Source organism: Lissotriton vulgaris, chromosome 8, assembly GCF_964263255.1.
Source record: "Lissotriton vulgaris chromosome 8, aLisVul1.2, whole genome shotgun sequence".
Taxonomy (NCBI): Eukaryota; Metazoa; Chordata; class Amphibia; order Caudata; family Salamandridae; genus Lissotriton; species Lissotriton vulgaris.
This window is the reverse complement of record NC_141696.1, coordinates 471,399,757-471,688,114: the sequence shown is the minus strand read 5'-3', so window position 1 is coordinate 471,688,114 and position 288,358 is coordinate 471,399,757.

Sequence of the window (288,358 nt, the reverse complement as noted above, 5' to 3'; positions counted from 1 at the left end):
TTTAGTGCTTCCCAGCAATGGCCCCAGACCCGTCAACTCACCTGCAAAGAGGTAGAACAACACCCCCACAAGTGCTGAGTCTTTCTTCATTGGGCGTAAACCAGCCCTCTGCTTTGATGGAAATAGGAGTCTGGAGGAGGAGGATAGAGGAGCATGTTCTTCTGAACTTGTGAACCTGAGGAATGCAGACTGCGGCACCTTCAAATAAATTAGCAAACAAGTGAAGACAGTTCTGCTGATGGGCTTGTTTTTGTGATTATCTGATTAAAGTTTGAATTATATTAACTGTGCACAACAAAGAAAGACAGACACACAGGAATAAAAGTGAATAAGGATGAAAAAGAAAGTTATTGATTCGTTGTCTCATTTTCAGGGCTCGAAGTCGGTATCACGGTCCAGGAATAAGAATAAGGCTTCGTCATCATACTCTGCGAATTCAGCCAGGGTGAGGTCAGTGCCACCTGACAGAGTAGAAATTCCCTCATCTATGGTGCTGGCCACCTCCTCTTCATCCGGCACGCTCTCTCGTACTCTTATATCTGGTGGTATGAGGTGCTGATTCATCTTGATCATTGTTAACCTCTCCACATTTTTGGGCGAGAGGCGGCTCCGTTTGGGAGTTACAATCCCACCAGCCGCACTGAAAACCCGTTCAGAAGACACACTTGCGAGTGGGCAAGACAAGTAGTTTAAAGCCAGGTTGGTGAGCTGTGGCCACAATTCTTTTTTCCCATGCCAATACGCCAATGGGTCAGAATTAACATAGACCTCTGTGGAGTCATTCAGATAGTCCTTCACCATCGACTCAAGGTCCTCCTCCAAGGTTCCTCCACTTTGCGTAGCTCTTGCTGTGCCTCTGACCTTTTGAGAACCAAACCCACGCAGAGCTAGCCAATCCTCTTCAGCCTCCAATGTTTCTGTTGTCTTTCGTGCAGATGATCCGGTTGCCGGTGTCTTTAACGGCTGAGAGGTCACTTGTGCCACAGCCACAGGTGCAGAAGTGGATTGTTTTGACTGGGGATGGCCTGCTGATGTACTGCCATTTCCTTCAATTTCCAGCCGTTCTGTTTCAAACTTCTTGGCTGACAAGGCTAGCCAACGTTTGTACTTTGTAACATCTTCATCAGCAAAAGGAAAGAATGCTCTGCCTGCCAGCGCCTTTTTGTAGCGTGGATCCAGAATAGTAGCACAAATGTAATGCTGTTCTGAGTGGATCTTTTGAAGACGTTCATCACCTTGTAGGAGCTCTAATAATTGCTCAGCCAGAAGCAAAGAAGAGTCTTTCTTTTTGTCATCTTTTCGAAACACAGAACACACCTCCTTCAGTTGGTCCTCCAGCATGTACAACAATGGGATAGCTTTTCCCAAATTAGAGTCCTCCTTGCTGACTGCACGCGTGAAGACCTCAAAAGGACGAAGCATGCGTGTTAGGCTTTCAACTATGTTCCATTGCGGCCCACCCATCCTCAGCTCCTCTATACCCTCTTTCAAGAAATATTGATCGAGTTGCGTATACTGCTCATACAGACGCTCAAGCATGTAGAAGGTTGAGTTCCAACGTGTTACCACCTCCTGGATGAGTGCTTTCACTGGCATTTGACATTGATATAGCATGCTCCTCAGCTGCTTGCGGGCCTTAAAAGAATGCCTGAAATGCTTGCAAATTTTTCGGCAGTTCTCCAATACACTGTACGCTGCACTGCGTTTATTACCCAAGAATTTTTGGACAACCAGGTTTATACAGTGCGCCAAACACGGCACTCTGAAATAGTAACCGTCCCTCATGGCCTTAACTATATTGGAGCCATTGTCCGTGGAAACATAACCAACCTTGCGTTTTAGTGGGGACAGACAGTTAAGGACCTTTGTGTTAAAGACATCCAAAATGTTTTCTGCTGTGTGACGTTTCTCCAAACCAAACATGGCTAGTGTTGCATGTTTCCGAGCACCTTTAAAAACAATGTTAGTGTCAACACCTGAGTTTAGCTTTGCTTTAGCCCCTGAAAAAGAGACCCAGTGTGCAGTGATGCACATGTAATCAGCGCCTGCGCCACTGGTCCACATGTCTGTTGTCAGATGTATAGTGTGAACAGCACTCTTCTGCAAAGCTGCCCCAATCGCCTTCAGAACATCTTCATGTAGTGCTGGAACCGCAACTCGGGCAAAATAGAACCGGCTAGGAACCTTCCATTTAGGGCAGAGCGCTGTCACTAATTCTAGAAAACCAACCCCTTCGACAAAAGAAAAAGGGAGAAGGTCCAGAGCTAGCATTTTAGCCAGCTTAGTGTTATACAGACGGGTCATTGGGTGGTTGCGTTCATATTGCGCTTCTGTAAACAACATCTTTTTAATGTTGCCCTGGACCAATGATTTACGGGATGATGATGATCTCTTCGACCCAGTTACGCTCGCTGATGAACTTTTCCGCATTGATGTCTCACTCTCTCCCACACTCTTAGTGTGGCTCCCATGGGGTGTGCTGCTGACATGGGAACTGGGTGTAAGTGAAGTGTTTGAATCGTCTTCTTCTACCTCCTCGTCATCAGCAGATGACAAATCAACGTTTTCATTACGTGCAATTCCGGCTTTCTTGACCGCCTCTAGGTGCGGAAACCATTCGACAGCGTGCCTTCTCTCAAGATGACCTCTCTGGCCTCCGGTACCATAGTTAGAACCAAGCTTACCACGACTAAATCGAAGCTTACAAAGGCTACAAATGGCTACGTTTTCCTTTTTTGGGCAAACACTAAAGAAGTCCCAAACTGGAGACTTGAAATGTCTTCGGGGGCCGCCGCCGGAGGAGGCGGCGATACTGGTGGTGGTGGTCCTGCTGCTAATGACAGATGAAGTGGAGGATGTGGATTGCCGAACTTCAGTACGTTTTGCACTTTCACCACCACGAATTGAGGTCGAGGACGAGGTGGGTACCTTCTTGCGAAGAAATATGGAAGCGGTAGGTTTTGGTGTACTACTTAACTCCAAATCTAATGATTCCATTTCCATTGCCTCCTCGCCGACATCATCATCACGCTCAGCAGCTTCTCGGGATAGGGTCAAAATGTCTCTTTGCTGCATGCCCGGTGGGGCTGCAGTGACCTTTGTGATGACTGGCTCGTCGTCATCGTGAGAGGCTTCATCACCAGCAGTATCTGTCACTTCTTGTTGAGCCTCATCACACTCCATAGGTTTGAGTTTTTGGACGACCTTCCTTTTACGCTTAGGAGGTACCGGTGTCAGATCATGGTGTGCCTCTGCCTCACTGTCAGACCGCAGTTGTGGTTCCCAAGACAGATCACTTGCACCAGAACGAGGTGGGCTTGAAGAAGATGTAGACACCCCCCTTGATCTTTTCCTTGCTAGGGATGTGGAAGACAATGAATGATCATCAGGAGGAGTGGCTTACAATGATACCTCAGCTTCAATGTCGATTTCCAAATGTGCCCCTACTTCGGGAGGAACAACTATTGTGGGCACTTGTGAACGTCCATGCACCTTTGCTTGCGCATCTCCTTTTGCTGCCTCTCCTTCCACATGTACTTGGGCGTGTACTTGCACATGGTGTTGTTGTTGCGGCTGTGGTTGTTCAACACTTGTCAGATGAGTTACAACAACCTGTGTTGATTCAGGGACATTGCTGCTACTTTCTTGCGATGAGCCAACATCACTGGTCGATGGTGATTGGAGAAGTACACTGACTGCCTCTGAAGCACTCAAGGGCTTTGACTTAAGTTGGCGTGGTGGTGGAGGCACTGAACCCAATGGAGCAGGGGTGCTGCTCTCAGGTTGGTCCCCAGCAGATCCTGCTGCTGCAGGCGTACTTTTTTTTTTGCTCCCAAAAAAAGTGGCGGGTGGCACACCAGCCTCCTTGGTAACTTGCTTCTTCTGCTGCTTACTAGCAACTTTCTTGCTAGAGGAGCTACGGAGAACTTTCTTTGGGGGCGGGGCCATCTTCTTCAGAGCAGGTCAGACAGCAGGCCGCAGTTGCACGAATTGTAGAGTTGTCTGAGGCCAGACGTGACGTCGCGTGACGTTATGCTGCACACACACACGCACCGCTGCAGGACTTCTTCCTGGCACTGGTGGTTCTCTTGAGTCTTGTGCACCTAAAAAAAATGGAAGACAGAGGAACATCAGTTCAGTTATAGAGCACAAAAAAATCGAAAAACACTGCAAAATCAGCACAATCCCAATCCATCCATGCCCTCCATAATGTTTAAATTCAAGACAACCCACAGAAAGACTAGGCCCATGCAAGACTCACTACCCCTGGGCATAAATAAAGGTTGAAAAGTAGGCAAAATGGTTGGAGGCCTAACAACAAAGCCTGCATTCAAAATGGCCACTTGCCTGCCAGCACATGGCCAGTGCCTGTAGCTGCACTCAAAATGGCCACCAGCCACATGGCATGTCCCTCCCCATGAACACCCCCAAAAATCGAAAAACACTGCAAAATCAGCACAATCCCATTCAATCCATGGCCTCCATGATGTTTAAATTCAAGACAACCCACAGAAAGACTAGGCCCATGCTAGACTCAAATACCCCTGGTGAAAAGGCCACAAGTACAGGCCCAAAAATCGAAAAACACTGCAAAATCAGCACAATCCTATTCCATCCATGGCCTCCATGATGTTTAAATTCAAGACAGCCCACAGAAAGACTAGGCCCATGCTAGACTCAAATACCCCTGGTGAAAAGGCCACAAGTACAGGCCCAAAAATCGAAAAACACTGCAAAATCAGCACAATCCCATTCAATCCATGGCCTCCATGATGTTTAAATTCAAGACAACCCACAGAAAGACTAGGCCCATGCAAGACTCACTACCCCTGGGCATAAATAAAGGTTGAAAAGTAGGCAAAATGGTTGGAGGCCTAACAACAAAGCCTGCATTCAAAATGGCCACTTGCCTGCCAGCACATGGCCAGTGCCTGTAGCTGCACTCAAAATGGCCACCAGCCACATGGCATGTCCCTCCCCATGAACACCCCCAAAAATCGAAAAACACTGCAAAATCAGCACAATCCCATTCAATCCATGGCCTCCATGATGTTTAAATTCAAGACAACCCACAGAAAGACTAGGCCCATGCTAGACTCAAATACCCCTGGTGAAAAGGCCACAAGTACAGGCCCAAAAATCGAAAAACACTGCAAAATCAGCACAATCCTATTCCATCCATGGCCTCCATGATGTTTAAATTCAAGACAGCCCACAGAAAGACTAGGCCCATGCTAGACTCAAATACCCCTGGTGAAAAGGCCACAAGTACAGGCCCAAAAATCGAAAAACACTGCAAAATCAGCACAATCCCATTCAATCCATGGCCTCCATGATGTTTAAATTCAAGACAACCCACAGAAAGACTAGGCCCATGCAAGACTCACTACCCCTGGGCATAAATAAAGGTTGAAAAGTAGGCAAAATGGTTGGAGGCCTAACAACAAAGCCTGCATTCAAAATGGCCACTTGCCTGCCAGCACATGGCCAGTGCCTGTAGCTGCACTCAAAATGGCCACCAGCCACATGGCATGTCCCTCCCCATGAACACCCCCAAAAATCGAAAAACACTGCAAAATCAGCACAATCCCATTCAATCCATGGCCTCCATGATGTTTAAATTCAAGACAACCCACAGAAAGACTAGGCCCATGCTAGACTCAAATACCCCTGGTGAAAAGGCCACAAGTACAGGCCCAAAAATCGAAAAACACTGCAAAATCAGCACAATCCTATTCCATCCATGGCCTCCATGATGTTTAAATTCAAGACAGCCCACAGAAAGACTAGGCCCATGCTAGACTCAAATACCCCTGGTGAAAAGGCCACAAGTACAGGCCCAAAAATCGAAAAACACTGCAAAATCAGCACAATCCCATTCAATCCATGGCCTCCATGATGTTTAAATTCAAGACAACCCACAGAAAGACTAGGCCCATGCAAGACTCACTACCCCTGGGCATAAATAAAGGTTGAAAAGTAGGCAAAATGGTTGGAGGCCTAACAACAAAGCCTGCATTCAAAATGGCCACTTGCCTGCCAGCACATGGCCAGTGCCTGTAGCTGCACTCAAAATGGCCACCAGCCACATGGCATGTCCCTCCCCATGAACACCCCCAAAAATCGAAAAACACTGCAAAATCAGCACAATCCCATTCAATCCATGGCCTCCATGATGTTTAAATTCAAGACAACCCACAGAAAGACTAGGCCCATGCTAGACTCAAATACCCCTGGTGAAAAGGCCACAAGTACAGGCCCAAAAATCGAAAAACACTGCAAAATCAGCACAATCCTATTCCATCCATGGCCTCCATGATGTTTAAATTCAAGACAGCCCACAGAAAGACTAGGCCCATGCTAGACTCAAATACCCCTGGTGAAAAGGCCACAAGTACAGGCCCAAAAATCGAAAAACACTGCAAAATCAGCACAATCCCATTCAATCCATGGCCTCCATGATGTTTAAATTCAAGACAACCCACAGAAAGACTAGGCCCATGCAAGACTCACTACCCCTGGGCATAAATAAAGGTTGAAAAGTAGGCAAAATGGTTGGAGGCCTAACAACAAAGCCTGCATTCAAAATGGCCACTTGCCTGCCAGCACATGGTCAGTGCCTGTAGCTGCACTCAAAATGGCCACCAGCCACATGGCATGTCCCTCCCCATGAACACCCCCAAAAATCGAAAAACACTGCAAAATCAGCACAATCCCATTCAATCCATGGCCTCCATGATGTTTAAATTCAAGACAACCCACAGAAAGACTAGGCCCATGCTAGACTCAAATACCCCTGGTGAAAAGGCCACAAGTACAGGCCCAAAAATCGAAAAACACTGCAAAATCAGCACAATCCTATTCCATCCATGGCCTCCATGATGTTTAAATTCAAGACAGCCCACAGAAAGACTAGGCCCATGCTAGACTCAAATACCCCTGGTGAAAAGGCCACAAGTACAGGCCCAAAAATCGAAAAACACTGCAAAATCAGCACAATCCCATTCAATCCATGGCCTCCATGATGTTTAAATTCAAGACAACCCACAGAAAGACTAGGCCCATGCAAGACTCACTACCCCTGGGCATAAATAAAGGTTGAAAAGTAGGCAAAATGGTTGGAGGCCTAACAACAAAGCCTGCATTCAAAATGGCCACTTGCCTGCCAGCACATGGCCAGTGCCTGTAGCTGCACTCAAAATGGCCACCAGCCACATGGCATGTCCCTCCCCATGAACACCCCCAAAAATCGAAAAACACTGCAAAATCAGCACAATCCCATTCCATCCATGGCCTCCATGATGTTTAAATTCAAGACAGCCCACAGAAAGACTAGGCCCATGCTAGACTCAAATACCCCTGGTGAAAAGGCCACAAGTACAGGCCCAAAAATCGAAAAACACTGCAAAATCAGCACAATCCCATTCCATCCATGGCCTCCATGATGTTTAAATTCAAGACAGCCCACAGAAAGACTAGGCCCATGCACCACTCACTACCCCTGGTCAAGGCCCCAACAACAGGTCAAAAATCAAAAAACACAAAATTTTACAAAAAAAAAAAATCGAAAAACACAGAAAAATCAGCAGAATCCCAATTCATCTATGGCCTCCATGATGTTTAAGTTCAAGACAACCCACAGAAAGAATCAGTCCACCCACCACTGAGTACCCCTGGGGAAAAGGCCCCAAAACAGCCCAAAAATCGAAAATCCCAAAATTTTAGTTGCAGCAACTGTAATGCCCCAAACAAACTTACTTGTAAAATTTCTAATCCAACAGTGATCCAAAGAAAGTCAAAAAGGCCTCAAATCCAAAGATCCAGCAGCATCCACAAAAAGTAATCCTTCCAGGTCCACATCCGAATGAAAAGTGACCAGGAGATGGACAAAGCACTGGGAGGAGCCTGCTGAACAGGAACAGGAAGTTGAAGACTATGGGGCACTTCCTTCCTCCCACCCCCCTGCCCCCCTCCCCAAAATGGACTCCTCGCTAAAAAAGTGCAGGCAAATGTCAAACTAAGGAGTTATTCACATAAAAATCATCATTTCTAGAAGGTTTATGCTGCTTGCTGGTGGATTTCTTGTGCAGAATTGCAAATTTATATTTTCGCTCGCCGCATCTCAAATCTCGCAATTGCGAAGTACCGCGAGACGTGATCTCGCCGTACTCGCGTTGACAAACTATCGCTGGCAAGCCGCGATGACGTAATCGCGCTCGCCAATTCCCGCGGGATCACACAGCAAGATCCAAAATGGCGCAGCACTCGCAAACTATCAAAAAAAACAACTCGGCAAACGATGATAAACGCCGCGCGCCGCAAAAATTGTATCACCAACGCCGCGCGCCGCCAAAAAAATCCGCTCTGTGCGAATTTGCGGATTTTGCGGGAAATCCGCAAATCTCGCGGATTGCGGATTTCCCGAAAATCCGCAAAATCCGCGAGCGGAACGGATTTTCCGCCCACGCTTACTACCAACATGTGAGAGAAGCCAGACACTTTCTGTAGTGCTCCGTGAAAGCTCTTTTTTGTTGATCAATTAAGGTCAAGCACCACCTGAGCTGTCAAGCAAGACCTAAAAGGATTACATTAGTCTCCTTTTGTAATGAATTGAGCTGTCTATTTTTAAAGATGTAGGAGACTATTTGCTGAATGATATGTTTAAAATGATTTGTTTCAAGGTGAAATGGGTGGATATGTCTTCCTTGTGGTCAAGTATTGGCCGCTTAGAAAAAATTGTATTTGCTTCTGAAGAGTTGCAATGTGGTTTAGAGATGATCTGGTGTACACTCATTTATTCAAGTAATCATTAATGCAATCATTCACTGAGGAAGTTCTCATTCCATTCATGGGCTAATTGCTTCTTCTATTCATATGCTCATATATCCATTCAGTCAGACATTTCTTTAGTCATTAATCCATTCAGTCATTTTTTATTCATGTTTTAGATTATTCACCGCCCTTGGTCCAGCCATCATGAATTGAAAAGTGCCATTCCCACCATTAGAAGCCTAAGGGCCAGATTTATCATAGTATTGCATTGACTTTGCTTCATGGATGGTGTCACAACTGCAACTCAATACTAAAGTCAGATTTAACAAACAACGCAATATCACCTTACCCGGCCCTGTGTTTCCTGGTGAATCTAGAGTAACGTAAGGGAGCGCAAGTCACTGCCTTGTGTTAGTCTGGCCTGGGAAGGCGTTCCATGAGTAGAGCATGGGTGTTCTCACCAATCCACCATTGGATTGTGGTGTACTTCCAGATTTACCAATGCTACTCCTTCCTAGAGGAGAGGCAATGAGGAAGAATATCTTTATTTCTCCTTGTTGTTTTCTCTTTCTAAGTGTGCTGCATTGTTCAGCACTCTTAGAAAGAGGAAAAAACCTTATAGGACAAAAATAATCCTTCCTGCACTACAGGCACCCATGCACAATGGCAAAAGGGTGCCTGAGTTGGCACGAGGCTGCAGATTGTACGCCAGCACTGGCAGAAGGCAGGAATGTGCCATAAATTGGTAAATATGGTGCATTCCTGCCGTCTTCCTTTCACGCAGCACTGCAAGTTGTCTTGTCTTATTGAGTTGAGTTGCGTTGCATGAAAGATTGATAAATCTGGCCCTAGGTGTTTTCATTTTCACTGCCACAATACTTGTGTTAATGCAGTGTATGTTTTCTATGTCTGTTTGTATTGTCTACATGCGCCTGTATGTTTTGCTCTCTGTGTTTCTGTGTGCCAGCATTGCCATCTGTGTGTACTTATTTGCCTGTGTACATGCCAATGTATGCATGGTGCTCAGGGTTGTTTGTATGTGTCGCCTTTCTGTGACTGAATGTTTATTGCCACATTTTCTACAATGAGTGTGTAAGCGGACGTACAGCAAGCCATGTGAGTGCAGCAGGTGTGGTGTCCAGCCAAGCACAAAGTAAACAACATGTCTTGAGTGCTTGAAGGAAGCAGACATTGCATCTTCTATTTGGAAGGTAGAATGACGCAAGTCTTGGTAATGGAATTCAGTCCAGGATGATGGATAAGAACTGATGTTTGGCTTCCCATATATGAGCCAGAATATGTGTCGCTCAGCTTGTGACTTCACTACGTACATGGAAGGAGTGCTTCGTTGCATTGCAGTCTCACGAGCTACGCGATCTGCAAAGGCGTTGCCTTGTCCTATCTTATCAATGACTTTTTTGTGCTTGCTACACTTAATATTAGCAATTTCCTTTGGATATGTAAGTGCAGTCAAAAGATTATGCACTAGTTCTCCGTGCATTATCTGCATCCCTTGGGACGTAAGGAAGCCTCTTTCCTTCCAAAGTAGTCCAAAATCATGGGCCACTCCAAAAGCATAGCCGTTGTCTGTATAGATGTTCACACGCAAGTCAGTGCTAAGTTCACACGCTCGTGTTTAAGCTATTAGCTCAGCTGCTTGAGCCAACTTCTGGGGTATGCGAGCTGTTTCCACTACTGTCTCAAGTGTCGTGATTGCATATGCAGCTGAAGTCGTACCATCTGGTAACTTCAAACAGGGCCCATCAACCCACAGTTCCCTATCTACATCTGAAAGGGGCGTATCTTGCAAGTCAAAGCAACCCTTTGTCTGTTCCTCAGTAAGGAATATACAATCATGAGACTCCTGTGACTGAGGATGAGTCACCGTGCTCGGACTCTCAGTGTACCCTTGAGGAACTCTACAAAATCTGTACGATCTATTATTCAAAGTGAAACCGAACAAATATCAGCTATCAGGATGAATAGGAATCGAAAAGAAAGCATTCTTTAAGTCAATCACAGAAAATGTAGTTGCTGTTGGAGGAACTAGGGTAAGCAGTGTCGTTATGTCAGAAACCACAGGATACTGCAGTACTACAAACTTGTTGACTTCTCGCAAATCAATGATGAATCTGTAAATCCTAGTGTCAGTATCTTTTTTCAAGATAGGAAGAATAGGACTGTTGCAAACATTGTAAGGAACTTCCTCCACAACCCTCAGTTTAATCAAATCATGAACAATCCATATAAGTGCTTCTTCACCTTCTCGAGAAGTTTTATATTGAGGCAATCGTGGCAATGAAGCACCCTCCTTGACACTAATATGCACTGGCGGAATAACCATTTGCCCTACATCGGTGTCTGAAGTAGCCCACAAAGCACTAGGGAGTGAAGCTAATGCAATGTCCTCTTTAACAATACAGGATCTCTCCATCACAGGGTAGTTGTCATTCAAAATAACCCGTACTCCTTCTGGAGAACATCGTATCGTAGCCCTGAAATATTTAAGCATATCAAGACCCACAATATTATCTGGTGTGTTTGGAGAAAGCAAAAATGGACATGAAACAGTAAACTTATCAACATGAAATGCAAGTGGTTGTGATAACGTGCTAAGGGAAGGTGTTCCATCAAAACCTATTGATGTAATGGTTAAGCCAGACAGGGGAGCCCTTGGAACCAAGTGTTTAGATAAGGCGCTACGAGTAGCTCCTGTATAAACCAGAAACTGATCAGTAAAACCCAAAACATGTGCTGTAACATAGGGACCCTTCTGATCTACTGGCCCTTCAACTGATTCCTTACCCCATCCTAGACAATCCAATGCATAAACTGAATCTTTGAAATCAGATGGCACATAATCGGACATTTGATATTGATTTCATCTGTCAAAAGCATTAAACCCATCCTGTCCACGCATGTTAGAATCAAACCTAGCACGATCATCCGTGCTTCCTCTAGACCCTGAATATCCTGAACGATTTCGCATTTGTCCCCGACCACTTGGATACTGCTGAGAACGTAGTGCCGGACAATCAGAATCCCAATGTCCAAATTTCTTGCAATACGCACACTGATCAACAAACAAATTTGAACGAGTATAAGAGGAAAAGGACGAACCATAAGATCCACGTCCACCTCTATCATTGCCTCTAGAAGGCGGACCATAAGCCTGAGCCAACAGAACCTTTGTTTTTAATTCTTTAGTCTTTTTATCCTCAGTGCCTTTCGCTTCTAATTCCTGTTGTTTGTAATACTGAGCCATAGTCAAAAGAGAAACCGGAGAAGAGGTAGTCCATGAGTTCTCACTGGCCTTTAGGCGACTACCTATTCCTGGCAACCGGTTTGCGACATATTTATCGACAAACAGATGCCTGCCCGTGTCATCGGTCAATAACTGGCTACTAAAATCGGGGAATGCCTCCTCAAAACGCATGAAGAAGTCAGAAACCAATCATCTGCCTTTTGCTTACAAGACACTAATACAGTCCAATCTATCTTTTTAGGGGGAATAATCGTTTTTAACTTCACTATAATAGCTGCTGGAAGATCTAGAATTAACTGACACGGTTTCTGTGCAGGTTCTCTTTCTTCATCTAATTGTTCTAAATCTTTCCATAATGCCCCAAAAGTCGCACGGTCACCAACTTAACGCACAGTTCTCCACATATCAGGGGGTAATATCAAACCAAAAAAAAGGTCAATATCGGGTAAAGTCATAGTACAAGAGCTAATAGCACCCTCAACTTCCTCTTAAAAAGCTGCTAGATTTTTCAGAGGATCAGGTAATGCAGTTTTAAGAGCCATAACATCCGCTCTATTCCAAGGAGTGTAAACCCAATTGTAAATAAAATAACCCTTTGCATCAGTAGAAGCCTTATCATCACTTGTACCCGCTCCTTCAGGAGGAACATACAAAGGTGCGTCTTCCCGCATAGGTTTTGCATGAACTATCATAGTCTTATCTGTTCCGAAGATAGAAGCTTGGGCCACGCCGGTCTGAGATGTATGTGCAGCTGCGTCTGCTGCTTTTTTCCCTTCCCGCAAACGGACTGTCTCAACACGTAATTTAACCAAACGCCTGATTGAGTCAGCCACCTGAGAAAATACAAAAAGACCATCACGCATTTGCTTACAATCATTTGCTATATCAACAGGCTCCAAATGGTCAGAATGTTTCCTAAACCGTTCAACAACTTCTGCTGCAAACACCTCTGTAAAATATACTTGCTCCCTTTCCTGCCAATCCTGCATGTCATCTAAAAGTTCAAAAGCAGGAGCAATATTACGGGCGGCTTTACGAGCAGCAGATCTAAGCTTAGACGCACCCTCAGCGGACAACATAGAACGAGTTTCCCATGATTTCTCCTGGTCTGCAGGAGAATCCTCATCTGACTCATGAGGAGCAGAAGGAAAAATATATGGAGGCGGAGAACGATCTAATAACAAGAAATCATCTTGAGGTTTATTAAGGATAGGATAGAGTGGTCGCCGAACAGCGTATTGGCCAGTTACCTGTAAATGGCGCTCCCTATCTTCCCTCTCTTTTAGTTCTTTTATTTCTTTATTTTTCATTTCTAATGCTTTCTCATGGATGTTCTTCCACTGTTCTTTTTCAATCAAGGCTTGTTCACGCTTCATTCGTTCACGCACTTCTTTCTCCCACGTTCGCACACACTCAAACATATTTTGCCTAGTCTTTCACTCAAACATACATTGTTCCACATACTGAATCTTTTGTAAATCAAATGACCCATGCATAGGCCAATGCAACTCAGGATCCTTACGAGTATATTTATTCCATAATGTGCTGTACATTATAGAAGAAATACCATATTTAATATACATGTCCCTATTAGGTGTCCCCTCCAGGGGGCCGGTTGTGCTTCATCGAGTCTCAAATTAGTACCAGTACAATAGCAACACATCCTACGAAGTGTGCTAGAAACAGGCATGCCAAAAATAGTGCAGAATATGCAGTATTATAACCAAAGTAGCACTTAAGGTACTGTAGTACGTTGTGCCGTTCAAATCAATAAAAAAATGAGAAAATTCTCCTCATTACCTGCCTATATAAATTGCAATTCATATATTAATACCATACAAATCCAAGTTGGCCAACACAAATTCCAAAATTCCAAAGCCACAGTAAGCGTTACTAAACTACCTTACCAATCCCAGGCATCAAAAACCAACAGCAAGTGCTGCATAACTACTCTTACCAATCACTTTGAATCCAGATTCCAACTGCCAAGTTCTCAAATCGACCAAATGGTCACTGCACGGCGACTCAACAGCAGAGATCTCAGTCGAGGACCGGCACCACCTGGAGGGTCAGATCAGAAAGAGAGGAAAAACGCTGTGGTTGCCAAGACGTGGGTCTCCTCGGGCAGTGATCGTCCAAAGCGAGATTCCAATCCTCCGTTCCGGCCACTCCTTCGGGCAGCCGAGTCGCCCATGAGCCCTACGTTGGGTGCCAATTTGTGGTGGTGAGCCTCAGCAAGGTCTACCAGTGCAAAGGGTTCGCCCTTCTCTGCACAAGTCCTCAGACTAATAGGATAGAAGTTGGCACAGGAAGCAGTCAACAGTTGCCCTGGTCTCTTCCAGGCTCGACAATTGCAATGCGCTTTATTGTGGCATTAATAAGAAATCTCTCCATCGCCTCCAGATGGTTCAGAATGCTGCAGCCAGGATGGTCTTAAACTTACCTAGGCTCTCATCCGCAACCAAGGCCAGGAAGGACCTCCACTGGTTACCTATACATTCCAGGATTTCCTTCAAGCTCATCTGCCTGGCTCACAGGGCCCTGTTTGGATCAGGTCCTGAAGGTATCAAGACCCTTGTCAGTCCCTACACTCCCAAGAGAACCCTCCGCTTGTCCTCGAGAAATCTGCTTGCTGTTCCCAGATTCAAAAAGGCGGAGTGGGGAGAAAGAACCTTCTCTACTTTGGCCCCGAAACTGTGGAACAATCTCCCCTCCGAAATTTCCAGCCAACCCTCTATGGTGATTTTTCGGAAGCTCCTGAAGACATGGCTCTTTTCTCAGGCTTATTAACTGCATTTTCTGTCTTTCTCATTCTCTACGTCCTTCTGTACTGTCCGCGCCATGATGCCCCTTGGGCTTAAGCCAGTGCAATACAAGTTAACATTCATTCATTCATTCATTCATTCATTCATTCATTCATTCATTCATTCATTCATTCATTCATTCATTCATTCACAGAAACTGGAATAGAAAATACAAAGTTTATTAACCTCATGAGGTGGAACTACATTCACACAACACCCATCGGCAATGTATGACGTAGCACACTGAATGGAAGGAGCTTGGTCCTTTTATACCCACACAGGGGCTCAAAGAGTGGTATAAGTACAAGAAGTAGGTTTTAGGCACATGTAAGGTCATGCAGAAAATGCACAGTTAACAAGTGGGAGGAGCTAACAGTTGCTAATTCTGGTGAACACATACTGACATTTACAGACTAACAGCAGCTGCATGGATAGCTGCAAACTCAACTGAGCATATGCAAGTGGAAGAGGCTCAATATAACCTGTCTCTAGGCAGATTTCAAGAGCAGACAACAGCAAGGTAGGACAGAGCACATGGCATACACGTGGTAGCACATGGCAAACAAAATGGCTGCCAGAAATACAAACTGGATTCCACAAAACAGAGAAGATAGCCTCTAAATACAGGATGGCTTCTGCTAATGCTAACCCAATCGCTGCCAAATTACAACACCCTGAGGATAAATAAATGGTACCCATGGATCCTGCTCACAGGCAGCTATAGGAAGCTTACGCCCTGCAGGCCTCTGGCCCGAACAGCAGGGGGCACCCATCATAACTTGCTGGAGGCACCTTAACTGATAAGAACTAATGGATCCCAGTGGACTTAAAGCTTGGGTGACCAGGTAGTTAGTCTTATCGAGCCAAAGGCAAGAAGATTCCCTGTGGCGCTCTGCGCCAACAGGCCCTGTTTGGAAGTGATGGGAGTAATCATGGTAGAATGTGGGGACCCAGTCAGAACAGTGCAGCTTTAAGCACATTGTATGAGTACCTGAAGTTGAGAAATAATGAGTTCTTCATCTTAGAATATAATTCTGGGCTTGTTTTTGTTCAGGTCTTATTTATCTGTACTGACCATTCATTGCATCTATTCTCTTTCTTCTTTCTCTATACGTTAATTATTTTAATGAATTTCCAATGAGATTTGAAACATGTTCATGTTCCTGAACCAAAATGCCTCCTTGCTGCCATACGTCCCAGCCCTGAAGCCTAGGCAGGTCATGTAATAGGCTATATTGGTAACATTGGAAGTCCCTTTAGGTAGCAACAATTGTTGAAGGTTCCCCCGTGCCAGTGCAAGAGGCGAAAGGGAAGGACAAGGGAACCCTACTCACGGAGGAACCAGGGCGCTTAATTTATCAAGAAAACAATGGTCCCTGTGGTATAATATTTGTACAATGCACAGTCAATACATAGCATAATAGCAATTTTTAAAGTAGTAGAGGGTTTGAGAAGGGATGTCAAGGGGAGAAGCAAGGCTCAAAATACAGGGTATTTTTATCATCAAAGTTTTTGTATTTCAAAAAAATGGTTTCATCAATGATATACAGTTATACACATAGTGTTGTGGAAATGGTGCAGGGTGTCCCAGGTGTTATTGTGAGAACCAAAACGTAATTCAGTGACAATAGGTGCATATATACAGGTTTCTACTGGGGATATTTACAAGAAAAAGGAAAATGACCAAGAATAATAATACAATCAATGATTTACACAGTATCTATCTATATTCATTGGCACTGTTTACGCGGTTCATTTCCTATGGCGTCAACGGCGTTTCAGCCCAAAAGAATGGGGGCCTCGTCAGGACTGTTCGTTGCGGGACATCTAAGGAGATTGAAAGGGAGGGGTAGTGAGGGCATATTCTATGTGTATGAGCAAAGGCAAAAGGCGGACTACTAGGTATGTAGAATTACCTTAGGGTGGGTGGATACACATATTTCGCAACCCATGCGTGGTAAGGAAAATAGAATCAACTTACAGTATGCCCAGCCAGGTACTGTTGCATGATGGTGGAGGAGAAGAAAAACAGGAGTGAGTAGGAACAGATTAACTCACTGACTTACATGTTAAGGTACATGTTGGCACGCAATCGCACGTACTTACCACTGTGGTGGTAATCGGAATCTGGAAGCCTTTGTTTAGCAGCTTCTTGTAGAGTCGTTGTTTACAATTAGCCAATGGCGGACGATGCCGTCAGGGTAAGAGCCTTCAGCCAGGGGAATGACTGAGTAGAAAACGGGCTAGTTAGTGTGGGATTTACGAGGTACGGACATGGGGATTGAGGGACAACCAGGGTTAGCAAAATACCTAGATGCTGGGACAAGAGCGCTCGATCGCGTCTACCAGTACGCCGAAGTTTGTCTGGAGGATAACGATAGTGCGGGGCTAGCGTCCTCGCGGTATATAGCGTAGTACGTGTATTATGTGCGCAGACCTAACAAGGAGAATGGGAGTCTCTATCCTTGTCAGGAAGTGCACGGGGATGCTGATCTATCGGAATTGGATAGTGAGGCTTGAATGAATGGGGCAACAGTGTATTGTAGGATATCTCGAGGTTCTGAAGCAGCGTTTGCATAGTGAAAGGACATGTGGTTAGTGGCAATCATTAGAAAAATGTATAAGATTTATGGCATTTGGAGTATAAACCATTGCAGAATAAAGCATTGTTCACAATGATGATACTACGAGCATGGTGCTAAGGGTGCACAGCATACGGGTAAACACGTGTATCATTGGATATCTTGATATTATAAATTACAAAGCAATATTTACATGATGAACATTGACAATCGTTAGACAATTGCATGAGATTTTAGAAATAACACATTGCAGGGTAAAATATTGGTCACATTGATCATAGTGCTTGGGGTGTAGAGCATACACAAGGTTCGCTAGTGCACAGATCATGTACAGGGTGTGCCATGAGCATGTGGAATAGACAGCAGATAAGGTAAAATACAACCACAACATATTTATACATAGGAGTATGTCTATTGCTTGATTAGAGTGGGTGGACAGGCTGTTGTATATGCAGACTTAGTTGGTAAGGTTTGACACAAATCCTCTCCATTCATCAGCAGAATGTAACCCTTCGCTGATTGAGTTGATTTTGTCGATCCAATGGCATTCGCGGTGCTGCAGGATTTGGGCAATGTCCCCTCTTCTTTCGGATATAATGACTTGCCATTTGATTTCATCTGCACTGTGGTTCTTTTCTTTATAGTGTGATACCAGGGGCGCCGTCATGACCAACTTTTTGATGCGGCTGCGGTGTTGTCCTATCCTGGCTTTGACAGGCTGTTGTGTTTGTCCAATGTAGGGGAGCCCACATGGGCACCAAATGCAATACACTACGTTGCGTGTATTGCAATTGGAAAAGGATTCCAATGTGTGTACACAGTTGCCATGTTTGAACGTGATGGTTTTTTCAGTGTAGGGACATATCACGCATTTGCCACATGGGTGATGGCCCAAAATCGGTGGAAGACCCCAGGTGGACTCGAGTGTGCCACTTCTCTTCTTGGACGTTTCTGTGAATGATTTCACTATGTGATCTTTTACATTCTTTGCCCTCTTGTAAGCAAAAAGAGGTACTTCCATTAGGGGATCGATGCTTTTAATGATATGCCAATGTTTGGTGATCATGTTGTGGACCTTGTTGGTATGTATACCAAACGTGGTCACACAAACTATTTTTTGCATTTCTTTTTTGGGTCTGGTGGCAAAAAGTTCCTCCGTCTCAAAATATTCTTCAAAGATCGAGAATACACCTCACACACGTCAGTAACTGGACTCAGACCTCCCTCTACTTTTTATCCTACTAATGGCATGATGCCCCCTGAACTGCTAACTTTTAAAAAACTTATCTTACAAAGTGTAGACGTTATGAAAACCAGTAAGCAGTTTACTCCGTATAATATCACACTCCTTAAACGTCAAGCATTGAACAGTCTGATGGCATCATCCGCCATCGACTGATTGTAAACAACGACTCTACAAGAAGCTGCTAAACAAAGGCTTCCAGATTCCGATTACCACCACAGTGGTAAGTATGTGCGATTGCGTGCCAACATGTACCTTAACATGTAAGTCAGTGAGTTAATCTGTTCCTACTCACTCCTGTTTTTCTTCTCCTTCACCATCATGCAACAGTACCTGGCTGGGCATACTGTAAGTTGATTTTATTTTTCTTACCACGCATGGGTTGCGAAACATGTGTATCCACACACTCTATAGTAATATAGTAATAGGGGCATTTATATAGCGCTGGGTTTTTACGCGCACCGGCGTGTCCCCGCGCTTCGACCGCTGCGAAACCCTTCCTGGCTTCCCTGAGAGATGGTCCCTTAATGGGTCTCTCCAGGGTGAGACCAGGCATCCCCGGCGGTCTGATGGGGCCGTTAGTGAAGATGAGGCAAGCTAGTGCCCAGAGTTGCCGAGTGTGATCACTGATCAGAGTGGGCACCGAGGCGAGAGAATTATCGAGTCCGCTGACCCTGGTCCAGAAACCTGCCGCGTCGGGAATCGAACCCTGGTCCCAGGCCGTCCTCTGCTCTCGGGTCTGCCGCCTCTAACCAGTGAGCCACACTACTTCACTAAGGTACTCTAAGGTAATTCTACATACCTAGTAGTCCACCAACTGCCTTTGCTCATACACATAGAATATGCCCTCACTACCCCTCCCTTTCAATCCCCTTAGATGCCCTGCAACGAACAATTCTGACAAGACCCCCATTCTTTTTGGTCGAAGTGCCGTCGATGCCATAGGATATGAACCGCGCAAACAGTGCCAATGAATATAGATAGATACTGTGTAAATCATTGATTGTATTATTGTTCTTGGTCATTTTCCTTTTTCTTGTAAATATCCCCAGTAGAAACCTGTATATATGCACCTATTGTCACTGAATTACGTTTTGGTTCTCACAATAACACTTGGGACACCCTGCACCATTTCCACAATACTATGCGTATAACTATATATAATTGATGAAACCATTGTTTTGAAATACAAAAACTTTGATGATAAAAATACCCTGTATTTTGAGCCTTGCTTCTCCACTTCACATCCCTTCTCAAACCCTCTACTACTTTAAAATTTGCTATTATGCTATGTATTGAATGTGCATTTTACAAATATTATACCACAGGAACCATTGTTTTCTTGATAGTGAAAGAGCCAAGTCACAATGAAATCTGTGCAGTAGATGAAAGTATTGTCTAACAGAACCTTAACCTGGCCATCTGGCATCTTCTATCCAAATCATCTTAGGTAGGTTTGTATTGACTGGTTATAATGTGCTGCATATAGACTACCCCTGAAGGAGAAATTTGCACCTGAGTAAGATAGTTTCAAATAGTCCTTATTAGAAAATGGTGGACTCCCAGTTTGCCAACAGCGCGTGTAGAAAAAGGTAGGGCTAGGACCTTTCTCAAGATTTGCCCGGCGCTAACCGCCCTTGTACCATTCAAGTTTACCAAGCAATGAGGCAGGCGCCGGAGACCAGAAGGCAGGAAACAGAAGTTTATTCCGATGGAGCAGAACACATCAGATCAGACAACAAGGTATCATGTCGAGGTGCTCTAACAGCCTCTCGGAGGCCTGGCCTCTTATACACTGGTTTATGGCATGTGACCTTCCTTTAATACAATCAGATCTTTGTAAGGCAAGAAAAAGACATCCCCGTAATCCTAGTGCTAATCCCACCCCCATATACCTTCACAATAGAGGTCCTCAACCTGCTGATAAGAGGAGGGGGCCATCACGCAGCTGAGTGTTCCGTCGAGTCTTAGGGTGTGTGCGCCTGATCATATCACAGGGGGGTGGGGAGGCCTGGATCAATAGAGGGTCCTTTGAAGGAGAGCGACCTCATACAATAAAGGGCAGTAAATGATATCTCCCGGCTTAGGCAATGGCCTCGGACCTGTGTGGACAGTCGGACACGGGGTGAGGGGCTATCAATGGAGTGGTATTCATGCCGCGTGGACAATCCAGCGCAGGAGGGAGGTTTGTCAACAGAGGGGCATTCATGGGAGGAGAGGAGGTGTTGGTCAGGCGCTAGCGTGACTCCCAAGGACAGGGTCATGCAGAAGGGTCCTGCTCGTAAGAAGGAGGAGGGAGGGGGAGCCAGGGTGCGCGGAGGATGCTTGCTGGGTCAGAGGGACGTGCTGGCGATCGATCGTGGACAGGGAGACCATGATACCTAAAATGGCTGCCATGCACGTAATACATAGGTGACCTAGAATAGCTGCCGTGCATGTAGTACTTAGGTGACAAGCTGGCGCAGATGATGTTCAGATCGCAAGTCAAAATTCCACAGTCCTCCCTTTTAACATATCTCGCCATCTTGTCAGTTTGAATTTATTCCCATAAGGCCACGTATTTCTACTTCATAGAGGGGACTCATGTGCTCGTTTCGGAAGTCCAAAGTCTTTGGGCACATACAGTTAGAAACAAGGCCGCACAAGGGTGGCAGACATTGGATACCTAAACAACACCCACATAAGATCACAACAGGTATCAACACAAAGGAAAACAACTTCCAACCCCAATTCTTCAAAGTGTCCCAAAACCAGTTCCCAAGCGACCATCCTTCTTGTTCTTGGTGAACCTCTGAGGAAAGTCTGTGGAGGTGTTCAATGGCTTTGTAGACTGAAGGCGAGTTGTCAGGCACGTATGTGCAGCAGCTGGATCCGATGATGCGGCATGCTCCTCCTCGGTCGGCTAGGACCACGTCTAGGACAAGTCTATTTTGGAGGGTCACGAGGCGGACCGCCTGAAGTTCCGCAGTGTTGTTGGCGAGGATACCGGCAGTGATGTTGATCGTTGTTTCTACTGCCTGGGTCAGGTGCCGGATAGCACGGCTGTTTGCCATTGGGCCCCACAGAGGAACAAGTCCCTTTGCTGCATCTAGGAACTGTGCTCCGGTGGAGTCGGCTTGCCCAAGGTCATCTGCACGCCTCTGCCTGTGATGGTTGGCAGGGGCTACATATGTGGGTGGGAGAACGAAGGCAATGTAACAGGTACCCTTCCAACCCTTCGGGAGCCAGGTGTAGGCCTTGGTGCCACACACAAAGTATATGTTTGGAGAAGCAACAAAGGAAGGGGGGTCAGCTGAGTCCAATGTTCTGGTGGTCTGGCAGGCGCTGTGACCCACCAGCTGCGTTCCATGGCCTTCGAGACACACAAGACCTGTGACATTGATGACAGACAGAGCCACAGTCAGTGTTGCGGTAGTTTGTTTTTGTAGATGAGAAAAGGTGGTCCTGGCTGGATTGTGGAGCACCTGTACTTCGACTCGTTCTTTGGCTGGAATGTTTTTGATGAAGGTGGCGCCTGTGAGCGCAGGACACAGGGCAGCAGGAGTCTTTCCGGTTCTGTTCAGCCAGAACCCAGAGTAGAAGTGTGACACTGTCCGGCCAGAGGTGGCGTTATCCTTGTGGCTCTCTTGCATGAGGATCAGCCAGGCGAGGCAAGAGCCGTGAACTGAGAAGGGTGAAGGGATGAAGGGAATAGAGTGTCTGGTGGCATGCGGGAGCAACCCGCAGATCCAACAGTTCGTAGCATTGGCAGCAATGTTGTGTTGGTGCAACAGTTGCACAAAGGAATTGTTCCAGAATTCCCTGCGCCTTTCTCGGAGCTGAGGCGACAGAGAGATTAGGTGATGCTCTTTCAGGGGGGTCGGCTGCACAGTAGGTAGCAATGCCTCATGAGCCGGTGTGCTTTCCTCCAGAATCCAGAAGGAGGTCATGAGGAGGAGGCAGAAGAGGAAGACAATGAAGAGTGCGATTGTCTTTGATTTGTGCAAGTTGTCAGTCTTTGGATTTCTATACTGGGTATTTCCTGTTGCTTCCATCATCTTCTTATCTGGCGCTTCCATCATCTTCTTATCTGGCGCTTCCATCACCTTCAAGGGAGCTCGGTAGCGGGCAGAACCACAGACTTCGTTTAGCTTCTCTCCCGGCAACCTTTGATTGTGTTTAGGTCACCGTTCTGAGATTTAACTTAGTCCGTGGCCTACTTAGCCGAAACTCCCCCCTTTCGACGCAGGAAATACCCTTCTCTGGACGGCACAGTGGGATCGGAGAATTTTGCAAGTTCGAGTGCCCCAGTATCGGGATAACAGTCCAATATCGGTCGGTCTTTGCTCAGGAGCTCTTCTTGGGTGCTGACGTTGTCTGTCGTCGCCAGGTTTGCAGAGACTTTTCGGCAATGATGCGCATGCAGCCAGTGCCTCTTCCCCTCCACTCGGAGTGCCGTTCGGGTGGTGATCAGCACTTGCCAGGGGCCCGTCCACCGAGGTTCCAGACTCTTGGTTCGCTGGAAATTTCGTATCAGCACGAAATCTCCCGGTTGGATGTCATGGCCGGGGCCCCTGGAAGCATCGGGGATAGCCTGCTGCACCTGTTGATGGATGACAGACAATGTTTTAGTTAACTTGCACAAATAATCAGATAGTAGGACGTCCGGGACGTCATGAATGGAGGTCGGTTTGGGAGCAGTCCAGAGATTCATCGGACGCCCAAACACGACCTCGTAGGGGGTCAAATGGTGCTTGGTGGGAGTGGAGCGCATTGATAACAAGGCCAGTGGGAGGGCATCCGGCCAGTTAAGTCCAGTGGTGGCCACTATTTTTGCCAGTTTCAGCTTCAGGGTGGCATTATGGCGTTCCACTAGACCAGCGGATTGGGGGTGGAAGACCGCATGAAATCGTTGCTTCACCCCCAACCCTTTTAGGATTAATTGGATAACCTCAGCTATGAAGTGGGGGCCGTTGTCGCTCCACAAAATTCGACAAAGGCCATAGCGAGGGAAGAATTCCTTCAGTAGTACTTTGGCAGTAGTCATGGCAGTGTTGTCACGGGTTGGATAGGCTTCCACCCATTTGCTGAAGGCACACACAATGACTAGTACATACTTCAGGTTTTGGCATCTCTCTAGTTGGATGTAATCCATCTGAAGGACCTCAAAGGGGTGATTGGGGGTCCCGAACCCTCCCCGGGGTACTACAGTCCCTTTCCCGGGGTTGTGTTGCAGACAGATGAGGCACTGCTGAACTAGGCGTCTGGCTGAGTCGGGGATTTTGTCGTTATGCCAGACTTTGGAAATGAGTTCGATCATGGGTGCAGATCCTATGTGTGCGGGGGAGTGAGCCATTGTCAGTATGGGAATCAGATATGAGTCGGGCAGCAACCATTTGTTTGCATCTTTTGTTCGCCAGCAACCCTCTTCGTCCTTCAAACCCACCCTTGCCCATTTAGTCAGTTCGTGAGGGGTGCTGGCCGACTGTATGTCTCTGATCATTTCCCTTGTGTCACTCCATTTTTCTGCTTGTGACCTAGTCACATATATGCGTGTCACTGTCCTATTCTCAGCTGTGGTTCGTGCAGTGATGTCGGCTAATGCATTCCCTTGTCCGACTAAGTCTGTCACTCTTTTGTGTGCCTGACATTTGATCACCGCTAATCGTTTGGGGAGGAGAACTGCCTCAATCAGAGCGGACACTAAATCTCCGTGGAGGATTGGGGTGCCGTGGGACGTCAGGAATCCCCTCTCCCTCCACAGGAGCCCAAAATGGTGGACCACTCCGAAGGCATACTGGCTGTCCGTATATACGTTCGCGGTGGTCCCTGCGGCTATGATGCATGCTCGGGTGAGGGCTATCAGTTCTGCTGCCTGGGCAGATTGTTGTGTGATGCAAGCTGTCTCAACTATTGTTCGGGCCGTCGTGACTGCATAGGCAGCTGAAGTGGTGCCATCTGGGAGTTTGATGCATGAGCCGTCTACCCATAGCTCTCCATCGGGGTCAGGAAAAGCAGTGTCTCGGAGGTCAACCCTACTCCTAGTCTGTTCGTCTGTGAGGGTCACACAGTCGTGTATGGGAGGAACGTCGGGGTCGTTTTCAGGCAGGGGTAACAATGTGGCAGGATTCAAAGTCGTGCATCTCTTAAGTGTGATGTGGGGTGCAAGCAGAGTCAACTCGTACCCTGTCAGTCGTGCGCTAGTCAGGTGTTGGGTCTTTGTCTGGTTCAAAAGGGTGTCAACTGCATGGGGCACTAATACAGTGAGGGAGTTGGAAAGTACGATTCCCTCGCTCTGACGGATGGAGACAGCAGCTGCAGCTACCGCTCGGAGGCAGGCAGGTAAGGCTCTGGCTACAGGATCAGGAGTGGCGGAGAAGTAGGCACAAGGGCGCTGCTTAGGGCCAATCGATTGAGTCAGGACAGACAATGCGCACCCCTCCCTTTCGTGGGTGAAGAGGGAGAAGGGTTTGGAGTAATCCGGCGTTCCGAGGACGGGTGCTGAGCAGAGTGCATCCCGTAATTCCTTAAAGGAGGCTTGACACTCAGTGGTCCAAGGAAGCGGGGAGGGGACATCTTTGGTCAGCAGGGCAAGTAATGGTTTCACAATGAGGCTGTAATTAGGCAACCACTGTCTGCAAAAAGAGGTTAGGCCAACCAAAGAGCGGACCTGCTTTTGCGTTTTTGGGATGGGGGTGTCTAGGATAGTTTGGATTCGGTCAGGGGTAAGTTTCCTCCCTTCCTTGGACAGAAGATGGCCTAGGTAAGTTACTTGTGGCTGGCAGAACTGTAGTTTCTTTTTGGAGACTTTATGGCCATTTTCTGCAAGGAAGTGTAAGAGTTGGACGGTGGCTGTCGTTGCCAGCGGGGTGGTGTCGGCCGCCAAAAGGATATCATCGACATATTGGATCAACACCACTCCCTCTGGTAGCTGGAAGGCATCCAGCTGTCTTTTGAGAGCCTGGCTGTAAATGCTGGGACTTTCAGTGTACCCCTGGGGAGCTCTACAGAATCGGTACGAGCGAGATTTTAAAGTGAAGCCGAAAAGATAACGGCTGTCTGGATGGATGGGGATAGAGAAAAATGCGTTTTTAAGGTCGATAACAGAGAAGGTGGTGGCAGTGGACGGGATGAGGGTCAGAATGGTGGTGATATCAGAGACCACAGGATATTGGGGTACAACCACTTTGTTAATCTCTCGTAAGTCGATGATGAAGCGGTACGCTTTCTCATCTCCTTCACCTTGCTTCTTAACAATAGGTAGGATTGGGCTGTTGCAGATGTTGCTAACCACTTCTTCAACCACTCCTGCATCTACCAGAGACTGAATGATCGCTACCAGTGCCTTCTCACCCTCTGGGGATATCCGATATTGCGGGAGTTTCGGGAGCATAGCGTCCTGTCTTACAGTTATATGAATAGGGTCAATCATCATTCGCCCCACATCAGAGTCATTTTTGGCCCACAGGTACGGAGGCAGGGTGTCAAGCAGGGACAGGTCAGCGTTAGTTATGCAGCACATGTGTCGTGGGGGACGGGATCTGGGCATGTCTGGGTTGTCGTACAGAATGACTCGTATTCCATCTGGGGAACACCTAATGGTAGCTCGAAAATGTTTCAGTAAGTCAATGCCCATAATGGCGTCAGGGGAGTTGGAGGAGAGTAGAAATGTCGCGTCAGCAGTGTTGCTTTCTAGGTCAAAGGTAATAGGTACGGACAGGGGGTTAGTGGAGGGCGTCCCATCGAAACCTATCGACGTTATGTGTGAGCCAGACAAGGGTGCCCTTGGAATCAGTCGTTTTGATAACACACTACGTGTCGCCCCAGTGTCTACCAAGAATGGAGACTCTGTACCCAAGACCTTAGCGGTGACATAAGGACCTTGCTGGTCAACACAGAGCTCGACTGGATCCCTCCCTTGCCCCTGGCAGTCCTATGCAAAATCAGGGGCATTTTCACCTTCGGATAGCTGATATTGATTCTGTCGGGGACGGTCAAATGTATTCAGTCTTCCTGATCTGTCATTGTTAGTGTCGTTGGAGTTCCCTCGTCCCTGTACTCTATTCCTCGGACCACCTGCCACATCCCTGGAATCCCTATTTCTATTCATCTCTAGCAAAACCGGACACTGGGTTTTCCAATGGCCGAACCCTTTGCAGAAGGCGCATTGGTCATTGCTAATATCTCTCCGTCCAGTGTGAGATGTCGGGGTGTGATCCTTAGGAGGTAGATCTCTGGGGGCGTTTGATTGGTAGTTCCCCCTTTGATGTTCCCGTCCTAGCGCTATACCCTGTATCTGGGCTATCATTACCCTTTCCTTCAAATCTTTCTTCTTTTTCTCGGACGCCCTATCATTCTCATTCTTTTGGTGCTCGTAATACTGAGCCATCTGAAGGATAGCTGCGGGTTTGGAGGCCCCCCAACTACTCTCACTTGTCTGTAGTTTTTGGGAGACTTCTTGAGTTAGTCCTTTTACATAATTTTGCACAAACAGGTGCTGTCCGGTTGCGGTGGTCATGTCCTGGCCACTGTAGTCGGAGAACACTGTCTCAAATCGGGAGAAGTATTCTGACACATCTTCCTGGGGTTTCTGTCGACAGGCCGTGACTATCGACCAGTCTACTTTTCTTTCCGGGACCAGTGTTTTTAATTTCTGAACTATTTTATCTGGGAGTTCCAGTATGTCCTTCACTGGTTTACTCCCTGGCTCTCGCTGTCTGTCTATTTTACCGAGTTGGTCCCAGGTATGTCCAAACAGGTCCGCGTGGTCAGCCTTCCGGATTTGCTTCCACACGTCAGCTGGCAGACATAGCCCAAAGAACAAGTCAATATCTGCTATAGTCATTATTGTTGAACCCAAGGCTGTACCCAATTCGGTATAAAATGCTGTCGGGTTCTTTCTTAAGTCGGGCAGGGTTTGCTTAAAGGTTAGGATATCTTGTCGGTCCCATGGTTGGTAAACCCAATTGTACACAACCCTTCCTTTTGCATTTTCATTATTAATATCATCGCTCGTTCCCTGGCCCCGTGGCGGGATCCAGTAAGGAGCCGCTTCTCTGATAGGCATCATAGTATTGGCTACTTCTGCCGAGGTTGTTTCAGGGACCGTAACCTTGGCTTCTGGCTTCTGTTCTGTGAGGTGGCGGAAGACCTCAAGCATTTGCATGAAGAGCTCCGTCGCCTCACGTTCAGTCCCATCTCCAACATCAATTTTCCTACACAGCGTTGTTAATTTAGCGGGACCCTTGCTCTGATACCTATCTTCATACGCGTTCAGGGCGTGGTAGCTGAATCGCAAAATAAAATGCCGTCTGTGGCTTTCGGCATGTGAATTATATATGTTCATTGTGTACTCTTCGCTCTCCCTTCGTTCTACCAAGGTCTTTGCTATTTTGTCGATCCCGTCCCGCTCATCTTTGCTTAATCTATTTAATCTGGCCGATGATTGTTTGCTAGACTCGGGGTCGTCTGATGAGGTTGTTAATGTGGCTGGTGCAAAGGCCGTGAGGGCTGGTGCACTAGCGCTGGGATCGCTTTCGCTCACACTCGGAGCGTGGAAGCTTTGTCGGCAGGGGGCATATGGAGGGGGCATGTAGATGGTTGGGGGACCTAGTAGTAGCTCGTCGTTCGCTCGTTGTTTGGAGGGCAATTCAGGGTAGAGCGCAGAGGGGGTCCTAACAGGACATTGGCCTGTCGACCCTGATTCTTGGTTTTGCATAGTTTCCTTTCTTTCTTTTATTTCTTCTTCTAGTTGCTTTGCGGCTAGGTGGGCTGCCTTTCGTAATTCTTTCCCTATTTTTGCTTCTTCTCTTTTCTTTCGTTGTTCCGTTTCTTTACGCCACATGCCGATACTGTCGAGCATAGTGGGCGTGGTCTTATTCTTCTGGAGCGCTATTTCTAATGTTTTTATTTTATTTTCGTCAAAGGAACCTATCAGTGGCCACTGACTTTCAAGGTTCTTTTTCGTATATTTATGCCATAGTTTAGTGTAAGCTATAGCGACTAGTCCATACTTAGTGAACATGTCCTTATTAGGGGTGCCCTCCAGTGGAGCTGGATGGTTCATCTCTAATAAGCGGTCCGGGCTAAACAGGCTACCAACCAGTGGGGAGAAGACAGGCATGACGGATTACAACGGGGACAAAAGTCTGCACTACCTATCTTATCACGGCGGACAAAGACTAGACAGAATATTTCTATTCTACGTTGTTTGGAGGCCGTGAATACCTCAAAAGAACCAATACCGAATAATCGGCCAATCAAACAATCCAGTGGGGAGAATAAGTGGGCACGAAAAATTATCGTTACCCACTCTTTCTCTACCTGCAAAGAGAGGCCTTGTTCTTCCCTGTTTGCAGACAAAGAATCTCCAGACAATAATCCACGAACGATAGTTCGGGAAACAGTGGGGGAGGAAGATAGGTACGACGGATTACAATGGGGACAAAAGTCTGCGTTACCTATCCTTCACTGCTTGCAAAGAGAGAGCCTGTTTGTTTTTCCCCGTTTGCAGACAGTGAATCTCCAGAGGGTTTCAACAAAGCGTAATACTAGTATTATCCAAAAACAATTTCCTCAATTCGTCGTGTTTACACGACCTTACCCGGACCGCATGGACGGTTTCCTGTCCTCTGGATCCAGCGCCCGATCGTCCTCTCTCCTTCGTGTTGTTCGCGGCACTCCTGATGGTTCCCAGTCAGGACCGTAGATCACTCGAGAGAGGTCTGTTCAGAACTAGTGAAGGTCGGATGATCGGCTGTCAGACGAGGGTCTATCGGGCACGAGCTCTTCCCGATCGTTGCAGTCATTCACTCTGTCATCGGGACCTCTCCCACTGGATCCACGTGTCACTGATGGGCCCCACGCTTTGGGACGCCAATTGTAGAAAAAGGTAGGGCTAGGACCTTTCTCAAGATTTGCCCGGCGCTAACCGCCCTTGTACCATTCAAGTTTACCAAGCAATGAGGCAGGCGCCGGAGACCAGAAGGCAGGAAACAGAAGTTTATTCCGACGGAGCAGAACACATCAGATCAGACAACAAGGTATCATGTCGAGGTGCTCTAACAGCCTCTCGGAGGCCTGGCCTCTTATACACTGGTTTATGGCATGTGACCTTCCTTTAATACAATCAGATCTTTGTAAGGCAAGAAAAAGACATCCCCGTAATCCTAGTGCTAATCCCACCCCCATATACCTTCACAATAGAGGTCCTCAACCTGCTGATAAGAGGAGGGGGCCATCACGCAGCTGAGTGTTCCGTCGAGTCTTAGGGTGTGTGCGCCTGATCATATCACAGGGGGGTGGGGAGGCCTGGATCAATAGAGGGTCCTTTGAAGGAGAGCGACCTCATACAATAAAGGGCAGTAAATGATATCTCCCGGCTTAGGCAATGGCCTCGGACCTGTGTGGACAGTCGGACACGGGGTGAGGGGCTATCAATGGAGTGGTATTCATGCCGCGTGGACAATCCAGCGCAGGAGGGAGGTTTGTCAACAGAGGGGCATTCATGGGAGGAGAGGAGGTGTTGGTCAGGCGCTAGCGTGACTCCCAAGGACAGGGTCATGCAGAAGGGTCCTGCTCGTAAGGAGGAGGAGGGAGGGGGAGCCAGGGTGCGCGGAGGATGCTTGCTAGGTCAGAGGGACGTGCTGGCGATCGATCGTGGACAGGGAGACCATGATACCTAAAATGGCTGCCATGCACGTAATACATAGGTGACCTAGAATAGCTGCCGTGCATGTAGTACTTAGGTGACAAGCTGGCGCAGATGATGTTCAGATCGCAAGTCAAAATTCCACACGCGTGACTGTTAGGGAAGGTATGGCTTGGCATTTCGGGCTGGACTGTTCCCATGAGGCACAGGGTCAGACTGATTTGCATATAACCATGTCTGAACTGGGGTGGCAGAGTGGGCTAAAGAACGGTGATGGATTAAACCAGATCTTTTGACTGGGTGTGAGTGTTGATTGGTTCAGATGCTCCGTCCATTACCACCCCCTTTTGTACTGCTTTTGGCCGCCATAAGTGTGGCAGGGTATGCTCAGACGTGAGTCCCTTGCTCACTTTGCCACTGGATTCAAGCAAGCCAGGCTGAAGACGGCTGGAATGCCAGAAACCGGTCCTCGGAAGCTTGTTTCTGGTCCAGGGAAGGCATGGCTTGGCAGTTCGGGCTGGACTGTTCCCATGAGGCACATGGCCAGACTGATTTGCATATAACCATGTCTGAACTGGGGTGGCAGAGTGGGCTAAAGAACGGTGATGGATTAAACCAGATCTTTTGACTGGGTGTGAGTGTTGATTGGTTCAGATGCTCCGTCCATTACCACCCCCTTTTGTACTGCTTTTGGCCGCCATAAGTGTGGCAGGGTATGCTCAGACGTGAGTCCCTTGCTCACTTTGCCACTGGATTCAAGCAAGCCAGGCTGAAGACGGCTGGAATGCCAGAAACCGGTCCTCGGAAGCTTGTTTCCGGTCCAGGGAAGGCATGGCTTGGCAGTTCGGGCTGGACTGTTCCCATGAGGCACAGGGTCAGACTGATTTGCATATAACCATGTCTGAACTGGGGTGGCAGAGTGGGCTAAAGAACGGTGATGGATTAAACCCAGATGTTTTGACTGGGTGTGAGTGTTGATTGGTTCAGATGCTCCGTCCAATACCACCCCCTTTTGTACCGCTTTTGGCCGCCATAAGTGTGGCAGGGTATGCTCAGACGTGAGTCCCTTGCTCACTTTGCCACTGGATTCAAGCAAGCCAGGGTGAAGACGGCTGGAATGCCAGAAACCGGTCCTCGGAAGCTTGTTTCCGGTCCAGGGAAGGCATGGCTTGGCAGTTCGGGCTGGACTGTTCCCATGAGGCACAGGGTCAGACTGATTTGCATATAACCATGTCGGAACTGGGGTGGCAGAGTGGGCTAAAGAACGGTGAAGGATTAAACCCAGATCTTTTGACTGGGTGTGAGTGTTGATTGGTTCAGATGCTCCGTCCATTACCACCCCCTTTTGTACCGCTTTTGGCTGCCATAAGTGTGGCAGGGTATGCTCAGACGTGAGTCCCTTGCTCACTTTGTCGCTGGATTCAAGCATGCCGGGCTGAAGACGGCTGGAATGCCAGAAACCGGTCCTCGGAAGCTTGTTTCCGGTCCAGGGAAGGCATGGCTTGGCAGTTTGGGCTGGACTGTTCCCATGAGGCACAGGGTCAGACTGATTTGCATATAACCATGTCTGAACTGGGGTGGCAGAGTGGGCTCAAGAACGGGGATGGATTAAACCCAGATTTTTTGACTGGGTGTGAGTGTTGATTGGTTCAGATGCTCCGTCCATTACCACCCCCTTTTGTACCGCTGTTAGTGCTTCACGACACACCATTATCTGAGTGTGCCCCTTTCTCCTCCGCTCAATGCTTTGGAGATTGGGGCCTGCTAGGGAGAATAAGTTCTGTGGGACTCATTTATGAGGATTTGATGGAAGGCAGCAGTGCAAGTCTTCCTGCTGTGCTGCCCTATGCCAATGTGAAAGGGCAGGAAAACACTGCATTTGTGAAATACAGCGCATTCCTGTCCTTTCCCTTGTGCTGGCACACCATTTGCCTCCTAGTGCCAACGTAGGCATGGTGCAAGAATGCCTCCATTGCATGAAAACATTTCCCTCCTTACACTTGCTTTGCTGAGGCGTGAGGCTTTGGGGCTTCCCCAGGTTTACATGGTTTTCTAAATCTGGGGCAGCCTCAAAATCCATGGGTGCTGTGTGGGTACACCCACTGCAATGCCCATGGAACGCTTCCTTGATGTAGAGTAAGGTAATGCAGTGCTTTTCAGCGCCTTACTCCATATCTATGAGGCCATGCTGGGTGGCTTTGCGTTGCCTCATAGATATGATTGAGAGGCTTGCGCCACCTCAACGTCAAAATAAGTGATGCTCCAGCAGCGTAGGCCTCTTGTAAATAGGCCCCTCTGTCTCTTGTGTAGCATATTGTGGGAAGGGCGCACAAGGGATGCAGGGTCGGTGGACGTAGCAGCCTGTTCTGCATAGCATCCATGACTGATGAGAAACAAGGGTTGCCAGAACTTTCATTTGTAGCATTTTTTTATACTTCTAGGGCAAGATGGTGGAGTGCTTGCAGCAACTATGCAAGACAGTCGATCTTCCCATCTAGGTCATAACAAGAAGAAACAGCACTGGGACCGAAACATAAGCTGAGCATTACTTTATCCTCCTTATATTACATTATTTCTACACACTCACTCTTTGTCATGCCCAATACCCACTTTTACATGCAGCCCCTTATTCCTTCTGGCCAGGAATTTTGTTTTTGTGTGATTTCTTGTGTCAGCAAACTGAGAGAAGTTTTTAATTCATCTTTTTTTAACTCTATCGAGATGTCTTTCATCTACGGTTTGTCCTACAAAGAGGTTTTTCCATAGAACCCTTATGATTCTTACTGGAAGGTTATTATGTCCCTCTGTGAATCCTCTAGTGCCTTGAAGGTTGACAAGGTTGCCTCAGGGGTTCTCAGGTGAGGATCTCCCGCATCATTATTCCTTGCCTTGGAAAAGTAAGGTACATGCCCAGACAAATCCAGCAACACACATGTTCACAGAATGTTCACCAGGGTATTCTGCTCACTGAAAATCCCTTCCTTAGATATACAGGAAAATACAGCTAAGCTAGTAACAGTTGTCTTGGTAGCAGACATTTACAGAAAATTGGAAAAACCAGAGAAAGTCAAAGAATCAACTTGTGACAACATTAGACAGAAAATACTAATATTCACGTGTTATCCTATCAGTGGAAAAAATGGATCTGGATGGCTTGAACTGCATGCTGAAGAGAATCCAAGCACTTTGTTGTCAGGACAGAGCAGGCTCCTCCTCCTTTCCTTGCCTTCTAAACTGATTGGACTGTCCGAAGTGGGCATGATGATGCAGTTCACCATTGACAAGAGGCGGGCCTCCAGCTTGAAAAGGCCTTGGGGGAAACAAGTACCTTGATCTTACCTTGTTTTGGCTACAGACAGCCATTGAAAGGCATGCAGAGCACATTCTCAACTTTTTTCAGATATTTATTAGACCCTCTAACAAGCACATGTGCAGGATATTGCTGTTGTCCAGTCAATGTGGAATAACAGCTGTGACCAGCGGCGTCACTAGGGGGGTGCGGGGGGTGCGGACCGCACCGGGTGTCACCCCATCATGGGGTGACACCAATCTGGTTACGCACGCTGGCTCGCCTCGCTGTGTAACACAAACACAGCTCTGCTGCTTCATTTTAGTGCAAGCGCACGGTGCGCACCTGTTTATAATACAAATTAAAACACTGTCCACGCATGCATACCAGAGTAGGGCGTCAGCGCACTGTCCACGCATGCACCACCTACTATAGTGGTGATTTGATGAATGTTTTGTCACGCATTTTTAATACCAATTAAACCTAGCGCGCCGGCTGTGCTGCTCCAGATTGCCGCCACCACCTCTGGCAGTGTGGTTCATAGATGGTTAAATTGTTGTGCTCCTCAACTCTGGCTGAGTGAGTCACAGAGTGTGTGCGCCGCGCGCGCGGTAGTGCTACAATATTACATTTGCGGCCGCAGTCGCCTGCAAGCCTGGCTGCATTAATTCATTATTTCCCGGGCCGCCCGCTACGCCTCGCGCCAGGCTGTCTTCCAGCACACACTCTTAAGGCGGGCCTGCCCATAAATCCGGATGTGACCTCACGCAGTCCTGCAGCGCCAGAGAAGAAGCAGGGAATGTAGTCATCTGCGGCCTCGGCCCAAGTAAGTGACTGTGTGTGTATGTGTTAATATAATAACACAGAAATGCCGACTTACGCCTAAACTCGTGCAGAGCCTTCTTTCTAGTGCTTCTCTCCGTCTCGCAACTAAGTCATCCCTGGTTGCACTCGCTCTCTATAATATGTAAAGGCCTGAGTTTCGGCCTCTCCTGGCAGTCCTTGCCCTCGCCTCCGGTCTGAACTCTTACTTTCTCTCAGTTCTGACCCGAACGCCTGCCTCACTTAAGCAGAGCCGGCCCGCCTAGCTGTGTGACAGGAGTCGGCGCAGGCTGGCTGAGGCAGAAATGATTTGTTAATTGTTTTTATTCCGTTTGCCCTGCAACACAGGTGTTTTTCCTGCCTCAGCTGTGCCCGGCCCCCGAAATGTTAGCTTTCTCCTGGCAACACTGGAATGAAGTTCTTCACCACACAAGCATACTTACACTTTCACCATCCACGAGCCTTGCTTGCAATATATTCTGCATCTATATATTGTTAAAATAATGAAAGTAGCAGCTAATCCGTTTACACTGACAGATTTACATAACCGATCTTAAATCTTTATTTTCCCCCCAAAAATTGTTTTCTCTTTTGAAAGGGCTCAGTACTTAGGTGAGCACAACGTGTCATACATCTAAACATTCTTACTTTGAATATGTGCAAAACCAGTATAATGTATAACTTTTTTTAGGACTTCACTTTACACCTTTGTGATAGTGCAATTTGTATTTATTCATTTATTTGCACGATTGCATGTTAAGAGCAAAACACCACCGGGTTTTGCGCTGACACGTCCCAGCATTCTTTTTGATCTTATTGCAGTAGCAACCAATAATGCCGAAGACTGAGTGATTGTATAACCAACCTAGTTGCACTTGCTATGCTATTAATTTCTCTTTTTTAGGCTAGCACAGGTCATGAATGAGCAGATCAATGATATCATCTTATTAACAGCTGCTGTGCCTGCCTGCCCTCTGATACTGAAAACTGTAGTCACTGTCTGTCTGTTTAGTGCCCTTCCATTTCTGGTGTTTTACAGAAGTTTTAAGATGATCTTAGAGTTTCTCGTTGTTCAAATCGGGGTAATTTCTGATATTTAAATGTTTTCCTTGTCTTCATTGCTTGATTTTGCTCGCAATAAAGTGTCACTCATAGTCCTCGTAATGTCACTCATAATTGGTCTAAAATTATGACAGTGTCACACATAGCAATCTGAAACCTTGGCAGCTATGGAAGTGTCCAGGCTGAGGAGAGTTCTTTCCGCACCTCGGGCACTGGTATGCCATTGCCGGCTGTCCCGAGAGGGTACACACATTTGCAGAAATAAAACACCTTGCTGCGGTGAGTCCTTTCATTTCTATCTTCCAGGGATTGTGCTGTGATTGCGGTCGATACTGTTTTGTGACTTAAGGATGGCTTTAAATGCTGCAGCGAGGATTGCTTTGGGTGTCTACCTGTGTACTACAGTTAAACTACTTATGATCCATTGCATTTGTACTCGCAGTCGCAAACATTTTCCCAAAGAGCAAACTTGTAGGGTATGTGGCAGAGGGCCGCATTGAAACCAGCATGGTGTCAGTTGAGGGGGCAGGTGTAGGTAAGGTGGGTGTAGGGGAGGTGAAACATACATCTAGTGGCTGAATTGCACTATGTAAAACCAGAACATTTGGATCAATCCTGGCTTCCCCACCTGATCAAACTGTGTGATCCTAGGCAATGGTTTTATTTCATTTTCCCTCCTTTTACTTCATTATCACATATAAGAGGACCTCCAAATACAAGACTTGGGATTTGCGCTGTACAAAACCTGTGTTTAATTTAATAACCTATAATGTTGTTTCTGAGTAATAGCAACGCAGGCTGCCCAAAGGATGCACATAACAACTGACTTGCCTCTTAGTTCTCTACTGGCATTGTTGTCAGGGTGTGTGGAAGCGTGAATGTTTCTAAATTCATGTTTGAAAACTATCACTTTTAAAAATTACTTCTCAATGAACTGATATAACCGTATGTACTAAGAGGAAATGGCATAGCAAGTTAACAGAATACACTTTTTGAATTTACTGATCATAATTTGCTGCAAGATTCAACCAACATTAAAAGATTGCCTTTTTACTTAACGTATTTTTAAGGTTAGTGGAGTCGAGTAAACAGCATCCCATTGCTTCTTTGAAACAGGGAGCCACTTATAAAGGTCAGGAGGGCCTCATGTGGCCCCGGGCCGTACTTTGAGATCTTTCATCTTTACAGGCTTCCACTCTTTGAGGTTATTCTTGATAAAAACAGCTGTGCATTGAGGTGTTATCGCAGCTTCCAACCCCATTGCCAGGGCTCCCTCTCTGTTTACACCCCAGTCTTTGTCCATTTACAGAGGGATTAGAGCACAGTTAAGTATGGCTTTTGGACAAACAATAGTGGCGTAAACACAGCTCTGTTCTTGGTACTACCCATGCATGCAGCTAGTTCAATGCCGGACTAATTTCAGAGCATGTGGGCCCTTGAGGTACAGGTTTCTGCATGTTTGTGTATCACTCTTGGCAAAAAGAATGGCGTCAGCAGTACAGCAAGGGTAATCCATGAGAGCGAGCCCTCTGTCCCAAAACGAGGACCCCACAAAGCTCTGTACGCGGCCGCTTTGACCAGTTGTGTTGGTTTGCCCTGGGTGGTTTGGTATCGAATCAGTCAGTGCACAAGTCCCTTTGAGTGCTGATTATGCTAGTAGGTTGAGTCAATATTCAACATTGTAAGATTTCCAGAACTCTTTAGAAATGGGTCTGTTTTTGTCGAAACCTGTGTGCTGCAGTTATGCACTTGAGGCATAGCCTTATAAATCAGTGGACGAAAATGAAGGCCTTGAACTGGAAGGGACTGCTGGCATAGTTCCTTCGCCAAAACACAACATTTCAGAGCCAACTGGATTAGGTCTTTTTGGGGGGATGGGGTTTAGAGGCAGAGCAGATTTTTTGTAAGGACGAAAGGCTTCCTATCTTGGATCTCACTGGACGTGCTCCTTGTTGTTTTTGAAGCCCGCTGCGATATTAGTACAGTGCCCCCTCACCAGTCTACGGGAGACAGGCAGCTAGCTGGTGGCAGCTATGCTAGTGAGTTGCCAATCCCCCCAGCGCCAAGAAACCGCAAGGTGTACGCTGCGCTCTACAAATATTTTAAATTAGAAATTAGAATTAGGGGGGCTTATTTACAAGCCCCTTGCGCGACCAGTGCATCACTTTTAATATGGGAAAAAGTGGTGGACTGGCGGCGCAAGGGGCTAGTAAATAAAATAAGCCCCAGGGTTTTTACTGGTATCCTTGGTATCTTCAGGAGAGGAGTCAATTGACATCCACTCTGTAAAATATGCTAGACTCTCCCTTAACTAGTACTTTATGCACTCCAAATGCATTTGTGAATAGGCCTCGTAACGTCTGTCTTGCTAGTCCTCTTTCTGTGCTAATCTGGTGTTGACAAACCTTTGCCCAAGGGATACAATGACTTCTCTCCGAGTGTGCATGTGCCGGTTATATGTCCATGCAGGTGGGCAAGTCGTAGGCATCTTGCGTAGGCCTACATGGTCTCTGTCTCGCTCTACTATCTTGAGTAGACACTATGCGGCTGCTAAGTCATTACCAAATATGGGACCTACATTTACAAACGTTACTAAGTAAGTCCTGTTATTTGTCATTTGTGTTCACTGGCGGACTCGGAGCGGAGGAGGTCCATGCGGTAAGTCGTGAGGGGGTGACACCATGAGTTACCCGCACCGGGTGACACCAACCCTAGTGACGCCACTGGCTGTGACAGCTCAAACACGCAGAGGAAATGCATGAAAATGTCTTAAGGTCTTGAAAGGGCAAGAAACGTATTTTGACTTCAGAGCTGGTCTGCGTGTTTAAGGTGGCAGGGGATGGGAACAAACAGCTCGATTCATCAAGCGAAATTGCGCTCGCAAAGGGCCAGATTCTGTTAATCTGGCCCTTTGCGAGTGCAATTTTTGCATTTGGGATTCATCAACCCAAATGCATATTTACGAGGAATTGGATTTAAGGAATGTCTAATAGAGATTCCTTAAATGCAATTCATCAACCAATTTGAAATTGCGAATTTGCAATATTTGGTCGCAATTTACCACGAAGTCTGACTTCGTGGTAAATTGCGAAAAAAGAGAAAAAAGCACTTTAGTGCATTTTTTTCTTTTGCATATTACACACACACACATGTCCTTTGGACATGTGTGTGCGCAACACTTGTTTACATTTGCATTTAAGGGGTGCCACAGGGTGTCCCTTGGACACCCCTGGCACACTTGAAATCGCTATCTTATTTGCGATTAGCAAATTGCTAATCGCAAATAAGGAATACTCCCCATTCATTCCTAAGGGCCTTTTGGCCCATAGGAATGAATGGGGAGTTATTCCTTATTTGCGATTAGCAATTTACTAATCGCAAATAAGGATTGTGTAGGAATCGCATCTTATTTTGCGATTCCTACATGAATCCCGTTTTGCGAGTCTGTAATAGCAATTCCTTATGAATCGCTATTAAAGACTCGCAAAACGGGTCTTTGATGAATCTGGTTGAAAAACTCTTACTCTAACTGGGATACATTCTATACATCTTATTATACACATCTAAATCCCATTTTTGCTGTTTCTCCATTCCTTACCTTTTAGATAAATTGATAATCTGAGCCACTTTTCAAAATTTGCCTTGTGTGATGGCATCCATTGCTGGGTGATGAGACGTTGAACAGGCATCAAACTCCGTGATTTAAAAAAAATAGATTTAGTCACAGTCCATCCCTTCTGCGAAAATGTTGCAGCGCAAAAATTAATTTCCATGATCCAGAATTATTATCTCAGCAGGAACACTGAAGCTCTCTCATCAGCTCATTACATGTCAGCATGTTCACTGAGACCTAATAATCTTCTCTTCAAGGGTAATAATGAACATGATTTCTTTCATTCAATGCCTTGATGCATACATTAAGTGTCAGACCTTCCAGGGGGACTGAAAACGACGCTACTCCATCATGAATGCAGGTGGGTGCTGACAAAAGACAAATATTTTATGCTGGTTAACTGTTTTGGTATATTCATGTCCCTGTTTCTTCAATTTCTAAAATTATTTTAGTCCATCTAATTTTTCAGCTTTTTGCAATAGAAGCTCAGTCTACGATTACTCGGCACGTGAGGTTCAAAGAAAAGACCTGATTGGCTAATGAACAGGGGGTTTGTTGGCAGGACTAAACATCAGTTATTCAGCAGGGCAAACAGCCCTGAGGGAATTTATGTAATTTTCTTGTAGACACCTATACAGTTTGTAACCCACTAAAATCCGCCAGGAGACAATCTAACTCATGTACGACTCTCACTCTGTAAAATAGGGGCTGTTAGGAGCACATTTTCTGGGGCTGCTTTTAACATCCAGTCCTCCACTGACGGGGCCATCCTAGATAATACAAATTAGCATTTTATGCATTTATTTGCAGTTATTTATATTTTGAGCCAAAGATGTCTGGGAAGGCCCTCTTGAACCGACTACTCCAAGATAGAGAAGTCATTCACTTTGCATAATGTAAATAAGTTATAGGGTTGCCACCTTTCTTAATTTAAATAACGGCCATTTGTTTATGCTCTGCTGTTCTAGCAGGAGAAATAGCTGATAGGTGAAAAGTAATATATGAAACATTCTCAGTATTCATTTGCAATATGGTATGCTTTATTACTCATTTGGAAAGTGTTCTGACATCAAAGACGTCTTCATCTGTCTGCTATTTTAGGGTTTTTTTTAATTTCAAAAGGAGAAAAATAGAGGATTTCACAACTTTTTCCAATTATTTTATTGACATAAAAATAAAGGCCCGTATGCCCATTGGCCAGGTTTGAACCGGAATTAACGTACAATATTTATAGATTTCATGGGGGGAGATGTGGGACTTATTATTTTGATGCAGCGCCTTGTTTCCTACACTTGACACCAATGGCTTTTATTGTTACCGTAGGTCCTCATTGCAACCCCACAGCTCTTAATATGCCCTCGTCTAGCTCTTCAACTGTATCTTTGTTTACCTTCATGTCTGTCAAAGGGCTACCCACTGGCTCTCTGCCACCCGCTAGCTCTCAATATCTCCACCCCATGACTGCAGCTCCTGCCACCCACTGACGCTTACAAGGGGATTGAGCCACAGGAACGTCACTTTTCTCAACGTCCTGTGGCGAAATGCCCAGCTCCATATTTCCAAAGTGCTGTTAAGCCGCTTTTTGTGGCTATACGCTGCTTTGTAAATATTATACCCTTTCGTGCAGTTTTCTGAGTGAAAGTGGAGTGCAATGTGTGTTGCTGTTTTTTAACGCTGCCCCAGATTTACAAGGAACAGTAAACCTGAGGCAACGCCCAAAACTAATGCCATGCAATAGCAGGTGTTAAAATGGCAAAAAGAGAAGAATTTCTCCTTGTTTTTACTTGTTTATGTGTGGTGCATTCTACAGATCTATGTGTGCTGCATTCTGCAGCACACTTTTTTTTTAAAGTTTGATTTTATTGAAGAAATGAACAAGGGGGACAGGGGGTATAAATGAAGAAACAGGAAAATGTATAAGGCAATAAAATACAACTTAAGGAGAAAACATGAGTAAATGTAAAATACATAAAAGAAAGGAAACAAGTCCTCAACATTTCAGAAAAAAGCAAATATAACAAGCATGAAAATAGTATGAAAAAAGTAAATATGCAAAAGGTAAGTGTACTGTAGGATAACATTGTAGAACAAAACATTTGAGGGAAAGGGCGGAAGGATCTGCAGCACACTTTGAAAGAGTAAAACACCAATAATGATTGTTTATGTGCACGAAGGTGCCCCTTCCTGCACATAAACAATCATTAAATAATGATGATTTGCTACTTCTATGTGTGCTGCGGAATGCAGCACACTCAGGGCCTAATTAGGATGTCGGTAGGAAAGTTGGAGGCTCTCCGACCAACATCCTCAGTTTGACTTTCGACCGCCATATTGCGATTATGGCCATTATTGATTGTTTATGTGCAGGAAGGGACACCTTCTTGCACATAAACAATCATTCCCTGAAATGCAGGCACCCTGGCACTATGGCTCAAGTGTATCTGTGTTGGCGCAAGGCATCTACTTTTTGGCGCCAGCACTAGGCAAAACACAGGGTGCACCGTATTGTTGTAAATACGGTGCATCCTTGCATTTTGGAAATGACACATCACGGTGCTACAAATTTTGCCCCTGCTCTGTACTCCGCCATTTCCTTGTAAATATGCCCCTTAGTGTGACCACATAAACACAACACAACCACTGCCCTGCACCTCTTGTTATATACCTACGTGCACCACTGCCTGATTACCCCCCCCCTGCCATCCTGTGGTTTTTGGTACAAATGCTCTATGCCTCCACTTCAGTTGGCCTTGCTAGCTACACAGGTCCCTGGTGCCCTGCTCTGACCACTGGTGGTGGCCACTGTGTAGTAAGGAGATCCACACAGGAAGGATGAAATTCAGGAAGCTTTATTGAAGGTAGTTACATGTAGATCATTCCAGTATAGCAGGTAGTTAGGTTCTTTAGACCAGCCCCACCAGGAGCAGCCGGCTTGCTGCTCAGGCCATTCTCAACTGTCACTTCCAACCAATCAGGCAACCAAAATTCCAATCGCATCATCACTCCAACATTCCATGCTTCACACACACAGACACATTGGCTGAGCAGGGGATGTAGAGGGCACAACAAGAACATGAGTAGGATACTACACACTGCTCCACAGTTTACCTCCACATTCATATTACCATCTTGTAACGCTCACTTCCTGGCTCCATTACCTGTAGTCTGGGGCTGCTTGATGCCACAGCCTATTGACTCAATTGCCCATCTTATGATAACTTTCAGCGCCATTGCCACGCTACTGCCTTCTGTTCTGCAACATTTTCTACCATTGCCTCTAGCACCAAATGAATTTCTTTATAACTCTTATTGCCAACGCCTTGTAGACCGGCCTAACCTCCTTGCATCCATATCCCTTGCATCCCTCATCTTCTGCAACGTTCTTTGAATGATTAGCATTTCCCATAACCATGACATTGTCACCTCGTGACTGCCACACCTACAGCATCTTGCTTGTAAGTCACACCTCACAGTTGTACAGTCTCTTGTGGCAACCCAGTAGTAGTAGTTGGTATCCATCCTTTCCTGCTGTCCCAAGGCTTCTCTTAGCAGAATCACCCCTTCGCTACCCAAAAGTAACATCAGTTCTAAGTTCTCTCAATTAAAATGTCAATTTTAGGAGCAGCCATGATTTCCTAGACTGTCACTTTTACAGCACACCTACTGATGAAGTACAAGTTCATATTCCAGCAATTTTTACTTTTCATGTGTAAAACATGCAGGATGGTTTATGCCCCCGTATTCCTACTCTTCGTTTTGTTTCCTCTTTTCCAACAATAATTGCTTTTAGCGCTGTTTACATAAATGGCTCCCCTTTTTATTCTCATGTATCCTTTGCAGTTTTATTCATTTACTTGGAACTCAACTCATACTGCTGTTGACTTTAAAAAAGGTGCTATCTCTTGTGCAATGCTTTACAGATCTTCCGCTTGCAGTATACTCTGTAGTGCTTCTGTTGACCAAAGTATGTAATTGTAAGCTGTGGGGTTAGCTATTATAGGGCCAATCAGTGCTCAATTTGCAAAAATAAAATTGTGACAGGGCCCAAAATTAACCCACAAATGGTTGCCTCACTTCCACTACTGGCTCCACCCAGAACCAGCTTGGTCACAACCCACTGTCACACAGGCTGAGCCATGTGTGCCATTTCCCTGCAAGCAGAACCACGCTAGCCTTAACCACGCATATGCATGGTTAAGGCTGTGCGCGGTCTAGATGTGCGGATGGGCTGGCACAGGGAGAGAAAGGATTGGGAGCTCCAGGATACCGTCTGGTCAGTGGCGCTGGCTTTTCGGGAGGTGGTGGTAGTTTATAGGGGTGCGGGTAGTTTTTAGGGCTCAGAGGGGTCAGGTTATCTCCAGGGCTCGGTGGGTCAGGGTTTTTTTAGGGCTGGGGGGGGGGGGGGCTGGGCTGTTTTCCGGACTCAGGGTGGTCAGGGTTGTTTTTAGGGTTCTGTGGGAGAAAAAGGGAGAGTGGGGGTTGTTTTTAGGGCTGGGGGTGGTTGGAGTTGTTTTTAGGGCTCAGGAGGGGCCGGGGTTGTTTTTAGGACTTGGGAGGGTCAGGTTGTTGTTAGGGCTCGGGGGGTCGAGGTTTTTTTAGGCTTCAGGGTGGGGGGCTGGGATGTGATCGTTACCATACATATCCCTTTATCAGTCATGCCTTTACCACAAAAGTCTGTGGTAAAGGCATGCGTGGTAAAGGAATGAGTTGTTCAAATGCTTTTGTTGTTCGGACAGCGTTGTAGAGGCACTTGTGATTTAGCCATGCGTTCTTCTGACATACAACCCATTGTTTTTGGTGCTGGCATCAGAAATGCCTGCATTGATCTAGTTTGAGGGAAGCTTCCCTATTAAATGGCTTCTTGAGAGGGGTTTCTTTGAAGATCAATCCTTCCTCTCAGGCCATTGTAACGGATGAAACCATCCATGGATGGGAAGCTCATAAGGATTGTCTGACGGATAATGGATCCTTGTTGCTGAAGGAACAGACACATCATATCACTATTTTGGAGTGAGTGGCAGTACTTTGAATTATCCTTCCTTTCATGTATGTGAGACGAGATGATAGTGATGCAGATGGACAATACAACACCTTAACATGCAGGGGCGAGGAAAAACTCTACAAATGTCTCAAGCGAAATAAGCACAGAACCAGCTTTTATCAATTACATGCCAGCCTGGGCTGATATATGCACTAAAGATTAAGCACAAATCTGGCAAAAGCAATCAAGTGGGTCCTCAACCATGTTGTGTTAGCAGTAAATGCCACCCAGTGGGGGAACCATAGAGCTAGACCTATGTGTCACAGCAGGAGGTGCGAAATGCCAGGGATTCCCTTAAAAACCCAGAGAGATGCCCCAAAGGAACATTAATCTGCTAAATTGATTTTGCTGATTCTGTAGAGCATCTTAAAGCCCAGACAAGCACAAATATGATCATTCTCCTCCCAGCGAACTGCCCTCACCAATGGATTATCCTGACTTCCTGCTTAATGAAGTACAGAAATTTACTTCTGTAATGTATTTTGTAGCATAATGTTTAATACAAATTTGTGGTATTAGTTATTGTTTAATTTAAAACTATAACATTTGCCTTACTGTTTTTAGATTTGGAGTGAGGATAGTAAATTGCACCCTCTCCAAAGTCCATGCTTTTTCCCAGTGGGGTTAATTTGTAATTGGAATGGTAAATTGTTCCCACCAACACTGCCCCCAAAGTTTAACACTTTTCCTGATGGGGTTAGGTTTGGAGTGGGAACAGTAAATTTGAACCGCTTAAAGTCCAACACTTTCCCCAATGTGGATAATTTTGGAGTAGGAATAGTTATTCTGAGCCCCTCAAAGTCCAGTCCTTTTCCCAATGTGGTCACGTTTGGAGAGGGAATAGAAAATCTGACCCACTTGCCTCCAACGCCCAACTCTTTTCCCAATGCGGTTAATTTAGAATAGTAAATTTTATCTCCACAAAGTCCAAAATGTCACCACTGTGGTTAAGTTTGCATGTCATAAACGCCTCTTTAATATATACCTTGTTTTGTTTACTGTACATTTTATTTTTTAAATTCATGCAGGTTTTTGGGAATTAAATATATACTTCCAAGAAAAAAACATTTTTTAATTCAAAATATATGTAATTACTTGATTTTTTGTTTTAAACAGATGTTATTGAGGAATTTATCATCAACTTGCCACAATTACATTTGTCACATCAAGTGCCTGGTGGTGACTCCTACAGTTCTGTCATCTACAATGTAAAATCGATTGCAAAGTTCCCAAACTGCCTCAAACTCCACCCTCCACAAGTCACCCCAACTATGCAAGAAAAAGTCTTTTAAGGTTCTGGTTGTCTAGTCGTTCCTCTATATGGTGCAATGAAGCCCTCATGTTGATGGGGTATTTCAAAGTTTCTTTCGAAGGTTGGGTACGTGGTCTACGGATTTAGCATGCGGCCTCAGCATACATTCTTAGAGCAGTGAGGGGGTAGGGGGCAAGCAAGCCTCCCAGTGACGGTTCATGTGATTGCGGTTCTGGTTCTTTTAGTCGGTCTACCAGTGTCTCCCAGGTCTGTACCACCTCTACTGAGCGCATTCCCTTCCTGGTCTCTCTGAGTAGCTCTTCCCCCTCATATCCAGTCCACTTCTCCAGCTCCTTCCACCGTACCACAATTCGGTGTCCCCCCGGGGCTTTCCATTGCCTCATGATTTCTCTTTGAAACCTTGCAGAACTATTGCTCGTAAACTGTGACTTTTGGAAGAATCACTACATTCAGTTTGCAATTGCTGCATTCCCCGCTTTTGCTCTGACTCCCTGCGGCTATCAGTAGATCAGTAGGGAATCCCACAACAGTGTCACTGGGGTTCTCATCATGGCTAAGTACCATCATTGTCTCCAAGCTACTTTGCACAAGTGGACCTAGCATTACCCAGGCTGCATTGACAGCCATTCTACACCAATCAGAGTGCTTGGCAGAGGAGCTTTAGCGGTACTTCTCTGCATACTCATTAGTCACCCCTTGCATTACACCATCTATCAGATAAACACATGGCTAAATACAATTTTTACCACATCCTCATTACAATGCTTAATTTGCTCAACAAATGATCAAATTGAAAGAAGCAGCTGACCACTCCCACCACCTCGGACAAAGTGCATTAGACTGAAGAACAAACTTGGAAAGTACATACAAGAGCCATTTTCTGTCCAAGAAAAGGAAGAGAAGATGAATAGAGGGATAGACTGAAGAACAGGAGGGATGAAGGTGAAGGAAGGAGTGACAGAGGGAGAACAGGAGAAAGACTAATGTTTCAGAAAGGCTAGAGAAGGAAGAGTAACAGAGTAAGATGAAAGGTTAGCTTTATAGAGGATAAAGACTGGGAAGAGAAATAGGAGGCAAGTGGAAAGGAAGCAGATTAAGGGGGTAGGGTACGTGGAGAAGTCAGAAAAGTTAGAAGTAAGATAGGTAATTAGAAGACTGAAAGAGAACAGAGATGGAGGTGAAAAAGAGAGAAGGGGTTCTAGAAATAAAGAATAAGTATAGAAGCGCCCTTAAAGAAACAACATAAAGAAACAAACTGGTGCGAACTACAACAATACAGAGATTCACTTAGAATTGGAGGTGCAGTGCAAAAACCCCTCTACCTTTTCTTCCAAAGTGGGGTTTAGAAATTGGAAGAATCTAGATGTTGATCGATTTAATCAACATCTCTTAAACAACATTCCTGCCCCCCCCAACAAAGATAGCGGATGCGGACAATATTCAAGCCTGTTGATACATGTCTAACTATGTCTAACAAAAAAATGAACAATCATCACCCTCCTGCCCCATGGTTCTCTGATAAATTATAAATAGTAAAAACCAAAGTAAAGTTCGTGAAAGACAGTGGAGGAAGGACTATGTGCCAGAGTCAAAACTAACATATAAACGGGCAAAAAAGGATTACCATGAACTATGTAAAGCTGCTCGTGCTGAGCATGCAAATAACACCATCAGTTTGGCTCATAACAATCCTAAAGTCCTATTTAAAGTTGTGAAAGAGTTGTCAGGCGCATCCTGCCAACCCACGCCACCGGAGTTAAAAATTTAAAAAATGTATACAGAATTTAATATCATGACTACTAATGCAGAGTTGCACTTAAAGCTCCATGCACCTAGATCTGGCTGTACCACTTCTTCTATGACACAGGCCACCACTGCAACTGTAAAGCACTGAAAAACGGTCTGCCTCTAGATATACCATCTTTTAGTTGCACCCAACCAGTCTTAGATCTGGCTCCCCCAATGACCCTCAAAAATTGGAATTACCGCTACTTAATGTTATTATGGAACTGCTTAATTAATCGCTACATGAAGTAATAGTGCCAACAGTGTGGAAAGATGCTATGGTTCTACCCCTGCTGAAAAAACTGAATGCGGATCCGGCGGAACTTTCTAACTTCCTCCCTGTTTCCTTACTCCCAGCCTTTTCTAAAATCTTGGAGAAAGATGTCGATCAGCAGCTGTCGCAGTTTGCGGACTCCCAAAAAATCCTCCACTCATCACAATGAGGATTTAGAGCTGACTTCTCTACAGAATCCACGCTCTTGGGCGTCACAGAAACTCTTTGCAAACGCCTGGACATGGGAGAAATGATGGCACTCAAACTGCTTGACTTAAGTGCTGATTTCGACACTGTGTCTCATACTGCCCTTTTACAAGCTTTACCCTCTTGGGGCATTGTCAAATCAGCACTCAAGTGGCTGTCTAGTTTTCTGTCCGACAGGGCTTTTCAGGTCTTTTCCTCTTCCGCTAGCTCTAAGGCCCATGATTTGCCGTACGGAGTACCACAGGGATCCATACTAAGCCTGTTACTCTTCAATATTTATGTTAGCCCCCTGGCCACAATCGCTGAAGAAGCTGGGCTAACCATTTTTTCTTATGCAGATGATACCCAGCTTATCTTCTTCTTGTCCACCAAGGAGACATCCAATGTGTCATCTCTCCTCTGCAGAAGATAGCTGGCTGGATGCATATCAACTGGCTGAAACTAAAAGGTGGGAACACTGAAGTTCGCATCCTCTGCAGAAACAAAAATCTCTGAGGTCTTCAACATTGGCCTTCTCAAATGGGTAATGTCCCCCAACCCTCTCAATCAGTCTGTAATCTTGGTATAATGAAAGATTTTTTTATTGACTGCAAAGTTGACATGGTTAAGCACAGGATCATGAAACATTATACAGTCCTTTTCAGTTATACCCCTCCCTAATCTGCAGAACAAATAAAAACATATCATTGTCCCATGTGCAATACAGTGTATCTTGTCAGAAGCAAATCATTACTTCGTGGACATGACCCAGCATATCATTTAAGTAGTGTTTTCGGTACAATTCAAATATCAGTGCAGTAACGTGCATTGTTTACAATTAAACAGGAACTCCTATAAACCTTCTTACCAAGCCAACCCTAACCCACCCCCCTCCCACTCCTGGTCTTCCCATTCTCGGCATTTCACCACCCGTGGGTAATCTCGGGTAGTTCTCAAACTATAGGGTGCATGGAACAAAAGGAAATCGCCTGTGTCAGCAGGAAGGGTAATAAACTCCAAAGTACCTGGGGGCTCAAGCACGTTACTGGGACCCAGCCAACCGTGTTGGGACTAAGTCAAGTGTTTCTACTTCGATCAGCATGGCTTCCCATTCCAGTGCTATAGGTTGTTTTCGTAGCCCTCTCTCTTCCTCCCTCCGAAGGGCCGCTCCCTCCGCCCGACCCCACTGCACTAAATCCGCCTGCCATGCGGTCACCGCAGGGGATCTGCGAGACTTCCATCTCATCGTTATGACCTTAATGGCCAAGATGAGTGCCAGATCTAGGAATTTCAGCTTGACTTTTTGCTGCCCTGATCGTCGCCGTAGTCCCGCAGGGCAGGGCAGGACCTCAGTAGGGACTGGCAGTTGTGTCACAGTCATGAGGGCTTGGCAGACCTCGGCCCAGTATCTCCGTAGTCGAGGGCAAGACCACATCATATGCATAAAATCCAATTCCCCCCCCCACAGCGAGGGCAACAATGAGGGGAGTCCGGGAACATACCATGTATTCTCTTGGGGGTGAGATATGATCTATGGAGCACCATCGTTTTAATAAATTTAAGTCTGACATTAAGTGACACTCTTTTGGGGTATTCTAGTATGGTCTTCCATGCTTTGTCCGCGATTTCAGTGTCTGAGTCCTCTGCCCAGCGTGTTCTAAGGGTCAAGAGCGGGATCGCTACGTGCACCTGTATCCCTGTATATAACCAACACACCAGATGGCCTCACGGTCCCATGTAATATAAAAGGTGTATTAGTTCATGCTGTGTGGGTTTGGTTCGTTGTGGTGCCCAAGTGGTCCTAATACAGTGTGTCACCGTGGCATGTAACAAATATAGACGTGGTGGAGCTCCAGTGATCTACACAAAGGTTTCGTGGTCCAGTAGGGCATCATCCCCAAAAAAGGAACCCACTTCCTCCACCCCACTATCCATCCATCCTTGTAGTCTAGTTCGTCTGAGTCTACCTTGCGGTATAGGGATGCCTAATAAAGGAATATTCGCCGCAAAGGGTGGTATAGCCTACGTATAGGAAAGGGCTTTCCTCCAACAATGTAAGGTGGATTTTAGCAAGGGGGGACGATCCGGGGGGATCCAGGTCTTGGGCAACAATAAAGAATGGAGTTCTCCGAAATAAAGTCTCTCCGGCGTGAAGCCGATCTCGTGCAGATTCCTACCCGTAGTCCAATAGGAAAGCCATTATAGCTGACTAGCATAGTAGTATCCCCGAAAATCAGGGAGCCCTAGCTCACCTGCCATCGTCCCCAACTGGAGTTTCCGAAGGCTGACCCGTCTCCGGCCAGCTCCCCAGATAAGAGTGATCAAGATGGTGGTCAGTGTATTAAAAATAGATTGAGGGAGATTCACTGGTAAGTTCACAAAGTAATATAGGAGGCGAGGGAGCATAACCATTTTTGAAATGGCAATTCTTCCCATCACTGATAAAGGCAAAGAGGTCCAGAACCCCACACTACTTCGGAGCCTCGTTATTGCACTTTGGATGTTACCATCAATCTGATCTTCTGGTGTCCTATACACTTGTATACCCAGGTACTTAAAGGTAGTGGGGGCAACAGGCATATAGTATGTACCAAATCGTATGTGAGTTAAGTGTGGTGTCTCTCGGAAGAAAAGACTGATCGACTTTGCGGGGTTTATCACTGGACCTGATAATTGCTCGAACGTGTCAAATATGGCGGGTATCGGGTTGTGATCTGCTGTCAGATCGTGGATATATAAGAGAATGTCGTTCGCGTATATAGATATAAGGTGCTGTGTTCCGTCAATAGGGATGCCGAGGCGATCTGCTGTTCTCCAGAGGGATAAGGCCAAGGGTTCAAGGGCAAGCACAAACAGCAATGGGGATAAGGGGAAGCCCTGTCTCATACCTTTGTGTACCGTGTAGCGTTCTGAGATATATCTGCCAGTGCGAGCCCTGGCTATAGGAGATGTATACAGTAGGCGGACCCACTTAAGAAAGTTATCCAGAAACCCAAATCGTTTCAAAGACTCAAACATAAATTCCCAGGATAGAGAGTCAAATGCTTGTTTAAGGTCAAGAGCTATACACCCCGCGCGGGGGAGCTCGCATGAAGTAATGCCATTATCGAGTGCAATCTACGAGTGTTCAGAGATGTGCTGCGATTTGGAAGGAATCCGCACTGATCTTGGTGAATAAGTGTGGGGAGGTGTGATTGTATACGGTTTGCAAGGGCCTTACTTAGAATCTTGTATTGAGTGGAGAGCAAGAAGAGAGGTCTATAGTTGGTCATTTCTAGCACATCTCGTCCCGGCTTAGGAATGGACGTAACTAATGCTTGCATGGTGGATTCAGGTAGGTGGCCAGTGTCAAATGCCACCCTGTAGACCGTTTCCAATACCGGCACTAGGAGTTCCGAGTAGGTTCGGTAAAACTCTACAGGAAGACCATCCATGCCAGGTGTCTTATTGAGATTCAGGCTCTTAATCGCTGCCCATATCTCGTGTTGGGTAATGGGACCATCAATATCTTTCTTTGTATCGCCCGTCAGTACCGGAAAGGGGAGGTCCCGTAGGAACTCATCGATCCTTGCACTGTCTATTGGTACAGAGGGTGTATAGAGTACCTGAAGATGGTTGTGAAATGCGGTATTTATTTCCGCTTGTGTATTAACTATGATGCCCATCTGGTTACGGTCGGCGGATCGGGTTGATCTTTCACTAGTCGGGCAAGCAGTGTGATGGATCTGTCAGCTTCGGTGTGTTTCCGTTGACGGTATTCCCTATAATCTATTGCCCTGAGCATCTCTAACGTTTCAGCATGGTCAATGTGGGCGGTCTGTAGCTCCCCTTTCCTCCCAGGATCGAGGGCTGCCGCCTTCTCCAGTTGGTATAATCATAGATGACCAACTTTCTATGAGGCAGCAAGCGGTTAAAAATAACCCTGTACTCCAAAACCCAAACCTAGCCCTGAACCCTAAAAATACCACTGTACCCCAAAACCCAAACCTACCCCGGAACCCTGAAATACCCCTGTACCCTAAAACCCAAACCTAGCCCTAAACCCTTAAAATACCCCTGTACCCCAAAACCCAAATCTACCCCTGAACCCTAAAAATACCCCTGTACCCCAAAACCCAAACCTAGCCCTGAACCCTAAAAATAACCTTGTACCTCAAAACCCATACCTATCTGTAAACCCTAAAACTACCCCTGTACCCTAAAACCCAAACCTAGCCCTGAACCCTTAAGATACCCCTGTACCCCAAAACCCAAACCTACCCCTGAACCCTAAAAATACCCCTATACCCCAAAACCCAAACCTAGCCCTGAACCCTAATAATACCCCTGTACCCCAAAACCCATACCTATCTGTAAACCCTAAAACTACCCCTGTACCCCATAACCCAAAACTATATCTGAACCCTTAAAATACCCAAACACCCCAAAACATATACCTCAGTACCCCAAAACATATACCCCTATACCCATACTTACCTTATCCAAACATTAAAAAAAAACATGCTTTTACCATTCATGCATTTACAACAAATTTCGTTGTAAATGTATGCGTGGTAAAAGCATATAAAATGTAATGCCATGCGTTATAATGGCATTGGGGAGTCATGGTACTTTCGTAATGAAAGTATGCGGAGTGATGGTATGCGGAAAGAAAGTTGCAGAATAATGGGTGCTTATCCTCCCCCGGTAAGTACATTGATGGCACGGCGGCCCACATCTCCAGCAACATACTCCTATTTTTTCACCACCCATTTGAAAAATGCACAGATCTCTCTTATTGATGGCCAGCACCGACATACACTTTTAGACACACCTTCCGCCACAAGTTCTAGAATTGCGAACTTTAGAGCTGGGGAGCTGCGTTCGAATCTCGGTATCAGCTCAACATCCTGTGATTCCAGGCAAATCGCTTTGTCTCCCCGTGCCTACCACAAATGAATCTGTTCTTCTGCAATGTAAATTGTGTTCATGCCATGTTGTCGAGTTCGCGCTATATAATATTGCAAGGAAAAATAAAGTAGGGAAACTCGAGTTCACACACTACTGAACGCGCACTCTTAAGTGCATCAGCAGTGCACTGTGAATCGGAGCGTTTCACAGGCCTGTCACAGAATAAGAAATGCTATCAAAACGAAATCCTACAAAACAATATTCTACTGGCTGGCAGCAATTCATACCCGGACAACGTCGGTACGGGCTGCTTGTTACCTATAAAGGCCTCCATCTCAGGACCCCTCCGCGACCTTCATTGGCTTAGGGTGGAAAATCACACTAAATGTAAAGCCCTATGCTACATGCACAGGATTAAATCTGGTGCAGCGCCACAGTACCTCAGTGCTTTGGTACACCCGTACCTTCCCATGCGCCTTCTTCGATCCTCTTCTCAGGCTAAGTTCCAAGTCCCTCGGATCAAACAAGTACATATGGGTGGTAAGTCCTTTGCATGTTTAGCTCCTTCACTGTGGAATTCTCTCCCATTAAAACTCTGGCAAGAAAATATTTACCACAAATTCCGCAAAGATCTTAAAACATGGTTATTTAACCAATAGTGCAGCTCTGTCTTCTTGCGTGTGTCCGATGGTGCCGGCAAACCTCCGGGTAGCTGTGCGCCTTAGAAATTTAATAATAATAATAATAATAGAAGCAGACAGAAAATACTGATCAATGTCAAATAAATGCATTAGTTGCAAGTGTAACTTCATGTTCATTGTTTAATAGAACCATAACTCTCAAGCCTTCATGGTTTCTGTAACCATTAGGGTGCTAATACACTGCTCACTTGGTCACACATTGCTGTTAGATGTGCAGACTTCTCTATAAGGGGCATAGCCATTGTACGATTTGTCAGCGTTGTGTGCAGGGCTCAAAAACCATGGAAATGTGGTAAGCAGGCTGTACTCGAGTGTTCACTTCCCTTTAAGTCTTTAGGAATTTAGTCAAACTCAAAAGTGTCTTTGGTGCCACAGCATCATCAACAGCAAGTCCACTGGGGCTCAACAGGCCCAGTTCAAGTCTTACCCACATCTGCAGCATGGAAGCATTCAGTCTTGAGGCTTGTGCCCTGATCACAGGCACCGAGAGTTCTGATACAGTTTGGAGAAGTTGAGGTGCTTTTGGTTCACGTGACAGCACTCAGCAGGTGCAAGCTCTCTTTTGGAGTGGTTCTGCCAGCTTCCCAGTGATCAGATATTCTCCCAGCCTGCAAAGATATGGTAAGTGAATCCTCCCTACATGGTATGGGAGTGGAGGGGAATCCAGTCCTTGAGCTCCTGACTGGAGCCCAGTGAGGGTGCGACGTTATCCGCGGCATCCTCCACAATCCTCGAGGGTTAGTCAGGGGCAGTTCTTGCTGCTTGGCCTTAACTGGCGAACACAGCTGCGCATGCTACGGAAGATCTTCCGGTGGATCCCCACCGAGACCAGGAAGACTGTCACCCAGGCACTCGTCACCAGCCGACTGGACTACGGCAACGCCCTCTACGCCGGAACCACCGCCAAGCTCCAGAAGAGACTCCAACGGATCCAGAACGCCTCAGCCAGACTCATCCTCGACATCCCACGACACAGCCACATCTCCGGACACCTAAGAGACCTGCACTGGCTCCCGGTCAACATGAGAATCACCTTCCGTCTCCTTACCCACGCACACAAAGCTCTTCACGATCAAGGCCCGAGCTACCTCAACAACCGCATCAACTTCTACGCTCCCAAACGACACCTCCGATCAGCCAGTCACGCCCTCGCCGCCGTCCCCCGCATCCGAAGAACGACAACAGGAGGAAGGTCCTTCTCCTACCTGGCCGCCAAGACCTGGAACTCCCTCCCTCCCGACCTGCGCCTGACCCAAGACCACCTCGCCTTCAGGAAGAAGCTCAAGACCTGGCTGTTCGGGTAGTAGCAGCACCCCCCCCACCTAGCGCCTTGAGACTAAGCATGGGCGAATTTTGCGAATCTCGCGTTCACGAATTTTGCGGATTTGCGAACTCGCAATCCGCAAAATCCGCGAATTCCCGCGAATTTGCGGATTTTTTTTTTGTGTTCGCGCGTGTTTCTGCCAGTTCGCGAGGGTTTTTACAATTTCGCAATTTGCGAACTTACCTGTCGGGTCGCAAGTTTTGCGAACTTGTTGTTTCTACGTGTCCAGCCTGTTTGGGACACTCTTCTTCATCACTGCCACTCTCTGTCACCACTGCCACTCTCTGACTACTCATGCCACCCTCTGTTTCATCACCACACCCTCTGGTTGTCCAGTGTACATTATTTTCGGCAAAGCAAAGCACACCTTCCCTGCCTCAAGTGACCTGAATTAATTTGGGGCTGATTAATGTGTCACAGAATATTTTTTTAGCTGGCACCTGCTTCCTTAGTGCTTCCTGATTAGTGATCTTTTGCACTTGCTAAGTGCTTTCATTGTTGCAAAATTAGTTACAACACCTGCCCTGCCCCAACTGACAATAATGAATTAGGGGCTGATTAATAGATTTTAACTTCCAGCCTGGCTCCTGCTTGTCTCCCTTAGCTGTAATTCAGGACCTTTGTGGCATATGTGTAACTATTCTGAGGTTCAGAGCAGGGTCACATAATAGTTGCAACTGGCAACTGAACTCTGGAGGGGCCCCTCAGGAAGCACTACAGGAAATGGCTACTAGTTCAGTTCAGTTCAATTAGTCTTTATTTCGAATAAAATTCATAAAAAACATCCAAATACATGTATAATAACATTTCCCAAGTTTGATAAAATTGTGCGTTAAGATCCCCATCATTTAAGCAGTTAAAAGAGAAAATGGCTTTAGTATAACAGTTTGGTAACATTTAAGAGAAATAAAAAGACATTTTACAAATTACAGTTTACAGTTTCTTAGCACGGATGAGCCACAGCCAGCCCAAAAATTTTGCAATACAGATCACAAACTTTGTAGCGCGTAAGTCTCTTAATTTAAGAAGGGCTGTCTGGCTACTTCTACAGTTAAGTGTTTCGCAGACTGGCTTCAACCATTTGAGTCTGGGTGATATGTACGCAGGACAAGCAAAGAATATATGGCCCAGACTTTCTGCCTGATCGGGACAAAAGGGGCACTTGTTGCTTTGGTTATTTGCCCACTTTACAGTGAAAGATTTGATAGGCAGAGTTCCCACTCGAAATTGGTGGTACAATTTACGATCAAGTGTTTTGCCTATCAGGTCCCAATAAGGTTCAAGAGATGGGGATATCTTATGCATAAGAAATTGACCTGTTAAGTTGTTCTTAGAGGAAAGTGTAATTAAAGCAGATTTTTTATCGGCCCAGTACAGGTCTCTAAATTCCACTTTCGATGGGAAGATAGAGCTTTCAGGGTGCAACCATAGCTCTGGGAGGCCCATAGAATATAATATTCGTTTGACCTCCTGTAGCCAAGGGATCTTCTGTGCACCCCATAGAGCCCTAACCTCACCTAGTTCTTGGGCAAACAAACTAAGCTCTTGGCTCGTCCAAAGGCGACGCCATAGGGCTATAAGGCGGTATCTAGCCATCTCATCCAGAGGCCTGCAACCCAAATCTAAACGCAATGGTGTTGTAGGAGAAGATTGGGGGAGCCCCACTATGTTCCTCAGAAACTTATTCTGCGCGCTGATAAGAGCCGGCAACCCTTTGTATCCCCAAATATCCGCGCCATAAAGGGTAGCAGCATTCACCTTGGCCTCATAAATTTTTAACACCGGTGCGATACGTTTTGTCAAGGTTTTTTTCTGCTCCTTTAGCAAACATCCTGTGAGGCGGACAAATTTAAGAGTTAGCACCTCTAGCTGTGGTTTCCAGGTTAGCTGGTGGTCCAGGGTCACGCCCAAATAAGGCATGGCTTTAACCTGTTCTATTTGGACACCCTCTAATGTAAATGAGCTGGAGATGGGTTTATTTTTATTAAAAATCATAAATTTAGTCTTATCAGCATTGATCTGGAGGTCGTTAATGGCACAGAATTCAGAAAATCTATTCAAAGCGGCCTGTAGGCCACTTCGAGTCCTTGAAAGAAGCAGGGTGTCATCTGCGAATATCAGCATGGGATACCTTGACCCCCCCAGGATGGGTGCATCAGTATTGATGTCTTTAAAGAATGCAACCACCCGGTTGATAAACAGGAGAAACAGGGTAGGGGCCAGCACACAACCCTGCCGGACTCCTCGTTCGACAGGGAAGCTGGTGGTCACCTGACCCTGGTTGCCCCATCTTACATGTGCGAAGTTGTCCTCATGAAGACGCCTGACCAGATCTAATAACTCAGGAGGGAGACCCATATCTCTCAGAGCATCCCAGAGTTTAGCTCTAGGAACAAGGTCAAATGCCGACCGAAGGTCGACAAAGGCAGCGTAGATGACACCACCGCCCAAGAGGACCACCTTCCAGTAGATCATAGTTAGGCGAAACACCTGATCAAGGGTGCTAGTACCTGATCTGAACCCTGCCTGCATGGGGGAGAGTATGTTGTTTGACTCCATCCACCCCTGGATTCTAGCAAGGGCCATTCGTGATACCACTTTCTGTATGGTATCGATCAAGCTGATGGGACGATAGTTTTTGGGTGAAGATCGATCCCCTTTCTTGAAGACCGGAATGATCTCAGCCCCTTTCCAGGACTGCGGTATCCTTTCCCCAGCTGTGATAGAGTTTGCTAAAATAGTTATGTAGGGGACCCACAGAGCTAAGTTCAGTTTAAAAAGGTCAGCTGGAACGGCATCAATGCCCGGTGCTTTCCCAGACTGAATTGAACCTAAAGCGTGCTCTGTGTCTAATGTGCTAAAGGTAAGTTTATCCCCATGTGTGGCTGTAATAGACTCTAGTAAGGGACTTTCTGTCAGCTGTAGGGCGTTTTGGTCAATAAATTGGGCAGAAAAGAATTTAACCCAATCTGCCGCAGAGACATGATTTTCAGGGGATAGTGTATCGATACCCCTGCCCCACCTAACTATCTCCCAGAACTTGGTTTGATTAGAATTCACGCATGCATGGAGGAGGTCTAACCAATATGAGTCGTCCCACTCCTTTTTAGCTTCCCATATTGTGCGCTTATAAACCTGCCTTGCTGCCCTAATATCGAGTGTGTTTCTAGATTTAACGGCAGTGATAAGGGTGCCATGGGCATCTCTACACTTTTTGTTGTACCAACCCTTCGGTTGGGTAGCCTTCTTTTTACGGCACGGCCTAGTGAGCAGTTCCTTAATGGACGCAAAACACGCCTCATGAAGGTCAACATTGTGAGAAGTAGGTGTGTCAACGGGGGACGGTGCTATCATTTTTTCTTTGGTGCGTAGGACCAGTTCTTCAATTTGGTTAACAAGCTCAGGGTCAGCTGCCACTCTGGACCATTTGACCCGCCTTCTGTTGTCACATAAGGTGAGGTCAGATGTGAGACAGTCTGATTCCACCTGAGGGGGCCCTAACCCTGGAATCGTAAGTGATAATGAGAGAGGATTATGATCGCTCTCCGGCCTGGTATCAATGGTCATATCTGCTACAGAAGCCCAAGCTTCAATATTGATTAATATATAATCAATACGGCTAGAGCAGGTTCCATTATCGAATGTTGGCTTTCCCTCCTTGTCAGAGACGCTACGACCATTGACTGCGCGAAGGCCCCATTCAAGACAGAACCCTAGCCAGTTAAGGGCAGCCTCTGTTCCCTTGACTCCCTTAGTGATTGATAGCGGGGGGATGTTCCAAGTGAGATCTTCTTCTAGGCAGACATCCTCTGCAAGGTTCAAGATCGGTTCAAATGTGCAGTTCAAGTCGCCAGCCACTATTGTGAGCTGGTCGCTTTTGTGCTCATTTAAAAGATCTTCCAGATCGTTAGTGATAGGTTGTTTCCGACCACCCTGGCAGCCTCTGGCATAGATGTTAATGATAATTAAATCCATGCAGTTCTCTTTGCATAGTGATATGCAGAGGAGATCCGGGTTCGTCCCATCTAATTCTCTAACAGTGAATCCCAAGCTTTGCCTTAACCATATGGTAAGGCCACCCGAGGCCCTGCCCTTCGTTCCTTGTATAGCTGGTTTGTAAAAGTTTAGATAGCCATGTCTAAACAAAGGGGCAACTGACCATGTTTCCTGAAAGAGGATTATGTCGTGGGATGAGATATAATCTGCCCAATCGCCGTCCTCAAGGCGGCCCCGGAGGCCCGCTATGTTCCATGAAGCAATTTTTATAACATTAGCAGGATTATTGGTTTTACTGATTTCAAAGATATTGGTGTTGCATGTTAATAGTATAGATGAGATGCCATTATCAGTCAGGAGGGGGTTGGAGGCGTTAACAAGTGATATCTGTTGTGCAACTGGTGACTTCAAACAAGCTACACTATTTCCTTTAGTGGAGTGTGTGTTAGGGCCTACCAGCTTCTTCTTTTTTTGGTTCGCCACCCCGAGTCAGTCAACCTCCTCAAGGCAACCAAACATGTTAGATGTCGGAACACCGTGCCACCAGGCATTCTGACTTGGTCCCCCAATTCCAAATCCCCTATTCCCAGACTTTTGTATTGTTGACCATGCCCCACCCATCCTCTGCTGGTTCCTAGGGGGATAAAAAAAAAAAGTAAGGGGTCTGACTACAACAGTGTGATCATCTTTGGTAGTGGCCCATGAGCAAAGGTGTTGTGCAGTGTGAGGATCGGCAAAAGTCACCACAATACAGTCACCCATGATCGATTTATGACTCGGTCCAACCCATGGTACTCTGCGTACCATGAGTACATGGCTTCGTTGGTTGCTTGGGAGATGTCTATTTATGTTAAGCCAGTGTATTACCTTGTTCTTGAGGGACCAATGGTCCTCTTTCACTGTTGGGTCAAGGGTAGGTACACCGGCCAAAACTATAACATAAGGGGTGACTTCCGGTGGTAAGTCAATGTAACCGCCTCGAAAGTTGGGTCTGTTTAGGTCGGGAGCGAGAGATGGCTGGGTATTAAGGGAAGGTTGGTTGATTTGCGAGTCGGCTGCAGGCATTGGTTTCGAACGTACAGTAGTCTTCTGGGAGTGTGGATCGACCCCAGCACTAGAAGCTGTGTGCTTAGGTTTGACTGGCGCTGGGATATCTTTAGCAGGGCCAGACCTAGCTTTTGGGATAGGGATGGTTTTAGTGCGGGGTTTAGGTATAGGTGTAGGTTTGGGCCCCGGGGTGGTAGCATGAGATGCTTCAGCTACTATCGGTTGTGGGGGTACCTCTCCCTGTGGAAGTCTTGCATCCATCTGCTTGAGACTAAGGCTGGCCAGTGTAACAATAGTCCTGTCCATCTCAAGCAGATGATTTTCCATTCTGGATAATTTAAGTTCCAGAGGGATGAGTAACTTCTTAAGTGTGTCCCAAACCGTTTGAACAAATTCCTCGTCACCCCTCTTGTCCCTCCCGTCCTCACTCAGTCCACCCTCCATTGAACCAACGTTGCTTAAGCCTGCTGAGCATTCATCCTGTTTAGCCCTTCCATTTCCCGCCAGAACTTGGTTAGTACCACTTACATGCAAATCAATGTGGGAGCTAGCTGCGTGGGGTTTATCAAATACTGCCTCTGAAGCAGGGGCACCTAGTTGGTGGCGGCAATTGAAAAACTGGGCTCTCGCAACCTTTGCCTTTTTACGGGCGAAAGCAGACCTAGCCAAGTTTTTCTTTTGCTGCAATGCCATTTTTTTGGCGTTTTTGTTGTCCTTCGTGACCGGCTTAGGCGACTTGCATGTTGCTTGTGCGCTAGCACCGGCTACAAATTTGGGTAGCGCGATCTCCTCCTTGGGATTTGGAGGGAGATCCTTCACATAGTCCCCTGGAGACAGGGATGGGCAGTGATGTATATCTGCCGATGTGAGCAGGGGGCGGGGGCCTGCTGTGCGCTCTGGGGTGAGGGCTAAAGCAAAGTTGCCTAGTGAAGATTTCTTCGAAGTGGCAATGGTTAAGGACAATTTTCGTGCAGCATCCAACTCCAGGGATACCCTATGTTGCATTTTTGTGATTTCTGCATCTATGGCCAAATTGGTCTTAGTTAAAAAATCGTCCAGAGTCCCATTTGATTTACTAGCCCCCCTTGTAGCTTTGCTACGTGTTACACGGGTGCACATGATACTCAGAGGGAGGATAAACCACAAGCAGCAGGAAACCCGCTCGACAGCAAAGGGGATGATAAGACACAGCCAAGGGACGCGGCCCAGCCCAGACCTCTAAGACCTCGAACGGCCCGCTCTTAGCCCGGTCTTCGCCCCGGGCTGCGTCCCGCGCTGCGGGAGAACTAGGTCAATAAATAGGTGAACGGGTAGACAAGGGGGCGTGGCAGCGGGGAGAGCGGACCGGAAGTTGGTGAGTGGTCTTGCAGGGACTCCTGGGCAATGGAGTCCCCTGCACGCTCGCAGCCCCGCTGACCGCACTCACCCGGTGGCTCTGCAGACCTTCCCTTGTGTCCCGGTTGAAGAATGCACGCAGCGGCACCCGCGGAGCGGGTGCGGCAAGAAGTGGCAAGAGTCCTTTGGTGAGGCGCTGAGGGCAGTGCAATCCGCCAGAAAGTGCGTCCGTGCTCTGGATGGCGTCCCGCAGGAGGAGAGGAGGTGAGAGATTTTATGCACCACAGCTGCAAAGGGCGGGGGGCGGCAGCGGGGAGAGCGGACCGGAAGTTGGTGAGTGGTCTTGCAGGGACTCCTGGGCAATGGAGTCCCCTGCACGCTCGCAGCCCCGCTGACCGCACTCACCCGGTGGCTCTGCAGACCTTCCCTTGTGTCCCGGTTGAAGAATGCACGCAGCGGCACCCGCGGAGCGGGTGCGGCAAGAAGTGGCAAGAGTCCTTTGGTGAGGCGCTGAGGGCAGTGCAATCCGCCAGAAAGTGCGTCCGTGCTCTGGATGGCGTCCCGCAGGAGGAGAGGAGGTGAGAGATTTTATGCACCACAGCTGCAAAGGGCGGGGGGCGGCAGCGGGGAGAGCGGACCGGAAGTTGGTGAGTGGTCTTGCAGGGACTCCTGGGCAATGGAGTCCCCTGCACGCTCGCAGCCCCGCTGACCGCACTCACCCGGTGGCTCTGCAGACCTTCCCTTGTGTCCCGGTTGAAGAATGCACGCAGCGGCACCCGCGGAGCGGGTGCGGCAAGAAGTGGCAAGAGTCCTTTGGTGAGGCGCTGAGGGCAGTGCAATCCGCCAGAAAGTGCGTCCGTGCTCTGGATGGCGTCCCGCAGGAGGAGAGGAGGTGAGAGATTTTATGCACCACAGCTGCAAAGGGCGGGGGGCGGCAGCGGGGAGAGCGGACCGGAAGTTGGTGAGTGGTCTTGCAGGGACTCCTGGGCAATGGAGTCCCCTGCACGCTCGCAGCCCCGCTGACCGCACTCACCCGGTGGCTCTGCAGACCTTCCCTTGTGTCCCGGTTGAAGAATGCACGCAGCGGCACCCGCGGAGCGGGTGCGGCAAGAAGTGGCAAGAGTCCTTTGGTGAGGCGCTGAGGGCAGTGCAATCCGCCAGAAAGTGCGTCCGTGCTCTGGATGGCTACTAATGATGAGCCTGAACTTTTGAACCTGGTAAGTAGTTTCAGTTTTGCTAAGATCGTATTTCTGCAATTTAGCACTTACTCGCGGGGTGCGAAGTTGTACTGGCAAGCCGCAAACTCACGCGAACAGTGCGAGCAAGCCATAAAATCCGCTGCTCGCGGATTTGCGGGAGATTCGCGGATCTCGCGGATTGCGAATTTACCGAAAATCCGCGAGCGAAACGAATTTTCCGCCCATGCTTACTTGAGACCCTCCGGGTAAGTAGAGCGCTCTATAAATGCCTATGATTGATTGATTGATTGATTGAATCCTTCATTCGGTAATGGCCCAATCCTCCTGGCACCATTGGTACCAGCAACCCCTGCTAGCATACTGTGTTGCTGAGGTACTTTAGAAGTTGAGCGCAGACTCCTCTGGTACAGATGCCTTTACCACGGTGGCTAAGAGTCTCGAAGCCTTGGCAGCAGTAACTTCAACAGTGGTCCCCTTTGCCATACAGTGTCACAGCAGTGCAGCGGCACAGGTTTGGGAAGTCACACACAGTGCATAGCACACCTCTCAGCCCAAAGCAGCCCTCTCCTGGCATACGGTGTCACAGAGACAACACTACACATGGGCAATGACCTGGCCAGTCCACAGCCGTTCCCTCACACCTCTTTCAGGGAGCCCTCTCTGTGGGGTTTCCTACTGGTCTTTGCTCCCTCTAATGCTCTCCTCTTTCCCACAGGGCACACTGGTCTTGGCAAGCAGCCAGGCACTAGTGGTCCAGGGTCTAAGGCAGGTGATCTTCCTTCCCCTGGGTGAGGTCCCCTCACCCAACTGGGAGGCTAGCAGACCTTGCACCCAGTCATGGTCACAGGCATACGTTTTGCAGAGCTTCCCCTTCTCACATAGCCTGTCTGGGTGCTTGGAAGATGACCAGTTTTTGGGGTCTCAACCTCCCCCTCTTATAGTCCTTGTCCAGACACAAATATGAATTAGGTCTGAGTCTTTGACGTTTTATATTGGGGATTTGCTTATTTTGAAGTGTACATTTTTCATTTTCTTCTTTCATCTTAAAAGGCTGTCTGTCACAGCAGGCAAGACTTGAAGCTGATTGTCCCACAAAACAGATCGTCGAAGTAAAGGGAGTTCACACCTGGATGTCAGCCACAGTGATATGTGCATCAAAAGGTTAATCCTGGGCTTCCAGTCTTAATCTTTATGAGTCCCTTATAAGCCCCATAACCTTGCTGAGATGTATCCAGGCCTCTTCCTTGTTTTTTATCACTGAATCAAAGATAAATCCTTTTGAAGTGTGAAGGGAGAGTCTCTTGTGAAGAGGTGTGGTGCAGAGGCCAGGGCAGCTGACTTCGGAGCACAGGGCTAACGGTTCGATCCCCGGCTCCGGCGGCAGCTCAGCTCAGCACCATATGACTCTGGGCAATAGCTCACTTAATTTCCACAACGGCACCCAGCGCCTTGAGACCCGTAAGGGTGAGTAGTTCATGCTTTACAAATACAGATTTATTATCTTTCTCCCTTCCTCAAGTGTGTGTTCCACCCAGCTCACAAGAATGCCTCAATACACAAAGTTGTCTGGGGGGATTCCTTCACTACTCATGGCCTCACCAGGCAGGCCTTGGCTTCCCAAAATGAAACACAGGGTCTTCCATGTAATGTACTATTGCAAGCACACTATCACTCAGTGTACGTTGACAGCATACTTACTCTCCAGTACTGCCACCTCCATGCATTGTGCCACCACAGATGCACTTGCATTCAGCAAACACCTTCAGTCTGCGTGCACTGCTCTTTACTGTAGCTTTTCTGTTTTGTACCAGGGTGTTTTATTTGCAAACATACACACTGCCAGCACACATATGCTCACTATGTGTGCACTACACTGTAGAAATGTAGCTTTTTAGGGGTACACTGGTGCAGTGTCACCCTTTCGTCCACGGGTTCAAAGACCAACAAAATAGAGATCAGCACTGGAGTTGGAAATAAATAACAAGTTTATTAACCCCTTAAGTGCTGCCTCGGTGCATTGGCCGACGGCAGCACTACCTCCCCAGTGCTGCGCACGACCATTGGACGTCCATTCAGCACTAGTTCCAATGGACAGCGCAGCACTGGGGAGGAATGTTTAATAGCATCTATGAGGTTAATCACTCATGAGTGGGACTACGTCCACACAACACTCTCTCAAGTGCTGCAAGGAGGCAGTACACTGAAGTCACAGAACACAGGTCTTTTATACAGGTTTTCTGCAGTGTAAGCATGTGAACAGAAATAGAGAGGAACAATATAATAATATTTGGGTTGATGCACAGCTTATTTTAATTCAATTTTTGTCTTGGTTGAACATTGTTTGTTAGATTTGGTGGTGCTCAATGTGGAGGCGTCGAGGGCCCTACGATGTCAGATAAACTCTTTGATACGTGAGACCAGAGGAACTCTGGTGTCATCCCAAATTGGCACACACTGATGTTGTGTATCCTTAGTATAAGAAAACACTTTCATTCCATATTCATTCTAGTTCATCATTTATTGCATAATTTCAAATTAGGTTTAGATCATTTCATTTCAAATCTCTTCATGATTGTCCGCATGCATAATCAGGCAATATCAAGGCGTGTCCAATGCATTTCGGGCATTAAAAAAGCATGCCCTTCATCAGGGAATTTGACACTAAAAACAATGGTACAAGTAAATATTAGAATAAGCGATCAACGTGCTGTTCGTCATATTCACTTCTAAAATACCACAAAATAATCATATGTCAATAAAGTTACATGATTTACATCACATGCGTGTCATGCAATTATTCAGGGTGAACAGTGATGTGGAAAAAATGTCGGGGATTGTGATTGTGCTGCGTGCGTTAAATTCTACAGGGTTCAAAGGTTGACTTACATGCCTGTAGTGACACGGTGGTCGAAAATCTGCAAAGAATAAATATACGTCAAAAAAATTGCGTCCTAGCTGGTAAGCGCCCAAGGTTTGGCCGTGCGCTCCAATATATGCTAATGTGTGCACCGAAACTAACCTGAAGGGTTTGCGGAATGGCGTGTTGACCAATACTCGTCTCTTCGACTCGCCGGTAAGGCAAGAAGCTTCCCGCGGTAATACATTCAAAACTTCCGTGGTCATGTGATAGCGCAAGTGAAGAAAGACTTACGATCTAGTCTCTTCATGTTAAAAAACGCCGGGTGGTCAGGTTCCGATGAGTTTTATGTCGGGTAGATGCTAAAAAACATCAGAATAATTTCTATGTAGCTTCTCGAACTTCCAATGAAAAAATTAACATATAGAGGAAGGTAAAAATAATTCTGAAAATAAACGTGAAAAGTGAGGCTCAGGGGATCGAACTGCCTGCTAGGTGGTTGTGTAAAGGGGTGTGCTATTGGTTGAGCTAGCATGGACGTGATGTAGTCAGGTAGAAAACTAGGTTATGTAGTGTCAGTGGTGTTGGGAACGAACACATTAACATAAAGATCGATTTCCAGAGCAATTCTATTACAAATAACAAGAAAATGTTTTTTAACATGAAGAGACTAGATCGTAAGTCTTTCTTCACTTGCGCTATCACATGACCACGGAAGTTTTGAATGTATTACCGCGGGAAGCTTCTTGCCTTACCGGCGAGTCGAAGAGACGAGTATTGGTCAACACGCCATTCCGCAAACCCTTCAGGTTAGTTTCGGTGCACACATTAGCATATATTGGAGCGCACTGCCAAACCTTGGGCGCTTACCAGCTAGGACGCAATTTTTTTGACGTATATTTATTCTTTGCAGATTTTCGACCACCGTGTCACTACAGGCATGTAAGTCAACCTTTGAACCCTGTAGAATTTAACGCACGCAGCACAATCACAATCCCCAACATTTTTTCCACATCACTGTTCACCCTGAATAATTGCATGACACGCATGTGATGTAAATCATGTAACTTTATTGACATATGATTATTTTGTGGTATTTTAGAAGTGAATATGACGAACAGCACGTTGATCGCTTATTCTAATATTTACTTGTACCATTGTTTTTAGTGTCAAATTCCCTGATGAAGGGCATGCTTTTTTAATGCCCGAAATGCATTGGACACGCCTTGATATTGCCTGATTATGCATGCGGACAATCATGAAGAGATTTGAAATGAAATGATCTAAACCTAATTTGAAATTATGCAATAAATGATGAACTAGAATGAATATGGAATGAAAGTGTTTTCTTATACTAAGGATACACAACATCAGTGTGTGCCAATTTGGGATGACACCAGAGTTCCTCTGGTCTCACGTATCAAAGAGTTTATCTGACGTCGTAGGGCCCTCGACGCCTCCACATTGAGCACCATCAAATCTAACAAACAATGTTCAACCAAGACAAAAATTGAATTAAAATAAGCTGTGCATCAACCCAAATATTATTATATTGTTCCTCACAGCGCCCACCGGACTGATAGCACGCACCCCTAAACATTGGAACCTGAAACCAAACCATGTCTAACTATGAGGAAATATCTAAAAGCACAGAGGCCAGAGCCTCTACCTTCGCATTCGAGGAAAAAGACGTGGACCAAATCTACTCTCTAATCAGGGAGGAGCTAACACAGGAAACATCTAGTCGATCAAAGGAGCAACATATAAAGCAACTTTTATACCTGTCCAAGAGAAAAATCAACAACTACACGCCAGTACACTTATCAAGTACCACAGAAACCAACGTATCCCTCGTGGGTTAAGAATTGCACTCAAACCCTCCCTATGTAAACATTCCAAAAAATTCCAGGAACGGTGGTACGAGATACTTAATAAATGTTCATTGGATCTAATTCTTTTATTCATTCAAGAACTATCTGCTATCTTGGAGGAAATTTCCACTGAAATTCAAGAAACAGCCACAGAACTATCAAAAATGATGACCTAGGATGAATTGAACACCACTTTGGAGGATATCAAAACCCAAATCGAGAGACATTCAAGGGAGATTAATGAACGTAAAATTCGTAAGTTCAAGCGGGACACCTTGGATTATAAACTGGGGGAGGTCTACACATGGGCCGACGTGTATGCACAAAAACGAAGAAACCGCCCATATAACTCTAATACAGATACCTCCTCAACAGACAGCGAACCAACTCAAAGACCACGAAAAAGTCAACCCACAAGAACACCACAAGAACAAACCTCAACTGTGGAAGCTACCACCAGCCAAACACATGATAGCAGTCCTTTTTTAGACCAGGGCCAAGCGCAAAAAGGAGACCCAGGAGAGGGAAAGGAAAAAGAAAAAGAAAAGGAAAAGGAGAAAGAAAGGGACCCGCCGACCACTCGGAGCACCACAGCAACAACCAAGGTGATGGAGAAAAAGCCAAAGAAGAATTGACCACAGAACATTTAGTTATTAACATCAGTGACCAACACTTTGATGCACACGAACTCAAACTATTGGAAAAAGGAACTTCATTTGTACCTACCACCACACAGATCTCCTGGAACAAGAAGTGAGCTTCTTTAAATTAATGCGGAAACTCAAACTCAGACATTTTTTTGATAATATTGTACCAGAACGTCCACCATAAGAGAAAGACCAACTATTAGGACTACGTCCACAGAGCTCGTTTCAAGCACCCACAAGTCACAAGACTTTGGACCTTTTTGAAAATCTTGTCAAACAAGACCTCCACAAACTAAAATACACCAAACCCAAATACAGAAATATTACGCAAAAGGATCTGGACACATTGAGAAGAATAGCAACCGATGGCCAAATCACCTTCACCAAAGCTGACAAAGGGGGAGCGATTGTCATTATGAATACCTCAATGTACAATGAAAAAGTAACTGAGCACGTCATGGATAGATCAATATATAACGAATTGGATTCCAACCCCACCGTGGAATACGCTAAAACGTTAAAGAACATTATTGATCGGGCACACAAACAGGGAACCATTACTGAAAGGACGAAGAATTTCCTTATAACCAGCAACCCCAAAAGCCCCACATTAAGAATGGTGCCTAAAATCCACAAAAACCTCAGAAACCCCCCTATGAGACCCATCGTTTCCACCAGAGGGAGCATACACCAACCAATAGGACAACTAATTGACAAGTATCTCCAACCATGGGCACAATCTACCCAAACATACATAAAGGACACCACGCAATTTTTGCTCAAACTACAACAAATCCAACTCAACCCCAATGAAAAAATATTGCTATGTACTGCCGATGTTTGCAGCCTATATACAAACATACCCCACAACATGGGGATTGAAGCAATAGAATCAGCCATTTTGAATACGGATGTAGACCATGACTTTCAATTATTTCTGATGGAGCTCATGCAATTCACCTTATATCACAGTTACTTCAGAGCTCATGACAAATGGTACCAACAACTTACAGGGATGGCAATGGGCAATTCGGCCGCACCTGTGTACACGAACACGTTCATGCATTGGTACGAAACCCAACATATACTAAACGACACCAACTGGACAAATCATCTGAGAATGATAACAAGGTATAATGATGACTTTTTCATCATATGGACAGAATCGGAGGAGAAATTAAGAACTCAACTTAACATTTTCAACTCCATTGATCAAAGGATCCAACTTACTTGGGATATCTCTGAAACATCTGTGAATTTTCTAGACGTCAAAGTTACAATAACCCCAGATGGATTCAATACAGACCGCTATGTCAAACCAACTGACAGGAACAACATGCTATTGCATTCTAGCTTCCATGAACCAAACCTGATCAGAAACCTACCTTATTCGCAAATGGCAAGGGTCAAAAGAATAACTTCAAACCAAACCACCCTCAACATAAGACTTAGAGAAATGTCAAACAAGTTTTTGAAAAGAGGGTATCCAAAGAACCTAGTGGAAGAAACTAAAAACAAAATTGACAAGATGGAAAGAACAAAACTTTTGACACCAACCCTAAAATCTGAGCAAACCCAGATAGTTGTGGTCTCAAGATACTCCACTAACAGCAGAAAATTCAAACAAATAATCATGAAGCACTGGACTATCCTTAACTTGGAACCAGATTTCAACAAAGCATTCAGCCAACCCCCGTTATTTGCTTATACAAGAGCCAAAAACCTAGGTGAAATTCTACAAAGCAAACCAGAAGATCCCATCATATATCACAGAACTAAACCTTGCCTCAATTGTGGCAATTGTAATAACATTATCAGAGGACACACCATCAACCATCCAACACAGGGTTACCCAATAAAACTACGAGTTAATGCCACCTGTGACTCCAGCAACTTAATATACGGGCTCAAATGCCCGTGTGGTAAAATGTACGTTGGTAAAACGGAGAGACGCATCAAGGTGCGCCTGACAGAACACAAATCGAATATCAGACTAAAGAATTTGAAGTCAGCGCTTTCCGCACATTTTGTAGAACAACAACACAACGTGTCCCAAGTCAAGTTTATCGTTCTAGAGACTGTGCACAAACACGAAGGGACAAACAACAACAAAATGCTCTTAAGACGAGAGAACCAGTGGATCCATAAACTGTCAACCCAGAAACCCATGGGGTTAAATGAAAGAATAGAATTTTCTTGTTATTTGTAATAGAATTGCTCTGGAAATCGATCTTTATGTTAATGTGTTCGTTCCCAACACCACTGACACTACATAACCTAGTTTTCTACCTGACTACATCACGTCCATGCTAGCTCAACCAATAGCACACCCCTTTACACAACCACCTAGCAGGCAGTTCGATCCCCTGAGCCTCACTTTTCACGTTTATTTTCAGAATTATTTTTACCTTCCGCTATATGTTAATTTTTTCATTGGAAGTTCGAGAAGCTACATAGAAATTATTCTGATGTTTTTTAGCATCTACCCGACATAAAACTCATCGGAACCTGACCACCCGGCGTTTTTTAACATGAAGAGACTAGATCGTAAGTCTTTCTTCACTTGCGCTATCACATGACCACGGAAGTTTTGAATGTATTACCGCGGGAAGCTTCTTGCCTTACCGGCGAGTCGAAGAGACGAGTATTGGTCAACACGCCATTCCGCAAACCCTTCAGGTTAGTTTCGGTGCACACATTAGCATATATTGGAGCGCACGGCCAAACCTTGGGCGCTTACCAGCTAGGACGCAATTTTTTTGACGTATATTTATTCTTTGCAGATTTTCGACCACCGTGTCACTACAGGCATGTAAGTCAACCTTTGAACCCTGTAGAATTTAACGCACGCAGCACAATCACAATCCCCGACATTTTTTCCACATCACTGTTCACCCTGAATAATTGCATGACACGCATGTGATGTAAATCATGTAACTTTATTGACATATGATTATTTTGTGGTATTTTAGAAGTGAATATGACGAACAGCACGTTGATCGCTTATTCTAATATTTACTTGTACCATTGTTTTTAGTGTCAAATTCCCTGATGAAGGGCATGCTTTTTTAATGCCCGAAATGCATTGGACACGCCTTGATATTGCCTGATTATGCATGCGGACAATCATGAAGAGATTTGAAATGAAATGATCTAAACCTAATTTGAAATTATGCAATAAATGATGAACTAGAATGAATATGGAATGAAAGTGTTTTCTTATACTAAGGATACACAACATCAGTGTGTGCCAATTTGGGATGACACCAGAGTTCCTCTGGTCTCACGTATCAAAGAACAGAAATAGAGAGAACATGTTTTAGAAATAGTTTTTAATAACCAAGGGCAGATAAATAACTATGTGGTCAGCAAAGTGGGAGGGGGAGCAGGTGTGCTTATGGCAGCAGGAAATGGTTGATAGTTAACATCTGAGACCAAGTGCTCTGGCAGCTACACAGCCTCAGCACATACATTGCTTTTAGCTGAGTCAGTAAGTCAACAACAATAGATAACATAAGTAGAGTGAAAAGAAGAGCAGCTGAGGACAGGAGAATCATGAAGGAAACTAAATGGACACCACAGTCAAAATGGCTGTCGCTTATGTCAAGTAAAATATTACACGTTTTCCAGAGTACATCAATTCTCCCTTCAAGAATTTTGCTGCACCCAAGCACACATACACCCAGCATAGGCTTTCATTGTGCATGCACTGCACAGCACTACATCCTTTGAGGAAATATTCCTCGCAGGCATACATACACTCAGCACATGAACTAATCACACAAATAACGCACAGTACTGCTATTCCCCTGTACTGTACTCTTCTCAGGCACAGATACATTGAGTGCAGAGTCACTACTATTCTACCTAATGTAGGTCAAGGGTGAGTTAAGCACAGAGCAGTGGAATGTTTAAAAAGGTGAGTGAGCCTGTGGGTCTCATTCCAGTGATACAGGGTAAAAAGGACCTGTTCACTACTACTGATGACTACACAGTATGCTGCCTCCACAGCACTTGTGCTGCTTAACTCTTGGTGAAGACAGAGCCTTTCACCACAATTAGGGTAGTGCTTTGGGCACCACTCCTAATCCTACAAGTCTACAGTCAGTGAGACAGTCCTATGTTATGGTGCACACATATGATCCGTGTTTGCCTATGACAACAAAAATCTGCATTTGGGATCCAGACAACACCACAGTTGGGTAATCAGGGAAAGAGTGTTTTACCAGGCAGAGGACTTTTCCATCCTAACAGCATGGTTCCTTTACTATCACGGCCACGTCAGTTCAAGGTTTGCGTAGCTCTTTACATTCTCCTTCACTTTCCAAGAGGGTGCCCTACTGCCCTTAATTCAGACACATTACTATTCCGAGCACTTGAGTTAGAGTCAACATATACGCATGCTTGAGCAAGATCGCAGAGCCTGGCAACTTCTAGCAATGGTAGGTTTACTCGACTGCAGTGAGTTCGTTTACTCTGCTTTTTCCACGCTGCATCTTTCAACTCTTGCCTCGAATCTCCTTTTGGGTTCCCATTGACTACTCTCAGTTCAGTCTGTTTTCGCTCTTCTGCTTTGCCTCTATTTACTTACTCCTGCAACCCTTCTTCAGTGCCTCATCCTCTGAGTCAGCAGTCAGAAGACTAAGGCTGTGAGTGCAAATGGTATCAAGGCATTTAGAAATTCCCGATGGGTGTTAGTGAGCCATGGCAGTTTGATATGGGTCAGGTAATCGAGCACATGCTCGTCCGTGCTGCCCCCATGGGATGTATATAGGTCCGAGTAGTATTGGCGGAATTGCTCCGCTACCTCCGAATCTGTGAGCAGGGTGTCACCGTCGGGAGACTTGAACCCAGGCACTACCGCCTGTTCTCTACGCTGCCTAAGCAGCTGTACGAGTACCGTCCCCGGATGCTCCCCCTCTCCATACACTCGAGCTGTGGCGTACTTGCCCAAATGTTTAACCTCCACATCCGCTTCTTCATAGAACTCAGCCAGGGTTGACTTTATCTTTTGCGCAATCATCTCATCAGGCCCAGCGAGTTGGGCCCTTTCTAGTCATGCCAGTTTCCATTTCAGATCCGCAAGACGTGTACGGATAGACCGGAGAATACCCGCATGTTTAGACATAGCTACTCCCCTTATGTATACTTTAAACGCTTCCCATACAGTCTGGAAGCAGTCTGCCGACCCCACGTTCTTCTAAAAGAATATTTCAATAGCTTCAGATATTTCTTCCTTAAAAACTGCGTCTAACACCGAGTAGGGGGAGGGAATCTCCAGGTAAAGGGGGGGTATACGCGCTTTTGGTGTGTCGAGCACAAGCAATATTGGAGAGAGATCAGAGTAGTGCGGGGAAGAATCTTACATGTGCGAATAGTTGCCTAGTCACGAATCAATAATCTATTCTGGTGTGGAGGTTATGGTATGCAGAATAGTGTGTGTATCCCCACTGCGCTGGGTGTCAGTGGCAGCAGACATCACACATGTCTAGACGAACCAGCGTGCTTTCCATAGCTTTAGCGGAGGACGAGACACAACTCTCCAGGCCACCAGACCTGTCCAGCGCCGGGTCCCTAATTAGATTAAAATCGCCACCCCAGAGGAGTCGTCCACCCAAGTGAAGGCTTACAGTGTCAGTCAGCGTCTTGTAAAAGTCTGGGTTATCATAGTTTGGTCTGTATACATTAACCAACAGGAAGTCAATCCCCCTCCCTTTACATCGTGTGACAACAGATCGGCCCTCCGTGTCTGTTTTTAAAGGTTCAAGCTTCAATGGCTTCTTAGGGTTCACCCATGTCAAGACCCCTCTTGCATGTGTGGTGAATCTAGGAGCGTGGACGTTTCCCTGCAACCCTCTAAGAAGCAGCATGGGGCTGTCCAGAGGTAGGTGTGTCTCCTGTAACAGAGCTATGGTCATGTCTTATCTGGTCAAATAGCTCAAAATTTTAAATATTTTTCAATGGTCATTAAACCCGCGCAGTCGCGAACGTTCCATGTGAGTGTGCTCACTGTGTCAAGGCCTGTGTTTCCTGAGGGACTATCCATACCATATGTAATGTGAATTTACATGTTTCTGCAGGGTGTAACTCACTACCATGTATATGTACATGCAATACATGCCAATTCTGAGTGTACTAGTTTCAGAAGCTAGTAGTGTGAGTCTTAATACTGTCCCACCCCCCTCCCACGCCAGGCGATCCCCAACTGTGCCTGGTCGACAAGACCCCTCCCATTAGTCCCCAAGAACCCTCAATAGTAAACTGAAAAAGTGTGATACACCTAAGGGCAGATGTTGTGAGCCAGATAGATACATGTGCTGTAGAGGAACCTAGCGCGGACTCCAATTTGCCGTCCAACGATCTCAGTTCTGCCACAGTAATAACCTTCACTATTAGACATCTAAAACTATGAAGGAACATCATCATCACCCCCCAGGCAATCACCAATAAGGCTGTATAACTTCTAAAACGCTGCCAGAATCTTTGCCAACTGATAAACCACCCCCCACCAGTGCAGCCCCTCAAAAACACCCCCGCCCCGGTCCACCACTTTATCCCCAATGCTAGGCAGCATACCATGCCATGTTTCTGCTTACTCGAACCCCAACAGTGTCAAACTCAGTCCTGTGTCTGTAGGCTGCCACCAACAGCTCCCAGCACCTCCTCTCTGTCTGGGCTGGGGCACTTCTCTTTGGACCACTCTTTCAAAGCCTATTGCAGAGTCTTTGGTTCCGTGAAAATCTGAGAGTGCCCATTCCGGTTAACCCGTAGCCTGGCTGGGTATAACATGGCATAGTCGATATTCAGGTCCCCCATCTGACGCTTCAAAGGGGCAAACTGTCTGCGCGCTTCTTGGACCCCCGCCGTGAAGTCCGGGTACAAGGAGATGGAATACCCTTCGTATTATTATTATTATTATTATTGCATTTATTGAGCGCACAGCTACCCGGAGGTTTCCCGGCGCTTGCCTTGGGAACCCGTCCTGGCTTTTCCCTGTGAGATAGCCCCTACAGGGCAAGCCAGGCATCCCGCCGCAGGGGGCCGTTGTGGAGATTAAGCAAGCTTAATGCCCAGAGTTGCAGAGTGAGAACCCATGATTAGAGCAGGCACCGAAGCGAGAATTATCGAGTCCGTGGACATTTGAGCTCAAGACCCTGCCGCGTCGGGAATTGAACCCTGGTCCCGGGTCTGACCTTAGCTTCTGGGTCTGCCTGCTCTACACCGTGAGCCACACTTCTCCACTATTCTCCAGTATTGCAATGATTGTTTGTTCCAAGTGGCTGCCAGCGCTGAGTCCCTGTCCCTATAGGTCAACAGCCGCGCTTTTATAGGTCAAGAAGGTGCTCCAGGCGGGGACCCAACGATTGGTTCGCTCTCTCCACCACAAACAGAGCGGAGAACACCTCATCGCCAAGCAATGTGGTCAGCATCTTCTCAACGAACTTCTCCATATTACCGGTTGGCGTTGATTTAGGGACTCACGTGATCCGTAAGTTATTGTGGCGTGAGCGTGCCTCCAAATCTTCAGCCTTGTCTTGAAGAGCTTGTAGGACTTTACCCATTTGCTTGTGGTCAGTATAAAGCGACGTCTGCGCCTCCTCCACTCCAGTGACCCTGCACTCCGCAAGGTCCAGGCGTTCTGCGTGCTTGTCAATTCTTTCGGACATCCTGTCCATCCGATTTGAGAGCGCGTCTATCTTGGTACTCAAACCCGCCAGGCTACCTTGAAGATTTTTCTCCATCAAAACCAGCATCGAGCGTATGTTGCATTCCATTTCTCCAGGCGTTGCATCCTGTGCGGAATCGCCCTCATCAGTAGTATTGTCCTGACCCTTCATCTTCTTGAGGTCAAATGTAAGCTTAGGTTGGGTTGAATCCTCTCTGCCCATGTTGCCAAGTACAGCGCGGTGAGGATCAGACCGCAATACAGATAGCAAGATCAGCTCGCAGGTGTCGTACAGCAGCTACCTCAATGACCCAGATCACCACAGCTCTCCACTGGGTCCTGTACTCGCTATCCTCGCTGCAGGTTTACAGGAGCGTCAATGCAGCGAGCATGGTGCAGGCGAGCAAGGTGCACAGACCAGCAGATAGGTCAGGCTCGTCTCCGGGGTCACCTCTGCACTGCGCCACTAGGGTAGTATAGTTGTATCAATTATGTACTGCCGGCTCCTGGGTCTCCCACTATAGTGCTGCGCGCTCAGTCGTTAGGACTCCGTACCTAATGCAAATCTTCACGTGATGCAGTACGGCCCCTGCGCTTTGATAGAACAATCAAGGGCAGGTTGTGGTGTCATATGAACTTAAAGTTCTGTAGTTATTGGCACCGTTGGCCAGTTCGTCAAAACAATGAGCAGTCGTCCTAAGATTTATTTTAGTCTCTGCAGACACTAGTCAACTCCACTCAAGTGTTACAACCTTGGTCACAGGTGATGCCTAATAAACGACAACGGAGCCGCGTGTGCGCCTGGAGTGCCAGCACAGTGCATCAAGCATACAGGAGTGCAACTGTCACCGTGTCTCCTGTCCCGCCCAGCAGAACGTGTGCTTCCACCTCCGGGCCCTCACCCTGGGCCTCAGGCGCCTGGAGTTTAAGATGGCGGCTTCACCCGGTCTCCGGGGACCGCAGGCAGCACAGCTATTCCGGTAGGTGCCACAGGTACAGCTTGCAGTAACTGAAAGCGCTGAAACCCCTCCTCACATCACCAGCAGGCCCCCTTCATTCATTGCTTGGAGGCTGTAATCAATAAATAGCGTTTGGAACTCCAACCTTCTTCCACACAGTGCTCTCAGTTCCCAGCGAGGGCAGCTCTCCAGTCCCTTCTGAACGGTCACACGACGTGGCCGGTTCCAGCGAGTGAGTGTCTCAAGCCGTCCTTCGATGGGTGCATCCCAAGGGCAGCAGTGGGCGCGGCAGTATCCGCCGGGAGGCCGCGTTCCCGAACTTCCCCAGCAAGGCCAACGGAAGGAGTTCAAGTTGCGCAGAGCCTTCCCTTCCTAGAACCGGAAAGGGCGCAGGGTCGTAACCAGGGTTCCAGAGGGGCTGCTACCCCCAACTGCCATGTGCTGCCCACTGAGCTCGAACGTTTCAGACACCCGGAGGCGCGAAGTATTCCGGGTGCGAGGATCGCGGCTTAACGCCCCCGCCTCTCCTCACTCCAGATCGGCGGCTGCACTTCGGACGAAGGCCGCAGCAGCACATCTCCCACCATTCGCTACAGCGGCGCCGTAGAGATCTCCGGAGAAGCTCTTCGCACTGCCTGTGTTTTTCAAACACCGGGCCTGGTTGTTTCAGGGCTATTATGTCCCGCAGAACCAGGATAATTACAGGATAATATGATGGCTGTGTGGAGCTAAACGCTCAAGCGGCCATCTTGCAGCTCGTAAGCTCCGCCCTGATGTTTTAATTTGTGACATAAGAGCCACCCATAATACATGAAAAGCAGCTCTGGCAAAAATCTGCCACTAGCATATTGTATATAATGTTTGGACAAAAGTGGCACTCATGACAAAAAGCTGTCCCTGGCAATGGAGGTAAAGTGTAACATATGGGGCACCAGTAAGACATTGTAAAAATAAAATGGGGTGTGCTTAACTGGACTATAAGGTTTCCCTAACTTTTCACACCATGAAAGGGCTTGATTATTTAATGAGTATTGTGCCAGAGCCTAGGGGCCCGATTCAGAGAATGAACTTAAGACTCAATCCTAAACTTATTACTATTTTGGTATTCACAGAATGCATTTACTACTTTTGGCATTCACAGAATGAATTTACTATTTTTGGTATTCACAGAAGTTAGGATTTTGTCTTAAGTCTGTCTTAAGTCTGTCTTAAGTTTGTCTTAAGACAAACTTAAGACAAAATCCTAACTTCTGTGAATATCAAAAGTAGTAAGTTCATTCTGTGAATGCCAAAAGTAGTAAGTGCATTCTGTGAATACCCAAATAGTAGTAAGTTTAGGATTGAGTCTTAAGTTCATTCTGTGAATCGGGCCATACGTCTTTTAGCAAATTTATGTAAAAAATGTGCTGTTAAAGGCACTATTAGAGCCTACTTCTTTAAAATGTTCTCGGAGGTAGAATAACCCCAAAAAGATGCCAGACTCACTCACTTCAATCGCTTACTACAATTCACATAAATGCTCCCTTGACATATCATGTCAGCACCTCAATATAGATAGTATCTAAAATAGACATTTTTCTGTGTTGATTTGGTATCTTAATTATCCAGTAGTCATGGAACTTCAATGATGTTAATATTTGCGATGTAATCCCGGGCTCGGGTTAGGTAACATAACTTCCTGGGACGGTTCAGGGTCAAAAGTCATATGATGTCATTTCCTGTGACATCATGAAGGTCAAAGAGTGTATGTCACTTCCTCTACCCTGGCATTTTTCGTGTATTGCCATCCACCAGAGGAACGCAGACAAAAGGAGAGAGAGAGAAATATCACTTTGCCATGGGGGCCTAGGTAGTTTGAGGCCCTGGTCAATTACCCATTCTGCCAGTAACTTTTAACGTTGCAGAATTATCCCACTGTTATCTTTAATAATCATTTAAAGATAATTTTGACGCCTCTCAAATACATTTTAAGTTATATTTGCACGTGTTTCCTGCGTTAGGCTTATATTTCAAAAGGATCTAAGTACCGGATTTTACTGATTTTCCCACTTTTTAACAATGCGGACTTATAACTACAGGGCAGCTGGTACAAACGGGCCAGGTGGCATCCCCAATTACAAGTACATGCACTTTCTTAACCCCTACATAACCCTTCATTCGCACACAGGCTTGAACCAGTCTATCATTCCACAAATCCAGCTCACAGCTGCCTGCACGGCTTCCTCCTTAACCATAACATTAGGATTCAGTGTTAGGGAAACTGAAGTTACAGAGTTTTCTGAAAAGCTGAACGTTAACAAGGCCAAATAATTTAAAGAACATAAGCACTCATAACAGAATTAGATTGTGCGTGACATGTTAATCCTGGAGTTAATTGCCGGTATCATTCTCACTGAATAATGTGGGAACTAAAAGCAACTTTTTTCCTGCTTTGCAGCTTCCCACAGGTCTATATAAGCCCTGAAATAGCTCAGTAAGACATTAGGAATTCTATCAAAGCATTGCAAAAATCAGTACAAAACTCCTCCTGTAAAATACCTCGCGTTTCCCCACGTTAGTTGTACTTTTTTTTAATTTCCTCCTCTGACTGGTAGTCCAGCATTTATAATAAGACTCTGAAAACTGCAAATATCACAATATTAACAAAGCCAGAAATGGATAAGCTGCTCATTAAAAAATTGATCATTTAACACAGTGTTCTTTCTAGCAAAACAGGCCTAAATGACCTTAAGGACACAGCACAAAGTCTGAGAATCTTACTCAACTCAAATGTACAATCAACTAAGAAATCTTTTATTTAGCTCTTTTAAGGCAAAAATTAACATGTCTACTTGCTTGATTGATTTCTTTATTGGGCGAATGCATATTTTCAGTTGTTAGTTTCAAGAACCGATAAGGCACCTTCCTCAGACAGGTACCATACTACTGAAACAGACATCCAAATTAAAAAGTGAATGTTTGCGCTGTTTTCCAATTGAATTAATATTTTGTTCTCCTGAGCATAAAACAACTGGTAGTGTCCTTCTTCCTCACTTTTAGGCTGGTGTACAGAACGCCCAGCAGAGGCGTAACGCAAAATAATAGGGCCCCCTTATAATGTGATAAGGGGCCCCTGATACTCCTATATCACATAGTCATTAATTGGCCTTGAACTTAAATGGAGGCTGTAAGAACTGGGGTTTCTGGTTGGCTAGGGTATGTACCTAAGCCATTCAGAACCCAACGCTCTAGCCAGGGTAACAGAGTTACACACCTAAGATGACCCTGCTCACCCCCTTGGTAGCTTGGCAGAGCAGTCAGGCTTATCCCAGAGGCAATGTGTAAAGCATTTGCGCAACACACACACACACACACAGACACGTGACACACTAGACATAAAAAGAGACTCCACACTAAGCTATATAAAATTATCCTTTGTAATGTTCATAAAACGCATTAGACCACAATCACATAAATTACTGTGCCACTAGGCACGTGTCATGATGTTACATAGATTATGCAATCACTTTGACAATCAGGCAATTGTCATAACAATACCAAGTAGTGCAATTAAGTAAATGCTTGTAGATTACACACATTATAAAAACATCGTCAAGGTGCACATAAAGCAACTCCAGTGATAATGCCTGTGATCTGTACCAATGCAACATAATCCATCACATCAGGGTCTGAGCTGCCACAGCATATACTGTGAACCCCACATGGGTCATCAAGGTGGTGCCAACAAATGCATATTCCCACATCTGGGCATAGAAAGCAGTACTGTATACCGCTGTCACCACACACTTGCTACGATAGTCAATACCAGACCATAGGGCATTGCGGCTCAACAGCAATATGCTCAGCGCTTCTGACCGAGTCAGCTGGACTGGGACCTCCATGGAGACTTCCTTTATGTCCAGTCCACTGAACCGGAAATGCTCCCCTAAGTAAGGCCACCAGTGTAGGGTTAGGGCACACACACTCTCGAAGACAGCGGGGAAACTACCTTGGTCCCCCTGTGTGAAAAAAGAATTGCCCAAGGCAGCTGCCCGCCATCACGCAGTGCCGCTGCCTAATAAATGCAGTCAAGATTAATGACTCCTTACCAGCCTCCTCCAGCTGGGACGCCATGTGAGGCGACTCACTCACCCACCAGCTTCGGACTGCACCGACTACTTCTGTGCTGCAGCAACGAGACACGGTGCGCAGTCTCTGTCGGCTTCACTGTCCTTCGCCTGGCCTTCCACAGTGGCTGAACCCACCCACAGTGACGTTGTCATCGCTAGGCAATGAGGGAACCCCGGCCCGGGCTTCCTTATCCAGTAAGGGCACTGCCTCAGCTGGAGTTTTCGAGGCTCCGGCTTCGTCATGGTGGCTGTTCAGCAGATAGGGACACGGCCCATGAGGGCCAATCCAAATGCATGGGCCTTCAGCACCTCGGGCCCCCGTTTTGCTAGAGGCACAGGGAAGTCTCTCAGCCCAAAGTTAAAGTACTTCACTTTTGGGCGCTGAGAATGACGAGAAAAGCACCCTCCAGCGCTCCACACGTGCTGTTAAAATCACTGGATGAAAAGTACAGCTCTCACCACGCACTGTTTCAAATCACCCAGGGCAAGCCACACAGTCCTGAGAGATCACTTGGGGTACCAACAACAGGGCGCAGGCAGGCCAACACAAGGGTCTAGTTAAAAACAGTGTCAGTCCTTCTCTCCACCGAGCAGGCAGCAGGTCAGCACTGTGGCCTTTCTAAATTAGTAATGACAAATACGCTTTCACCAATAAGCAGGCTTTATCACTACTATTCCAAACATACCAAACAAGGCCACGCTACCACTCTCATATCAGAAATTTCCACTTAAGCACATTTCAGGGAATCCCCAATGCAATCCTATGAGAGGGCAGCCTCACAGCAGTGAGAAACCAAAAGGGCTATTTGTCACTACCAGGACATGCCACAAAGTTAAGGCACATGTCCTACCTTTCACCTAGACAGCACCCTGCCCATAGGACTGGCTAGGGCCTACCTAAGGGGTGACTTATATGTAGTAAAAAGGAGAGTTGCAGACATGGCAACCACTTTACATGCCACGTCACGGTGGCAGTAAACTGTGCAGCGGCAGAGGCCTGAGACAGGTTTGAAAGGCCACTTTTGTAGGTGGCACAAGCAGCACGGCAATTCTAACTAGTAGCATTTATTTTACAGGCTCTGGGTATATGGGATACCACTGTACAAGGGACTTACAGGTAAATTAAATATGCCAAAGAGGTGTAGACCAATCTTACCATGTTTACAAGAGAGAGCATATGCATTTAAGCACTGCACAGCAGTGGTAAAGTGCCCAGAGTCATAAAACTAACAAAAAACGTCAGAAAAAATACAGAAGGAAGGCAAAATGTTCTGGGATGACACTGCATAATGGGCCAAGTCCAACAGGGGCCCCTTAAGTTTTGAGACCCCCATAGGGGTTGGGGACTAGTACTTTATTTGAGCTGATATTTGCAGGTGGTGGGTATCAGTTCACATTTTTGTGGCTTGGAGCTTATTGTTCATGATCAGACTTTGGTCCATTACTAAAGAGAGAAATAAAGCAAAGAGAGAAACAAAGAAAAGGAGAAAAATCGGGAAACTGTGACAAAGGGAGAAAGCAGGCATCAAAAGGAACCTGCACAAGTAAGATAAAGAGACAGGAGTGTAGTGGGAGAAAGAGGCACCACAGTCTTTGCTATTGTATAAAGCCAATAACATGCACTATACTTAGCACTAAGAAACAAGCCAGCGCTTGTTAACATAAATATTATCAAGTTTATTCCGTAGACCTGAAAAAAACAGGTGTAAATTAAGTGCATTCAGTGCCGTTGTAGGATCCAATCACAACTTCAGTCCCTTGTTCAGTTCTGCCTTAATAGCCTTGGCAGTGCACCAACATGTTGCCACACCACATCAGTTAAGCTAAGTTGTCCTGCTAGCATGAGTAAGTATACAGCGACCCTTGGTAAATTTAAGAGATGCAAGCATCAATCCATGGGTGACAGCACAATGCAGCACAAGAGATGACAAATGTTCCTATAACCACTGTCAAACACTACAGAGCTACAGTTCCCAGAACTTATTTCATTTGGCTTTTAAATCATATATTCTCTATCTGAAAACAGAGCATGCAGTGATGATATGTCGCTAAGATTTTACTTAACCCAGAGGAAGATCTTGTAAACAAAAATATGGAGGAATGCCCATAATATAATGTTCTATGCCAATATTTGCAAATTCTTTTATTCCTCATGTTTTGTAATAGACTAATGGACTATTGTCCCAATAAACTGAATTTTTGACTGGCTGACTAACTTCAAGTTATTTTAGTAATATTCGCAAAACACTGCAGACAGTCCTCAAAAACATAATTCAGACGTTTTGGTTGTCCGTTAGATGGATGGTGATATTTAGAGGTGAATGCATTCCCAATCAATCTGCATCCAGAACAGATAGACTTTGAACAGTGTTGTGAGAGATACATTTTAATGTTTAATTATGAGGCAGCGCATAAAGGTGAAAAATCTGAGATAAAAAGTGCATATTCTGGAGTTTAGGAAAAATGGGAAGTATGCACAATTATCATAACTGTAGTACATCCTTCAGAAAATGGATGCTTAACAATTAAGGGACTGATTATGATGTCGGTCGGACAATTTTCTGACCGACTTGGTTTCGGAATCGGTTCCGACAGATTCTGTTCGGCGAATCTGACCGATCGATTACGATGTTTCTGAACACCATTCGGTCAGACTCCCATTGACTTCAATGGGAGCCTGTGTTCCAAACAAGAACACAGGCTCTTATTGAAAAAAGGGGTAGTTGCGGAAAACCTTGCACTCTGTTGCAGGCACCCCATGGTGCCTGCCACACTGTGCCTGGTTTTAAAGGGGGGTTTCTTGAGTACCCCCACGGATCCCAAACGGAGACATCAGGAAGAAGGGGGGCTTGCAACGGGCCCCCAAATTCAGATTCCGACAGCAGTTTTGTGTCGAGCAGGCAGACTCGGAATGGCTGTCAAATTGGATATTGTAATCACTTGGAAACGGTGTGCATAGAGCTGTATGAACCGGCTCCGACTGACTCTGGGTCTCCGAGTGCTGATCGGAACCAATTTGGACAGCCCGAAAGGTTATCTTCTATTGTAATCGATCGGTCGGAAAGGTTTCCGAGCTGGTCAGACACATAGGTTCCGAAACGGTTTAGGAGAATCACAATGCCGTTCGGAGCCTTTTTGACCAGCATTGTAATTGGCCTCTAAGTCAGTACAAATAATATGCTAAGGGTTCTGGGGCTGCAAACAACAGTTGCAGCAAAATTACCAGCCATTGGACAAATGCACACACAGGGATACGTTTAAGCATAAGACCTTAGAGCAGCAGCTACAGTGGACCAGTAAAATCAGAAAGAATATTCTACCAATTCTGAAGATGACGAATAGTATCTATAGTTAGTAACTACACAGTCATGACACCACACAAATATTTTTCTTGTAGATCATTAGTAGGACGAAGTAAGCTCTATGGGCCCCATTATGATGGCAGGCAGATCGCCACCGCCCAGCCGGCGGTGGCGATCCGCCCGTCATCTCAACCACATATACCCCCTACCATATTACCATGAGGGGTACCACGGTGGACGGAAAGACCGTCCGCCGCTTTTCTGCCGGTCGGCATTCGTCACGATTGCCGGCCGGCCGGCCAGACATTGGGCACAATATGATGGCGGTGCCTAGCAGGAACTACCATCCATATTAGAATGCCTGGCAGTTCAGGCCTTTCCATGGCAGCATCGGGCAGGCAGAAAATGCTTTGGGGCCCCATTGCGGGCCCCCGGGGGCTAGGGGGGCTGGGGTGGCGGGGTCTGCACTTGGGAGGTACCCCTCCATTGCCACACACAAGGTGGCAGGCACCGCGCGGTACCTGCCACGTTGTGCATTACAAAGTGCAACATGCCATTTTGGCATTGCGGTGGGTGCTGCTTACATCAGCACCCTCCGTGATGTTGTGTAAACAGGATGCGACTGCCAGGGTGGCGGTCGCATCCTAATCATTGGTGCGGGACCACCGCACCACTGGCGGTTTGTCCCAGCACCGCTAGGGTGGCGGGCGGATTGAAGTCTGCCCGCCATCCTTATGGGGCCCTAAGTCTTTAAAATCAAATGCCTTTCTTTTAAAGAGGAGGTGGCAAAAACATACCCATGACATTGTTTCTTTAACTCAATCTACAAAGATCAAACAAGGCCAATAACCTGATTATGAGATTAAATTGTTTGTTCGACCAGTGAATTACATTTCTCATGATAGTTTTGGAATAAGGCATTCACCAAAACATTGCAATTAATATTATTAATTCAAAATTGCCCAATGTGTTTGTCAATGAAATTATTATTGATACAAAAAATATAGCCACTATGCATGTTGGCTTTTACAATACCTCAAACTGGTGTGCTGTTTGCTAATTTCGATGACTGCTTTGGAGTTTAAAGGAAAAGCAAGCTCCCATTTATGAAATCTCCATTCCGTATAAGCAGCCTTCATAACAAAGCACTGCCACTCAATGAGTGAATTGTTTTGTTCACAGTTCCCAATCGGAAAGAGTAGTAAATAGGACATAGACTGTTCCAGACTATCATAATCTTATACTTGTAATAGTGTAACTTCAATAGTTCCATCTGAAGTATGTGTCTGAACAATATATTTCTTAGTAATGCCTGCATGACAAACAACAGTAACAAAAGCCTCACTTAAAATATGGAAACTCCATTTGTAATTTCTTTAAAAAAAGCCTTTATTATGACTCTCCAACTTCAATAACCATATTAATATCATATACATATTATAGCAATATTATAGCAAGGAAGAAATTCTTTAATCTCTTAGGAACATGATGTGTTCTGTGGTTCTTCTCCTATTGGCAATTGGAGAGGGGGCCATAGAACACCTCAGGTACAACTGGTCCTCTGTATTTTCAATATTGCTGGAGATCTCCGGTTCCCATAAATAAAGTTCCACTGGGCAAATTATCATGAAACAGCGTTAAAATTATCGCCGCTTTAGCGGCCGGAAACTTCCGCTAAAGCGGCGATAATAGGCTTGATAATATGCCCTTGTGAATTCCCATAGCAGCCCATGTTCTGGAGTGAACATGGGCTTCCATTGGAATTCTCAAGGGCATATTATCAAGCCCATTATCGCCGCTTTAGCTGCAGTTTCCTGCCGCTAAAGCAGAGATAATTTTAACGCCCTTCGTGATAATATGCCCCTAAAGTCCTATGGAGAGCTATAGACAATTTTAATTCTCTAATTCATCCTACAATACGCCTTCTATTATCACTGACACACAAGCACTTAACACGGACAGTGAACAGATCCTGATTAAAGAGCATCTGTTAAGGGGCCTGCTAGGCATTGCGCCACCTTCCTAAAGTGGGACAGAATCCTATGATGAAGCATGTCACTTTGGTGGGTGAGGATTATTGTCCCTGAAAGATTTTTATCCTTGCTTTCCTCTTGAACTGAGCATACCGTAGATAATACTGTATACATTTGGAGTTTCAAGGAAATAAGTTCATCTCTGGCCTCTCCTGAATGTCACATTTCATGTTGACATTTCAGTCACAACTAACCGTGGGTGGAGTTTGCGTAGTGCCTCTATGCGTAGCTCCACTGAGTTTGAAAAAAACTGTGGAGCGCCGCATAGCTACGCTCGGCTCCCTCCCCGCTTCCCCCTTTCAAATGCTTTAGAAATAATTAAAAGAAGGCACTTATCGTGTTTCTGCCGCTCTCCTTCCAGCTCCTCGCCGCCTCGCGTCCTTCTTCATTGAAAAAAACCACTATGTTGTACGTCTTGCCCGTGTGCATACGCACACGCAAGACGTACATCGTAGTGTTATTTAATGAAAAAGGATGCAAGAGGAGCAGGAAGGAGAGTGGCCAGGCAGGGAAGGCAGCAGAAACACCTTTAAGTGCCTTCTTTGTATTATTTTTAAAGTATTTGTAAGGTGGGAGGGAGAGGCTACCTCCGCTCCGCCTCGTATGCAGCGTTTTGCCCATCTCCGCGTTCAACACGGAGAGTGGCAAATTTTCACAAATTCCGCTTGTGGAACGGAGTAACCTGGCCAGGGTTAGTTACAACACACACTTTAGGATTGTTCTTGTGTTCCATTGTATGCATACACTTAGGGCCTGATTCTGATACCTTTAGGAAGTCCTCCTAACAGCATTTGCTCCGTCCAAATCGGGCCGGGAATGTGTCTTTCCAACCAACTCAGAAAGGTTTCCAACCAACTGAGTATGTTGCGAGTTAGGCGTTAGGAATATCTCAATCCAAACCCGACGGCATTTTGAATGACCAAGCCATACAGAGCAGAATTGTTTTTCCCTACGAGTCACGTTGCCAAATGATTGAGTATGATGCTGGATTTGGACTCGACTCGTCCGACTGGAATCAGCAGTCAGAATCAGACTTTGGGGGCCTGTAATGGCCCCCCTGCACCTGGAGCCTTCCCAATCGGACCCGCGGGGGTACCCATGGGTCTTCCCTTACCAGCCATGCACAGTGTGGCAGGCACCAGGGGGTGCCTGCCACAAGGTGCCCGATTTTTTAATACATTTACCAAAATTTATTTCAAATGAATTACTTAAAATTAATTAACAACCAACTATTGATTAATAAATTAAAATAAATTACTTCCCACCCTTTACACCTATAAACACCAAAACACACACCTAAAATTAATTACAAAATTACCAAAATTAATAACCAATTAATGCATTAAAAATTAACAACCAATTATTGATTCATAAATTTTAAAAAAATAACTTCCCACCCTTTACACCTTTCAACACCACAACACACCCCTAAAATTAATTAAACAATTACCATAAATAATTACCTATTAATTAATTAAAATTAATTTACAACCAATGATTAATTAATAATAAATTACTTTACACATTTAACACTATAACATCTCAATTAAACAAATATAAATAAATGAAAAATAATCAATACATTTAATATTATCAAATTACTTCCCACGCTATTCCCCTATAAACCCACACTCCGCGACAAAACTAAAAGCGCAAAATTCAAATAATTTTTTTGTATAACTACTAAAAATGTAACATATATATAGTACAAAAATAAACAATTCCTATACAAAAAAACATCCATGTCACATACATATAAAATATATACTAAAATACATAATAATGAAAAGTTATATTTTTAACATCTATAATTTTGCTAACGATTTTAAACACTTTCGATATTTTTAAAATTGATATTACATACCTTAAATCGATATTCTTGACCACGATATTCTTGCTGTCGATATTTCTGACCCACGTTATTAATGACTCTATATTTGTGCAACTCGATATTTTTTTACTCCATATTCTGTCTCTGCACCAGGTAATACATAATAATTTAAAAATGTAGACATATGGCTTAAACATGTTGGCATTAAGGGGACAATGGGGAAGGGAGGGAGGGGGAGGGGTAGAGAGAGGGGGAGAACGGGAGAGAGAGCTGCCCCATCATCTCTTCAGGTCTCAGGCAATGGCATGATGTTACCAGGAGACCTCCTTCGTACTAGGTGCAATTTAAAAGGAAAGTTTGTACTTGATAGAAGCCATACCTTAAAACCCAGATGATATTTATAGATAAAAGCACCACAGTATGAAGAAATAACAGTAGCACACAAATCCCCAAACAGATATACTCTTACCAAGACTTTCGTTGACGGTGCTGTGACTATCACTGCAGAAGCCCATAAGTCATTCCCAACAACCAGACGAAAGGGAAGAAGCAGAGACAGAACAGTACAACAGAACCTTCCTAAAGCAAGTGTGTGACAACCTTTAACCCTGCGCGTAGTTTGCATAGTAGCGCTAGGCGTAGCTACATGAAGTGCACTTCACACTACGCATGCTACGCATAACTACATGAACTGCGTAGTGCGGTAGGGAAAATGCTGTTCGCACTGATTGCACAATGCCGGATGCTTGTCCGTACTGTGCAATCATTGCAAACGGCATCTTGCGGTTATTTTCTGCCGCTGGAGTAGATTTGTACTTGAGCTGCAGCTTTCTCAACGCGGACTGGTAGTTTCTCATCGCGAGTGATCGCGAGCATACACGACAACTCTCAATGAGAAACCTGACCTCCCCGCATTAAGAATCTCACCGGGAGGTTTATTTTCCACTCTTGCAATCAGCAATTTCATGTTGCTGATCGCAAACAAGGAAAAAATCTTGCCGGGATGTTGAATTTGCTCGCTCGCGGTCGCCAACTTGATGCGTAGTAGCGCAAACTACGCACGCTCCGCGAGCGTAGCATAGTACTACGCCCAGGGTTAACAACCTTAAGCAGCTGTTCAGATCAACAGCAAAAAGCATAGTTGTCAGGCAATAAGAAATTGAATTACTCACCTTCTTTTTCAGATGAACTAGATCTGATGCAAAGGCAACAACAAATGAGACAGGGAACTCTTACTAAGATTTTGAAACACTAGACTGCTAACCTCCTGACCTAGCTACCATCTTCCTAATCTCCATAATCATCAATCTCTCTGTCTGTTTTGTAATCCCTGACCCTTCATATTCATCTAATTCCTGACAGTTCCACACTGTGTAGCAGGATACACTGTCCCTTTTGTAAAGCACAGGCCATAAATCTGTGTTTATCTTGTGCAATAGCTTGAGGGTATAGTGCTTTTAGGTTTTATGGAAAGCCATTAGGAGTGTCTTGTCAAGTTGGTCCTTTGTCTATCATGGAATTTAATGTTTGTGGGGTGAAGGTCTGCAGAGACATGGATTCAATAGTGGGTGGAATGGGTTCAGTCCCTGTTTTCTGTACAATATGTTGTCTCAGGTGCCTGTATAAACCTATTGCTTCTTTGGGCATAATTTGGATGTCTTAAAGAATTTATTGGTCCCTGCATTGATGAGGGGTGTACCCAGTTAAAAATGTCGAGGTTTGTCCCGGTAACATGAGTGGATCCTTTCTTATGAGATGTTGTTAGACTTGGCTTTTTCAGCGGTTTTACCCCCTGACTTTTTGGCCTCCTGTTTTTTACCCTGATTTTATTGGTTTTAGGGCTTAGGGCACTTTACTACTGCTATTCAGTGCTAAAGTGCATATGCTCTCCAGGTAAATTGTGTTATGGATTGTTGTTTCCATGATTAGCATATTTGATTTAGTGGTAAGTCCCTAGTACAGAGTACTTTGTGTGCCCAGGGTCTGTAAATCAAATGCTACTAGTGGACCTGCAGCACTGATTGTGACACCCACATGAGCAGCCTGTAAATGTAACTCAGACATGCCACTGCAGTGTCTGCGCGCAGTTTGCAACTGCCATGTTGACCTGGCAATTGCACCCATTTGCCAGGCCCTAACCTTCCCTTTTCTTACATGAGAGTCACCACTAAGGTAGGCTCAAGGTACCCCTGAGGGCAGGGTGCAGTGTATGTGAAGGGAAGGGCATGTACTGGTGTACGTGAGATGTCCTGATAGTGAAATACGTAGGGGTAGATTTACAAGCCCCTTGCTCTCTTTTACGCCGCTGTTGCGTCACTTTTGTGACGCAGCGGTGGTGCAAAAGATGCGCCATGGTGTGGGGTATTTACAACGTGACGCATCTGGGTGATACGTCACGTTGTAAAGCCCTGCGCCATAAGGAGGCATTCCGGCGCGGGGGGGGGGGCCTTCCTGCGCAGGAACGCGTCCTAAAAGTGGCTGAGTGAAATCTACTAGATTTCACTCAGTCACTTTTAGGCCAATGCTGCGTGAAAACCCTGTGCCTGCTTGAAGCAGGCGTGAGGCTTGACGCAGCATTGGACAGATAGGGCCCCCCAGAGCATTGCTGGAGCCGCGTCGTGCTTGCGACGCAACTCCAGCAATGCGCCGCCTTTACGGCACAGATGCGTGACGCATCTGTGCCGTTTTTGCCCCATGGTGTGCCGCATTGGAAATGCGGCGCACCATGGGTGGCGGAGCTGCGGCACACAATAACTGCTGCATCCCTGGGGATGCGCCAGTTATTGTAAACCTGCCCCAATGTATTTTGTTTTTCATAATTGAAAGTCTATCTTTCCCATAGCCCAGAATGGGAGTTTATTTATAACATCTTATAAATATAACTTCGCATTGGGACAAGATGGAAAGATGGAGTATAGTATGCCTGAACTCAAAATATAAAAATACATCTTTTAGTAAAGATGATTTTTATATTGTGTGCTTGAAAATACCACTTTTAAAAATTGGGTGTTTTCCTTCCTGTGTGTCTCTGCTGATTTGGGTATGGTTTGTCTGGCTTTAGAGTGACAGGGGCTGAGGAGGTGCATTCCCCAGACAGCCACCGGGGTGTCCTACCTTTCCTGAATGAGTCAGGTCTTGGCTGAATAGACCTGTGCTGCATTCAGAGTATGGGGAGGAGTTTTCACTAGAACCTGAATAGGCCCTCTGCCTTAAACAATGCTGGCTCCACCTCCTGACAGGCAGCTGCACCAGAGAGGAAAGAGCTGTTTTTGGCTGGGCAAAGAGCTTCTCTGGCACCAAAAGAATTTGTGCTATAAAAAGTGGGGCCCAGACCCCTGAACTTTAGATTACTGCAGAACTAAGGAACCTGCCAGGAGGAAGGGCTGGAAAGGCTATCAGGAGGAACTGCCACTTTGATGCATGCTCTGCTGTGCTGGCCTGCTGCTTGCTGCTTCTGTCTTGGAAGGGAAAGGACTGGGTTTTACTTTCATCATCCTGCTGTTAGAGTTTTCTCCAAAAGCTTGAAGTAGAGCTTGCCTCCTGTTGGAAGTCTCAGGAAGATAAATGACTTCAGAGAACTCACTGGAATCAAGGAAACTGTCAAAAAGAAGAGCCGGAAGAGCTGCCAGGAGGAGTACTGCCCCTTTACTGTGTTTTTGCTTTGTTGGGGTGGCCTGCAGTTGCTGCTTCTGCCTTGGGCAGTGAAAGGACTGGAATGAACTTTCTTTACTTGTGCTGAGTATCTCCAACAGCTTGAAGTAGAGCTTGACTCCTGTTCTGAATTCTCAGGGACTGCAAAGACTTCACCAACCTTTGCGTACCGCTTCTGGAACCGCCTATTCAGTTGCCCTAGAGAAAGGAAAAGCAACCGACTCCGTCGCTGGCTCTGTGTCCTGAAGGCACTGCAGAGGGCATCGCAGCATCTCGTACTGCAACCCTGGTCTTACTGACGACGGCTGCGGCTGCCTCCACCGAGCTCCTGCTTGCACAGTGAACTGTGGGCACCGCACTCCGCACCGCCTCGCTTCACTTCGCCACCCTGGTCTCACTGACGCCATCGCTGCACACTGACCGCGACCTCCGTGACCGCGACCTCCGTGACCGCATCGTGGCTTGGGGCACTGCTCGTAAGTCACACTATGCACCACCCCGTCACACACCGCAGTCCCGACCAACCAATGCCAGCTTCCCACAACCGGCTCTGTTGCATGCACAGTGATCTGTCAGCACCGCAACGAGCACCGCCTTTACTCCGCACTGCAGCCCTGGTCTCACCAACGCTGCTCGACGACTGTCACCGAGCCGCTGCCTGTTCCGCGACTTGAGGGCACCACACGTCGCACCACTTCACACCGCAACCGTGACGGTTACCACAACCGGCCCGCACCAACGTGTCGACCTCAACACAAATGGTACTGTTTACGAGTGTGTCAACCCTGAACGACGCGGTCAGATGGAACTGTTGGATTCTGTTTTGTACAGCACCGCTGTAGCACCGGATGGAGCTAATGACGTTGAGGAACTGTGTTTTTCAAGTATTCTTGCAAAGTGCATATTTTTAAAGTACTATATATTGGATTTTTGTCGTTCTAGTCTTGTTTTGGATATATAAAAATATTGGATATTTTTCTAAGCTTGTGTGGTTTCCTTTTGTAATGTTTTCACTGTATTATTGTTGGTTATGTGTAAGGGTGGGCGGCCAGCTACGCTCCGTGCACGGAGTGTGCGTAGTGCCGCCTACTCCGCATTTTGCGGAGCTGGCGGAGCCAGGCGGCACTACGCACGCTCCGCAGACGGAGCGTAGCTGGCCGCCACCCGCCTCCCTCCCGCCCTCCCTAAATACTTTCAAATAAAGGAATGAAATAATTTAAAAAGCACTTACCTTGCCGCCGCTGCCCGCCGCGTCCCCGGGGCTCGTTATCTTCCGTCTTCTTTAGGAATGCGCATGCGCGGGCGGCCGCGCATGCGCATTTTCACGAGAAAATGCGCATGCGCGGACGCCCGCGCATGCGCATTACTAAAGAAGACGGAAGATAGCGAGCCCCGGGGACGCGGCGGGCAGCGGCGGCAAGGTAAGTGCTTTTTAAATTATTTCATTCCTTTATTTGAAAGTATTTAGGGAGGGCGGGAGGGAGGCGGGTGGCGGGGCTGGCGGCCAGTGGTTTTGCGGAGTGGGGCTACGCGGAGTGCGGAGGTGGGCGTAGTTTCTCGCCCACTTCGCGTAGCTCCGCGAAGCCCCACTCCGCCAACTCCGCCCAGGGCTAGTTATGTGCAAAAGCTTTACACACTGCCTCTGAAATAAGCCTGACTGCTCATGCCAAGCTACCAAGGGGTAAGCAGGGGTTATTTTAGGGGTGTATCCCCTTACCCTGACTAGGAAGAAGGGTCCCTATTTGGACAAAGGTGCAAATCATTGCCAACTAGCAGTCCCCATTTCTATCAGATGTTATATGTGGCAACTCCTCTTTAACACATTGAATGAAATCCTAATATGTGAGTGTTATTTGCATTTGCTCATACGGAGGATACTGCACAGGAGCATCAGCCTGGGTATATTAGGTAAAATGTGACATATCACCTTAACGGTGGCAAAAGTTATCTCATTTAGGTTTTGCGATGCCCTTGTGCTCCCATATGTGGCGCAAGAGTGACACAAAACCTTAATAAATCTGGGCCTAGATGACTAGTCTGAACTACTTTTTGAACGGTTGATCTTAGAAAACCTGTGGAAAAAGGGACACCAGTGCTTAATTTGTAAAACAATAAGTTCCAGGGCTCTTGTCAAGAGGCCACTGCCGCCTGTACTCATTGCCCTGCCAGAGCTGCCAGTGAGAGTACCAAAACAAGTACTTACCATCACATCCTACCGGTAGGACAATTCAGACTAGTCCAGGTCCTCAAAGCCATAAGACTGGCTTGGGTGGCAGATAGTATTAGTTTTTAATGAATTTTGCATTAATAAACAACTGCAATTCCAAATAGGATAAACAACGCCAGTATGTGACAGACTTTCAAAGTCCTGGTCTTAACAATTAAGTGCTGTGTTGACAATTATGATTATGTGCAGATGCCCAGCCCCGGAAACCACCAGCTCAAATTAAGTGTGGGGGAACACCTTTCCTATTAAAAAAAAGAATTTTTCAAGTACTAGGGAGGTGTCTCCATCTTTAGTACGGACTTTGTGATTAATCGGAAAACAAGGGGCCCTGATATCCACACTAAGGTCAAGGGCTTTACATTGAATGACACATTTGTGTTGCAAGGGATTCTTAGATGACCAGGTACATCTGTTTTGGCCTCCTACCTTTAGGGGTTCCCTGAGAAATTGCAGGGTGGAAACAATAGAATGGCTCTCACTACCGCCTCAAGTGAACTATTATGAGTGAAGGGCTGGTAGGCAAAATACAGAAGACTAGCTGGGAATCCAGAATGGTTTTGTATATGGGCCCTGCCCTTACGGACTTAGGGGCAGATTTACAATAACTGGCGCATCCCCAGGGATGCGCCAGTTATTGTGTGCCACAGCTCCGCCACCCATGGTGCGCCGCATTTACAATGCGGGGCACCATGGGGCAAAAACGGCACAGATGCGTGCACATCTGTGCCGTAAAGGCGGCGCATTGCTGGAGTTGCGTCGCAAGCGCGACGCAGCTCCAGGAATGCTCTGGGGGTCCATGTCTGTCCAATGCTGCATCAAGCCTTACGCATGCTCCAAGCAGGCGCAGGGTTTTGATGCAGCATTGGCCTAAAAGTGCCTGCGTGAAATCTTGTAGATTTCACACAGGCACTTTTGCGAGGCGCACCTGCCCCGGAACGCCCACCCTGCGCCGGAACGCCCACAAGTGGCGCAGGGCTTTACAATGTGACGCATCAGCCTGGATGCATCGCGTTGTAAATGGGTCGCAAGGATGCGCCACGTTTACGCCGCCGTTGCGTGACGCAACGGCGGCTTAAACGTGGCATAAGTCCGACATAAATCTGCCCCTTTGAGAAGATATTAAAACACACACATATGCTTTCTATATATTAAATAAACACTAGCCTAACATAAAACAAATGCATACAAATTATGGTAATTATGAGAGCATTAGCAAAGAAGAACAAAAAAGTATAATCAAGGATTATAGTCCAAGCATTATGGAAAATCAACCTCATAAAGGCTACCAGATATAATTCCATAGATAGCAATGGATAATATATAATCCCTTATCTTGAGAATAGGATTTCAATAGTGCTCATTTTGTCCATTACAATGAATCCCTGCACGATGATCATTTCTATCTGCATCCGTCTTTTACTTAGAGAGCTAAATACTATGGGGGTCATTACGATGGCAGACGGAAAAGCCCTCCAACTGCCGTGCATGGGAGAAAAACCCACCCGCATGTTCCGCGGCAAAACCGGCGGTCTCATTACGATGCAATGATTGCAAAATCTGACCGAGGTGGTCAGATTCCGCAAAAATCCATCCGCCACATCCAGAAAACCAGAAGAGCCGACCGCGGCAGATGTAAATGCTGCTGAAGGTACCAAATACGCCGAACCACAAGTGGAATGACCGCTAGTGAAATTATAATAAGATGGCGGAGCAGGCGGAACGATCATCGTTTTCCGACTGCTGCGGTCGCATGAAAAGATGAATGGCAGAGCTGGCGGAATGCTCATTGAGTTCAGACTACTCCGGTTGCATGAAAAGATGAATGGCAGAGCTGGCAGAACGATCGTTGCGTTCAGACAGTTGCGGTCGCGTGGAAAGGAGAATGGCGGTGGAATGCAACCACATCACAAGGCCTCCATGTGTGCCTGTTTTTTCCGCTGCCCTCAAACACATTTGACACACCCCAATGACACACCCCCATGGCATTTAAAACCAAACAAATCCCAGGTCAACATAGAGAACACACCTGACAAGAATACCCCATTTTGACACACCCACATAGCGGAGTATAAAACCAACCACTTACCTGACCAGCATCCTTTGCACAACGCCAGCAGTGAAAGGCCAAACACCACAGCTGAAAGGAGAGGCAAATCATCACACATCACACCATCACAACCAACCCCATCAACAACACCAAGACACCCCTCACACATCTCCACGACCAGCTCCCCACCTGCACTTGTCACCTATTTGCACATCACACACCATGGCACAGAACAAAATGCCCAAATTCACAGACAAAGAGTTGTGAGTGATGATAGATAAGATTATTAGAGTACAACCACATTTGTTTGGAAGCATGGTCCAACATACATCACTAGTAAGAAAAAATCAAATGTGGGAAAGGATAGTCAACAAAGTCAATGCAGTGGGGACCACCCTACGCACACAGCGTGACATCAAGAAGAGGTGGCATGACCTAAAGACCAGGGTGAAATACTGTGCCAACAAAAACCATGAGGCGGCTCAGAGGACTGGTGGTGGCCCTCCCATTCCACCACTAACATTCCCTGAATGGGAGGAGAAGGTGCCTGCCATACTGCATCCAGAGAGTCTCACAGGAATAGCCGGGGGAGTGGAGGCTGGTAAGTACCAACAAATGTATCACATCACACTGCCATGTACTGTCTTGCTCTACTATAAAGATACACTTCCTAGACCTAAATGCACTTACATACAACACACTTTTCCCAACACATGTCTCAAATATATACCATTTCCTTCCTCTGATTCACCTCAAAGATAGCTAGCTATATTTCCATGAGAGTATGTATAAAGGTAGCCTGCACTACAACTCCCACCAGGCACCCTTGTCCCACAGTTGAGCAGGATGGAATATTCCCCCCACCCAAGAGCCATGTGTAACCTATTCCCTTCCCCTGCTCCGCTTCACAGGGAGGTAGCCTTCTCAACAGGGAGGGGTGTGTGTGTACAGGCAGCCAGCACTACAACTCCCACCAGGCACCCTTGTCCCATAGCTGAGCAGGAAAGAACACTCCCCCCACCCAAGAACTATGTATAACCTTTTCCCTTCCTCTGCTCTACTTCACAGGGAGGTAGCCTTCTCAACAAGGAGAGTGTGTGTGTACAGGCAGCCAGCACTACAACTTCAACCAAGCACCCTTGCCCCACAGCTGAGCAGGTTGGGACACTCCACTCCACTACCCCCCACCCAAGAGCCATGGGTAATCTATTCCCTTCCTCTGCTCCACTTCGTAGGGAGGTAGCCTTCTCAACAGGGAGGGGTGTGTGTGTACAGGCAGCCAGCACTACAACTCCCACCAGGCACCCTTGTCCCACAGCTGGGCTGGAGGGAACACTCTGCCCACCCAAGAACCATGTGTAACCTATTCCCTTCCTCTGGTCCAATTCACAGGGAGGTAGCCTTCTTAACAGGGAGGGGGGTAGACAGGCAGCCAGCACTGCAACTCCCAAAAGGCACATTTGTCCCACAGCTGAGCAGAATAGTACACTCCCTCCACCCAAGAGCCATGTGGCAGCCATTTCATTGCCCTCCTTCACCTTACAGGTAGGTAGCCTTCTCATACTCACTTGTATCAAACCTGAGCCGGAGGGAACACTACTCCCACCCGAACCATGTGGCAGCCATTTCATTGCTGTCCTTCACCTTACAAATAGGTAGCCTTCTCATGCTCACTTCCATCACCCCTGATCCGGATGGAATACTCCCCCCACTCAGAACCATGTGGCAGCCATTTCATTGCTCTCCTTCACCTTACAGGCAGGTAGCCTTCTCATGCTCACTTGCATCACTCATGAGCAGGATGGAACACTCCCCTTACCCAGACCATGTGGCAGCCATCTCCCTCCACTGTGCCACCTAACAGGTACGTAGTCATCGCCCGCACCCTATCATCTTCCACAAAATGCATGGAGACATATGACCAATACATCCCTCACCTGTTAGCCAACTCTCAACAGATAAAAATGTCACATGCAGTGTGCACGCATCTAAGCACATGTAAATGCCCCAGCAATTAAACTTTGAATCACAAAGTCACATGAGAAATATCATGCGGGCCCAATCGTGCAAAGCACACAATGCAATGTGTAATTCCCATTCTTTGAGAGCATGAAGGCCCATATGAAGCCAATAATGCATGGTCAATATGTCTACTAAAGTTAACCACATGATTTGAAATCAATCAATATTAACTAATGCATTCAGTAACATTTTGCATAGCTGAAACAGATATTCTGAAAAGCCTACAATATCCAACCATAAAACATGTGCACAAAGTTGGTAGATGATGACATGTCCTTGTAAATACACTATCTGTACATCTCAAATAGTTGTTATTTACATGTCACAATAATAACAAGGCATGTATGTACCTCTACATCATGCCATGAGGCTGATAATCTGCCACCAATCGCAACTAATTGCAATGTAAAATGTTGTGTTTATCAACTGAAACTTTCAAAACTGTGTCACCAAGATTGTGGAGTGCACTTACCAGACAATCCAACCTCTGTCCATCAGGAGATTCACAAGCAATAGCTGGCGAAAATACCACCAACCAGCAGAGCCAATTCCCCCTCCCCCGGTACGTGAGCTCTCTGATGCTGAATCTCTATATTTCTCGGATGAGGAGCAACAACTTGGCCCCTCAGGACTGCCAGGGCGCACCCCGTCTCAGGGCCTCATTGTCCCTACTACCACGACCACCACAACTATCATCACACCAGCGACAGCCACTACTGCTGACCCCTGCTACAACGACCTGTGCTGCAGCCACCTCCACCATCACCACTGCTGTCTGCAACATTGTCCCTGGCTCAGTGGTTACCAACACCACCATACAAGCTGAGGATGCTGTAGATAGTGTGCGGGTGTGTCGACAGCCAACGCCACAGGTCTGTGTCAGCAGGGCAAGTGGGAGGGCAAATGGGGGACAATTTCATGAGGACACTGAGACAGAAGCCCTGGCCACCGTTGCAAGAATCCTTAGTGCATATCAACAGAACCAAGGACAGATGAGCCAGGTTGTAGAACAACTGTGTGAGCTCTGTCTGCTGCAGCGGTCCATGGACACACAAATGGGGCAACTTGTAGATCTCATGCGCCAGCTTGTGGGTGTTCTGAGGGATATACATGCTGCTCAAATGACAGCTCAACCCCCCTCCAGGGACCAGCCTGCTGAAACTCCCACCCCCTCATCTACTACCACAGAGATGGGTGAGTTTCAAGACAATGAGTCCTCAGATACCTCTGAGCCTGTAGCAGAGGCCCCCCTGCCAAACGCAAGAGGGGCTGTCCGAGAAACACCACAAGAGGACCACGTGGCAAACCACCAACCAAAGCCAAGTCGTTGAGCCAGCCATGTTGGCACATGTGTTGCACTCAACATTGACTTTGTTGATTATACAATCCCACATTGATGGAATGAGTTTGTTGGACTGTGTAATTCCATTATTGTGGGGAGTACTCTATTTGTCTCCTTTACCATCACTGACAACTCATACACTCACTATGCCCAAATTCCCTTACATTCACTTTAATTTTAACACAATCTAAAAGAAAATAAACACTATTTACACACCTATGCCATTGTGCCAGTTACATATTTATCACAGTATGTACAATGTCAACTCTGATCCCAATGTACCACAAGCTACGATGCTGACGAGACACCGATGGGAACAAGAAACCTAGAAAGACACAAGAGGATGACTTAGAGTTGTCAGGTGATGCCATTAGAGCAACAAGACATCACTAGTCAACACCGTACAAGATTCATCACACATAACAATGACCAACACCATCGCCATAGACTTGAGGTAAGTGGAAACCAATACACTTTATCACACACATCAGCCATTAGCAGTGAGCCAACAACAGCCAGCATCCAAACTCATCATCTATGCTTCACCACTAACAGCAAAACCAACAGACAATGTCATAGTTGTTCAATGGTAACTTACACTCAAGGGAAGTAGTTGTCGATGAGCTGTTGACACAGGTCAACACCTTCTTCTTCTCCGCTATCATCATCACTAGGCATGTGTTGATTCGCAGCGGTGGGCATCTGCTGCTCATCTTCCAGAATCAGGGGGATCTCTTTGCTCAAGGCCAGGTTGTGGTGCATGCAACTATGATCTGACACACCTATTGGGGAGAGTAGAGTAGTGCACCACCTCTCTTGCCCAGACACCGAAATCTAGCCTTCAGAAGTCTAAAAGCACCCTCCACTACACGATGTGTCCTCCCATGGGCGTCATTGCAGCGGACTTCCCCTGGTGTCCTTGAATTCCTCAGTGGGCTCAGCAACCAAGGCCGGTTGGTATATGCAGAGTCATCTAGTTGTGAGAAACACAGACCAGGTTTGTAATACAAATAGCTGAGAACAGCATGTCACACATACAGAACGCTACTTGACACAGCTTACTCACCAACAAGCCACGCATGCTCTGGATGCAGATTTTCCATCAATTGTTGGATGATGCTGTTATGCAGTATGTAGGAGTCATGTGCAGAACCCGGATATTTGGCACATACATGGGAGATAAACATATCCGCTTGGCATACAACTTGCACATTATTTGAATGGTAATGTTTCCTGTTACAGTAGATGTGCTCACGTGGCTGTGGTAGAACTAGGCCAATGTGTGTGCAGTCAATGGCTCCAACAATATTAGGTATGTGATCAAGGTGAGCAAATTCCCCCTTCACATCTGCCAATTCATGCCTCCTTGGAAAGGGGATGTAGCGGTCCTTGTAGGTCAACAATGCTGACAGTACATCACGCTACAGAAATGGGGGTGGTGATGAACAGAGTGTCTGAATTAAGCAGACCACTCTTACCCAGTCCAATGATCAGGGCTTGACCCATCACCGTTATTTATCTCACTGCACCATCCCAGTTCAGAACCTGGCTATATGCAAATCAGTCTGTCCCTGGCCCAGTGCATCATGGGAACAGGGCAGACTAAACTACCAAGCCAATTCTTCACCAGAAAGGAGACAAGCTACCGGGGACCGGTTTCCCTGCATTTCAGCCGTCTTCGGCCCGGCTTGCTTGAATCCTGATGGTGCAGTGAGAAAGGGACTCATGTCTGAGTATACCCTGCCACACCTATAGTGGCCAAAAACGATACAGAAATGGGGGTGGACAGACTAATTTGCATGTAGCCAGATTCTGAGCTGGGATGGTGCAGTGAGCTAAAAAACGGTGATGGATCAAGCCCTGATCTTTGGACTGGGTAGGAGTGTTCTGCTTAATTCAGATACTCTGTCCATCACCTCCCCCTTTTCTGAATCGACAGTACATCACGCAGCACCCTGCTGAACATAGGTTGAGACATCCCACCTGCGATGGCCACTATGTACTGAAACGAACCAGTAGCAATGAATTGCAGGGTGGCCATCACCTTTACTGTTGGTGTCAAAGCTGTTTGATATGTTCTGTGCGGCCTCAAATGGGGCTCAAACTGACCACATAGCTCTTGAAGGGTAAGGCGAATCAGACGGAATTTCCTTATGATGTCTTCATCCTCCATGTTCCCCAGCACTGGGAAAGGCCGATGCACAGTTGGTCTTCTCCTACGCATTCTAAAAGAGGACACATGTAAATATGAGTCAGAGATGAGATGTGGAAAACATCTCACATAATTACTAACACAGCCCCAACAGTGACAGGACCGTGAAAACAGCTTACTGCACGAGTCACATGCACAGACACCTTGATCTCCTGTAGTCATTCATGTGGGCAGAATGTACATACTAACTACTGTCAAATCAGAATCAGACTATGTAAATGGTATATGTAGGCTGTCCTGTTTTCAGTTTCTATTTTTGGTAAATTCTGGTGGGGTTTTTTCAGTATTTTCAATATCTTAAAAAACAGTTGTTATCAGTGGTTACACATTTCCATGCCACTAAAAACAACAGAAAAAGTGTTTTTCCGGGGTTTATGGAACGTTTTGCTTTAATCATTGCTTGCTTTCTGCACTGAAAAAACATGGTATATAGACAGTGTACGTATAGCGCATATATGAGGTCCAAAGAGATTTTTGCAAATTAATCTCATTGTAGTACACCATACAATACTTCTTCAGTGAGTCTTTGGTCATGTGCGCTCGTGCTTTCCTTCCAATGTAAACTTCTGTGAAAAGGCCCTCTCAGCATTCATAGCCCCTTGGGCTGAGAACCGTCAGCTAAGGGACACAGTTGGGATGATTCTTTCTTTGATGCCACATAAAGCACAAATTGATAAATATTTGCGTTTTAGTTCCTGGGCATAAGAAAACAGTGCACCAGAATGGACTAAAAAGTCAATAGCATCCCTCATTAACTCTGAAGATTGTAAAGATGCTTTCAGCATACCATCTAACAAGTGGCAAGGATCTCCTACAGGGAATCACTTCAGCTCGGGTATCAATTTTGACAGGTAATCACACACATATTTTATATACGTAGCTGAATCACTTCAAATACAAACAATATCACTCCAATCTTTATTGAACTTGGAAAGAACCTTTTTTGCAGAGCATAACAAGTGACACTGCGTTCCATGTTTTCCCAAAGTCTGGTGTCACGTTTTCACAACTATCCCAGATGCTTGGTGATATATATACTTGTCACTATACCTTGCATTTAATGTTTAAAGCCTGAGGTGTTGGCAATTCACTTACTATCAATATTGTCCCACTAGAAACTATGGTTTGATGTATTAAGGGTTTTTACCCATTCTCTGTGGGTAAATGTGATGACACATATTAGGAAAGATTTTTATGAAACTAGCCGTTTTACCTATCAGTGAAAGAATCAAATGCAGCCAAAATATCAAATGTGAGTTTGATATGTCCTGATTCTCTACAGTTTATAAAATAATTAAACTAAACCTAAAACATGAAACTAAACCCTGCATCTTTAGACCAAAGGCCATTAAACTGAAAAAAGTAAAAGGAAGAAGAAACAATATTTTAGTGGCAAAACTCAAGCAGAATAACGTTAGCCAGTCTTTCTTACTACTAGCTTGTATAACAAAGTTAAATTTTATTGACCCCTTCAGTAAGAACAAAATGACTCTTTCACTTTCTTTTTCCTTTCTTTGAATGGCATTTAGTTTGTGGTTGTGCAGGGTTTTTTTCAGTGTTTACATGTTTTCACCGGTGGGGGCTATTTTTCTTTCAGTGGGGTTTTATCAGTTATTATAGGTTTAAACCTAAAACCCCACAGCCTAGGTATATGGTACACTCCTACATCTTGTGTCTCCAGCCCTGTGTGTAACTGACACAGCACGTGTGGCAAACAGCAACAAAGCTGAGTTGTACGTAACTGCTGTCCCTGCACAACCTTCTTGCTTTAGTCTCACTAAGCACAAAATCATTGCAAAATGAGCACAGTGAATGTAAGCTGGACAACTATCAACTATCAATATAAATACAGCACTGTATACAGTGATAGAGGCACATTATGTGGTCAGTCCATCATGACTGTGGGATGAGTTGCCATTTCACACATTGGCATGTTCACAAAAATTAGACTTAATTCCACCTCTAATGTGTATACATGCCAACAAAGATTCAATTTGACATGTGAGTAAGGACATACCAATGCATTTAATCATGTGTACTGACATGGCATGTGTGGGCATCATTGAGTTAAATGTCACATTCTCATTTCACTTTACAACCAGGTGCAAGAATATTGTGTAAATGTATAGTGATCAGTGATGCAATTTGCAAAGTGACAATGCTATAGCACAATGTATCCATAGGTGTGGTAGGCATGCACCACCACTGCGGACACAGGTATTGGACACAATTGAAAGATGCCGGGGTGCGGTAGAGACCACCCGGTTCCCGGGGTGTGACACTGCCTATGCGAATGTCATTGCAGCCAATGGGAGCCGGCATTGCAGTAGTGCCACACAGTTTTTGAAACTCGCGGTAGGCGTGCATCGCCACTGCGGACACAGGCATTGGACACAATTGAAAGATTTAAACCAAGCAGACCAATTGCATCATCAGAGTACCACTGAAACAACCCTAGGGGCCTATAAATGTCTGTGAGGTATCCGCACCTGTCACTTGCATTCAGATTTTGCTGCCTGCAATTTATCAACACCAACTCCTGCTGTACCTCTACTCTAGACCCAGTCATGGCTCGTACAGAGAACATCAGGGCCCGTCTCTTCACCACAGAGGAGCTGGAGGTCCTGGTGGACGAGGTCCTTGGCCAGTACAGGTGGCTATATGGAGCTCCAGAGGTACTGGTAAGTGTATGAGTAAAAGTTTGAGAGTGCTCAGAATGCTCACACGATGTTCCAGTACAGTAGTATATGCCTGTGAGTGCAAGCCAATGTCTATGCATTAATATATTGTCAACAGCATGGTCCATACATGACCTAGAAATTATTGCACTTGATTATGTGGGGAGGATGGCAACATAGACACTAGTGCAGCTCATTTAAAGCCAAGAATCACACATGTTGTTCTGAGACTGTGGAATGTAAATGTGTGAGTCACTTCCTAGCATGATGACTTCACGTCAATGGGATGTATAGCCTTATTACCAAAGATCCCTGACTGCATGCAGTAATGGATATACTGTGGTTTTGCAGTTATACAGTTACACTGCTGATTTGAGACACTCGAACTCTGAACACACATTCCCTGTGGCATGTAATGTCATAGTTCATTAATTGTTCATATGCTTATTTGTGACACGTCAAATGTAGATTGGCCAGAGGGTAGTGAATAATGTGTATACTGCTTTCAAATTCACCCTGTGGAGATGTGGATATCCTGCACAGGCGTACACGGCCTAGATCTATCACTATTTGTGGTAAATCACCACTGACACATCTGCCAAATGTATGATGGACATGTCATACTTCTTTGGATTCCATAATGTGTAGAGTCTTGCATGTGTATGCTCTGTTCCACCATTCTCATTGTAACTGCACGTCATTTCTGTGATGATCCACTTTTTTTCCGCCGTTATAATCCCTCAGGCCTGCCCATTAAATGCACAATGTTTCAAAGCCCCATCACTAAAATGACTTAGAAAAAATATATGTTGTCCACCATTCTATTTTTGAAGGAGATATCATTGTCCTGAGGAGTACACAGGACAGGCCTACACCTTGTGACAAGAGTGTGAATGTAAGATCAGTTACCTAATTGTGACCTCCATGACTTGTGTAGCTATGCAATGGTCAAGGACATTGAGGGGTGTGTAGTGTAAGACACAGTGAGTCTGACCACTACCCATCATTCACAGTATATCATATGTCATGCTCACTCACATAGTGCATCACAGATGAGGCCCATTTTCACATTGCTTCTGTGCTGGTACCCTGTGTGTGTATGAGATGGGCATGTAGTGTATCCATCATATATTTCTACATTGCAATGATATGGCTTGCTCAAAGTGTACTATGTGGAATGGTGTTTGGGCTCTGCTGTCCATTGATTTATCTGTGTGTTATGGGTTTACATGCTCCTGTACAGTTACACAGTGGTACACAACACAGTGTTACAAATATTCCTCTTCTTGTCTCCCATGCGTACAGCTCAAGGTCCATCAGCGTAAGGCCATATGCACGGCCATTGCCCACAAGCTGCAGTCCCTGGGGGTCTCAAACCTACGCCTTACACACTGCCACAAGAGGTGGGATGCCATCTGCCGGCTCAGCAAAAACATTGCAGAAATGACACTGGGGCTGGTCCCTCGAAGTGGCAGGTTGGCGCGCAGGAGCATGACACCACTAATGGCCCGCATACTGGCAGTGACACAGCCAAAGCTGGATGGATGTTTAAGGGCCCACCAGCAGCAAGTTGAGGTGAGTATTCTGCTAAGTGTGACTTTGCGCATGAGTGACTGCCTGAATCCCAGCCCAGAGCAAGTACGGACCTCTGTGTTGTTTGTGGTGTGATGCAATGGCTCCTAAGTAACCTCAGTGTTGAGTGCAGAGCTTCTGCGTGTGCACAACATTCTGTTGCTCATGTGGGAAATCCATGAATGTTGTCATAGCAAGTCAGCTTGACATGTTTTTTCACATTTTGTGAATGTTGTCTGAAATGATACCTTCCTACACATGAAAAGATATTTGTGTGAAGTGTGTAGCCCAGTACACTTGTCACGCTTGTGTGTGCTGGGTGGCTACAACAATAGCGTGCTCATTTGATGTTGTGTAAGTGGCTAGATAAATGCACAAATGTGCACTCAGGGAGCAGTGAGTTGGTACATGTCAGACCTGTCCAATGGGTTGTGTTTTTCATAATGATTGAGATGACAGCATCATTGCAAAAAATAGTAGCCAAATATCAGCAGCATGGCATCACAAGATGTGATTTCCTGCCACAGTGACAGCAAGTGCTCACAGGTGCTAATGGGGTAGGTGGTGATGATTGCAGTGATGCATTGGCTGATTTGTATTTGTAAATTGTGCCCATGGCAACATGACTGGGATAGTTAGACTCTGAAATGTAAATTCAATGTTGCAGAACCAGGCTATTGTGAGATTGTTTTGGCACTAGGGCTTAACATGGCTGAATGTGATCAGTGGGTAGGCCAAATTGTAATGTGACTAGAGTGTTGTACTGTGATTTAATAGATGAACAGTAGCAAATGTTACTCAGAGTGTCGGTCCTCAGTATGTGTGAATTGTGTAGGGGTGTCCATGTGCATCGGTGCATGGTGAAGTTGCGGCTACTGCTTTTAATCAGTGAGTGATTTTTTTGGCACATTGATGTGTCATCACTGTCATCAGTAATCACAGCTTAAGGATGTCATATGCCAGACCCTAGGTATTGTCACACATTAGCTGTCCTAATGGAGGCCACTCACTACTTCATCTACAGAAGGCACTATCATGCTTGGGATCAATGAAGTCCTGTCAGGCAACTGTAAAGATGTTGGTATGTGACATGTCTCAACACATGAAGGCCTTGCATTACATTGCCATTCTCATGCTATTGTGCATTGTCTATGTGACTACATTGGTACATGGGGCCTATTTACACTTCATCACCAAAAAAGATGTGTCCATGTGACATGTGCTGCAGTGTGAGTTTCAGAGACATCAACTGGCAGTGAACAGCAGTAAGCATCATGTTAGTTTGCATTTAGAGATGTGTGCTGTGCACTTCAAAGAACTTGGTACATCTACACAGTTGACACAAATGTACAACTGTAGTTGTGCTTCAGTGCCAAACATAGTGGATTTACAGAGGTAATATCACTTGCAAATGGATATATATTACTTTGTATCTGTGGTGTTCAGTGAAATATACTTCAAATGTGACTGAGACAACATATTTGGATATGTAGCTATCTTACCTAAGGGCACGTAAGTGTGCCTACAGATAATTGTATGTGATGTTTAAATGTAGTTACATGCACATCTATTTGGCTGTGTCAACGCAACATGAAGCATGACTATGAACTAAGCATGTTTCCATGCATCAGCTGATGATTGCACAGATTTGGAATATGCTGAAAGTACATGGAGTAGTTAAATGCCAGAGTTTCAGTCAAAGTTTTTGTGTTTGTATTGCATATAATGTTAGTGAGTATGGCACTATACTGAACCTATATCTCTGTCTCTTGCAGCATCTACCAAGGGCAGGGAAGGACAGGGGCCCGACACCATTCAAACGACTGGTACACAGGAGTTCAGTGACACTGAGGGGACCAGCACCTCGGAAGGGGACAGGAGTGCCCTAGAGGATTCCCACCCAGAGACACCAACCTCCAAATCTTCCTAGTCCAGTGGTGACTCCTTTGTGTTGGCGGGCACAGGAAGTTCAAGATTTGGATCTTCTTCTGCCACACCTCGTCCTGTGTCCACCCTCCCAGATGCTCATCAAAGTGGTATCCTTTCCCGCAGCCCTAAGAAGGGTAGAGTCTCCTTCCCCCCAGGCACCATTGCCCCTGCCCCTGTCTCTCCTGCTGCCCTCAGTGTGGAGGCCATAGACATTTTGAGGTAGCTGTGTGTGGGTCAGACTGCTCTCCTGAATGTCCTCCAGGGTCATGGCAACAAGTTGTCAGAGGTTGTTGCATTCATGGATGGCATTCATTCAGATGTGGGTGGCCTACACCGAACTGTCCAGTCTTTGTCCCCCACAGTGACGGCAGCCGTTCAGAAGTTCCAAGTTCCCAGTCCAGCTCCTGTCCCTTCCGCCACCACAATCCCAGTGCCCCTACCTGACCAGAGTACACACACCAGAGCCCTCAGTCAACTAGTCATCCACATGCAGAACACATGACCGCACCACAAAAAACCCCATCACAGGACACTCAGGGACATTAGATCAAAAAACATGCATCCACATTGCTTTCCTCAGATTCATCACCATCCAAGGGCACTCCCATCCCCACACCTGATCCCAAAGACACACAAACACTTGCCCTGTCTGTAGTGAACCTGGTGCCTGCCACAACTACCCCAAACACATTCAGAAGGCGGTTTTACCCAAAACTTCAACTCCCACCCACACCTCTGTGAAGCGTGGACAAGAGAGCAAAGTGGGGAGCGTACCTCCACAACAGGGGATGCAGGAAAAAAGTCAAACCCGACCCCAGCGTTCCACCAGGTCCAGCAAATCCCTACAGGAAGATACACCACCACCTGCTACACTTTTGGGGAAGAAGGAGGCTGTTGTGGCCACCTCATTCCTCTCTTGTGGCAAGACACTTGTAGGATATTGGATCTCAAAACAATTGAGACCCAGCCTTCCACATTCACCATCAGCCACTGAGCCTCCACACAGCATGTCTCCACCTCACCCTGCCACCACTCCACGCGGTCCAAGCAGCCCTCAGGCTCCCACATCCACGGTTCCCTCTACCTCAGCCAATTCTCTCCCTCCCAGGTCCACTCCTCCGACTAGCCCAGACAATCAACCCCTCCCAGTCCAACTTCCACGTAATTCTGAAGCCAAGTCCCCCTTCCCACCCCATTCCTCCCTGAGCGGTGCTTGGACTGCCCTTTTGAGGCCCCTATCCTGTGGTGATTCCCATGGCAGTGCACTGGGTTACATGTTTGTTGTGCAGGTTTTGATGCACACATGTGCGGACTTGAAATTTGGACTGGCCAATGGCCTTGATGTTTTCACTTTTTATACTGATACAGAGTTTATGTAATAAAGACGTATTTATGTTCTGAGCTTTGTGGCTGCCCTTGCTAATGATGCAGTGCAATGTATGTGTATATATTCATCTGTTACATGCTCTGTATGCCACATTCACATTGGCAGCAGCCTGATCTTCTTTTGAAGAACTTGCCAGAGGTTCCAGCCACTTTTGTGCTTCTTGACTCAGAGGCTTGAGGGTAAGCATGGGCGAATTTTGCGAATCTCGCGTTCACGAATTTTGCGGATTTGCGAACTCGCAATCCGCAAAATCCGCGAATTCTCGCGAATTTGCGGATTTTTTTTTTGTGTTCGCGCGGGTTTCTGCCAGGTCGCGAGGGTTTTTGTACAATTTCGCAAACGCGAACTTACCTGTCGGGTCACAAGTTTTGCGAACTTGTTGTTTCTACGTGTCCAGCCTGTTTGGGACACTCTTCTTCATCACTGCCACCCTCTGTCACCACATGCCACTCTCTGGCTCACCCATGCCACCCTCTGTTTCATCACAGCACCCTCTGGTTGTCCAGTGTACATTATTGTGGCAAAGCAAAGCACACCTTCCCTGCCTCAAGTGACCTGAATTAATTTGGGGCTGATTAATGTGTCACAGAATATTTTTTTAGCTGGCACCTGCTTCCTTAGTGCTTCCTGATTAGTGATCTTTTGCACTTGCTAAGTGCTTTCATTGTTGCAAAATTAGTTACAACACCTGCCCTGCCCCAACTGACAATAATGAATTAGGGGCTGATTAATGTGTCACTGGATTTGAACTTCCAGCCTGGCTCCTGCTTGTCTCCCTTAGCTGTAATTCAGGACCTTTGTGGCATATGTGTGACTATTCTGAGGGTCAGAGCAGGGTCACATAATAGTTGCAAGTAGGCAACTGAACTCTGGAGGGGCCCCTCAGGAAGCACTACAGGAAATGGCTACTAATGATGAGCTTGAACTTTTGAACCTGGTAAGTAGTTTCAGTTTTGCTAAGATCGTATTTCTGCAATTTAGCGCTTATTCGCGGGGCGCGAAGTTGAACTGGGAAGCCGCAAACTCACGCGAACAGTGCGAGCAAGCCATAAAATCCGCTGCTCGCAGATTTGCGGATTTTGCGGGAAATTCGCGAATCTCGCGGATTGCGAATTTACTGAAAATCCGCAAAATCCGCGAGCGGAACGGATTTTCCGCCCATACTGCAATGATGCTTGTCTGTGATGGTCTACTCTTGTCCTTAATCATTCTATAGTTGGGTCACTAGTTTTATACACATGTCATATTTGGATGTACCACAACAGCAGAGAATTCTATTCACATGATAATTTGCGGGGTGGACAGGGTTCGTCATATCTGTGGAATCTATCTTAATGTGTACACAGCAGTGTAGATGTGTGATCATCTTGTGTAGGCCTGGCTTCATAGTCACATGGGTACATTAGGATGTGCACACTTGAGTAGTCATACAGTGTGATTGTTGTGCCATTAGCTGAAGTGTTGATGTGTATGTGCCCTTGAGCATGACCCTTATACACATGTATGGTCCAGTTGATCAGTGCCTGTTTGTTTACATGTCTTACATGATCAGACACCTGCTGTAGATTGTGGGCACATGTAGGAGTTGTTTGTTGAACAATGTGTAGTGTGTCGGTACGACCTTGCAGTCCTGGGGTACACCTACTTGTTGTCAACGTCATTTGTGAGTATGCAGAGTGTGTCACTGTAATGTCTGTGTTGTGGTTTTATGATCAGCCATGGCTCTTGCTTACGTTTGTGCTCACTGTGCTGACTGGCTCCAGCAAACAAACATTCTAAGTGACTTTTCACATGCATTGATGTCAATTTACACTTTATTTTGTTTTCAATAAAAGTTGTTATTTATTGAGCAGTCTTCTTTCTCATGCAAGAGAAATGAATTGCCACAATTGCAATACTTGTCATAAAGTAAAGTGCGTACAGTAAAAGGAGCATTAGGAAATAATACTGTAAAAGCATTTATATGGTTTCTGAGCCATGTGATACTTAAAACGGATAAAATATATACAATACATACAATGATAAAAGTTGACTTAACGTACTCAACTGGTGCTTCTAAAATATGCCTACCCCAGTGTACCTAACCTAAGCCTAGTACGTGGGAAGGAGTAAGTGAGCTGTAGTTTAAGTTAAGTTAGTTTTGCCAAGAATCTGAATCAAGAATTCTCTAAGGATCTAATCACTCCGTACCTTGGTTAAAGAATGAAGGAGGTCTTGTATCTCTTTCTCAGGACTCGATCTCCCAGCAACCTGCAAGGGTGACTGGAAACACTGGAGCTGGATTTCTCGGCAGGAGAAAAGACAGCGTCTTTCTCAGTGCATCAAATGGGAGGGTCGGCTTCCTTCGGCACTCGCATCAGCTGGGATTTGGGTAAGTAGATAGCCGCTCTGCTCTAAACCACCGTGTGTTTGCTTAAGGCAAATGCTGGTATTTTTATACCTGGAAGGTGCTGTGTTTGACGTAAGGTTGGACATAAGACGTCACTAAGAACTGTTACTAAGAACTGGCAGTTCTTTCAGGACTCTCCGGAGTTCTAGGACAAATCAAAACAGAAGCAGGGGGAATTCCCGGGCTGCTGGAGGTTTGGTTTGTTTAAAGAACGCGTTGTACTTTCTAGGAGTCTAGGGAAGTAGCCTTGCCGTATTTGGACTGCATTGGCCATGACTAAATATGGATATGACGCTTATGCCTTTATAAGGATATGATTTTTTATATCTATATACCAACGAGAGAGATAGGGCTCGAGTAAACACTCCTGTACCCCAAAAAGTATATCAGAAACAACTAAGGAGTGCTTATGTGAAACGTAACATACGTGAAAAAACAAAATCAAAGTGCCAGGTTATTCCAGGACCCCTACCTGGTTCAGGCAAAACTGGGATTTAGCATGTCCATTCCTAACAATCAGGAGGCAACCACCCTGTGGACAAGAATGACTGAATCCAACAGGGCAAGACTGCAAGTGCCCGAAAAGCACTTTTTGGGCAGACGGCAGTCCCTGAACATAGGTGCTGGGCGGGGAGTCGCAAGCGTAGAAAGGATGCCGCGTGAATATTTCCCACGCCGCTCTGACCCAGGAAGTCAAAGTTTTTCCTCGAACCTGTATCTTTGACTACTGTACTCCACAGTGTGCCGGCACGGGTAATATCCGTGAGTAACTACCTTTTTAATATTCTATTTTTATATTTTTCACATTAAGTGCCTCACGGGAGGGTGTACCTTAGTGCGTACATACCACCGGAGTGCCATTTAGGTGTGGTCCTGACGAATGCTGTGCGATCCCGCTTTTTGACAGCAGAAACATGTTGACCAGATATTGTAACTAAGGACACAGGTCTCCTAAAAAAGAACCCTTGGTTGTCCGACTTTCACGCTTTTAACCTTAATACGGGTTGGCCCGCATTAAATATTTTGTTTGGGTTCCAACCTTGTATTTTTTAACCTTGCCCTCACATATTTTGCACATTCTTTTGAGTTGAATCACTATTACACTCACCATCAACCCGCTCTGCTGTAACTCAGGCGTTGTAGCACGCTGGGGCGGCATTCGGCCACCCCAGCGGGGACCCGATGATGAAGCATGTCACCAACTAGTGGTGAGTGAGGGTCCTTCTAAACAAGAGGTTACTTGCCTTGCCCTGTTGGATTCAGTCATTCTTGTCCACAGGGTGGTTGCCTCCTGATTGTTAGGATTGGACATGCTAAATCCCAGTTTTGCCTGAACCAGGTAGGGGTCCTGGAATAACCTGGCACTTTGATTTTGTTTTTTCACGTATGTTACGTTTCACATAAGCACTCCTTAGTTGTTTCTGATATGATTTGTTATAACCACATAAGGGCATAAATCGGGAATATTTAATTAGGGTCCTAGATACGTTCACAACAGGTGATAGCTAAAGTGTGTATCTGTTTGCTGAGGTAATGCTATCCATCCCGAGTGTGATGTGATCAGTGTGCTGTGATGGTTTGTGATGTTGAAGTTCATGGTGGAGCACTCAGATATGTGTGCTACTGGTTTTGGTGGTGTTCACACACTGCTTACTGTGCATGCACTGCTGTCTGTGGATGTTGCAATGTCCTTGCCAGGTGTGAGTCCCCCTGATGTCCAGCTGAGTTTGCTATGTAATGGTTTTGTATATGCATATGTTATGTATTTCTTGTTGAGGGATGCAGTCTTTATCCTGTGTTGGCTCTTTCTACTGACAGGTCCATGTGTGAGTAATGTTTTTTTAGCATGATATTGTGTGTGAGGAGTTTGTGTATTTGAATGCATTCAGATTTGTATTGCAGTTGTACTCTGTATTTCCTGTGTAGATGTCACATGCAGCAATGTGTAGTCCTGTTCATCAGCTTGTTTTGAGTCGACAACTGTGCTATGGCCTCCTATATTTGAACAGCCACTTGTCAGGATTGTGCATGTGAATGCTTGTGCTACACATTGACACCATGCTTGTTTTGTAACTGATGGAGTGTCTGTGTCTGTGTTTGCAGATTTGTCTGGTTGCACACTGTTTGTGTTTATGATTGACATTTGTTGATGTATTTTTGTATTAGTTTGGATAATGCTGTCTGTGCAGTTAGCCAGAGTAGAAATGTTATCTATTCCAGTGATGTCTAGGATCACATTGCCTATCCACTCTTTGGCTGCACATGGCTCAGCTTGTTGGACTCATTTTGATGTGGTTTGGGATACATGTGTTTAGCAATTGGTTTGGGATCAGAATTGGTTCAGACATCCCTAAGTGGGATTCAGACATTTGTAGATACGCACCAGGGTGTGTCATTAGTTATCAGGGAACTCACAGGACCTTATTTTCATGTTTATCTGTGCTTCTCCCAGGTGTTGAGTACTGAAAGTGGGAGATGGGTAGATGAGGGGTAAGGTCATACTAGGGTTTGATGGTCAGGGACTGACACCGTGAGCCATGAGTGTGGTGCTGGTGGCTTACACATGTCAAGATAGTTGACCCAGGTGAGGGGCTGGTCACTGTGTGGCTTATGACAGTTCATATCATCCTGGGCCAATGCATTGCTTGCATTGCTGTATCACAGGGATATTGCACAGATGTTACTTTCGTTCATTTTTAATCTCTGTGCCTCCCATGTATGATTTGATGTCCTAGGTGTAGTGTGATATGTGGTACCTCTTGAATGTCATGTACAAATGGTACCAGTCATTTCTACATGCTTTTCCTGCACTGTGCACTCCACTTTAGGATAGTTTACTTAATATGATACAGTGTGGCGGACTTATGGTATGTGTATAAGGCAGAGTTTAAGTGTGTGAGCTGTATCAAGGACTTAGCATGCAGTGTGAACAGTTCCAAGACTGTTAATCTGCACAGTGACTCTTCTTTTCTTCAATTGCTCACTTTGATTCACATGAGTGTAAGGCAGGTGTGAAGAGGAGGAGGGTTGTCATAAGTCTCAGGTCAGAGTTTCCTGCTGTCAAGATGGACTCTTCCTGACGCTTTGGCATTCATTCACTACATTGTAGTTGGTGCTACCTTTGTTGAGATGGAGTAATGGTGTATAGGTGTTCTGTGAGTTGGCAGTCAATGTTATTGATGTACTGCACATACTCACATGGTTTCATTTATTGCAGCAGTACACCTGTGAGTCAAATGCACAGTGGTGCTTACTTTGAGTTTGCTGTTTGAGTCAGGAATGTTGCACTGTGTTGCATGAAATGGGCTGTCATTGTGTGATATGGTCTGCCATTGAATGTGATGAGCCTATGAATGTCTTCATGGGGGCTGTGGTGATCTGTGATTATGTAGCAGTGGTGTCTAATATGATGTGTTGTCTACCTTGGCTCACTGACTCATTCCAACACCGTGTTGGACTACTGTGAAATACACATACACACCCTGATTGCTCTGCCCTCCTCTGTTCCACATTGTATGCAGACTGACCCTTATTTGGGTGCAATGAAGACTATTGTCATATTGAAGGAACTCTTGCCTCACCCCACACTCTTGTTACTGTACAATTGCTGATAATTCTAATGAGATGTCACTATAGACAGTGTACAGCAAAATAACAGTTAAAGAGAGGGTCCAAGGGATATATGGTTTAGAGGCCCGCACCTGATTTAATCCCCAGCTACTGCTTAATTTATAACGCACAAAACACAGGGGGTCTACCAGCTAAATTCTAAAGCTGCACTGTCACCGAGTCCACAGGATCTCGTAGTGTACATATCACATAAAGACAGCGTATTTCAGAAAAAAGAGAGAAAGGGGTGAACACTAAATGCATAGAATCGGCACATCATGGGTTATTCATACATGGCTGACTAATCCAAAGCAGTTTGAAAAAGGTTTCCCATCAAATTGACTCAATGATCAGTCATATCATTTGGACAAACCCGGGTGCATAATAGGCTGGTCCCCTGATCATTGGGACATCAAACACCGCACCTTATTGCTGTTTTAGGATTTGGTCCACCAAAATACACAAACCGTCCATGATGACTGATCTTTTGATGGTAAAGATAACAAGTGCAACAGAAACAATTAGTGACTTAAAATAGGATGGAATGTCCTCCTTCTGACAACTTTATTCTGCGGACAAGACACGCCTCCTAATTAAAAAACCAGAACAGTGCAAGAGAGACAGTAACAAATACCTGTCTAGAAATGGGCCAACATGTTTCTGCCTAACTTGTATTTAATCCCTTGGCATTCGTCAGGGCCTCTGCTCTTCTAATAGTTGCACTCCTAGTAGTGGACAGAACAATCACCACCATCACCAAAGAAATGAAGTAAAATAAAACTAGTTGAATACGGTACAACCTGTAACAACCATGGACATTACCCCTCCATATCACTTTAGCTACCGTGAATTCTGTGGAGGAAATTGTTACATCATTAATGCTGTGTTAGATGTGTCAGTCACATATGCAAAGTGTATCACCCAAACACAATTATATATGAAAAAGTAAATGAATAGATTGCTTACCCTTACTGGTAGGGGAATGGACCTCACCTCACCTGGATCATGCTCAGGTTATATGAGGCCCCGCACTACAAAGACATAGGGAGGAAAACAGAAATGTAGCACAATAAAGCAACAGATTATGAGCTTTTAATAATGCCCAAATATCATTCCTGTAAAGAGTTTCCCTACATCTAGAGGCAAACATGTGAGGAAGGTCAACCTCAGACAAAATGTGCTAGACCTCAAAACAAGTCAGAAAATTCACTCTGACACGAAACTGTTAAAGGTACAAAATGTCCTATGCCACCCAATTTAAATCAACTTGAAATAAGCGCCAAGGCTAACAACTTAGTATCTCAGAAGGTAGCTTGAGGTACCGACGGAAAGGTGAGTTAACAGATTACACAGTATGAATACTATACAGATACTAAGTTGTTAGCCTTGGCGCTTATTTCAAGTTGATTTAAATTGGGTGGCATAGGACATTTTGTACCTTTAACAGTTTGGTGTCAGAGTGAATTTTCTGAGTTGTTTTGAGGTCTAGCCCATTTAGTCTTACGTTGACCTTCCTCACATGTTTGCCTCTAGATGTGGGGAAACTCTTTACAGGAATGATATTTGGGCATTATTAAAAGCTCATAATCTGTTTCTTTATTGTGCTACATTTCTGTTTTCCTCCCTATGTCTTTGTAGTGCGGGCCTCTTATAACCTGAGCATGGTCCAGGTGAGGTGAGGTCCATTCCCCTACCAGTAAGGGTGAGCAATCTATTCATTTACTTTTTCATATATAATTGTGTTTGGGTGATACACTTTGCATATGTGACTGACACATCTAACACAGCATTAATGATGTAACATTTTCCTCCACAGAATTCACAGTAGCTAAAGTGATATGGAGGGGTAATGTCCATGGTTGTTACAGGTTGTACCGTATTCAACTAGTTTTATTATACTTCATTTCTTTGGTGATGGTGGTGATTGTTCTGTTCCACTACTAGGAGTGCAACTATTAGAAGAGCAGAGGCCCTGATGAATGCCAAGGGATTAAATACCCGTTAGACAGAAACATGTTGGCCCATTTCTAGACAGGTATTTGTTACTGTCTCTCTTGCACTGTTCTGGTTTTTTAATTAGGAGGCGTGTCTTGTCCGCAGAATAAAGTTGTCAGAAGGAGGACATTCCATCCTATTTTAAGTCACTATTTTTTTCTGTTGCACTTGTTATCTTTACCATCAAAAGATCAGTCATCATGGACGGTTTGTGTATTTTGGTGGACCAAATCCTAAAACAGCAATAAGGTGCGGTGTTTGATGTCCCAATGATCAGGAGACCAGCCTATTTTGCACCCGGGTTTGGCCAAATGATATGACTGATCATTGAGTCAATTTGACGGGAAACCTTTTTCAAATTGCTTTGGATTAGTCAGCCATGTATGAATAACCCATGATGTGCCGATTCTATGCTTTTAGTGTTCACCCCTTTCTCTCTTTTTTCTGAAATACGCTGTCTTTATGTGATATGCACACTACGAGATCCTGTGTACTCAGTGACAGTGCAGCTTTAGAATTTAGCTGGTAGACCCCCTGTGTTTTGTGCGTAATAAACTATAAACAGTGTCCCTGATCATGACTTCTTGCTGCAGATATGTTGAGCTGAGTGGTGCTTCTTTTATGATACATGTAGTGTGGATGTTGTGACGTTGGTCTTGCTTGCCTGGGACAATGTCCTGGACTCCTACTACATTGTGGGCAGATTTTACCGCGGCTTCACCGCTGCGGTGACGTGACCGGCATGACAGGGCTTGTTGCAATAATTTCTATGGAGATGGGTGACCCCGTTGCAGAGGTGACAATTTGTTACATGCAAGACATGTGTAATTGGACTAGGGGATATGTTCCTGTCTCCACCAGGGTGTTTGTTGTAGACATGACATGTATTTCAGCACAACAGGTGTGTGTTGTTGTACAGCGGTTGTATGCAGGGATATGTTTTTGACATACCTGCGGTGTTGACCGCAACTGCGTCTTATCTGCTGGTAGTGCATCAAGTACAGCAGCAGAAGGGCTTGTAGAGCAGGATCCATGGCGGCCAGGAACGTGTGGAGGTGTCTCGGACTCGAGTTTCTATCTCCGCAGTTGCGCTTCTGCCATCTCCGAATAGCTGGTTTCTCCGCTGCATTCTGATGGGCTGTTTTACACATCATGATCTGTCTGGCGGTAGGGACATCATTCCGCACATTGGTCTTTCTCTATTGGCTGCCTCTGGAACCGTTGCGAAACTAAAGATCTGGCGGATCCGGAAACTCCGCGACTGATGGAAAATGGGCTATCTTTGCCAATTGTAATATGGCGATTGTGAGGACCGCTGCAGGAGTAACTAAATGGATGTTTTCCACCACCGCCAGCACCGTGGAGGTGCCTACGACCACCATCATAATCAGCCTCCATGTTTGTAATACAGATAAGAGCAGAAAAAGAGATGAAATGGCAGCCCTAGCTTCCTACATTGTGATTGAGAATTAGTTGTGAGAAATACAGATGCACAGAAACCTACATGAGTAAGTTATGTGTGAAAACAAAATGGCATTGATGTGAAATCTTATTCTTAACAGGCATGCATCAGTCTTATTATGTCAGCACTCAGCATAATTACATGAACATGTGCATATGTGACAGCATAACAGTTCTAAAACACTCTTAACAAAAACAATATTAAGATTTTATTTTATTGTACACTATGCCGTAGTAACAAGGGCAAAAGGCAAAGGCCATGCGTTAGGGTCCCCAAATGTATATGTAAACATTTTAGTGCCTCTCTTTATGTGTTTTGTTTTTTTAATACATGAGCTCTGGCAACACCTAAAGCTGTTGATATGCACATCAAAAGAGACATGATTAATTCAGGCTCCCAGAGCATGGGTGTGTTGGTGGAGTGGCACACCACAGTGGTGCATGAATATTAAAATGACAACATCATGGGAATAAACATAATGAAATACGGTCTGGCTGCTAGTCTGGACTACATGGGTTGTAGCATGAAAGATTTGAAGGGTCCTAAACAGTGCTTAATTTGAGCCAGTGGTTTCCTGAGTTCAGCACAGTCACCTAATTACTGGAACCTGCACTTATTATAGCTGCCGCATGGTGGTGCTGTTTGTGTAACTCAAGGGTCTCTGTGTGGTTTCTCATATGAGGCTATTCTGCATACGGTAGCTGTACTAATGGACAAAGGAATCATTTAAAATATTGAGACTATAAACCAATGTCATTAAAAAGAAACCAGAACATTGTGTTACTATACAGAAACCAATATACAAACCATTACTGATCGTGTGAAGATTATGTGCCACATAAATGGTGACTGAATTTATGTCAGTTTGGCTCCTCATAGAGGCAAAGTGAGGAAGCGTGGGGAAGCGTTATTTTCTAGAGGATTGTTTAGGAAGTATTTACTTTGTGGCCTACGCGTTGCTCTAAATGGTTGTATGATAGAGGCACAAATGCCGAAACCACTTGTGCCTCTACAACCCTGCCCTAACAACGAATGCATCTGAACAACACATTCCTTTACCACGCATGCCTTTCACACAATTTTGTGGTAAAGGCATGACTGATAAAGGGATATGCGTGGTAAAGTTCACACAGAGCCCCTCCCCCGAGCTGTAAAAACTACACCGACCCGCCCTAAGTCCTAAAAACTACCCCGACTTTAAAAACGAACGGAGCCTTAAAAAGTTCTCCGACCCCCTCCCCCGAGAGCCCTCTAAAGTACTCAACTCCCCCAGAACCCTGAAAATATCCCGACCTCTCACCCTCCGAGACCTGAAAACAACCCCGACCCCCCAGCCCTAAAACTACCCCAACAACCCCTCCTCCAAAAAAAACCCGGCCCCATCCCCACTTACCGCACCACGTTCTCTCCCGATCCTGCCTGTTCCTGGGCTTGTCCATTCCAGCATCTAGACCGCACATATGCCTTGACCATCAGGCGCGCAACACCCATTGGGCTCACAGAGCTTCAGCCCCCCCCCCCGTTGTGTGTGTCAGCCCCGGCGGAGACAGCTTCGGGGGCTGGCGAGCATCTAATTGCAGCCGCACCCGAGTACTTAACAGGTCTTTAAAAGACCATTTACTTGTAAATGAGGCTTCTGCTGTGTGTTCACCCCTTCTTACAGCCACTCTGTCTATGGTTGGTAGAATTAGCGCCCCCCCCCCCCCGAAATATTTTTCAGCCCCCCCCCCCCCCCCCCCCCCCCCCCCCCGAAGTTTGGCTCTAGTTGCCCGCCGGTTGATCATGCACATGCATGGTTAAGGCTTATACATGGTTAAGGCAGACGTGGTTTTCCCGCCTTAAACACGCTCATGACAACAGTCTAACGGTATCCCGAATTCGAAGGCTGAGTGACAGTGAAAAAACAAATATATTAGCATACGTCACTGCCTGCCTTCTTCATCACTCAAGGAAACCCTTGGCAGCCCTTCAACCATCCACCAAGCCAGGAGCCACAGTATATCAGAGGAAAGCCGCGGCCTTGCCTGGAAGCGCCCCTGAAGCATAACAAACAAGTTTCCTTGAATGCAGACCGGCTGCGCCTGCTCTCTGCCAGCGACGCTTGTGCAGAGAGATTGCTGCGTTTGGAACCTTGAACGCGCCGTGTTACCGTCGAGCAGATGGGGGTGATTTTCTTGAAAATAAATTTTCCAGTCATAGATAACAAGAGCAAAAAAATGTTTTGTTCTTGGAGATGGAACGGAATAACGATGTTTTTCTGCTGAGAGAAACCATACCAATGCTTTCTCTCAGTTTAAATGATAAAAATTGTTTTTATTGTTCTTTCATTTTATTGCTCTAATTTAATTTAGGGAGTACAAATTTTGCCAGATGTTCATTTTGCTTTTTGTTTTAAATGGATCTTGAAGGAGGTTCTAAATCAGTAACATGTTTTGTGAATGACATGTCCAGCTGGCCTTAGGAGGAGAAGTCGAGTTGAGACTGCATTTCGGCTTTTGAGTTGGACTCCGTGACTTCATCTGCAGAGAAATCACCAGCAGATGATGGAAAGATATCTGAGGTTATTCATCAACACATGGCACATCAGACTCTAGCACTACTTTATATCCTAATAGCAATACTAACAGGAAGAAAGGGGAACAATTATAATATGAAGAACCAGCGGAGCAGGGCACGAGTCGGGGTACCACACGGGTGGATGGCGTCCCCCCACTTATTTTACTGGGTGGACGCCGTCCCCACTGCCAAACAGCTGGACTTCACTCTTTGGCCTCTCTGGGACGAGGAGCTCGGAGCTCGGAGCTCACAGCACACTGCTCACGTGCTGGTTTCTCAGATGCAATCGCATTTAAGGGGTGAGCGAGGGGAGGCAATGAGCCGATGGTGCAAGCCATCTTTCGTGACATCACTTCCTGTCGTGACGTCACTTCATGTGACAGCGCCCCCCCCACTTCTTTTTTTAGGACTTGTGCCCTGCAGCCTAGCGATACCTGAGAGAATGAGTGAATGATGGCGCTGCAGTTAATTTATTCGGGTTGTGCTGATGGACACCAAAGGCAGTCCAGAAAAATAGCACTCATTCAGAAATGTTTCTGGGCTGGGCGGTAACGGCTGTTCCACAGGCCTGTACAGACCTAGACTTTTCACTTTACACAGTCCACCTGTCTTTCGCCTCTGCCTTACTCCATTGGCGGAATGGGGCTACAGCAGGCTGGTGTGTGGGAAATGCTAAGTACGGCCCCGCGATAATCTTGCAATCTTTGCAGTGTCTGGGGAACATGCTACACAGAGTTCCAAATGAGCCCCTCGCACTGTCGAGGAATGTCTTTGCACAACAACAATGTTTGCGGAAGAGCGACAGCAAGATACGGAGGTGCAGGCGCGGTTCGTCCATTGGGGTGTGGGGGCGTAGCTCCCCCTGCCCAACGCCGCCCGCAGCTACCTCATGACAATCATGTCAATGAATCAACATGACGTCAGACCGCCGGGCGGGCGTCATGTTGATTCATTGACATGATAATGTACAGACGGCAACACAAGTACGCATGCGTGGGGACTGAGGGGGAATTTTTACCCGTGCCCACGCATGCGCACTTGTGTTTTGGCGGCGTTGCGCATGCCCATCAGGAGCCCTAATGGGCGTGCTGCGGGCGAGAGGGTACCTGTGCCCCTGGCGCCAGGATTGGCCAGGGGCGCTGTGAGCCTGTGACGTGTGCGGGACCGGCAGCAAGGTAAGAGTGTGTTTTTCGGTGTTTAGCTTGCACAAATGACTTGCGATAGTTCAGTGTGTTAAAGCATCTGCTGCAGAAATGTGTAAATACATGAATGATGGATGGATGCAGGGTGGGTGCATTAATGATTGTTCGGTGGATGGGTGGGTGGATGGGTGGGTGGATGGGTGCATGCATAATGGGTGGATGGATGGATGCATGAATGATGGATGCAGGATGGATGGGTGGATGCATGAATGAATGATGTATGGATGCAGGATGGATGGGTGGATGGATGGGTGGATGCATGCATGATGGGTGGATGCATGATGGATGGATGGGTGGATGGATGCATGAATGATGTATGGATGGATGCATGGATGCATGCATGATGGGTGGATGCATGATGGATGGATGGATGGATGGGTGGATGGATGGATGGGTGGGTGCATGAATGAATGATGTATGGATGCAGGATGGGTGGGTGGATGGATGGATGGGTGGATGCATGAATGATGTATGGATGGATGCTTGCATGATGGGTGGATGCATGATGGATGGATGGGTGGATGGATTGATGGGTGCATGAATGAATGATGTATGGATGCAGGATGGTTGGGTGGGTGGATGGATGGATGGGTGGACGCATGAATGATGTATGGATGGATGCATGCATGATGGGTGGATGCATGATGGATGGATGGGTGGATGCATGAATGATGGATGGATGGGTGGGTGAATGGATGGATGCATAAATGATGTATGGATGGATGCTTGCATGATGGGTGGATGCATGATGGATGGATGGGTGGATCGATGGGTGGGTGCATGAATGAATGATGTATGGATGCAGGATGGGTGGGTGGATGGATGGGTGGATGCATGAATGATGTATGGATGGATGCATGCATGCATGATGGATTAATGCATGATGGATGGGTGGGTGGATGGATGGGTGGGTGCATGAATGATGTATGGATGCAGGATGGTTGGGTGGATGGATGGGTGGATGCATGAATGATGTATGGATGCATGCATGCATGATGGGCGGATGCATGATGGATGGATGGGTGGATGCATGAATGAATGATGTATGCAGGGTGGGTGGATGGATGGGTGGATGCATGAATGATGTATGGATGGATGCAAGGTGGTTCGGGCTCGCTCACTGCGCTCGATCGCTGCGGTGCAATATGCAAATTAGTTTACGCCTCACCACTTTCAAATGTCACCAGCCGCCCCTGCGGAGGTGTGATGTTTACAGTGGCCGCGCTCCGCATTACTTGCGCCTGCACAACTGGGATTCATTAATCCCATGAATCGTGCAACGTCCTACCTCCCGCTCTTTCGAAAAACAGGGCATCCGTATAACCAGGTAGGATGTGAAACAGTGCTTGATTTGTAAAATATTAAATGCCAGGGCCCTGACCAGGAGGCCACTGCAGCTTGCACCACCCATCGCCCTTGTGATTACTGCCAAAAAAACTACTAACCATCTCTCTCGCATGTAAATGCGACAGTTTAGATTATTCCAGATCCCCAAAGCTTAAGGAATGGCTGGGGAGGCAGGTATTAGCATTTAAAAAAAAATATATATTGTTTTCCTAAACAACTGTTATACTGATCATCTCTAAATTACATAAGAAGCACCACCATGTGGGATACTGCCCTAAGAGTGGTGTTGACAATTAGGTGCTGGTGCCGAGCACCGGAAACCAATTAAGTTCCAATGCTCAGCACCGGAAAGCACCAGCTCAAATTAAACACTTAATTGTGGAAGGCATTGTGGATAATGGTGTGCTTGGTTGTCGCTGTAAATAAGGGGAAAACAGAGCTCAGATTAAGGCAGGGAGAGAGCAGGGAAGATTTTGATTCTGGGTCCTGTCACAGTGGTCACTCCGCCGCTAAGGGGGAGGAGCGTCACTCCACTGACTACAATAGGAAAAATAAAATGATAATAACGTTATCATTTTATTTTTCCTATCAAATGAGTGACTCTCGGGCGGGGCTGACCAGAGCACAGAGAGGAGGGGTTTGCACTCCTTAAGTGCGCATGACTGCTTGGCCGGTGCTCTCGGGTCGGCCAAACAGTTCTGTGCACTTTGCATCTTCCCCACAAGACTTACTTTACACAAGCCTGGTGAGGAACACGCAAAGCCTCCCAGTCCCCTTCTGAGCATCATGGTTTGGCTCTCAGACCAATCACAATGCTGCATTGCAGCGTTGTGATTAACTATGGGGAGCCTGGGAGACTGGGTGCTTCCTGCTCTTTCCTGCAGCTAGTGGAGACAGGAAGAAGAGGACAGAGAGGAGGCGGCAGCCTGCCGGCCCAGGTAAGTATTTTTATTTTTTATTTACTTCCGTTCTGCACCACGACCCACTCCTGCCCCACCACTTCCGATTGGTAGCAGCTGTAACTGTTCTGAAAGTATATAGAAAGAACACAAGCAAGCAGAAAAATCAAGACAGCCTGGGTCTGATGCAGAAGTCTGGAAAGAAAGTCGATTAAGTTTTAGGCTTGAAGAATAACCGTTTATTGGAATAGCAGTAAGAAGTTTTTGGCTTGTAAAGAAAGGAAGAGAGGTTAGGAATTCAAGAGGAAGGTAATGTTTGGAACTGGGGATGGGATAGAATTAATTTGTTAGTATATTTTAGGGACCTTTAGTATGTACAGGTTGGACGAAGGATGGTATTGTAAGCTCGGCTTGCTTCCAAATAAATTTGCCTTTTTCCAAAAAGTAATTGGTGCAGTGAGTGTTCTTTCGCAAAGACCCAAAGCCCTCCGCTCCCAATACCGGGGTGAGCCATGATTGAGCTGGGGAAGCAGTTGCCAAAGGGCCTGGTATAAAGTGGAATCTTTGAAACCTCACACACCCAAACTCGTCTGGGGGCTGGAATGCGTGTAATGCTGTAAGGCCTGTTGACCGTGTCCAAGTCCACCAAAGACTTTCCTCTTCCATGCTGTGTGAAAAGAGACTTGCCCTGGACTGAAGGAGACAGAGAAGATTCTAAAGTGATCTAATTTAAAATAGTGAGTTCCTGCATCACCGCTATGTAGACATCGCTCCTGAATGTCCTGCAACCTGGCGGTCCTTATCTGCAGTAGTGATTTGAGCACTGGGCAGAGGAGCTGGTGGTGCCAAGGGCTAGCACCAACATGTCAGCAAAACATTTGGTGACTTTTTAAAATCAGCAGGCAATCAAAGGGAGTGCTAAAGTGTTAGGGGGATATTCTCAAGAACATGCGATAATCATCGCCAAAATAGGTTAACACATGCCATGGGTACTCACAAACTTTCTCTCGGGGGCCAAATTTACAGTGTGGTTTGTGGCTGAGGGCCGAACCGGTGGGGGCGGGGTCTGAGGGGGAGGGGGCGGGGCTAAAGCAAACAAACATTGTGACCATGAGGTTAAACACAGGTCCCTGCAGCAGACACCTTCGTCCACTGAGCCACCAGACCCAGCATACACACATCTTTCTCTCTCTCCCTCCTTCTCTCCCTCCTTCTCTCTCTCTCCCTCTCCCTCTCTATCTCTCTCTCCCTCCCTCTCCCTCTGTGTCTCCCTCTCTCTCTCTCCCTCCCTCCCTCCCTCTGTGTCTCCCTCCCTGTCGTCCTCCCTCCCGCTGTGTCTCCCGCCCTCCCTCTGTGTCTCCCTCCCTGTCTCCCACTCTCTGTTTCCCTCCCTCCCTCTGTGCCTCCCTCCCTCTGTGTCTCCCTCCCTCCCTTCCTTCTGTGTCTCCCTCCCTCCCTCCTTCTGTGTCTCCCTCCCTCCCACTGTGTCTCCCTCCCTGTCTCCCACTCTGTTTCCCTCCCTCCCTCTGTGTCTCCCTCCTCCCTCCCTGTCTCCCTCCCTCTCTCTGTCTCCCTCCCTCTGTGTCTCCCTCACTCCCCCTGTGTCTCCCTCCCTGTCTCCCACTCTCTGTTTCCCTCCCTCCCTCTGTGTCTCCCTCCCTCCCTGTGTGTCTCCCTCCCTGTGTGTCTCCCTCCCTCTGTGTCTCCCTCCCTCCCTCTGTGTCTCCCTCCCTCCCACTGTGTCTCCCACTCTCCCTCTGTGTCTCCCTCCATGTCTCCCACTCTCTGTTTCCCTCCCTCCTGCCCTCTCTCTCTGTGTCTCCCTTCTCCCTCCCACTGTGTCTCCCTCCCTGTCTCCCACTCTGTTTCCCTCCCTCCCTCTGTGTCTCCCTCCCTGTCTCCCTCCCTCTCTCTGTCTCCCTCCCTCCCTCTGTGTCTCCCTCCCTCCCTCTGTGTCTCCCTCCCTGTCTCCCACTCTGTTTCCCTCCCTCCCTCTGTGTCTCCCTCCCTCTGTGTCTCCCTCTCTCCGTGTCTCCCTCCCTCCATGTCTCCCTCCCTCCTTCCCTCCCTCTGGGTCTCCCTCCCTCTGTGTCTCCCTCCCTCCCACTGTGTCTCCCTCCCTGGCTCCCACTCTGTTTCCCTCCTCCCTCCCTGTCTCCCTCCCTCCCTCTGTGTCTCCCTCCCTCCCTCTGTGTCTCCCTCCCTGTCGTCCACCCTCCCTCTGTTTCTCCCTCCCTCCCTCTGTGTCTCCCTCCCTGTCTCCCACTCTCTGTTTTCCACTCTCCCTCTGTGTCTCTCTCCATGTCTCCCACTCTCTGTTTCCCTCCCTCCTGCCCTCTCTCTGTGTTTCCCTTCTCCCTCCCTCTATGTCTCACTCCCTCTCTGTCCTCTCACCTGTGTGTGTGTGTCAGCCCTCAGCCCGGGCTTAGACAGCTTCCCCGGCCGCGTGCACACAGCCGCACCAAGTGCTTTGTGGTAAATATAAATTACCTATACTTAATTTATGCGGTAAAGTTCAATAAGAATAACTCAGTCAAAAATAAGAGGCAGAATCCGGGGCATTTGAGTTTAAAAGGGGTTTTATTCCTTAAAAAGGAATTAGTTATATGGTTCGAACCAGGCAAATCGCATTCCATCACCACGAAGGTTCAGGAAGGGATAGACAATACTTTATTGACAGAATATCATATATATAGTAAATGCATTACATTAATGACAGATGCAGAAGGCGTAACAGCTGAGAGAAGAGATAAGAATACACATACGTAATGAAAAAGGCGTAACAGAAGGCGTGCATAAGGGCGTGTACTAGAAACGTCATTATGGAGGTGTAACAGGTGGTTGGATCCATAGGAGAATCCTGCAGTGTCAGCAGAAATACATGGCAGGGATGCGCGCGCAGCAACATGACGTGTAATTGACGTGGAACTGGAGGGTGAAGGGGACTTGACATTTAGCCTTACATGAGGAGACAGAAGTCTGGGGTGTCAGAACAACCTAATCCCAAATCATATCTAATATCGGGTGTTTGGGGAATTGTATTATCTGGAAGGAAAAGGTCTCTCGGGCAGAGGCTATTCTATACTGACTGCTAGTGCGTGTATATGCGTCTACGGGTCTACGTGTAAAGCAAGGGGGGCATGGGCCTACCATGGTAACAGGAGCTATGAAGTACTTGCATGGAGACAGTGAGGCCGGCCCTTTGCTCTGCAGCTGGGAAGGATGTTTTCCTAAACTACTAGACAGGAATGTATTTTCGAGGAGCGGAGCAGATAACTTGAAGGCAAAATACAGTCTTGGCAGGCAAACAGGCTGAGCCTGGCACCGCCAGCCGCGTAGGGAGTAAGACAAAGGTCAGGGATACAGATGCAGGTCCAGGCTGCAGTATCCAAAGACAGAAGGCAGGCAAAGACTCGATGACAGAAATCAGGGCCTAACTCGCCTGAGCCAGGGAAAACGTGAAGAGTGCACCATGTAAAGACGTTGGCAAGGCACACTTAGGAACGGAATATCCGACCCATTCATGGTGGATCTGAAAGAGGACATGTTAACGTTGGACGCAAATGTATTTGCGTCTTCATAGCTGGCACAGAAGGGAAGTTACATGCACTTTAAGCTCGTACATGGAGACGGTGGGGTACACGTTTGGGAACATTTCTGACCATAAAAATGTATATTTCCTCATTCCCTCCTTGTTCCCTACGGACCCTTCATGATATATCGATACTCATAAATCTATCAATCTGTTCACGTAGTATCATTTGCTCTTCTTTCTTCTTATGTCGTTTTGAATGAGAACTTGAATGAGGAATACATGATGTGGCGCACAAGCCGCAAATCGCTGGCCCACATTGTAGACATAAGCAACAACTGAATACTATGAGAAGGGCAATACCTAGGAAGGATAGGACCTTCCATCCCCAGGCTGACAACGTGGTCCAGAACCAACCGGACCAAGTCCAGGTGCCTGGATTCTGGTGTATCAAACTTGCAATTTTGTGAAGACGAGTGATGGCTCTATATACTGATGGCGCGTTTTCTGGAATGAAAACACAGCAGCTAGATCCGATGACTCTACAGGCTCCGCCCCTATCGGCCAGGATGACGTCAAGGACGAGACGATTTTGAAGAACAACAATCCGCATCGCAGACTGCTCCTCCGTTAAGTTGCCTAGGGCAGAAGTAGTCTCATTCACTACTGCTTCGAGGGTTCTGGTTAACTTGCGTATCAGTTTACTATTAAAGACAGCACCTAAGTAGGGAAAGAAACCTTTATTGAAATCTGTGTATTGCTCCCATCCCGTTTCAGTATAGTCGACAATCGGGAGATCTCTCTGGGGTCTATTGTGTACTAGATGGGTATTCCTATGATAATCAGGAGGGGCTAGGAAAACAGGTGGCAGAAGGAATGCAATGTAACAGGTGCCATCCCAATCTAGAGGTAAGCGTATATATGCGGTATGACCACAAATGAAATAGGAATGACGTGAAGCTTTAAACGCAGACTTGCCCTTATCACTGAATTCGATCACAGTAGTACATTTACTATGACCTAGGTGTACTGAACCATTCTTTCTAACACATAATTCACCTTTGACTGGTAATACTGACATAGCAGGCAAGACTGGCTCGGATTCGGATTCAACATTCAGAATCATGAGATTAAGTGTAAAGTTACCTAATCCATATACTTCATTTTCTAGATCAGTCCCTGTCCTTTTTGGTAGACCCTCCTTGTCAGGGTAACATACTTTATGCAGAACTGTGTTCAGGTTTCCCCATACCCAGTTGCCCTGGTAAACTACGGAATTGGAATCTAGAGAGTTCATTAATCTAAACCATGCACCACAGGAACCATTGTGTGTAAACGGGTACGGGAAAAGGGGCAGAACTCCCTTGTATTTCTGATAGGGAGGGAGTCGGCCACATATCCAACAATTTGTAGCGTTGCTGGTCTGATGAGAGTGATGTAACATACTAATGAAGGTGTTGTTGCGCAGCGCAAGTCGGTAAGACAATTCATGCGGGGGTAATTCACTAAAAGAATGTTCAGCAGTAGCATTGAAAGCAGAATGTGCACGCTTGAAAATAGGGTAGTATATGTGTAACAGTATACTTGCAGCAATAATCAAAAGACTTAGAAAAAACATAATCAATAGTGTCACTATGCAGTGACTACGAAGTGATTTACAATATTCACGTTTCTTGAGCTGTTTCTGTCTATCTCTCTCTCTATTTCGGTCTAGTGGATACATGTCAGAGACTAATTTAACCGATTCACCTAGGGGAGGACTTAAACAATTAAACTGTCTGACTTGCTAGACCTTAGTTTCTGTTTATATTCTTGGGAGGCAGTTTTCTCAACCAGGGGGAGTTTTGAGTCAGTCTGTGGAGGAGGGCAGGGCTGAGAGTTCAAATCCGAAGGCAGTCCATGATATTTTTTTATGTGACTCGAGTGAAGCCAGCCCTTACGGCCCTCGACTTTCACTGCTGTCCTCGTCGTCAAAAGTACTAGTTTCGGCGTCTGCCAGCGGGGCTCCAGCGGACTCCGTCGGTCGAAATTTCTTATGAAGACAAAGTCGCCTGGAACAACTTCATGGGGCTTCACCTCGGTGTTGTCGGGAAAGGCTGCAGCTACCTGTGAACGACAAGATTGTAGTGCAGACATCAAGGAGGCAAGGTAATCGGTCAGCATAATACAATCAACATCGGTAATTTTTCGAGGCAAAGGCGTCCCCCACATATTCGGTGGCCTACCAAAGACCACCTCATACGGGGATAGCCCTGTTCTGGAGTGTGGGACCATTCTTATGTAAAAGAGTGCGACTGGCAAAGCTACTATCCAATCAACTCCTTTCTCTCTACAGATTTTGGCAAGTCGAATTTTCAAAGTCTGATTATGGCGCTCCACGAGACCTGCTGCCTCGGGATGTCGGACACAGTGGAATTTCCACTGATAGCCTAACAGGAGTGTAACTTGTTTTACAAGCTCGGATGAGAATGGCTGACCGTTATCTAAGTATACGATACGGGGTAAACCATACCTGGGGAAAAATTCACGAACCAGCTGCTTGGCAGTGGTCGGAGCAGTGTAATCTGGGACTGGATATGCTTCTGTCCATCGGGAGAGTGCACATACAACTACGAGGACATATTTGAATCCTCGACAACGTTCCATCTGGATATAATCCATCTGGAGGACTTCAAAAGGGTGATCGGGAGGATGAAATCCACCTTGCTCTACAGGAATGCTTTTACCTGGGTTGAACTGACAACAAATCATGCAAGTACGCACTTTCTGTTTGGCTGCTGCTCGTAAGTGTTTATTGAACCAGATGTTTTGAATACTGTCTAGCATAGCTTTTTCTCCTAAATGTGCAGGACTGTGTACTGTGTTAATGATAACTTGAACCATAGAATCGGGCAGAAACCATGTAAATTTTCCCTTCGTCATCCATCCCTGATCTGTTTGGATCCCTCCTAGTTCAGTCCATTTCTTGATTTCATCTGGTGTAGCATGTGTCTGTATGTCAATTACATCAAGGGCGGGATCCCTAACTGTCATGCAATGTGTCGGTGTCGGAACTATTGTCTTTGTTGAATCAATTGCATGAGTCCGATTCTGAACTGTATGCTTGGCTGTTCGGTCTGCCTGGTCGTTACCCTGGGAAATGATATTGGTGACCTTTGTATGTGCCTTACACTTCATGATGGATATAGCAGTAGGCAGATGTATTGCATCTAACAGAGCTTGAATGAGGGGTCCGTGTTGAATGTTGGCACCGTGAGAAGTCAAATAACCTCTCTCTCGCCAAAGGACTCCGAAGTCGTGTACAACTCCGAATGCATAACGTGAATCTGTGTATATGTTAACTCTCTTATTTTTGGCTTGAATACAGGCTTGAGTCAGAGCGATGAGCTCTGCTGCTTGAGCTGTCAGGGTGTCAATACAATTTGTTTCTATGACTTCAGTTTCTGTCGTGACTGCATAAGCGGCCACTAACTCTCCTGTACTTGTTCTCATGCATGAACCATCCACGTAAAGTGTCAGGTCCGGATCGGGCAATGGAGTGTCTGTCAAGTCTTGTCTAGGTTTCGTTGTAATAGTAATGACTTCAATACAATCATGTGCCAATGGGTCTGTTCCACTTAATGGCAGGAGTGTGGCAGGATTCAATGTGCTACAACGTCTAATTTCTATGTGCGGCTGAAACAATGTCAATTCATAACCTGTCAGTCGTGCTATTGTCAAGTGCTAGGTCTGTGTTCGGATTAAAAGAACTTCCACGGAGTGTGGAACTTGCACTGTCAATTGATGTCCTAACACTATGGAATCACTTTGTCTGATTGCTAGAGCTGTTGCTGCTACTGATTTCAAGCACGCAGGCAAAGCCTGGGCTACTGGATCTAATGTGCTAGAAAAGTAAGCACAAGGTTTATGTGAACCTGCTTGTTCCTGAGTGAGTACTGACAACGCAGTACCTTCACGTTCTGTAACAAAAAGTGTAAAAGGCTTGCTATAACATGGTGTTGCTAAAACAGGTGCTTGGCATAAGGCTTTCTTTAAGTCTTCAAAAGCTTGTGTATGTTCCTGAGTCCAAGGGAGGACAGTCGAAGACGCTGCCTCCTGCGTTGTCAACTGTATGAGTGGCTTTGCTAGAAATGCGTACTGGGGAATCCATTGTCTACAGTATGAAGTGAGGCCTATGAAGGCCCGCACCTCCTTTTGTGTCTTGGGTCGTGACATATTTACAATTAACTGGATGCGGTCAGGTGTGAGCTGTCTCCCCCCTTTGGACAGCAAGTGCCCAAGGTAAACAACTTGCTGAACACAGAATTGAAGCTTTGAAGGGGACACCTTGTGCCCCTTGTCGGCCAGAAAATGTAAAACCGTCAGGGATGCTCGTTCACATTCAGGTTCGCTTCGGGCGGTGATCAGCAGATCATCGACATACTGAAGCAGAGCAGTGTTATCAGGCATATGAATACTGTCAAGTTGTCTTTTCAGTGCTTGGCTATAGATGCTGGGGCTTTCTGTGAATCCTTGAAGTGCGCGTGCAAATTTGAAGCTTCGTCCATTTAAACAGAATCCGAACAAGTATTGGCTTTTCGGGTCAATTGGAACACTAAAGAAAGCGTTCTTCAGATCAATTACAGTAAAGAACGCTGCTTTGGAATCAATGGCTGTCAATAGAGATGAGATATCTGGAACCACCGGATACTGTGGTACAATGCATTTATTCAATTCGCGCAAATCAATAACTAATCGATAAACTGGAGGTGCATTGTGATCGGTGCGTTTAAGAATCAGAATAATAGGGAAATTACATACATTGGAGTCGGTTTCCACAACCACTCCTTGTGCAATGAGCTCGTCAATGATTTGCAGTAAAGCCACTACAGCATCTGGGGGTAACTTGTATTGTCGCATTCGTGGTAATACCACTCCTGGCTTGAGTGTAACTCGATATGGTGTGATGTGCATACAACCTACATCAGTGGGGCCTTGTGCCCATAAATGTGCAGGGACATTCTGTAATCTGGGATCAATATCTCTCAACACATAGTGACCCTTAAAGTCACGTAGGAACAATCTCACTCCTTCCGGAGAACAGCAAATCACAGCTCCTAAAGCTTTCAGTGTCTTTATACCTAACAAATTTTCTGGGCATGATTTTGTAAGTAGTAAGTCTGTAGTACGTGTCAAAGGACCAACTGCAAGGGGAAGTGGTTGTGATACTTCGTTAACAATAGGCTTTCCTGAAAATCCAAGGGAAACATTCTGCGAGCCTGAGAGGGGTGCCCCTGGAACCTCGTCGTGACTGATAGTTGTCCTGCTTGCCCCTGTATCAATTAAAAACTTTCTGTCTTTCCCTAATACTTGACTATGTACATAAGGACCCTCTTGATCTACAGGAACCTCAATAAGAGGCAAGCCAACCTCCCTCTCTAGGCTGTTTCATGTGTATCGCTGATAGTCAGGATAATCATTTTGCGCATACTGGTACATCTGTTGTGTCGTGTTTTGTGTTGCGGTGATGGGCTGTGACTGTGGCACTGCTACGGTCTGTACTGTCTGTTGTGAGGCTTGCATAGGCTGGATATTCTGTGGTACTTGTTGTTTGACCTGGTCTTGTCTAGGTGGACGTGGTCTCTCTTTGGTTTTACCCGTAGAGATATTATGTTTCAAAACTGCACAATCGTTTATATAGTGACCTGGCTGCTTACAGTAGTTACATGTCCCTTTAACAGGACCTGCGGAATTATTGGACTGTGTCGTACCCTTTTTCTGACCGTCAGCTGGAACTGACTGAGCCACTAGCATTTTCATTTTCGTGTCTTTCATACGTCTTTGTTCGTGTTCATGTTCTTCTCTAATTCTATTCTGGTGGTACTGTAACATTTGTAACATTTGTGAAGGGGTATTAGCTTGCCAGGTGCTTTCGACTTTCAATACTCGGTTCTTAACCTGGGGCAGGAAATTCTCGACTAATTTGGATACAAAAAGATGTGGATATGACTCGCTACTTGCTTTCAGGCCACTATTATTACCAAAACATTTCTCAAATCGGGAATAAAAATCACTAGTGTCTTCATCGGGTTTCTGTTTGCAGGCTGAGATTGCATCCCAGTCTTCCTTTTTCGTTGCCAATAAACGTGGTAATACTTGTACTAACAATCCTGGTAATGCTTTAGTTTTGTCCCCAAGCCCTAGGCCTGGAGTTCGAGTGTTTTCTTCGTTTTCTAATGCAGTCCACTCAATCTTTTGCTCTCCCACCTCCCATTCTTTTTCTTTGAGTTTCTCGTAAATACCGGCAGGCAATAATACTTTCAATATTTTCATGATATCGGGATAGGTATAATCACCCATGAGTAACATGTCTTTTATTTCACGGTGGAAACCTGCCGGATCTTTGTCATGACTGGGCACTAATTTCTTCATTTCCAATAGTTCTATTTTAGTTATGGGTGTGTATACAAACATGCGTCTAAAAGTATTATCATCATTCCTGACTGGGTGCACTTCTCGTAAGGGATTCTGTCTGTCTATGTAATACTCTTTTCTTTCTATGGGTGTAGCTGGATCAAACTGTGGACACAGGAAGGCGCTATATCTGTGTCGATGTTCTAGAATTACTTTAATTAAATCGGTACCTAGGCCTCTCCATTTATTCATGAGTAGTTCTATTAATATGTCAGGTAGGGGACCAGGATCAGAGTGTTGGCTTTTATACAATATAAGGAGGTGTTGTATCATGTACATACCAGCTAGACGCTGTTCACCTGGGGAAAGATTCAAAAACGTGTGTGCTAATGTGTCATCACTATATTTATCAGGACTGTCAGCCCATTGTACTGCTGACCTGGCTAATTCTTGTTCATCCATGGAATCGAGTACATGGTACCCCATTCGTTCTTGAAGTATTTTATCGGTAGCCTGAAATAGGTATTCAGGTGTTTTTGGATTTGACATGGCTGTTTGAAAAACTCTCTTACTTTCTGGACGTACTGGACGCATACTATTATTAAAGTATCTTCCCTTACCTACATATGCTATCATTTCTCTAGCTGGTAACTGCACTGTTCCTGTTGCTGTTTCTGGTTGTTCCTCCTCCGAGGAATCATTCTTGTCTGTATCTATCTCCCTTTCCGGCTGTCTTCTTTCGTGTATTTGCTCTACTGTTTTTCGGATCCGTCGATACATATTTTCTATACAACTTTGTTTATCATGCTTTCCATCTGCTATATTCTGGCCCCCTTTGTTAAGCGCTTTCATTTCTTCCGGGTCTACACCAGGCCTATCTCGATCTCTTATCAAGCAGTTTATGAAGAAACGTAATATCATTTTTTGAGTGTCAACTTTCTGGTGTGCCATAGCTTCGCCAATACTTTCCGGGCCTTGCCCCGTTTGGACAAAAAGGTATATTCGGTCTAGAGGATCAATCATTCCTGGTAGTAACATTAAATAGTTTGCAACTCGTCGTAGACGTAGTGATGATAACATCATTCTGTCGTCTTTACCGGGTACTGGATCATATCTACAGTCTGGAAGAGGTTCTTTAAACATGTCGTAACTCGCTGTTTGAGGTGTACGTTGTTGTGCTAAATCCCTATAAGTCGTTCGATGTGTTTGTGGCGGTGTCTGGAAACCTCCTGCCGCACCTCCTGAGGTGCCAGGTAAAAAAGGATTTAGTGGATTCATGCCAGGGAGAATAGGTGCAGGAAGGACGGGGGCTGGAGGAACGGGCGCAGGATGTAGACCGGGCGGAGGAGTTTGTTGTTGTGGAAGTGGGTGCAGATTATCTCGGGGTGGGGTGCCGTCAGCAGGTGGTGTGTGTGGCGGCGGAATATTAACATATTCGGGGGCTACATCGTCTAAATAGGAAGAAAGGAATATATCCTTTGCTGTCTTGTGATGTAATTTAGTCGGGAGTAATGGAGGTGGCAGGTCTTTTGGTACTTCCTGGGTGGCCTTAGGTAAACCCTCGGTCAGAAGAGGATACATACCATTCATAAGAGTATTTAGTTGTCTGTCTACTTGTTCTGCTTTAACTCGTATACCTTCCTCCACTAATACGTTTTCTCGGGTTTTGTCTGAATCCTCTCTACTCTTTTCTGCCTTTCTGAGTGCTTTCTCTGTGCGTCTATGCGATTCTTTACGCCATAATTCAATGGCATCCTTCTGTGACTGTCTGGCTTTCTTTTTCCATAATGCTTCTTCTACTCTCATGATGCAATCAGCATCCCATGTCCCAGCAGCGGGCCATCTCTGATTCTCTGCTAAATCTTTGGTGTAATCCACCCACAAATCGAGATATAATACGGCATCTAGGCCATGTTTATGGTACATAAAGTACCCTGGAGTGTCCCTAGGTGGAATAGGAACAGCTTCCTCGAGTATCCCTTTTCTAGTTTTTATCTGTCTTAATTTGGAGAACAGCGGCATCTTGAACCCTGCTACTTGATACTTACGCGAACTTGAACACAGTTAATACAATAAACACAGTAATGAAGATCGAACAATCACTCATACCACGACATTTGAAAACACATTACCACAATGTAAAACGGACAATAACAATTAGGAGAAAACTAACTACCTGCATACTTGATATACTGCTAAAACAGTACAGATACACCGCTAAAACAGTGCAGACCGGATATACTGCTAAACAGTACAGATACACCGCTAAAAACAGTGCATACCGGGTCTGTGTACCCAAACCCGTCTTGACCGGCACAAATTAATGCGCTCGTCTAGATGCGTCCCCAGCAACGGTACTCACCGGGAAGCACGGAACAGAAGGCCTCGGAAACTCGACACTGGACTGGACTGGACTGGACTGGACTCGACTCGTGACGTAGGTACTTCGGAACTTCGGAACCTGGTGGGCCTCTGAATACCTCGGACTTTGCTCTCTCAGCTAGGCTCTGGTCGGGATCCTCCGCACTCCTCACCGCCTCGTCTGGGTGTCGATCGCAGCCTCAGTCACCTCCGTTGGCCTGAGGGAGATACAGGAAATCCTGCGGGTACGCGTAGTTGTCCGTCCGGCTGTGGCAGGGGACCGGGCCTGCAACGCACCGCCGGCGCGTAAGGTGGGGGAGGGGTCCCTGTTCGGGCGCCAATTATGTGGTAAATATAAATTACCTATACTTAATTTATGCGGTAAAGTTCAATAAGAATAACTCAGTCAAAAATAAGAGGCAGAATCCGGGGCATTTGAGTTTAAAAGGGGTTTTATTCCTTAAAAAGGAATTGGTTATATGGTTCGAACCAGGCAAATCGCATTCCATCACCACGAAGATTCAGGAAGGGATAGACAATACTTTATTGACAGAATATCATATATATAGTAAATGCATTACATTAATGACAGATGCAGAAGGCGTAACAGCTGAGAGAAGAGATAAGAATACACATACGTAATGAAAAAGGCGTAACAGAAGGCGTGCATAAGGGCGTGTACTAGAAACGTCATTATGGAGGTGTAACAGGTGGGTGGATCCATAGGAGAATCCTGCAGTGTCAGCAGAAATACATGGCAGGGATGCGCGCGCAGCAACATGACGTGTAATTGACGTGGAACTAGAGGGTGAAGGGGACTTGACATTTAGCCTTACATGAGGAGACAGAAGTCTGGGGTGTCAGAACAACCTAATCCCAAATCATATCTAATATCGGGTGTTTGGGGAATTGTATTATCTGGAAGGAAAAGGTCTCTCGGGCAGAGGGTATTCTATACTGACTGCTAGTGCGTGTATATGCGTCTACGGGTCTACGTGTAAAGCAAGGGGGGCATGGGCCTACCATGGTAACAGGAGCTATGAAGTACTTGCATGGAGACAGTGAGGCCGGGCCCTTTGCTCTGCAGCTGGGAAGGATGTTTTCCTAAACTACTAGACAGGAATGTATTTTCGAGGAGCGGAGCAGATAACTTGAAGGCAAAATACAGTCTTGGCAGGCAAACAGGCTGAGCCTGGCACCGCCAGCCGCGTAGGGAGTAAGACAAAGGTCAGGGATACAGATGCAGGTCCAGGCTGCAGTATCCAAAGACAGAAGGCAGGCAAAGACTCGATGACAGAAATCAGGGCCTAACTCGCCTGAGCCAGGGAAAACGTGAAGAGTGCACCATGTAAAGACGTTGGCAAGGCACACTTAGGAACGGAATATCCGACCCATTCATGGTGGATCTGAAAGAGGACATGTTAACGTTGGACGCAAATGTATTTGCGTCTTCATAGCTGGCACAGAAGGGAAGTTACATGCACTTTAAGCTCGTACATGGAGACGGTGGGGTACAAGTTAGGGAACATTTCTGACCATAAAAATTTATATTTCCTCAGCTTCATGGGTCTTTAAAAAAACATTTACATGTTAATTAGGCTTTGTTGAATTTCACTTCTTAGGCCCCTGCAGCTCCCCTCTGACAATCACTGGAATCACCCGGACCCCCACAGAGCACAGTCTGAGTCCGAGCTGCTGCGGCTGTATTTGAGAACACTATTTAATTTATTTAATTTTAAACAAAGGTGTCTGCAATGTCCGCGCGCCGCCCAGGAAGGCTTGCCGGGCCGCCACCGGCCCGCGGGCCGTACTATGAGTACGTAAGATAGGAGGCCAAATGTAGGTGGTCAGATGACCAGACCAAATTTCAAGAAAAAATGCTAGATTTTTTCAGGAAACCCTCACTCACCCTAGTGGTGACATGCTTCATCATCGGGTCCACCGGGAGAGATCGAATACCTCCCCGGTGTGCTGCGACGCCAGGAGACTGCGGAGCAGGTTTTTGTGAGAGTAAAGAGAGAAAAAAGGTTACGTGTAATTAAAAATGTCTAAGGTTGTGCCAAAAAATCATTTATTAACTGGTCAACCCGACATAATAAAATTAAATTAACTATGTGCAGGGAAAACTAACCAAATAAAATATACTGGTGTTTCCCTGTTAGGGGAAGGTCAACATGTTTCTGCCCTTGGTATGTGTGAATTTACAGGGCTTTCATCAGGACCAATTTGCGAGTGTTACCTTGACAGGTGTGGGCGCGCTAAGGCCCACCCTGCCAAAGGCAGTGAAAGTTAAAAATAGCACTATGTGTAAAAATGGTGCATAAAAGGTACAAACTAATAAGTTTGGGGATTTATCTCTATTACGAGGAACCTAGAAGTTTGTACACAAAGTGAACCACGCCCCATAGATTCAGGAGGGGAGTGGGAGCGACAATGGCACACCGCCCGCAACGCTCTGCACCCTCTCGGCACCTAGCTGTCCCTCGCTGGATCTCGTGGATCACCTTTTATGCACCATTTTTACACATAGTGCTATTTTTAACTTTCACTGCCTTTGGCAGGGTGGGCCTTAGCGCGCCCACACCTGTCAAGGTAACACTCGCAAATTGGTCCTGATGAAAGCCCTGTAAATTCACACATACCAAGGGCAGAAACATGTTGACCTTCCCCTAACAGGGAAACACCAGTATATTTTATTTGGTTAGTTTTCCCTGCACATAGTTAATTTAATTTTATTATGTCGGGTTGACCAGTTAATAAATGATTTTTTGGCACAACCTTAGACATTTTTAATTACACTTAACCTTTTTTCACTCTTCACTCTCACAAAAACCTGCTCCGCAGTCTCCTGGCGTCGCAGCACACCGGGGAGGTATTCGATCTCTCCCGGTGGACCCGATGATGAAGCATGTCACCACTAGGGTGAGTGAGGGTTTCCTGAAAAAAATCTAGCATTTTTTCTTGAAATTTGGTCTGGTCATCTGACCACCTACATTTGGCCTCCTATCTTACGTGCTATAATCATTTCTAAATGCTTCTCCGACGGACACTCTTCCTTTGTTTATTTGCTTACTGACTGGGGACTAAGAGTGCCCTTGAATCCTTTCTCTCCCTTTGTTGATTGACGTACTATGAGTACCCCTGGGTTAACGTAATGATTCATATCACCGTCTATCGCGGGGAAAGAATTCAGTGTTAACATCCTATTCACAACATTGCGGTAAAATGAGATAGTTGAACAATGCAAGCACTCAACTGTTCTGGGTTTAATCCATCAGATAGTTTGCTGATAAGGCGTCAAATGTCGGCGATAAAGTCACCAAGACCGCGATAAAAATCCAAACCAGAACGTGAAAAAAGTTGCTATGGGCCCAACCGCCATAAAAAATCAGCGATGATCTCCACCTCGCCTGCAATTCACACACGTCAGGCAGGAAAAATCACTATCAAAGTAGAAAAAAAAACCACAAACAAAACCAAAAAAACTGCAAAGCACAATGGAGGTAGCCGGAGCAAGTACAGAGGACAACCAAAATCCCACAAGCCCCACGGTTCCCAAGAGGCACAGGGTCAGACTGATTTGCATATGGCCATGTCTGAACTGGGGTGGCGGAATGAGCTAAAGAATGATGATGGATTAAACCCAGATCAGTTGAGTGCTTGCATTGTTCAACACTCCGTCCATCATCCCCTTTGGTTTTGCCACGGAGGACCAGCCTGGGACCTCAGGGTCAGGGAAGGGCATGGAGAAGAAGAGGAAGATGCAGGAAAACAGGATCCTGATAACGGAGGTGATAGAACCCCATCAACTACTGTTCGTTACCTTCACTGTGTCATTGGCAACAAAAAATGGAATATGGCAGTCCATCATGGACAGGGGGAATGCAGTCAGAGTGCTGAGGAGGACAATGGAAGAGGTCAAGAGGCGCTGGAATGATGTGAAGTGCAAAACCAAGCAGAAACTTGGCAACAACCAGAAGGCAGCAATGCAGACTGGAGGTGGGAGTCCAGTGCCACAGGAGGATCTGGATGGAATAGAGGAAATGGTGTCCACAGTCATCAGTGTGGAGACGGTGGAAGGAGTTGGGGGACCGGACACTGCTCAACATGACCTGACACAAAAGCAACAGGGTGAGTAACGACCAGGGACTGGGGGGACGAGGGAGATGGGCACAATGGCACACATGCACAATTAAGTATAGCACAGTGCACACCCACAATGACTCTGGATCATGTCCTTGACCCCTTGGGACACTGCAGCACATATAGAAAGAGCAAGTAGGCCCCCGTCGACTATGTGTCCAGAGGGGGCCCTTCTCACACACCACCAATTTTACAACCAACCCATGCACATGTGCTAAACCCAGCAAGTGACTTGTCTGGTAGCAACCACATCCGTAAAGGAGCAGGTCACAGTCTGGCACATCCACGTGCACAAACAACCCCTGATGTCAACAACACATCTGCGGACAAACCATGCCCCAGACTCCCAACTCCCACCAAGAGCCCAATGCACCCAAGTATGCAACACCTCAGCACTGTATAAGCACAGAAGTAAAAGGCACGCTGCATGAAAGGGATAAGGGGCAGCAAAATCAGAGCTGCAGGGGTGACTCTCCCAAATGCAGCATACACACATAACATTCAGAGCACATCAACATTGACAACAATGTGGTACAAACTGCAACAAGTTCACAACAGAATAGGGGACACAACTGGTGCCACTTGTGTGTAGAAACCGGCCAATCACATTAGGCTTAGCAGGGAAATGTGAATTGATAATGTACAAGTACAAACACACATCTGTGATGTTGTCAAAATGTCCACTGTCCCGCATCAAATAGGCAGCTCCTCCAAAAACAGTCACAATGTACACTGTCATGCAATCTGTATGTAAACATATACAATGCGTCAACATACATGTAAACACAATGTTAAACAGCATCTCCCCTTCACATTGCAGAGGGAGAATTAACACCTCCTGCAGAGCAGACCCAACAACTCTTCACAGATGATGAAGAGGACCTTCCCACCATCTACACCGACGCCCTCCAAGAGCTCATGGACACCTTCAGCACCCCACCTCCAGGAGTAGGGCAGCCCAACCGCATCGAGGACATCCCACTCCCTGCACAGATCACACAGCAGGAAGCACCCACCACCACAGCTACCTCCTAGGACCCCCATGAACAAGACATGGCCTTCCAATACCATGTGTTGGGGTGCCAGGAGAAGATGGCTGAACAGGTGTGGGTGGAGTTCGACCGCATGGCAGCCAAACTAGATACCATACGTGGGTGTCTAAGTGACATCGCTGGTGTCCTGACTCGGAGACAAGAACAACTGTCTAGTCAGAGTGGCTCCAGCGATGTCAACTGGGACACATGCGGAGGGTCATGGAGAACATGGAGCGGACGCAAGTGGAAAGAACGGCTGCCACGGCTGCACGCCAATGAATGTAGCTGGGTTCCTCCATGCCCTGCAGACCCTCATCATGGCATTGCAGCCATAAGGCCTGGCGCGGATGAATGCTGCTGCTACCACTCCATCCACATCTGCGCCCCCTGAAGTGTCCATGTCACACAGTGATGCAGACAAAACAACATCACCCACATGTGAGGAACATGATACATCGGAGGAACGAAGGTGCAGAAGATTCTGCCTCAGTGGTAAGAAGGACGCAGTAGCATTCATCTCTGCCATATGGCCTGTTTCTGCTTGGTTCAGCCTTCTGCATCATCACCTTCCACTGTTCCCTGATACACTTAGCGACACTCAAATTGGACCTCAACATGGACTGACATATTTTGTTTGGTTACCAATGACACAGCAATCAGACTGAGGACAGAACTCTTCCTCTTCCAATGAACTTGTCATTCCCTAAAGGACTCTGGCCGGCCCTTCACGGGGCAACAATGTAAAGTGGGTTTTGCATGGCCCTGTACTGCTCCAGCTACAACATTCCACTGAATGTGCATTAAACATTCAAATTCACACGGATGTGTCATGTCTATGATCATTCAAGTGTGAAAGCATGGATAAATGTAGGGTCAGTGATTCCCCCTAACGTCCATGTTGCTCATGTTGTGGGACTTGAGTCACAGGGTGCAACATTACCGATTGGGGTCCGGGTGGCGCCGACACTACTACAGAGACACACACATTAGGTACTTCCTTGTCCAGCCCAGATTGGAACCACGCTCAGAGCCCCGGGGTCATGGTTCACACCCCTACGCTGGACTGGCATACACCAGGCCAGCCAACTCCGCTTACGCTTACAGGGGACGATGACAACGCTACATATCCCAGGTCTTCCCTGTAGGGATCTTCTGATTACAGGTCTAGTTGTCAGCATGCCACAGCCACTCCCCGAGGGCTGGTTTATACCCACACCACACCCATCCAGCACAGGCGTCACAGAACATGTGACCCTGCCAAAATAACGGGCCGGGCGCACGTGCTCGAGGCCATTTCCACTATCTATCTAAGTGTGTCCGTGTGGTCATTATTTATACACGAGGGCCTAGAGCCCAACCACATCACATTCCCCACTGCCGGAGGTGACATGATGGTGGCCGCACTATGAGATTCAATCATAAAGGGCCCATGACTTGCGGTGCACAGAGTTGGGGGCAGTCGAGGCACTTTGGCCGGCACTGTCCTACCGCCATTTGGCAATGATTTGCGATGGACTGAGTTAGTGGCACCAGAGTTGAGCGGGTGTGCAGCCTGCGATGATGCGTAGGCCTCAATACACCGTCATGCCAATCAAGATTCGATTTGAATTGTGAGCCTAGCTGGACTGCAGTGTACGCCGAAGGCAGCAGGCTGCACAGACATGACTCTGCGACGCAGTGCTGCAGGGTGCGCTAGGGGCCTGTGGCGTGGAATCCAGCGATGGCTGAGGAGGTTGCACCGGCACCTGGTGGGTCCTCTTGAAGACACACTGGTGGCATCAGGTGAGCATTGAGACCAGGGTGCGCAGCGGCGGGCAGTCATTGCTGGGTTGCGGACCGGTCTGGGGACTAGGGCTGGGGTGCAGCAAGCACATAAGGTTGCATTGGCCCCATAGGTCACGGCGGCGCGCTCGTGACTTTGTGGGGGGAGTGAAGGTGCATGGGTATCAAGCTGATACAAACCGTGATGCTTACAGTTATGAGAAATCCTGCATCATGAGACCATAACAGAGGTTTTCTTTCCTACGAAGGGTACAACCACACGTACTTCTGTTATGCTCTTTTTGAGCAGGATTTGTCTTCCCTGTAAGCATTCTGGTTTATCCAAGTGCTATACACTGTACCAGATTGGGTTTGTGACTATACGGACGCTTGATCATTGTCACCATTTGTCCAACAGGTTTCTGCATATTGACTTCCGGAGTATGGAATTGTATTGGGGACTTACCGCAGCATATGCGGTTACTTGAATCCACACATTGCCCTGATGAAGTTCCCCGTTGGGCATTGGCTGTGCTTTTCGTATTGTTTATTTGTGTATTTGTAAAAAAGGACTGTTTTTGAACTACTGTTGACTACTGGACAGAGGCATCTTGCAACGGCTGGTGTTAGGGTTGGTTGCGCAGGAACACTACGAATTGGAACTGTTCTGTGGTGCAGATACAGGGGCCCGCCATTGCTATTGTCTACGGAGTGATGTTGGTTGTCCGCTATGTTGGTACCGTCAGCCTGTGAGCAGTGTGGATTGGGATGCGGTGGATGGTTGTCCTTTTGTCCCTGTAGTGGGCAATGACTTCCTCTGGCGTTGAGTCTCTGAGGCTGGTGCATGTTAGGAACGTCCGCTGTCCTGTTATGCGCCGCCTCAGTGACTACCACTGAGGCAGGGGAGCATGGGGGTGGTGGCGGTGGGTGTTGTGGACCTCTTGGGTCTCAGAGCTGCATGATCAGTGTCTCCATGGCATGTGTCGGTCTTCAGATGTGGCTCTGTGCTGGGCTCCATTTCATACTGCAGGTAGTCGTCCTGCTTTACACCAGTAAAAGGCAGGTGTTATATCCCTGCTGCTAACGCGCCTTATCGCCTATTTTTGGATCGCATCACAGATCTGGCTGGTCTTTGAGAATATCGCGAAGTGGTATTTTCGTGTTTTTTTGCACGGGAACGCCTACTCTGCATATCATTAGCATTAGTTGTCGCTCTCATCCATGGCAATATTTTTTGCGAAAGCTATCGCTGGAAAACTGTTGATATCCGCAGTTTGCGCCAGCTTGAGAATGGGGCGATAATTCTTTCACCACTTTTGGGGTGCTAAAGTGCCAATAACTCAGTGATAAGTCCTTGAATATAGGCCCCTTAGCTGCAGGACAGTGCCTGCACCATTAGGTCCTAGTTGTACGCCATGTAAGAAATATTAGAAAAAAAACATTTAATGTGATTATTACTATGTGGCAAATGTACTGTTTACTGGTCGCAAAATACTAGTTGCAATTTGCAGCAGATATTTTTGCGAGCAGTAAAGAATTTGTAGAACCAACCTATGGATTAATAGGCCAGTCTTAAAATTCTGAATCATACTTAAAATTCAGAATCATAATGGGTCGCAATCTTACCTACTTCATGAATAATATTGAAGTAGCTTGTAATTGCGACTCACTATAATTGTAAGCCATTACAGGGAATGTGTCCTGCTGAGGTCAGCAGACCTCCATTTCTGTGATTGCCTTTAAATAAAGTCAACTTTGTTTTTAATGCAGCCACCATCAAGGGTACCCTTCAACTACAGACCCCCAGGACCACAACCTGGATTCAGCGACGCCGTAACTGAATTCATCACTCCACTCGCCATCAAATCAGAACATTTTGTATTCCTGGAAGACCTAAACTTGCACCTGAATGACCCCACAGACACCAACTCCACCAACCTCCTGAAACGATTGGACCACATCAGCCTCAAGCAGCTAGTCATATACCCCACACAAAAAGCAGGACACATGCAGGACCCCATCTTCATGTCTAGTAACAAAATCAAGTACATCCCCACCAAGGAACTCACCTGGTTGGACAACTCCTTTGTACACTTCACCATCACAGGACCTTCCCGCACCACCACCAACTGCCTCAGAGCCCCCTCCCGCAGCTGGACCAAGGTCACTCAGCACCAGTGGACTGAAGTGCTCAGCATCACACAGCCCAACGTCTCTACAGACCTGAACCAGGCAGTAGAAAACTTCAATGCCTGGATCACTAACACTGCCAACCCAGAGGCTCCCACAACCAAGTAGCTCCCACCAAACCGGCCTGAACATACAGAACCACCAAATGAGCCAGCTGGGACACTCCAGAAATCAGCATCTCAAGACTCAGATGCAACAACAGTAAAGAAAATGGTAAACCAGCAGGAAGAACATGGACCGAGCCACCTTCAAGTTGTGACTCAACAACTACCTCTGCCAGCTCACTGACTCACTGGATCAAGACCAGCACCAACCAAACCAAGCAATTCTTCACCATCACCAGAGAATTCATCTGCCTGTCAGCCACCAAAAACTCAATCACCTCCTCACAGGAACTCTACTACGCCCTTGCTGACCACTTCCTCAACAACGTAACTACCATCTACAGAAACTTTAATCCCCAACCCGCCTACCTCATCAGCATCCCATGGATAACCTGCTTCAACCACCCGATCACCACATGGAAACAGCTCAGTTCACAGAACACAAATCCTCTACTGAATTCCATCCACTTGGGAGCACCTACCGACCCTTGCTCCCACCGTCTTTTCAACCTCGGAAGAGACAAGATCAACCTCCACTTCAACACCATCCTCAGCACCCACATTGCCACAGCCATCTTTCCTGATGCCTGGAATCATGCTGTGCCATTAATTATAATGGGGTGACCCAGTGACCCTCAGAACCTGGGTATTACATGATATGCAAATAGTGGTTCTGTCGGATTGTACTCAATCTCTTTGATTAAATAATTACTTGGCTCACCATTTTCTCATATGTAGTTTTTCATGAAAAACATAGAGATACTTTAAAGAAAAATGCACACACCAAACGTTTTTTTCTTTTTTGTACGCAAAGTTGTAATTATTCAATCACTTTGCAAAAGATTTGTTCTTTTTAGATATTTAAAAATCGGTTGTCCATATACATTGAAAATATAATGACAATAAATAAGTGCAGCAGTGAATAAAAGGGATCTGTGACTAATGGTGACTGTTATAGTGATACAGTTTCGTGAAGAATGCAATTAGATACACTGGTCCAGCAATAACTTCAATTTACTCAAACAGTATTGTAAATCATATTTTTCTGTTGAGATGTAGTGAGGACCAATTGGTGGATTAGCGTTGACGTTTCGACCCAGCGGTATGGTGCCGGTTTATTAGCAACCGTTTTGGGTCTTCATCAGGACAAAGGGGGGGACAACCTTAAAGAAGGAGACTGAGGTGTCTTATTCATTCAATGGGGCCCATTGACTCGTGAACGGGAGAGAGATACAGACGTCTGCTGTCATGCTCCTCAAGTGATCGCAGCTGCGGCACTTCAAACCCGAATTCGTCACCGGACGGTGATAAATTCTTTTACGAAGATACCACGCTTCGATAAAAGAGAGAAGAATCATCCCACAGAGGTTATGAATAAGACACCTCAGTCTCCTTCTTTAAGGTTGTCGGATTGTACTCAATCTAAAAAGAACAAATCTGTTGCAAAGTGATTGAATAATTACAACTTTGCGTACAAAAAAGAAAAAACGTTTGGTGTGTGCATTTTTCTTTAAAGTATCTCTATGTTTTTCATGAAAAAGTACATATGAGAAAATAGTGAGCCAAGTAATTGTTTAATCAAAGAGATTGAGTACAATCCGACAGAACCACTATTTGCATATCATCTGGAAATATGCTGTGGTCAGACCCCTTCTCAAGAAACTCTGCAGACCCCAACGAGCCCCAGAAATACCATCCCATCTCACTGCTACCGTTTCCTGTCAAAGTACTGGAGAAGGCCATCTACCTCCAACTCACTGAACACCTAGAGAGAAATAACCTGCTGGACCTTTCCCAATCTATATTCAGTGGCGATCACAGGAACGAGACAACCCTCAGTGCTGCAACAGACGACATCCGCACCCTACTAGACATTGGAGAACCAGCAACCCTGATCCAGCTCAACCTCTCCGCATCCTTCAACACAGTCTCCCACCTCACACTCATTGACTGGCTACACCAGATCGAAATCACATTAGACAAGCTCAATGGCATCCTTTCTCACTCGGCGCACCCAGAGAATAAGTCTCCCTCCCTTCACCTCTTAACCCAAGCTCCCCATCTTCGGTGTACCTCAAGGCTCATCCCTCAGTCCAACCCACATCTATATGGCACTATTCGTGTACATCTTTGGAACGCATGGCATGAACATCATCTGCTAACCCAACAACACCTAGCTCGTCCTCTCACTCGCTGCGGACCCCACCAGAACTAAGACCAGCTTCCACAACTGTATGAAGAAAGTCTCAGCCTGGATAAACAATAACCGACTGAACCTCAACACAGACAAAATAGAAGTACTGATCTTCAGGAGACACACCATTCTCTGGAACGACTCCTGGTGGCCACTGCCACTTTGAAAGACCACGCCCGCAACCTCAGCATCATCCTAGACAGCGAACTCTCCATTAAACTTCAGGCCAATGCTGTCTCCTCAGCCTGCTTCCACACTCTCTGCCAGCTCCACAAAGTCTTTAAGTGGCTCTCTATCTGCACCAGGAAAACGGTGATGCAGGCCCTTATCACAAGCCGGCTGGACAACGGCAATGCACTCTATGTAGGCACCACCACCTAACTCATGAGAAGACTCCAGGTGTACCAGGACGCAGCAGCCAGACTGATCCTCAACCTGCCTAATAGGACCCACATCACCCAGCATCTAAAAGACCTCCACTGGCTTCCCATCCAGAAAAGAAGCCAATTCAAGCCCCTGACCCATGCCTACAGAGCCCTCCATGACCAACAAAGAGCCTACATGAACCACCACCTGAATATCCACCTACCTCCCAGGAACCTCTGCTCCACTTACCTTACCATCGCTCAAATACCAGGCATCCTTCACTGCTGCAGTGGAGGACGCTCCTTCTCCCACCTCACTGCCAAGTCCTGGAACACCCTTCTCCTCCACTTCCATACTTCACCCTTGCTGACTCACTTCAGGAAGGGTCTCAAGACCTGGTTTTTCGACTGACAAAGCAGCACAGCACCTGGATACCTTCTCTGGTGAAAAGCAGTACTTTACAAGTACCGCCTGATTGATTTTAAACCGGGCTGCATTTAAAAAGAAATATCTACCATTTTGTATTTTGTATGAGAGTTTGCAGTGGTCCAGTGGACCCCTGCCTACTCCCAAATAAACTTTTTTAACATTCACAAAGGGAAAGGGCTCTCCAAGGGAGGCCTTCCTTTTTGTGAATTGGTTACCACTCCAACTTAGGGATGGTAATTTTTCAATGGTGTACAACTGCTATTTTGGATTGATAGAAATCCTTAATTGGAAGGGACACCTACAACACTCCCCTTTCAAATAGTGATTCCTATCCATTTCTAAACCTATTTTAGGATTCAGTAAAAAGTTACAGACTCCTAAAATGTATTTAGTGCATTGCTAAAATCAGTTTTTAGGTTGCAACCTGCGAATTGGAACACTTGCAACAGTGCTTGTTTTGCAAAAAAAGTAAATGCCATGGACCAAGGTAGTTCTCAATAGGGCACTTCAGCTTGCACCAGGCCCTGCTCTGCTAGTGTTGCTTAATTCCAGTACCAACACAACTACTAATCGTCACCATCCTACAGCTCCTACTATTTAGATACCCCTAGGCCACCACCCAAAGTTGCAAGAATGGTCTGGTTGTTTGGTATTATTCATTTTTTTAGTGTATATTTGTTAAACATTCTGCTGATGTGTTCACTTCAAAAATAGACAAACAGTGCCACCGTGTGAGAAACTGTCATAAATGCTGGTGTTTAGTATTAAGCATGGATGCATACCTCTGGCAAAACACCAGCTCAAACATAGCACTGCTTTGTGCATCTGCCTCTAAATTGGAATCAATTAACCCTTGAAAATTGAACTAAGTCGGTTTTCAATGTTTCTGTACATTACACAGCCAGTTGAGCTGATATTATCTCCTCATGCTGAAAGCTATTACCAGAGAACATTTCCTTCATTTAGCAGTATTCAGCAAAACCAGAAGAAATACATTTGTACATACCAAGTTCTGCTCTGCTCAGGTCAAAAGTACTTCATTGTCAACAAATAGTGAAAGGAAGAGGACTGTAGTTCTATTGAACATAGATGTGCCAGGATTTAGACTGATAAAAACATAGGGGCAGATTTACAAGCCCCTTGCGCCACTTTCGCGCCACTTTTGCATCACTTTTCCCATGTTAAAAGTGATGCAAAAGTGGCACAAGGGGCTTGTAAATCTGCCCCATATTTTGTTCGTTCACAAAGGAATAAACAAGACGTATACCAAGACACAGATGCACCTTTTACTCATAGAAATAGGAAATCCCTTAGTGCTTTCAACTGAAGAGCCAAATATTCAATGCCTTGCATTGCCAACATGTAGAACATTCAGTAAGTTATCAAATTGGCCATATCTTTTATATAGTTTACATTTGTTGATCTTCACATATATAGTACACATTATATACAGGTGATCACATTGGTCAGTAATCACAGCCAAACCTTTCAATGCTGTCTCAAGTGGTAACTATTTTTTTCGATCATCCTCTCCTTTACGGGGTAAGTTGAAGCATGCCAGGCACTTTTACTACAGCATCCAGGAGACAAACTAGGATGTAATTGGCTGGGAGCTTCAGCTCACACTCATATTGTATTCAAATGTTATTTACAGGTTTCCAGGAATCCGGGATCCCTACAATGCGTCTATTAACTCATTCAGGGCTGGAACGCAAAGATGCATTTAACTCAAACATGCTTTAGCAATGCCAATCGGTCTCGCTTACCTTTACACAAAAGTGACACCAGCTGAGATTGCCAATGCCTGTTTAAAATAATATTCAATGTTTGTGAAGGTCGATGTTGTAACCAGTTTTTCGAGTAACCACTAGGTGGCAGTAAAAGGCAGAAAACTGGAGGTGTTTAAAGGTGGCTATGTTTTCAACGCTGCGTTTGGCAGTAATGACAAATCTACCGACATAAAAGCCAAACAAGCATTGGCATAGCCAATAGGTCCGGCCCTTGGACCTTTTACGTGTTTAGACATGTAGCACATTGTCTTTGGTGCTACAACATCTACTGTTACTTCACGTGCCAATAGGTGAACGGACACACACCCAAAGTTGGTTTTACATGCTATTTAATGAATTGTGGAAATGAAATTTATGACCAGATAGGGCAAGTCTGCAACGTAAAGGAATTGAAATGATGAATGCAAATAATGTTACTCAAATATTGCTTTCAGTAACTGCACCAGTTGGTGATACAATGATAAACTAAAACGATCCGATGAGGGACCAACACAAAGGTAAGGTTCCTCACTTTATTAAGTATATGCTGGTGAGACCGACAGAGTAAACGGCAGACAGTTACTGACATCCAGCCCCCAACCTTCCAAGGTGACAGCACAGTCACTGTGGCTTATGCCTACATTGATTAATGGCAGAAGTGACATGATAGGTGAGCACCATCATGACATTTATAGCCACAACAGGCAAATTGTTATTATTGCTATGCTAAACATGGGCGCCATATTGCAAAGGTGGGTTGAGGCAGTGCCACACTTCCGAAAACCCTTGAAAACACAGATCAACTGCCTGCTGCCTATTGTCTTTGCCTCCTGTAATGTTCGTTACTTTAATAATGAAGGCACTGTGCTGGTTAGTTGCTCAAAGTACTTTATTGCTTAAGTACAGGTGACAGAGGAGCGCCGGCCGGCGCTTCCGATCATACTCTCCTTCGCGCGCTCTCCCTATCCTGCGCGCGCACCTTCTCCCCCTGCCGTCGCACGTCACGCCTACGTGACGTGCAACCACTAGACTGCGTACGCTACATATCTCCCCCTTTTTTATTAATCAGGAAAGAGCCACTTACAGTTCATCGTCCAATTCAAAATCTCGGTATCTGGAAGGTCTTACCACCTGCCTTCCACTCCTTGTGACCTTGACTGGGTTCCCCATGGACTCTTGACTCTGAGTCCCAGGGTTTACTGTCCCCTCATTCTCTACTCGTCCTTCCTGCGTGCTTCTCTCCAGCCTGTCCCATTCAAATCCTTGACTACCATTATCTCCTTCTTCTCCGCTTTCCGTTCCAGCTCTCTCTCCAACCTGCTGTTCCGCAGCTGCTTGATCCGTCTCCACTTCGGGGCCCTCCATGTCTTCCCAGTCGGGGCTCTGTTGTTCCCAGCCCAAGACTTTGTTGCACCTGGCCATGCGGTCTTGGGACCACACGTTCCCGTCGCTTAGTAGGGCAGCCCGATCATACGCTTCTACCACTTGCAACGGCTTGCTGTACTTGCTGTCTCCCTTCTTCTGCAGGGTGGCCAATCTTACTCTTACCCACTCTCCTTGTTCCAGACCTGTGCCTTTGACATTCCTTCGTTTGTTGTAGTGGTTGCTGTAGATTGTCTGTGCTTTCTCCAAGTTGGCCCGCACCACCGCGGGGGACCATTCACTGGTGATGAGCTTTTCTTTCCAAATTCTGTTGTCGTGGGTAAAGGGTTCACGTCCTCTCAGTATTTGGAATGGACTATACCCCGTTCCTGTAGGAGTTATTCTGTAGGCCCATACCATGTTCTCTAGCGCCCTCTCCCAGTTCCGTTCACTTGAGATGGCCGCTTGTATGGCTCCCATCACTACCCTGTTAAATCTTTCCACTAAGCCGTTGCCGGCCGGATGGTAGATTGAGGTGTGTTTGACGGTGACACCATTTCTGTGCATGAACTTATTCCACTTTTCTGACGTGAACTGGGGCCCATTGTCACTCAAGATTGATTTGGGTATTCCTTCCCTCGTGAAAGTCTCAGACAGAAACTTAAGGATGTTCTCCGTGTCCATGGCTTCGTCTACTTTCAGTTCTGGCCACTTTGAATATCGGTCCATAAGCACACACACATATTTCTGTGTGCCTTGGTCGTCTAGGACCGGTCCCAAAATGTCTATGGATAGTTCTTCCCACGGGTTCGAGGGGGGGTCAAACTTTCCTATCGCTGGCCTCAATGGTTTTAATGTCTTGTCCGCCCGTTGACATTGGGGACACTCTCTGACCTGCCTTTCTGCCCTTATGTCCATGCCTGGCCACCAGTAATTTTGTTTTGCGCGTGCCTTGAGTTTCCCTATGCCCAGGTGTCCCTCATGTAGCAAGTCCATCAGTTTTGAGGTGAGAGTGCTTGGGGGAATCACCTTATCTCCTCTGTATATGAAGATCCCTCTGTCTCCTATCGACAGTTCTTCCCGCACTTCGAAGTACGGCTTGAGGTTTGCTCTCACGTTCCTTTTATCCGGCCATCCATGTACGATGTATTCTTTCACTTCCTTTATGTCGGTGTCTTCTTCATATGATTCTGTCCACTCTTGTAGACTGATCAACTTCTCTTGGTCCTCTATTAGAGCTACCAATTCCCCACGGCCGGCTGGGCCTTCCTCTCCTGGCTCCATGGCTGCTGCCCTGCTCAGATAGTCCGCTACTCTGTTCCGGCTCCCCGGAATGTACTCAACATCATACCTGAACTCGAGCAACTTTAGAGACATCTTGGATATCCGAGGGGTGGCACTGGCATGTCCGCTCGACGTCAGCACCTTCACCAACGGTTTGTGGTCTGTTCTGAGTAAGAAGTGTGTTCCCCACAGAAATTGCCGGAATCTCATCATGGCCCATACGACCGCCAGCATTTCTTTCTCGATTACGCTGTATTTGCTCTCTGTATCCGTCAGTGCTCTGGATGCAAAGCTGATGGTTTCCATCTCCCCTCTGCCTCTGTCTTGCATGAGTACAGCACCCAGGCCTTTGTCACTGGCATCTGTCGTCAGTATGGTGGTGCCTTGTGGGTCATATCCCTTGAGGGGAACAGCTCCTGTAACATCCCTTTTGATCGATTCAAACTCTGCTTGGGCTTCCGGTGTCCATTGGAACACTGTGCTATCTCTGGTCAATAGCCTCAGATAGTGGGTCTTGGAAGCGAAGTGTACCACGAACTTGCTGTAGTACTCCGCCATCCCCAGGAACGACCTGACCTCTTCCTTGTTCTTGGGCGGCGGTGCTTCAGCGATGGCTTTGACATTTTCCGACTTGGGGGTAACGCCCTGTCGTCCGATCTCGTGACCTAGGTACGTCACCGACTGCAGTCCCAACCGACATTTCGACCACTCCGCTGTGAGGCCTTTGTTCTCTAGTGTCTTCAGCACCTTCCCCAGCTTTTGGTCATGATCTTGCTGGTCTCGCCCCATCACCATGATGTCATCCTGGAAATACTGGACATCCTTGCAGTCTCTGAAAAGTTGGTGCATCATTTTCTGAAACACAGCGGCAGCTGAGGCCAGCCCAAATGGCATCCGACAAAATTGGTAACACCCAAACGGGGTGATGAAGGACGTGAGCCGTTTGCTGTCCGGGTGCAGTGCAATTTGGTGATAGGCCGAGGTCAAGTCGATGGTGGAATACCACTGCACCCCCCTGGTCTTGGTCAACATTTCCTCGATTCTGGGGAGGGGGAATTTCTCCACAACGATATTCTTATTCAGTTCTCTCAGGTCCACGCAGAGCCGGACCTTCCCATTTGGCTTCATTACGACCACCAGGGGCGCCAACCACTCTGCACATGTTATCGGCTCGATTATTCCTTTCTTTTCCAACTCTTGGAGTTCAGTTTGGACTGCTTCTCTCACCGCAATCGGCACATTTCTCACCTTGTGGGCTACCGGAATGGCCCCTTCCTTGAGCACAATCCTGTGTTGGAAGTTTTCCATCCGTCCCACTGTGCCACCGAATACCTTCGGGTAGTTCTCCTTCCATTTGTTCATGTCCGGCCATTCTTCTTGCTCTGTCAGTAAAATCTGCTCTTTCCCTCCTGGATCCAGTTTGATTCCTAGGTCTCCTTGGTCCAGCCATCCCAGGACCGAGGGTCCCTTTTCTGCAATGTACAGCTTGCACCATGCTGACCGGCCCCTGAATTCAAACAGTAGGCGGCGGAACCCCAACATAGGAATTCGATCCCCATTGTAAGTGACCGGTCTGATGTCTAGCTTTTCCAGCTCCGGTCCCAACGTGGGTCTGAATGTTTCTTCCCATACTGCCTGTTGGATGATGGTGAAGGGGGATCCTGTGTCCGCCACCACAGTGATGGAGATTCCTCCCATCGACATGTCCAGGATGGGTTTGGTGGATTTCCTCCCTTCTATGCTCATCACTTGGTCGTATATGCACAGGACCGTGATCACCTCTTCTTCTGCTACTTCTTCCGGATCTTCTTCACCATGCTCAACACATTTCACGGTTTCCTTCGAATGTTTCTTCCTACACACCTTTTCATAGTGGCCCAGGATTCCGCAGTGTAGGCACTTGGCTCTGAACGCAGGACATCTTCTGTCACGGGCATCGTGGGACCAGCTGCCACATCTGTAGCACGATTTTTTGCTGTCACTCCCTTGTTGTTTCCCTTGCCACCTGCTCGTTCCTTGGGCTGCTGAGTCTTTTCCTCTTTGGTCCTTGCGGTGGCCTCCTTCTTGTATCCTGTTCACCATTGTCGGAGTGACCACATCTTTCTTGGTGGCTGCCGCGCACCTCCTAGCAAGCTCGGCCCTTTTCACGATGACCATAACTTCATTGAGCGTGGTATCGCCGCTCGCCCACAGCTTATCCTGGACCTGTGTACTCGTATTGTGCATCACGATCTGGTCCTTTATGAATTCATCCTCCCACAGTGCGTATTTGCACGGGGCTGCTAGTTTCCTTAGGGCCCCTACATTTTCTTCTATGGTTTCCCCAGCCCGTTGTTTCCTTTGCTGGAAGTTGAACCTGTCCACTGACACGCATATGGTGGGGCGGTACCTCTCATCCAGGTCTTCTACTGCATGGGCATATACGTCCTTGTCGGTGTCCTCTCTCTTCTTGGGCACCAGACTCTTGTAAATCCTTAGACCCTCTGGTCCCAAGTTCAGCAGCAATATGCGTTTCTTCCTTTGGGGGGTGAACTTCTCTTCATTTTCGTCCTCCAGGACCCCAATGAAATTATCAATATATTCCTTCCAATCCTCCCACTTCATTAGGGGTTCACCCGGTTTCGGTAGGAATTGCACCGGTGCGATTGCATAGCCTGCCGGTGTGCTCATCTTCACCTCCCTGCTCTCTGTCGCTTTTTCGGCCTTGCTCGTGGGGCTCCCAGGGGTGCTGTCTTTTACTTCTGTATCGGCGTCCTCCTGGGGACTCCTAGTGCCAGTCCCCCCTTCTTCCCCTTTGGTAGCCAGCCCTGTCCCTACCTTCCACGGTGTGATGGGAAGGTGTACGCGGTGATCGGTCTTCTGTGGGTTTCAGCGCTGCTTCTCCGGCCACTGCGCCGCCCCTCTGGTTGCTGTGGCACTGCCACGCTCCTCTGCCTGTCTCCCTTGTTGGGTCCAGCTGTGCTCCCTTGTACTCTCCGCTGCTGGCCCAGTAGCACCTCTCTGCGCCGTGTCCTCCGTGGCCTGGAGGTCGCCTGCTCTGCTGCAGCCCACGTGGGGGTGGTGGTTCGATTTTCTTTTTTTTTGTTGTTTTTTTTTTTTTTTTCTGTAGGGTGCCGGTGGAGGCCTCCCGTCCTCGTCGCCACTGTAATGTTCGTTACTTTAATAATGAAGGCACTGTGCTGGTTAGTTGCTCAAAGTACTTTATTGCTTAAGTACAGGTGACAGAGGAGCGCCGGCCGGCGCTTCCGATCATACTCTCCTTCGCGCGCTCTCCCTATCCTGCGCGCGCACCTTCTCCCCCTGCCGTCGCACGTCACGCCTACGTGACGTGCAACCACTAGACTGCGTACGCTACACCTCCCACGTTTGCACGAGTCCGCTTCAATTGTTAAAACGAATTATTAAAAAGAAGATAGGAGAAATATGTAGGAGGGCCAGTGAGTTTATAGCGAATTTTATATAACAAAAAGAGATTGCGGTGAGCCGGGAGTGCTGGACCATTTAATCCTCTGTCGCTTCTTAACTTCTGCTATTGTCTTTGGCTAAAGGGCCATTTCTATGAGTTTAGACCGTAAAGGATGATTAAAGAGAAAATATTAGCTCATCTGTTATTACATTATTGTAGATTTTAGTGGCTATTGACTCTAACCATAAACAATCCTGATGGTGAGGTGGATTGTTTTTACGAAGGGATGTTTTAATGAGTTTGAGATTCGTGTACTACTGCTAGCCAGCCCCCAAGTTATGTGTGACCTCTTCAGCCAGCGCTGACTTTATTGTCAAAAGCAAGCTGAAGTTTGATCTCCTATTTACAATCTTTATAGCTAAACTAATGGCCATGATTGCAGTGCAATTGGCTAAAAAGATAGGGCTGGTTGGTGGTGTCACCCACGGTATGGGGTTAGTGTATAGCTACGCCTGTTTGTGTGTTACAGAACTACTATGTGTACCATGCTGTGCGCAGTTTCTGTTGATGCTACCCAAAGCGACGTGTGGGAGAATGCATGCAAGCTACTACGTTTTAATCCAACAATGCAGACAAGGAGTTTAGAAGAGGACAGGGTCCTGAATAAACTATGGCTACCAAGTACTGGTGAAGAAACATTACAAAAAAAAAATACTATGAAAAATGCTGACGTTTTTATTGTGGGAATTGCAGCTAATGTAATGTAAATAGCAATGTTCTTAAAAACTGGATCGATTAACACTGAGATACTAACAAATGCAATGCATATTTGTGTATTATAGAAATTACTAAATTTACTCAATGCCTTTAACTTCAAAACCAGAAAGGCATTTTATTTTCACTTGAGTGCTATGGAAAGACCAAAAGTCCTCCCAGTATAGGTTAGATTAATATTTTTAAGTAAAATGAAGATCTTTTTGAGTCAAAGGTTAGTGGTTATGGCAGTGGTGTTTTTGTTTATTTGTTCCTCTGCAGTTTGTTGCTGGGGTGCATGAACCAACCAACGTACTATCCCACCACAGATTTTAGTGAGCAATACCATCACTGCTGCACAAGTAGACTAAAGGAGTGAGAAAGAAAAGATGTAGGAGGAATCAAGGGAGAGGGGAGAGGACAGAACTAGGTAAGAAAGCATGAGAGAAAGACAGTGAGGATGGAGGAGTGAGAGAGAGAAAGTGTGCAACAAAAGCAAGAAGAGAAAGTAAGAAGGTGAACCAATAAAAAGAGGACATTGAGTGGAAGAGGGCCATATAGAAGAAACAGGAAGGTGGATAAAGGGGAGACAGATGAACAGAGAATACAGGGGAGAGAATAAAAGTTAAGGAGAAAAAGCAGGCAGAGAGAACAGTGTGAGAAAGTAGAAGAATGGATGGAAGTGCAAAGAAGAATGCAGTGAAAAGAAAGGAAGAGGAGGAAAAGTAAACAGTGAGAGAAGTTTGAGAAAGGAAGAGTGGATGAAAGAGCAAGGGAAGAGAGTGCAAGTGAGAGAATGGGATGAGGGAAATTGGACAGAAAGATTCGGGTGAACTAGCGATGCCAATTGCTTTTTTTTTGTATATGTTACATAACAGAAAAATAAAGTTTAAAGAAAAAAGGGTGGGGTGAACTAGACCATCTTCAGTGCATCCAGCTGGTTCCGTTTAGCAAGTGTGCTGATCTCTCAAGGTGGCATTTATTTCCATTATCTGAAGTTGCACTCTGTAAAGCACTGCTACCTAACTTTGAACCATCACCTTGCAACGCTAGGACAGAACTGATGGGCAGATTACCACATATTTAGTGATAGCGCTGGCCTGTAATAGAACAGCACTGTTTTTCTCTTGCCTGCTGTACATTGCACCCCTCTCGTTTTGTCCCCATACTGCATAAATTATTTCCACATTTTCAAAGGGCAGGGGACACAAACTCAAGCGGTCTCTAAACCACACCATTCTGTTTTTGCTTCAGATGAAACTCTTTTAAAAATTCAGGCTTATTTTATTGAAAGACAGATTTAAGATATTCCCGTTAAATGAGTAAATGAATGATGTTGATCTCTGTTATGGGCATTTCTAGACCATTACATAGCACACAAAAAAGAGTCATTTCTATAATTTATCTCAATGCAGGTGAGATAATGCATTTGTTCTTGCAATGAAGTCTCGCTCATAGTGTGACTTATGGCATTGGAATGTCACTCATGAGGACACTGAAAACATTTAAATGTCGCTTATGCGGCAGCAGAAAACTTGACAGCTATGGCTGAGGGCTCTACTTTGCAGCAATCACACTGTCTTCAGTCTGCACAAAATTGTGTTCAGCTTCATAAGTAAAGTGTGTACAGCAGAGATCACATCATTGCAGTGAGTTGCTGTCTGCAGTATGATTAGGCGCTTTGCAAGCCTTTTCAGGATCGTGGGGCATATTATCAAGGGGGTTTATCTCCACTATTTTGGCTTTAAAAGCCAAGAAAGCGGAGATAAAATTATCTCCCTATTACCTAGCTGTCGCTAACACCAGTTAGCAACAGCTAGTAGGCGATAGCGACCATCTTGGGCCCCACTTTGCATGTCAGTGATATTTATCACTAATGGCATGCAAAGTGGACGTGCCAAGATGTTAGCGACTGGAAACAGTCGCTAACATCGCTATCTCCTATTACCAACTTTTGGAGATATTCGCGCTAAGCGCGAATATCTCCAAAAGCTAACACCTGCCCTGAGCAGTTCTTAGCCATGTTATCCAATGGGAGGTGGATAACATGGCTAAGAGCATCAGCTCGGTAATGCATGAATATCGCGGACTTTTCAGCGATATTCATGCATTGCGGCGATTTTTATTGCATTTGCGATAAACCTTAGTAATACCAAGGTTTATCTGCGATAAAAATCGCCGCAGCTCAGCGGTAAATTTTTGTCTCTAACCAAGCAATAGCGATAATTATCGCTATTGCTTGGTAATATGCCCCTTAGAGTTTCTTGTTGCTCAAATGGGTACAGTTTCTGTTATTTAAACGTTTCCCCTAGTCTTCATTCCTTGATTTTGCTCACGAGAAAGTGTCACTCATATTTGCTCAATGTCACTCATAATGACACTGGAATTATAAAAATGTCACACATAAGCAGTCTGAAACCTTGGCAGCTGTAGTTGTGGTGCATGTGACGTAACCCGGCATCTGCACAGGTGTCATTCAAAGTGCTGGTTGTTCAGTCTTGCCCCTTTATTTTGCACACGCTGCACTGTAACTAAATGAAAATTAGTCCACCATGTCGATTTGCAGAAGGAAAGAAAAGTGTGGTATTATGGGTTGTGGATACATGATACATATCCATGGGTTGCTTTCAGTGTAAGTTAGCTGAGCCATCCGTTTCTAAAGAGCTGGGGGAGGGGAAGGCTAGAAAACATAATGAAATCTGAAGATAATATGGACACTTATTGCTGAAGGCCCTTAATGTAATATATGTATTTTTGTGGGTCTAGTTTACATGATTTAGGTTGTCAATTCTTTACTTGATCTCTTACTCGGTTTTCATCCATCCAAATGTACTCTTAAATGACGGTGCTACAAAAATACAGACACACACTCTCCACAATATTCATATTAATGAGGCTCCAACTCAATCAATCATTCTCAGGACGTATGTAATGATTTGACAATATTTTTAAGGATAAAATCCTAAAAATGTAGTCCAGTTTTGATTTGACTCCAACTGTTTGTGGAAGCTCAGGGGGTCCAGTTATTTCTAGGGGTGGGCGGCCAGCTACGCTCCCTCTGCGGAGTGTGCGTAGTGCCGCCTACTCCGCATTTTGCGGAGCCGGCGGAGCCAGGCGGCACTACGCACGCTCCGCAGACGGAGCGTAGCTGGCCGCCACCCGCCTCCCTCCCGCCCTCCCTAAATACATTAAATTAAAGGAATACATTAATTTAAAACACACTTACCTTGCCGGCCGCTGCCCGCCGCGTCCCCGGGGCTCGCTATCTTCAGTCTTCCGTCTTCTTTCGTAATGCGCATGCGCGGCCGCCCGCGCATGCGCATTTTCTCGTGAGAAATGCGCATGCGCGGCCGCCCGCGCATGCGCATTACGAAAGAAGACGGAAGATAGCGAGCCCCGGGGACGCGGCGGGCAGCGGCCGGCAAGGTAAGTGCGTTTTAAATTAATGTATTCCTTTAATTTAAAGTATTTAGGGAGGGCGGGAGGGAGGCGGGAGGCGGGTGGCGGGGCTGGCGGCCGGGTGGTGTTTGCGGAGTGGGGCTACGCGGAGTGCGGAGGTGGGCGTAGTTTCTTGCCCACTTCGCGTAGCTCCGCGAAGCCCCACTCCGCCAACTCCGCCCAGGGTTAGTTATTTCCTATAAGCCTAGATTATATTTGACGGAATATTCTCCTATAACTACAGACACATCGAGATCCCCAATGAATACTGTTAAATCAGGCTCACCTCCCGACCCTTGCACCTCTGGGGGCATATTCAAAAGCCCCTATCACCACCACAACGTCACGTTCAGTGACGTTATGGTGGCGAAAGGGTCCTCGCCTTATTCACAAGGCAGAGTTAAGCCACTTAACATGGCTTACTTCTGCCTTGTGAGTAAGGCTCCCTTTCAAGCTGTGTTTAGCGTGAAAGGGGCGTGCAGTGGGTGTTGTGGTGGGCGGTCCACCGCAACATCCATTGATTTTTACGCAGCCGCCTATTCATAAGGCAGCATAAATAGGAGGTAGCGCCATAATTAAGACCAGGAAAACCTTGGTCTTAAGTTGACGAAATGAGGAGAAATGCTTTATTTCTCGTTTTTGCTTTTTCCATGAGTGCTGCCTTGTGCAGCACACATGGAAAAAGCAAAATGCCATGGGTTGTTTATGTACAGGAAGGTGTCCCTTCCTGTACATAAAAAGCCTTTTTTAAACATGCCGTTTTGTAACTTACGTGTGTGCTGCATGAAGCAGCACACATGTGGGTAACAAACTGGCATTTTAGGTTTGCTTATGTGCTGGAAGGGACACCTTCCTGCACATTAACAAACCTCCCTTCTTGCAGACACCCTTGCACTCTGGTGCAAGGGTGCCAGCGTTGGTGCTAAGTTGTAAAACTTAGAACCATCGCAGGGGTAAACGCAAGGCTGCACCATATCCTTGTGAATATGGTGCAGCCTCGTGTTTTCGAAGTAGCGGAGAGAGGCGTTAAGCCGAGAAGGCTAACGCCTCTCTCTGCTACTTCCTTGTGAATGTCTCCCCTGGTTTTTACATTTTGCTATAGGTCTTGTGACCCCGAAACTCTCGGAAATTTGTGATAAGTCTCTGGCCTCTGCTGAACTTCTGCCAAGATGGAAACATGCTTTTGTTAAAAAATCTCTGGATATGACTAGCATCTCTACTTTCAGACCTATTTCTTTATTAACATTCAAATCTGAACTATTTGAAAAGTTTGTTAACTCTCAGTTAGAGTGACCAACCGTTCGTAAATTTCTCGGACCGTCTGTCATTTTGGTATCCTGTCCGTTATCCATAATCATTCCTTTTACGGACGCCTTTTGTCCATAATTTTGGAGATCAATTACAGTGAGCTGTGGTATTACCAAGAGAATGGTGATGGATTAAACCCAGATCAGTTGACTGGGGGTGAGTGTTTGTTTTGCTCAAACGCTCCGTCTATCATTCCCTTTTGTATCGCTTTGTTCGCCCTAAGTTGGCAGGGTATGCTCAGACGTGAGTCCCTTGCTCACTTGGCCACTGGATTCAAGATAGCCTGGCTGATGAGGATTATGAATCCGAAACCGGTCCCAGGATGCTTGTTTCCGGTCCAGGGAAGACATGGCTTGGCAGTTCGGGATGGACTGTTCCCATGAGGCACAGGGTCAGACTGATTTGCACATGGCCATGTCTGAACTGGTGTGGCTGAGTGAGCTAAAGAATGGTGATGGATTAAACCCAGATCAGTTGACTGGGGGTGAGTGTTTGATTTGCTCAAACGCTCCATCCATCATCCCCTTTAGTATTGCTTTGTTCGCCCTAAGTTGGCAGGGTATGCTCAGACGCGAGTCCCTAGCTCACTTGGCCACTAGTTTCAAGATAGCCTGGCTGATGAGGATTATGAATCCGAAATCGGTCCCATGATGCTTGTTTCCGGTCCAGGGAAGACATGGCTTGGCAGTTCGGGATGGACTGTTCCCGTGAGGCACAGGGTCAGAATGATTTGCATATGGCCATGTCTGAACTGGGGTAACTGAGTGAGCTAAAGAATGGTGATGGATTAAAACCAGATCAGTTGACTGGGGGTGAGTGTTTGATTTGCTCAAACGCTCCGTCCATCATCCCCTTTTGTATCGCATTACCCTGAGAAGTGCCAGGAGATTAAAAGTTCTCAGGGTCCAGGTCGCACTTCTCTGCTGAACTCCAGAGGCTGCAGCAGCCCCTCACTGAGCTCACACAGACTGTAGACAGGCCCATTGTCATTCTGACCCAGGCTGATTATCCCCTTTCGAATGACAATGCGCCATCTGCCTTAAGCATATCTTGTGAGTGAGTGTCTTGGAGCCAGTAGATCGTAGTTGGTGATTACAGAGGAGCTTTCCCCAAACAGAGTACTGTGGGGAACTTGCGGCCCTGTGTAATTTGCCAATGTTGCTCACTGAACGTGAAGGGGCAGGAGCAGTGACGTGGCAAGAGCTGTGATGGGGCAGGAGAGGTGACGGGGCAGGAGAGGTGATGGGGCAGGACTTGAGAGGTGACAGGGCCAGGCGCGTAACACAGTCCCCCGCGGTGCGGGGTCCACCGAGCTGCATGGGACCCGGATGTATGACGTTATAACGCATACCATTACAACTACCTACCATTACAACGCGACCATTACAACGCATACCATTACAACGCATAGCGCTTAGAGGTGCTGGATAGTGGTAAGTATAATTTACTATTCCAACTCCAGTCCCCGTGGACACTAGGGAAGGTGTTGGATAGTAAATTAAACTTATTCCCTATCCTAGAGCGCCCCCCAGCGCAATGCGTTGTAATGGTATGAGTTGTAAAAGTTGCGTTGTAATGGTAGGTAGTTGTAAAAGTTGCGTTGTAACAGGTGTATACCATGGGACCCCCTCAGCACAGTACTCAGGCCTGAGACCTCCGGATTAAATCCGGAGCGGGGGCCCCGCCCTGTACCTTGCAGGGGGGCCCCCTCAACTTTCGTTACGCCACTGGTGAGACTACGTCCTATAGCAGATCTTTGGACTGAGGTATTGGTGGCTTGGGAGCACCCGACTGCGATTTGGGGGAAAGCCAGAGGCCAATGCTAGTGCATCCGAGGGAGGAGCAGAGGATGCACGAGGGGCAAAGAGGGGAGAGAGGAATGGGAGCTGACTTGGGAGGAGAATGAGTGACGCTTGCCAGGGGTCCCCACGCTGGTGCTGAGCATAGAGGAGTGGAGGTCCCCACACCCCCTTGAGCAGAACTGGAGACGGGACCTCGAGTGACAGGGTCATATGCTATATTACTGCAAGAGAGCTGAATGGGGATGGGCTCCTAACACCCCCCACCCGCGTGCCTAATAACCGGTATTTATTATCCGCCTGTATCATTGATTAATAGCACAAATCCGATTGGGTTATTCACTTGTGTCTATACAATTAGTTCGTTATTCTCTCTGTGTCTTCTTTTTCCCCATACCCCTGCTAGACCAATTGGCTACCATTATGACTGTACTGTATATCCTTATATTGCATTGTTTGTAAAAGCAAGGGGACATCTTTTGTACTCTGCGAGCATATGGAACTGATGTCATACTGGATGATACTGGAGAGATCGCTGTAACACTGAAGATAAGTATTTACTGCCTCTCGACATTGTGTTGTTCCATAATGATATGCTGTATACTGGAAACGCTTTAAAAATGCCAATAAACAGAAGTTTAAAAAAACTTGAATCTTACTCTGGGGTTTACTATTTAAAGAAATACTAGACAGGGTGCCCTCTTTGGCTAGACCTCTTTTACCTATTTATTGAACCCTTGGCACCATGCGTGAGGGGGGATATGGAGGTCATCTTGTATCATTGCAGAGGGGATGGTAAAAATATCTGTTTGCAGACAACTTTACAAGAACTTTTCATATCAATGGGAAATAATACCTTCGGTAGGTGGGTGAGATTGTCAAGGATTATAGGATACTATGAGGGGCATATTTAACAAAGTTAAAGTACATATTATGGATATACCTCTCCTCAAATATGCAATGAATAAATATAACTGGGTATATTTAATACATAATAAGATGAAGATGCTTATGTTTTCTAAATATAGCTTATTATTTAAAGTCATTCCCCTTTGTGGTGTGGAAAACTGTAACTAACATTCAAGCAATTCACAACAACTTTGTCTGGGCATCGAAAGGGGTTAGGCTGTCCTGACAAAAACACTACAACAGTATTTGAAGAAGAGAAGACCAGCATCACTAGATATTCAGCTTTACCAGTGTGCTTTCCAGTTAAAGAATTTTAGATCTCCGGATGAAACTAAGCTGAGTTTACTTCTTAAGGATATGTTAGAACAATATTCCAAGAACGAGTTAGTCTATAGGTTATGTACTCTAAAATTCTTAATAAGGTTCATTTAAAGGTCTTACATGCCCTTATCAAAGTGTAATATTAAGGCAGGATGCAGATGGTAAACCCATATTACAGGAAGTCCCATACTACAGGAAACAGCAGTCCACGTGGAATTCCATAATGAGTAAAGGTTTGGCTCTGTTGTCTTCTCTGTGAATTTGGCTGTGCAGACACCTTCTATGCACCAAATGTGATTTGCCAAGGGCTGGTGACCTACATGAATTGGTATACAGTCCAGCTCTTGGTTTGGTGAATTTTGACTGAATGAAAGTACACTTATTTCTACCATTCTTGGTCAAGACATCAAGGGAAACAATTTGTTTGTGGTTTTTGAAATGCCAAATGTTCATGCCGTCTTGGGGTCCTCCTGCAGGACCGCTACACCTGCGCTCACAGGGGGACCAACAAGCCCGTGGTGCACCTGCCTGCCGGATTCCTACTTGAATCCAGGGCTGACAGGCGATGCTGCGGCAGTCTCACGGCGGCGGTCTGCTAGGCTCATAGGAGAACCTTAACAGCAGACTGCTGACATGAGAGTGCCTGCAGCATGTTCATGCACGGTGTGGCATGCAGCATGTTGTGTATGCCACACTGCAAGAACAAGGGTGCAATTCCAGGGGGCACAACATGTGCCCCCCCCCCCCCACGTGAACGCATGCCCAGATTTGGCCAGGGGTACTGTTAGCATCTGTTACCTGCATCTCCACCACTCTATTTCATGGCAGGTTCCTCACCATGAAATGGGTGGTGGATATGCAAGTTGCAAAATGTTCAGCGGTGCTACGGTGCCGCATCAGCACCACAAGCATATTCAGGCCCCTTTCCGCTCAGCCACCGCCTTGGGATCTAGGATCCCGGCAGAGGCGGCGTTCTTGTGGCAGTCCAACCGGCACCATCAACAGGGGGGTACCATAGGTGCCCCCTAGGTCACCATTTGGCAGCCTTGCACCCATGTGGGCCCTGATGGGGGCCCTAAAAAGACAAATTCCCAATGCCTTTCTGTACATTGGAAAGCTGCCATCGTAATTCCTTGGCCGTAAACAGCCAGCCGAGGGATTAATGCAGGTTTTCCGAGCCCATCGGAAGCCATTCGGAAAACCGATTTGGATTCCCTTCTGACCGACCCCATCGAAATGGGTCTGTCGGAAAGGAATTCAACCAGTCTATTACCAGCCTGCATCGTAATCGGGCCCTTAATCTCTAAAGAAGAATATTTGTTATTTTATTTCATTCTCTTGGCAAGAATTTAAATCTGTAAAATATTGATTTTGTGGAGGGTGACTTCACGTGTATGAAACACAGTTGTGGGCTCCTTTCAAATGCTGGTTGAAAGTATATGAACTCCATAAGAAAGCCCAGGGATTATATGCCCGTTTCAGCACATCACATGAGGCAGTTGGGTTTCAGATAGAAATGCACATTGTGACATAGTTTGGGGTTCTCCCACTTGTAACAGAACATCTAAAGGTTATAGAACAACTATAAAAATAAACATGATCCTTGACGATAACTGCCATCTCATTTGGCTTTTAAGCTTCATTCATTTATGCTTGTTTTTGCATGTCAAAGACATTGCATAGGTTTAGCAGCTTTAAATTGGAATAGGTGGATCCCTATTCTGAAATACCTCAGGGATCTGTGGTATAAACACCCTGAAAATGTGCAAAGAAAATTAGCGGTATAGGGGCATATTATCAAGAAAGGGCGATACATTATCGCCGCTTTTATTGGCAGGAAACTGCCACTAAAGCGGCAATAATGGGCTTGATAATGTGCCCTTGTGAATTCCCATAGAAGCCCAGGTTAACACCAGAACCTGGGCTTCTATGGGAATTCACAAGGGCATATTATCAAGCCCATTATCGCCACTTTAGCGGCAGTTTCCTGCAGATAAAAGCGGCGAAAATGTATCGCCCTTTCTTGATATTATGGCCCATAGTTTTTGTGTGGATCTGGGTGTACTATATGATATGGTTGTGGGGCCTTATCGTGGAGTACTCTCACAGATCCCATCTTGGGTCCAGTCACAAGCTTAGCTCAACCTTGGGTAGATGTGGTTACGATAAGTAAGACTTGGCAAAGGAGCTTATTATGAAGCATTTAACAGCAACAAACAACAGAAGAAGAAAGTCACACAACAAGAGAGAGACATGACAACAATTTATAAAATTAGAGAATATTTTTATGAATTTTTTGATTCCTTGATCCTCAAAATCGACCGGAGGATCCCGAAAATACAGATTTTAGAAGAAATAAATACTTTTAGGATGCAATCATAAACAAACATTGGTCAACAAAAACTTTGCAAACTTTTGAAAAAAATTGTAATGGTTAGTTCGGAGACTCCAACCCAAGTTGGGCGACCAATTCCAACAGGGCAGAGGAGTCTAGTATGGACACTTCAGATAGCTCTGACCCGTTCTGACCCTCGGGTCTGGAAAAGAAGGGAAAAAGGGAAAGGAAAAGAAAAAGACGGAGAAAGGCTGACTATACAGGAGGCGTCCCTTTAAAGGGCGGTTTCCTTCAACCACCAAAGATGGCATGCTTCATCATTGGGGATACTGCTCACACCGTGAACCAAGTCATGGTGCGGGCTACAACTCCCTTGCTGTGAGGGAGGAGCTCAGAGATGTTTTGTTTATCAGATGGGGTAATGCTAAGACCCAATGTGAGCTAGCTCGGTAGAATGAGGGGTACATTGCAAATAGTGAGGTAAATTAAAACTAACTACCTGGTTTACAGCATTATTAATTCTGGCTGGCCTGTGCTAGGTTAAAAAACAGAAAGAACGATAAGAGTCATTAGATCAAATTGTACTGCTTAGATCATATTTCAGTCTATAACCCAAAAGGTGTCCTGGCTTTCTCCAGGATCTAGTGTCTGCTACTGCTATACAAGTGATGCATATAAGTCTGTGAAGAAAGTGCTGATGGCCATAACCAAAATATTGGTAAATAAGATGAGATACAAAACCAGTGATCCAGTTTGAACCAGATAGTTGGATTCACTGGGGGTAACTGCAACAGTCAGGTTCAGCACCCCAGCTGTCCTTAGCGAAAAAGCTTAAGGTGCATGCGCACTTCCAACCGCTCTGTGGTGCTGGTACATGGTTGTGCGCTGCCGGTAGGACAGGATAGTCAAAAAGACTAGACTGAAACATGTGCCTTTGCACTGTTCAAAGTGCGCATGTCTTTTTGTCCGGACGTCTTGCGACGGCCAACCTCCAGTGCGCTGTGGAGCACTGACAGTGGCCAATCCTTCCAATAAGGGTGCTACTCACATGCAGTATGTGAGCAGTTCCAGGATTGGGCAAGGACGTTTGCCTGTGCCCGCAGCCTGGCACTCGAGAATGAAGAGGTGCGGAGCTCAGGATAAATAAGGTAAGTCTAACTTTAAAAAAAAATATTCTTTTATTTGCCTGCCCTCAACCCCCCCTGTGCACCCGGCACTCCCCCCACACCGCCCCCCTCCCCGTAAATGGCTGCCGCTGCTGCTGTAGAAGGCCAGCTGCACCTAAGCACTCTATTTCGCGACACAGCGGTGACAGCGAATAGCCTTTGTGGGGGCTAGAGTCCCTTTGGTGTGGCTAATACGCCTACATATATCATTTCTGGGTTTGACAGCTATTTCAGATTAATTTCTCGGTGTGTCAGGCGACTGGAAGTGGCACGACAACTGCAGTGGCTACCCCATTGTCGATTTGGGGACTTTCAGTTCTTGGTCCCTGGAGCTGGTTCTAGGGGTTCAGCCAACTGATCCTTGGCGTCACTGCAGTTGGTGAAGGCAGAAAATCAACTTCTCCCAAGGTCAAAATCTGGGCCTCCCTCAATGTGTTTCTTTGTGTGCTCATACCACACTGTTACGATATAGACCCTGATTATGAATCTGGCGCAGCGATAGCCTCAGCGCCCCCTCAACTGCATATTCCAATAGATGGAATATCAAGTAAAATCGAATGAGGATCGGGCACGCTCTATGGGTATAAATGCAGCCCAACTCCCATCCCGCCCTGCTGCTACTGCATGGGGTAGCATGGAAGGCTCCTCCCTGCTGGCAGCAGCCCCCAACCCTGTACCTTGACACCCTACCTATGCCCCTCCACCTGTAGGTCACCCCTCACTCGCATTTACCACCCCCTCAGAGTAAATTATGTTACTGTTGGTCACTATAGCTAGATGCTCTCATGTCACTGAGACAGTATGTACTGACCCTGGGGCTCTTAGTTAAAACATAGAAAAAATGCATTCTGGTACTTGTAGCCTTTGGGCCTCATTTATGAGGCCGTGCGTCACTTTTACGCCACCGGTGCGTCACTTTTTGTGACGCACCAGCAGCGTAAAAAATGTGCCTTGTTGCACCATATTTACAAAGTGACGCATCTAGGTAGATGCGTCACTTTGTAAACCCTTGCGCTACATTATAGCTACGCCAGGTATAATGTATGCAGGGGGACTTTCTGACGCAAGACAGGGTCATAGAAGTGACGCAGTGAAATCTATATAATTTCACTGGGCCACTTCTAGGATACAAATGCATCAATTTCTTACGCCTGCCTCACAGCAGGCGTAATACTGACGCAGGCCCTTTCACATGGGGCTTGCCCCATGTGAAAGGACACATTGCTGGAGTTGCGTCCCTTTTGTGACACACTCCAGCAATGCGTCACTTTTGCGCCATACAGATACGTCAGAAATACTGACGTAGCTGTAACTCCTTGCGCCATGATGCGTCATACTGTAAATATGACGCATAATTGGTCTCGCAAGGAGGGCACAGTGAAAAGTGACGCATCTCTGTTTTCACGCAGCGATGCGTCACTTTTCATAAATGAGGCCCTTAGTTTATTTCAACAGATCCACCTTACTACCAAAGTTAGTAGCATTTTTAAGGAAGAAATTGATACTTTGAGTCGCATTCACGCATTGTCACACGAGAATCCTAAATACTGCTAACAATTAAGTACTACAACTTTATTTTCAGTTACAAATAGCAGTTTCCATCTCTTATGAGCTGATTATGGAGGACGAAGCACTGGCCAGCTTGTGGGGATTTCATATATGCGCCTATCTGAACTCACTAATGTCTATGCTTGCTGATGCTAAACATTTTCCTTCCTGTTGAAATATTTGTTAATTCCGGGTTGTGGGTCGGTGCATGAAATGTATCCAGTTGCAAGTGTCTTTAAGAGCCGGAGCACCTGCCGGCGTCATTACGTGACGTTCTGCAGCATTAGCTGAGCCAACAGGGAAATGGCCGCTGTGCAAAGGCCGCGTCACTGCACCAGGCTTCACAGGACACCTGGATAATTGGAGCTTTCGGCAACTGGAACGCGAATAACACATTAGAGGGATTAAACGGATCAGCCTTTGCAAGACTTCTCAGTTTTTTTTGTAGGCCACGTTGCGCATTAATGAGTGGCAGCCCTGCTGTCACACAAGAACTGAGCGCAGCTGGGAAACTTAATTGATGAGAATTGAGGCCTTCTTTCCAAACAGCTGGTTGATTCCAGTGCATGACATACATATGTGGCCCTGCGCCCAAACACGGTGGTCCCCATGACCAGGGCCACTGGAATTATGAGGCAGGGGAGGACCAAATTATGCAGCAGAGCCGACTAAATAAGTTATGCGTCAAGAAAAGGCAAATTGTGCAGTGTAATGTGACACATTTTGTCAAAGAATTACTTCCTTATTTTATTGTTTTTGCACATGGTAATACTGCCTGGGCAAAGATTTCCCTTTAATTAGTACGGTTTAACACCCACACACAGCACTACGTAATTTAAAGTTGGCCATTCAACCTTTGCGACGGGAATTTCCACTGCGTGTCGCCATGTTGTTAATAACTTTTGATTTCTTTATCCAAGAGATCTTTTTTTTGTAATCTGAAGATTATGCAGGAGGTAATGGACTATGTACTATCCATAAATATGCGGAAAACACCCTGACAACCAAATCCCATGATTCCATTGGTCAGCCCCATGGCAGTGCTTTGCTTTTGGAGGCCTGAGTTGCCGACCATGGAAATCGGACTTGAGTGTAGGCCTTGGCTCAAAATCCAGTGATTCTGGGCAGATCACTTGATCTCCTTGTGCCTGAAGAAAAAAATGTGTAATGTAATCTGATTCTCATATAAAGTTCTCTATTGCCCTTTGGCCAAGTTTGAACAACGCAAAACTGCAAACTAAATAAAAAAATCACTTGTTATCGCCATTAACTTTCAATGAAACAATTTCACCTTTCATTCAAATCATCTTTAAAGGTTTTATTTATCAAAACCAGCTTTAGCCCTTTAAACATATTGGGGCAGATTTACAAGCGCCCTGCGACACTTTTACGCCGCTGTTGCGTCACTTTTGTGATGCAGCGTAAACAATGCGCCACGTTGCGACTTATTTACAACGTGACGCATCTAGGCAGATGCGTCATGTTGTAAAGCCCTGCGCCACATGAAACCTGCGTCAGGTTTCATGTGGGCGTTATGTCACAGGGTGGGCGTTCCCTCGCAGGAAAGCCCCGTAAAACTGACGCAATGAAATCTACAAGATTTTACTGAGTCAGTTTTACGACGCTGCTGCGTCAAATCCTTACGCCTGCCTGAAGCAGGCGTAAGGAGTGACGCACCACGTTGAGTATGGGTGGCCCCTGTGCATTGCAGGAGTTGCGTCACGCTTGCGACGCGACTCCAGCAATGCGCCGCCCATACGCCACAAGATGCGTCACACATCTTCCCTTCCTTGCACCATGGTGCGCCGCATTGTAAATGCGGTGCATCTGTGATGGCGGAAGGAGAGGATTGCATGACGCATCTGTTCTGGCGCATCCCTGCTGATTTGCAAAGATGCGTCAGAACATGTAAATATGCCCCTTAGTAAGAAGAGGCCATGGTACAATAATTGTGCGTTCCTCTGGCACAGTAAACTAAGGGCAAAAACAGAGAATAATATGCAGCCTAGCATGTCCTGATAACGAGTTGAAGGCGAAATTCTGATCTCACTGTGAAGACGTGTTTGCACAATGTTGTGTAGAGACAACTTTAATGTAGCATCACTCATCTGCCATATCTCAATAAAGAAGTAGAGGGGGCAAGGATATGGCGTAACGGTCAGAACTGCTGACTCTGGAACTAGGGACCTAGGTTTGAGTGCTGGCTTTGTCTCTGTTTCTGGGAAAATAACTAAGAGGCATATTTATCAAAGTTTTGTGTCGCTCTTGCACGCAAGGGGACACAGGGCGACACAAAACTTAGAATGCGAGTTACCAAGCCTGGTAAACCTAGAGTGCCTTGTGTTACTCTGCCCTGGGAGGCCTTCCCTGGGTGAAGCGTGGGTGTTCCCACCCACGCACCCACCCATGGATTTAGACGTGTCCCCATATCTCCCATGATTTGTAGACCTTGGAATGCAACAAAATGCTACGCCTTCCCCAGGGGAGGTGTAATGAGGAGAAACATGTTTATTTCTCCTCGTTTTTTCCTCGTTTTTTCCTCTTTCTAGGTGTTCTGCATTCTAAGCCATACACATGAACCTGGAGAAAATGATCCCAAGGAACAGATTTCATGTTCTACTACTTACCATCTCAAATCCTAGTCAGAATTGCTATGCCAGGGCCAGTGTTTGAAATTTTGACACTTGGTTTAGACTTGGGAGGGAAATTGAATAAACATTGATGCAATCTAGCACAACAACCAATGTTGCTGTGCTGTGTTGCATCAAAAGAAGAGAGCAGGTCAGCCCAATGTCTTCTAAGATATAGCCCTGCCGCTCTCTCCAATAGTGCTGGTGCACTTTGGGCTGCCTTGCCCAAACCCACTCACACATGCACCATGGTGAATGGGTGTTTGTGTGATATCAAGCATAGGTTTCGTTTTGGAAGGGTGCCCATCCAGCTAAAAAAACTATGCTTACACATAGTCGAAATATTTTCTAACTTTGGATGTGTGCTCTACATTACGACACATGTGAAAAACTAGAAACGTTGAGAAAATAAAACTTTTTCCATATCTTGTGCCTCCCTTCCCCAAGTAGGTGGCATTTTTTGATACAAACCCCTGTCTATCTTGTTAGTACATAGGTATTTGTGCCACAACCTATGAGTGGTTGCATGAGAACTCTCATGTGCCACCCATGGTGCTCCGGCTTGACACAAGGTACCAACAAGCCGTGGATAGTGTTATTTTGCATATACTTTAGGCTACATTCAGTGGCAAATCAGGATTTGTAAGTAAATCCCCAAATCAACACTTTGTGTCAATTTGTATCACTTATGTGACGCAAACCCAGTTCAAGCTTTTGATAAATTTCACTGTAGATCCTGCTGCGGCCAGCCATTAGGCCTTAAATATACAGGAGAAGCCCTACAACCTCTTCACCCACCTTTTGCTTACCTTTCTTGACCTGTTACAGAAAGCCCAGTGAATGTCATTATTTTAAAGTTGCATTACATACAGCAAATGACGAGATGCTGCAAATTATGCAAAAAGATTTCAATTTAAGATAAAAATGTGCTTTCAAAATGTAAGTTTTAGTAATAGGCAACCAGACTGTTCCTAGTGCAAACATTTTTTATTGGTGTCCATTAAAAACCATGCAGTCCACTATCTAGCTGGTGACCCCTTACGTTACCTCTTAAAAAGAATACATCTTTGTCATTTGTCGATCTATTAAAGCTAATCCTACACACATTTACATTTCTCTGAGTAGCAGACATCCTAGTGAAAAGGCTTGTTTCTTCCTTCGCTCTCTTCCTCCCTTGGCTCCACAGGAGATCCCTCCTTTTTTTCTTTTCAGCCGAGACAACTCAACAGTTGGCATTTACCATCCACAGACTGTTTTTTTAACCTAAATCTAAGGGAACAGTTTTTGTTAAACTTAAAAAGTGTGGGCATGTCGTTCAGCACAGATCCTGCTCAATTTATGGATTTTGGACATGTTAAGGCCATAATCAGCAAACAGGCCCTGCCTTATACATATCTAACAAAGGGACACAGGTGCAAAGGGGAAAAAGGCTTTTGTGGGTCAGACATTTCTGTGAATAACATCCTCTGGAGTCTTCTGCACAGGAGGAAATCCCTTACTTTGCAGAGCCTTCTTGGTATACCCTAACTGGAATATATTAAGGAATTGAAACAGAAACATTACTGTTTTTACTACAATCTCAGGCTGATTTTGAGGGAAAGTAACAATTAAGAGGCTCTGTGTAAGGAAACAGGCTTTTTGCAGGCTCCCCCTACTTTATGGCCCCATTTGGCATTTGGACTACTAGTTGCTGGTATCTCGACTCTGAGAGTATAACTGAGGCCTGCTAACCAGACCACTGTTCTTATCCATTACAAAGTGTATGTCGAATTGGCCATCCCCAATTGGCAAGTACTGACTTACTTATAAATCACTAGTATATGGTACCCAGGGTACTAGGGCAGATAAGCCACAGTGTCCACCCAGGGCTGCAGCACGGTTTGTGCCACCCTGTGTGTGAAAAATTACAAATGGCTTCCAGCCTGCCACTTCAAACTGGAAGGGTAGTTGTCACAATGCCAGTTTGACTTTGTCATTACCATTAATGGCAATGTGGAGAAGTGTGGCTCAATGGTTAGAGCAGCAGACCCTGAGGCAGAGCTCTAGCCCTGGACCAGGGTTCAATTCCCCGCCTCGACGGGTCTTGGGCTCAATTTCCTCGAACCTGATCATTCTCGCCTCGGTGCCTATTCTAATCATGGGTCCCACTTTGCAACTCTGGGCAGTAGCTTGCTTAATCTCCACAACGGCCCCAACAACGGTAGGATGACTGGCTTCACCTTGGGGGTGCCCAGAGTGGGCATCTCACAGGGAAAAGCCAGGAAGGGTTCCACAGCGGTATGCGTACAAGCGCTGAGATACCCTCATGGGTCGATTCGTGCGCTACACAAGTACATTTACATTTACACTTCCCTTAATGATATATATAACTCTCCTCCAAGAAAGGGCTATAGAGTTTTAAGGCAGGGAGCTGTATATTATTAAGTAGGACATGTAGTTAATATGTGTCTTACACATATGCCCAAGACAAATTTAATGTCACTATTACAATAAATATACAAGGAAAAACCTTACGCAGTGAAAGATTGAAATCTCGAGTCCACCAGACGTGATGGAGTATCGCTGTGAGATTAACCACAAGTTGATCAATGAGTGTCTTTCAAAATGAAGGAGTTTATTGTAAACTGTTCTTCAAGTCATATTATGTCATATGCTGGAAGATTCAAAGTTTATAAATGATGAATTCAAAGTGAATCATATCAAGAATGAAATATCCAACAAGGTAAATCTGTAAAATTAGTCACAAATGCATCCCCAATGCATTTCAAGCAACTGCTCTTCGTCAGCAGAATTGTCTGCAAGTGAATACAATATAACAAGGTATATATCGCGAGACAGGAGCAAAAGGGTTTCAGTAATTACAGTAAATTTAGAAAGTTGCCACACTGTGTCCAAGCTGCCCCAGTGGCCTCAAACAGGCACTGTCCCACAGACAGCTTTCTGCCTGCCTGGGAAGTTGTGAGAAAGACTCCCAGGCTTTAAAACAATAGCAGTCTGCCGCAGGTAGAGGTGTCACCTCCCCCTTGCAGTAAGCCACTCGGAGTGTCAGGCCAAAAGGCGAGCTTCAAAGAAGAGGCCACCTTGGATGGGCATATGGCGAAAAAACTCCAGAGGTGCTGCCCTTTTATTTCATGTAGACAGGCTGGAGACAGGGCCGGAGAGGGTAGACCAGTGCCCACACTAGTTTTCTGTGGGCATGTAGCACTCTGGTAGCCGCACCTCTAGGGTGGGGTACCAAGCTCCTCACAGTCGAGGGAAGATTCAGACATCTTGAGAGGGGCTAGAATAGTGCACTCTGGGATCGCCAGATGCCACACACCAGAGAAAATTCATCACCAAGTAGGAGCGGACTTGGTAACCCATTGGCTAGTGACTGCGTTGTCCCCTCATGGCACTTACACAGGATACATTAGGCACCACTGGCACCCTGAACCCTATATCATGCTGGATTTGAAAGGAAGACTGAAGAAGGACTGCCCTGTTGCCCATGGACTTCACAAAGAGAGGCTGCACCATCTGCTGGACTGCACCTGCTGAACTTGTGGGCTAGCGAAATTAGTACTGTGCCTGTGGCTCCTGTCTGAGAGAAAAGTCATTTCACAGCCCAAAGCAGTGACTTCAAGGGTCAGTTGACTGGCTACCTGGAACCAGTTCCAGGGACAAAAGAGTTGAAGAAGCCGAAACAGACCTAGTCCCAGTCACCAGAGAAGATTTGCTGTTAGATGCCACTGGGTGCCCCAAGAAAGCAATCCTACATAGCCAAAAGGTGCACCTGAGTCACCCGGATCCAAGAGTGCCATCAGAGTCCAGATTGGTCACCTGAAAGGGACACTAGCTTCCACTAAAGGATTTTGCTCCAGCCAATGTGCTAGGAGATCAGTAGCCTAGCAGCAGCTTTTCTTCTACAGTCTTGAAGAGAACTTTGTGGGACCCCAACCTCTGTGGGCAAAGTCACCCCACATGACCTGGTGGACTGAGGAATTACCACAAAGGTACCCCCATCTACCGCACAGAAGCATCATTGAGCATCTTTTCATTGAGTAAAGGCTGGAACTGGACTGGAAAATGCTCTATTGGCCAGGTAACTGTCCAGCTCTATCCCCACTGGCCCCCAAGACTTTCTTCCTGTTGGATTTGGTCACACAAACTGGTCAGGAGTAGCAAAACTAACTGGTGCCCTACCCGGTCTGTCTCTTGGGGCATCATTGGTGACCCGTGACACCCAGATAGGTCTTCGGGTTTGCAGACCTTGAGGTAATATTCAGTTTTCACATTACGGGGTAGACCTTTTTGGAGGACCCTGAAAGGAGTAGAAGTCTGCCCCATGACAGACATTACATTTTTGTGATTACCTTGTGGGGGATCTAGAGGCCCTGTTTGATTTTCCTAGAGTAACTCTTAATGGGCCTTGGTGAGACCTCACAGCAAGTACAGTACACCCTTGTGTAGGTGCACATGTGCTTCTGGGCCCTACGTGTTGTATCTAAATGCAATCTATTGCCTTACATGCCCTAAGTATTTATTGATATATGTAGTTTTTACCTTACATTGTCCAGGATATTGACTACCATCTGAGTAATGCCATAATATGCACAGTATTTTTCATGTCATTCTAGTCTAGTTTTATGTACAATATAATCTATATATTTTTTATATAATCCTGTGTGGAGTCTTTTCTGTGGTGTATTTGTTGTGTTGCTATGTAATGTGTTGCACAAACTCTTTACACAGTGCCTCTGATGATAGGCCTACCTGCTCTGTGCCAAGCTACCCGAGGGTGAGCACAGGTTATCTTTGACGTGTAACTGATTTGCCCTGGATGGAGTGGTGAGTTCAGCCTGGCATAGGTACATACCCTAGCCAATCAGAAACGCCATTATCAACAAGTTGTGTATTTGAATTCTTTTTTTATTTATTTTTAAATGTTTTTGGATTGGAGTTAGATTATAATTTTTTACTTCATTCTGTATATGTTACACAATATTTTGAGGGTATTTCATTTGAATATATACTCATTAAATAATTTAATTTCTTTACATTTTGTATTGCATTTTGCTTTTTAAATTATTTCCTATATTTTGTTATGCGATTTAGTGGTTAAGTATAATATGTTTTTACATATTTATAAAACTGATTTTTGCTACATGTTTATAAAATGTATTTATAATGGTTTTTTACTTATAAAATATGTTTGTAAATGTTTTTACAAATTTTGTTTATTTGATTGATAAATGCATTTTAATGTAGCATTTAATATTACAGTTTTTCTGTTAATTGTTACAATTACTTTAAAGGGAAGCACATTTTTAAGGATTGCATTTTTTACATATTCTACATTTTTAATTCTATGTCATGCTTTACCTTTAAATAAATATATTTACCTTTTTGAACTACACCAATACTAGTTGCATTTACATCTATATGCTTGCTAATCAAATGTTGATATTTTGGTCCACAGTATTTTTGAAGTCAATATTCATGTGCTGTACATTCTATGTATGTGAAGTAAATATTTTGGCTGTTTCTATTTTAACAACAATATTTTTGGCCACAATATATTTTTGCGAATGATATTCTGTCATGAAGCTGTATGTCATAGATACTGATCAATCATTGAGTTGCAAATTGCAGATGCAGTAAAAAACTGTTATTTAATGTATGGAAACCAGCACATCATCCATGTGTTTTATGATGATGATAAAGCTGGTACTGATTGCTGCCAATAATTTTCACTTGACTACACAATATTCTGTATTTCCTGCTTACTTCAGATGTAGATCTCAGGTGTTACAAAATGTGTCTGTTCGCTTAAGTAAACATATATTTCTTACTAGAAGATTACTAAACTTGCTCTAGAATTGCAGGCTTTCTGCTTTTCCACTACCTGGTATCCAACCTGCTAGTGCTTTATATATATAAGTATTGTATAGGGCTATGCATCCAAGGACCTGGGATGTAGAGATTGTACCAAATGGATACACTTTCATACTGAGAATTTCAACAAGAATAGTTTGCAAATCAAACAAATGTTTTGCTGTAAATATCAACTAGTAGCAGAATCACAGTTATGCTGATTTTACACCCCTAATATTGTGAGCAAAGAAGGTGTTTGCACCCCTGGTTGGATGTCCTGTGGTCCCAAAAATATGTGGTTAGTCTGTGCATCTACAAATCTGGGAAAACAGGCAAGTGTCTCACTAAACTTGTGTGAGTTTTCAAGTCTGTACTGGGACTGTTCCATTTCTGTACTGTTGCAGGTGAAAATTGTGTAAATAATGATCCCAAATAGGTCCTACATTGGTAGACACGTGTATATATAAGATTTATCTCTGTGCTTGTGTTATAAAAGACAGAAATCACAGCACAATCTTTCTTTCCAATTTACTTCCCAGCGCCAAACTTGTTTTTACTGGAAATTCACTTGAAAGGATCTCAAGCCCTACTTTGCATTACTAAGGGCCCGATTATAACTTTTGGCAGAGCGGGCAGCATGCCACCGCTGCACCCTCACACCACCAAGAGTCGCTGCCACACGCCCAACAGATTACAAGTAATTTTGTGGTCTGGTGGGCAGGCGGCGGTTCTCGCGGTGGTGTCTCTATCAAAGGCCCCAGTGACTTTAAAAAAGGCACCACAATGGGAATGCCACACAGGTTCCTGCATGGTATGGGTGTGCAGGAACTGGGACACATGCTCACAGGGGGGCACATGTTGTGCCCCCTCTAATGCATCCCCAGGCTGAAGGGGCACAGGGGGCCTTGTAGGGCCCCTTTTGTTTCAGCACCACCATCCTTTAATGGAGGAAAGACCTCAGTAAAAATCCTGGCGGTCCTGAAACTTGCAATATGCATGGCGATGCCATAGCGGCACCACCTGCATCTTATAATATAATGGCCTTGACCACTGGGCAGCCTCAAGGGAATGGCTGATCCCCTGCTGAGCCAGGGGTCGCATTAAGGTCCGACCACCCAACTTGTAACAGGGCAGTCAGGCAGCTGGTACAGTACTGACTGGAACACCACCACCACGCCACCACCATCAAGGATGCCTGCGTTGGTGGTAAGCAGGTAAATTTAGCGCCACTGCTAAAAGAAATGCAGAGTTGCACCACATTCTTGTAAATACGGTGCATCCCTGCATTTTGGAACTGTCAGAGCTCAGCACGAGCAATTTTGGTTTAACGCCATGCTCCAACAGTTTTAGTGTCAAATTGCATTGCAATATACCAATGGATAACACCCAGAGACAATTAAGAGTATGCGTTTATAGTGTCATTATATATGGAACATTGATTTGGAATAGATCTGATAGATCCTGGCAGGCCTTACCATTTTTGTGTCTCTCCAGACCTTCCTTAGAAATACAGATTGATCACTCCTGGATTGAAGGCACAAAAGGTAGCACCATGTTTATGTACAGATTAATGAACCCATAACGTGGACGATGGGATTAAACAAGCATGCCTTAACACTCGGGTCAGCACAGGATCATTTAGTATCCGCAGACAGCCATACAGAATTGGTTACCTACCAAAGACAATTTACAGCATGGGATGATGACGTCAATAAGACTGTGAACATAACCTAATAATTTGGTAAAAAACAAATACATGTTCAACAGAGCATTCTTCCATACCATATCATAAGTTTGAATTTGTTGGCACACAGAGCTTTACTTCCTTGTGATGTTCAACATATTTGCTTGCTTACACATTGATATGTTGTACTTGACTGTCATGAAAGCATGTTGGTTTTATATTTTGTTTTTGTTTATAAAGCAAAGACCTGGGCCCACAGTTATCATTATCTTGATAAAGCGCAATGCAGCAAAACAACTTGCTGCACTGTGTCAAATGAAGGGGGCAGGAATGCACCATATCTATCAAGATCTCAAACCAATGAAATTGCACTTGTACAGCGCACGGATGCTTCCAAAGAGGCATCCCAGCGTGATTCAGCGAATCACCTTGCTGCACTTGGTGAAAAGGAAAGAGCAGGAATGTGCTGAATTTTACATTATACAGCGTATTCCTGCCCTTTCTTAGCGATGGCGCACTTTTGGATGCCTAGTCCCAACGCAAGCCCCCTGGCGTCATGTTGCAAGGGTGCCTGCTTGTAGGCAGGATTATTATTGTGCCGGCAGGGAGACGGGATACCCTTGGGCACAAAACAAAATCCTACAACATATTTTCCTCATTCTATTTGTGCTGCAGAATGCAATGTCAGTCATGCACCTACTAAATCCTTCATCCAGACACTTATACATCCACTCATTCTTCAATATGTAAGACATATTTTGACTTTACAGAAACACACAGTCACTGGATGTTGTCATCAGTGATGTCATCAGTGATGTCATTTGAGATGTCATCAGTGATGCCATCAGTGATGTCATCAGTGATGTCACTGATCATGTCATGAATGATGTAATATGTGACATGATCAGCAGTGGATTGCGGGTGCGCGATATATAGTTAGTGCAACTAACTATATATGAAATTTCAATGGTTTTGTGTGAGTAAAATAAGGTTTTGTAAATGCTAATTCCTAACTATATATGGTCTATAACCCATGGTTTTTTCAGTGAATTTTCAAGGTTTTGTAAATGCTAATTCCTAACTATGTATGGTCTATAACCTATGTTTTTTTCAGTGAATTTCAATGTTTTTTTAATAGCAAATATCAAAAGCTGTAAAATGTCAAGTACGTGGTAGGTAAAAACATTTTCGTGTTTATGCACGCTGATGTGCTTTGAACGCTGCCCCCCCCCCTCTTTTCTTTTAGGAGTATTCTCTCTTTGCAGATAGTGAAGGGTAGGTAACACAGGCCTTTGCCCCCGTTGTAATCCGTCGTGGCTGCTTCCCTCTCCATTTGATTGATTGTTATCCTAGCATTTATTGTTTTGGAATTGGTTCTCTTTGGTTCATTCTCTATTTACAAACAAGCACAGAGTCGCAATACTCTGTTTAGTCTTTGCAGATAGTGAAAAATCGTTAAAAAAACAAAAGGAATCAAGCAAAATCAATAGGCCACTAATGGGATCTCTTTTTGACCTCGCTAAAATAGAAACATTATGAACAACCCCTCATGAGAAATACGAAACTAGTGAGAGGAACTCAGCTCGACACCATGATGGCTGAAAGACAGCTCGGCTCCGCCGCCCACCCCACCCAAAATAACGACAAACCCTATGCAAATATTATAAATATATACATCACACCAGCAAAGTAACAGGGTAAAACGTTTTATTAAATAACTATTTACATGGCAGCCTGCTGCAACATCGATCCAAACAAGCCTTTGTATTTGGGACTCAAAATCAATAAGTAACAGGGTAAAACGTTTTATTAAATATCTATTTACATGGCAGCCTGCTGCAACATCGATCCAAACAAGCCTTTGTATTTGGAGCTCAAAATCAACCATCAATAGTAAGATTTTCATAGGTGAGTGTAGGTTCATGGTTTTCCATGCACAGACTAAAAGCCTGGAGTGGGAGTGAAAGAACAATAACTAGGTAAGAAGGAAGGCAGACGTTGTGGTAAGGACTCTGGATATAGTATGTTGCTTGGTCCCTGAGATGCTTCGATGTCACTGCCTTGCACAAATGGCATAAGTCCTGGATGTTGGGTGCCATAGTTGAGGGTTCCGAGCAGCGCTTGTAACACTGTCTGAAGCTTATTTGCACCTGCTGCAGCATCACTATTCTCAAAGTAAGTGGGGGCTGTTTGTGGACCTGACTGCATTGGAAAACAATGCGATGCGGTGCCTCCCTGAACCGCTTGACGGAGGCCCCCGAGATAATTGCGCCTGCTCCACACCTTGTCCCACAATCCATTTGACCTGAAGACACGTCCTGCGGTGAACTGGTCCAACCATCACATATACCTGCGCCAGGAGACGGCGTGGGGTGCACTAGAAGGGAGAGGCGGCGCGAACGAGCCTCCCCCACCTCCCCAGGTGGAGGTTTCTGAGCTACACCCCAGCGCTTCACTCGACCAGCTGACTTGTGCCCGCTCTTGCGACACAGTGCCTCGCTCGGCCAGCTGAATTGGGGAGCGACTGCCATGATTGCTCGCGGAATGGCCATGACGTAGCCACGAGATGGTGGTGCTCTCATGCTGACGCCAGCGTCAGTCTGAAACATCCAGAAACACTGTAGACTACCAATTCGATCCCTTCCGGTGGAGCCCAAACGTGACCCGGTAGAGAAGAAATTGCCCTCCCCTCTTTGACTGATGGTTCTTGTTGCCTGTCCCTTCTGTTGTCATTTAACAGAACTTTTTTGACTACTGAAAGGGGTTGTGTTCCACCCGCTGGTTGGTGGAGACATTTTGACTATATGCTGGACCTGCGTTGTCGCGTAATGCGTCATATGACGCGCCGCGTTAGCGCACCCGGAAGTGCTCCGGTGCGTGAGGCGCAGCTTCCCGGAAGCGATCCAGAGCGCGGCGCGCAGCGCGTAACGTAAGCATAACAGGTCATGTGACTTGTTAATAAAACTTTTCATTGGTTCATTTTACTTTTGTTATTCTAATGATGGAAGGCTTGCTCATATGACCTAAAAATAACACTTTTCATTGCTTTCGAACATTTTTTTTTTCCCAAATGATGAAAGCCCCACCTTTTTTTTTCTCACTCTGACTTGTAAAGCAAAGGACCCAGATGCATTTACAGTTTATCACTAACAATGTTCCAGGCTAATGTATTTTCCCGGGAAATTTACAACTGTCCTGCAAGTAAAATATTCCTATTTCGAGAAAAAGGGCGTTTCTTCGTCCCATGAGGGAGCCGTTGAACAAAAGAGGCTCGGCCTGCTGTTTTAGTCGCTGATAGGCATGAATATCGGATTCTTATCGATCACTTTATGTTGCAGGAGTAGAAAACACAACAGCCCTTGACCATTTATCTTTACTGCGTTCCTGTGTATTATACCTTTTAACCGTCATGTAATCGAGCTGCTTTATTTTACTTGCCTTTTACTGATTCGAAAACAGTGGCTATTATTCAAAACTTTACCAATCTAGGTACTACTACCATGTTTTGTTTTAAAAACCTTTATCGTGAAAATGTCAGTATACAAATACGGGCCTATAACCACGTGGGCCGGCCACGGAGCAAACTGGAATCGTATATGATGAGGGAACATTTACACTGTAGAAGAACGTAACGGGCGGGCCATTAGGTTGCAAGAACTAAGGTGTCTAACAGTTGCGGAATCGGTGGACGTACATTTTATAATTAAAGTACGACAGGGCCAGTTACAGTAAAATTATCTAGATATACATTTGCGGGCAAGTACCATGGGTGACGTTAATTCAAACTTTCAATAGTACATTAATCAATAACACATCAGAACTTAATATCAATAGAGATGTCCAAATGTTCAATCAGTACTCGTCCCCGCCCGCCATGTGCTTCAAAACTGCATACGTATCTCGTGATATCAAGGTTGGGCAACCAGTACACAACAAGGAGTTACGAGTCCCATTTATACCGGCGCCATTTTGGGCGAGGCCGGGCAGGTCCAGGATATAGTCAAAATGTCTCCACCAACCAGCGGTCGGACCAGAACCCCTTTCGGCAGTCCAAAAAGGTTCCGTTAAATGACAACAGAAGAGATAGGCAACAAGAACCATCAGTCAAAAGAGGGGACGCTTTCGTGAATGGGGCCCATGCCCTAGCAGGCAAGCGTCCGAGTTCCAAGGTGTCCCAGGGCCATTTTAGAGGACCAGGCCCAAATCCAAAGAGCCGGCCGCCATTTTGAGAGTCCTGTTGCAGCCACCTATCGCTGCATCGCAAGAGTGGCCGCAATTCAGCTGGATGGTGGGCGAGACGCTGTAGCCGCAAGAGCGGGCGCAACTCAGCTGGATGGCGGGGGAGGCACTGTACCGCAAGAGCGGGCGGAACTCAGCTGGATGGGGGGTGAGGCACTGTGCCGCAAGAGCGGGCGGAACTCAGCTGGAAGGCGAGTGAAACGCTAAGAGGCGCCCCACTGCAGATGAGGTGCCTCCACCTGGGGAGGAGGGAGAGGCCCGTTTGCGCCGCCCCCACCCCCGGGCACCCCACACCGTCTTTCGGCGCAGCAATGTAGGATGGCACACCAGTGAAACTTGCTGGACACAACCTCGGTGCCATCCGGATCTCGGCGCGTTGTGCTGCCTTCGGCGTACTGTAGCAGCAAGTGCGGGCGCAACTCAGCTGGACGGCGAGTGAAACGCTAAGGGGCGCCCCACTGCAGATGAGGTGCCTCCACCTGGGGAGGCGGGAAAGGCCCGTTTGCGCCGCAAAGGGGCACCCCGCGCCGTCTTTCGGCGCAGCATTGTAGGATGGCCACACCAGTGAAACTTGCTGGACACCACCTCGGTGCCATCCGGATCTCGGCGCGTTGTGCTACCTTCGGCCTACTGTAGCAGCAAGTGCGGGCGCAACTCTACTGGACGGCGAGTGAAACGGTAAGAGGCGCCGCACTGCAGATGAGGTGCCTCCACCTGGGGAGGCGGGAGAGGCCAGTTCGCACCGCCTCCCCCCCCCGGTCACCCCATGCTGTCTTTCGGCGCAGCATTGTAGGATGGCCACACCAGTGCGGCAACTTGCTGGACACCACCTCGGTGCCATCTGAATCTCGGCGCGTTGTGCTGCCTTCGGCCTATTCGCACATCGGTCGGCTACTGACGCCGCCTCGCAGGGCAACGGATTTTTTATAAAACTTTTCATTGGGTCATTTTACTTTTGGTTTCCTAATGATGAAATGCTTGATCATATGACCTAAAAATAGCACTTTTCATTGGATTGAAACATTTTTTTTTCCCAAATGATGAAAGCCCCACCTTTTTTTTTTCTCACTCAGCAATCCAAAAAGGTTCCGTTAGATGACAACAGAGGGGACAGGCAACAAGAACCATCAGTCAAAAGAGGGGAGGGCAAGTTCTTCCCTACCGGGTCACGTTGGGGCTCCACCGGAAGTCATCAAATTGATAGTCTACAGTGTTTCTGGATGTTTCAGACTGAAGCTGGAGTCAGCATGAGAGCACCACCATCTCGTAGCTCCGTCGTGGCCATTCCGCAAGCAATCATGGCAGCCGCTCCCCACCGGAAGCCTGCGGGAGTCGGGGGCCCCGATGACTTTTGTAGAATCTTCAAGGCTGAGGGGACACTTTCGAGAATGGGGCCCAAGCCCTAGCAGGCAAATGTCCGAGTTCAAATGTGTCCCAGGGCCATTTTAGTGGACCAGGCCCAAATTCGAAGAGCCGGCCGCCATTTTAAGAGTCCTGTCGCAGCCGCCTATCGCTGCACCGCAAGAGTGGGCGCAATTCAACTGGATGGTGGGCGATACGCTGTAGCCGCAAGAACGGGCGCAATTCAACTGGATGGTGGGCGAGACGCTGTAGCCGCAAGAGCGGGCGCAACTCAGCTGAATGGCGGATGAGGCACAGTGCAGCAAAAGCGGGCGGTAAACAGCTAAATGGCGACTGAAACAGTAAAGGGGCGCCCCACTGCAGCAGAGGAGCCTCCACCTGGGGAGGCGGGGGAGGCCCGTTCGTGCCCCCTCCCCCCCCCCCCGGGGCGCCCCACGCCGTTTTTCGGCGCAGCATTGTAGGATGCCAAGACCAGTGCGGCAACTTACTGGACATCACCTGGGTTCCGTGCGGATCTCGGCGCGTTGCGCTGCCTTCGGCCTATTCGCACAACGGACCGCTACTGACGCCACCTCACAGGCAGACGGATTTTGCCGACTAAAAGACAGACCAATGCAGCCCATTGTTGCTTTGTTTAAAAAAAAAGTTTTTTAACGTGTTTATTTTGTTGGAGCGTTGTATATATTTATAAGTTATTAAAGTGTTATAATCCTACTACTTTGTTGGAGTGCTATATATTTTTAATGTTTGCAAACAAAACAGGTGATGGACCGAATGTGGATCAATGTCACACATTCATCCCAGTCCAAAGATCTGGGCTCAAATCCATCGTTTTTTTGCACTCCACACCACCCTGGGTTAGACAATGGCGATATGCAAATCAGCTCTGACCCTGTGCCCCATGGGAACAGTCCAGTCCGAACTACAAAAGCCATGTCCTTCCCAGAACGGAATCAAGCATCCGAGGACCGGACCGGTTTCGAGGTAACACCTCTCATCAGCCCGGCTAGCTTGACTCCAGTGGTGTGGAGTGCCTGGGACCCACGTCTGGGCATCCCCAGCGCACTTATGGCGGTATTTGCAAACAAAACAGGTGATGGACCGAATGTGGATCAATGTCACACACTCATCCCAGTCCAAAGATCTGGGCTCAAATCCATCGTTTTTTTGCACTCCACACCACCCTGGGTTAGACAATGGCGATATGCAAATCAGCTCTGACCCTGTGCCCCATGGGAACAGTCCAGTCCGAACTACAAAAGCCATGTCCTTCCCAGAACGGAATCAAGCATCCGAGGACCGGACCGGTTTCGAGGTAACACCTCTCATCAGCCCGGCTAGCTTGACTCCAGTGGTGTGGAGTGCCTGGGACCCACGTCTGGGCATCCCCAGCGCACTTATGGCGGTATCTGCAAACAAAACAGGTGATGGACCGAATGTGCATCAATGTCACACATTCATCCCAGTCCAAAGATCTGGGCTCAAATCCATCGTTTTTTTGCACTCCACACCACCCTGGGTTAGACAATGGCGATATGCAAATCAGCTCTGACCCTGTGCCCCATGGGAACAGTCCAGTCCGAACTACAAAAGCCATGTCCTTCCCAGAACGGAATCAAGCATCCGAGGACCGGACCGGTTTCGAGGTAACACCTCTCATCAGCCCGGCTAGCTTGACTCCAGTGGTGTGGAGTGCCTGGGACCCACGTCTGGGCATCCCCAGCGCACTTATGGCGGTATTTGCAAACAAAACAGGTGATGGACCGAATGTGGATCAATGTCACACATTCATCCCAGTCCAAAGATCTGGGCTCAAATCCATCGTTTTTTTGCACTCCACACCACCCTGGGTTAGACAATGGCGATATGCAAATCAGCTCTGACCCTGTGCCCCATGGGAACAGTCCAGTCCGAACTACAAAAGCCATGTCCTTCCCAGAACGGAATCAAGCATCCGAGGACCGGACCGGTTTCGAGGTAACACCTCTCATCAGCCCGGCTAGCTTGACTCCAGTGGTGTGGAGTGCCTGGGACCCATGTCTGGGCATCTCCAGCGCACTTATGGCGGTATTTGCAAACAAAACAGGTGATGGACCGAATGTGGATCAATGTCACACATTCATCCCAGTCCAAAGATCTGGGCTCAAATCCATCGTTTTTTTGCACTCCACACCACCCTGGGTTAGACAATGGCGATATGCAAATCAGCTCTGACCCTGTGCCCCATGGGAACAGTCCAGTCCGAACTACAAAAGCCATGTCCTTCCCAGAACGGAATCAAGCATCCGAGGACCGGACCGGTTTCGAGGTAACACCTCTCATCAGCCCGGCTAGCTTGACTCCAGTGGTGTGGAGTGCCTGGGACCCACGTCTGGGCATCCCCAGCGCACTTATGGCGGTATTTGCAAACAAAACAGGTGATGGACCGAATGTGGATCAATGTCACACATTCATCCCAGTCCAAAGATCTGGGCTCAAATCCATCGTTTTTTTGCACTCCACACCACCCTGGGTTAGACAATGGCGATATGCAAATCAGCTCTGACCCTGTGCCCCATGGGAACAGTCCAGTCCGAACTACAAAAGCCATGTCCTTCCCAGAACGGAATCAAGCATCCGAGGACCGGACCGGTTTCGAGGTAACACCTCTCATCAGCCCGGCTAGCTTGACTCCAGTGGTGTGGAGTGCCTGGGACCCACGTCTGGGCATCCCCAGCGCACTTATGGCGGTATTTGCAAACAAAACAGGTGATGGACCGAATGTGGATCAATGTCACACATTCATCCCAGTCCAAAGATCTGGGCTCAAATCCATCGTTTTTTTGCACTCCACACCACCCTGGGTTAGACAATGGCGATATGCAAATCAGCTCTGACCCTCTGCCCCATGGGAACAGTCCAGTCCGAACTACAAAAGCCATATCCTTCCCAGAACGGAATCAAGCATCCGAGGACCGGACCGGTTTCGAGGTAACACCTCTCATCAGCCCGGCTAGCTTGACTCCAGTGGTGTGGAGTGCCTGGGACCCACGTCTGGGCATCCCCAGCGCACTTATGGCGGTATTTGCAAACAAAACAGGTGATGGACCGAATGTGGATCAATGTCACACATTCATCCCAGTCCAAAGATCTGGGCTCAAATCCATCGTTTTTTTGCACTCCACACCACCCTGGGTTAGACAATGGCGATATGCAAATCAGCTCTGACCCTGTGCCCCATGGGAACAGTCCAGTCCGAACTACAAAAGCCATGTCCTTCCCAGAACGGAATCAAGCATCCGAGGACCGGACCGGTTTCGAGGTAACACCTCTCATCAGCCCGGCTAGCTTGACTCCAGTGGTGTGGAGTGCCTGGGACCCACGTCTGGGCATCCCCAGCGCACTTATGGCGGTATTTGCAAACAAAACAGGTGATGGACCGAATATGGATCAATGTCACACATTCATCCCAGTCCAAAGATCTGGGCTCAAATCCATCGTTTATTTGCACTCCACACCACCCTGGGTTAGACAATGGCGATATGCAAATCAGCTCTGACCCTGTGCCCCATGGGAACAGTCCAGTCCGAACTACAAAAGCCATGTCCTTCCCAGAACGGAATCAAGCATCCGACCGGTCTTCGGATGCTTGATTCCGGTCTGGGAAAGATATGGCTGTGTAGTTCGGACTGGACTGTTCCCATGGGGCACAGGGTCAGAGCTGATTTGCATAAAGCCATTATCTAACCCAGTGTGGTGTGGAGTGCAAAAAACGATGGATTTAGGCCCAGATCCTTGTACTGGGGTGAATGTAAGACATTGATCTACATTCTGTCCATCAAATTGTTTTTTGTAATTTTCTCCCTGAGTGTACTGGGGTAGCTCAGACGTGGGTCCCAGAGCCTCCACACCACTGGAGTCAAGCTAGCCGGGCTGATGAGAGGTGTTACCTCGAAACCGGTCCGGTCCTCGGATGCTTGATTCCGGTCTGGGAAAGATATGGCTGTGTAGTTCGGACTGGACTGTTCCCATGGGGCACAGGGTCTGAGCTGATTTGCATAAAGCCATCATCTAACTCAGGGTGGTGTGGAGTGCAAAAAACGATGGATTTAGGCCCAGATCCTTGTACTGGGGTGAATGTAAGACATTGATCTACATTCTGTCCATCAAATTGTTTTTTGTAATTTTCTCCCTGAGTGTACTGGGGTAGCTCAGACATGGGTCCCAGAGCCTCCACACCACTGGAGTCAAGCTAGCCGGGCTGATGAGAGGTGTTACCTCGAAACCGGTCCGGTCCTCGGATGCTTGATTCCGGTCTGGGAAAGATATGGCTGTGTAGTTTGGACTGGACTGTTCCCATGGGGCACAGGGTCAGAGCTGATTTGCATAAAGCCATTATCTAACCCAGGGTGGTGTGGAGTGCAAAAAACGATGGATTTAGGCCCAGATCCTTGTACTGGGGTGAATGTAAGACATTGATCTACATTCTGTCCATCAAATTGTTTTTTGTAATTTTCTCCCTGAGTGTACTGGGGTAGCTCAGACGTGGGTCCCAGAGCCTCCACACCACTGGAGTCAAGCTAGCCGGGCTGATGAGAGGTGTTACCTCGAAACCGGTCCGGTCCTCGGATGCTTGATTCCGGTCTGGGAAAGATATGGTTGTGTAGTTCGGACTGGACTGTTCCCATGGGGCACAGGGTCAGAGCTGATTTGCATAAAGCCATTATCTAACCCAGGGTGGTGTGGTGTGCAAAAAACGATGGATTTAGGCCCAGATCCTTGTACTGGGGTGAATGTAAGACATTGATCTACATTCTGTCCATCAAATTGTTTTTTGTAATTTTCTCCCTGAGTGTACTGGGGTAGCTCAGACGTGGGTCCCAGAGCCTCCACACCACTGGAGTCAAGCTAGCCGGGCTGATGAGAGATGTTACCTCGAAACCGGTCCGGTCCTCGGATGCTTGATTCCGGTCTGGGAAAGATATGGCTGTGTAGTTCGGACTGGACTGTTCCCATGTGGCACAGGGTCAGAGCTGATTTGCATAAAGCCATTATCTAACCCAGGGTGGTGTGGAGTGCAAAAAACGATGGATTTAGGCCCAGATCCTTGTACTAGGGTGAATGTAAGACATTGATCTACATTCTGTCCATCAAATTGTTTTTTGTAATTTTCTCCCTGAGTGTACTGGGGTAGCTCAGACGTGGGTCCCAGAGCCTCCACACCACTGGAGTCAAGCTAGCCGGGCTGATGAGAGGTGTTACCTCGAAACCGGTCCGGTCCTCGGATGCTTGATTCCGGTCTGAGAAAGATATGGCTGTGTAGTTCGGACTGGACTGTTCCCATGGGGCACAGGGTCAGAGCTGATTTGCATAAAGCCATTATCTAACCCAGGGTGGTGTGGAGTGCAAAAAACGATGGATTTAGGCCCAGATCCTTGTACTGGGGTGAATGTAAGACATTGATCTACATTCTGTCCATCAAATTGTTTTTTGTAATTTTCTCCCTGAGTGTACTGGGGTAGCTCAGACGTGGGTCCCAGAGCCTCCACACCACTGGAGTCAAGCTAGCCGGGCTGATGAGAGGTGTTACCTCGAAACCGGTCCGGTCCTCGGATGCTTGATTCCGGTCTGGGAAAGATATGGCTGTGTAGTTTGGACTGGACTGTTCCCATGGGGCACAGGGTCAGAGCTGATTTGCATAAAGCCATTATCTAACCCAGGGTGGTGTGGAGTGCAAAAAACGATGGATTTAGGCCCAGATCCTTGTACTGGGGTGAATGTAAGACATTGATCTACATTCTGTCCATCAAATTGTTTTTTGTAATTTTCTCCCTGAGTGTACTGGGGTAGCTCAGACGTGGGTCCCAGAGCCTCCACACCACTGGAGTCAAGCTAGCCGGGCTGATGAGAGGTGTTACCTCGAAACCGGTCCGGTCCTCGGATGCTTGATTCCGGTCTGGGAAAGATATGGCTGTGTAGTTCGGACTGGACTGTTCCCATGGGGCACAGGGTCAGAGCTGATTTGCATAAAGCCATTATCTAACCCAGGGTGGTGTGGAGTGCAAAAAACGATGGATTTAGGCCCAGATCCTTGTACTGGGGTGAATGTAAGACATTGATCTACATTCTGTCCATCAAATTGTTTTTTGTAATTTTCTCCCTGAGTGTACTGGGGTAGCTCAGACGTGGGTCCCAGAGCCTCCACACCACTGGAGTCAAGCTAGCCGGGCTGATGAGAGGTGTTACCTCGAAACCGGTCCGGTCCTCGGATGCTTGATTCCGGTCTGGGAAAGATATGGCTGTGTAGTTCGGACTGGACTGTTTCCATCGGGCACAGGGTCAGAGCTGATTTGCATAAAGCCATTATCTAACCCAGGGTGGTGTGGAGTGCAAAAAACGATGGATTTAGGCCCAGATCCTTGTACTGGGTGAATGTAAGACATTGATCTACATTCTGTCCATCAAATTGTTTTTTGTAATATATTTTTAATGTGACACATAATTCTGAAGACTTTGATGTACAAAAAGGCATCCCTGGAATCTTCCGCTTCTGGCTCGGTCCCACACACCCTCACAGTGAGAATCCCCTCCCCAATCACAATACAGGATCGTTATCAGATAGTAGGAACGCGTGTGGTGTGACGGATCTCATGGGGTGGGGGCCTTGATCTACTGTAACTCCTTTGAAGAGGGGTGATTCTTTACAGTTGGGGCCGAGCTACATCCACAGGGCTAGGTGATAGCCTGGGACCGGCCTCGACAATCAGACACAGAGGAAGAGGAGTGTCAGAGGGTGCGGTAGTGAATAGGGTGAAAGGGAGGTGTCGGGCGGGCACAGGGTGTGATTCTCAGGGAAGAGCAGCGCAGATGGGGGGAGGTTTATGGCCCATGCATGAGAGAGAGAGCGGGGGTGACCAGTGCGTGGGGGAGATGTTTGCGAGGGTGGGGAGCCATGCTGAGTATCGGCGGCGTGCAGAGAGAGGGTTTGGTCAAGGCATCTAAAATGGCTGCTGTGCACGACAAAAGTGTGGCATTGGAAAAAAGGCAAGATGGCGCAGACAATGTTTATCAATACGGAATAATTTATAACAATTATTTTTAACAATATATTTACTCGCAGTGTCAAAATGGCGGTCAACACTTCCTGATTTCCTTTGAATCGAACGTTAACAGACGTCACGCAGCAAAAAAAAAGAAAAAAATGCTCACGCGCAGCCGCTGGAAGACATGTATCAACATATATGAGCATCCTCAGCCACCCTCAGAAAACATAGGGGGTCAGGATACGTCTCCCGTACCCCCTTATACCCATTTCTCACATTGTTTTTCCTCCATCTTGTAATTTAATTAAAACGAAAAACAAAATGGCGAATTCCCGTTTCGCGACCCGGTTCGCTACCCGGTTCGCGAACCGGAAAGCGCTTCTACCGTGAAAAATCTATTTTTTTTTATTTGCCCCACGGGACCCCTTAATAACCCCAACATCATTCCTAGGGGGTCAAGAAGGGTCTACCTTGCCCCCTTTCATTAAATTCCCCCTTCGTTTTTCTCCTCCTCTTGTCTCTTGATCCTACCGAGAGACAAGATGGCGGCCGTTCCGGACTGTTTAGAATGTTGACAGACACCGGAGAGCCAATCAGCTTCGTTTCGCAAAGTTCTGTAACGCGAAAAGTACGCGAACCGGAGCGCTAACCAGGACGCTGTCACAGATATATCTGTTTTTTAAAACGTTAATTTCTCAAAATACACTGGAGCACATATATTGAGACCTAGCAAAGGCACATCGGGCTAACAGTCCCTACAAGTTTGCCAAGTTTCGTGCAAATCCATTCAGCCGTTCGAGCTAAAATTGAGGCCAAACGCCCTATGGAAAAATGAATGGGAAAAACGCGTTTTGGGACCCCCCTTTTTTCTCGGCCCCCCCTTGACGAAACCCCCCCAAATTTTCAGGGGCTGCTCAGAAACAAAATGTGCCATTTTCCTGAAAATCTCAGCTGATTCCGTCCGCAAACGCCAAAGTCTTTAGACATAGAATTTTCAAAAGTCCCATAGAGAAAAAATCCTAACTATATATACCTACTGGCGACCGCCAGTAGGTAATATATATATATATATATATATATATATATATATATATATATATATATATATATATATATATATATATATATATATATATATATATATATATAGCCTCACGTTCTGCCCTGAAAGCAGTTTTGACTACAGCAGCACACGCATTGATGTGTTTAAATTTATCAGAAAATTTAAACTACTGAAGTTCTTTAAACTGAAACAAGGCAATCGAACCTAAAATGACACAGCATCAACCAGTGTACCTGCTGGAACTTACTTTTCTGTCTCTGATATTGCCATCATCCAAACACTTACTGAACTGCCCCCGTGAACACACAACAACTCTGCCAAAACTAAGGAATCATGACGCAACCAGAATATCTAGTCCATTTAAGCCACACTCAACATTCACACCGATGATGCCCAAACACACAATCGATGTACACAATGATGTCAGCATAGATGAACTGAAAGCTCTGCACCTCAAAACAGCAAGGAAATCTGCCAGACTGAGTAAGCAAAACCTGAAATATCAAAGACTCATGACCAAATTGCAATACGAAAATTAAGTGATTATCAAAAAGTCAGACAAAGGGGGAAACATTGTGCTTTGGCCCAGACACTTGTATCTCGAGGAGGCTAACAGACATTTATCGGACAGGGGTTTCTACAAGATTTCCAGTCACAAAGAGGTGGGGGCTAGTAATAAAGAATTAAGGAAGCTTTTGAATGGTTACAGAACGTAAGGATTGTTGAGCAAAGAGGAAACCACATTTCTCAGCACAGAGTCACCTATTTTGCCTCTCCTTTATTTTCTTCCCAAGGTACACAAACACACTTTCCCTATTCCAGGTCGTCACATCATCTCTGCAAGAAAAAGCATGTGCGAAAACATATCGAAATATGTGGACTTTTTTCTCCAGGACCTAGTCTCAAGTCAGGCTTCATACCATAAGGATACCAGAGACTTTTTGTCAAAAATAAAAGACATCTCATGGCATAATGATTATCTAATAATATCACTTGATATTACGTCTCTCTACACTATCATTCACCATAATGATGGATTAGATGCCTGTATGCACTTTTTAGATAGAAGACCGATACAATGTCAATCACAATGCTATGCTTCTCGGTCTGATAGATTGATGCCTAACACACAGCTACTTTCTGTTTAACAAATCAGTGTATAAACAACTCCGGGGAGTGGCTTTGGGGGCCTGCTTCTCACCCAACTACGCATGTCTTCATGTTGGCTGGTGGGAGGAGCAGGTCCTCAGGGTTAAGCAAAATAATGCTTGGCAGGACAACATCATCACCTGGCTGAGGTATATAGATGATGTGTTTTTAATCTGGAAAGGCAACACTGACAGTGCTAATTTGTTTATCACTGAAATTAACAACAATACCCTGAATTTAGAATTCAATGCCAACATTAGCAACACATTTATTGAATTTCTTGATGTTACCCTTTACATATCTAATGGCAATATGCACTCTAAATTGCACAGAAAGCCCACGGCAGGTAATTTGGTCCTGCACGCCTCAAGTTTTCACCCAAGGCACCTGATAGCAAGCATCCCCTATGGGGAAATGCTCTGAATACGCAGGATCTGCAGCTTACCATTAGATTTGACGGATTGTCAAAGGGAGGCATCCAACAGATTCAGAACACAAGGATACTCAAAAGCCAATATCAACAAAGCCATTGAGAGAGCCAATGCACAACCTCGTGAGGCACTCCTCACAGGAACCCGTAGCCTTGAACCCGATAGTGAGAGTATTCCAACAAGCAAGGGACTACCCACAGGAACCTGCACCCTTGAACCCGATAGTAGGAATATTCGAACAAGGGAGAACACACAAACAGTCAGCACCAGACTTATTATCACACACAACACTGAAGTTAGAGCAATCAGCTCAGTCATCAACAGACACTGGAGAATCATTAGATCTGACCCAACTCTGGGCCCCCAAGTTTCTCCCTACCCCGACATCACATACAAACGGGCTAGATCCATTCATGACGGACTCATAGAAAATAGCTCCGAAATCAGGACACAGCTAACTGTTTATCTGACAGGAAAGGGTTCTTCAAATGCAACAGCTGTAGGGCCTGTAAATTTGGCAAAAACATCTAGGGGCATATTACCAACAACTAGCGATAATTATCGCTATGTTGGTTTAGCAGGGATATTTTTATCGCAGAGCTGCGGCAATTTTTATCGCTTAGGAACCTTGCTATTATCAAGGTTTATCTCCTAAGCGATAAAAATCGGCTGAAATGCATGAATATCGCTGAAAAGTCAGCGATATTCATGCATTACCGAGCTAATGCTCTTAGCCATGTTATCCACCTAGCGCGAATATCTCCAAAAGTTGGTAATAGGAGATAGCGATGTTAGCGACTGTTTCCAGTCGCTAACATCTTGGCACGCCCACTTTGCATGTCATTAGTGATAAATATCGCTGACATGCAAAGCAGGGCCCAAGATGGTCGCTATCTCCTACTAGCTGTCGCTAACTGGTGTTAGCGACAGCTAGGTAATAGGGAGACAATTTTATCTCCGCTTTCTTGGCTTTTAAAGCCAAAAAAGCGGAGATAAACCCCCTCGATAATATGCCCCCTAGACTCCACCTTCTTATTGGCACCTCTAATAATCAAACACCACCTAACATGTAGAACTGCGTTTGCCACCTACATTCTGGAATGTGACTGTGGTCTTCGCTACATCGGAAGTACCAAGCTAGCAGTACAGATGCGCATCCTACAACACCTTAGAGCCATCGTTAATAGTGACCCTTTAAGGAGATACATCACAACAACCTGGAACACCTAAAATATTTGGTCATTGACTGCATACCCATACTGAGAAGGGGTGGCAACTGAGAAGAACTGTTACGTCAAATGGAAAATAAATACATTCTTCAATTCAATACCAAGGCACCTTCTGGCCTCAACACGAGTGAGGACCTATACCATTTTCTGTAATCAATTATGTAACTTCTTCTGTCTGCTGTCCTGACCCTCTGACATGTAGAGTACTATAACACATTTTCCTTCTGCATCACACTAGTGCTCGAGTAATGTGTGCATATTCCAAACGCATTTTAAGTGAGGTATCTCAGATGTTTTCGCTTTGCATTTAAGCAATGATAATTCTGTCTGTCGTTGAAATTTGTCCTTTATTCACATGTCTGCAACTGTATTATTATGTCGCATTTCTAAGACAAATGCTTTGTAAGTCTATACACAATGGGTACATTGTTCTTAGAGCTTTTTTCGTTCATGTTTCCTTATGTTTAACATGACTTAATTTTAACCACCGATATCTGGTATTGGAGGGGATTTTTATAAGGTTACATTCACCACCTCAATTATCACTGTGCACTTTTTCACGCACGTCTCCTCCTTTCTCCCCAAAGCACTCTCCCTTACCCCTCTCTCCCTCTGCGTTTAATATTGACATCATACTGCAGCAGTCGTTTACCCTTGTTCATACTTAAGCACCCTTCAAGGCACTATGAATTTAGAACCATGCATTAAAGCATTTATGACAGGTTCAAACACAGCAGAGAGTATTTCTATTGACATTGCTCTCTCCCTGGTTTACGATCGTTTTAGCCCTTTTTTAATCACTGCACGACTTCACGCACTGTCCATTGTACTGACGTGGATTTTCCGTGTTCACTGTGGCTCGTATTTTCGCGGACCAACATACAGCCATTCACATATTCTCACGTTGCATGCATCTATTAAATTGAAGGCCTTACACCTTCATCCGGTAATTTTCTCATGTTTTGTCTCTTTGCAAGGAGAAAATCTCTCAGTCAAGGTCGCGCTTTACAAACACAGATCAAGATTTCTTGAACAGGGCCACCACAGGACATTTGACTGCATGAGCACACAGTCTGTCCTTTCTGTTGTTTCCATGCCTTGCTATGTCACAATCATGTTGCTTTTCTCCCTGCAGTAAAACAACACGTAGCTAAACGAAGTAAAATGTGGTAAAATCCCTACTCACTGCAATAGACATTGTAACAAGACTACTGCGCTTACCTGTATATATTCTGCACATGACTTCATAGCGCACTATGTGATCAAAGCTGCATGTCTGGCAGCCGAAACGCGTCATTTGGACTTTTGATGTATGAATAAACTTCACCCTTGTTCATACCAGCTTTTCGAGTCTGTGCCCTTGTGTTGCGCCGGAGTGGCTGTCGATGCTTTGGGACTTCGTCAGTATATATATATATATATATATATATATATATATATATATATATATATATATATATATATATATATATATATATATATATATTTTATTTTAGATATTGAACACTTCCTCAGACCTCCACGGAGCGTGGCGAAAGAAGAGACGGACCCCACGGCTTCAGGCAAGATGTTATTTATTTTTTACCTTTCAAGCGACGCGTTACGAGTATCGAGTACTCTTGTTCACACACCTTATTAACGTGTCAGCTTGCTTTTTTAATGCTGTGTTTCCCTGACCTCTCCTATGGGCCACACCTCCTAAAGTGTATCACATGACCTTGTTCATGGACATAGAAACGGTACATAATACATATGGGATTCAGGAAACGACATGTCGCATTCTCCAAAATTTACAAGCTTGCCTGTAAAATATATACATCTCATAAAACACGTCACATTGTTTTTACTATGTATAATAGTCCCATAATTTCATGATGTTATAAAATCACATTGAAAAATATTTTAATAATTGCACTAATTTCATTTCATTTCAACAAATATCCTTACTGCATAAATGCAGATACCAATGGTACATAAAGTGACTAGTGCAGCTTGTTAAAAAATACTAGTTTGATAAATGTTGTACCGATTGTGAACCATTGATTCATGAGAAAGTCAGTATGAATGAGGTGAAAAACCACCATGTTTACCCGCAAACTCCTGTCCTACATATTTATTAAAAATTTAAAATTAATAAATTCTGTATTTCATAAATATTAAGACCTATTTACAATTTACATACTAAAACCAAATATAAGGGCTAGTCTGTACATGTGCTTAATTTGTGGAAAACAAAAATAAAAGGATAAACACAAAGAAAAAAGAAACTGATTACATTTTAGAACTATATGCAATACTTGAAAAGGATAGGGTTGATCATACACATGCTATTACTGCATATAATTGTCAGGTGCATTAATTTCATTTATGTGCCCTGAGTATGTGCATGTGTGCAGCTCTATGGGTCTCTAATATTGACATAGGTCCTAACCTGACTCTAATTACTCATAGAATGACCAGAACTTGATGATATTCTCATGTGCTTGCTGCCGACCAATACTGACAAACAAGGTAAATTTACAAAAAGTTATGGAGATCTTCGGTCGTGTTCAGACCGTTGGGCTGTTTGCTGTCAAGCTCAATGATGTATCTGGTTTCCATCTTCCTTAATATTCTTTCCCTGTCCCCACCCCTTCTCAATGGGGGCATTGCATCGATGACAAAGTATCTTAAACACGACAGATCCCTGCCGTGTTTTATGTGAAAATGGCGTGCCACAGGATAGGATGCGTCATTATTCACAATAGCCCGGAGATGCTGCAATATCCTGACATGCACGTGCTTCCAACATAGCACAAACCACAGGTGCACGTCAGGACATATACAGCAAACTCCGTACTGCAATTGAAATTGCCCTTAATTGCAGTTTTAGTATGGGAGAATGGAGTATCATAGTGCGTGGTGTTCTGCCCAAATTGCATGCCCGGCAGGAGGAGCATTTGAAAAAGCCCCTCCTGCTTAGCCAGGCGCAGCCGCTACCCAGCTCAGGACTGGCATTAACCAGTTTGCTATGCATGCTGTAAACCCTTCTGAAGGTGACAGTAGGTTTATCAGGGACTCTCGAGCATAATACACCATCAGTTTTTAAGATGGGCCAGTGTCTGTGTATGATGGATTTAATTTTACGCTGTTGCTGGCTGAAAGTTGTTATCAGCCTGGGGGTTTCATCACTGCCTGCTGCTTCAACAGGCTTGAATGTAAAAAAGGATTCCCTTGACCTTGCCTTGGTTTTGGTTACAGCTCTGGAAAGGGTGGATTCACTGTATCCCCTGGCCCTCAAACATTCCATCATTAGTTTTGCTCCTTCGTCAAACTTTTCTGTTGTGCTGCAGATTCGTTTTAGGCGCAGTAGTTCCCCTAATGGTATACTATCGATAACATGTTTGGGGTGTCCACTGCTTGCGTGCAAAATACTGTTGCCCGCCGTAGGCTTACGATACAATGATGTCGTGATTGATCCCTCATCTATTGAAATCTGGACATCCAGAAATTCTGCTGCCTGCCTACTTATGTTCGATGTGAAGAAAAGATTGCTTTCATTGACATTCAGAGCTTCCAGAAACTGGCGTGCGCTAGTGATATCACCCTCCCACACACAGAAAATGTCATCTATGAATCTCATCCAATATTGTACATGGTTGAAACCAGGCGTTGCGATGAGATCCTGCTCCTCCCACCAGCCCACGTGTAAACACGCGTAGCTGGGGGAGAAGCAGGATCCCATCGTCACACCCCTGATCTGTTTCCATACTTCCTTGCCAAATATGAAAAAGTTGTTATGTAGGCACCACTGCACTAAATCACAAAGCATGCGATTGTGGCCATAATAGTCACAGGATTTTTGTCCCAAATAGTGTCTAATCGCCTCAATTCCCTTAGAATGTTCAATACATGTATACAGTGACTCAATATCCAATGTTATCATACACCAATTGTTCTGCCACTGTATTGAATTGAGTTTGGACAAAAAATCACCAGTGTCTTTTATATAGATATCAAGGTTCTGGACATGTTCCTGCAAATAGTAATCAATATAACGTGAAACGTTCTCACCCATGCTCTTAATCGCAGAAATAATTGGTCTGCCCGTGGTTGGTTTTTTCATTTTGTGCACCTTAGGTATCAAGTACAAATGCGGCATAACAGGATTTTCTACATGTAGGAAGGCACATTCATCAGATGAAATCAAATGTTCCCGTTTGTATGTCATCAGCCTTCTTTTTAGAGTGTCCCTTGCTCCTTTTTGTACAATACTGATTGCCCGCAGCTCACTCAGGAGTATCTGGTGTGTCATTAATTGTGTTCACGTTGGAAGTATTGGATCCAGCTCCTAGATCATACAGTGTTAGTAATATTCTAGCATCACTTGCTGCGGCTAATGGAGGATTATTGGCCGCGACATCCGTGTCTCTACTGCTCGTGTCTTCTCTGCTGGGATTTGCCTTGATTGCAAAAAACTTTTTTAATTTTAATTTTCTTATAAAGAGAAAAACATCAGCTCTTGTGTTGATGTAATTGAAAGTACTCTCCGGGCAGTAGTTGAGCCCTAAAGTTAAAAGTTGCTGTTCTGCAGACGTTAGGGTCACATTAGACAAATTAGTGAATGTGCTGGCCATGATTATTGCTTTTTGTTTTTGTTGCTGTACCACGGCCTCCTTTTTACCTGCGGCGGATTTGGCACACTTCCTCCTTGCTTTACGCCTTGGGTTGCGCCTCTTCCGGCAACATTGTTCCGTGTCCTAGAACGCAAGGTTTGGAGGCGCTCCTCGACTAAAAAATCGATTTCCTCGCCTAAATCAAGGATTGCATTTGTTTGATTCCCTTCATCCAGACTCAGCTCAGATCCTGTTGTGCTGTAGATATATATATTAATATTGGCTCGAAACGCGTCTGTTTGTTTGCCCAATAAACAAATCCTGAACGTACCTGGCTGGTGTGGCTTGTCATCTCTTCGGTAATATGAGCGGATCAAGTGGATATATTTTTATATATATATATATACAAAAAGCTCTGAGCTTTAAAGTAGCACTCCACAAGGGTACGTTTAGCAAATCCTTTTATTCTTGAAAGCGGCGTGGATGACCCAATCAATCCTTCTCCCTGACGCGTTTCAATGCTACAAGCACCTTAATAATAGGGTGGCAGTTAGTAAATCATGGAACGACCTCTCCATCTTTTCCCCATTTGGCACTCATTTTCCAGTAAGTGATGTACCGGGAGTACTAGTCCCGATTCTTCTATTCAGGTATAGTCAATAATTTACCAACGTTGTTTTTCTGCCAATTTCAGTTAATTATTTCACAGCCCTCCAGTGGGCCTCAAGTTATGCCCTCCACTTTCCATTCTATCACCCTCATGCTGAGAAGGCTGCAGTTAGATAACCAGCCCTGCAGACCGTGTCCAATTTAAAGGGCGGTGCATGCTTCCACAGCAGGAAGCGCTGTGTCATTAATTCATCCAAAAAGCTCAGAGCTTTAAAGCAGCACTCCACAAGGATAAGTTTAGCAAAACCTTTTATTTTTGAAAGCGGCGTGGATGGCCAAATCAATCTATATATATATATGTATAGGTCATGTGATCAAGCTCGCGTGATGCGAGCAAAACGCGTCATGGCAGGCACTAAACCTGATCATTTTTAGTGGCGATCTTCCTTGTATAACTCTTCACTGCTTTCTGCACCATTTAATGTGGTCCTGACTGTTTGCTGAGCGCACTGAGGTCCATGCCTGGGTGGGATTGCCAAGCCAGGTTTTTAAGTTTTGTGAAATATATATATATATATATATCCATATATCTATCTATCTATCTATCTATCTATCTATCTATCTATCTATCTATCTATCTATCTATCTATCTATCTATCTATCTATCTATCTATCTATCTATCTATCTATCTATCTATCTATCTATCTATTTATCTATCTATCTATCTATCTATCTATCTATTCACTGAAAAAAACCATAGGTTTTACACACGTTATAGTTAGGAAGTAGCATTTGAAAAACCTATGAAATTCACTGAAAAAACCATAGGTTTGACACCAGTTATAGTTAGCTGGAAATTTTACTGACATAAAACCAATGAAATTCCACGTTATAGTTAGTTGGACTCACTATAACTTGCGCGTGTAATGCACTGCTGATGACATTACATATTACATCACTCATGACATGGTCAGTGACAACACTTATGACATCACTGATGACAGACCTCCTTTAAGTGTAATGTAACCCTTAAAACACATATTGGAAAATAGAAATTAACATTTTCAAAAAAATGGAGATACCCATACCAGTTACAACAACCAATTCAGTAATTCCACCATCTATATACACATTCTCTCATTCACCAACAGTTCTATATAGTCACTCATACATATACTCACTCATCATATGTAGTGATACACCTATACATCCTGTTACACACCGACAATCATCCAAAAGTTACTCACACACATACTCACACATGCAAATAAACTATTGAACATCCATTTATTTGCATATAAAAGTATACACACTCAACCACCCATACAGTCCTGCACATATGGTGTCTTCTAAACACATACAAAGAGAGAGTTAGTCATTCATGCATCTATGTGATTAGTAATACCCCCATAAAACCATAGAAACACTCATACTGATACTAAAAAAACATCTAAGAACCCAAATACCTACACATGTAGGTACTCATCAATCCATGCAGCCAGTTATTCACAAAGTGAAACACTGATACATATATTTAAATATTTAAACATTACTCGCTAATATATGTATTCACTAAGGTACACTTAATAAGCCAGTTATCCAATCATTTCTTTTTGAAAAAAACATTCATTAAGACAATAATTTAAACATTTATTCTTCCCTCGACCTTTACATAAACATATATAAAACATATTTATTTTTTAGAAAGACACACATTCACTGGATGGTGTCATAAGTGATGTCACTGACCATGTCATGAGTGATGTAATATGTAATGTCATCAGCAGTGCATTACACGCGCAAGTTATAGTGAGTCCAACTAACTATAACGTGGAATTTCATTGGTTTTATGTCAGTAAAATTTCCAGCTAACTATAACTGGTGTCAAACCTATGGTTTTTTCAGTGAATTTCATAGGTTTTTCAAATGCTACTTCCTAACTATAACGTGTGTAAAACCTATGGTTTTTTCAGTGAATTTCATAGTTTTTTTGAATGCTAGTTCCTAAGTATGTAATCACGTTCGTAACTAGATAGTGTCACCGCCTACACGTCCTGAGAAGCGCATGTAAAGTCATGTGACTTGAAAACAAAACTTCCAATTGGTTATTAGTAGTTTCTGTTCTGGAATTTACACGAAGCACTCCACCCACTTTCCTCACAATCTTTTCTACTCTCAAGAGACAACAACGTCGAGCATCTTCCGGAACACTTTGCTGAAATGGCTGCCCTACCGCATTCATCTTCCGAATCTGAAGGAAATGAGCGACCACCGTTAAGAAGAAAAAAGGAATCTTTCATTTGGCAATTTTTCACTTATCCTGAAGATCAAAAGAAAGTGAATGCGCCAAAAGTAACCTGCACGATATGCAATTCGGAGCTCTCAAGGGGAAATCCAAATAAAAAATATTCCTTTTCTATACACACCATGCAGCGGCATGTTAAACAAAGGCATCCTGAGCATTATGCAAAAGCATCGACAAGAGCCCTGGCCACGCTATTACCATCAGAGGTGGCCAGCACATCTTCTGGTGTACGACCTGTATCTCCATCGAGTGCTGAGATGGACTTGAGACCATATCTTGCGAAGGTGCATATGAAATGCAACAAGTGTGGAGAAATTCTTTTGTATGGAGAGCAGAGCTTCGTTCTTATTAAACTCAAAATTGACAGTCACAAATGCCCCAAGAAAAGATAAATTTCTTCACTTCATTTTCAAACTATTACATACTGAAAAATGTAGTAGCAACTTTAAGAAATCGAAAGCATCATAACACTTCTTTCCCAAAAAAAAAAAAAAAAAAAAAGTTCTTTTCAGAACTAACTCTTTCTATCAAAACGTGCTCCAAGAGCATATTATAAGATATTTTTTCGCCGCTTTATTTTAGTGCGAGACCGGGTGCGCGCACCCTCCTATCGCGTACAGGACCTGACACTTGCATGTGAAGTCATGTGACTTCTAAACAACACTTCTAATTGGTTCTTGGTAGTTTCTATTCTGGAATTTACACGCAGCACTCCACCCACTTCCATCACTTTCTTTTCTACTCTCAAGAGACAACAACGTCGAACATCTTCCCGAAGACTTCGGTACAATGGCTACCGTTCCGCATTCATCTTCCGAATCTGATGAAAATGAGCGACCACCTTTGACAAGAAAAACGGAGGCCACGCTATTACCATCAGAAGTAATCAGCACATCTTCCGGTGGACGACCTGTATCTCCATCGAGTGCTGAAATGGACTTGAAACCATGTCTGGCGAAGGTGCACATAAAATGCAACAACTGTGGAGAACTTCTTGTATACGGAGAGCAAAGCTTTACTCTAATTAAACACAAAATTGAGAGTCATAAATGCTCCAAGAAAAGTTACATTTCTTCACTTTATTTGGATAGTATGACATACTGAAAAATATCGTAGCAACTTTAAGAAATCAAAAGCATCAAAACACTTGTTTCCCAAAAAAAAAAAAAAAAAAAGTTCTTTTCAGAACTAACTCTTTCCACCAAAACATGCTCCAAGAGCATATTATAAGATGTTTTTTCGCCGCTTTATTTTAGTGCGAGACCGGGTGCGCGCACCCTTCTATCGCGTACAGGACCTGACACTCCCATGTGAAGTCATGTGACTTCTAAACAACACTTCTAATTGGTTCTTGGTAGTTTCTATTCTGGAATTTACACGCAGCACTCCACCCACTTCCATCACTTTCTTTTCTACTCTCAAGAGACAACAACGTCGAACATCTTCCCGAAGACTTCGGTACAATGGCTACCGTTCCGCATTCATCTTCCGAATCTGATGAAAATGAGCGACCACCTTTGACAAGAAAAACGGAGGCCACGCTATTACCATCAGAAGTAATCAGCACATCTTCCGGTGGACGACCTGTATCTCCATCGAGTGCTGAGATGGACTTGAGACCAAATCTGGCGAACGTGCACATGAAATGCACGAACTGTGGAGAACTTCTTGTATACGGAGAGCAAAGCTTTACTCTAATTAAACAAATAATTGAGAGTCATAAATGCTCCAAGAAAAGTTAAATTTCTTCACTTTATTTGGATAGTATGACATACTGAAAAATATCGTAGCAACTTTAAGAAATCAAAAGCATCAAAACACTTGTTTCCAAAAAAAAAAAAAAAAAAAGTTCTTTTCAGAACTAACTCTTTCCACCAAAACAAGCTTCAAGAGCATATTAGCTGATATTTTCTCGCCGCTTTCGTATAGTGCGCGACCGGGTGCGCGCACCCACCTATCGCGTACAGGCGTCGAGACACGCATGTGCAGTCATGTGACTTTAAAACAACACTTCCAATTGGTTCTTACTAGTTTCTATTCTGCAATTTACACGGAACACTCCACCCACTTCCCTAGAAAACCAGTTTATCGTAAAACTTTTAAAGCCTCCTCTTATGAAATATTCGACATCAATCACATAGCAGAGTACTAAATAGCACTATATACACTCCGTCCCTTAATTATAAGAGACTTATTGCTATGTAAAAGCAACTTTTGTTTTCCAAGATAATGTGAAATGCAGAGCCTATTACATAATTTTATTTCACATATATGTTACTATTCTCCTTCGAGTACTAACACCGTAGAAAATACCACCAATAGCGGTGATATTTTTTACACCGAGAACGGGCGATTTCTATCGCTTACAGCCCTTACAATTATAAAGTTTTATTTCCTAAGTCTCTGATCTCCAACTGTGCAACGTAGCTCCCCTGTGTGTCGTAATAAGGTCCATAAACAAAAACTACAGGGCCAGCATTATAAACATACACAGAACCACAAAACGACAAGAGCCACCATGCTGATATATATCCTTAATATAATAAACCTCTGAGAATAAATACATATTTCCGTGGCACCCCATAACACAAATGTGGCGTCCTCTGACTCTGCTCCATTACCAAACACCGTAACTCCCCGCCCCCCTCACTTTTCACTAAACTCCGCACTCCACCCCAGCCGAACCCCCTATTACAAACCCCCAACCTACCCTCCCTGCCCAAACCCACCATGAACCTCAAACCTCCCCTAGAAAACTTATAAGACACAGGATTACTAAAACTCAAAGAATACGCAACAGGCAGATAATGTAAATAGTACATAAAGGCACATATTTTTTCCAAAATACTATTTAAAAACATGTTCTATTTTTTATAAATCTATCATGCATCTGACCCTCTGAACCGCTTTCAAAACGTGAACTATAAACCTCTACTTTTCATTTTCAAACCATACACTTTCATCTGACCCTCTAGAACTGCTTTCAAAACATGAACTATAAACCTCTACTTTTCATTTTCAAACCATACACTTTCAATTACATTATTTTTTTTCCACAATTCATGTAATGTTACACACCTTTTCTAAAATACACCAGTCCGTATCATTTATAAGGATTTATTTTCAGTCTTCATCAGTGACACTTTCTTCACATATAATAGAAATCACTATAACTTTTTAAACGACAATGCTAACGCGGTAAAAATAACCCTTCATTTGCTTTCCTTTAAGAATGCACACTATGTACCCCACGCATGCGTTTCTTAATCTTTGTATTTGGCAGCGAATACCGACCTTGAATCGGAAGACATGAACAAGAGCGCCATTGTCACATTTAAAACTGAACGTTGCATCTGCTCACACACATATCTTTCACTAAGCTAACATTCACAGAAAACAGCATTGATGTAAAAAAAAATTGACCTTGCTTTACAACTCCCTCAAATCACTCCCTTATTTTTTAACGCATCCTCCAGTTAAAAAAAAGCTACTTTTTTAATAACCACTAAGCAATATATAAGTGACTAGACTCCTAGAAAATGTATCAAGTCATTCTGCTCCTCTCCACTGCATAGCCGGCGACCTAATTCTGTGGAGTTGCTATACAACCGGCAGTGCTGCGCCGTTTCCTGTACCATCTTGGGAAATTCAAAATGGATGTCCCTCCTGCCTTCGCAAACGAGCCGGGCCACTTAGAACTATTTCGACAGAGAATGCTTCTATACTACGGCACCTTACCACTCTCAACTTTGAATACTTCATATCGATTATCATTTCGATATTCGTATTTCACCTGTGTGCAGCCTGTATTTCATTGCCTGAGCTGTGATTTCACGTGGGCCCTGGATTTATGTCTCTGCAATTTGGTACCGCCTGAACCGAATTACAATCACCTCATGAATCCGTTACTTGATCATGAACAGCTTTGTTACAACGGAGGGTTTATGGCCTTTGCAGCGATACAAGGAGTTCTGGGTCATTGGAATATATTCGCAGCGGCGCAAGATTTCCTAACAGAGAGCTACATCGAAAACCCACCGAGCTGCCCTATGATGGTAAAAGACGCCCCAATAATGACAGATCATGAATGCTCCTTTCATCTTCTCAATTGGATGGCTGACATGTTTTCCGATGATAACAATGATTTCATGTTAGAGGCACTTGCTGCATACTTTGCCTACACAATGGACGGTTAACTCTTTCCTAACAGCGAACTACACCGAAAACCTACCGAGCTGCCCTCTGATGGTAAAAGAGGCTCCGATTATAACAGATCATCAGTACTGCTTTACTCTTTTCCATTGGATAGCTGACATAATTTCAAATGATAAAACTGATTTCCTGTTACAAGCAGAAGCTACCTATTTTGCCTAAACAATGCTTCAATAACTCTCAAACAAGCCATTGACGTCCTCATTTCCTTTTGGTTTTCTATATTCTTCACGTTATTTTCCATATTTTCTTTTGAAGAACAGACCTATTTGCTTTACTAACAGTGGACATTATGATTTCGTGTTGTTAGACAGCTGATTCATAAAGTAATGATGTATAACCACTTGCATTTTCATATATCGTTCCAAAACTGAAAGGCCAGAAACCTTCTTCCATTTATTAAAATATAATATACTTCCTTATAAGACTGTACAATGTTTTTTTCCAACTATATTCATTTTTCTTCAACTATAGCGTTTGTATTCCATGTACTACTGACAATACCAATCACTGTGTTTTTTGCAATTTCTGTACTCATATTACATAATGATTTGCCTTTAAAATAGTACATTTTTAAATAAACATTTCAAATATTCACGGTTTCTCTTTTAATCCATAATCTCAACTGAAATGATTTCATATTGAAAAACTATTCATGGGTTCCACATAACCTTAACTGTAGTCACTGAGGACCTTATTTATGAAGACCTTCCGCCGCCAGTGCCTCATTTTTTAAAATGGGAAACAGTGACGCACCGGTGGCGCAAGGCCTTCATAAATAAAGTCCTGAATGTTTTCTTTTCTCGACCTCACTTACTGATACTAGAACCTGCAAGCCAAATACGGCCCGTGAACTCTTTCTTAGTAGGTCGCGCACCGTAAAGACAGTTATACCACTGTTAAAATTTTTTTTTTACTGTTACTAAGCACCGACACAGTTCCGCTTCACTCAGAGTTATGCACTGCTCCCACGCTTCTACAGGCCAGACGCTATGTCGTATTTCTCTCCTTATCACCCTTTCATCTCCACAATAACAAACAGTTGTCCGCCAGCCACGAGAGAACAGACTCAGATGCAGAGGCACCAAAGAGTGAACCCATCACCAACTGCCATCTCCGGCTGTTTCCATGGTTACACCTCATTCTGCACCTTGCTGAAGGCAGAGGTCAAAAGTTCATGTCTCAACGTTCTACAGCAAACTAAGAACACTGTTTTCCCTCCAGAAACACCTGCCAATCCACAACTCTGTTACATGTCTTGTTTTTTCACACCCAATAGTACTTTTCGTTTAACATAAAAATTAACCTGTTCAATCTCCACTTGTTACAATCAACCAATCATTTTTATTTTTTAAACCACACCCAGCCTCTTCCTTTTTCTTTATTTAGAATTTCAACTTCTAACTACCATTCCACTTCCAGAACCGATCGGAGGACAACTACAAATCCCTTGAAAATGAAGGTCTGGCTAATAGGACACAGTTATATTCACTGGAGTGAAAAATATGCAGTAAGCAGACGAATTTGCAACCTCAGCTTACCAAATGTACACATAACATGGATTTCCAAAAGAGGATTGAAATGTCACCAATTGATTCCATTGGTGAAAACTTTTATGCATCTCCCAGAACCAGACCTTAATATTGTGCACTGTGGTGGGAACGATCTAGGCACAATCACTGGGGTAGGTCTGGAAATGCTTCTAAAAGACACCTTTCGACAATTGATGACACTTTTTCCTCGATCTGCCTTGGTATATTCCAATATATGCCAAAGACAGAAATGGAATTGGTCCAATCACCATTGTGCACAATTTGAGAAAGCAAGGAGACATGTAAATAAATCTGTTTCTGCGTTCCTCAGAGATTATAGCATGGGTTCTATTTACCACAACAACTTGCGATACCACATGCAAGACGTCTATAGGAGAGACGGTGTTCATTTCACGAATGAGGGAAACAGAATCTTCCTCTGCAACATCAGACTCTGCATCGGTACTTACTTATAAATGCAGAAAACACTCAATTAACACAAGGGCTCTTTTCAGAGCCACCTTATATCTAAGCACTACTTCTGATTTACCTCCATTTTCACACTCTTGTAAATAGGTGTGCGCGACCAGGTGCGCGCACCCCGTATTTTTTTTTTCGGGGAAAAATTATATCTTTTTGCGTTTAAGGGCCTTACTGCACACCCCGAGAAAAGCTACGCAGCAAGACAATCTCTACCTTCTCCCCTTTCCATGTTTCAACGCTTTGAAATGAACAATATATTTACTCGCAGTGACAAAATGGCGGACAAAACTTCCTGATTTCCTTCGAATCGAACGTTAACAGACGCCACGCAGCCCAAAAAAATTCCGCTCACGCGCAGCCGCTTGGGTGCGCGCACGTGTGCGCGCCTATAGATATATAATTGGCTTTAACTTTAATTTTCTCAACAACTACTGAACGGATTTACACCATTCCAAAAAAAGCGTAATCTGCGAACAAGACTCTACAGTTTTGGCAAATTTCTTATAAATTCATTCACCCATTCGAACTGTAGCCGAGTCTAAAGGTCCTATGGAAAATAACATGGAGAAAACACGTTTTGGGACCCCCTTATATCTCAGCCCCCACTTGACCAATCCCCCCCAAACTTTCAGGGAAGGAGCGCAGCGGACCTAGCCATCTTCTTTGAGAAATTCGCAAAGACTCATCCACCAGGGCCAAAGTTATTCCAAATAGAATGTTGAGGATTTCCTATGGAAAACAATCCTAACTATAACTACCTACTGGCGACCGCCAGTAGGTAATATATATACACACACACACACACATATCTATATATATATATATATATTACCTACTGGCGGTCGCCAGTAGGTAGTTATAGTTAGGATCTACTTTCCAAGGATGGTTTCATCAGTGATGTCATGAGTGATGTCACTGACCATGTCATGAGTGATGTAACATGTGACGTCAACTGCAGTGCATTGCAGGCGCGCAAGTTATAGTGAGTCCAACTAACTATAACGTGGGAATTTCAATAGTTTTGTGTCAGTAAAATTTCCAGCTAACTATAACTGGTGTGAAACCTATGTTTTTTTCAGTGAATATATATATATATATATATATATATATATATATATATATATATATATATATATATATATATATATATATATATATATATATATATATATATATATATATATATATTCAAACACAGAGTTTAGCCCTCAGTGGAAGAAGCCACAAGAATGGTAAAATTTGGATCCATTTCTTTAAGGAGCAGCTGCAACAGGAGACGCAGAGAGAACAGTCACCATCTGTTCGTGTACAGCCAGACCGGTTTCGGGAGTCTATCCCTTCTTCAATGGCTCCTGCTTGGCAATGATGATGCAGTATGCACTTGTGATATTAAAGCCTGCCTTCAAGGGCGTGGTCAGATGAAATGGCCTTCTGGGTCTTGTAGTGCATACACCATTTACCTCGTGTGAGTTCATCATTGTGGCAGTTGATAAAAGTACGATTAAAACCCATGTGGGCTGGTGAGCATGTGGCTCTGGGTGTCCTCTTGTCTGTGGTCAGCTGCTTCTGGACACCACTCCCCCGTGTACTGATCACACCGTTGGGCGCAATCACGGGTCCGCAGCAAGCGGCAGGCTTTGCTTCCGCGACTGGGCACATCAATACTCACATATATTAGATTAACACATCTGTAGTTACTGATAAAGACACTAGTGAGACAGTCATTCACTCACTAATACACACATATACACACACATCCACACATACAGTCCTGCACATATGCTGTCTTCAAAACACATAGAAACAGTGAGTCAGTCATTGATGCATCTATGTGTTAAGTAACACCCCCACCAAACCATACAGACACTCATACTGATACTAAAAAAAACATCTAATAACCCATATACACACACATGTAGCTACTCACCAACCCATGCAGCCACTTATACACAAAGTGAAACACTGATACAAACATTTAAATATTTAAACAATACTCGCTAACAATAAGCCAGTTAATCAATCAATTTTGTTTTGTTTTAAAACATCCATTAAGACACTTATTTAAACATTTATTCTTCCATCGTCCTTTTTCATATACATATATAAAACATATTTATTTTCCAGAAAGACACACATTCACTGGATGGTGTCATCAGTGATGTCATGAGTGATGTCACTGACCATGTCATGACTGATGTAATATGTGACGTCAATAGCAGTGCGCGCAAGTTAACGTGGGAATTTCAATAGTTTTGTGTCAGTAAAAATTTCCAGCTAACTATAACTGGTGTGAAACCTATGTTTTTTTCAGTGAATATATATATATATATGTATGTATATGTATATATATATATATATATATATATATATATATATATATATATATATATATATATATATATATATATATATATATATATATATATATATATATATATATATATATATATATATATATATATATATATATATATATATATATATGCAAAGCAAAGCACAACTGCAATTCTCGAGCCCCAGAAACAGAAGGCAACACGAATCCCAAAATCTAGGCAAGTTCTTCTTTATTTGGCAAAAAGCAGCAAACGAGACTGACGCGTTTCGGCAGTTGCCCTTGTTCACAGTCACACATTACCCAAAATGCCTGGTTTTTAGGTTTCGACCTGGCGAGGGGCACGCAGTGCCCCTCCCAGATCGAAAACTTTTGTCTACAGTAGGGATGTTCGGACCGCCTCTGTTTCCCATTGGCTAGCTCCATAAATGGAGGCTAGCCATTGGGAGACAGAGGCTGTCAATCACGCTTTCCAGTGAAAACGCGATTCGGGGGCGTTTCTCGGGCTTTTTTTAAGTCTTGCCCCTTTGTCCTGGGCCGCGCTGTCATTGGCTGCCGGCCCGGGACATCCCCGTGACGTCATTCCCCGGCCGCGCTGTGATTGGCTGGCCGGCCCGGGACCTGACTTGTCTTTATGTTTGTCTATATATTTTTTTTACGTATAGATGCTCTCGATTTTAAAATCGCATGCATATTCCAAAGGTACAAATTCACATTTTTCTTTAATAAATATGAATACGCAACCTCTCATTACTGTACCCCACTTAGCCAATGATGCACCGATGGGTAATCCCTGTGCACTTACGTGCCTAGTGTTTTTATATTTTCGAACTAAACTGTGTGCTCGCCTAAATTATAGACTGCCAAGAATTCCGGGCACAAATTTCTCAAACAAAAAGTCGGAAAAAAAACAGAAATCTGGATGATACAGTGGGGCAATAAACAATGGGCGTACCCGAGCGCGGGTTCCTGTGTCTAGCGCCTCGCTGAGAAGTGCCGCCTCTGGCGGGCTCGGCTTCCGAGGCCTCGCCTTTCAGAGTCCGACCCACGGGCCTCGCGCTGTTTTGTCCCCGTCCTGTGTCCCGAGTGTGACTAACTGACTCATTATGCTGGCACATTCTGATGCAACGTATTGTATAATCGTGAGTCCATCCCGGCCCGGGAGGGGTTGCGACTCCTCCCCACCGCGGCAGACAGCGCCCTGAGTGCGCGCCCGTGGCACCGGAGGCGCATTAAGGGTTGGACCTGAAGCACGCTTCACTCCGGCGGACTGGAGGCGGCAGTAACCTGCGAGGGTCCACGCCCAAGGCCGCAAACTTCGTCAGACTAGCTGGGCACGGGTGGGATTAAAATGCAATGTGCGAAAAAGGGGATGATTTGATTCACTTCTACAACGTGTCAATGTGGAGAGTATTTTCTTACCGTGACGTTACAGTGTAAAGGTTACATTGTTGGCGCCTATATATTGTGCATCCAGCCGCGGCAGCATATTGTTTCTCTTTGACAAATTTAAGACACGCATCGTGTAGTGCATATGTGTAGCCTTCAACAGCAAGGTGACACCTAGTATAGCATTAAAGAAAATAATATAGCTCAACCTGGCTTACTATTAGTGTGTCACCAGCCGTGCGAGAATCCGGCATTTAGAGCACGTGCTCGCTCACGTGTGTTTGATAGCTGTGGCGACTGGCACGCATGCTATCAAGTTTGTTTTAGCTATACCAACGAGGGCAGTGGGGCACGGAGCACAAACACGTATATATTAGGTTTAGAGAAATATGTGTATATATATATATATAAATGTGTGTGTACACACCGACGTTTCTTAAACTGCGTGCTCACGTGCGTTCCTGCGTGTGCTGCTATATTAATTGCATTATATATAGATATACATATTCATACGTACACGCGCATACATATAGAATAGCCACATGAAATAAGTCTGTACGCATATATTTGTATAAAATGTATAGGTATGTATTTTGAAAGCATATCAGCATGCATTTAAAAGCGTGCACGTACTCGTGTTGTGAGTGAGTATATGTATGTGCACGCAAAATACCACAACACTATGCTGTACCTGACTAAACATGCACATACCTACACATATATTACACAGACATGAAATGTATGGGAGCGAGCTGTATAAAAGGCAATAATCTATTTTGGTCTACTTTTCTAACTAAAACCTTAATAACGTTTAAGACATCTGGTGCCCATGCTACACCGCCTATCAAAGACACATTTAAAGAAAATCGAGTAGCGCACGAGCACTATTACACAATGTTATAAGAGCCAGTTGGTTCGGCACTGACTGCCACGGAATGAAGTGTTCAGTGTGGAGACAGTTCTACATTCGAGGCGACATGGCGTAAAACCGCCTTCATGCGAAAGATCAACTATGTGCATAAACCTCCTTTTCACATGGTCTTTAAAACAGACACCTTTGAATAGCTTTCCCTGTGTATAGACACATAAAACAATATAAAACAAGCACTGGCGTTGCCAATAGGTTTCGAATTGGAAAGTTGGAGCTATTGGCTTTGTAAATGACATTGTATATTTATATATTGTTATTAACAATGCCAATAACGATATATAAATATGAAATGTCATTTACAAAACCAATAGCTCCAACTTTCCAAATGCGAAACCTATTGGCAACGCCAGTGCTTGTTTAAATTGCTTGTGCACACCATGTGACATCAATAGGCATAGAAAAAATACTACTACGGTCTTTCTGCGCATCTCTGAGTACAGGGGTATATTTTCATACTCCTCATTTCATGTTTGCATATAAAAATAAACATGCATATTTCTGAATAAATTCAATGGTTGGAAACAAGATTGTATCTGCATAAATGCAAACGTACGGTCTAAACAGTCTGATATTATCAGTGCAAAGTTTAAAGTGCAAAATAACGCAAGATGTAAACATTTCACTTGGTGCAAATAGGCAATTTCAGTTATAAAAGTATAAATACTTTAAAACTTGGAATACACAATTAATTATTATATCTAAAAAATTACCATATACACATGTTAAAAAATGCAAAATTTGTAAACTTTTACACTCTGTGCAAATCATGCAATATAAATACAAGTACTGTGAAGGCCAAATAAATACTATTTACAATCCTGCAGGGACATCTCTAATTGATGGCAACCCTGTAATTCCTAACCAAATTATGAGGGACATCTAATAATGATGGCAACCCTGTTATTCTCATTGATTCACAACCCGTCTGGTAGATCTCTATGCGATAATCCTGAATGTGCCAATAACACCATAATACAACGTGTTAAACTCAAAATGGAAAGTAAAACGTTCCATTCTTAAATGAGTAGCCCCCAGTGCAAAAATGATATAAAAAAGGGAAGGGAAAAATGACTGGAATCAACAATGGGAAGGGGCGAGAAACTGAACAGGGAACTACACAGGGCGAAAGAAGACAAAGATATTGAAATATGAATCCATCTACTAATAATTATCCTAACCAACTTAAAGAAAATGATAAAGATCTTCCGTGGTATTAAGCCCATTCGGTACCTTAGTATCGAGCTCCAATATCATTTTCGACTCCATTTGATGCAGAAGCTTGTCCCTATCTCCCCCTCTTCGTGGTTGGGCAACTGAAGTCAACACAAAATAATTCAGGCACTCCAAGTTGTTATTATGGACTTTTCTGAAGTGCCTGGCGACAGGGTATGTATTGTCGTTGTTGACAATGGCACGAAGGTGTTGTAATATCCTGGCGTGTACTGCTGGCCGAGTGCTCCCGACATATCTCAGGCCGCAAGTACACGTCAGGACGTATACTGCATATTCAGTCCTGCAGTTGTAGTTTCCTTTAATCTGTAAGGGAATGGGACTGAATGGGGTCGTATATGAGCAAGTATCTACACCAAATTTGCATGCCCGACAGCTGTTACACTTGAAAAACCCACTTCTTGGGGGTGACCAGGTTATCTGTGTAGTGAGTTCTGGAAAAGGGTTAGAGACATGACTACGTAAGGAGGGCCCCCTCCTAAACGTAATAATTGGATTAGCTGGAAGATCTCCTGCTAAAACCTCATCTGTTTGCAGAATGGGCCAGCTCTAGTCAGAATGGACCTTATTTTTCTGTCCTGACAACTGAAGGCTGTGAGGAACCTTATATCTGAGTTTCCACTGCCTTCCTTCTTATTCATGTTGTCTTTATCTTGTGACAGTAGGGACTCCCTAGTTATTTGTTGGATTTTCGTGGCCGCTCTGTTAAGGGTTTTGTCATTATATCCCCTGGCCTTAAATCTAGTGATGGATTCTTTTATGCATTTGTCTCTTTCCTCTGAATCACTACAAATTCTCTTTATTCAGAGTAGCTCCCCATAAGGGATGTTATCGATGGTATGTCGCGGGTGGGCACTACTTGCGTGCAACGTTGAGTTGCCCGCAGTTTCTTTTCTGTAGATGGTGGTTGCCAACAAGTTGTTTTTTGGGTAAACCTTCACATCCAAAAAATTAACTGATTTTTTACTAATGTGGTGCGTGAATTTCAAATTGTAATCATTAATATTCAACATCTTGATAAACTCTAACGCACTGGCTTCATCACCCCTCCAGATTAAAAGCACGTCATCAATAAATCTGACCCACTGTTCCACATGTTCAGAAAAGATGTTCAAGTGGTCCCCCATGAGGACCTGCTTCTCCCAATAGCCTACGTGCAAGCACGCGTAGCTAGGGGAAAAGCAGGCCCCCATGGCCACCCCCCTCTTTTGTAAAAAGACATCCCTACAAAACATAAAGAAATTATGATGTAGGCTCCACTTAACCAATTCTACTAACATCTTGTTATGGTTATAGCAGTTGGCTGGTCTCGTGCTTAAAAAATATTCCAAAGCTCTTAGACCAGTGGAGTGCTCTATGCCCGTGTACAGAGCTTCGATGTCCAATGTTATTAGTAAAGAGTTCTCTGTCCATGGGGTATTCTTGATTTTCTGTAGAAAGTGTCCTGTATCTTTAATGTATGTTGGCAGACTAGAAACCAAAGGTTGTAGGAAGTAATGAACAAGTTACTTACCTTCGGTAACGCTTTTTCTGGTAGATACTATATCTGCCTGTGGATTCCTCACCTTGTGAATATCCCCCTTGCGTCAGCAACGTTCGGAAATTTTCTTCGTAGCACGCCGTCGTGGGCGACGTCACAGGAGCACGGCATCGCGCGCGACTCCGTCTGACGTCACCGACCCCATAATAGGCCCACGCCGGCGTGATGACGTCAGTTCCGCCCTTTTTTCCGTGCCTTCGAGGCACACGGACGGACCAACGATAGCAAATATGCAAATATACAGTGTACACAGTACAAATAGAATCAAGTCAATACAACAGTATTATAATCATATATACAGAAAGACCAGGTATAGCAGAGTAGACAAACGGGGAGGCGGGTGGGTCAGTGAGGAATCCACAGGCAGATATAGTATCTACCAGAAAAAGCGTTACCGAAGGTAAGTAACTTGTTCTTCTGATAGATACATCTGCCGTGTGGATTCCTCACCTTGTGAATAGAATCCCACAGCAGTCCCCACTCCCGGAGGAGGGTGTCCACTCTGCTACACCAGGAAGTCTTGGAGGACAGAACGCGCGAAGTGGCCATCCCTCCTCACCTCGGTATCTAAGCAGTAATGCTTCGCGAAAGTGTGGAGGGAGGCCCAAGTCGCGGCCCTGCAAATATCCTCAACAGGCACACCCCTAGACAAAGCAGATGTTGCAGACTTTGCTCTAGTTGAATGAGCTCTAATACCCTCAGGAGGGTCCTTACCCGCAAGGGAGTAGCAGATCTTGATGCACAGGATTAACCATCTGGAAAGAGTGCGCTTGTGCACCGCTCTGCCCTTCTTGCAGCCAGCATAGCCAACAAATAGCTGGTCGTCCATCCGGAAGTCTTTAGTCCTGTCCAGATAGAAGGACACCGCCCGCTTAGGGTCCAGGCGATGCAGTCTCTCTTCCTCCTTAGACGGGTGAGGGGGAGGATAGAAGGTAGGAAGGGTAATGGACTGCCCAAGATGGAAAGGAGTCACCACCTTAGGCAGAAAAGCAGCCCTGGTCCTAAGAACCATCCTTTCTGCATGAATGGTCAGGAACGGGGGTTTGGAACTTAGAGCTTGAAGCTCACTTACCCTCCTTGCCGAGGTGATTGCAACGAGGAAAATAGTTTTAAAAGAGAGAAGCCTCAATGGACACTTGTGCAAGGGTTCGAAGGGAGAACCCATTAAAAAGGTCAGCACAAGATTCAAATCCCACTGAGGAATAATAAAAGGGGTAGGAGGAAACATATTCACTAGACCCCTCAAGAATCTCACAACCACCGGAGACTTAAAGAGAGAAGGCTGATCCGGCAAACAAAGAAACGCCGATAAGGCCGAAAGATAGCCCTTGACCGTGGACACAGCCAAACCTTGCCGCGCCAGATAAAGGGCAAACTGTAAAATATTAGACAAATGAGCCCTCAAAGGGTCAACATCCCTCTCCCTGCACCAAGAAACAAATTTTGTCCACCTATAGGAGTAAATGGACTTAGTGGTGTCACGCCTGGCGGAGAGAATGACATCCACCACCTCGTGCGGGAGAGAAAAAGAACTCAAGTTGCCCCGTTCAATCTCCAGGCATGAAGGTGTAATGTCTGGAGGTGGGGGTGTAGAACCTGCCCCTCCAACTGAGAGAGGAGGTCTGCCCTGTGAGGGAGACGGAGCGGCTGGTGAGAGGATAGGTGGAGTAGGTCCGAATACCACACCCTTCTCGGCCAATCCGGGGCGACCAAAATGACTTGGGCCCGGTCTTGACGAATCTTCCTCAGAACCCGAGGAATCAAAGGTATGGGGGGAAACGCGTAAAGGAGTCGATCTCCCCAACTCAATTGAAACGCGTCCCCCAATGCTCCTTGCATCGGATACTGGAGACTGCAGAATGAAGGGCAGTGAGCATTCTCGCGAGTGGCGAAAAGATCCACCCGAGGAGTCCCCCACATCCGAAAGATGTTGAGAACCACCTCCGGGTGAAGCCTCCACTCGTGGTCGGCAGAAAACTGCCGACTGAGACTGTCCGCACGCACGTTCAGAACCCCGGCCAGATGATTTGCCACCAGACAAATCTGATGGTCCTGAACCCAGGACCAGAGACGCAGAGCCTCCCTGCAGAGACACTGCGACCCTACTCCTCCCTGCTTGTTGATGTACCACATCGCAGTCGTGTTGTCCGTTAGGACCTGGACCGAACGACCGCGAAGGGAAGGGAGGAAGGCCTTGAGCGCCAAACGTATCGCCCTCAATTCCAGAAGGTTGATGTGAAACAACCTTTCTTCCGGAGACCAAAGACCCTTGACCTCCAGGTCTCCCAGATGAGCACCCCACCCGAGAGTGGATGCATCCGATATCACTGTGGCCACTGATGGAGGTAGCTGAAAAGGCTTTCCCTGTGACAGATTGCCTTCCACGCCCCACCAGGACAGGTCCGCTGCAGTTTCTCTGGAGATCCTCACAGACTCCCTGAGATCTCCGTTGTGCTGATACCACTGCCTGCGGAGGCACCACTGGAGCGCCCTCATGTGCCAGCGTGCATGACTGACCAACAGAATGCAAGAAGCCATCAGACCGAGCAGACGAAGGACCTTCAGGACTGGAACGACCGCTCCAGAGTAAAACAAAGGAATCATTTCCTGTATGTCGCGAATCCTTTGAGGTGGAGGGAATGCACGACATACAGACGTGTCCAGTACTGCACCTATGAACAGGTTGCGCTGGGAGGGCACCAGGTGAGATTTGGGTACGTTTATCGAAAAACCCAACCTGTGTAACAACTGAGTTGTCTCCTGCAGATGATGGAGCACCATCTCCGGCGACTCTGCTTTGATCAGCCAGTCGTCTAGATAAGGGAATACAGGAATCCCTGACCTCCTGAGATGCGCCGCCACCACTGCCATCACCTTGGTGAAAACTCGAGGCGCAGTAGTAAGTCCAAACGGGAGGACCGCAAACTGGTAGTGTTGCGATCCCACCGTAAAACGGAGATACTTCCTGTGCGACTTCAGGATTGGGATGTGAAAATACGCATCCTGCAAGTCGATTGACACCATCCAGTCTTCTTCCATCAGCGCCAGAAGAACCTGAGCAAGGGTGAGCATTTTGAACTTCTCCTGTTTGAGATAGAGGTTCAAAATCCTGAGATCCAGGATAGGTCGAAGCCTGCCATCCTTCTTGGGAATCAAGAAATACCGGGAGTAGCACCCTTGACCCCTCTCCTGCTCTGGAACCACCTCTATCGCTCCCTTTCGAAACAGAGCCAGGACTTCCTCCTGCAGGAGAAGCAGGTGGTCCTCCGAGCAATAACCTTGGCAAGGAGGGTAATTGGGAGGGAACTCCTGAAAAGGAAGTGCATACCCATTCTCTACGAGATTGAGAACCCAAAGATCTGATGTAACCGATTCCCAATCTCGTAGAAAGTGAGTAAGCCGACCCCCTACTGGCCCTACATGATCCAGAATGGTGGATCTAGGGCTGCTTTGCTGATGCGGGTGGGGGTTGGGCATTATTGGAGGAAGTGGAGGAAGAGGAGACTTGACGTCCACGACCACGACCCCTCTGTCTACCTCTATAGGACTTGTATAGAGGGTTCTGCTGCTGCTGCTGTTGTTGGCCCTGCTTGAAGGGACGAAAAGAAGATTTTCCAAAACCCTTGAATTTTCTGGCTGCAGACCCTCTCATCTGCAGACCCAACGACCTCGCAGTGGCACGGCTGTCTTTAAACCTTTCCAAGGCCACATCTGCCTTCTTACCAAAAAGGCCTGATCCTTCGAAGGGTAAGTCCAACAAAGTAGATTGTACATCCGCTGAGAAGTCAGATGACTTTAACCATGCGGCTCTCCTAGTTGCAATGGATGAGCCCATAATTCTGGCAACTGAATCCACAGTGTCCATGCCGCTCTGGATGACCATGCGGGCCGCAGCCTGAGTGTCAGAGATGACTTCATTAAAGTTCTTTCTATCCTCCTCAGGAAGTTTTGGTGACAGCTGCTTCACTGAGTCCATCAGCGCGTGCACATATCTGCCCAGAAGGCAAGTGGCATTTGACGACTTTAGAGCCATGCTCCCAGAAGAGAAAGTCTTCTTCGCAGCCTGATCCACTTTCTTAGACTCTTTGTCAGCAGGCACTTGAGGGAAGGAGCCTGCCGCCCTATTAGAACAAGCCGCCTGAACCACAAGACTTTCTGGAGACGGATGCGTAGAAAGAAACGCAGGGTCATCAGGAGCCACCCTATAGCGCCTTGCAATAACCCTTGAAACTGCAGGAGCAGACAACGGCCTCTTCCAAATTTCCCTAATTGGATCTGACAAGGCATCAGTAAACGGCAAAGTCGGCTCCACAATAGAGGATGGAGAATGCAGGACTTCCGTGAGAATGTTGGGCTTGTACTCCACCGTGGGCAGCTTTAAGTTAAGAAGCTCAGCAGCCTTCCTAATGACCACGTGATAAGGAGCCACGTCCCTTGATGGTGCATCAGAAGACGAAGACAGACCCCACTCGGGAGAGAGTTCTAGACCACTAGCATCCCGAAGCTCCTCGAAGTCATCACCATGATCAGGAAGCTCACCTTCCTCCACATCAGAACTCTCATCATCATCCTTTTGCTCGAGGAGACGCTGAGCTCTTCGCCTCGACCACTCCATTCGAATCGAAGTCGACGGATCCGGTAACGACTCCGACGGAGCCGGTTCCGACGTCGCTCGAGGAACCGAAGCAGAAGGACGAGGGTCAAGAACAGGTGTGGCACCACGATCTCGACTGCGAGGTCGATCCGGAGTCGGCGAAGCCGCACGCGGAGTCGTGGACCTCGGAGGAGCCATACCGAGCCAAGGTGAAACAGGCGCCGGCATGAAAGGCATAAATGGAGCAGGGGCATACGACTGAGGAATACCCAGGTTGTATGATAACGGACCCATGGGGCCACCAGGCGCTCCAGCGGGGTACATCGCCCTAGAATACACTCCAAACATCGCATTGAGAAAATGCGAGGGATCCTGCCCAGGACCAGGGAAGGAAGGGTACGGACCTACCGGATGTTGCAATGGAGGTCGACCCGACACATCCTCACCCTGACCTTCTGGATTCACAGGAGTCTCCGCCGAAGCCGGTTCTTGAGTCACCTCCTCTTCTTCATGCTCCGAGGAAACCGGCTCCGGGTCCGGCTCCGGCTCCGGCGCCGGAGAACCCACTCTCGACAAAGCAGGTGAAGGAGAGACAAAGTCCTTACGGTGCCTGTGAGACTTTTTCTTCGAGTCAGAGGAATCCTTCCCCGAATGATGTCTCGAACTGTGCTTCCTCCTCTTATGTTTTCTCCTCGAAGAGCTCGAAGCATGCCCGGAAGCCGACTTAGATCTAGACCTAGATCTTTCCCTGGACTTCGACTTCGCCTTGGACCTCGAGTCGTCACCAGACCTCGAACCTGCTCTGGACCTCGACGCCGATCTCGACCTCGACTTCTGCTTCGACTTCGATCTCCGTGACGTAGATCTCGAAAGCCGCCCAGAGTCCTTTTTCACCTTTGCCAAGAGCAACTTTGCTTCACGCTCCCGAAGCGCCTTCGGATTCATCTTGAAACAGGACTCGCAGTTCTTGACGTCGTGGCCTGACCCAAGACACCACAAACAATCCTTATGCGGGTCCGTGATAGACATCATGCGGGCACAAGACCTACATGGCTTAAAGCCTGTTTTCCTCGACGACATCTCCGGAGAGGAACAAAGTCGCAAGAGAGAAACAGTGACAAATATTAGTTAGAAAGATACTAGGAATCGCTGAAGATCCCGAAAACCGTTAGCGTCGGAGACGCGGAAAAAAGGGAACTGACGTCATCACGCCGGCGTGGGCCTATTATGGGGTCGGTGACGTCAGACGGAGTCGCGCGCGATGCCGTGCTCCTGTGACGTCGCCCACGACGGCGTGCTACGAAGAAAATTTCCGAACGTTGCTGACGCAAGGGGGATATTCACAAGGTGAGGAATCCACACGGCAGATGTATCTATCAGAACTGTATATTGTGCGAGATGTTCACCAATGCTATCTATTGCCGAAAAAATCGGCAGTCCAGGGACTGGAGTAATCCCCTTGTGCACTTTGGGGATTAGATAGAATCTGGGCATTATCGGCAGCTCAACGTGCAAAAATTTGAACTCTTGCATAGAGATTAAGCCCTCCCTTCTATACTTGAAGAGCATTTTTCGTAATTTCTCCCTAGCTAGATCATATTCTTTCAAGTTTATTTTCATATAGCAGGTGGGGTCCGACAATTGTTTGATAGCTTCTGCTATATATTGTTCTTGGGGCCATATAACTACATTTCCCCCTTTGTCAGAACCACAAACTATGTTGCATTGATCATTTTTCAGTTTATTCATAAGCTCCCAATACTGTTTTTCGTGTTCTCGCTTGGCCCTCCTACGGTGTTTGACCTGATGGTAAAATATTTTTAGGTCTGCTGTCACTACATCGTGGAATGCATCTATGCATCCTTGGGCATAGTGGGTGTGAAAGTTGATGTCGGTTTGAATGGGCTTGAGCCTGCTCCGATTTGAGAGATTTCGGCTTCTATTAGTTCCTCCTGTCTAGATAAAATGGTACTAGGTTCATTGCCTTCATCACTCAATTGATGAAGTGTGAGCATCCCTCTGATGTCACAGGCTTGAAGCACTGGAGTGGCAGGATTCACATCCCCTGTTTCTGCATTGTTTGAACCCTCCTTGATATTGAAGAATTTTCGAAGCTTCAATTTCCGTATGTACCGAAACACGTCCACTCTAGTGGCTGTATAATTGAAGTCCGTTACTGGGCAAAAGGTGAGGCCAAGGCTTAGCAGTTGATTTTCTGCAGTAGTGAGGGTGGTGGAAGATAAATTGATGAATGTCTTGTCACTCAATTTCTGTTCTTGCGCCAATGCTTTTTCTTTTTGTTGCTGTTGTTTGTGTTTATGTTTTTGGCGGCGCTCTTTTCGACGGCGGTTGATTCTGGCCCTTTTTTCTGATGATTTCCAGCTAACTATAACTGGTGTGAAACCTATGTTTTCAGTGAATATATATATATATATATATATATATATATATATATATATATATATATATATATATATATATATATATGCCAACAGTTTTGAGCTACAAACTTCTCCGATAGGCGAATCAGGTACAGACCACGGACGTGCGAGATAGATAATTCAGTGCGTTATTTCTTAAAAGTTAACATGACATATATATATATATATATATATATATATATATATATATATATATATCAATCCCGGTTTCCCCATTAGGGGAGTTTAATCTCCATGCACTCCCGGATATTCTTTTTAAATTATGACCATACACCAAAGTTTGTAGATCGGTTTAGATTTATTCCATTTATCAGCAAGCCAGCAACACCCAACGCGTTTCGGTCTCTACGGAGACCTTGCTCACAGGAATCAGGCACCATGTCACAGACCGACAATAACTGGTGCATCCCAGCATATCAGCAGGGATGCCACAGTTATTGTGCCTCACAGCAGACACCCCTAGCACCATCATGGATGTGCTGCATTTACAATGTGGCGCGCCATGGGGCAAGTATAGACAGAAGTGTGAAGGTAAAGCACTGCTGGAGTTGCGTTGCAAGCGCAATGCAGCTCCAACAAGGCAAGCGGTGACCCTATGCCTATGCCTAACATGCTGCATCAATCCATACGCCTCCAACAAGCAGGCGCAGGGTTCTGACGCAGTGTGGCCATTAAAGTGACTGAGATTTCACTCTGCCACTTTTAGGAGGCGTTCCTGTGCTGGATCTCCCCCTACGCAGGAACGCTCAAATGTGGCGCAGGCCCTTACGACATGACACATTTCACAGATGCTTCACATTGAAAATAAGCCATAGCATGGCGTTGGCCTTGCGCTGCCACTGCGTCACAAAATTGACGCAACTGTGGCGCAAAAGTGGCATACAGGGCTCATAAATCTGCCCCCATGTGTCTGTGGCATATCCACACTGCTCCACACTAATGTTACGTGACACATCACACAACTCTGATACTGAGCACTAAATGTGGACTACATGTCCCATAATGCAAAGTATGAGAAAATGAAACTGGGCTCTGATGTTATGTCAGCCCCCCCGCCTGTGCAGAAATTTCATTAAATGATCTGTTCCCCCTTTAGATACATATTCATGATTCACACCTGCACTGTCATTTCACTTTTTACTACAACAGAACAACAGGATGGCAGTGGATTTGATTACTGATTGTGGATGCACCATAATGAATTCAAAATGGCTGCCAATTACTTCCTGTGATGTATTTCCGGTCTGTATGACCTCTGTATGTATATGTTTCCTGTCTGTATGACCTCTCCTGTATGATATAATGTGTTCCGGGTCATTTTCGGAAGTTACGGTGCAAAATTGTAACTTCCGGTGTCGCGTCGTAATGCGCGTGCGCGTAATTTGCGACCTGGAACCGGAAACTACGATTTCGGCCCGCAAATTCCAAAAATAAACTGCAACACATCATTTCATACAGACAATGTAATATAGGAAGTTGGAGACAGGAAATACATCACAGGAAGTAGTTGGCAGCAATATTGTGTTCAATCTGAGTTATCCTCTATCACTGAACAGATCATCAGGCATCCTGCTGCTCTCTTAATACTTTTTGCCCCATAATGGCTGAGGATTATGAGGAGAGAGCACCCCCTTTCTGGAGGGGGTGCTGGAGAAATTTCCTCAGCTATATGGGAACCCTGAGCACCAGCTGAGCACTGCAGCCCGGGGCAGGCTATGGGCCAACATCGCCGAGCGCTGCAGTGCAGTGGGAGTGTCCACCAGGAGGGCTAGGGCGTGCCGCAAGCGCTGGGAGGACCTAAAGCGATGGGCCCGTCAGAAGGCTACGGAGCTGGCTGGCCTGTCTTCCAAGGACCATGTGCTTCGTCCTCACCTCTCCCCACTGTACAGGAGGGTCCTGCAAGCAGCCTGGCCGACCCTCCATGCTCAGCTGGAGGAGCATGAGCAGCAGAGACTAGTAAGTGCATCATATGCAATATGTGTCTGGAAGTATGATGTGAGTGAAACATTGCTGTACCATTGTGTGTCTCATGCCTCAATTCACCAATTCCGTCTCCAAGCAGCAGTCACCAAGATTGAAGTAGCACACTGTGGCATATGGACTGTACAGGGCAGAGTGCATTTTGGGAGTTGTAGTTTCTTCATGACAACTGGATAAATGAGCCACACTCATGCATTCATATTGAATTCTGCTCTGCCAGCACCACTAACATTGAACCAAGTAAATCATGACTGATGTGTGCATTGGATGAGCAATGGTACAGAGACTGTCCAGTGTGCGCATGGCAGGCCATAGGGTATTGGATGTTGTGATTTCCATTGCACCTGTAGAGTTGGGTTCTAATTGAGACAGATCATCATGTGCCATGGAGATCCTTGCATCACTCTTAAGTGTTCCTAAATTAGCAAGGTGTGTCCACTGACAGACGTCTCACCCTTAGTGGCCTGTATGACATATCACATGTACAGGTAGCTGTCACAACCACCCACCACTGTTCACCAGTGTACTGCACTAGAGTTTAACTCAACAAAGCCAATATGTGGCACTGGATTGTCCAATGGTGTGTGGGGAGGGACAAAGGCTGGACTCACAATGTAGCTATAGAAGTAGTCCAGACCCAATGTGGATGTGTGACCCACATTCGCCTTGTCCCATACAATGTTCCAAAGCAGATGACACTTGGCCAGATGTTGAATAGATGAAAATCCATACCAATGACAAGATTCTATTAAATCTGGACTCTTCATGTTCCCATTTGGTGGACTGGTTTTTGAACATGCACATGTAGCAGTGACAGGACACACAAATCACAAGAATGCCAAGGTTGAGGTTTCGCCAATAACGTTGCGTAAGGCACAATAAAACACATGAGATGTCCAAGTCAAACTCAATTCTGTATATGACAGTGAACATACATGTAATGTAAGTTCATAAACAGAATGGGGGTTGGGAACACACTGCCTCACAGTCCCAGCACAGTTCGCCCTTTTGCATCCTGGTAAATGCAGTACACAGTACAAACTTACTTCAAATTCATCTTGAATCATTCACCAAAGTTGGTGCAGACATTGCTGTATATCTCTAGACACGTGTTTCTGTTTTGAGCGCTTCATCAGTAGAGAGCAGCTGTTTTAGAGAGCAAAGAAAAATCAACTGGGTTTGCTATGTGCCTGTGAGTGGTACTGTGACCTGGGAGGAACTTTGCAGCATTTGCAGCAACCACAGATGATTTTGATGTAAGTTTTTACTGTGCACTGCATTGACCAGGATGCAAAGGGGAGAATTGTGCTGGGACTGTGAGGCAGTGTGCTCCCACCCCCCATTAAGTCCATAAAGACTGAGGGGCAGATTTACAAGGCACTTGCGCCACTATTACACCGCCATTGGGTCACTTTTGTGACGCAGTGGCAGAGCTGACAAAGCACCATGCTGCTGGGTAATTACAACAAGACACATCCGGTGCTGGAACGCCTCCTAAAAGTGCCAGAGTGAAATCTACAAAATATCACTCAGTCACTTTTAGGGCCATGCTGCATCAATACTCTGCGCCTGTTTGAAGCAGGTGTAAGGATTGACTCAGCATGTCAGCGATCTTGCACGCCCGAGCCTTGCTGGAGTGGGGTCGCACTTGCCACGCCACTCCAGCAAAGCGCCGCTATTCCACCGGGGCTGCATCACACATCTGCCCACCCAAGCGCCACGGTGTGCTGCATTGTAAATGCGGTGCTTCACGGGTGGCGCACGGGAGGGCAGATGCGTCGCAACTCTTCTGGCACACCTCTGCTGATTAGCAGAGATGCGCCAGAAGTAGTAAATTGGCCCCTGACAACTGTAGAGTGTGATCAGAGGAGAAATTAATTCTGACCTTGGCTCATCTATGTATGTGCATCGTCCTGCATGAAACAACCACCACATCAGGATTTTGCTTATACTTCTGCAGGCACGGCTGGTGAGACAGAAGATACACAGGAACAAGTCAGGAGCAGAAGGACATCAGTTTGCCGGCGGCTAAACCCTCTTTCCACCAGCGAGGAAGAGGAGGAGGAGGGGCCCTCTGCATCTGCAGGCCAGGGGGTTGCGCCCACCCGGGATGAGGAAGAAGAAGACTTTGGTACTACGTCCCAGGTGGAGGCTGTGGACATTGTAGGGGTGGGGGAAGGACCGGACACCTCGGACCATGATGTGGTGGAGAGCTACTCACCACCCACACACTCTTCACCAGTAGGTAACAAAGAGGTGTCCCAGGGGCAGGCCAATAATCAATCTAGGCCTGCCACCTGCCCCTCACGACCTCTAGAGTCCTCCATGCCATCGGGGGTTCAAGCTCGATCCCCTGAAATCTGTCCCCCTCCTCGTAGCCGCCAAGCCGAACAAATCAGCTCCGGACCAGAGGCACCACATCCCTTCTGTCCCCCCCCACCTCTCCCAGTGTTGTTCCTCCTGTGGCTGTGCCAGGGGACTTGGGTTGGATGGTCAAGGGTCAACCTGATAGGTACGCTCACATGTTCCTACAAGTGTGTCTGGAGATACGGTCTATTCGAGCTGACCTTGTACGATCAATGGACAACTTCGGCACAAACATGCAGTCCATGAGCACAGCCATGTCGTCTTTTGTCTCACAAATGCCCTCCCATACCACCGTCAATGTGTCCCCCTGTCCGTTCCCCCACACAGTTTCCCCCCGTACTCCTCGTGTGTCACGTCCCCATGTGGTGCCTGTTCCTGCACAAACCAGCCGTGTGGATTTGTCACACCCTGAGGATCTAGATATTGTGGTCCTGGAGGATGACCAGAAAGACACTTGACTTTTGGACTGAGACATTGTTCTTGACGAAGATTACTTTTCCCCCTTGTAAATAGACTGGTTTCCCTGACGCTCCCTGACGTATTATATTTGTTTTGCGCCACCCCAATCCAAGTTCCCTTCTCCTTCTGCATTAAGATCATCATTTGTTTTCCTTTCTCCCTTCAAAACGGACGGTCAGTTATTTTTGTCTACATAAATATCTTTGAGTAATTCTACTTTGTTTAACTTGTTTGACTTCATTTTGGATGTCTGTTTCCAAAGATGGACACATATTTATTGAGTCATAATCTATGTACATAATAACGTGTTGCTTTGATGTGTTACACTTGTAACTGCCTCTCACACACACACACATGCTTACATCTTTAGACAGGACATGATACACAACAGGATATTACTTTTGTAGATCTTTATTTTTCACGATACACCTAAGGACCCCAACACAAATTGCCCACGTGATCCTCACTGGCGATCGTGTTTGCATTTCCGTAATAGTGGGGGTGATGAACGAGGTGAGGGGTGAGGTTGTGCTTGTCGCCTTCGTGTATGTGGCTGTACTACAGGATGATCAAGAGGTTCAGGTGGAGTCTGCACATTTGGTGTCTGTACCTGGACAAGGGCTGGTTGTGCAGGTGGTGGGAGTGACTGTCCAGAGGTTTGTGGTGTTTGTGCAGGTGGTGGGGGTGCCTTCCAGAGGTTGTTGGTGTTTGTGCAGGTGGTGGGGGTGCTTGTTCAGTGGTTGTTTGTGTTTGTGCAGGTGGTAGGGATGGTGGGGGTGCCTGTTCAGAGGTTGTTGGTGTTTGTGCAGGTGGTGGGGGTGGTGGGGGTGCATGTTCAGAGGTTGTTGGTGTTTGTGCAGGTGGTGGGGGTGGTGGGGGTGCCTGTTCTGAGGTTGTTGGTGTTTGTGCAAGTGGTGGGAGTGCCTGTTCAGGGTGCTGGTGTGTTTGTATACCTTGGCTGTGGTGCTGTGCAGTTGGTGTTACAGGTGTGGGGATGTGCTGTCCTGCAGGCCGATATGATGGTTCTCCTCCCTGCGTTGGCTGTGAAGGTAGACTTTGGATCACTCTCACCATGCCCTCCAACATCTTCATGGCCAAGGCAAGGCGTCTTACACTCTCTTCTCTTTGGATGGATATCAGGGTAGTCATATTCCTAGACATTTCCTGCCAAGTGCTTTCCATCCTATCCAAAGTTTGGCACACCCTGTCCACCCCCTGAGGGATCTGGCCCATGACCTGCAGGGACCCTAACATGATTGATAGTGTAGCCCCTATGGCACGAATGTCCTGCCTCACATCTGCCTGCTGTCGGAAGAAGTCCTGCTCCCACTGGCCACCATCACCACGTGCAGGCCCCCTCTGCAGGTGTCTGCCAGGGATGAGATGAGCAGGTCGAACAACAGGGGGGCTGGCAGGTGGAAGAATGTGGGCAGGAGAAGAGTGCCCAGGGGATACCTGCACCACAGCAGGACTGGTACTTCCCACAGATGGTGGAGAGGGTATCAGGGATACACTGCATAGGGAAGAGTGGGTAGGGAAAATATAATGTCGGTCCCGGACGTGAGGGCTGTGAAGGAGTGATGCCTGTGACTGGATGTGTGTGAGCTGTGGCTGGATTGATTTATGCCCAGTTTGTTTGAGAGGAGGCAGACGAGCGCTGCTTGGCAGAGGATGTGATTGCGTGATGTCAGTACCGTCATCCTCGGAGTCAATGTACATGTGCTCCTCCTCCTCCTCCAAGTCAACTTCCTCTTGATCTTGAGCCTCCTCTTGGGCATGAGTTGCTGCCGACATCACTACCTGGAGGATCAGGGGAGTCTCCCCTCTGATTCCCCGTCGGCCAGTACTGGTTGTCGGTCTGTCAACCTCTCCCTCAGCATCATCTGAAACACAGAGGTTGAAACTGTGTTAGTGATTGACCAGGTATTACATGTGCTGCGACACCAGGGTTGTTTTAACTGTACTTTGCATCAGCAGATGAGCATCATGTGATCTGGTCAGGGTACCACCACAAATGACCGCTCACACCATAGCACTGAGGTGTTACACAGAGATGTACATAATACTAGCAAACTCACCAGCTCCAGCCACAACACTCTGTCCCTTCACGCTCCCCCCTGGTGTATCCTGCTGCACCTGTCTCCTCATAGTTGTTGTAGACATAGCTGTAGAGGGTAGAAACTACATTCTCAATGATCTGCATCACCAATTGACAGACAGGCATATGTGACACTCCTGGTTCGTTTTTCACTTTGTAAACAACAAGTGTTGATTCCATGCAGAAGGGGATCTCGATCTCTGTCATGGCTAAGTAATCTAAGCTGGTGACACACCTCATGCCCGATTTACCTGAAGGACAGGTGCGTGACAGTTTCACAGCTGCAGCCAGGATGTCATGCATCCCCCGGGATGTTGGCCGCTGCAGTGGTCTCATCCTGTCAGCACCTGTGATGAGAAATACATGTCCATATTTTAGTACAACAGATTGTAGCTATGAGCCCACATGTTATTCTCATTAACCATTTGCGGAGAATCAAGGACGATGTGCAGCATGTTTACCTCTTTGACTTTACATGTGGGCACCTGCTCACAAGCAGCATTTGACAGCTGTTACATTCATGCAGCACTGACATCAATAAGATGACACATCAACTGACAAACTTGTATGAGAAGGTTACTGGTATTTCAAGGAAGGGGATAAATGAGCCTGACTCATCTGCATCACACTGATTTCACCTTTACCATTGAGACTAACTTTTATCATGGGTGTAATGTTGCCTGTTAACAAGTCAGTAAGGAATTCATGTGTGAGATGTGCAGTTGTCAGGGACATGATCTTGCCCATTTGTGCTTCCCTACCCATGAGGTCACACAGCTCATATTTGAATGAGAGAACACAGATTACTAATGTCCATCCTTTGAGTGTTCTGTTCCCATACTCCATTTCTAACATCATGGTATTACTTACATGACAACGGATGGTGTCTTGTGCAGCAGACATCCAAACCTCTTATGTCAAACACTCACCCCTACATGTGAATACGATAGAAGGGAGGCAAGCAGAAAACAAAATTTGGTTATGATCACACACTGCAGACGAGCTGAAAAGCTTTGAGGCTTCCCACCTGCACTGGATTATCGTGTAGCTCTTCAGTCAATTCATTTTGCAGGTGTGAATGCATGAAGAGTCACCTTAGCAGCCCCTACACCCATCTGAAAGGTACACAACTGGCACCAGTGTGTGCCTCAGCCATACTAATTTAATTTAGATTTGACCATGTACCGTTTCCTACGGATTAATCCTATCATTGAATTGCAAGCCTGTTGTGTTTTGGTCAGTTCATATGACACATTGTTCTATTGTATGTCCATTCTGCACACACTTGGCATACATTTTGTGTCAGCCTCTCATTTGCCACCAGGGTCTGATTGGCCATGCCCAGATGTCCTATGTGAGCATATTGTGATGCAGGACAACAGTGTTATGCAATACATACGGTGGAGGTGAAAGGCACAATTGATGTGCATTCAGCCAGGTTGACTTACCTTGGCCCAGCACCGTAGCAGTGTGTGGTCCCTGGACAGATGTCAAGTCCAACCTAGTAGCAGGACTCAGTGTGCGTCTTTGTATCTGGGAGGACCGCATTGTACCTACAATGATAAGTGTGTTTTGCAACTTTACATTCCTGCTGCCACATGTGATGCTTTCAATTTCTGGCACAGAGGACAAGCACAAGCAGATGTGGACAACACCGTTACAGAAGTGTGTAATACATAATGCAAGGAGTGCTCCCACATATCACTTGGAATGGGCCCACTACCTTGATGCTACCTATATCACAATGACATGCCTACGAATTCTGAGGTAAGGTCCACTATCGTGTTTTGTTGATGCCCAGAAAATTATCCATCCAATGTACGCAGTACATGACCAGCTGTGTGGACTGTGCAATTTAATGTTGGTTGTTAAGATTTGAAGTTGGACAGTGTATGCATTGTCAATACTACAGAGACTGGTATCTCACAGTTTGTTTTTCATTTCCATATCTGTGCAAATAGACTTTCTTGATAAGTTCTACAGACACTATGACAATATAGTGGCTACACCCTTTTGACTAGTTGCGGCCTTCGATTACAGGAATGGTTTCCCCGGTCTAGGTCTGTTGGTGAAATACAAGTTGTGTACCACATTTACAAAGGTATGATGAGCCAAGACATTTTACATTTTGTCTTTGGCTGTTCACAAATGTCATATGGTAAAGGTGAATGTCCATTGACAACTCCAATTGTAATGAAGCTAATTTTGCATCACTGGTTGACTTACATATCTGGGCACTATTTGTCCCTCTGTTGTCTCATGACAATGTATGCATTTTGACCATCTCCTGGCCAGCATGACTTACCAGTTATTGCGGTTGTCATGCCTTCCTCTGTACGTTGCTGATTCCTCCCATTAGATGCGGTGACCTCTGCTACTGCAGTTGTCCGTGCTCTAGCTGGATGTGTCAATGGGTGAGAATAGAGAAAAGTAAACAAATGGGAAATGTGTGTGTGGAACGTTTTGGGGATTTCCCATATCTTCTGCATGCTAACAGTGTTGTGAAGTACTGCCGCAGACGGGGCAGGTACGAGCAGTGGTGGGTTGGGGATGTAATGGCGTGGCAGGGTGGAAAATGGACAACAGAATATGTGAATGACATATTTACAACTGATGATACTCTCACCTTCTGCTTTGTGATTCAGGCTGGCACAGGGTGATGTACTCCTTATAGATTTTGTGGCAGGTTTACAAGCCCCTTGAATAAGATTTACACTGCTGTTGCATCACTTCTGTGACACAACGGTGGTGTACAACAGACGACACATTTAGAATAATTCACAAGGTGACGCTTCTATACTGAAGCGTCATATTGTGAGGCCCTGTGCAACATTGAACCTGCATATTTCAAATATAACAAATCCTTGGCAACTTGAGGGTCCTGAAAATTGTCAGGTACATCAACACAATTTGAATCAATATGACAGTGTACTGAACAAATAACGGCAAATAAGTTTAAAAAATATATTGTTCATTTATTAAAAAACATATACACATGAAAGTTTAAAAACCACATGGGGTGGCAGGAATACAGTGAATGACAATAATGTCTAGAACAATGTAGGACATGAAATAACATACAATGCATATATAAAATTAAATTAAAAGACTAAACAACAAAACAGTGGGTAAAAGGTAATCTCTACGCGTGTTTCGGCGTTACACACACCTTCTTCTGGAGAACCACTGGAAGATTCTAAAAACAGTGAAATATGGGTGCAGGATGACGCAAAAGAAGAATTTCAGAAGGATGAAATGTATTCAGAAAGGTGTGCACTGTGTTGCATGAGCCAAAGATGGATGGCGCCTGCAGTGGTTGAATGAAAGTATCACACTTTTCATATGGAAGTACTGATCAAATGGTAGATGAAATTCTGAAATTGAATAGACCTTTTAACAAATGGCCCAATTATGGAGCACTTCAATATTAAGCAGAAATGATGTACTGCTGGTTACAGGGGAACACTCGGGACCCCTAGTGACCCTAAATAATTTTCCAAGTACAGATGATCTTGATGTATCATCGGGTACGTTTACCAGTTGGGTAAATTATGGACAAGACCATCACAGGCACAAAGGATTCTCGATATTAAGGGTCCCGAGGCAGAGGATATTGAGCCTGCGTCAGCTCTGGTGTAGCCAGGGTGGGCATTCCTTTGGGATGAGCAGCGTACAAGTGGTTCTGTGAAATCTACAAGGTTTCACAGAGTCACATTTCAGAGGCCGCTGCAACGCAACCTTACGCCTGCTTGAAGCAGACGTAAGGAGTGGCGCAGCACGTTAGGTATGGGCAGTGCATGGACATTATTGGAGTTGCATCGCTCTTGCGACACGACTCCAGCAAAGCCCCCCTACACACCATCCGATTCAACACACATCTGTCTATCCCTGCGCCACAGTGCATCACCATCTAAACACAACACATCCGTGTATGCGCAAGGGTTGACTTGCATGTCACATTGGTACTGGTGCTTCCCTGCTAATAATTGTCAATTGCTTCCGTATATTTGTAACTTTATTTAGCATATCCATATAGCATTGCACATTTTCAGTCAATATGAACAGTTATTAAATTAGCAGGATTGTGTATGTACGGCTGCAGTACTGTGTCCATGTTTTCAATAGGGGGGAGGGATTTGCCATTTCTAATGCAAAGGATTCTGGGACTTGTGGTGCTATATACAGAGGGTGACACATGAGTCTCTGACTGACTATATTTTAATTTACACTTTGGACAAGTTCCTTAATAACAATAACAGTGTAACACAGACAATCTTTTCATGCACTTTTCCTTTTCGTTTCACTTACCTGGTACCACGTAGCGGACGTCACTGACAGGCAGCCCATAGATCTAGGTGGGGTGTATTGTTGACAGGATATCCTCCTCCAGTGGGGTGAGCTGGATGCGGGGTCCAGGGCATGCAGCAGGGAGGATCCTGCTTAACTCAATCCTTGAGTATTTCTCCTTCACCCTCTGCCTTTCGTCCTGCCACTTTTTTTATGTCCTGCACTGTGCTCCTCTCCACTCCCAAGGCTGAGACAGCAGTGGCTATCTTCTGCCATAGCTCTGCCTTCTGTGCCCCACTAGAGCAGTAGGGTGGTAAGCCATAGAGGCGCTTGTGGTGCCTTACTATGAACTCCACAAGCATGGTGGTCTCTTCTGCTGTAAAGTTCCTTTTCCTCCTTATGTCCATTTTCAGGGTCACTGTGAGTGTTGTAGCCACAACCTCTGTGGAGAAACCGGTTCCTTCAATGTGTGCTGCTTTTATGTGTTTTCTAGTGCTGGTCAATTATTGCTAATTGCCTTCAGCTGGATTGTGGTGGGGGATGGTAGGCACTGGCAACATTCATCATGGCAAAATGGGACTGTTGGCTGGGATTGGCTGCAGTGTATCAGCTGATCCCTGGTGGGGGATGGTAGGCACTTGAACAGGTGTTTATCCTTGTATTACATGACCAACTGCCAAAATCCGTATCTTCCGGCCTGTAATCGGAATTTCCGGCCCGTAATCCTAAATTACGGCACTCTTCCGTAAATTGCGGGCCGTATTCGCAAAATCCACCAGAGTGCCGTAAATTCCGACCCGGTGCCGTAAGTTCCGGCCCGGTGGCGGAAAATACCGCCCGGCGGCGGACGTAAAGTTAGTAGTCTTAAATTCATTCTGTGAATCCCGAAAGTAGTAAATTCATTTTGTGAATCCCAAAAGTAGTAAGTTCATTCTGTGAATCCCGAAAGTAGTAAGTGCATTCTGTGAATACCGAAAGTAGTAAGTGCATTCTGTGAATACCAAAATAGTAGTAAATTTAGGATTTAGTCTTAAGTTCATTCTGTGAAACGGGCCCGGAGTATTTAAGCATTTGATTGGCAATTTGGAGGTAATCTGTGTTTTAAAAAAAAATAATCTTTCTTTTTCCATTCTTTGTTTTGTGGTTCAACCCTAAAGTCTTTCCATCATGTCCATGAGCTTCAAATCAATGTTGCACTATGGTTGGATGTTGTTTGGCTTTTTTCACTATTTAAATGATGGTATTTTGGCAGAGCGTCATGTGATTAAGACCGCTCTCTGATGGTCGAAACGTGTCATGACAGTCACCAGCCTGAATTACATCATGTGCCATAAATTCTATTTAAAGCACTTTTCAATTTGGATATTGCTTCGTCTTGTGGTCCATACCTTGGCTGTCTCGCAGGAGCATGGTGAGCTGGGACTTTGTTACACCAATCGATTCCTTTGGGTTAGCGCGCTCACGTTCAGTGCAAGTAGTGCAGAAAAGAAAACGAGATCAGATTATATATAAAGCTTAAATTGTCCTGGAAAGAACAAGTGAATCTGGGATGCAACTGTGATTATGAGGACAATTTCATTAATATCAGGGCACTGAGACCCTACTCACTGGATCGCCAGAGAGAGACAATGTGCTATGCACTCTGAAAATAAAGAGCAAATGCCGGAAAAAAGAAAAATGCTGCAAAGGGTTTCACAATGGACATTTTATTTTGAACTTTATTCACTTTGTACTCTATCACTTGAAAATGTAAGCCACATCTCCCATAATGCATCATAATAGACTGGCTGGGTAAATGTGTATGAAAAGACACGAAAGGTGGATCACTACTAACTGTGATCAAGACCAATCTGGCTGAAACGCTTTGGTTTGTGAGATTTTGAAGGTATTGGCTGTTATACGCTGGATTAAATTAGTCTCTACAACAACCCCAGTAGAATGTTGCGGATTTCCTATGGAAAGCAGATCCTAACTATAACGACCTACTGGCGACTGCCAGTAGGTAATATATATATATATATATTATAATATATATATATATATATATATATATATATATATATATATATATATATATATATATATTCTCTCCAATCCTGACAATCCGTGTCTAGAAATCAGGCGCTGACTCCGTGGGGTCTCATTTCAGAAACAAGTTTTATTTTCTTTAGTGCTTGGATCGACGCGTTTCGACGGTCACAGCCGCCTTGCTCACAACACAGAGCAACATTACGTCATTGCTTTTAACATGTCAAGTGCTCATTGGATCTTGGAATGGTTTCCCCGTAGTCATGACTACCAGTTTAAAACTCACTGGAATTTTACAGCGTTTTCTTTTGAATACAATCATTTTTGTTTGTATCTTCTCTCATATTGTTTGCTGCATATTTTTTACATCCACATTGAATAAAAGACAATTAATATCATTGTCGATTATTAACATAGAAATCATTTTGCATTTGTAAATTTAAGCGTTTGTATATACATTTAGTCATTGACAATGTGTTAAATTTTAAACAGTTGAAATCCGCATTCTAAATATTACCTCTGTGTGGGTTATATTCTTGTCATAAAGGGTCTAGTGCCCATTTATTGCTCAAGAACCCTTGAAATTACAAGGTTCTTTTTAATTTTATCTGGTTCTTTTGAATTAAGCCCAAGTGGGCATAAGGTAACACATTGCAAAATTGTCCAAAACAATTAATTTCTACGCTGCATAATTCATTGATTTATCTTTCAACTTGCTAGCAAAAAGAAGCCATTTTACTTAAGGAAACCATACAAAAGGGGTTTGTGAACATATATACTGTTACTTTAGATAGATGACATGTATCTATTAAATTACAATCATTTTCGGACTCTGTTTCCGGAGGAACGGTTTGGGAACTTACAGAAATATGAGATGATAAATTTAGTAAATTATAAATGTACGCTAAGTGCTTCGTCTGCATTCAAACCTTGTGGAGCCTTACTGTCTAGGAGAATAATATATCTCGACTCTAATCTTCGGAGGGCTAGTTGTCTATTTCCCCCTCTAATGCTTCACATGGTCTATGACGAAGTATTTGATGTTTTCTGCATTGCCCTCATGTTTCATATTGATGTGCCTTGCCACCAGATACGTTGGGTCATTGTTTTTTATGGCCCTGAGATGCTGGAGCACTCTTACGTGGACCGGATGTATTGTACTCCACACGTATCTTTTATTGCAACTACATTGTAAAACATAGACTGCAAAGTCTGTTTTACATGTGTAGTTTGCTCGTATCTCTAGCGGGGTTTTTCTGTATGGGACATTTACCGTAGTAACATTAGTACCATATTGACAGGCTTTGCATTTTGTACATTTATAGAAACCATTCTTACCTTTTAACCATGGTGGCTCTTTCTTTTTTAACACTGGGGCATTGTCTACCAACTCTTCCCTCATACTTTTGGCTTTCCTGAAAGTAAGTTGCGGGATTTTATTGCAACTTTTGCCTATCACCGGATCATTCCGGACTATGGGCCAATGTCTGTAGATTATATTTCTCAGTTGTTTGTGGTATGCATTGTACCCTGTAACAAGGCGTGGGGTCCCTGTGTTTTGTTCTGATTTGGGTTTTTCAGTTTTGGCGGAAAACAGTAGGTCTTTCCTCTCCCTAAGGTCACATTTCTGTTCCGCGGTCGCCAGTAGGTAGTTATAGTTAGGATCTACTTTCCGTAGGAAATCTGCAACATTCTACTGGGAATAACTTTGGGCCGGTGGACGAATCTTCGCGAATTTCTCAAAGTTCGTGGCCCGCTCCTTCCCTGAAAATGTGGGGGGGATTTGTCAAGCGGGGGTCGAGATAAAAGGGGGTCCCAAAACGTGTTTTCTCCATGTTAATTTCCATAGGGCGGTCAAACTCACTTTTAGCCAAAACGGCTGAATGGATTTCCACCAAACTTGGCAAAATTGTAGGGACTTGTACCCCGATGTGCCTTTGCTATGTCGCAAGATATATGTTCCAGTGGTTTTTACGAAAATTAACTTTGAAAAAATATATATTGGGCTACATTGGGCTATATATATGTTAGAGCCCAAATGTAGCCCAATGTAGCCCAAAGATGGCCACCAGAGACAAAAAAAACAAATGTAGCCCAAATATCAGCCAGATGTAGCCCAACTATGGCCCAATGACAGAATGTCCTAGAGTGTTCTAAAGAACAACTAGAGCGCTAACAGTCTTACTTATGACAAAAGTATGGCACACCTGAAGTCATCTTGATTTGAATAAAGTGTTAACACTTAAAACATTTAATTTGCAAAGGAACAAAATGAGGGGGTTCATTTTGCCATAGAAATTATGATTAGTGCTGAAGAAAGAAAAATTAGGGCACATTTTGAGTGACTTCTCAAATCCTCTTATATTTCATTAAAAAAATTCTGATATGCTGTCTCCCAAGATGGCCACCAGAGACAAAAGAGCCCAAATGTAGCCCAAATATCAGCCAGATGTAGCCCAACTATAGCCCAATGACAGACTGTCTCAGAGTGTTCTAAAGAACAACTAGAACGCTAACAGTCTTACTTATGACAAGAGTAAGGCACACCTGAAGTCATCTTGATTGGAATAAAGTGGTAACACTTAATACATTTAATTTGAAAAGGAACAAAATGAGGGGTTTCATTTTGCCATAGAAATTTTATATATATATATATATATATATATATATATATATATATATATATATATATATATATATATATATATATATATATATATATTCACTGAAAAAAACATAGGTTTCACACCAGTTATAGTTAGGAATTAGCTTTTTAAAAACCTATTAAATTCACTGAAAAAACCATAGGTTTCACACCAGTTATAGTTAGGTGATAATTTTACTCGCATAAAACCATTGAAATTCCCACGTTATAGTTAGTTGGACTCACTATAACTTGCGCGTGCAATGCACTGCTGATGACGTCACATATTACATCACTCATGACATGGTCAGTGACATCACTCATGACATCACTGATGACATCTCAAATGACATCACTGATGACAACATCCTTGTGACAAAGTGGCAGACCTCCTATCAGCATAAAATAACCTTTGACACACACATTCAAAAATAGAAACTAACATTTTCTTAAAAAGGAGAAACCAATACCAATTACAACAACTTATTAGGTAATTCCAACATCTACATACACATCCACTCATTCACCAACAGTTCTATATAGTCACTCATGCATGTACTTACTCATCATATGTACTCATACACCTATACATCCTGTTACACACTAATACTCATCCATATAGTTACTCACACACAAATTCACACATGCAAATAAACCATTTACTTGATTATACTGCTATATGCACACCACTACACATACTTCTACAGAAACGGAAACATATTTACTCTCTTAAACAATCAATTATAAAAACACATACTCACTAACCCACCCATACACACAATCATCCACCCATACAGTCTTGCACACATGCTGTCTTCAAAATACATACAAATAGTGAGTCACTCATTCATGCATCTGTGCTCTAAGTAATATCCCCCACCGAACCATACAGACACTGATATTGATACTCAAAAAAACAACTAATAACCCATATACACACTCATGTGGCTACTCACCAACCCATGCAGCCACTTTTTTCAGTGAATATATATATATATATATATATATACATTCAGGACCTTTAGGCGCAGCTGAGATATGGAAAAAGAGAACTGGGGATTTCATTCCGAAACCCACTGTTGCATTTAATTCGTTTAAAGGAAAGGATACTGATACCTAAACTGAACCCACATGGGGAACAATCTGCTTGGACTCAAAACTACAGGTACCAGCATGCTGTAATTGTGACTCACATGAGAAGCCCACGGTGGCCTATATATAATGCATGCAGTTAATGGTGCCCACCTTGCATTTCAGTTTGGCAGTGTCATCCTCTGAAAAAAGAGCCTGGGTGTTCTGAAACGCGTCAGGAATTTGCAAATGTTTGGAGCTGAAAATGTCGGTTTTCAACAATAAAGGATTTTGAAAAGCAACTCAGCTGGGAAGTTGCATCCTTGCTTCAGGGCAAACTTTTTTTGGATTTATACTCGGCAGCCTGGCCGAGAAGGATCCCTCACCATGGAGTCAAAATGGGGCCGCAGAGGTTGTAATATTCATGCCCTTTAGGCGCAGCTGAGTTATGGAAAAAGAGAAATGGGGATTTCATTCCGAAACCGACTGTGGCATTTTATTCATTTAAAATAAAGAACACTGTTATCTAAACTTAACCCACATGGGGAACAATCTGCTAGGACTCAAAACTACAGGTACCAGCATGCTGTAATTGTGACTCACATGAGAAGCCCACGTGGGCTGTATATATAATGCATGCAGTTAATGGCGCCCACCTTGCATTTCAGTTTGGCAGTATCATCCTCTGAAGAAAGAGCCTGGGGTCTCTAAAACTGATCATGAATTTGCTAATGTTTTCAGCTGAAAATGCCGGTTTTCAACAATAAAGCCTTTTGAAAAGCAATTTAGCTGGGAAGTTGCGTCCCTGCTTCAGGGCAAACTTTTTCTCATATATATATATATATATATATATATATATATATATATATATATATATATATATATATATATATATATATATATATATATATATATATATATATATATATATTCACTGAAAAAACCATAGGTTATAGACCATATATAGTTAGGAATTAGCATTTACAAAACCTTGAAAATTCACTGAAAAAACCATAGGTTATAGACCGTATATAGTTAGGGATTAGCATTTACAAAACCTTAATTTACTCGCACAAAACCATTGAAATTTGCTTATATAGTTAGTTGCACTAACTATATATCGCGCACCCGCAATCCACTGCTGATCATGTCACATATTACATCATTCATGACATGGTCAGTGACATCACTGATGACATCACTGATGACATCTCAAATGACATCACTGATGACATCACTGATGACAACACCCAGTGACTGTATGTTTCTGTAAAGTTAAAATATGTCTTACATATTGAAGAATGAGTGGATGTATAAGTGTCTGGATGAAGGATTAATTTGTCTATAACCTATGGTTTTTTCAGTGAATTTTCAAGGTTTTGTAAATGCTAATTCCTAACTATATATGGTCTATAACCTATGGTTTTTTCAGTGAATTTCAATGGTTTTTTAATAGCAAATATCAAAAGCTGTAAAATGTCAAGTACGTGGTAGGTAAAAACATTTTTGTGTTTATGCACGCTGATGTCCTTTGAACGCTGCCCCCCCCCTCCTCTTTTCTTTTAGGAATATTCTCTCTTTGCAGATAGTGAAGGGTAGGTAACGCAGGCCTTTGCCCCCGTTGTAATCCGTCGTGCCTGCTTCCCTCTCCATTTGATTGATTGTTATCCTAGCATTTATTGTTTTGGAATTGGTTCTCTTTGGTTCATTCTCTATTTACAAACAAGCACAGAGTCGCAATACTCTGTTTAGTCTTTGCAGATAGTGAAAAATCGTTAAAAAACAAAAGGAATCAAGCAAAATCAGTAGGCCACTAATGGGATCTCTTTTTGACCTCGCTAAAATAGAAACATTATGAACAACCCCTCATGACAAATATGAAACTAGTGAGAGGAACTGAGCTCGACACCATGATGGCTGCAAGACAGCTCGGCTCCGCCGCCCACCCCACCCAAAATAACGACAAACACTATGCAAATATTATAAATATATACAACACACCAGCAAAGTAACAGGGTAAAATGTTTTATTAAATAACTATTACGGTGCCCTGGTCCGACCATCACATATACCTGCGCCAGGAGACGGCGTGGGGTGCAGTAGAAGGGAGAGGCGGCACGAACGAGCCTCCCCCACCTCCCCAGGTGGAGGTTTCTCAGCTTCACCCCAGCGCTTCACTCGACCTGCTGACTTGCGCCCGCTCTTGCGACACAGTGCCTCGCTCGGCCAGCTGAATTGCGCCTGCTCTTGCTATTACAACGTCTCACCCGCCATCCAACGGAATTGCACCCAATCTTGCGGTACAGCGACAGGCGGCTGCTACGGAGCTCACGAAATGGCAGTCGGCTCCACAGACTTGGGCCTGGCCTGCAAAGATGGCTCTGGGCAACCGTGGAACTCGGACGCTTGACTGCTAGGGCATGGGCCCCATTCCCAAAAGAGTCCCCCCAGCCTTGAAGATTCTACAACAGTCACCGGGACCCCCCACTCCCGTAGACTTCCGGTGGGGAGCGACTGCCATGATTGCTCGCGGAATAGCCACAACGTAGCCACGAGATGGTGGTGCTCTCATGCTAACGCCAGCTTCAGTCTGAAACATCCAGAAACACTGTAGACTACCAATTCGATCAGTTCCGGTGGAGCCCCAATGTGACCCGGTAGAGAAGAACTTGTCCTCCCCTCTTTGATTGATGGTTCTTGTTGCCTGTCCCTTCTCTTGTCATTTAACAGAACTTTTTGGACTGCTGAAAGAGGTTGTGTTCCGACCGCTGGTTGGTGGAGACATTTTGACTATATTCTGGACCTGCGTTGTCGCGTAATGCGTCATATGACGCGCCACGTTAGCGCACCTGGAAGTGCTCCGGTGTGCGAGGCGCAGCTTCCCGGAAACGATCCAGAGTGCGGCGCGCAGCGCGTAACGTAAGCATAACAGGTCATGTGACTTGTTAATAAAACTTTTCATTGGTTCATTTTACTTTTGTTATTCATATAACCTAAAAATAACACTTTTCATTGCTTTCGAATATTTTTTTTTCCCAAATGATGAAAGCCCCACCTTTTTTTTCTCACTCTGACTTGTAAAGCAAAGGACCCAGATGCATTTACAGTTTATCACTAACAATGTTCCAGGCTAATGTATTTTCCCGGCAAATTTACAACTGTCCTGCAAGTAAAATATTCCAATTTCGAGAAAAAGGGCGTTTCTTCGTCCCATGAGGGAGCCGTTGAACAAAAGAGGCTCGGCCTGCTGTCTTAGTCGCTGATAGGCATGAATATCGGATTCTTATAGATCACTTTATGTTGCAGGAGTGGAAAACACAACAGCCCTTGACCATTTATCCTTACTGCGTTCCTGCGTATTATACCTTTTAACCGTCATGTAATTGGACTGCTTTATTTCACTTGCCTTTTACTGATTCGAAAACAGTGGCTATTATTCAAAACTTTACCAATCTAGGTACTACTACCATGTTTTGTTTTAAAAACCTTTATTGTGAAAATGTCAGTATACAAATACGGGCCTATAACCACGTGGGCCGGCCACGGAACAAACTGGAATCGTTTATGATGAGGGGACATTTACACTGTAGAAGAACGTAACTGGCGACCCATTAGGTTGCAAGAACTAAGGTGTCTAACATTTGCGGAATCGGTGGACGTACATTTTATAATTAAAGTACGACAGGGCCAGTTACAATAAAATTATCTAGATATACATTTGCGGGCAAGTACCATGGGTGACGTTAATTCGAACTTTCAATAGTACAGTAATCAATAACACATCAGAACTTAATATCAATAGGGATGTCCAAATGTTCAACCAATTCTCGTCCCCGCCCGCCATGTGCTTCAAAACTGCATACGTATCTCGTGATATCAAGGTTGGGCAACCAGTACACAACAAGGAGTTACGAGTCCCATTTATACCGGCGCCATTTTGGGCGAGGCCGGGCAGGTCCAGGATATAGTCAAAATGTCTCCACCAACCAGCGGTCGGACCAGAACCCCTTTCGGCAGTCCAAAAAGGTTCCGTTAAATGACAACAGAAGAAATAGGCAACAAGAACAATCAGTCAAAAGAGGGGACGCTTTCGTGAATGGGGCCCATGCCCTAGCAGGCAAGCGTCCGAGTTCCAAGGTGTCCCAGGGCCATTTTAGTGGACCAGGCCCAAATCCAAAGAGCTGGCCACCATTTTGAGAGTCCTGTTGCAGCCGGCTATCACTGCACCACAAGAGTAGCCGCAATTCAGCTAGATGGCGGGTGAGTCACTGTACCGCAAGAGAGGGCGAACTCAGCTGGATGGAGGGTGAGGCACTGTGCCGCAAGAGCGGGCGGAACTCAGCTGGAAGGCGAGTGAAACGCTAAGAGGCGCCCCACTGCAGATGAGGTGCCTCCACCTGGGGAGGAGGGAGAGGCCTGTTTGCGCCGCCTCCCCCCCCCGGGCACCCCACGCCGTCTTTCGGCGGAGCATTGTAGGATGGCCACACCAGTGAAACTTGCTGGACACCACCTCGGTGCCATCCGGATCTCGGCGCGTTCGAGTCACTGTACCGCAAGAGCGGGCGAAACTCAGCTGGATGGAGGGTGAGGCACTGTGCCGCAAGAGCGGGCAGAACTCAGCTGGAAGAAAAGTGAAACGCTAAGAGGCGCCCCACTGCAGATGAGGTGCCTTCACCTGGGGAGGCGGGAGAGGGCCGTTTACGCCGCCTCCCCCCCCCCCCCCCGGGCACCCCACGCCATCTTTCGGCGCAGCATTGTAGGATGGCCACACCAGTGCGGCAACTTGCTGGACACCACCTCGGTGCCATCCGGATCTCGGCGCGTTGTGCTGCCTTCAGCCTATTCGCACATCTGTCCGCTACTGACGCCGCCTCACAGGCCAACGGATTTTGTAGGCTTTTTATAGCCCAAAGCCGCATAACAGGTCATGTGACTTGTTTATAAAACTTTCCATTGGTTCATTTTACTTTTGGTTTCCTAATGATGAAATGCTTGATCATATGACCTAAAAATAACACTTTTCATTGGATTAAAAAATTTTTTTTTCCCAAACGATGAAAGCCCCACCTTTTTTTTCTCACTCGGCAATCCAAAAAGGTTCCGTTAGATGACAACAGAGGGGACAGGCAACAAGAACCATCAGTCAAAACAGGGGAGGGCAAGTTCTTCCCTACCGGGTCACGTTGAGGCTCCACCGGAAGTCATCGAATTGACAGTCTACAGTGTTTCTGGATGTTTCAGACTGAAGCTGGCGTCAGCATGAGAGCACCACCATCTCGTAGCTCCGTCGTGGCCATTCCGCAAGCAATCATGGCAGCCGCTCCCCACCGGAAGCCTGCGGGAGTCGGGGGCCCCCATGACTTTTGTAGAATCTTCAAGGCTGAGGGGACGCTTTCGAGAATGGGGCCCAAGCCCTAGCAGGCAAATGTCCGAGTTCAAATGTGTCCCAGGGCCATTTTAGTGTACCAGGCCCTAATTCGAAGAGCCGGCCGCCATTTTAAGAGTCCTGTGGCAGCCGCCTATCGCTGCACCGCAAGAGTGGGCGCAATTGTACTAGATGGTGGACGAGACGCTGTAGCCGCAAGAGCGGGCGCAACTCAAGTGGATGGTGGGCGAGACGCTGTAGCCGCAAGAGCGGGCGGTTAACAGCTGAATGGCGGATGAGGTACAGTGCAGCAAAAGCGGGTGGAAAATCGCTGAATGGCAACTGAAACGGTAAGGGGGCGCCCCATTGCAGCAGAGGAGCCTCCACCTGGGGAGGCCCGTTCACGCCGCCTCCCCCCCCCCGGGGGCGCCCCACGCCGTTTTTCGGCGCAGCATTGTAGGATGCCAAGACCAGTGCGGCAAGTAAAGGACATCACCTGGGTGCCGTCCAGATCTCAGCGCGTTGTGCTGCCTTCGGACTATTCGCACAACAGACCGCTACTGACGCCACCTCACAGAAGACCATTGTTGCTTTGTTTTAAAAAAAATGTTTTAACGTGTTTACTTTGTTGGAGCGTTGTATATATTTATAAGTTATTAAAGTGTTATAATCCTACTACTTTGTTGGAGTGCTATATATTTTTAATGTGACACATAATTGTGAAGACTTTGATGTACAAAAACGCATCCCTGGAATCTTCCGCTTCAGGCTCGGTCCCACACACCTTCACAGTGAGAATCCCCTCCCCAATCACAATACAGGATTGTTATCACATAGTAGGAACGCGTGTGGTGTGACGGATTTCATGGGGTGGGGGCCTTGATCTACTGTAACTCCTTTGAAGAGGGGTGATTCTTTACAGTTGGGGCCATAAACTACTTCCGCAGGGCTAGGTGATAGCCTGGGACTGGCCTGGACAATCGGACACAGAGGAAGAGGAGTGTCAGAGGGTGCGGTATTGAATAGGGTGAAAGGGAGGTGTCGGGCGGGCACGGGGTGTGATTCTCAGGGAAGAGCAGCGCAGATGGGAGGAGGTTTATGACCCATGCATGAGAGAGAGAGCGGGGGTGACCAGTGCGTGGGGGAGATGCTTGTGAGGGTGGGGAGCCATGCTGAGGATCGGTGGCGTGCAGAGAGTGGGTCTGGTCAAGGCATCTAAAATGGCTGCCGTGCACGACAAAAGTGTGGCATTGGAAAAAAAGCAAGATGGCGCAGACAATGTTTATCAATACGGATTAATTTATAACAATTATTTTTAACAATATATTTACTCGCAGTGTCAAAATGGCGGTCAACACTTCCTGATTTCGTCCGAATCGAACGTTAACAGACGTCATGCAGCAAAAAAAAAAAAAACGCTCACGCGCAGCCGCTGGAAGACAAGTATCAACATATATGAGCATCCTCAGCCACCCTCAGAAAACATAGGGGGTCAGGATACGTCTCCCGTACCCCCTTATACCCACTTCTCACATTGTTTTTCCTCCATCTTGTAATTTAATTAAAACGAAACACAAAATGGCGAATTCCCGTTTTGCGACCCGGTTCGCTACCCGGTTCGCGAACCGGGAAGCGCTTCTACCGCAAAAAATCACATTTTTTTTATTTGCCCCACGGGACCCTTTAATAACCCCAACATCATTCCTAGGGGGTCAAGAAGGGTCTACCTTGCCCCCTTTCATTAAATTCCCCCTCGTTTTTCTCCTCCTCTTTTCTCTCTCTCCTACCAAGAGACAAGATGGCGGCCGCTCCGGACTGTTTAGAATGTTGACAGACACCGGAGAGCCAATCAGCTTCGCTTCGCAAAGTTCCGTTACGCGAAAAGTACGCGAACCGGAGCGCTAACCGGGACGCTGTCACAGATATATCTGTTTTTTGAAACGTTAATTTCTCAAAATCCACTGGAGCACATATATTGAGACCCAGCAAAGGCACATCGGGCTAACAGTCCCTACAATTTTGCCAAGTTTCGTGCAAATCCATTCAGCCGTTCGAGCTAAAAGTGAGGCCAAACGCCCTCTGGAAAAATGAATGGAAAAACGCGTTTTGGGACCCCCCTTTTTTCTCAGCCGCCCTTGACGAAACCCCCCCCAAATTTTCAGGGGCTGCTCAAAAAAAATGTGCCATTTTCCTGAAAGTTTCAGCCGATTCCGTCCACAAACGCCAAAGTTATTAGACATAGAATTTTCAAAAGTCCCATAGAGAAAAAATCCTAACTATATATACCTACTGGCGACCGCCAGTAGGTTATATATATATATATATATATATATAACCTACTGGCGGTCGCCAGTAGGTATATATAGTTAGGATTTTTTCTCTATGGGACTTTTGAAAATTCTATGTCTAATAACTTTGGCGTTTGTGTTTATATATATATTCACTGAAAAATCCATAGGTTATAGACCATATATAGTTAGGGATTAGCATTTAAAAAACCTTATTTTATTTGCACAAAACCATTGAAATTCCATATATAGTTAGTTGCACTAACTATATATCGTGGACCCGCAATCCACTGCTAATGATGTCACATATTACATCATTCATGACATGGTCAGAGACATCACTGATGACATCACTGATGACATCTGAAATGACATCACTGATGACATCACTGATGACAACACCCAGTGACTGTATGTTTCTGTAAAGTTAAAATATGTCTTACATATTGAAGAATGAGTGGATGTATAAGTGTCTGGATGAAGGATTTAGTAGGTGCATGACTGACTGTATGAGAGAATGATTAAATGTATCTCACTGAGTGTATGGGTTAGTGATTAAAGTGTCTTAATTTGGCAATCATTATTTATGTTGTTCTGTAAACTGCTGCATGTTTAAATCAGTAGCTATATCAGTAACTATATGGGTTATTGAATGGTTGCCCAAGTATTTGTATGGGAGACTGAGTATGTGTGTGGGTGGCTGGGAGGTGTATAACTCTGTGCATAGATGTGTGAGCAGTTGATTCCCTAGGTGTATGGGTTCAAAAGTGCATGTAGAAACAGCTGTATGGACAGTTGACTGTGTGCATGAGTATATTGGTGAGTGAATGGATATCTCAGTGCTACATGTCAAAGTAAGTACATATGTAAAACACACTCCATGTGAGAGTTGACATATATAAATAACTGAACATAAGAGCCAGTGAATGTGTGAGTGGCTGTATGAATCATTGTGAACTTGTATCAAGGATTGTATAAGAGAGTAAATATGTGTTACTATATGTTTGAATAAGTAAGGTGTGTATAACTGTATAGTTGAGGAAATGGAGATGTGATTGATTCTTTCCATGACTGACTAGGTGTGTGAGTAACTCAATGGATGTGTGACAGTCTGTGAGTGCCTGTTTACACTGAGTGTATCTAAGGTTATATTAGAGTCTGAAGATGTATTATCACATAAATGATATCATCAGTGATGTAATCAGTAATGTCAAATGAGATGTCAGTGATGTCATCAGTGATGTCATTTGAGATGTCATCAGTGATGTCATCAGTGATGTCATTTGAGATGTCATCAGTGATGTCATCAGTGATGTCACTGACCATGTCATGAATGATGTAATATGTGACATCATTAGCAGTGGATTGCGGGTCCGCGATATATAGTTAGTGCAACTAACTATATATGGAATTTCAATGGTTTTGTGCAAATAAAATAAGGTTTTTTAAATGCTAATCCCTAACTATATATGGTCTATAACCTATGGTTTTTTCAGTGAATTTTCAAGGTTTTGTAAATGCAAATTCCTAACTATATATGGTCTATAACCTATGGTTTTTTCTGTGAATTTCATTGTTTTTTTAAAAGCTAATATATATAGCTGTAAAATATATTCTTTATTAAGTGACGTATCACGTAGCCCGTGAGACGCCTCATGATGCATCGCATAACCGTGACGTGTCGTCTCTGCAGCGCAAACCAAACCCAAAACGTAAGCGCGCCAGAACACGCTTAAAGATATATATATATTTTTTTAACCTTAATTAGACAAAATCCACACGTGCACATATCACAAACGTTCAAAAAACACAATATGTCGGACTCCCGTTACGCTGCCGGTTAGCTGCCCGGTTAACGTACCAGGAAGCCCCTTTACCGCGAAAAATCGCAAATTTTTTTTTCTTTTGCCCCGCAGGGAACTTTAATAGCCCCCTCATCAATCCTAGGGGTTCAGGAGGGGTCTGCCTTACCCCTTTCATTCATTTACACCTTTTTTTTTTCCACCTCTTGTCTCTCGATCCCACAGAGAGACAAGATGGCGGCCGCTCCAGACTGTTTACAATGATAACAGCCAATCAGCTTCTCCTCAGACTCCTGTTACACTGTCGGTTAGCTTCCCGGTTAGCTGCCTGGTTAGCTGCCCGGTTCGCGTACCAAGACGCGTCTCTACGGCGAAAAAATCGTTGTTTTTTTTTTTTTTTTTTTTGGCCCCGCTCATCAATCCTAGGGCCCCCCTCATCAATCCTAGGGGGTCAGAAGGGGTCTACCTTGCCCCCTTTCCTTCATTTCCCCCTTTGTTTTGGCCTCCTCTTGTCTCTCGATCCTACCGAGAGACAAGATGGCGGCCGCTCCGGACTGTTTAGAATGTTGACAGACACCGGAGAGCCAATCAGCTTCGCTTCGCAAAGTTCCGATACGCGAAAAGTTCGCGAACCGGAGCGCTACCCGGAGCGCTGTTACAGATATATATCTTGTTTTAAACGTTAATTTCTCAAAATCCACTGAAGCACATATATTGAGACCTAGCAAAGGCACATCGGGCTAACAGTCCCTACAATTTTGCCAAGTTTCGTGGAAATCCATTCAGCCGTTCGGGCTAAAAGTGAGGCCAACCGCCCTATGGAAATTAACATGGGAAAAACGCGTTTTGGGACCCCCCTTTTTTCTCGGCCCCCCCTTGACGACCCCCCCCCAAATTTCCAGGAGCTGCTCAGAAACAAAATGTGCCATTTTCCTGAAAATTTCAGCTAATTCCGTCCACAAACGCCAAAGTTATTAGGCATAGAATTTTCAAAAGTTCCATAGAGAAAAAATCCTAACTATATATACCTACTGGCTATCGCCAGTAGGTAATATATATATATATATATATATATTTGTAGAAAACTCTTCTTTACGAAAAAGAAAGCAGAAGCCACGAAAGGGGGAACACCAAGGAAGTTGTTTAATGAAAAAATGTGGCGAATGCATTTCGGCATGTTTATGCCTTCATCAGCGCCCAAGCATTCACGGTGTTATCCTTAGCGCTGATGCAAGTCCTGCCACTTATGAGGAAATCCAAATAAGCTCCGCCCCCAACGAAGATGTCAACACACCTGCTGCTAGTCCCGAGATCATCCATGGACTGCAGGGCCCAGGATGCACTGTGAAGCTCCCAGGTAAGATGCGAGTGGGGGAAATACTTCCAAAGCGTAGCGCTGAGAATGCTCGGGAAACTTTGCATTGGGGGTAGCCAGACAATGCTCGCCACCCAGCATGAGGTGGAATGCCTCAAAACCAACTGCTTTTTCTCCCAAACACCCGGGCGAGCCCAGGCTATTCGATCCCTCGATGAGCAAAAAACCTGCCGTAGGCAGAAAGCCTGTAAAGTCCGGGCCACTTAAAGGAGCAGGAGCCTCTGGAACACACCTCTGGCTGACGTGGTACTATATACTTTGATTGAAGTGATAGTAGCAACCTTGGATTGCTGTGTGGGGAAATGTTTTCAAAATGCTATTTATCATAGCTAGCTCAAAATCAATAATTATTTTTTGGGGAAAACAATTATTGATTTAATTTTTGATTACATTTAATATTTCAGTATATGTATTTTGTTGTTTGTTAGGTAACAAACAGTAAATAAAAGGTATATTGTAGTGATGGTATAATCCATGTATGGAATATAGCTCATAAAATGGTTTGGGACATGGTTTAAAAGTCCCATCCATCATCCATTGTTCGCATTGTTATATTTTCCGTAAATGTGTTGCTGTTGCAAACATTATTATTCTGTTGGTGGTGCTTTCATTGTCAAAAAGTATACATTTTTCATTACTGTGTGTTACGCTAATTTCTGGGGAAATTACAATTTCTTCATAAGTTGTAGGGTTAGGTTGTGTTGTGGTAGTTAGTCTTTTAGTGCGTGCTATTGTGCGTTTAAGGGAGTCAATTACCTGAAGCATGGGCTGGAATTTTTAACAGTTCTTCTTTTTCGTGTGGTAGGTTTGTCACTCTGTGTGCTAGCAGTTTTTATACTTTCCAAAGCATCCCTTATCTCTATCTCAGTGACATTGGGGGGTGATTATGTTCCCTGGTAAATAATACATTTGTCTCTTCAGTAGTAGCCCTCCCATAGCATTTGTTAGAGTAGTATTTGGTACATTTCCAGAATACTTTTCTTCCAGTTTGTCTTTCCTGATTATAAACATACCCCATATAACATAACAACAATTTATTTTTCTGTGGCATTACAAATTCTGCACCTTCAGTCATTTTGTATTACTTGTTCTAGGAAAGAGTAGAAAGAAACAGATTTAAATGTAAAATATTTCTGTTTGTGTTTTACACATTTATATTTCAGTATTTATACTTACAGTTGGTAAATCTTGTTATGAAAAATGCAGAAACTGTGTTTTCAATTTATTTCTTGTATGTTTTCCTGTTGGTAGGAAAAGTGAAACATTATAAGCGATTGTTAAAAAAGGATTTCAGTTTTTTCTAGGACAAAGCTGTATTACATTTACCTTTTAGGGATTTTTAGGAAATTATTAGATATACTTACTTGTTTAACTTGTTGAGTGTTTGTTTTTGGTGGAGTAGATGAAGGATGTAATGTGAATATCTGTAGAGAAGATAGCATAAACAATAAAAGTTTATTAGTAAATTGATTTATAATTTTAGGGACTTTAAGAAAGTAAATACATATACTTACTTGTTTAAATTGTGTAGTGTTTGCTGTAGGTAGAGTAGATGTATGATGTATTCAGAATATCTATAGAGAAGATAGAATAAATATTAAATGGTGTTTAGAAGATAGCTTTAGCATTTTTGGGCCTTTTAGGAATTCTAAAAATATACTTACATTTTTTAAATGTGTAGTCTTTTGCTTTTGGTATAGTAGATGTAGGATGTCTTTAGAATATCTGTAAGGAAGATAGAAAAAGCAAGAAATGGTGCTTAGAAAATTGATTTAGTATTTTAGGGCTTTTAGGAAAAGTACACATATACTTACTTGTGTAACTTGTGTAGTCTTTAAATTTAGTAGAGTAGAATTAGGATGTTTTCTGATTATCTGTTAAGAAGATAGAGTAAAACATGAATGGCTATTAGAAAATAGTTTTTAAGAACTGCAGTTGGTGTATTAGAGAACATTTACATATACTTACAATCAATAATTAGTGGTGAAGAAATAGGAGCAGGTTTTTTGATGTGTTTAGGAGATGTCTATGTAACAAATGTTGAATGAGAATAATAAAAGTTATTTAAACAGTTAGGAGATATTTTTAGCCTAGTACTTGTGTATTATAAAAATAAATATTAACTTACTTGATTAATTTGGTAGCAATCAGGATTTGTAATGTAGAATATTCAGAAACCATTTCGTCAAAGTGTTGCCTTCTTCTTTCTATAGCGTTAGCAGCAACAAATGGTAGTAGGCATGTACTCCTTTTATAGTGTGTATTTTTTGTGTTCTGTCATTTTATTGGATGTTTTAAGAAAGGGAGCATTTTATTGGCTAGTTTGAATTTTTTTACAATTAATTGGTTTGTTTGTTGATGTGGGAATGGTGATCTGTGAAGAGTTCTGCATTAAAGCTGGTTAGTTATATAATATATTTTTAATATAAGTAATAATAATGTGATAATATATGTTGAATGTATTAGAAATATTTATATATTAATTGCAATGTTTTCATGATATGTTGGAAAAATGTCAATACATATAAAAAAAAATTATTTAACATGTTATATTTATTTAGGATTGTGTAATGTATTTTACAAGAAGATTTATATTGTATGTAACATATTTAATGTTTATAATTCTGAGTGGATATTCATCAAATGACGATATTTTTGTAGTCAATATTTTTGCTGACGATATTTGTGTAGTGTTAGGTTTATTTAGCTTAAAAACGATATATTTGTAGTCGATATATTGGTTATCTATATTAGTGATTACGATATTTTAAAGACTCGATATTTAAAACTCGATATTTTTGTAGTTTGTTTAATAGGTATAGAAACTCAATATTATTGATGTCGATAGTTTATCAACGATATTTTGGCCAGTCGATATATTGTCCGTCGATAATATTTCAGTGATCCATGCCATTGCACTCTAGGCATGGCAGTCTACTCTACACCACTCCACTCTGTTCTGCACCACTCTACACTAGACCACTCTACTCTATGCCACTACACTGTATGCCAATTGCACAAAACCAATGCACTCTAAGCCACTGCACTCTATGCCGGTATACTTTAAGTGACTTTACTTTATGTCACTTCATTCTAGGCCACTCTAATCTACTCTGGAACACTCCACTCTATGATACTCTAATCCACTCTATGCCACTCTGTGACACTACTCTACTCTACGACCCTCTATGCTACTCCCTCTACACTATTCATGCCATTTTATTCTATCATAATCTATACTACACTCCAGTTTAGTCTAGTCTACTCTACGCCATGACATTCCATGCCACTCTCTGCCACTCTACTCTGGCACCCTATGCTGCTCCACTCTACGACACTACTCCACTCTATGCCATTTCATTTTACTACACTACTCCTCTCTATGCCTCTCTACTCTACAACAATCTACTCCGCTCTACACCACTCTATAACACTGTACTCCACTCTACGCAACACACTCTATGCCATTCCACTCTGCTCTACACCACTCCACAACACTCAATGCCACTCCACTCTATGACACTCTGCTTCACTCTACAATACTCAACTATATGACAATCCAATACACTCTACTACCTCCTTGACAATCCACAACACTATGCCAGCCCACCCTATGCAACTCCATGACACTCCACTCAACTCTACTCTACACCACTCTATGACTCTATGCCACTCCATAACAGCCCACTCTACCCCACAACACTGTGCTTTGCACACTTGGCAGAATAGCAACTTGCGCCTTGTCTGTCTGAATGCCCTCTCTCATGCGGTGTAGCAAATGGGGAAGAGTCAAATGTGAACATTTATCCTACCCAGATAATCTAATTAATTGAATCACTGGCTTAGTGATTTCTCATCAGCCAGAGCTGTCACCCCATTACCATTGGTGTACTCAAAGGGTATGCTATGTGTTTCTAAAGTATCCCTACTGAATAAATATAAACAACTGAATATGAGCCCTTAAATGTCCATTCTCCTGTGAAAAACTATATAAATATAGCTTTGAAATATCAAATCTAATGCTTAATTTGAGCCTGTGGTTTCCAGTTATCAGCACCAGAACTAAATTGTCAGCACCTGCACGTATGACCGCCTGCCCCATGGCAGAGCAGGTGGCTGAAATAGAGATGACAACAACAGCAGCTGGCCATTAATTCAATATACGTTAACAATGAATAATAACTGCCACGCAAGCAATTCTTCGAGCTTTGGGGGCCGGGAATAGTATGAATTGTAATACCTGCAAACATGTGAGGGTTAGTAGTTGTCTTGGTACTGTCATTGGCAGCAACAATGGATAGTTTAAGTTGCAGTAAGGGCCCTGGCACCTAATTGTTTACAAATTAAGCACTGCATGTGAACCTTAACTATACAGGGGCCAGATGAGACCAAGCAGTACAGGAAGGCATATGCCTGAAAACATTTACTGCGCTGTACCCACATTTTGGGAAAAAAAGCCACCTCGCACATTATAACTTCTTCATGATACTAAATAGTACCTGTTAACAAGTTCGTATTGCTTTATTCGTAGAATGACTTCCTGCTCTTCGTGTCCTCTAATTACTAATCAGGGATAATTGACGCAGATGTAGAAGCCCTATAAAAATGCTTTCCATCTGTATTTGCTGTTTTGGAAAATGTGCAGATAATCCGTTTTTACTTCTCTAAGCGTTTAACTCTTTGTCGGGGGTGTAGTCGCATGGGCTCCCTCCAAGTAAGCTATCAGCCACGGAAAACCACCACCCCTGCCACGGGAAAATGCCTCACAATGTGTTTCCGCACATGTCCGTCCTGAGCCGCACGGTCCCTCTCAACCGCCTCACACCTCAAGCTCATTTCAAATTGGGCAAATTGGCATGTGCATGAGAATGACCAAGGGTGAAGACCGCACATATAAAGACGCGCACCAGCGGCCCGAGTGGAAATCACACATCTAATTGTCACTGTTTCCTGAATTATGCGCCGTCAATTTTTGCAAAGTGCCCTGCTAAAATACAGTATAAACATAGCTGCCAATGTTTCAGATTGCTTATGTGTGACATTTTCAAAATTTTGTGAAATTATGAGTGACATTCAACGACTATGAGTGACACTCTCTGGCGAGCAAAATCAGGCAATGAAGACGAGGGAAACATATAAGTATCAGGAATTACACCCATTTGAGCAGCGAGAAACTCTAAAATCTTAAAATTGATGCAAAGCACCAGTGCACAACATAGTTTTCTAGAAGTTCGTCGTTCTTATTTATACAACAGCACACATTCCTTTCTGAGGCACTCCACAATGTTCAGCCTCTTCATTTCTGATGCGCACAGTGTGTCATAGCTGCCAAGTTTTGCGATTGCTTATGTGTAACATTTCAATGGTTTCAATATACTTATGAGTAACATTCAGCTGCCAAATATATCACACTTAGAGTAACACTTGCTCTCAAATAAAACCATGGAATGAAATGCATTGAAAGAGCTAAATATCAGAAATTACAATATTTTGAAGAATGAAAAGCTCTAAAGAGATCTTGAAACTAATAGAAAATGAAATGAAATCTCACTAACCTACAACCTCTTTATCAGATGACCATACTGTCAAACAATTGCGGCAAAGCCTTTCATGGCAATGAAGACACATTAGAAGGGAGTTTGCAGGGGGCTGTGAGCCACTAGCTTCGCCTGACAAGACATCAATAGTGGATCAACACTATGTAGCAGGCACCAATTAAAGTGTGGAGGCAAGTCCATCTGAAAAAATATACTGAGATTTATAAAAGTATGCCTCTGGCTCTCAGTACAAAATGGCAAAAAAATGGAATGGTGGCGTAGTAGGGTAATATAGGATGAAGAGCTGCAGACAGCCCAGTCCTCAACTATCAAAGAGCTCACTTGTGTCAGTCTATCAGTAAGACTAGAAAAGAACCCCCCCCCCCCCACCCCCCACTCCAGGTCGTCACTGGGACAGAAAATAAACCTGGGCAGCAGGCTAAAAGTGCTCACCATTTAGCAAACTAGAAAATTAAAATTGTCCCACTTTTGCAAATAAAAGCAGTTTTGAACTTGTCAAGACATGCTCTATAGTTTTTTGCAATGTATAGAAAGGTTTGCATGCATTTAGTCTTGCTGCAAGTAATCTTTTTACACTATGAGGGAAATCAACAGTAATACCTGGTGCACTAGCCACAAACAGCCAAATGAAATAAGCCCACACACTGACTGGTCATATGATATATCCTTCGGACCCTGGCAGATGGTACCTCAAGGAAAAAGAAAGCTGCTGCCCTCTAACTGCGCTGATTTCCAAGATAGAGACTCCCTCATTTAAGCTGCGGGCAAGGTTTGGTAATTATATGAGGGAGATAAACAGTTAAACCTGATGCTGCACAGCAGACCTAATAGGTCCTGAAACAGTCCAAGAAAGTTAGCGCATGAGGACCTGTGACAGTGACATGCATACTTTGGGAAAGCACTGCACTTGCAACAGGCGCACAAAAAAAAGCAAATAGAGCAGCCAAAAGCCAACACTATAAAATTTTCCTTCGAAAAAAGACCTCCTCCCCTCTTTTCATTGTGTGCCGCCTCTTGAGCGCAAGTGAATCAGCGCACTGAATGTAGTCTCGGACCCATGCACCCAAAAGAAGGCCCAGTTAGTCCGAATCACTTTTGCAGATATGTGGCCTATATAATTATGCATACCTCAGAATCGGCTGTTATTATTGGTGCAGACAACAATTATGCTCAATTTCAACATCTCCATTCTAAAACACAGACTGTTATTTCCTAGCCAAGTGGATTCTCTGCACACTACGTGATTATTCCCTGCCCATCAATTGGCAAGGTACGTAATTGTGTCTAACTAACACTAGGCCTAACCAAAAATGACATTGCCATGAAGTGAGTGGTAAGTGAGACATAATAGCTGCAGCCCTCTGGGCACTATGATACAAACCAGCAGGAGGTGTGAACTGCTTCCCTCATACATTAACACTATAGATATAATAATACCATTAATTCCATGAGGATTGAAGCTCACCTGACCCTGATGGACCGAGTCTTCCGGGCCAGGCTTTGTTCCGGTGCCAGCTACTCCACATGAATGTGGCTGGCATCCTACTCTGAGCACACCCCTTTGAAGGGTGGCTGGCTGACTGGCAGCGTGGTTGCTGGCCTTCGTATTTCACCAGAGTTGCATCATGATGAGTGTCCTCGAAACCTTCCATTTAATTTGCCTTTGCACAGAATAGCAGTAGTTGCAGCAGCTCCATGGGCAAGTGGACATCGGTCTCCAGTCATGTAGACTAACGGCCGTGACTTGATGCTTCTCAGAGCACAGTGCAGGACTGCCATTAATGCCATTATTCCCCCCCCCACCTCCCGGCACTCCCACTAGGCCCAAGCTGTGGCTGCTGAAGATAAGGAAAGGGCAGAGACTGCTAGCCACAGAGGAAAGTACTGCGCATGGGTCCCTTGAGCCTACCGAGCGCCAAACATGAGACTGCTTTGCAGGGGAGTGAGTATATGTTCTCATCCTTGCCAGCAGGATGTTGCAAACAAAGGCTTCTTTTCTCTGCAGAATGAAACTTGCAAATGGTGAATCTTGCTAGGTAAGCAGTGCAATTCAAAATACACTGCCTTTGAGAGTTCATGCTTTACCAGTTCTCATAACCCACCGTCGCTAGAAGGGAGCAGAAATGTATGAGAAAATACTTGACAATCTGTTAGAATCCAGCGCTGGCATTTGACTCCCCCCGGCCCTCGGGGAATGAGGAGCCTTCAAGCGGCCTGGTCAGGTCAGGGCACCACCATGATGAGAGGCACAGGAGCCGGTGCGAGCAGTGGCGGCTTCAAAAACGAAAAAAAACAAAAACTTTCAAGCTTAACTTCCGCCGCTCGCACCGCCCAGTTACCATTTAATGACGTAATTTTCTGGCTGGGGGTGCGGGGCCCAGGGGGATGGTGGGGGGGAATTAACAATGTTGCAAATGCCCCAGTGAGAGCACAGATGAGCCAGCCTGGCAGGTCGGAGCAACCTAAACTTCCTCCTGGCAGATGATGATGTATATTAAACCCCAGAGAGCAGTAGTTGCACTGCATAGTGTGGGAAGGGGCCCCTGGAGCGCGGGCCCACCCGCACCGCGTGGTCTGTGGGGGCCTGTGTTACGCCCCTGATTCAGGGCCTAACCTTGCACTCATCTATTCAATGAGGCGGTACAAATGCAAACATCCAATCACCCAGGCACTACGCTTGATCTCATCTCTTCACTCAGGGACTAGCCATGCAGTCATCCAATGACTCAGGCACTATGCTTGCACTCATCCACTCACTGAGGCACTACCCATGCACCTATCCAATCCTCCAGGAACTACTCAGGCACTTCATTCAATCACTCAGGCACAACACTTGCATTCATTCATTCACGCAACCATTATCAATGCACTCAACCATTCATTAAGGCACTGCACATATACTCATCTATTCACCGAGGCACTAACCTTGCACTCCTACAGTCACTTAGGCACTACCATGGACTTATCCATTCACCCAGACACTACCAATGCACTGATCCATTTACCCAGGAACTACCCTTACACTCATCCATTCACTCACTTACTATCCATTTACCCAGGTACTATCCATGCACAAATGTAATCACCCAGGCAATACTCTTGCACTTATCCATTCACCAAGGCCCTACTCCTTGAACTCATCTATTTACCAAAGCACTACCCATGCACACATCCAATTATGCAGACACTACCCATGTACTCATTTATTCACCCAGCCATTATTTATGCACTCATCCATTTACTCGGCCCCTGCCATGCACTCCTCCATTCAATTATGCACTACCCATGTACTCACCATTCATCCAGGCACAACCCATGTGATGTGATGTGAATTGGCACTTGTATAGCGCGCTACCACTCCAAGGAGCATCTTGGTGCTTCGACTCCTAGTTATCAGTAAACAGCAGTGTGTCAATGGTAAAACTACCTGTATGCAGGGAGGATCAAAGTAACGCTATGCATCCGGAGTCAGACAGAGAATAGATCCATGTTTTTAATAGTTTTCAGAATTTTTGCTCTGTTGCAGATTGACGCAGGGACGGAGGTAGTTAGTTCCATGCCTTAGCGCCAATAACTGCTATGGATTTTCCTCCAGCGCAACAGACCTTCGCGCTGAGAGGGGAAACTTTGCACGCCTGACACCATTGCCTGGAAGCACTGCGGCCACGCCCACCACCCTTAGGCCACGCCCCTTACTCGGTATTTAGCCGCGCTGATGTGCTAGCGCGACTAGAGAACTGGTAAGCTCCTGAGGCGGAAAGCCGGCAGATTTCGTGAAGACTGCTCTGTTTTTAATACTTTTAACATATTGTGTGATACTGTGTTTTAAAGAAACCTAACAACCTCACCTGCCACTTGCCCAGTGTACCTCCAGCGCAACAGACCTTGGCGCTGAGAGGGGAAACTTTGCACAGCTGACGCCATTGCCTGGAAGCACTGCGGCCACGCCCACCACCCCCTTCAATCTATAAAAATGTGCTTCACCTGGAAGCGCAGCGGACGAGCGCAGCGGGCGCACCGTATGCGCGCCGAAGGCGCTCCTAAGGCAAGCCCGTCTGCGACCAGACTGCGCCCAGCGCCAGCCATGCTGCTGGTTTATCACCTCTCACAAATAAGATAGTCTAGACAAGGGCGGAATTATTGGCACTGAATACAGTCAAACTCTGTCATGCGGTCAGGCTCGACCTGACCCAATCGGTTCTCCCACCCTCATGCCTGCATTGTGGCGATCTGCCGGCCAACGTTCCACCTCAACCAAACAAACTTTCTAAAACAACAAGACGGCAAACGGCCACCAGTTCCCCTACGATCCCGTTTAAGGTAGCTCTATTGAACTGTAGATCCCTCCCCAAACATGCGGATGATATAAACCTACTAATAATGGACTATGACTGGGATGCCCTATTTCTCACAGAAACCTGGCTAAACGTCGACAATATGGCCTCTATTCCTCTTGCGATACCACCGGGTTTCAAACTAAGCCTCTCAAATAGAGAGGAAGACAGAAGAGGCGGTGGAGTGGCCATTATCTTTAAAGATAAATTTACACTGACATCCTCTGCTCCCACCACTATCCCTGGTATAGAGGGGCTACACTTCTGCCTACAAATTAACCCGCATCCATCCCTAGCCGGCCTGCTCATCTATAGACCCCCGGACTGCCCCTCGACACGCACCAGCAAACTTTGGGATCTAATAATCCAAAGCTCCCTAGCCCACCCTCACTATATGGTTCTCGGTGACTTCAATGTCCACGCCGACAGGCCTGATGGCCTCCAGACTAGTCAACTTATCTCAACGCTACAAGCCGCTAACCTAACGCAAATTATCTCAGAACCCATACACCGAGCCGGCCATATACTGGACCTAATTTTCTCCAACGTTTTGGACTCTACTACCCTTCCCCCTTTACCCCTGGTATGGATGGATAATTTTTTAATTCCCTTCTTCATCCCCCTTCCGTCCTATTCCCAGAAAACAGGCAAACGTTCCTACATATGTAGAAATTGGGCTAAATTATCTGCTAACACCTTATGTCCTGCTCTTGCAGCTGCCCCCCTCCCACTGACATCGGATGTGAACTCCGATGCAGTGCTGTTAAATCGCTGGATAGGTAACACAGTGGAATCCATCGCTCCTGACAAAACTGCCACATCTCGCAGAGAATCCCCTACTGCCCCCTGGTTCTCAGCAGAGTTGATGGGAAAAAAAGCTATTGCAAAAAGCTGAAGCGCCTTTGGAGGAAAACTATAGCGAAGCAGCAAAAAAATGCTACAAAAAAGCCCTACGAGGCCTTCACCAAGCTATAAAAAAAGCCAAAAAACTATTCTTTGTGACTTCCATCCAACAAGCTGAACAATCTAGCAAAGAAGTTTTTAAGATTGTTCAATCCTTTTTTAAACCAAGAGCCATTGACACTGAGATTACCCCTTCAGAGAGACTATGCGAAGATATCTCAGACTTTTTCGACAAAAAAATTATCCAGGTCTAAGAGACCTTTTCAAACCCCACGCCCATTGTAATGGCGGACTCATAAATAAAAGTTTCCCCCCCTCCTCCCCTGGCCCAATTCCATCACATCTCCCGTGAAGAGGCCATGAGTGAGTTAAATAAATGTAAATCTGGAGGCCCAGACGACCCCTGTCCGCCAAAACTCTGGAAAATGATGTTGACAGCTATTGTTGAACCTCTTCTTCATATTTGGAACACATCCATTGAAACTGGCATATTCCCTGACTGCTGGAAACATGCCACCCTCCTCCCTTTAAAAAAAAAGCCAAAAGGTGCTCCTGACGACCTGACCAACCTGCGCCCCATTTCCCTGCTAGCAGCCCCCGGAAAAATGCTAGAGAAACTGATTCAGCGTCAACTGACCAGTTTCATAGAGAAAAACTGAATCCTACATGAAACACTGTCAGGTTTCAGGACCGGTTTCAGCACCGAGACGGCCCTTATTGAGGTTGCTGAGTCGATTAGATGGTCTTTAGACGCAGGAGCATCAGCTATGCTGGTGCTCCTGGATCTATCGGCCGCATTTGACTCAGTGGACCATGGAAGATTGATGTTGAGGCTAAGAGACACAGGTCTGGAGGGTAAAGCACTGAACTGGCTTCAATCCTACTTAACGGATCGCTCCCAGAAAGTTGCACTAGGCACCTTTTCCTCCAAACCAAAACGTCTCTGGTGTGGTGTCCCCCAGGGGTCTGCGCTCAGCCAGTTACTTTTTAATGTCTACTTGGCCCCACTTTTTACCTTGATCGCTAAATGGGGGGTCAAGGCAATCTCTTATGCCGATGATACTCAATTAGTCTTCCCTTTTCATGAAGTATCTGAGGTTGCTTTTAGCAAAATTAAGGGCTGCCTTCAAGATGAATCTATGACAGAATTTCGACAGACAGAATTTCGACCTACACAAATATCGGCGTAATTATATCGATAGCAAAAATATCGACGCCCTATGTACAACATGGTAAGTACCAAAATATCGAAAAAATAATATCGATGTCAAAAATATCGTTGTCAAATATATCGATTTTTTTTGGATTTAAAATTACATAAAAAATACTGTAAATAATACTTATTAATTTCTTAAACATATTTAAATATATGTAATAATGTTAAAAAAATAATAATACATATTTAATAAAAAAAATAATATTTAAAAATCATATATAATATATACTTACTTAACAATAATTACTATTCCCACTCCAGTGGGTGCAACAGTAGGGAAAACTGGCCCTGAACCCTAAAAATACCCCTTTATCCAAAAACCTAAAACTGACCCTGAACCCTAAAAATACCCCTTTACCCAAAAACTGAAAACTGACCCTGAACCCAAAAAATACCCCTTTACCCAAGAACTGAAAACTGACCCTGAACCCTAAAAATACCCCTTTACCCAAAAACTGAAAACTGACCATGAACCCTAAAAATACCCCTTTACCCAAAAACTGAAAACTGACCCTAAAAATACCCCTTTACCCAAAAACTGAAAACTGACCCTGAACCCAAAAAATACCCCTTTACCCAAAAACTGAAAACTGACCCTGAACCCTAAAAATACCCCTTTACCCAAAAATTGAAAACTGACCCTGAACCCTAAAAATACCCCTTTACCCAAAAACTGAAAACTGACCCTGAATCCTAAAAATACCCCTTTACCCCAAAAACCAAAACTGACCCAGAACCCTAAAAAAAACCTTTACCCAAAAACCCAAAACTGACCCTGAACCCTAAAAATACTCCTTTACCCAAAATTAATTAATATTACAATTAAATTACTTCCCACCCTATTCCCCTATAAACCCACAACCCGCTCCAGTAGTAAAACATATAATTTAGTTAAAAATATACATAAATTATCAATTAATTATTCAATTAATCAATTAAAATAATTCATTGCCAATTAATATTCAATAGCAAAATAAATTAATCATTAGAAATAATTATTTAATTACAAATAAATTACTTCCCACCCTATTCCCCTATAAACCCACAACCCGCTCCAGTAGTAAAACATATAATTTACTTAAAAATATACATAAATTATCAATTAATTAATCAATTAATCAATTAAAATAATCCATTGCCAATTAATATTTAATTGCAAAATAAATTAATCAATAAAAAATAATTATTTAATTACAAATAAATTACTTCCCACCCTATTCCCCTAAAAACCCACAACCCGCTCTGGTAGTATAACATATTATTTACTTTTATATATTTTTTATTTATAAAAACATATTAAACACGTATTATAACAATTAATTTAAATACTTAACTAAAATTTCTAACACATATTAGTAAATCGAAATTACTTACATCGATATATATGCTATCGATATAAGTAATTTCGATATTACTTACCTTAGGGTCGATATTCTGGCCATCGATATTCTGGACATCGATATTCTGTCCCATCGATATTAGCAACTCGATATAAGTGTAAGTCGAAATTAAAAATTCGATATTTTGACTGTGTACCCTTCAAGATATAGCCAACTGGATGAATACTAACAAACTTAAGTTGAATGCATCCAAAACGGAAGTATTATTCTTTGGAAAAAATACGTGTCCTTCTCCAGACCTATGGTGGCCCTCCGAAATGGGACCAGCTCCAGTCCCTGGAACCAATGCGAAGAACTTGGGAGTAAGATGGGATGTTAACCTCTCTTTCTCCTCGCATGTTCAGCAGGTCTCCACATGTTGCCTTCACAAACTCAGGAACCTTCGCAAATTTCTGTCTCTCCTACCGGCTGAGTGCCGTAAAAACGGTCGCCCACGCTACAGTTACCTCTAGACTAGACTACTCGAACGGCCTCTACCTTGGTCTGCCCAAATATCTGGTACAGCGCCTGCAGATCGTGCAGAATGCAGCTGCGAGACTCATAAAATCGATTCCTTTTAAACATCATGTCTCTCCGCACCTGCGCGAACTGCACTGGCTCCCAGTGGCGAGCAGAATTAAATTCAAAGCTCTTACTCTGGCGTTTAGAGCACTAAAAGGCATGTGCCCCAACTATTTAAAACTTAGATTCCCCCGCTACCATCAGGAAAGACATTTACGCTCAAACTCCCTGCTTCAGCTAACCATACCAAGAGTTAGGAAGGCCAGACTTGGGGGCAGATCCTTCTCTGTCGGCACGGCGAAACTCTGGAACGCCCTGCCTCTGGATATTCAATCCACCTCGACAGAAGCAAGTTTTAAGAAACTCCTAAAGACCTGGCTTTTTATGCAAAAAACCTAAGCATTTCATCTAGTTTCTGTCTTAGCTGAAAGCTCTCTACTAGCGCCGGGACACCTCCTTGTGAGGTAGCTGTTCGCGCTTTACAAGCATCAGTATTATTATTATTATTAGTCATCATCCTAAACCTGGGAACATGGAGCAAATTTGCTGTGGAGGACCTGAGTGCCCGTGACGGATGGTATTGTCTAAAGTACTTGCGCAAATACAGTGGGGCTTGATGGTGTAAGGCTTTGTATGTGATAGTGAGAATCTTAAACAGGATGGGCTTATGTACTGGGAGCCAATGTAAGGCATCCAAAGCTGCAGAGGCCGAGGACTTTCTGGGCAGTCTGAGGACCAACCTAGCGGCTGCGTGCTGAACCATTTGAAGTCTGTGCAGGGCTGATTTATTTAGCCCTGCATACAGACTGTTACAATAATGCAGCCTAGATGTTATTAGTGCTACAGCAACCGTTCGTCTGGCACTCAGAGGGAGAAGGTCAAAGAATTTTCTGAGACCCCTAATGACAGTAAAGCATACCCCTGCTACTTCTTTGGCTTGTTGGTTAAATGACAAGGTATTGTCAAATTTAATGCCCTGGTTTCGTGCTGCATTGATAGTCTTTGGGGGGGCTACTACCTTTTCGGGCCACCAATCTTGCGGAGAGAAACAGTTGTTAGGACCAAAAGGCACAATCTCTGTTTTAGCCGAATTGCATTTTAAGTGGTTGTGTGTCATCCACTTAAAAGTTGCTGACAGGCATTCTTTCAATGTCAGTTCCACATTAGATTGATTCTTATCAAGAGTCAAAACCAGCTGGGTGTCATCGGCGTAGGCAATTTTACTAATGTTGAAGGAAGAAATTAATTTTAGTAGGGGGACCATATATAGGTTAAACAAAGTGGGGCTCAAGCTTGAACCCTGCGAAACCCCTGTTTTCATAATTGTTTCTTTAGAGCAGAGATTGCCCAACCTAACGATCTGACGCCTGTGCGCCAGATAGTTTTTCAACCATTTGAGCACGGTTCCTGCTATGCCTGTATTAGCAAGGCGATGTAAAAGGATAGCATGGGAAACTGTGTCGAATGCTGCAGAGAGATCTAATAGGATCAGGACATCCATCTTTCCCTGATCCAATGCAACACAAATGGTTTCGTTAGATGACAGAAGTGCAGATTCGGTGGAGTGGTGGGTCCTGAAACCTGCTTGACAGGGATGCAGTATGTCATTTTCTTCCAGAAATGCCATCAATTGTTTATTAACATAAGATTCTGTAATTTTGCAAATAGCAGGGAGGAGGGAGATGGGACGTAAATTAGACAAGGTTGTAGAGTTCTGTAGAGCCTTTTTCTGCAGCTGTCTCACTGCCGCCACCTTCCATTGTGGGGGGATTTCCCCTGATTGGAGGGACGAGTTGATGATGGAGTTAATACATGGATTGATCTCATGTATTATGGATTTAAGCAACGTAGGGGGGCAGGGGTCAAAAGGGGATCCTGATTTTAGGGCAGATATTCCCTGAAGGGAGTCTTCTAGACTAATGTGGCTAAAGCTTTCCCATCTGGGTTGATGCAGGTTGATATCCGTTTCATTCCCAGGCTCTTCTTTCTCAAATTGGGGAAAGTCTTTTGTGAGGGTGTCATTTTTTTGGGTGAAATAGTTGGCTATGTCATTGCACAAAGTTTGTGAAGGTGGAAGAGGATAGCTGCTTAATATGCCTTTATTCTAGATTTTAACCTGTCTATTGCCTATTGGCTTTGACATATTAGACACATTGGTACGGTTTATGTAGGTATTCTGACAGAGCTAAGGAGCATTTCACCCCTTTCAGGCCTACAGGCCTAGAGCTAGAGGGACTCCATCTTGATGAAGTTGAGGGGCTTTTCAGGGCAAAGGCAATGTTTATAGTTAAGGCTGTTGTGCTAGAGGAAGATCCAGTTAGGACCGCTTCTTATCCGAAGACTGTGTTTTTCTCTTGGGCCCAGACGTAACAAGCAGATGGCCACTGCGGTTGCGTGGAAGCCTGGGAGCTGGCACAGGAATTCGGTAAGAGACAGCCCTCTGCTGGAAATTTCCATGAGGGGAGAGGAATCCATATTAGCGAGCTACAGGAGAGGAGGAGTGTTCATTCCAGCTTGTGTGCAGTTCAGTTCAGTCGCAGTGCAGCGTGGTGCTCAGAACAGCTTGGAGCACAGAACAGCTTGCAGAGAGAGAGAGGATGTCTGCTAGAGCTGCAGAATAGAGTGCAGTTCTTAAATGGAGAAAGAAGGCAGACGATTGCTGAAGATGAGGAGAGCGAAAGCAGTGCAGAAAGCATCAAAGAAGGCTGTCAGCTGGAGCAATTGGACCAGAGGCGTGGTGATGTGGTGAAGGAGGGAGAGACAGAGAGAGCCCTAATCCCACCAGAGGCAGAGAGAGAGCCCTAATCCCACCAGAGGCAGAGAGAGAAATCTTCCTTCTAAGAGGTGAGGTAGTCTGAATTAGTTACACTTACACTTTATGTCTAATCTTTTCCCTTTCAGCGGAGTGTTCCTGTTATGTTTAATCCTTCTCTTTCAAGCGGTGTGTTCTACCTATAGTCTTTGTCAGTTATGTGTAAAGGTTTATATTGTACTAATAATAAATGACCCCATTAATTAGCGGATTAGTGATGCCTGAGTTCTTTCATGATAAAGTTATCCTGGCTTCAAGCCAGTTGCTGTTGAGCCACTGATGGATAAGGGGGGTAGGAGCGCTTAAATCAAGAGACAACTCAATCACATAGTGTGTATATCTTTATCCTCATACAGTAAGGATAATCTTTCCTGGTAAGTATTGCTGTTTGAACAGATGCTACCCCATATCAGGTAAGTAATAGTGAGGGAGAGAGGAGACTTGCAACCAAGGGACTAAGTTAGTACACCATCCCATAATATTATTGTAGTAGTAGACCCTTAGTGAAGAGACTTCCCAATATATATATATATGTATAGGTGTTCATAGGAATGTGGTCGTCGTTGATATGCGGCGTTAGTGAGAACACTGGGGAGGACTACCAGTGCCGATACCCACTGGATTGTGGCTTGAATAAGTGAGAGCGTCAGGGGGGATACTGACGTGGAGTTCGACAGGATTGTTGAGCGTTTGGAAACTGGAGCATTGGGTTCTGCAGGCCCATGTGTAGTTGCACCGGATTGTGCGCAATATCTGCCCTAGGGTAGACCGGTCTGGGTCTGAGTGGCCGCGAGACCAACTGATGTAAATAAGTGTGGTGTAGGGTATGGATATCCCTAGTAATCAGTGAGTATTCTTAGTATCCCTATAGATTTAGTGGTGTTTTTGATAATATGAGCTTGTATATTGCGAGTTCCCCATCCTCAGGTAGGTACCAGGTGCCTGGATAGGTGGTCCTGAGGAGGGAAGGTGATTACGTTCTGGCTGGGTTGGAGGGGCCCCTGGGGGCTGATCCCACCTACTCAGAAAATCCACCCATTACATTTTGGCGTAGTCGGACAGTTTACGAAGCCTGTGTGCCTGGCCATGTGCTTAGAGAGTTTCCCATGTGTTCTGAGGGAGTGCCCTGAACGCTGGTTCCATCTGGCGTAATGTTGCAGTTTATGTAGCCTGTTAGACCTATGGGCTTGGACAGTTGCAGCGTGAGGAGATTGCATTACATCATGGCATTTGGCTTATTAAGGGTGGAAGGAATGGTTTTCATCTTGGTGTTTAAACTGTCAGAGTTGAAGGATGGCATTACATGAGGAAGCCAGTTACATCTTTGTGATGGTCCAATTGTATAAATGTGTGTAAAAAGTGCTTTTAAATTGCCCATTAAATTGCTTGCTGCATCTGCTTATGCTGTGCAATGTGAAATGTGTTCATTTTAATATGATCTGTGGAGTTCTTTGAATATAGCTCCTTGTAAATATGACTTGTAAATAGCGCCATTTTAATGTGCCTTGTGAGGTGCATGTTCTCATGTTGATCTGCTGTGTTGCTTGTGAATGGTGCTTTGGATATATTCCTTGTGAAAAGCGTGTCATTTTTTTTTTGAGTTTGTTTACTGTCTTGTAAATATGGCTTGTGAATAGCGCCATTTTAATGTGGCTTGTGAGGTGCATGTTCTTATGTTAATCTGTTGTGTTCCTTGTGCATTGCGCCTTGGAAATGTTGTTTGTGAAAGGCTTGTCTTGTAAATATGGCTTGTGAATAGCGCCATGTGGTCATGGCTTGGACAGGGCATGTTCTCATTACGTTTGGCAGGAGAGAGCTGGATCTCTCTCGGGTGCTTGGGGATAACGTTTTTGAAAATATGTGTACGTGTTAGCTGTGAACGTGAAGAAATGTGCTAATGATTTTCCCATGTATAAATGGACGTTGGGAAATGTTTCTGCTTGAGCTGCCAAAGGGTTAATATCTTGAGTTGAGATGGCAGTCTTTATTTTTTACATGCTGTCAACATGCATGGTTATCTGACCTGACTATAAAAGTCGGTGGATTATTTGATGGTTTGATTTTGACTTTTTTTGATTCCTTGGTCTGCCTATGTGCTTTGTCAGTTTCTTGACGGAAAGGTAACATCTTGTGTTTTGAGAAGGGTTCTGTTCATTTCACATTCCTTTTGAAATGCGTCTACGAATTTTTGTGTGGGTTTGCCTTGGAACTGATGTGGTTATAAATCAACCAGTCTGATTACGGGGAAAGCTGTGTTCTTTTAAAATGAGTGAAATGTTAAAAAAATGGCCCGTTAGAATGCATGCTACGGAGCTGTTTTCATTAACTATTTCTTTGGGGGTTTCCATCTAGACAGGAATGTGCTGGTTGCAATAATAATAGGTTTAGAATAATAAATCTTGCCCGACAGTGTGTGGTAACATGTGCTTTTAATTAGTGGAATGCAACCATGTGCCTTTGAAAAAAAAAAAATGTTAAAATGTAACATTATTATTTTCCCAAATGTAAATTAAAATGTATGCTTTTATAAATGTGTCAGCAAAACCTTGAATTAAATACAATGTTGAAATGTATCTGCATGTTAATTCGTTTTTTTTTCTCACATGCAGAATGTATAATCTTGTGTGCTAAAGGTAGTTTCCCCTTTCTAAATAAGTGCCCATATTTTAAATGTCTTGCCTTTAGCTGTATTAGTTAGACAAAAGTCTTTTTAGAAATTGCAGCTTTTTTAATTGGCAGTACACTGTAACAGAATTTTTTTTTTTAATATTAGCTTCCGTTAGTTTGAGAATCAGGCCATGAGAACAGGCAAAAGGAATTTGTTTTTCGACCTTGGCAGACCAGCTGGTCTGTGCAGACGAGTTTTTTCTTCCCTTCATTCTGCTGGTTTCGATCACGTCCCTGTTCGTTATGATTGGCTACAATTCAATTTTCTTCCGCGGATGGCTTGTTTATGTAAGGGAGGGGCTGGTTTGGAGAGGCTCATCATATGGCAGTGTTCCAAAGTAGCTTTACACTGTAGCATGGCTCCTGCTCTGAAGGGAGGGGCTGTCCCATGAAGGATTAGTGTATGAAATAGGCCCTTCTGCCTGTGCATGTAAACAATTAGATTTTGCCCAAACTAATAATAATACATATATGATTTTAATTATGTCTTGACTTTAGAAACCTGTTTTTAATTAATTAAGTTTTTTTCCCAACACTGAAAGGCACCCGGGGTGCTTTTTAAATGGAAAATTTTATTTTACAAGAATAATGATACTTGTTCTCTTGTTCCTAGGATTGCTGTGGTTGTGGTTTTGTGTGGGTCCGTCCCCCTTCCACTTCCTTTTCTTGTTTTAGCTTTTTACTTTCATGTTCTTATTTTAGTTTATTGTTTTTGGATGATGGAACCAGACCAGACCAGACCAGACCGGAAGGGTGATGGATGGCCGCATTGGAGGAAGTGTCTGGATACCGAAGATGCAGGGTGGTGGCCTACACTGAAGAATTTGGACTGACTTATTTAATCCCTTGGCCTGCGTCTTTTTGTTAACATCTCTACAAACAGGCCCCACTTTTAAAAAAAATATATATATAATACAAATATGTTTTATTTGGGACAGAATTATACATGTATTTTGATGCATAATCCCTTGGACAAGCAGGCCCCACTTTTTAAAGCAAAAAAAAATATGTCACCTATTATAGTTTTTCTGTTTTCTTCAAAACAGTTTTTGCCAATGAAGGACTTTTTTGAATGATGGCGCACACATGTGCTCCACTGTGTGATTTAAGCTTGATGTTACACCAGCTATCTTGTACAAATGGGGTTGTAGTTTTTTTTTTTTTACTGTTCTTGCATTTTCACCTTGATTGATCAAAGGGTGGTTACCTTAAAATTTAGATGGTTCTGGGTGGTGTGTCTTTTAGTATGATTATGTATTAATGTTTATCCAGACCTTGCAACAGTTTGTCATGTTTATTTCTCAGATTTCACTTTAAATTGACAAATGTCAGCAGGTAGGCCTCATTTAGGCCTATTGTTATTTTCATCTCACATACTAGCCCCTACACCAATAGTTTCATGAGTCATCATTAGCTTAAGTTGCCTATAGTACGTAGGGCTCATTTAGGCCCTTTCTTGTTTTCTCATTAGGAGTTGAAACACATTTAGTTCTTAAGTTGACAATAGTAGGTAGGCCTCATTTAGGCTTAAGTTGTCCGAAGTAGGCCCCATTTAGGCCCCTTGCTGTTTTCATTCAACACATAAGTCTCTACATCACTAGATTTCACCAGTTATCATTAGAAGTTGAGGCACATTTAGTTTGAGGATGCTTTGGTTAGTTTCTGTTGTTATCAGATCCAATCTCAGATATGTTTCAGCATTCAAGTCAAGGGTGCTTTGATTTGTTTTTAGGTTTCTATTCCCTACAATTAAGTTTCAGGTGGAATTTCCTTGAGTTGTCTTTGTTTTTAGGGAGTTTTGTAGGTTTTGATTTGTTGATAGATTGTGTTGATGTTTGTTTATCTAGATGTTATTGTTTATAAGATGTTCGCAAGATAAGGATCTAAGGGTGGATGGCAGAGTTATTTAGCAGTGATATAGATCTTAATCTTGCTCACATCTAGGATGTGTATTTTTAGCCTATGTTGGATAGATTTTGTTGATGTTTGTTTAGATGGTTGTTGTTGTTTATAAGATGCTCGCAAGATAAGGATCTAGGGGTGCAATGTAATGGCAGTGTTTTTGGCTTTATTTAGAAGTGATATAGATCATTAATCTTGCTCGCATCTAGTATAGGTATTCTTAGCCTGTGTTGGCCCTTTTAAGCCCTTTTTCCAGACCTAGAAGAGGATAGCTGCTTAATATGCCTTTATTCTTGACTTTAACCTGTCTATTGCCTATTGGCTTTGACATATTAGACACATTGGTACGGTTTATGTAGGTATTCTGACAGAGCTAAGGAGCATTTCACCCCTTTCAGGCCTACAGGCCTAGAGCTAGAGGGACTCCATCTTGATGAAGTTGAGGGGCTTTTCAGGGCAAAGGCAATGTTTATAGTTAAGGCTATTGTGCTAGAGGAAGATCCAGTTAGGACCGCTTCTTATCCGAAGAATGTGTTTTTCTCCTGGGCCCAGACGTAACAAGCAGATGGCCACTGCGGTTGCGTGGAAGCCTGGGAGCTGGCACAGGAATTCGGTAAGAGACAGCCCTCTGCTGGAAATTTCCATGAGGGGAGAGGAATCCATATTAGCGAGCTACAGGAGAGGAGGAGTGTTCATTCCAGCTTGTGTGCAGTTCAGTTCAGTCGCAGTGCAGCGTGGTGCTCAGAACAGCTTGGAGCACAGAACAGCTTGCAGAGAGAGAGAGGATGTCTGCTAGAGCTGCAGAATAGAGTGCAGTTCTTAAATGGAGAAAGAAGGCAGACGATTGCTGAAGATGAGGAGAGAGAAAGCAGTGCAGAAAGCATCAAAGAAGGCTGTCAGCTGGAGCAATTGGACCAGAGGCGTGGTGATGTGGTGAAGGAGGGAGAGACAGAGAGAGCCCTAATCCCACCAGAGGCAGAGAGAGAGCCCTAATCCCACCAGAGGCAGAGAGAGAAATCTTCCTTCTAAGAGGTGAGGTAGTCTGAATTAGTTACACTTACACTTTATGTCTAATCTTTTCCCTTTCAGCGGAGTGTTCCTGTTATGTTTAATCCTTCTCTTTCAAGCGGTGTGTTCTACCTATAGTCTTTGTCAGTTATGTGTAAAGGTTTATATTGTACTAATAATAAATGACCCCATTAATTAGCGGATTAGTGATGCCTGAGTTCTTTCATGATAAAGTTATCCTGGCTTCAAGCCAGTTGCTGTTGAGCCACTGATGGATAAGGGGGGTAGGAGCGCTTAAATCAAGAGACAACTCAATCACATAGTGTGTATATCTTTGTCCTCATACAGTAAGGATAATCTTTCCTGGTAAGTATTGCTGTTTGAACAGATGCTACCCCTGATCAGGTAAGTAATAGTGAGGGAGAGAGGAGACTTGCAACCAAGGGACTAAGTTAGTACACCATCCCATAATATTATTGTAGTAGTAGATCCTTAGTGAAGAGACTTCCCAATATATATATATATATGTATAGGTGTTCATAGGAATGTGGTCGTCGTTGATATGCGGCGTTAGTGAGAACACTGGGGAGGACTACCAGTGCCGATACCCACTGGATTGTGGCTTGAATAAGTGAGAGCGTCAGGGGGGATACTGACGTGGAGTTCGACAGGATTGTTGAGCGTTTGGAAACGGGAGCATTGGGTTCTGCAGGCCCATGTGTAGTCGCACCGGATTGTGCGCAATATCTGCCCTAGGGTAGACCGGTCTGGGTCTGAGTGGCCGCGAGACCAACTGATGTAAATAAGTGTGGTGTAGGGTATGGATATCCCTAGTAATCAGTGAGTATTCTTAGTATCCCTATAGATTTAGTGGTGTTTTTGATAATATGAGCTTGTATATTGCGAGTTCCCCATCCTCAGGTAGGTACCAGGTGCCTGGATAGGTGGTCCTGAGGAGGGAAGGTGATTACGTTCTGGCTGGGTTGGAGGGGCCCCTGGGGGCTGATCCCACCTACTCAGAAAATCCAGCCATTACAGTAGGGTTTTCACCTTTTTTGCTACCTCCTTAGCCATCATCTCATTCCCCTTTAATTCAATATTGAATTCAATAAAGTAGTGGTCCATCCAGACTTGTGGTACGGGGCCTTTTACCGTCATTTCATATAGATTGGAGCTAATGCAATCAAGGGTGTGCCCCGCCTCATGAGTAGCTTCTAGAGTCCTTAGCATTAGTCCCAGAACCTGCAACGTTTCTTTGAGACTAGAGGCGTACTGGTCATTAGGGTCGTCTAAATGGAGGTTCAAATCTCCTAGAAGGGTGAAATTGGCGTACCTGAGGGTCAGATCATCCAGCACTTCCCCTACGCTGGCAAGAAACTGCGTGGGTTGGCCGGGAGGGTGGTATAGCAATGCCCCCGAAAAGGTGAAAGTGTTGGGCACTTGTATGCAGAAGTTCAGGCTCTCAGCTCCTCTAATGTCTGGATGCTCCCTAACTGAGCATTTAATAGTGTCCCTATATATGATAGCCAAGCCACCCCCACGCTGTTCTACGTGATCTTGTCTGCAAATAGAAAAACCAGGGGGTAGGGCATGCACTATGTCTGGGTTAGACCACTCACGAAGCCAAGTTTCTGTAATAAATAGGCAATCAAGCTCATTTTCATTGATCAGATCAAATATGTGGAGGGAGTTTTTTCGCATTGAACGTGCATTTATCAGACCACACTTCATATACTTGGGTTTCTCTTTCTTAACATTAAAGTGGTAGGGTTCCAAGGGGTGTCTACAGGCAGGACAACTGATAGGACCCGCCCACTTATCTACATTGAGTGCATGGTTGCAGTTGATATGTACATTTTTATTCAGGGCTAGAATGTCCCCTCTAGATAGGTTCATCACCTGTCCATAGTGGTTGGCCCTTGGCCCGTCCTCGGCGCGGACGAGCGCAGACGGGCTGGACTCATGCTCGACTCCGGCGTGACTATGGCGCGCCCACTGCTCGCGTTCAATGCACGAAGTAGTGGCCATCTTCCTTTGTAGTCCCTTCTACAGCGCAAGGGCGCGGGGACTTGCAGTTTCTCACCGAAATCGTGATCACGCGTCTCCGGCCACAGCACCTAATCGTCTGTGAGCTCGGAGGGGCACGCGCAAACAATACGGTATGTGGATTTAGGAATGGGCAGTTTAAAATACACAAATTACGCCGCAAATGAAAGGGGGTAAATAACACAATATTTTAAAAGTACATACAGGCTATCACCCGGCTTCTGCCTCAGGTGCAAAAGATTAGTTAGGCGCAGTAGGCAGAGACAGTATAGTAGTGTTTTACCAGGCTTCCGCCTCAGGTGGAAAAAAGGAATCTCGCGACTAACAGTGCACCTCCTCCCTTTGTAGTCCCTTCTACAGCGCAAGGGCGCTGGGACTTGTAGTTTCTCACCGAAATCGTGAGGGGGCTGATCACGTGTCTCCGGACACAGCACCTAATCGTCTGTGAGCTTGGAGGGGCACGCGCAAACAATGCGGTATGTGCATTTAGGAATGGGCAGTTTAAAATACACAAGTTACGCCGCAAATGAAAGGGGGTAAATAACATAATATTTTAAAAGTACATACAGGCTATCACCCGGCTTCCGCCTCAGGTGCAAAAGATTAGTTAGGCGCAGTAGGCAGAGACAGTATAGTAGTGTTTTACCAGGCTTCCGACTCAGGTGGACAAAAGGAATCTTGCACACATTCAATCACCCAGTTACTACAATTGCTCTCATCCATTCACTCACACACTACCCATGCACTCATCTATTCACTCAGGTAGTACCCATGCACTCATCCAATCACCCAGGTACTACCCATGCACTCATGCAGTCACCCAGGCACTACACATTCACTCATTCAATCACCCAGGCACAACCCTTGCATGCATTCATTCAATCAGGTGGTACCCATGCACTTCACCAATCACCCATGTGCTACTTTTGCACCCAGTCAGTACTCATTTGCTCATCCGATCCCTCAGGCACTACACATGCACTCATCCATTCACTCAGGCACTAGGCATGCACTCATTCATTCAATCATGCACTACCTAGGTACTCATATATTCACCCAGGCATCACCCATGCACCCATCCAATCACCCAGTCACTACCTTTCCACTCAACCATTCACTCAGGCAGTATCCTTGCACTCATCCATTCACTCAAGCACTACCCATACTCCTCTCCAATGACCCTAGGACTACTGTTGCACTCATCCATTCAATCACACACTACCCATGGACTCATCCATTCAGTCAGGGAGTACCGAGGCACACATTCAATCACCAACGCAATATTCATGCGCTCATGCAATCACTCAAGCACTATCTATGCACTCATCCAATCACCCAGCTACTACCCTCGCACTCATACATTTAAGCGGTGGTACCCAAGGACTTATGCATTCACCCAGGCATACCAATGCCTTCATCCAATCACCCAGGTACTACCCATGCACTCATGCAATCACCCATACACTATCCATGCACTCATCCAATGACCCAGGCACTACCTTTGCACTCATCTATTCACTCTTGTACTACTCATGTACAAATCCATTTACTCAGCCACTACCCTTGCACTAATCCAGTCAAACAGGAACTACCCATGCACAGGCCCAAATCACCCAGGTGCTTCACCATGGCACCACCTATGCATTCATCCAATCATGCAAGCAATATCCATGCACTCATTTATTCGCCCAGTCATTATCCATGTACTCCTCCATTCACTCAGATTCTACCCTTGCACTCATTTGTTCATTTATTCATTCATTGAGGCACTACCCATGCACTCCTCTATTCACTGAGGTACTACCACTGCACATATCCAATTACCCAGGCACTACCTTTCCACTAATCCCTTCACTCAGGCAGTACCCATGCACTCCTCCACTCACTCAGTCACTACCCCTGCACTAATTCAATGATCCAGGCACAACTGTTGCACTCATCCATTCATTCATCCATGCAGTACCCATACACTCATCAAATCACCCAGGTACTACTCTTGCACTCATCCATACAATGAGGTGCTAACCTTTTACCTCATCCAGGTGCTACTCTTTCACTAATACATTCACTAAGTCACTACCCATGTACTCATACAATGACCCAGGCACTAGCCTTGTACTTATCTATTCACTCACACACTACCCATTAACTCATCCATTCACCCAGGCACTACACATGCAAACATACAATCGCCTAGGCACTACTCTGCACTCTGATGGATTAAACCCAGATCTTTTGACTGGGTGTGTGTTTGATTGGTTCAGATGCTCTGTCCATTACCACCCCCTTTTGTACCACTTTTGGCCGCCATAAGTGTGGCAGGGTATGCTCAGGCATGAGTCCCTTGCTCACTTTGCCACTGGATTCAAGCAAGCCGGGCTGAAGACAGCTGGAATGCCAGAAACCCGTCCTCAGAAGCTTGTTTCCGGTCCAGGGAAGGCATGGCTTGGCAGTTCGGGCCGGACTGTTCCCATGAGGCACAGGGTCAGACTGATTTGCATATAGCCATGTCTGAACTGGGGTGGCAGAGTGGGCTAAAGAACGGTGATGGATTAAACCCAGATCTTTTGACTGGGTGTGAGTGTTTGATTGGTTCAGATGCTCCGTCCATTACCACCCCCTTTTGTACCGCTTTTGGCCACCATAAGTGTGGCAGGGTATGCTCAGACGTGAGTCCCTTGCTCACTTTGCCACTGGATTCAAGCAAGCCGGGCTGAAGACGGCTGGAATGCCAGAAACCGGTCCTCGGAAGCTTGTTTCCGGTCCAGGGAAGGCATGGCCTGGCAGTTCGGGCTGGACTGTTCCCATGAGGCACAGGGTCAGACTGATTTGCATATAGTCATGTCTGAACTGGGGTGGCAGAGTTGGCTAAAGAACGGTGATAGATTAAACCCAGATCTTTTGACTGGGTGTGAGTGTTTGATTGGTTCAGATGCTCCGTCCATTACCACCCCCTTTTGTACCACTACTCTGCACACAGCCATTCCCCGAACACTACCAATACACTCATCTATTTACCCAAGAACTACCCATCCACACATCCAATCATCCAGACACTAACCATGCACTCATCCATTTACCCAGCCTTTATCCATGCACTCATACATTCACTCGGGCACTTCCTTTGCACTCATTCATTTACTCAGGTACTATGCATGCACTTGTCCATTCACTCATGCACTACCCATGCACTTATCCATTCACCCAGGCACTACCAATGCATTTATCGATTCATCACAGTACCACCTAAGCATTAATCCAGTCACCCTGGCACTAGCCGTGCACTCATTCATTCTCCCAGCCATTATCCATGCACTCATCCATTAAAGCAGTTACTATCCTTGCACTGTTTCATTCACTGAGGCACTATCCACGTACTCCTCCATTTACCCAGGAACTACCCATGCAGTCATCCATGAACCCAGGCACTACGGATGCACACGTCCCATCCCCCAGTCACTACCTTTGCACTCATTCATTCACTCAGGCAGTACCCATGCACTCCTCCACTCACTCAGGCACTACCCATAGACTCATACAATGACCCAGGCACAACTGTTGCACTCATCCATTCACTCATGCAGTATCCATGGACTCATCAAATCACCTAGGCACTACCTTTATGCTCATCCATTCAATGAGGTGCTACCCATCCACTCATTCAATCATCCAGGTGCTACTGTTTCCCTCATCCATTCACTCAGGCACTACCCATTAACCTCATTCAATCACCCAGACACAACCCATGCTCTTACTCATCTAACCAGCCATTATCCATGCACTCAACCATTATCTCAGGTTCTTCTCTTGCACTCATCCATTCACTGAGGTACTATCCGTGCACTGATCTATTCACTCAGGCACTAGCCATGCACTCATCCATTCACCCATGCACTACTCATGCACCCATCCAATTACCCAGGAACTATAATTGCACTCATTCATTCACTCAGGCACTATGCATGTGCTCATCCATTCACTCAGGCACTACCCATGCACTCAACCAATGAACCAGGACTTCCCTTCTTCATTTCACTCACACACAGCCCATGCACCCTTCCATTCACAGAGGTACTACCCATGCACACATATAAACACCCAGACAGCACTCTTGCACTCATCCATTGAAATGAATTAAATGAAATCCAGTATTTACAAAGCGCACTACCAGAGGGTGTCAAGGCACTGGGGGCCATTGGGAAGATTAAGTGAGCTATTGCCCAGTGTCACATGGTGCTGGACTAACCTGCGGCTGGTGCCGGGGATTGAACCATGAACCCTGTGGTCTGGAGACAGGCACCCTGGCTACAACACCACATCACCAAGGCACTACCCATGAACTCATCTATTTACCCAAGCAGTACCCATGCATGCAACCAATCACACAGGCACTACCCTTGCACTCAATGATACACCCAGCCTTTATTCATACACTCATCCATTCACTCAGGCACTACTCTTGCACTCACCCATTCACTCAGGCCCTTCCTATGCACTTCTCCATTCATTCAGGCACTACCCATGCACACATCCAATAATCCAGTCACTACCATTGCTCTCATCCATTCACTCATGAACTATACATGCACTCATTATTCTCTCAGGCAGAACCCGTGCAATCATCCAATCACCCAGGCACTACCCTCACACATGCAGTCACCCAACCACTAAACATGCACTCATCCAATCACCCAGGCACTACTCTTGTACACATTAATTCAATAAGATGGAATACATGCACTCATCCAATAACCCATGCACTACTTTTTGCACTCATCCCATCACTCAGGCACTGCACATGCACTCATCCATTCACTCATTTGCTACCCCTGCAACCATCTATTCACCCAGGCATTGTCAATGCAAATATCCAATTACCCAGTCACTATCTTTGCACCCAGGTACTACCTATGTACTCATCCAATCATCAAGGTACTACCCTTGCACTCATACATTCAAGATGCGGTACCCATGTACTCATACAGTTACCCAGATGCTACACATGCCCTCATACAATTACCCCGGCACTATCCATGCATTCATCAAATCACCCAGGCACTACCCTTACACTCATACATTCAAGAGGTGGTACTCATGCACTCATACAATCACCCAGATGCTACCCATGCCCTCATACATTAATCCAAGCCCAACCCATGCACTTATCCAATCATCCAGGCACTACCCATGCACTCATTCATTCACCCAACCATTATCCATGCAATCATCCCTTCAATCAGGTACTACCCTTGCACGTATCCATTCACTGAGGTACTACCCATGCAATCCTCCATTCACTCAGGTGCTACCCATGCGCTCATCCTTTCAGCCAAGCACTACAAATGCATACATCCAATCACTCAGGCACTACTCTTGTACTAATCCATTTACTAAGGCACTACTCATGCACTCATCTATTCACCCAAGCACTAGCCATCAACACATTTAATCATACAGATACTACTCATGCACTCATTCATTCACCCAACCTTTATAGATGTACTCATTCATTCACCAACGCACTACATTTGCACTCATCCTTTCACTCAAGCACTACCCATGTACACATCCAAGGACCCAGTCAATACCAGTACAATCATCCATTCATTTAGGCAGTACCCATGTTCCTCATGCATTAATTTATGCACTGCCCATGCACTCATCCAATGACCTAGTTACAACCCATGCACTCATTCATTTAACCACCCATTATCCAGGTACTCATCCATTCAATGAGCTGCTAACCATGCAATCCTACTTTCACTTGGGAAATACCCATGCCCTCATCCATTCACTCAGGCACTACCCATGCTCCCATCCAATAACCCAGACACTACCCATGCACTCATCCACTTACTCAGGCACTACCCATGCACTCAACCAATGATCCAGGCACTACCCTTCCACTCATCCGTATACTCATGTGCTACCCATGCACTCATCCAGTCACCCAGGCAATAATGATGCACACATCCAATCACCCAGGCACTACTCTTGCACTCAACCTTTCAACAAGGCATTAACTATGAACTGATCTATTCACCAAACCACTACCCATGCACAAATTCAATCATACAGGTACTACCAATGCAATCATTCTTTTACCCAGCCTTTATCCATACACTCATCCATTTACTCAGGTACTACTCATGCACTCCTCCATTTGTTCAGGCACTAGCCATGCACTTATCCATTCATCCAGGCACTACCCGTGCACACATGCAATCGCCCAGTGACTATCATTGCTCTCAGCCATTCATACATGTACTACCCATGCACTCATCTATTCACTCAGGCACTACCCATTCACTCATTCATTCATCCATCCAGGCACTACCCATGAACACATCCAAAAACCCAGTGACTACCATTGCATTCATCTATTCACTCATGCACCTACCCATGCACTCATCTATTCACTCAAGGAGTACCCATGCATTCATCTAATCATCCAGACACAGCCCATGCACTCATGCAGTCCCCCAGCACTACACATGTACTCATCCAATGATCCAGGCACTACCCTTACACTCATTCTTTCAAAAGGCAGTACCCATGCACACATGCAATTACCCAGGTGTTACTCGTGCACTCACACAATAACCCAGGCACTGCCCATGCACTCATGCAATCACCCAGGCACTGTCCATGCACTCACCAAATTACCCTGGGACTATCCATGCAAGGTATCCAATCACCCAAACAGTATCCTTGCACTCATCTATTCACTGAGGTACTAACCATGCACTTATCCATTCACTCATCAATTACCTCGGGCACTACCAATGCACTCATCCAATCACCCAGGCACTATCCATGCACTCACACAATCACCCAGGCAATTCCTTTGCACTCATCCAATTACCCAGACACTACCTTGCACTCATCCAATCTCTCAGGTACCACCCTTTCACTCATCCACTCACTCAGATACTTCACTTGCACACATCCATTCACTCAGGCACTACCCATGCACTCATCCATTCACCCAGGCACTACCCATGCACACATCCAATCACCCAGGCTCTACCCATGAACGCATCCATTCACTCAGGCAATACCCATGCACTCATCCATTCACCCAGACACTACCAATGCACACATCCAATTACCTAAGGACTACACATGAACTCATCTATTCACTAAGGCACTACCCATGCATTCATCCAGTTAGCCAGACACTACCTGTGCCCTAATTCATTTTCCCAGCCATTATCCATGCACTCATCCAATCACCTAGGCACTACTCTTGCACTCATTCATTTACTGAGGCACTACGCATGCATTCTTCCATTCACTCAAGCACTACCCATGCTCTCATCTATTAACCCAGGTACTACCTATGCACACATCCAATCACCCAGTCACTTACTTTGAAATCATTGATTCACAGAGGCACTACCCATGCACCCATGCATTCATCCAATTAGCGAGACACTACCTGTGCCCTAATTCCTTCTCCCAGCATTATCCATGCACTCATCCAATCATCCAGGTACTACCTATGCACACATCCAATCACACAGTCACTTACTTTGCAATCATTAATTCACAGAGGTACTACCCATGCACCCATTTATTAATCCAGACACTACCCATTCACTCATCAAATCACCAAGGCACAAAGCATGCACTCATTAAGTCACCCCGCTATAGGAGAGTAGGAACTGCTTCTTATAGTTACCTCCACTTTTTGCTGATGTATCACTGTTTTCAACTTAGACTGGCTGGGATCCTGCTATCCAGGACCCCAGTCTAACTGCTTTCTCCTCTAAATTGATGGCATGTACTTTAGGTACACTACAGATTGGATACTGGGGTACCCTTATCAGTCTCTAATATATGGTACACCATGTACTCAGGGCATAGGTACCCCAGAGGCGTCCCAGGGGCTGCAGCATGCATTATGCCATCCCTGGGAGACCATTCAACCTGACACAACAGGTCTGCTACTGCAGCCTGTGTAAGGTGGTGCATGCACCCCTTACTTAGATATACGTACCTATATCTATTCTAAATCACTGCACATATAAACCTATCAGTCACCCCTGTGGCAGGCCTTATCAATCCTGAAGGCAGGGTGCTGGGTTTTGTGTGAGAGGTTGCCCCTGCATGACCAGAGCCCCTCTGCAGTCTTCAGAATCTAATCTCCGGGGTTGTCTGTGATGCAGCCAAACCATATTTACTTAAGTGCATTATAACATTGCTGTAAATACTAACTTTAAAACGGCTGCTTAGAAACATGTCGTGTTTGGTGTCAACCACCTTGGAATCATACCTTCCCGCCAGTACCTGGCAGAGGGAGGTATAATTCCAGCCTTCTAGAGAGACTTATGTGAAACACCGGTACACACGGTACCAGCTTTCTCAACTTGAGCATCACAAAATGGACGCTGCCAGCCAAAGACACGAGTCTGCCCTCCTGCTGCTAAGCTGAGCTTGAGCAGGGGAAGGCTTGACAATAGGTTTCCTGTCACAGGGAGGAGTGACCACTTCCCAGACAGGATTTAGTGTATTGGGGTTGGGTGGGTGGGTGCACTCTGAGAGAAACTGGACAAAGGACATGGGTGTAACTACCCCTCTGTCCTGACCCCCCCATAGGTGGATCCCCAGAGTTTGTCAAACCTCTTCCTTGGGTATAAAGTAGTAACCCTGACTACAGGACTTTGGATTTTACCTGGACTAACCTCTGCATGCAGAAATCAAGTACTTTAATGATCTATCCTAAGTTGGAACACAGAAGAATCTCCCTTGGAGTAAAGGAGTTACTCCCCTGCTGAAGCAGGCACCTTAATTCATCTGACCGGTTTGCATCTCCTGAGGACTCTGAAGGTTTCTGCAAAACAAGAGGTAGGTTCCCAAGCATCCCTGAAGTCGAATTACCCTCCCAGCAATTCTGAGACCAGTATCCCTCGTGGGGACAGTGTAACCTGAACCCCTGTGCACAGTGTGCTTTTGCAGCAGCATGTGCTTTTTGCTATCCCTGAGGCTTTGCTTTGGGCTACGTATAGTCTTGACCCCGAGCAGTATTTTCACTGAAGATTTCTGGCCTCTACTCCACCAGTGCTCCATGGGCCTGTACTTTGTGATTCAGCTTTAGGTCCCTTCGTGATTCCTGTGCCGTTGGCCTGTGGGTCCCTGTGAAGGTAACTTTGATGTCTCCTGGGGTTCCCTGGTTGCCCTAAACATGCCCTGACTCCCCATAGCTTGGATAGTCTTTAGGACCTTGCTGGTCCTCACACTGACTTGTTTCCTTTGCCATCATGGGTTGCAATTGCCAAGGCTTCTTGGTGTTCAATCCAGACACTGACCCCTCAGCACTCAACATCTTTTGAGGGACAGCTCACATCCAGAATTTGGTCATCATCGATGTCTCCTGGTCCCAGTGGCTTCAGAGTCAAGCATATAATCTTCACACCTGAAGCACCCGACATCAGTGGGCATTCTTCTACCGAGCCCCTGCTCACCCTGAAGTGACCCAGACTCTGTCCCCTCTGCTTTCAGGTTCTTCTCACCTCAGATCCAGGCTTGGATTCCATTGAACACTTTTCATCTTCCCAGCAGCAGCACTTCATTGAAAACAACAAAGGTATCCAACACCACTTGACCCCTATGCACCCGGATCCCCTGGGATAGGTAACACAGGTACCTCAGTACTCACAAGGGTGCTGGCCTTACAACCTTCTCTGTTCCAAAGGGTTTGCTAGAAGTCCTCTCCGAAGAGTCCTTAAACTGTAATTTTCCTACCGCGACGTTCCCATAGAGTTGTACGGTACTCACGTCTGTGTTCACACACTGCACCCGTTCTCCGTGGGCTCCCTGTGTCACTCCTTTGTGTGGTTCATTGGTGTCCCAGCGATTCTACTTGCTCTAGGCACTGTGTCTAGTGAAGTCTTTGTTGTTATTCCATTTTTTTAGTATATGGTTCGGTCTCCCCCTGGAGCCCGCTGTGTATTGTGCTATTTACTGTTGTTCTATTGATTAGGTCTTGTGTGCCTTGTGCTCTAATCTCATATAGAGGTTAGTAGAGAGTGTTTAGTAATAAATACATATATTTTATATATCTCTTGTGTGGTTCTCCTTTCATTTGGTTATTCAGAAGGTTCTGATCTAGTAAAACAAGCTGCTTTACATTCCTTCTAGACTTAGCCTGAAGGCTGCTCTCCACAGCTACCACTAGGATAGATTTCAATAAAGGTTGTCTTTAACCTAATCATCAATAAGGGTCTTTGGACTGGTGCAAGGTGCCCACTTTAATTAGTGGACAGCATATACCAGGCCAACTTCTCACATCAGCCGTTACCCATGCACTTCTCCACTCATTCAGGCACTTTCCTAGAACTTATCCATTCACTGATGCACTGCCCATGCATACCTCAACTTACTCAGGCACTACCCATGCACACATCCATTCACCCAGGCACTACCCATGCACACAACCAATACCCCAGTTACTAATTTTGCACTCATCCATTCACTCAGCTGTACACATGCACCTATCCACTGAGTCAGTCACTACCCATGCATTCATTCAATCGTCCAGGTGCTACCCTTGCACTTATCTATTCACTCAGGCACAACCCATACAATGACCCAGGCACTACCCATTAACCCGGGAACTACACATGCAAAGACTCAATTACCCTGGTACTACCCTTGCACTCATCCATTCACCCAGGCTCTGTCAAAGCATGTCTAGCCCGCCGTGAGTAATATGCGGGGCTTGTCTGGAGAGGAGTACAAGACTCCCCTGCTCCTGCAATACAGATCTTCGAATTCTGGGGCCTTATTTATCAAGGCCTTGCGCCGCCGGTGCGTCGCTTTTAAAATGGGAAAAAGCGACGCTCCAGTGGCGCAAGGCCTTCCTAAATGAGGCCCCTAGTGTTCTGGGGTTTACTATTCTGCTTTCAGTTTACCTACAAGGTTTCTACTGGGGCTCTTCTGTTCCCTTGCAGGCTCTCGGCAGCCTCTTCTCCTGCCGTCGGGAGCTCGGCGGTGTCTTCGGCATGGCTCCAGCTTCCTACTCTCCTCCTTCTTCCATCACGCGTCTGGTGGTGTCTTCGGCATGGCTCCTGCTTCCTGGTCTGATCCTTCTTCTGACGAGAGCGCGGCGATGTCTTTGGCGTGGCTACTGCCCTCTGGACTCCACTCTGCTTCTTGTTTTGGAGACAGCTCCTGCTCCAGTTTTCTTCCAGTTCACCCGGCTCAAATAAAGAGAGAAAATAAAAGAAAATCAGCCATCAGCATGTTAACTGTGCTTTTGCTCGTAAAGATAATTATTTCAGTATAAGGTGGTAAGGAGCATTTATCTTAGCAATGTTCTGTCGTCCCTGAGGATCTGCCTTTTCCTGTGTTTGGGCACCTGAATGGAAAGTTCCTGCAAATACAAATAAAGAAGACTTTAGTTAGTATTCCTGACATTAAGGATAACAAGATATTCTAATAATATAGTTAGTTGCTGGGGAATTTTGCTTACCTGTTCACAGAGAGTGCCTCCCAGCTTAAGTTAGGTGTGTACCATTTCACAGCCTGAAGACATGTCATTGTCACTTT